Source organism: Eleginops maclovinus, chromosome 12 (assembly GCF_036324505.1).
Source record: "Eleginops maclovinus isolate JMC-PN-2008 ecotype Puerto Natales chromosome 12, JC_Emac_rtc_rv5, whole genome shotgun sequence".
In the NCBI taxonomy this organism is placed as follows: domain Eukaryota; kingdom Metazoa; phylum Chordata; class Actinopteri; order Perciformes; family Eleginopidae; genus Eleginops; species Eleginops maclovinus.
In genome coordinates, this window is record NC_086360.1 from 17,248,874 (window position 1) to 17,489,676 (window position 240,803).

Consider the following 240,803-nt stretch of genomic DNA (forward strand, 5'->3'; position numbering starts at 1 on the left):
ACCCTAAATAGTAAATGTTTTTAGATAATGGTGGAAGAGTTCCCAGACATTTTGTAGTTGCAACATACAAACACATTGTTACAAGTCCTCAATTTGAAATTGTATTCTAGTATAATTAAAACAGCACTGCATCAAAATATACTTGAAGTACAATGAGTTAAATTAATATTAACTAAGGCGCATGGCCTATTTTAGACACATTTATTTCATAATATTGGATTATAATATTCATTATTAATGTTCATTGACAACTGTGGGGATCACACTAATGGTGCAGTTTATAAAAGGAAGGGGGGGTTGAATTACTTAACTTTATACACTGCTGGGTATCTATTGACCTTTCCCTGGGATCAATCAATTGTTATCTTGTTATGTAGCATATTAAATATAGAGGGAGTACAATACTGAACGGTAGTGGAGTATAAGAAAGTATAAGTATTAAGTGGATGAAAACAATGTGGCTTAATATCGAAAATATATCCATTATAATGTAATTTAAATCGTAATCTACATCTCCAAAACTAAGACGTCAGATAATAGTATGTCTGACCACCAATGTTCTTTTGATCATGGCCTGTCCCTGGTGGTTGTTCCAAAAAGTCACCCTGTTCTTCCATCTTTTTCAAACTGCAGTGAATGCAGCCTCAACTTAGAGGAAAAGTATTATCGCACGCATCTCAAAAAAACAGGTGGTAAAAGCATTGAAGAAAATCTACAAACCAAAAAGACTAGAGGATGTCTTAGATGGAGGAATACGTAAAGAAGGTGAAGGGAGTGACATCAGTGGAGACAAAAATACAGTGAAGGCTGATACTGGGATGTTTGGTTAAATCATTTTCCCCACCCATTGGAAGTGATCGTCTCAGAAAGAAAGGGGACATCGGGTGACAAAACCGTACTTGGACCCTTTGGACATGTGATTGCTCTCACTTGCTATTTGCTCTTTAATGTTAAACAAAATGGGTAACCAAGGCAACCTCAGGATGTTTTGCTTTCCCGAAGCAGTTAGAGGGACATAAATGCCATTTCTATCTATGCTCTTATCAGCACTGGACCGGAGGACACGGGCTGCCCTTCCTTGTCCCTGCGACTACAGCCTCTTTTAGGAATCCGGGGCCACCGCTTACCATTGTGCTGTCCTACAGGAAGTACGGTTCACTGCTCACTCCCAGCATTCACTGGGTTTCCTGTGTCAGGTTACCACTTCCTGTGTTTATTTTCTTTGCTTCTCGTCTGTATCCACCCTATAGAATTTTTCTAACATCCAACAAACTGTACAAAAGACAAGATGGCACTATCTTGAATATTGGGGGGACAAATGTATCTTTATCTCTTCAGAGATATATTTTTCCCTCCAAGAGGGACCATGCCTTGTCTTACTGTGACCTGTCTTTTGGCATAGCTTTAAATCCCCAAGTCTCTATCAAGTCTGCGGAAAATAGTTTCCCCCAACTAAACCAAAGCAACTTCAATCAATTTCAAATTAAGCAGTCCATTCAATGGACAATGTCATTGACAGATAAGCTTGTTACACCTTGAGAAAAGGCTAAAGGAAAGACTTTAAAACAATCTCTTCAAAGTAATTATTGCTCTGCTCAGAGTTTTTTCTCTCTACTTCTCTAAAACAAACAGCTTTGGAAAACTTAGCGGGGTGTGATTGATAGAGAGCATGAATGATGTATAAAGTCTATTCTGCCCAGATCGATAGTGAATTTCATTAGGTCACACACACACACACACACACACACACACACACACACACACACACACACACACACACACACACACACACACACACACACACACACACACACACACACACACACACACACACACACACACACACACACACACACACACACACACACACACACACACACACACACACACACACACACACACACACACACACACACTTTACTGAGGACATTGCAGGTTTCCCCGTTACAAGCCCTCTACTGTATTTCTATTGATGAACATAACAGGATGGGTATGTGGCCGTTATCGTTGCATATCAGCGCCTCTAAAGAAGGTGCCCTATCTAATGCTGACTCTGACACTTCACTCTAAGTTGCCTTGATATGGTTAGGCTTTCTACGTGCCTCCACGAACAGTTCACCTGCATGCTAAACACCAACCTCTCAACCAAAGCAACACAGGCCTTCTTCATTTACCCCTGTGAGATTCCCCCTGAGGATAACTCACCTCTATTGTCCTTCCTCTCGCTCGTCTGTATGCCCGCAGTGATGACCGTGCTGCTCCTGCATTCACATCCAACATCCACCTGGTGACTGCCATCCACCTTGACAAGGGGACAGGAACCTGCAGAGAGAGTGAATGTAGACATGATTGTATTTTGCACCATTTGGGCTGAAGTCTTTGATATACATGTCGAAATGTTTTCTCTCCAGATGAGCAGAAAGTGTTAAAAATGACTGCTAAAGTATGATGGCCTGAGAAAAAAAAATTGGGGTCTAGAAATCATTTTCAACGTTGTGTTTAGAAACAGAGCCAGTGCTGGTCTTTAGATGGTGTTCAGACACAGCCCGGTGTTATGGGACTTCAAACACCCTGTACAGACACACCAGGGACACAACTGGTGACAGATGAGGACATGAGAATAGACTCCTTTTGACCCACACAAATAGTTTTTCCTTTTAACAGAAACTGCATTTCTGTGCGATGGCTCATTTCCTCTTAGCTTATCCCAGCAATAAAGAATGGATAGAAGGATATTCAATGCCAATCAGTGAGCTCAGCAAGAGAGAAAGCAACCCAGTCTAAAAAAACTGTAAAAAACTGTCTGCACAAGAAAATATCCATATAAAAACACACAAAAAAGGTACAAGCTCTGGTGAAATACTTTCCTTTTTTTTGAAAAAATAAATGATCACAATCCTTCCCTGTAATCTCCTGCAATATTTGACACACATGTGCTGGAGAATAAATATTGCCATTTGGATGGATCCACTCACCAAAGAATATCAAACAAATTCAGAAACAATCACAAACACGCTCTACAAAGCCCCACATGGCTATAGCATACACAGCGAGCCGTTGATCTGTGAACAGACAGTGTCTGAGCATGCATCACACTTGGCGTTTTACGACAGAGGTCAATCACTGTGACCTCTGCAGGCTTGTATTTCATGGCAGGACTTGGGCAGTGGACCATGAGGTGCTCGTGGAGGGGGGGCCCGGGATGTTACTGCTCAAGATCTCATCTCCACGACTCCCAGGGGGATACCCAGCTTGGGCTTGTAATGAGAGGCTTTAACTTATTTCACGTCATATGTGTGTATGTGTAGTTTGTGAGGGGGTCCTTGGGGCACGGGAGGGACGTTGATAAATAATGAACCTATATCTGTCACTTGTCATAATACCATTTGAAAGAAAATTATGTTTTTGCTGCACCATAAATCGTACCTCTACCCCCTTGCTTTTTGTGACAAATAGTAGTCACATGTGTCTAGGATCCCAGAGAAGGACACACAATAACTGTAGACAATAGATGCTCTATATTTTTCTGTATTTAGCTGTAGTTGGACAGTTCTGTGCATTAAATCATGCTTTCATGCAAATAAGTGAAATTAGATTAGCTTAGATATACTTTATTGAACCCAATTTGAAAATGTTGTTTTGTCACAGCAGCATGTAGATAAGAGATTGCATATTATTAAATAATAATAATAATAAAACATTGACAAACAGTTAAGATTTACATATCAACAGTGAAGGATATACATCCATAGAGTATATCTATTGATTATACAATATAACTATACAAATATACATTATAAATATAATTTAAGGTAATGTACATTATTATAGGCCAGCCTATCACAAACTTAAAATAATTAAACATTGATTACAAAATGGAATTTACATTTGAGTTAGCAGAGTATTTACAGTTTTTAAATTAAATTAAATTCCTCAAGGGACAACCTGAGAACAATATACACAAATGACTGAATTAGTGTTTTTGAGAAGAAAGATTTGGTTAAGCAAACTGCATCATTGATTGATTGACTTGATTACGCCAAGCGTATTTACCCAACATATTGTTGTTGCCATGGCCAATTGTTGGAGGAAAGCTTTTTACATATCATCAGATTCACAGCTTCACAATAAAAGCACTGACACAGAGGGCAGAAATGCTGTAGGAGTCAGTAGAGAGCAAGCAAATGTATCAGTGGAGGAGAGGTGCCACAGCAGTGCACTCCGCTACACTCTTCCCGTAAAGCTCATTTGTCCCAGGCCGAGAGAGAACAAGTCTTGGTCCAAATTCCATGACTCCAGTTGTTATTATATCATGTCTGCTAAGTAGAGATGCATAGAGGCGTGCGTTTACACACTTATACTCTAAAGATCAGCTGCTCCACTTGTACTTTATAACCCCATCCACACCCACCTCCCCGTTTTCTGGGAGTTACATTCCACGCATAAAATATGCAACCCAAAAACCGCTGGGCCCCCTAAGAAATAAAGAAGACAGTTACCGTGGCAACCTTTAACAACAGCAGCACACAACATCATGCTGATGGACAGCACACTCCAGGAGGCCGGTGCACAGGTGCTATTTTCTTTCATAACATAAAGAAAAGAAAAGTCAGAAGGTGCTAATGTTTTTAAATACAAAGAAAATTACCTTACCAAATGCTATTTTTATTTCTGGGGTCGTTTGACTTTGACTAACAGCTCAAATGTCTTGTGTCCAGTGGAAATGTGTGCTTGGAGGCAGCATTTAGACATAAGGACTGTTTATGCTTAGCAAAGCAATAGTAAATTATCAAGATCGTACAGTGAACTAACCGCCCACTGTGAATACAACTAAATTATTGAAAATGTATTAAAAAATCAGTTTAGAAATTGGTCTCATTAACGTGCTGTAGAATCTTATTTGCCTGGAACTCCAATATTCACAACCAGTTTTTTTTTTATTAAATATCCAACGGAAAGAAAATAGCAGTATTAATGTGTTATCTCAATTCTTTGCAGGTAAAAAAAAAAAAAGGAAATCTGTTGGCAGACAGTAAGGGAAAATGTAGAAAGTGTCTATAATGTGATAATAAAAGGAGATGAAAAGCCCAAAGGAAACACGTGAATGATAAAGCGATGCAGAGGGGGAGTGGGAGTCGTGTTTGAGGATGTGTTAGTGGCATGGAACGTGGGTCCAGTTCCCACAAAACACTTGATCAGCCTAATTAAAAGAACCTTGGCATGATGCGTTCTGAACAGTGGGAACTCAGGCCATGTGCCAAGTCTGCACTCACCTCCTCTCTCCCACACACATCCAGGCTCTGCCACCACAACATGAGGGATGAAAGAGAGAAAGCTAATTCTGGGCAAATTCTCAAGACGCTGTGCTTTGGGATTGAGCAAAAACCAGACAGGAAACTGTATTTGAAGCACAGCAGAGGCTCATTGTCAAAGATGTATCTGCTGTCACTGACCACTGGCTCTCCTGTTTGTCCTCCTGGTCTAAAAAGTGCATCCAGCACCTTCGACAGAGTATCCTGAGTGCTAAAGTGAGTCATCTTTGGCAACTCCTGGAAAGAAAACCAGTCTCTTGGAGCACTACTGTACATATGAATCAAACTTATGTATGTGGACAGGCTGCCAGGTCATAATGCGTTGCACATTGCTGGAGCATGCAAACACATATGTAGTACACGCACACACACACACACACACACACATACACACACAGACTACACACAAAACCAGCTATGAGTGTTTATTTAAGCATTCTTTTTTCTTTTTCTTCAAAATAGACGCACCAGGGTTGCTACAACAGTAAAACACAATCTACAAAACAACCGAGCTCAGTAGAAGAGTATCATCTTACACGGGAAAAAATTGTATATTTTTATTGGGTAAGAAACTGGAAAATATTAGAGAGTACTTTGGACATCAACCTTTTTTTTCAGAATTCAAAGGAAGAATCTTGGTTTTATTATTGCTAAAGGTTAAAAAACAACATCTTATTTCCCTTCCATGAAAGATTTTATCAAACATTACACAGAAGAAGTTTAATCTGTAAAACCGTTGCGAGTATGCCATCATATTTTCCTACTGTGGAGATCATGCACAGTACATGTTGTGTGTATGAACACATTTTAATAGCATTTGCAACTATTTTCAATAATTCTGACATTTTTTTAATTGTCGTAGTGTTCCCATCATTGATTGTTGAGATCTGCAAAAGAAAAAATTGCCAGCAGCCCCTAGTGAGATGAAGTGCAAGCTGTGTCCAGTATCTGACCTCCATTATCTGCACCCTCTACCTGTACTGTGAAATCAAACCCCGCTGTTGTATTTTCATTTCTCTGCATGTCAACCTTACTACAGCACCACCTGTCCATTCAAAGCCCTGTTCCTCCAACGTGCTGCAGTGAGCGAACAGCAGAGGACAGGGCAGGTAATGGGATTGCCACACCCTGTTTGGGTTCAGAGCCATAGGAGCTCTCAGCTGTAGGACAGCCCGATGGGATGTGTCTGGGGAGCATCACTCCATGCAAGAACTGCTCAACCTGCACAAGCTTGAGCTCCATCTTTGTACAAAATAAAAAACTAAAATGGACAACAAAAAGAAATGCTCCAAAAAGCTGTGTAGAAAATTGTGTTCATGCGTGCACTGAAGTGTATGCCTATGTACAGCAGTGTCATGACATGGCTTTTTTATTTCCCCTACGTCAACTCTCTGGATCTGCACCTTGGAGATAAAAGGAACAAGAGGAAGCATTGTTGCTTTTTTTTGTAGCCAGTTCTCTAATCCTTCTTCACAATAACTATAACTCCCTTTTCTCCCCTTAGTTTCTTCTATCTATAGAACACAGGTTCTCACTGTTAACTTTTCAATTCCCCCGCAGTACTGATGGACCCTTGAGAATTACCTATGCTCTAAGATTAGGAGTGTGTAATTCATTTAGTTGTTGAGGGTATAATGAATATCATAAGATGCTTATTTTGAGTATCAAGTCTGTGTTTAAATGAGGAGCATGTGCTCTGGTTAGGGTTTTCCTATTTCATCCATTCGTCACTCTCTCCCTGATACCCCACCTTCCACGTTGATAAATCCTACAGCTCCATGCTGCATCCAGCAACGTTCTTCCCACCCTTCCACCTTTACTAGAAAAAATAAAACTTTTCCATCTTCCAAATCCCTTCATCCATGTCCTATAGGTTATCTGCCCCTACTCTAGGCATAATCCTGGCCCCTCTGGCGGAGAAAGACGGACAGAGAGAGGGAAAGAAAAGAAAGGGCCATATAGAGACACGAACAGATAGACGACAACACAGAGACACAGAGGGGGAGACAGAAGAGCCACACAGAGAGACAGAAATAAAGCAAAATAAGTAGCACAGGGAGTAAACGCAGAGAGAGGTAAATGGACAGAAAGAAAGAAGAAGTATGGAGGCAAACAGCAATGCTGTGAAGTCAGTGAAGCAACAAGAAAACGTAAACATGTTCCCTTCTCTAACGGCCTTTACAAGAGAGGGGGGGGTAGACCTGTCAACGATTGTTAACACATGTGTCCAGGCTTCCTCTAGGCCGTTTACTTGGAGACTGAAGGAGGTTGAGCACCAAAGATTTATGGCTCCCGGGGAAGAAAGGGAAGTGTGTTATTGATAAGTTGCCGAGAGAAGGCGAGGGCACCCACTGCAGTAATTAGAGGATGAACTTGCAGCCCATTGATTGAATGGAGTCCTGGACAGACACCACGGCCGCCTCATACAGTACCACAGTCACAGGGTGACCTCTATGTGGACAGTTGACCTCACCTCTGAGCTGAGAAACTAGGCTGTGGCTTTGTGTCATTATAGAGGACGCAGGAACAGTTTGATGTGATCAACAAATGGGCCTCTACAGCTGGTGTTGCATCAGAACTGAGCAAAATAGGAATCAATGATGAGCAGCCCGGCCCATGCTGAGTGTTCATGTGTGTGTCTGTGCACGCGCAGTGTGTCACTGTGTACATGTGGGAGGAGGAGGGGGGTGTGCTGCTTCTGTTAAAGCCTAGTATTATCCCAGCATTCACCAGTGTTTCCAGTGACCACAGGCTTGGAGGCTGGCCCAGTCCTTCTAGACACTGCTTAGCAATGGGACCCACTATTGTTTGATTTGGCTGCATATTCCAGTGTTTTCAGCGTAGCCTGAAAGAGGAGGGGTAAGTGGAAGCACTGAAGAAGTCTGGACTGAAAGGAGGAGAAGCGAGTCCATGTCGGCCTTCTTCCCATTCCCCAACTTTCCTAGAACTTAGGAAAAAACAACAGATGCAGGGGCTGAGTTCAAGTTCTGTTTCTTTCCATTTTTTTCTCATCCATTTGGTACCAACAATAATTCCCAGCTTGTTTCAATCGTCTGCTGCAGCAGATTTACTTAATTAGGGTGACTAAGATGGTGATAGGTATCTTTAATCAAGGAAAAGAATGTGAAATACATTCCAGAGTGGAGGAAATCATTAGGCCATACTATTTTGTCCATGCATGTTCGAATGAATGAATGTGCCAAGTGTCTTGTGCAACTAAGCAAATTAAAACGCCAGTACTAAGGGCTAAACTCTATGATTTACTTAACATAAAACAGTATTATCCCAAGCCTTTTCTTAAGGATGGATTATTGTAGCTTCTCTTCCTTGTAGGCGCTTTAGATGAAGGTTGAAACTGTTCCAGTGCTTGGAGAGTGTTCAGTGAGAGCAGTTCATCGTAACTAACGCTGAGGAACATCCAGGACACGAACCCACCTGAATCTTTTTGTCCCCCAGAGTCAACATTTTAACAGTGCAGAGCTCCCATGCGTAGCCAGGAGCTGGACTGGAAATCTGAATCCCTCCATCTCATTAATAGTAGATGCCCTCCACCCAGGGTTGGAGATGCCTGAACAATCCTCTCCTGGGTTTTTGTGATTCAAATATATTCCACTGAATGAGACACCTGTTCTGCAACTCGGGTCTCTATAACTTTGCCATGTGCTCTCTTCCAGCGACACCATCTTGACTTCTGCTCCATAAGCTACCCGTAGACCGGACAATCTTTCTAAGGACACCTAAACATGCCTATATGTTAGAAACCCAAATGATTCCACTTGGAGTATAACATGGATTGCCCAAACATACCAACCCCCACCAAACAACTCCCTCTCGCATCCGCCTTACCCTCCTCTTCTGCCCAGGTGAGTGTTGTTCAAGCTGCAGCAGCAGTGGAATTACACAGGCAAGACGAAGAAAGCGGACAATTATCTTCAATATCTGTCAGACACATGACAGCAACAGCCCCCCTTCCTACCCACCAACACATCGCACACACTCTCACACACACACGCTCACACGCCAAAGGAAAGTACAAAGAATGGGGGTGTGCTGCTCTTTTGATTGTTCAGAGGCATAGAAATTGTCTCTCTCTGTCTCTCCCTTTCCCTTCTACCCGCCTTTTTCTGCTCATTACCCACCACATTTGCATGCAAGCTGCCAAAGAGCAGGCAACGATGGGGAGGGAAATAAAATAAAAGGATTAGAACAATGGTAATCACTGGTGCAGCATGCACGTGTGTATTTACCTCTGTGTGTGTGTGTGTGTGTGTGTGTGTGTGTGTGTGTGTGTGTGTGTGTGTGTGTGTGTGTGTGTGTGTGTGTGTGTGTGTGTGTGTGTGTGTGTGTGTGTGTATGCAGGGATGCATGCAAGTGTGACAGAAAGTGAAGTGCAGAAAAAAGCTTTTTAACAGGAATTCATTTTAGAAAAGGCTTTTAAATAATGAAAAGGAAAAAAGCCAAAAGATGCAGGTTTATTTTAAATCTGCGTTCAATCTTTTTTTGCGTCAAAACAACTCTAAGAGTAATTTTCTGTATTTAAAAAATATGCAAAGTTGTACACAGATCCAACATTATAATTCAAAGTTGAAGAAAAACATGGAAGCACATTCAACACAAAAACAATTAACACAACCTGACCTTTCAGTCAGTGAGTAGCAAAAGTGAAGTAGAAGGTTTTTAGTCTGAACAGAGCATAATTAGGAAAGAACTGCCCCTGAGCTTCCCAACACTATGCTACGAAAAGTGCACTAAGTTATAACATTTTCAAACTTTTCAGCATGTCCTTAGGGCCTTCACCTTCCAATGAATGCCCCCTGGGTAGAGTGGCTCCATAACTGACATGAGCTAAAGCATGCAGACGAGGCTAATAGAGCTGGGCCATATCAGCAGAGCTGTGGGATGGTAAGGACTGGCTATATCGCAGCTCTGGGTAAGACCTGCAGGAAAGGCTCTTTTTAGAGCAGGAAAGGTCGATGAAAGACCCCCATGTGCCACAGAATGGATTATGTCTCCTTTCCTCTCAGCGCACTGATAACCACATCAGCTTCAAGGACCCCCTCAGGGCCGGTGCAGGTGAGGCGAGCAATCTCTCTCACTTACAATCATGAATCCTTGATGCATTAACTGTGTTCAGATGCATGTGAGTGCAGAGCAGTCCATGCTAAAGGGAACAGATGGGGATAATGGATGGAATGTGTTAGTGTGGAGGAAGTAGAAACAGGAGACCAATCAGCAGAAGCACAACAAAGCTAGGGAATGCTAACCTTTGAAGGACTAGCAGTTTGAAAGAGGCGGGTGAGTGGGGATCTGTGATAATAGCAAACACTTGATCACGCCATTACCTCGAATTAGGGATAATTAGCCTCGGTAAACTGGGCACGAAACACGCCTATGATGTTGGGCCCAGAAGGCATGCTGTGGTACCTTTTACAGCCCGGTGGCTGATTTTGGGCACACACAACTGCTGCTCACAGCACGGCGAGGAAACGATAAAAAGAGTGGGCCCGGCTGGCTGGTAGCAAACTGGGAGTAATTATCAAAGAGAGCTTATAATCAAACATCCGAATCGCAAACATGGACTATAAAACCCCTTTGGCTTACATCCAGGAGTCGTTTTATCCAATTAGGTAAATGGCTGTAATGTGGGGGGATTGTGGTGGGGATGAGGGGAGGGGGCTGAGGCAATAAACAAGTAGGGCTCTACAATCATACATTGCAGGGGATATTTGTCAATAGTTCTGTGTTTAAGTTATTACTCCATTGTTCTACGTTAAAATAAACCTTCAAACATTTTAGTCATTTCAAATCTGGCTGCTGACATTGGAAAGTAACAATAGCTTTTAGCTATTTGCCCATTCCAATTAGCATTCACTGTATCTGTATTTAATTACCCAATGTTACGATAGGAGGAATGGTAAATCAAAGGTGTAGTTTATTCTGGTGGAAGGTTAAAATAAATAAAACCTTTTTTCACCTTGTTGAGATCTTCCAACTATTGAACAGAACTGAACAATCCAGGTAGCTACTTCATCTGTAGCCATTTAGATTGTTTGAATACGGTATGTTTGTACATAGAAATCACCACCAACCACTAACAGTGGGTAATGCCTGAGAGATAAACCAGTGACTTTCGCTCTCATTTTAAAAAGGTCTTTGCGGTTTTGATGTACCACAACCCCTTGTCATTCCCTTTCAAGATCAGTATTTAAACACTGATTGCGACAGCTCTCACTTTAAAGAGCTCTTGCCTCACTTACCTCTCTCTGTGTGAGTTAACTGGGAGCTGGACTGTTCATGGTGATGAAATCCAGATACAACCGTGTGTGTGTGTGTGTGTGTGTGTGTGTGTGTGTGTGTGTGTGTGTGTGTGTGTGTGTGTGTGTGTGTGTGTGTGTGTGTGTGTGTGTGTGTGTGTGTGTGTGTGTGTGTGTGTGTGTGTGTGTGTGTGTGTGTGTGTGTGTGTGTGTGTATGTGTGTGTGTGCAACAACTCCACACCAGAGAGGTATGTACCATGCAGGGTAAAGAGAGGAAAGATGCTAAACTTGTGGCCTTCAGAGTTCCTGAAACCTGAAAGTCACATTCCACATCATCTTGACACTTCATAGGCTACTGAACAATCTGGGCTCCCTCTTTGTGAGTGACAAGCTTTGCACTGTGGGCTGTTGCCATGCACTTGTTAACCCTGCTCCTCTTTCCTTCTGCCATTCAAGGCACGGCTCACACTACAGCAATACTATGTTAAGAGCTATGCAAATAGCAATTTCAGACACCACAAGCAAGAGCGGGATATTTATGGAGAAGCCTCTGAGTTGCGTAGAAAAACATGTGTGGTTAAGGGGCTGACATCACGATAGAAATCGGAGAGGGCAGTACAAACTGCTTTTTTACAGGACCATTTCAACGGAATTAAATAAAACATATTCAACATTTAGGGAAATTCGCTCATTAGTGAGGGTATATTAATATTGATTTGCTTTGTGATGTGCTTTGCATTTAGGGAAGACTGCAAGCAGAAGGGAATGCCCCTTGAGCATATGCTATTATTTTTACATTTAGATTCCAAGGCTCATCCTTTTTTTTTTTTTCATTCAATTTAATTTCTGTGATTTTAGTTGGCAAGTTTAGTATTATTTTTTTAAAGAGATATATCAGTATAAACTACAACGTCATCAAATATCAAAATAAACAAATGTTTTCGTATTTTTAAATAACAATGAGTTTTGCATTAACCCTACAGAATTGGAAAATACAACATATTTCATCAGGTATGTTGTCATTAATAACCCCCTGCAGAATACCACGAACCAAAAATAAATGGGTTTCTGTTACATATCACCAAAACCATGGATTATGCATGACAAAATAAGTTATATGTTACCACTAACCTGAGGGTAAAAACAGAGTGGGAAGCACAGGTGAGCAATAACAGAAGAGGTGTGTGTTTTTTAAAACCTGCAAAAGTGTGCATGTGTGTGTCTATGCATGTGTGGGAGCCTTTGTCAGCGAGGGACAGCCAGACACCGACTCCTCCAGATGCAAGCACCTACGCTTCGCTCAGTCTCAAACTCCTCCGCTAATAAACTCCAATATTAATTGCCTCATCTTAACTCAGGAATGTGGGTTTAACTCTTTCCTGCCCGTACAGGCTGCACTTGACAGCCTTCCCAGCCCAGGGCCGGGCTGCAGACTCACTCAGGCATGAGATGCTGGCTGTTCGTACATATACGGGGCATGTCCTACATGAGCAGACACATACAGAGCTGCTTGATAGTGAGGTGGCCTCTATCCCCGCGGGGCCGTAACAGGAAAACACAAGAGCAACCGGGATGATGTTTCCTGTAAACACCTTAGTGTTGCAGTGCAGGTGGTAGGGCGGCAGTGTGTGTTGGTGTGTATGTGTAGGTCCTACAAGACTTTTTTGATGTTTTTTTAACATTAGAGATGTTTGAATCTGTGTCTGACAAAAGAAAAAAAATCTCCAACAGAGTCAACGATTCTTTGTCAAAATAATTTTCTCTTGACTCGGCTGTTCTGTGGAGCTTTCACTATATAGACAGCAACACCCCATCTCTTCAGATCTTACATACAGTAGTTTGTGGTCTTCCACTTACATCATTATTCTCCACCCTACATCATTCTGTCAGTTGATGAAGAGGGAAGACCCAACTGCTGATTGATGTGATTTACTGCCTGACCTCAGAATATTAAATCATTAGGCACAGTTCCTGCTTTGAAGGAATCTTAATCCTGTTGACCAGATAGCAACACTACTGTCTGAAACAATTACCAGTGGCCGCTATGGCATAACTGTGGGTACAAATCATAGACCGTTAGAAAAACATACAAGCATCATACGGGCCATCACTCAAAAGGTTCCAGACAGGGAAGTTTTTGAGCTTTGATTTGGGTGTGCTGCTTGTCCCTGTCATCTTGGTGGACCAGTGCAAGAGCCACAAAATCCAAAATAAGTTGAAGAACAGAAAGCCTTGGTGGAGCAGAAGTGGGAGAAATAAGTAGCAACCACAATCTCCTAAATCTCTATAAACAGAATCTGTAGGCAACAGGATAAGAGTTGGATATCAGAAGCCTCCTGGTTTCTACTTTAATCTGAGCAGTATTGACAAATCAGGTTCTAACCGGCTTTGGTTTAATGCCTGTAAACAGTCCTTGTAGAGAGCAAAAGAGCTGAAACACATTGGCTAAAATGCAATCTCCACACCATTCACCTTTAGTCGGATCAGGATTCTTTTAGCTTGGACACTTGCTGAAATCGGGTTGTATGTGTCATATCTCCAACTCATTGCTACTATTGGCCCTCATATCCCCTGTTTTGTCTACAGGGAACCCAAAAATATAGCCTTTGTCCCTTAAATCCCAGATTGCAACTACCACAGCTGACTGCAACAGGAGAGAGACACCTGTCAATCAATGAAAGAAATCCATACTAAAAAACAAAACCAAGAAACTGTTTTGTGGAAAGCAATAATTCCTTATTTGAGATGGATGTTTGGAGTCAGCATAACCATATGCGGCTTTGCACTGGTTAGATCACTCTTTGTAGATTTTTATTCAAAGATGTAATATCCTAAACTCAATTAAGTCATCTTTTATAGTGTTCCCTGTGTTTCTCCTGCAAGGTATGATCATGACCAAATATTAAAACGCATGTGTTTGACGCATGTCAGCATGCGTGTAAATGAACAGATTTAAAAGAAATTTCCACCATGGTACTAAACAAACTTTGTGTGTGTGTGTGTGTGTGTGTGTGTGTGTGTGTGTGTGTGTGTGTGTGTGTGGGGGTGGGTGGGTGGGCTGGGTGGGTGGGTGGGTGAGGGTGGGTGGGTGCGTGTGTGCGTGCGTAAGGGCGCTTTCCTCCTTAATGAGTCATTAATCCGAAGACTAGCCAAGCAGGCAACAGATGCAGCCGCATACAACTTCTATGGGAACCGCACAGGTGGGAGGGGGAGGCTAGGCCGGAGAAGACGGGGGGAGGGGTGTTTAGATAATTAAGGAACAAGTTCAAGAAATATTAAAAGGATTAGAGATTAGTTATGGTGTATGGTTTTCTGTGCTGGAAATAGTGAGCATTAGTGTCATGATGCACAGACAACAGCAGCGCTGTGTGGAATTTAATCGAATGCAAAAGGTCAAACAGAAATGACATATCACTTTTTTTTATCTTGTATCGTGCACATGTTTACACACATGTATCCGACTTGAGAGAAGCGTGTGACCGTTTCACTCCAGATTTGTAAAAGCATGAAACAAGTGTACGGTGTGCATGAAACACCATTTCTGGTTGACATTCTCCAAATCAACCAAATCCACCCTCAGGACCAAGCAGAGGAAAGATGCTTCCGGCCCTTATGCAGCAGAGAAAGTCATGATTAGGAACGTTATGATTCAGCTCGCACTCCCTCAGAGGTGTCAGCCAATCTGTGGGTTGGTGGCAGTGTGAATCAGGACTGTTGCAAACTCCCACTCCCACACTTTGAGACTGAAAATGTGTCTTTTGGATCAAAAGTAAGTGTGACTAGTAGGCTCGAGCTCTGAAGGAGAGTTATATGTGCCCTCTATGCAACTCAAACACATTTCAGAAAAACTGAAAAACATATCTTGTAAATAAACAGTGAAGCGATCATTTCTCTGAAGTAACAAGGACGAAAATTCTTCTAACAATGGCAAATAAATTAATTGTCTTCTATCTTTGACTTTGATATTATTTTATCATTAGGCCCTTAACTTTTACCAATCCATGAACCTAGCAAGTGAAGAAGCATTATCCCTACAGATCAATACATTTGTTATTGTAATATTAGACCTGGAATTGCCATCATTTAGGTAAACAATCATATTTATACTTTCAGAGCTTGTTCATGCTCTAAGGCGCACAGTATGCAATATATGTGTGGTTAGTGGGTCTATTTAGGTGTCAGGTGGATTGAATGTGTCCTTTGGAGAGGCTAGTGGTGTTAAACTGCAGGGTTGCAGCAGGGCAAGCTGCAAGAGCATGACTGATCTATTGAGAAGCATCAGTGTGAATGCAGCCCTGGCTCCAATCAATATTGCCTTATTTGTTTGTGTGCACGCATGTGTAAAATTGTTTGTTGTCTCTCTCTGTCTCTCTTTCAAGTTGTGCAAGTTAGGGCCTTACATTTAGGGAGCGATGGCAAAAAAAGGGCTGAGAGCAACGAGGGGTGGAATGGAGAGATAGTTGGCATTTCAATCCCACAGAGAGGCAAGCGAGCAGAGTATTCATAGAATGATCTCGGCCTCATTCACAAACACAAAAGCCACTTGCTCTTTCCTCAGTGACAAAGAGGCCAGCTTATTCTTTTGCATTTACCTGCTTAGCATCAGTATCATATTCCTGGTTTTATTCAGTGGCTGCTATCAAGTGGCCTCTCCTGTGCCTCTTGAAGAGTGAATGAGGATGAGCAGTCATGGTGCTGTAGCTGCTGCCAGGGGGAGCTTCACATTTTACATGCGAGGGGAACCATACCCACATGGTGGTCCCACCCCAGAACACACTGCATCAAGTGGCCAAGAGTGACTACAAACAAGCTTAGCTAAAGGTTTTCTGCAGGCCACTCTTTAACCATAAACTGGATTAACACAAACACACATTATGTTGTAAAATTAATTTGTGCTACTTTACACACTTTTCTCTCATTTAATTGAACACCAACCCAGGGCTTCAATTAAGCCTTCCCGAATAAAGTGAATTTCAAGGACTTGAATGAATTCTTTGCTTTTGCCCGAGGCCCTTGTCTAACAGAGACTCATTCCTAGTAAGCAACATGAATTCACATGTTCAGATGAGGTCATTTTAAAACAAAGGCCTTCTCAAGGCTACAGAACACTTTTAATAAAGGCACAAGGCAAACCTGAATAATGATCAAAGACAACTGTCTGTGTTTATCCTTGCTGTGCGTAGTGCCATGTAAAGAAATAGGAAAAATATTGGTTTGAAATATTAAATAACTGTTTACATTTTACAAAACAACTTGGGATATTGCTAATGGTTTTGACAAGAGTTACATTAGTATAAAAATAATGAAATGTTTGATTTAGCTCCTTTTATTGAGATATTCATTAAATATTACCTCGAGGTTACTAAATAGGGCTACACTTTATCCCACACCGTTTAAAGAGCACGGTTTGAGTTACATTAGTTCTAACGTTTTAAAGTTTGTGGTCTGGAGTGCAAACGTGTTCATCAAAATGACCTACAACTTGAATCACTGCCATGTAACTGTGTATAACATTAGAAATTGTTTTTATTTCAACTTATGAAGTGTAGCATCATAACAGCTGAACTATGAGAAATAAATCCATGCTGCTAATACTGCCTGCAAATAAAGATAGAAACAAAAAAAAAGCAACAGACATAAGGAATAACTGTGTGCTGCCTACACATGCACTCAAATACACTCATACCAAGCGGACTGTTATTTCAGTAGAAGTGCCGCCCTGATGACAGCCCCATGATGAGAAAGGCTCAGTGGTGTAGAGCACATGACAGTCAAAGGTAGCGTCCTGTCATTCAGCCGCTGTTACAGTGGGATGCCAGGGCAAGGAGATGGTAGTTTTTGAACTCTGGAAAATCATGTTGAAACATGAACCCGGCCCCCAGGAGAGCAGCCCACAGAGAAAAAACAGGTGTCCTGCACATGATGCGACTGGTGGTAGGCTGGGGGGGCATCACCCCCGTTTCTCTTCATCATGCAATGTCACTGGGCTCATGAGCCAATTTTCCCTCAGGAATAGCTGTGAGTTGTCGGGACGCAGTGTTCTGATGAAATAACACCTACACCCTATCCATCCTATGAACTCCAGTCCCAACAGAGAGTTGCCGTGACTAACCTTTAAAGTGGAACCATTTGAAGGCCACATTTTTTGTATTTTGTCAAAAAGCAATGCCTTGAGCATGTGACGCAACTGTATCCTATTTTATGTTAACTTATATGCTAACCCAAGCAGATATAACAGAACACAGCAGCCCCGCAGGCCAAGGTAGTGCAACATAGTGCTGTCAGCCACTCTGCTGTTTGCTTGTCTCTGATGGAGAAGACAGGTCAAAGGTCAAAGGTCAGGGTTGGGCACACACAGAGGAGCGCTCCCTGACCTGCGCACACATGGCCTCTCACCTTATCCACGTCACGGTAATACAAACAGCACACAACCTTACTGAAACATTCAGTGGCTATGAGAGAAGTATTTCTGAGAATGATGAGGAGCATCTATTATTGGCGTAGTGGTTCGACCTTGCACCTGTTCGCCGTGGCATTAATGGAATGGGGGGGGTAGCTGTTCATGTGAGCGGCTGGCTATGCACCCTTGTGCTTTTTCCTTTTTATATCGGTGTGTATTTCACATCAGTGCATCTTGACATTGTATTGTTGAGTGCACTCATGCTGTACAGTATGTTTTTATATGTCCGTGCCTCCTTACTTATGCGCTTCCGTGTGTGGTCTTGGGAGATAAATGTGTGTGTGTACTGTATGTGTGTCGTGCTCCCCCATCGGTAAAGCTTCGCCCCCCCCACAGGGACAATGCAATCAGACGTCACCACAGGAACCTGATATAATGATCGCTGTGGAGTGTGCTAATTAAGGCTGAATAGAGCTCATAAGCGCGGCCCTTTTGCCAACAAATCAGAGGACAGCACAGCACACAGGCATTTGTCAATGAGTCAAGGCAGGGTCACCCACTCACAAAATCAAAATCATTCTAAGGAAAGCGCACTGGCACCTCCAGACACATGTGCAGCGTTAGAGAATACATGCTCCTTTATTATGGCTGTAAACAGCATGACAAGGCGTATGACTTTGAGGAAATCATGTCCTTATTCAAGTGCCCGTAAGCTGTTTTCACTCCCTGCTGCAGTAAACAGTGTCATTATTTATATCACCACTGCCTATGAGGGTGTGTGCATACACTGAGCAAGCACAACACTCGCTGATGGCAGCACACAAATTCAAACACACACTTATACACAAGCGCTGGTCTCCTTTGAGATGTCAGCGATCTGCTCACGGTTTGGTGAAGCCATTGTTCAGAATGGCTCATATTCTTTAAAAGGGGGGGGGGCCTTTTGTTGTTGTAAACAGCATGAATTTTTAATCCAGCCCAAGATTCTGGGTAATGAATGTGTCTCGGCAGCCAGTCTCTCTGGGGAGGGAGGCCCCTGGCTCCTGTTGCTAAGTTTCAGCAATGCCTGAGTTCTGGGGGAATCACACAACCACCGACATAAATACAACAAAACCCTGTAACACTTAATCCAAAGAACATACATTTATAAATGTACATAACAATATATAGTATATAATGTACTATGAATTAAATAAAAAACTATAAGGACACACACTGGGGCACAATTGCAAAAACAGCGAGTTATCCACAGAGAGACAGCAACCCTTTTCAATTAATTTACTCCCTTTCTATTAAGTCTCTTCTCCTAGCCAAGGTGATTGGAGTAGTGGTTCTATGTTTTCCTTTTTCCAGCTTGCTTTTTTCTCCTCAGAGGATCCATATCTTCGATTCTGCAGCCAGAGGCTGTCACTCATTTTATTAGTCTAAAGCTTGCTCGTTCAATAGAGTCAATTCCAAGTCTCGGACATTGACCTAAAGGAGTTCCTCCTCAACACCCTGCCCCAAATCAACCACATCCTCCACAGACATTTTCCTTCATCAAGCACTAAACAGTAAAATGCTCTAAAACTCCCCCCAAACAACTCACCCTGACCTCACAGCTTCAGCTAGAGCAACTTGTTTATTTGCATTTTTCAGTGAGGTTGCTGATGCTCTCAGATTGCACATAATGACTGTGTGCACGCTTTGACAAAAGCATGCCTGTAGTTAAAAGCTAAAGCTCTACAATGGAATTTCTCATTTATGCCTTGCGCTATTCCTGACACATTAACCGCGTCTCATCTACGCCTGCAGAGAGAAACAGCAGTTGTGTGATCTTGCGTCTGAAAATAGATCTGCTCCCATTGGAGCCTCTCCTGTCATAGAGGAAAGCTTCAATAAAACTGAGAGATGTATACAATATGTCAAAGGGTTAAATCAAAGTGTAGCTTTTTTAAGTAAAAAAGCGGTGGAATTTTCCCCTGCCTTCTTTTTTTCAGTCTTCCCTCCCAAAGCGATTAAATTGCTGATTGATTTTTGTATCTCAGCTCGATTTCTTGCCCACACTCTCCGTCTCTTGCCATTGATCCTCACAAGGCTGCTGACTCCAAAGTCAGAGGACCCATCCTCTCTGGCCTCCGGAAATGAACTTGTTAGATGGGCTGTGCGATTTATTGCTCATGAGGCCGGGGTGTCTCTGTGTGAACGTCTATAGGGGCTGTGTGTGTGTGTGTGTGTGTGTGTGTGTGTGTGTGTGTGTGTGTGTGTGTGTGTGTGTGTGTGTGTGTGTGTGTGTGTGTGTGTGTGTGTGTGTGTGTGTGTGTGTGTGTGTGCTTGCGCGCACACCAACTCTGCTTGGAAATTTATTGCATGTCTGCATTTCTCTGCACACCAGTGCATGTGCGCGTCCGTGTGAGGGAGCTAAGTGTTGAATTTATACCAGGGTGTGTTAATGTACATGCATGTGTGTAGGGATATTATTCATCTTTGACAATGTTACACATTACACCACAAAAATTGCAGATCTTATCATCTATGACAAGTTCATGACCCACAGTGTCATGTTAAACTTTCACTGGACTCCATCTTGTGTAGTTGGTTCTGTAGCAGTTTACCATCCAAAATACAGAATTATTGATCATGCTGGGGAGTTGTTTGGCAGTTTTCTGCTGAAGTAAGGTGTTGCGAGTTCCTGCTGGTATTCCTAGGTGTACTGCTCACTGATCTGCCCACCTGTGTGTGGCGTCAGACACAGCCCTGTCCTCTACTGCAGAGTCCTCTGACATATTGATTGGGTTCCATTTAAAAGCCCTGTTCTCCCAGCGTTATTTACTCCAATAGTAAATCTTTACAATGCCGTAAAAGACTGTTTTACACAGTTGGATTATACAATCTCTCTGCTGCAGTGGCCAGACAGGCGTGTGTCAGGCTACAAGAGGAGAAGAGAGGAGAGGAGAGGAGAGGAGAGGAGAGGAGAGGAGAGGAGAGGAGAGGAGAGGAGGAACGCACTCTGCACCTCATCTCTCCCTAGAGGCAGATGCAGTGCAAAGGCACCATAAAGGGCCTTGGCACTACTTTAAAGGGTGCTCCGAGAGAATGAGCTTACTTATCTCTCTCAACTTTACTCTCCTCTCTCCAGTGTGCTTTGGCTCTTCTCAATCCTTTTGTTTTAGGCCGCCGAACATTTTTTGTACTTGGTACTGTGGCATTTAATTTGATGTAAGTGCCAGCTTCTGTTATTGGTTTATAGTTCTGCAGAAACCAACCTTGCATAACTTACCCAGACCTCAAATAGTAGCAATGTCTTACATTATCTGACAAACTAAAGGCATTTTGTGTCAGTGGGATGGGAATGATTTAGTGATAATGATGAAGTGTGTGCCCTAGCAAGAGGTAAACGATGTATAAACACAAAAAACAAACAAACACTATGGAAGGGCTCGATGATTATTATCCATAAGGACATGTGTGCCAGGTAGTCAATAAGTCACGCACAAGCGTTGTCTCATGAATTCTCAGAGGTCACTGTGCATCAGTGTAAATCATTCAGCTTCGATGTACCCCAGGTCTTTATTTCATTAGAGGACATATGCTCTGCTTGTTCCCACTGCCTCTCTTCATGGCCGACCTCAGGCCTTTAGCCCTGCCCAGACACACTGTTGCTAAGGTCCACATGGTCAAGTCACACCGGGGGTAATAAGTACTTAATTTAGGAGCGGGGAGGCGGGCCATGGTCGGCATTTATTGGTGTTGATGCCGAGCAGACTTCAAAAAGCCACTAGCCCCATAATTTATCTGTCTCCACGGACCCTGAATGTTTCAGGAACAGAGCGAGGAAGACATAGAGTAAATGAGTGGGAAAGAGGAAGAGAGAGAGTTTGTGTCTGTCTTTTAGTGGGTGTTTAATACTGCTTGGCTGTTGACTTTGGTGTACTGATTCTTTGATGTCAGTAACACGATCATCAAGGATCTTTTCCCCAACCCCCTGCAGTAGTTTTGCACAGGCAGCCACGCGTTTCCCCCTCACAAACTCATCCAAGTTGAACTTGGCTGTCCAAATCATCTGCCGCTGGTAGCACTCACATGGGATACCCAAGCTGAAAGTGTACACTCGAAAAAAAAGATCATTTGGAATAAACAATAAATAATTCAGAAGAGTGGTTAAATAAGTAATAGTGTGATATCTATTTCTTTGGTGGCGCTATTGCCTTTCTTTATTTATTAATGGGCTTAATAGACACTGTGTCTTGCCATGAAGACGGTCTCTTGAACTCAGTCCTTAAGGGAAAGAGAAAGTTACGACTTAATTTATCTTGCCCATCTCGCCGTGTGCCTTTGTGTCCTCCTCTGAAGTGGCGAGAGACAGAGCGCAGTCTAGACTTTTTATTTTGTGGGGGATACGTTGGGGAAAGGGTCAAGGAGTGACATGGGCCAGCTGTGGAATCCTGATCAGAGCAGCTCCCCCAAATCTTTCCCTCCTTCACATCACACACACACACACACACACACACACACACACACACACACACACACACACACACACACACACACACACACACACACACACACACACACACACACACACACACACACACACACACACACACACACACACACACACACACACACACACACACACACACACACACACACACACACACACACACACACACACAAGCATATTCCCATTCCCAGGTCTCCTGTAATAGCCATGAGATGCTCCAAAAATACCCTCCCCCCACCACATCCAGAGGAGGATATCCACCCCTCTCTAGGGAGATAGAATGTCTCTCTCCATATCTGGCAACCATGACCACAAATTAAGTGAGGGCTACTGTGAAATATTCCCTTCGTGTGGCTCTCGGTTTGAAAGTGTCCAGAAGTACACAAACTCTTCAGTCTCCAAAAGAACATTTGCGGGAACACTTTAACATCAATTCACAATTAAGTGATACAGCAGCCTGCTAAAGCCCTCTTTAACTACAGGGCTTACATTCTCTGAGCCCCCCAGCTTTGACTCACAAAGTTGGGATAAAAACAATTGGATGAATAAAGCTCAGCACCCAGTACATCTCTGAGTGGAGTAGATGTGAGGAAAACTTGTGTTTCCGTAGATGTATCAAAGTTTTTGTCTCAAAATCTTCTAATAGCCTGGGTATTTTTATAGCTTGTTTCCCTGCCACAAAACGGAAAACAAAATAAAAAGAATGAACAGAAAAATATTGGTATCGACAATGGCCAAATATTCATACACATCGGTTTCGTTATCGGCTGAGAAATGTACAATACGCATGTCGCTAGAGAACCCACAAAAAGTAACTTTAACCAAAGCCAGTGTTGGTAATGGTATGCTCTATGTAATACTTGAGGTAATAAAGATGGCAAGGAGCGGTGTTGTTCAAGTGCTGACACCTTCTAATATGTTGACAAATGTATGCTTCAGTCACCAGTCAACAACCTGCTAATATACGGCCACAACATTTGCTTCTGCTGAGGAGGACTGAGGCAGTAGAGGCAGTATGGAGCAGAGCTGGAAACAGAAAGCGTTTTAGCACATATGTGGGCAAGAACACGCTGTCATCCTGAAACATGGCCGGCTGCAGCCAGAGGCCATAAATCTAGCAGCGCCAGAATTTCAGCACTGGCTACAGTGTGACCAGCCACCTGTATTCTGCAGTCTGCAATGTAGACACTGCAGTGTTCAGTAGATATACAAAGGACTGCGACACTTTTCTACCAATGTATTGCTATTATTAATTCTCTCCAAGCTGTTACAGCAGTGTGTGGTCATTGCCATTAAAGACAAGTTCATACAGGTACATGCAAACAATCAAAGATACACATGTGCACACAGTCACACACATCCCTTGTCAACTGAGAGTGCCTGAGGTAGAAGAAGGATAAGAAAACATAGCCCGGTCTGCCCCCTCTGGCCTGTGGCTGTGGGGAGAGGAGTATGCCTCTCGCCTCCCATTTCCTCTGGTCCTCAGGAGGCCCATCTCCACACAGCCACTGATCCATCTGTCCCGCATGGCTAACTGGGCTCCTGTGTATTCACCACAGAAGAGCAACACAGAGGGGAAGGAGGGGCGAGGGGGGCCCTGCAAACATCTGGGAACTATCAAGCCAAAAGAGCCTTAGATCCTGAGATTCCAGTCTCTGACCCTTCTCCTCTCCTCACCTCCCCCCCATTGCCTCTTCTCAACCCCTCCACCACCACCTTTCCTCTCCATCTGTCTCCTTCCCTCTCTCCTCTTCCTCTCCTCCCCTCGTCCTGGCTGCCCATCATTTCCATGTCTCTTCGGCAGTGGGCCTAATCCAAACAGATTGTCTAACTGTTTCAAAAACATACTCCCTTTCTCAGCCCCCTCTGCTCCCCCTCTCTGTCCTGTGTTCATCCCAGGGAACAGACTCTCTCTTTCATAGTGGAGGAGGTGCTGGTGTCAGTCTGGCCTAGGTTAGCAGGTTACTGCTGCACAGAACCATTCCGGGAGGAATAAGCAAGCTAGGCCCCAAAGCACTTTGGCAGATCCCCATTTAATACTCAATCCTGACACATTACACGCCATCCAACCCTCTCCCTCTCCCCCCACATCCCTACTAGGTCTGTATAGGAATGGCCACAGCTGGCTACATAGGCCCACTGTGTGTGTGGTTCAAAGCCCATTGTCCCAGGCATATTGTCCTGCCCTGCCACCCTAGTCCACAGGCTAGTGCTGGGCCAGGGAAAGCCTTTGGGGGGAGAGCCCCAGTAGGGGTCCTGGGAGCTGGGAGGTATCCCAGGAGACCCCCAGGCCTCCCACTGGGTTTCTGCCTACATCAGAGGCTCCCCCTGCCGCTGCCTGCTGAACTCCTGCATACTGTGTTTTGTTTAGAAGGAAGCTCTATCCCTATTACCATAATTGAATTAAAAGGATTAACATGGTTCCAGTGTTGCTCACATCTGTGTTCTCTATGATTCCACCTCTCGCCCTGTGTCTTGGATTCTGGAGGGAGGGGGACTGGGGATTTGGAGCTTCTTAGAAAATATTTTTTGCGTAACTTAAGCTCATTTTACGAGCAACAAAATACAAATTTGAAAAGGTTTTTAGATATTACTCCATTACATTATAAACATTTAATAAATCTCCATTAATATATTTGAAAATGAATCACTAAATATCATGTATATTCTTCTTTTAAATGAAACACAAGGGAAAGCACAAGACCATGCCATATAAATCCAGTGGAACAAGCACTGTGTTGATATAAGCCCATTCGTGAAGCGGCAGTCCCAATTGGATTGTGACTGAGGGTCATGAAAACGGTAGCCTGCAGATCAGAGGCTGGATTAATTGTTGACTCTCCCCTAGTCCAAACAGAAGCCTTACTACCCCCATTACACACACACACACACACACACACACACACACACACACACACACACACACACACACACACACACACACACACACACACACACACACACACACACACACACACACACACACACACACACACACACACACACACACACACACACACACACACACACACACACACTACATCTAGGTCCTGACAGACACTTTGATTTATGTCTAGCCACCAACAAAAAAAGAGAACAAAATCAATTGGCTATTACCGCACTTAGCACTGGGCTGTCACCACCTGGGAGTAGGGTGTTGAAAATAAAAGACAGAGTCCATACAACTCTTCCATGCCACTCCATAAACTCATTCCCACTGGGGAGACACAGATCAGTGCTCAATCTCCATATACACAGCTAGTCCCCACTCTGAGTGTTTGGTACACTTGGGTTCAGGGGTGGCGGTAGCTCAGAGGTCAGAGTAGCTGCCTTTTGACTGAAGTGCCAAAGGCTGAATTTGCGGGAACGGGTGAAAACTGTGGGTTGAGAAAGCAACAACATGCCCTTGAACAAGGCTACTGTGGTTGTACTGGAAAGTTTGCAGGTGTGCCTGTTTACAACTGTGAGAATCATATATTCAACAATAAAAACATGTGATATCTGAAAAAAAAGTCAGTGATGTTGTTGCACTCAAACTTGACCCCGAACCACCTCATATGTAAGGCTTATATTGATCTGAAAGTGATCATACAGTCAATGCCAAGGGCACCAATAATGCACACTGTTCCATTTCCCTGACATAATAAAGTACAGTCAGCTTTCTGTACTGTACCCCTTTACCTTCCTCTGAACCGTCTGTCCTCTAATAGAAATTGTCCTAATGTATTCTTTGTAGTCTTTTATATATTATATTCCCAGTGGAAGCTATTTCAGGCATGCGTAATGCAAGTGATATTTTTACTGTCCAACTTCACGGGGTGGGGTGTAAAGCGGTAGGGGGTCGCTAGGCAGGGAAGGCAGGGATGTGGGATTTAGGTAGGCATTAAGCTACTGGACTCGGGAAGAAGAGTTTACTTAGACAGTGGAAGTTTGTAGGAAACACAAAGACTAGAAACAGAAATCACGCACTACAATACAACCCCTTTTCTCTTTCCCCTTATAGGGGCGTGTAAAAAGGAGTGCAGTTGTCAGCTGTAAAATGGGCCACATTGCATCACTTTACCCCCCCCCCCATGTCGTCTTGTCCCTCGCCAGTCCAGGAACCATGTCTGACCCAACAACTGTGTGTCTGCCAACTGGAATGCAGGCCAGGGTCAGTGGCGGGGGCCTCATGGCCTCCGAGGGACTATTCTGAGAGCAGGAGCTCATCTCTGTTCTAACCCTATACTGGCGTCTTGTGACTGTGGTTAAAAACGTCCCTATGTGCTCATTGACTCTAAAACACAATCACTCTCTCCCTCTCTCAATCCATCTCTCTCCTTTTCTCCCTGTCTCTCATGCATTCACACACAAGGTCTCACTGGGGAGCTGCAAAGTAGAAACTAGGGGATATAAAGCCACAGAAGTCTCATGTGGTCCTCTGTTTAGCTTATTTGACATTTCTGCAGTTAGACGCAGGCATCATTACAATCAAATGGTATAATAATGATAATTCTGGGAAAACTTTATATGATAATAATATGCATGCTTGTACAATCAAGCTCATTCAGCATATGTTAAGTGATATTAAGATATTAGTAATAATAATAATAATAATAATAAATTAATTTTATATAGCGCCTTTCAGGACTCTCAAGGTCGCTTTACAAAGCGTTGTTGAGTTTGAGGAGGTTAGAGGTCATCCAGGTTTTTAGTTCTTGCAGACAGTTGATGAGTGGGCCAGGTGGGAGCATTAAATACTTGTGGACTGACCTACATGTGCAGAATTTCAGTGTTATAAACATTATGCTTAAACATGTAGTTTAGTTACAATCTGCAAATCATCTGCGTGTTCATCTGTAGTTCCAAGTTCCAACCCGCTGACCATACACTGTAATCACTGTGTATTTAGCGTTATCTTTAGAGAGCTGGCCCGCGTGAGACCTCTTTACGACACTGTAAACTTTAACTGCCTGGGTCTTACTGCTTTAACTCCAGTCCAGCCACCCGAGGGAACCAGGGAGCTTACAGAGGGAGCTTATGGGATTGAATGGGAGAAAGCTACTGTTGTCCATCTCCAAAGCAGCATGCCAGCCCATAGCCAGCTGTTCTGATACCACCATGTGCCCACTAAGATGGAGCATTTTGCAAGTTATGTTCATTAGGTAAACCTGTCTATAAGCAATGTGGTAAATGTTTCTGATTTACTCATATTCAAAGAAACACAATTCGAACAATTCGTGCAATGTGGTTTAAACACCCTTTACTGGACGAACAACAACTAATTACAATTTCTATAATCTATTTTACCCATGGCTGGAGAATATGGATAAACTGATGCCCAATCCCCTAAATTGATAGCTTACTGCAGCTCCATTTTGTGTTGACTTTTATCTCAAACTCTGCATGTGATGTAGAGGCTTCTTGCAGTTAAATCATCTATTTCATGAGTTGCTGGCACTGAGGGAAAAAAAACAACCTAAAAGGAGGCTATTAGAGCCTGGCTGTGTTAATGTAGCCACCCATTAAAAAATCCCCATGGAGCTAAGGAAAGTGGACTCTTATACTTTAAGTATCTGAACATAGAGCAACAGGCTTGTACTCACAGATAAATATACATCCACATACAATAACATGCAAATGCAGCCGACTCACGTGTACAGTGTAATGTGTTGCTTTAAATACAGTAAATAATAAAAAATGTTTGATAACATTACATAGTTTTACTAATAACAAAACAATGAATGTACAGTGTACAATGTACATATGCAGGGACGTTGTGCAACACATACCCACAGAGACACCTGTTGTGACACTCAGATTGCCATAGCCCCAAGATAGTCGATCATCAGTGAGTGCGCACTCACGTGAGCCCGGGGGGTTGGGACAGGGGAGCCTTCTGGTGCAATACAAACAGGACTTTTATAGGCATGTTTACGAGTGTTCGGTCGCAGTCCCCCGTTTTGGGACAGGCTAGGCTGAGCTAGGCTGGGCGGGGGGGCAGGCAAGGATTGATGTCAGGCAGGACAGTACAACCCTGTCTGGGTCATATACCATGGCCTCTGCTCTCTCTGGTTTCAGCTCAGGTTGCCGTTTCATTTGGGCTCTCCTGCAGGGGGACACTAACTGTCAACATTGCTCCTCTGTGAAAGGCATAGGTCAGTGTGCACATGTGGTTGTAGGGTGTCTCGTTTGAGCACACATTGGGTCATGTAGAGAAAGCACCCCACTGAGAAAATGAACTCTATAAATAAGAGCTAAACATGCTGCTGCCCAAGAAAATGTGATCCCAGTCAAACATGCTTATTATGCTTGTGTGGATGCATTAATGTTCCAATTGCATCAGAGTTTACGTTTAAGGACAAGATAAACTTTTAGCCAAAGCAAGGTTGCTTTCAAAGCTACTATATTGTGCACTTTTACCACAGCTGAGCTAAAGGCCAGGTGAGGCCCTGACTCAGTGGGCTAAGGAATCATTATAGGCTCATAAAGGGCCCTGCGCCAATCCTCCACTCAATAAGCCTGGATCCACATGGAGCCAATGCAGCTGATTAATTAGTCAAGCAATCAATGGGCTGCGCCTTCCATCCACTGATTTCCTCTCGTATATGCCCAGGTACTGCAGCAATTACTACACTCGTAACCAACCCATGCACACATGCATCCATACTTTAGGCAAGAAAACATACATACAGACACACACTTTCACACACAAGTCATCACACACTTTTCCCTCCTTTACACATGCATACACTTCCCTACAAAATGATAATGAGATTCAAAAACAAAGAAACACACTTTGAATTGTGGATAAGAGGCGACAAAGGAAAAAAAAGCTTTGGGAATAAGTAAGAAAGTTCTCACCTTCAAAGCGGTGAGAGCAGACTGGCTGTCAGTCAGGAGAGGGAGGTGCCATTTGAAGGATCAGTCATCCCTGACAGTGCTGTCATGGAGAGCCTTAATTAGCCAGGATTACTTCCTCACTTAATGAAGCATGCGCTTCTTCGTCTCGGCCCGAATACCACTCTCCCCTCTCCCCATTTTCCCTCCCTCAGGTTTTCTGTCTATTTCCCTCACTCATTCTCTCTAGCTGTTCTCTGTTGTGTGGGTTTCTCTCCAGGCAGGCTGCTCAAATCTCTCTTCATATAGGAGACTTCTCACATCCCCTATCACAGACACTATGTCTCTTTCACCAACCCAGGTGGGTGTGTGTTCCCTCTACTCTCAACCCCTTTTTCTGCCCCATGTACCCTCAATTCCTCCTCAATTCTAAAAAAAAATGTTTGGTTTTACTTCTAGACCTGTTGGTTTGCCTTTGGCTTTTTGATTGGAAATCAAACATACAGTCAAAAGTAACACACTTAGTATTTCCTTTTCCATCTCTTTTGTCCCTTTTCCATGTATTCTAACCAATAAATAGAAATACTTTTTATCTATTAAATCATATCAAGTATATTGGGACACTTTCTTAATCTAAATTGCATTATAAGGGCATTTATAATGCATCATTGCTGTACTCAGGAACACAAATACTACCTTCTAATGCACTAAATGTCTCTAATGGATGCATCTGACTAGTTATTAACTAGACAATGATGATAAGGCTTATAAAAATGTATCACGTGATGAATATATGCTGCGTCATAAGTGATTATGTAGTGATGTTTTTAAAGTAATTTAAGATGATGATGATCACATTAAAGTCAAGAACTTCCATAAGACACTTGTCATTCATTATCAGTGAAATATGGTGTGTCTAAGAGTGTAGATATTAAGCTACTATGACTATGAACGCCCTCATTATGAAGTGAAAGGTTGCTTTTTATTTTTTTATATGATACCAAGTACTTTAAACCTATAACAGGCATGCAGACAAAGATGGAATAGTTCAAAAGCACGATGAGGAGGGAGTGGAGAGGGAGAGGTGAGTCGTGATAGAGAGGGTGGACTAATAGAGAAGTGAAAAGATGGGCAGGGTATGGAGAAAGGAGGAGGAGAAGGAGGAGGAGGAAAGAAGTGAAGGAGAGGTATAGGCTCGGAGGAGCAAGGAGAGCAATTTGCCGCCACAGCGCACACAATGTCCCCTCCATGCCTGTGGGCCATGTGAAGACTGCTCCTTCAATTACACTTCACACCGGTCAGGGAGAAAGAGATAGACGGAGAGAGACAGACAGGGACAGGGAGACAGGGAGACAGGCAGACAGACGGAGAAAGATGGAGGTGAGACAGAGACTGATAAATAAAGGCAGAGAGCTCAATGTAGATGGAGACAACAAGCCTGTGATAAAGCAAAAGCCAAACAGAATGGAGCAGACTGTACGTTCAAGTGTCTAAATATATACTGTTGATTAGTTAGCACTAATGGATTAGCTTTTCCAAACTATAGATGTCAGGAAACTCAACTGATGACTGGCTCTAAATTCAGGGAGCCTTACGATTGTAATTGTAAACTCAAAGCCCTATTGTGATGACCACATAAAAAATAAGTGCTGCAGAACCCCAGGAGACATTGTACAACTGTTTCTGCACCGATAAAAACGTTGCCATGAATGGTCCAATATGCTTCCACAGCATCATCCACATAAGAGTGAAGATGCTGGAGTAGAGTAAGACATCCAGTCCACATTGTACAGGGCAACAGGCACAGAGGGACCTCCAGCAGGCTGCTGTCAGCTGGCCAGATGAAGTGATAGAAGGACCACAGCCAAGCAGCTAACACGGCTAACAGATATGAAGCTAACAGAGTGGCTGAGCGAGGGTGACATGGGGACATGCTCTAATACAGGCAACAGCCAAGATGGAGACTGGCTCCCCTCTTCCACCCTCCCTCGATAGGTCTCTCAAACATGTCCACCAGGCATGGGCCGGCTGCTGAGAAGGAGAAGGAGGAGGGGGTAGAGAGCTGTAGGGATTGAGGGATGGAAGTGGAGGTTTGGAAGGGTCGGGGGCGGAGGCAGAGGGGTGGGGGTGTCTGTATCAATCCGTCACAGCCTGACAGCTGACTCCTGCGCCCACCGTGGTCACGGGCAACTGACCAGAACCAGGCCGGAGCTGACCAGCTGTGTGTGAATGTGCATGTGTGTGTGCAGACACACGCATATATGTCTCATCTTCCATCCAACAGTAGCCATATCCTTCTCGCCATCTCTCTGCCTCTCTCACTCTCCCCGCCTCCCCAGCCTGTCCGTGACATCTTACAAGTCAATCAATCAGTTTCAGCGAGCTGGCATGAGAGCACTGCATTTATCCAGAGCACACCCTGCCTGTCATACTTGCTGAAGTATTTTTATTTAAACTGACCTTCAAACCAATCCACTTTTCTCCCTCTGTAGTGCCTCAGGTATGTGCAACAACATAAGAGACTCTTCAGAGAGAAAGGAATGGCAGAGGGAAGGCAGAGAGCAACATCTGGTGTCTTTCAGTTCCACCCTCCACAGCTTCTACCTGGGTTCCTGGTATTTGAAAACCTCTGTCTCTGGTATGCCCTCAGAAAATAAAACGATTGTTTCATCTGTGTCCATTTGCATGTGTGTCAGCTCTTGTGTGTGCCCTAGGGTTCATACAAATATCCAGGTGGTCTGTGATAGAAGATGATTTGATGATTCATTGCAGCCAAATTTAAAAACATTACGTGTAACAAAAATAACTGTCTAAAATGGAAAAGAAGTTGCTTTGGTGTTTTGTTTTTTCAGTATTGTATGACGCAATATCATACTACAAATGTATATGTAATATATTATGCAACAGGCATCTTAAACAGTTAAATTCATTTCTGTTGTTAACTGAAATGTGGTTGTGTTGTCAGCCTTGCCCATTTCTTCCATTGAGTTTCTCATGCACCATATGTTTCAGTGTTTAGTCTACACTCTTTGCTTCAATTACACACACACAAACACACACACACACAGAAAACATTTGAGCCGTTCCCTCAGCTCCACTTCAAATTTGGGAGGACCCTGTGTTCCTTATGTCTGTTTTTCAGCCTGATTTTACCCTCCTCATTCCCATTCTTTAACAAACCTCTCCACCCCTGGCCCCTCCCTTTAGTGCCCCTGCAAGTCTCCCCTCCACCACCACCAACCCCTCCGGCTTCTGACAGTATCTCAGCGGGAGAGCGCAGCCCTGATGGATGCCACAGATGGGCCTTTCCCTCGGAGCTCCTAGCCACGGCGCAGTGTGTGCTCGGCAGGGTCAGAAGCCAGGCCTCCCCATGAAATGCATGTTGTAACAGGAAACAAAAGAAGGGCCCCCATCCCCACAAACAGCACCGCTTTTAGCCTCCTCTCTCATCCCCAAAAAACATGGAGGGGGAGCCGTGGAGCTAGCCAGGGCGGGGGAGTGAGAGTGAGGGGTGCTGGAGGGTTAAAAGTCGGAAGGGGGGGTTGGGTCACAGAGAAGGGGGAGCAGTATTTAAAGAAGAAAAAACAAGAGTAGATGTGAAGGGACATTTTCAACTGGGGTGTCAGATGGACAACTTCGCTGTCTCGCACAGGGCTTTGTCTTCTGCTCTTTGTTCTGTGTAACATTGCTCCTGCGTGGGTGCAAGGCTTTCAGGGTAACGCACACATGAGTGTTTATAATTGGGCAGTTCAGAACGTGTACATGCGTTTGTTGTTTGTAGCATTGTGGCATACAGTTGTTGCCCTATTGGAAATCCACCCACATCCCACCCAGTCCTCACTGCATGTCAGTCTGATGAATAGATATCTTGAATGACATTGAGAGACAGGCCTTCAATGTGCAGCTCCTTCAGTCTGAAAGAGAAAAGCCTTTGATGCCACGGGTAACGCTACCAGCATCACTTCACACTCACTGAAGAAAGCTGCCATCAGCTTGGACTGTTGGTTAGACCCTCTAAAGAGTGTGACTAATTCTGTAACAGCTCATTTCAAACTGTTGATACATAAATAGATTACAGTGGATTGATGGAGATAGATAGATGGATGGATGGATGGATGGATGGAGGGAGGGATAGATAGATAGATGTAATATTCCTAGTTTTATAAAACAAAACACAGGTTTCCTGGAGACTTTCAAAACAAATCCCATATTAGTAAATGATTATAATACTAGGTGTAAAGCCAATATGTGCGGTCATATTGAGACAGATAATCTGAATATTAAACAAACTAAACTAGGGAACGTGGTTCCCTTATTTTATATAGAAATGCTTAATTAAAGCTTTCGGCATTTCATCAGTTTTAAAGTAGTGAGGTGTTTTTTATGAAAAAGTTGCATCCATATATTGCAGTGCTCTTATAAACAGACAGTAGATAAATGGCTCTCCTACAGTCGCACTGGGTGGGTGCACTGTGGTGTGCGTGTGTGGGTATCTGCATTAGGTTGGGCTAAGCTGATCCTAGTTAGATCCCAGACGGTTGGAGCTGAGAGTCACACCAGGCAACACATCCAGCCCCTGGCTATCCACTAAATTAAAGGCCTAATGCACAATCCTTCGTGCAGGCTGACAAACTAATGAAATGGAGAAGCAGTGGCCCCCGGGAGGATAGGGCAGCAGATGAAGACGCATCCAATGAGGGATTCAACCCAGGAGCAACCTCCCCACCTTGTCTTTTCCATCCACATCTTCCTAACTCTCTCTCCCTCTCTCCATTATTCTCTCACTCACTTTTTCACAGAGGGTGTCAACAGCATGTCTAAGTGCATGGGGAAGGTACATGTGTGCGTTTGTGTTGCATTGGATTTATGATGTACGTGTACAGTGATGAGAGTTAGGGAGATGTGGCAGTGTTTTTGGCAGTGGCCTGTTTGTTGCCACCAACATGTTGGTCCCCATATAGAGGGCTGAACAGACTTAACCCACTAACCTTGAAAGAGGTGCTTTGTCTATAAATAACTCTCACCAATTAAGGCTGTTTTTCTGAGTCCTCCCCACTGAGCCTGGCACCTCAGAGTCCCCGACGACTCGTCTCTCGAGCAGCACAGGAGCCACAACCCTGCTAATTAGAGTTCCTATCATTCACCTGCCCTTGCCTTACTGCATGGCCCTACTGTCACACACATAGACACACAGACACAGACAACTACATGACATAAAAATGCAAAACATTCATCCAGTTCATCCATATCAAAAGTATACTTCAATAAAGCAGCAGAGGATTAGCCCCAAGGAGATGACTCAGTGATTTAGTTATTTGCCCACTTTGTCTACAAGGGTGTTTTATCCAAACTGCCAACAGCGTACATGAAAAAATGTAACTTTCTAAAAAGAATGCGTCACAACCCTCCAGTGCTTTTGGCGAGTGAGAAAAGGCAATTGGAGGCGAGGGAGAGTGAACGCTAAAGAGGGAAATGGGCTGAATTACACTTTAATTGCCATCGCTATTAATTAGAAGTCTTGGAAATCTGTTGCGGTTTGGGTCCCCCCCCCCTCCCTCCCTCTGGTTTGTCGTCATTATGAAGCTATCTATTAACATCTTAATTGCCGCCTCGTCGGCTTTGTTGTGCTGTGGCAGACACAGAGAGTTAAACACAGCCTTTCTGACACGAGTTCTGGAGGCTGACTGACTAGTTAGCTGGCAGGCTAGCTGGCTAAGGCAACACTTTTGGCCAGATCATAAACACAAACAAAAATATCCAATCAGCAGGCCAGCATGGCGCAATTACAAATGCAACGAGTCTCATATGCGAGACAGAGAATAAATGGTATCTACTTGGGTCCTTGCTAAAAATCTCCCATTGCCTTTTTCATTCCTCAGCTCGAGTGTTTGTCATTGTCATGGGTGTGAAATTGGTCAGTCAGATGCTGATGATGAAGTGGGTAAAATGTAATGAATTCTATCTAGCCTATAAGTGGTTGACCTGGGGTTGATCAGAGGTTAACACCACTTCACCCCGAAAGACAGGTCCCATTAGCAATTATATTGTGCATTAACAAGCACAGTGTGTGGGTTAATGCTAGAGTTTGTGCATTGTCTTACATGAGTGTGTGTTGGTGTGTCCTTGTGTGTCATTTAGGGACTATGTTTTCACTGCATAGCTATTCCACAAGTAGAAAAGCTGGTTCTATGATTGAGCCTAAGCATGAAGAATGGCTTATGTGTCAATGACACCCACAGACAGGCCACAGCCGGGGACTGTCAGTCAAACCCTATCTGTCTATCAGTGTCTACTAACCAGCCTGCAGTCGGATGTGTTGTGCTAAATGGCATTTTTACACATTAATGCATTTGATTACACTGAAGGATGGATTGAAGGCTGTGGCAGCTACACAAGACACTCAGCCCCCCAAACGCCCCCCCCCCCCACCCAAACACCACTCCCCTGAACACACACACAAGCGCTAATAACCCTGCCTTTGACATTTGAAGTAACATTATTATAAGGCTCATTTGGAGCACAGAAGCCCCAGGCAGGAGGCTCTGTTCATCAGGTAGGCCGGGGCTGCTTGGGACTGGAGGGTCAGGTAGGGTAGGGAGGCGTAAGGGCGGGGGGGGGGTTGAAAGGGTGGTGGGTGTCAGAGCCTCTGGGTTTGACATTCACAGCGCACAACAGACAGCAGAGATGGATGCTTGGTAGCACACATGACAGAACCTCTCCCTGCACACAGCAGCATTCAATCCCACTTGTGACCTTTCAAGAAACCTGGGGTCAACATCAGGTTGTTTTTTTTGGATATAGCAGTTTTTGCTCTAAATGCAAGACAACAATATCAGAACTTGTTGTCCATTCATATTGTCAGTTCAGAAGTGAGCAGCAGGCGTGCTGTTTGGATTAGTGCCAAGCTGCACACTATTACTAGCTGATCTAAAAACTGGCAACAGGCTGGGTTGTGCGGATCAGGATATGGGTAATCGCCTCGCTGCGGCTCCTTGTCCTTTCCCAGTCTTTAGCCTTTAGTCAGGGCTAGGTTAGGGGTGTGTATGAAGCTTTCTGTGTTCTTGTGCAGGTGCATGCCGTGTATGTGTTTGTGTATGTGTGCAGGTTAGATGGGGCTTGCAGGGTCAGGAGATGCTGCAGGGCTCTGCTGACGGCTGCAGGAAACCAATCAACCTTGTCTGTGTATTCCCCGACCCGTCGTTTTCTTAATGACCTGCCCTGACAGGCCTGCTGCAGCCTGGCTAAACCACCCCGCGCTGCTCAATGGATGACCAGCCCCCATCAGCAACATGCTAATGACCCAAAGAGAGGGATAAGGGGGGAGAGGGATTGGTGGGAGAGGCATGTAGGAAGAGTGTAAGAAAAAGATCAAAAGGAAAAACATTGCGTGGGTTTCCATTTTAAAAACAATCAAAGCATTCGAGGCCCAGCCAGCAGGCAGAGAATACCTCTCTCGATGACCTGAATGATGTCATGATGTGGAACCGTTTATAAATATTGCTTCATATACATATAATCAAAATGTAAAATGTTAGGTTTGTCAGTATTACATTTTTCAACAAATGCATCCCAGTTCAATGGTGAACATGTGTGATGTTATGCAACATTTTAAATGTTATTTAAATAACTTCACAACATGTTTTCTCCTATCCTTTTTATCCTCATCTTTTTATCTACTTCAGTTCATGCTGATAAAATCTGTCATCTCCATTACCTAAACCAAGTGTGTGTGCATCCATGTTTATTCAGTCAGAGTGCATTTAAGGGATCATCACTAATATCAGGCCATAGTTTCAGCAGGAACTTGGCCAGTTTTACTGTTTGTTCCGAGCCTCACTCTGAGCCAAGGCTCACATCTGCACAATGTTCGAAATGGTGGACTAGACTACATGCTTCAACGCTTTCTTCATCCTAATTTTTGGCAAAGAAAGCAGCAAAAAATAATACCTTTATTAAATTGTTTCCCATATGTTTTCCATGTCAATTCACTGACGTCAGGGTGCTTCTATCAGTAGTGAAGATAGCGAAGAACACCAGAGCAGAGGTATCTTTCACAACGCCTCACTGTGAACGATAATGAAGTCAACCTAACTGTTTAAAGTGCATAATGTCCATCAATTAGTTGTTCTTCAATTTACAGCTGTATGCTTAATTATAATGTATTTATGTGCTTTTTTAATAATTATGTCACTCTTGATGTTGTCAAGAGCACAGTATCGTCTATTAGCATCAACACTCTGAGCCGTTTTAGAAAACCATCTTCTCTACGCCCTTGTTTAATCATTCTGATCAGCACATCCACAAAGCATCAGCATAAAGAAAACAACATTGTGTAAGTGAACCTTGTCACACTTCCATTGTAATTATATATCTGAGCCCGGGGTACTGATTGTGACATTGCACTGTATGTTGACATCAAGGCCTTGAAAAAAAAGTGTTTCTTAATTTAGCCTTTTGCCGCAAGCCGTACAATTAGATTATTTCATAAAGTCAAAGTAGTGTGCATTAAACATTAGAAATGTATTTCTGATGTAAGAATCTAAAATGTCAAGATTTGTTGTAGGCCAACTCTGGATTTGTTCCTGTAATCAGAAAGTGCTATACCAGGATGTAAGTCTATTTTAAGAATTGAAATGTCATTGATAGTATGAAGACACATTTTTGTTTCAAAATGTTATTTGAAGGCGCAGAAGAATGGTCAACTAGACACAAAAGTCCAAGCTATTCCTATTGTTGTATCCCTTCAGAAATGATTGAATCACCCACACTAACACTTTTTCCCTAAATGTTGTGAGTTTTTATGATCAGCAGTCCGTCAGAACAGTAAAGAGAGCTTATTCACGCTACACAACATTCATCAAAATGTGCTAAATGCTATGCGGTCAGGGTTTCAATCAGAGTTTTCACCAACACTGATGACTGGCACTTTAAGCATAAGGAGGCTTGAAGCAATTAAGTCCTCATCATGTACGTATTTGCAGCATATAATACCGTGAATTTGGCATGTTCCTCCATCACAGTGAGTACACATTTACTGTGCAAATGCAATAACAACTTCAACTATCCCTACAAAAAAAGTTAATAAACACAGTAGAATTATAAGAGAGGAGGATGATATGTTGAATCACGTAAGACGTTGAAATGCAACCAAATAAGCATCCCAAAATCACGAGAAAAAACTCCTCAAAACGCTCCTTGGGCTGTGTTGGTGGGCATGTATGTATCCAAAAACTCCACTTAAGAGTTACAGTAGAAATAAAGTGTTCACATTTTCAAGAAATCAACCAGGAATGTGTGCTTTCATGTATTTGATTGGCCAGCGTCTTGCCTGATAATGTTGCATTGTTGATCCTGTGGTGTTTTGCTGTAGCCCTCTGCATTGCCATTGTTGCGTAATCCACATATGGTGGCATCATTTCAATAAATTAGGGGGCGTTTTTTAACACAATGCTGTTGCCTGTTTGAACAAGACTAGAAATGAGCGTGAGTCTTTTTACAGGTTATTTACAACTAGGAGGTTATGTCTACAAATTTGCATTAGAAACCATTGATCCTAAATTTGAAATGGTTTATATAACGGGAAATGTCTAGGCACATTGCTCCTGGAGTATGATTTCTCTTAGTGCCGGTTTGTGCCCCTTATTTGCTCAACTCCCAGATAAATATCCCATCATCTGCCCCTTGCCACATTTAGGCATCCATCCAGCCGACAACAAACCAACCATGCTGCTGTTCATTTATCTACTTTCCATCCCTGCTCTGTGTTGCTGTCTGGTCATTAAGGTCATTGACCTGTAATCTGATAGCAGTCAATGAGCTAACCAAATGAGCCACCTAATATCTGAATCCTGCTGCAAGCACAGCCACTCTCAATAATGCTGTGTACATTAACTGCATTAACAGAGAGAGGAGGATACAGGGAAACTGGAGGAAGGGGGTAGAGAGAAAAGCTGCAACACTGAGGATGAAAGAAAATAAGAAAACCTTATCTATCATTGAACACTGAGATTTTTTTTCCTGTTGTACGAGACACGCCTGCGCGTGCAATTCATCATCTTTTATTTAGAAGATGTACGGAGACCCATAAAGCCTAGTAAGATGAAACATGTCTCTTGAATAAATTGTGAATATTCTGTGTTTTCTTTCTGTGATGGAACAGTATTTCAATCCCTGTCATTATGATGCTGCCAGAATCCCCTGGCAGGCACAAGGAGGTTTGGGACTTTTAAGCCGTTTGTTTCATCTCAGGTATTAACCCCAATTTTATACCTACGCAGTGAGATAATCATGGTTTCAAGCTGTTAGTATTTTCTTCACTCACCAAATCTGCACACTTTTAATCCCTGGAAACTAATTAAGATTTATATAATTATCATTTTTGCCAGTTTAGTAGTCAGTTTGTGTGTGTGTGTGTGTGTGTGTGTGTGTGTGTGTGTGTGTGTGTGTGTGTGTGTGTGTGTGTGTGTGTGTGTGTGTGTGTGTGTGTGTGTGTGTGTGTGTGTGTGTGTGTGTGTGTGTGTGTGTGAAGACCGAAGGATTGGGAAAATAGAGACAAACTAAAGAAAAGGAAGCTGGAGAAAAGCATGTGGAAACCAGACGTTTCTAAGAGGAAAGTGAATGAAGGTAAAGCGTAAGACAAGGCTTCTTTATGTGTGTTGGGAGGCATCATGCTGCTGCAGTGCTTTGGGTGGGCACTGACTGACCACCCTCCTAAACCCCCAAACCACACACACACACACACACGCGCACACACTCCCCTGTCAGACCCTGGAAATACCTCAAATTCCTTCCACTTCACTGACTGCTTTACAGCCAACGAGAGATAACAAAGGAATGGGCAGGCATTGAATACCAACCTGCGGTGTGGACTCAGAAACCTTTTCTTTTTTAATCAAAACCACTGGACACCACACCTTATCTCGCCCATCCCATACGGAGATGTCACTGGCTGTGCCGCTAATGAGATAGAGTGTACTGTACATCTTAGTGAGCAACCAGCCTGGCTCACCTGTTAATCCCATTGAAGTGAAACCTCATCCTACTGTTTGAGCGGTGTGTTGGCTCATCTTGTACCTGGGCCCCGACTCATACACTGTCCAGCTCCACCACTCTCCCCTGGGATAAGGTTTTCTCTTTCCGTTGGGCTCAAATTGCCAGCTCAGGTATCCTGGATTCCCTGGGTCTCTCTCCTCAGATTTCACCCCCTGTAACAGGCCTTCTTTCCTTTTGCCATGCTCAGGTCATCTATACTATTCATCCTGCAAGTCTTCATCAGGGTGACAAAAAGGGATGGTGAACAGATGCAGTGCTAGTCATTCACTTGTATGTTGTGGTCCACTGATGCACAATCAAGATCAAATAGATGATATTGCTTGAACAGGAGACAGCAGATTGATTTCCAGGGCTAGTTCATTATAGCGTAAGGGGAGAGCTTCACAGTCAGGTGATGTTCCGGCTGAAGTCTCTCAAAACCTCAGCTGTACATTGGCCAGTAAAAAGGACTGACAGTAGAGGAGAACGTAGCCTGGGAGAACGCTTCCCAAGGAAGCTGGCAGCTAGAAATATATCTGATTCAACCATCACTACCCAGCTCAAACTGTCTCTAATTCTCACTTCACAGTCTTACTCCTCCAAGACATGTGCAGCCTAGCTGGTCAACAATGGAATTTATTTACATAGAGTGGTGTCTTTTTTGTTTTTGTTTAAAGATTATATTTGGTCTTTGCTTTCAAGATATGGTATTCCAATTATTAATAATACGATTCAGAAGTCATACTGTGAACTGCTGCAGGTGCCCTATCAAGTCTGTTACTGAAAGTGTAACATGTAACCTTTCCCTCAGTGGGGAATCTAAGCTGCTTTCCTGGGTTTAGTATCTAAGGTATCAATGTCTGAGGTTCTCTAAGACATCTTCAGACCCAAGATCTTACAGTACGATTTTGTAACTGGTTAACTTGGTACACTAAATTCACTCAGAGATTAACGGTAGCACACTTTACACACAGAGCAGTACGACCTCCATCCAGCAATAAACACAACCACTGACTAAGGAAAAGTAAAACAAATCAAATAATGTATATAAAGTTATATGTTGAGATTCACTTCTTTAATAGCTACAAGTGTTAAAATAATTTAGAAAAACTAAATTAGTTCCACTAGACTCACGTCTACAAACTAGAATTATCAACATGGAAGTTATATTTGTCAAAATGTTTATGTAACAACAGGTAATTCCCCTTCGTTAGGTTTCCTTTTATTTGGTTCTTACCGTCCCCTTGGAATGGCAGTAGGCTACATCTTGATGTCAGCGTCCAAGAGATAAAGAGATCCACTAGCAGTTATGCTGAGTTATACTCAGTCGGGATCCAGTCTCACTCATTTGAAAACACCCTGCACACAAGTTTTGACAACAGTTATCATGTAGTCCGAAACAGTCCATATACTAACTTCAATGAAGATGATTTAAGTAAATGATTTCAGATGAACATAATGCATATATTTTGGCTTTTACATTTATGGTTCGGTGTATACTCATCTGATTTAACCATAATTAAAAGACATACAAACTATCTTATGTGCTCTATAGCTGCAGCTGCACATGGGTTTAAGGTATCTTAGCTTACAAGCCACAATTAAGAGGTGGGCGGTTAAACGTATTAACTTTACATTTTACGTTGTATCTGGCTGGCTTTGGCAACACAATTGGCAAAGAATTGAACTCTTTTGGAGCGATATGTCAATGCTAACCAGTAACTGTGGGTAGCTAACTTACATGATAGTCTACTTAATTGGAGGGAGACGCCAGGCTTTGGTTTATCCCAACAGCAACAACATAGTTTAGCAGATTTCTCCCTCTCTCTGGAGCCCCCCTCAATTCCTGTAAATCTTACCATAGAAGTTTAGTACTTTATTCTTCTCAAATCTCAATGAGCTTCTGTCACACACCTGTGTGGGTTGTGTCCTCTGCTCTGCGTGCTTTCCAGATCCTCATCTGGGCACGGAAGTCCGACGCGTTAACGATGCTTGTGAGGCGTTTAGGGAGCCTCTGTAAATTTGGCCTGCAGAAAGTATTAATGATTTCGACTTTTTTTGTAAAACGTACTGAATTCTGTATGTCAATTGTAAAAGTTTTAAAGTGTTTGCTTATACACTGATTCGCTTTCTGGTGATGATGACTATAACATGAAGATAAACCGAAATTTTAAATTAAAAACATAAATTAAAAACATGAAGATGTTAATAAGTCAATGGTTAGTGGGTTTTGATGATAGTAGTAGAGTTAGTGTACAGCTGCTGTTTGGGAAATGTTGTTGGGTGGTATTTCACAATGTAGCCTAAGACCAAAACAGACGGTAAATTTAGAAGCTAGTCTTCAACAAAGTTCCCTACAACTTTCCTAAAACGTTGAAGGGTCATAGAATAATATAATATAAATATTTAAAAATTAGTATTTACCTTTTCAAAAAGGTTCTAGTCTTGAATAACTGGGTAATTTAACTTCTTTGGGCCTCGTGCTGGATTAACTTAAACGTGTTCAAAACGTATGAATAAATATAAAAACAACTCATGATTAGGGTTACAAGTAGCCAATGATTTATTTAAGGGGTCACAACCCAGAAAGGTGGAAAAACACTGCTCTATGATATGCTGTAGCTATAATGGCCTCCAATGTATGTAACTATACCAAGAAAATTATCCATTGATGATGTATGATCCAATAACATACTGTACAATAACAACAAAAATGTCAGAAAGGAAATAAATACCACAAACAAGTTCTTTGTGTGCATGAAATTGTCATTTCTCAGCATTATTCATGACCTCAGCAGATTTAAGGAGACAGACAGAAAGGAGAAGTCACTCAGATTTGGGTGAATTTTGGAAGAGTATGAAAAAATTGGGGGGGGGGGGGGGATTATAGCGCAGCGCGCTGAGCTGCAAGCCCAGCAGGAGGCCATGTCCCCCTAGGGAGGGGTGTCCAAGCATGGCATCACCCAGGGGCAAGACAGACAGACAGAGCCACATAGGGTTAACATGATGGTAACAGCAGCAGGCATCAGCCTCGCCTGCTCTCATTGCCATGTCCTTGTAGAAATGCCAGTGTTTTGGGTGGGGTGGGAGTGGTTTTTTGGAATACAGTGGGTTGGTAGTGTGTTCCAGTAGTAATCCTACATGGCACAAGCAAAGCCCCAGGTACTGTTTTAGGAGGGCAAGCGCAGCTCTATGTCATGGCTAGCCAGTGCCAATGTGTCAGCTGGGTGTTTCCCCAAATCAGCATCGTCCTACACCAGGACAGCCCTCAACCACGATGGGTTGCTGAAGATGACATATGCTGAAGGCAGAGACTTACTGTCGGTGTAATGTGTAATTTGTCCCTTCACATGCACACAAACACATACATGTACGCCTGCATTACTATTTTCTCATAAACATATACACATGTATTCATGTAGGTGTGCCTGTGTGTAAGCATCTGCCTGCCTGCCTGTCAGTATACATTTGAGTGTTTACAGTTCACGTGTATGACTGACCGTCAGTGTGTGTGTGTGTGGACCCAGACCGATGGTGGTGGGGGTCTTATTGATGTTGATGTAGTCCAGACATCTTTATTTAAAGCTGATGTGGTTAAAGTAGCCTCTTAAGCCGCCCTCTCCACGCCTCTGTGGTCTAAGCTAGTGTGAAGAGGTGTGCTAATCGCTCTGCTGTGCAAAACCAACGGGAAAGTTCCCTGTAGTCCAGCTATTTGATCACAGATGGTTAGAGATGCACCCATTGCCACAAGGCGAGCAGGTGAGGGCACATTTGTGCTGAGAGTAAAAAACAGAGCATTAGCTGCTAGCTCAAAGGCGACAACGTGTCTTAAAGGAACCACAGTGTGGCAATCGGAGCAACACAGTGAGCTGCAGTTTTGATCCACAAGTACAGACCTCCAATGGGAAATCTGTGGTTGACTCCGTATAGCAGCAGCAGATCCTTCCCCAGCTCGGCGACTCCTATTCTGACAGAGCTGCTGTTGATCGCGCTGCCTCGGGCCTGTTGTGACTGGATGCTGCCGTCCAAGCCTACATGTCAGTGTGAGACAGGCTCTCCCTGACCTCTCTAGCGCTAGGGGCCTCCCAGCCCCAAGGAGGGGCCCCCCGCTCCATCACATCCCTTCCAATTACTGACATCCTGCCGCCTTTGAACACACAGGAATCATAGTGAAGAATAGCAGAGGTCAGACTGCAGATGGAGAGGGGTGGAAACGGCAGGGTCTAAGTAAGAGGGAAAGAAAGAGAAAAAGGGGAAAGAAGAGTGAAAAGCTATTTGTGTCATTGATGCCTCTGTAGCCCCTCCACCAACCCTCCATCCTTTTCAAGGCTTCTGACTGAACCCTAATCAGGAGCAACTGTTTCAACAACAAAGACAGAGAGGCAGTGAGAGTTTAAAAAATGACCATCCGATTGGTTAAATCAGAGAAAACAAAGCAGAGCCAATCCCTTTGCCTTCTGAAGAAGACCAATGTGGGTCAGTTTTGATGTTTAAAACATGTGCTATTGGAAAATAATAGAAAGGTGAATATAAGGATCTCCTTTTTCTTGTATTAATTTCTCTTCATAATAACATTTACTAATTCTATAAATAGGCCCTATAATGTGCGTCTTTTGAAGAAGTAATGATTATAGTATATTTTACAGAGTTAATAGACATTTTGAAAGGGGGACATATACAGTAAATAAGCAGTTTGGTTATAGGAATGACATGAGACACACAAGCTGTTACAGGTTTCAACGTACAGAGTGTTTCATTGCTGAAGTCACGATGAATGCATGACTGTGCTCAGGGAAAGGAAAGGAGGGGGGGATTGGTGATTCATGTGTGTGTATGTATGTATGCAGGCTGTGGCTGTCCTATAACGAATGGCATATGAAATTGGTTGGTGCGCCTGGCAAGGGCCCAGTGCCCTTAAACCCAAATTAGCCTTTCCAAGCCCATATCCCCCTGGCACAATGAAAAATCCCACACGTACATATAAGCCCACACATTCACAAATACAAACACACACTCATAGTCTCTCACAAAAAAAACCCACCAATGACCTCACTCTCCCAAACCGTGGTGAACACTGCCAGACCAGAAATCCCTGTAAGGCCTCCCTTTCAGACTATAAGCACTGTACTGCTGAGTAGCCATATCAAGGGTCATCATAGGGTCAGAATGAGCTGATATTAGATTCCAGCAACCCCTGCAATTCAAGCATATAAAATGTGCATCGCATTTGTGGTAATAGCGTTACATCAAACTAGTTGTGACTTGTTCACTGTAGTGTGAAAAACTTAGAACATAGAAAAATAGCTTCCCTTTGTGAAATAAACTTTACAATTGTATGGATTTTTTGTGTTTTTGCTTAAGCAAATTAGTTGTCATGTACTCTTTATTTTACCAAAAATACATTGTGTGTGTGTGTGTGTGTGTGTGTGTGTGTGTGTGTGTGTGTGTGTGTGTGTGTGTGTGTGTGTGTGTGTGTGTGTGTGTGTGTGTGTGTGTTAAAGTAGAGTTTAAAGGGTGTTGAAAACTATTAGCCTGCTGCGGAGAGGCGCTGTGCAGAGAATGAGTGATGAATTATTGAAGTGGCTCTTTGGTGTGAATGAAGTGTTGAAAATGTCCATTGCCACGGAGCACTCCGACGTTCCTGCACAAGGCTTTCAATAGCATGTGTTAAAATGCATGTGTTGGTTCAGACGACTACTGTTCTGCGCCTTTTTCTTTGGAACCATTAACAAAATTCAGAAAGTGGGTGCCTACTCTTCCCCTCTCTTATCATTCTGCACTTCCCTCTCCTCCTGTCAAAACATTTCACTTTTCTTCTGTTACGGTTTCTTCTTCTTTTATGCTTTTCTTGCTGTGTCTTTTTCTCTCTTCCCCTGTTCACTTCCAACAGGGGCCTCAGAATTTCTTCTTGTTACAGCACATCCAGTGATCAGTCACTGTGATTCTACTCTTTTAAGTCTTCCTTGTTTCAAAGAGCCATTGCCGTTGGGGGGAGAGTGAACAGGAATCTGAACCAATGCTTTTCGACAGCAGGGCCGCTCCTGAACGTAACACCCCAACAGCACCAGTGGAGGAGGGCGGGAGGGGGAGTCGAAAAAGAGAAAGAGGAGGAGGAGGGCTCTCAAAAACACATCACACATGAAAGTCACCTCACTCCAACCGGGAGAAATCACGGGCCCTGACGGAAAGGTAACAGCCGGCCGCAGGCACTAGGCGAGTTGCTAGGAGACAGGGAAGCACTGTATGGTCGACGGGATGAGCGGATGGCTGGTGTATTCGCTCAAATGGAGTTCACTGACACGTACAGACACACTGACAACATACAGCTAAACGTAAACACACTGAGACATGAAGGCAAGAGACATATAACAGAAATACAGAACAGGACATGACTGCATGGAATACAAACTAAAAAAAATATGCATGGGGATTGACAGCTAGATTATATTCCCGCATCTACAGACACTTTTGCATGATAACATATACCACCGTTTTAATCAGTCCAGCATGTAAATACTCATATTAAATAATCCAAAACATACTGAGTGTTTTGATCAGCTCTTCCCATAGCTGCATGGATGCACACATACAGTCAGGCCTCTTTCCAGTAGTAAGGTGTTTTATGGTTGTGAGTAATAAGATGGCTGCTTGCCTCTCTCCTTGACCCGCTGCTGAACCTGCCATAGTTGACACGACTACACTAGAGGGATGGGAAATGGCAAGAACCAACCAACTACACCTGCTGTGTTCAGTCAACAAGAAAGAAACAACTCATTCAACCTTTTAATTTCAATCTCTGCTTCTGACCCAGAATTCCTTCCCTTCAATCTGACACGTTAGTTCCTGTGAGGAGAGCATCCTGGGGATTAAGCATGACGTGATGTGTTTCCAATGATTTAGCTCCCTCACTATGTGGTGAGAGCACCGTGGAATGAGCCAGCCTGCCCACAGATAGGGGTTTCGGATGGGAGCAGGGGGAGGCTAACCTGCCTTATCTAAAGTATTTGGAGGGGAGGACATGGACGCCTTCTCTTCCATTATATCATTATGTAAACAGAGGGCTGTGCCACAGGTTGACAGGCTGTATTTCATAAATAGGCAGAGAACAAACCTGTCTTGATTAAGGTGTGCTTACATCACTGTAAGAAATCAATCTGTTTAATTGGTCTGCTTTTGTCAAATATATTAGCTTAAGACCTGTATGAGACCATTATATTGAAGAGTGTAAATGAATATGCTTCCAGCAGTTAAGATTCACTGAGCTTGTTGTTAAGATTTATTGTGCTTACTAAACATGTTTTCCCTCACTTGACCACACTGAGGCTGATGGAGTGAGGAAATAGGAGGGAAAAAAGGTGTAAGGCCCGCAGCAACTCATCTTCAAAGTGGTTCATTTCATGATTGCAGTCATAATGATGCAAGATAAGATGAAGTGTGGCAACATTGGACGAACCACTTATAAGGGATTTTTTCTTTATTCAAAAAGTCTATTGTAAAAAACGTAAGAAAACAATCACCTGCGTTTGAAGCAGATATCTACTTGACCTGTTTTGCATGTATTTCTTCTTTCAGAACATGCCAGGTTTATCTTCCCGACACTGTTTTTAAGTCACATCAACCACTTTAGTATTCATGGCCAGCCACAGCAAAGCACAATAACAAGTGGTCTATTCAAATTAAATCAGTAATGGCATTGTCCATATTTCAGGCAGGTCATGCGTTTTTATTTATTCAAAGAATGAAGACAGGTCGGTTCCTCTCACAATTATCTCTTTTCATTTAAAGAATGAATGTGCATGTCAGGGCTTCTTTTACTCTCTTTCTTTCTATTCTAAGTTCCCCCATCCTCGCTGCCCCTGCCATCACCGGGCGACAGTAGAGGTCGTTAGTGGAAGAGGGATGATGCCAAACTTGACTGGAGTCGAGCCTTATCTCTATTCTTTACACTCTCGCTTTTGTTTCAAGGGCTTTGTTTACACACGCCCCATTAATCACCTTCTGCCTTCCCACAATCCCACAGCATTTAAAGTGGGTGCTCGTCCTGGAGACAATGTGCAGCACAGGTGCCAGCGTAAATCTCTCTTTCTTTTCCACTTAAAGAAGGAAACGAAGATTCCCAGACCTTTGGTCACCTTCTCCTCTCAGGTTCCCCTATTACCTCTTCTTTACTCTGCCCTTGGCCTTGATCACTATCTCTACGTATCACTCCAACTGGGGCCCCAGAGTGCTCTGATTACCAAACATTCACATGCCGCCTCACCTGGGCATGAGCCTTTCTGGCCCACCAACATCACCCTATGCCTTTATTCCTGTCCCCGACGGCTGACTGACAGTGCCCTCACTTCTTGACAGCCAAGTGTGAGGATATGCAGACAGGATGTTGTTGAGCAAACATTAATCACACCGCAGGAAGCCAAAGGCAGAAAGGAAGATGGAGAACAGAGGGGAAACCACCCGCCAATGGTTCCAAGGACTGCAGGGTCACCTCTTGAAGGACACCTCTCCATAAAGTGCCATAAACCCCAAATGGTTTGCAGACAGTCCTCCATCTGCCTCACTTTAGGATGGAGGTCCCAACATTATTATCCATGATTCAAATGTTCCAAATGTTTCCCTCCTTTTTTAGACTTTGGAATGATAAAAACCCTGAATCGATTCCTGCATTGACTTTTACTCTCAGAAGATCCATGAATATGCGCAAATAGGTGAAAACAGTTGATGTTATTTCATAATGAGGACAGAACATGTGCAAATGTGTGAATTCCTTTTCTCAGAAGAAACACGGCAGCTTTTGAATATTGGCCCAAGAAAGTATATGTGCAGTCCATGTATGGGGGCTCACTAGGAGCGCTTTAATGCATAGCCCTGTTTAATTGCATAGTCAATGCATTCATCATTCAGAATGCAGAGCCTGGCTAAAATGAATTGAATTATCTGGCGGGGAGAACAAAGAGATGTACATTGAATTTGTGCGTAATTTATTGTTGCAGAGTGAACTGCGCAGGGAGCAAGAGAGGCTGAGAGAATTAGAGGCAGGGAGTGAAGATAGAGAGACCTGAAGGAGGACAGGAGAGGGAAAAAAGAGAGAAGGGGGGGAATGAAAGGCAGACACGAAAAAAGATAAGGGGGGGAGAGGGAAGATAGAGAGGTCTAGGGGAGGAGGGAAGAAAGGCAGGGAATGAGAGGGTGAAAGAAATGAGTAGGAGAGAGGAGATAGGGAGGCCAGCAGAAGTGGAGGGGGAGACAGGGAGGAGGAGGAGGAGGAGGAGGAGGAGGAGGAAGGAGAGAGATTATAGTGAAGCCTGGAGGAGGAAGAGGAGGATGAGGAGGAAGATGAGAGATGGAGGGAAAGAGGGAGAGACAGAGAGGGAGGAGAGGGAAGCTTGTGCGCAGAGCCAGAGATACACCAGAGACAGTCCTGACACCTTCCTCCAGATTCCTGCGGGGATAAAACACAAGCATGTGTGTGTGTGTGTGTGTGTGTGTGTGTGTGTGTGTGTGTGTGTGTGTGTGTGTGTGTGTGTGTGTGTGTGTGTGTGTGTGTGTGTGTGTGTGTGTGTGTGTGTGTGTGTGTGTGTGTGTGTGTGTGCGCGCGTGCGTGCGTGTGTGTCCATTCGTTTACACATGCCTGCACAAGTATGGAATTTGACAAGAGTGGTTTCTGGGAGACTTTCGGGTTGTTATACATGTAAATGTTGGATGAACGGTCCACACCTTTAGCAGGGTGAACACCTGGACATATGCTCCTACACAACCACCTAAGACTCCTCAAGGTCCCCATCAAACATAGACACACAAAGATACACACACATTTACTCTGCCAAATCTCCATCTCTCTCTGTTGACTGTGAAGTAATTGCAGCGAGTATTGAAGAGAAAGCTTGTGGTGGTGGAGAGTGGGGGGGAGCGGACTGAGGAAAATCTATTTCCCAATACTATCTTACTGCAGCTTTCCTCCAATGGACTTGCATTCCTGGTACTGGCTGTGTCCCATTGATTCCTTCCCAACATCATCTGGAAATCTATGAGCATAAAGGGCAGCTCCGCCAAGTACAAAGCACATACAGTAAGTGCACATCATGTTCTATACGGCCACTGTAGGAGGATGCTCGCCATCTCACCTTCTCTCATTCTCTTACTCCTCCTGCTACTTCTTCTCATTATTCTGGCCCCCATACTCAAGCAGTGGGGGGTGGGAAAAATAGATCCAGACAGAAAAGGGGAAGAAAGGTGGAGGTGAATAAGAGGGAGAGGAGCAGAGGAGAGGCACCGGGGAAAGGCTGTATGGATTATTCTGTGCAGGTTGTGACATCTCCTGACAGTGCATTATACAGCAGGGAGCTAAGCAGTGCATGTCCATACCCTGTTTCTGTGGAATAAGTCAAACCAGCTCATGCTTTATATCAGATTTGTTACTTCAAGACTCACTGATTGTATTTTTTAAAAATTATTCTCTTGTAGTTCATTGTCTTCTTTTGTGTCTAAACTTTTCCTGACAAATGACACTGCACACAAAAGGTGTCTCTTAAAGCAGATATATGCATGCCCCTTTTCTGTTAAGATACAATGTCTAGACTAGACCTAAGCCCTAAGAATATGGTCATGGCATCGGTACAACATTCCTTGGATGGATCTATGCTGTCCTACACACATTCAAGCATATGGAGTCTGTGCCAAACAGCTCAGTGCTTACACTGGGAGTAGGCTTTCTCCTCCTACTCCAAATGCTTGCCAAGGATTTAAAATTAGAATTTGAAAAAGATACACATTGTACGGTACGGTTTAGAGATACCACTGAGCAGAACACCACCTTTCGATAAAGTCTTGAGGCAACATGAAGATGAGGGGGTGAGAGTGGGGGGTGATTCCATAATTCCTTGAAAATGTTCAACACTAAGAAAGTGTTTCGAGGGACTTGAAAAAATGTGTCCATGTGAAGCACAGCTATTGATTGCTTATACCGTGTGCCACCTAATGATGATTATTTCCTGGCTGCAGGCCCCCTCTAAGGCGTTATAGTGAAAATAAAAAGAGCACTTAAATATTTATGAGTTAGCTGGTGGAATATCTCAGCTGTGGTCAGCTGTGGTCAGCTGGTCAGCGCACTACGCCATGCTTTTTATTTCCATCTGATCTGCTCATTGTGTGTTAAAAGGTTAAATTATTCATTGAATTTATGCTTCTTTATCATTGCTTTGAGAGGCACCAATCAGGTTTTTTTCAACCCCATTGTCAGAGAGGTGTCTGCAGATTTTAAAGTGCTTTTTGGGGTTTTTGCTTTCCTGTCAAGAGGGAGTTTCTCTACCACCTGGAAATAGCTTAATAGGGCCCTTTTAAATCTGTATTATTTTAAATTACTAGAAAAACATCATTGCTTTTTCTTTAAACATTTTTATGAGGTCAAATCAATTCCTTTACTGCCTGCCTGTTTATATCCCTGCTAAAATAATAATATGGAAAGATCATTGATGCAAACAAAGAAATGTAAATAAACCTGATTACCACTCACCAGGAGAGAAATCAACCTTAGATTGGCACACCTGACTTTTCCTTCCTTGCTGTTCATTAAATTACCCCCAAAGGAACAATCCACCTCATCACAAAAGAAAAGGAAATGGTGACAAAATAGCCAGAGGCAAAAGGCCCTTTGATGAACAGAGTGAGATTAAGATGCATTAGTGGAGGCTAAATGATTGACAGGTCAGAGTTCATCATCAGTGCAGGTGTCCATGAGTCAATGGCGTGTGTAGCAGCAGTACAGGTGAGATCACATTTCCTCCTCAACACAGAAAGCCCCACTTCCAGCCTCAGTAAATCAATGAGTTGCAACTTAACAAAACTGTGTGTGTCTTTATACCATCAGGACATAAAATACTAATGCCACCACCTCATAAGTGAGAGTGATCCATTTTTATAACCCTTCATGTAAGAATATGTGACTTAATGAGTTTTGACACACCCAACATGCCTACAAAATAATTATCATGCCCGATAGAATAGTTACGTTGCTTTGCCTCACACATAGGCACAAATAAACAAGACACGACTAAACTGCCCCTTGGTGAACAAGCTGGCATGGAACCACAGCTGTGTCCCAAACAATCATGTTGACCAGAGGCCTCAAAGACAACATGTCTACGTCAAAAAAAATTTAGAGCAGTGTCATATATGGCTACAAGCTGGAGTGAGGAGATAGGAGAATCATGAGCGATGTTAAAGTAACGTACAGCTGGATGGAAGAGAGAGGAAAGGAGAGATGGAGAGCAAAATGGAGAGAAGAGGTCACTTGGAGACATAACAACCACTGGTCCTGTTGTAAGAGTTTAGTCAGACAAGATAAATCACAGTAAGTTTAGGTTAGCAGGGTTTGTGCAACTTACAGACACAACTATCTGCAGTTTTTGCTCAGGGAAAGCTGTTTTCAGAGAGGCTTAGATGAGAAGATGAATGGAGAGAGAAAGGGGCCAGAGAGGATCTTGGGCCCAGAGGAGGAATGCAAAGAACGGATGAGTCTTTTCTAAGGAGATGGGGGACGGCCAGAGCCCTGCGCAAAAGAAGATCCTGTTTGCTGTCCCTTGATACAGTATACACACTAAATAGTCTTTGCAGCAGATTTCAGAGACAGACCCTTGTCTTTGTTCAGCTAATAGGCAGACCACTCTAAATGGGCTGTTTTTCAACCCTCTGACACAAAGACACTTTTTCATGACTCCTCAGTGCCATCGTTTTCCTGCTCCTCTTCTTCATATATCTGGAACAGAGCGCTCTCTGTGTCTTGATGTGTCGCTCCCACAGCACAGGAGCTCTGAGCAAACTCTCTCACACTGCTCCCCATTGCCAGGCTCACATACCTAGTAAAACTGCACCGCACAGCAGATACAAGCCAGCAGCGAGTAACTACAGGGTCCCATAGAGTGAATATGTGAGCCATTAAATGACCGAAATGGTCAGTCATAATACCCAATAGCTGAAATCAACATTTTACTGCAGCCCATTAAGTTTTTGTTCATAAAGTTGAAATCAATAGTTGAAAATGATATCCCTGTAGAGGTTTGTACCATTTACAGATCAGTTCTGTGACTGAATCATTACTCACTGCAATCATGATGTACATTTTAATGAGGTATGTTGCCCTTTCCTAAAATGGTCTGTACTTGTTGTCAGATGCACTGTATACCCAGGAGTTGTTGTTACTTGACTGCTCTGAACCCTCAGGCTGTTTGGCACCTGCTGGAGGTGAACAGACTTCATTATCCAATAGCAATTTTCACTGGTGTTCCTCAACCTGTTTTCCATACAAACAGTAAACAGACAAGTTCCCAACCGATACATGTGCAAAAAAAGACAAATTAGTTACATCTATATATATTTATTTTTTATTTTCCTAATATTACTCCAACTAGTGACATATCACTGCTACCAGGTACAAGAATCCCCAATCTATGTGGGTTTCTTTTATTTTTTCTCATTTTCAACATGGGATTTGAGTGGATTTCATGGTCCCAAGAGTCATGACACATGCTCCAAGTATAATGAACCGTGTAAATATTCAGCTAGGGTAAAATCTGTAAAACCCACCAAAATTGATAGCTGGCAGAAGCTTCCTCCTCAAAACTTTCAGTTAAACTGACAAAAAAAAAAGTTTAATTAACAAATCCATTAATTAATTATTAAGATTTGAACATTGTTATATTTTATATAAATGTTATATTTTCTTATTTATATTATCATCACAACAGTGTTGATACAGTTTCTTTTAAGTTACGTTTTTATACATCACTGCAAATTAAAGAATTGCTGTCTAAATGATTGGAAAGAGTTATTTTCAGTATTGCTATTAGCACTTTGCTTTACAAACTCTTTAACCATCAATGTGTTTGCATGAGTGTGGTATCAAATGTCACAAAGGGTGTCTGCAGACTTTGATGGATCAATCTTTCTCCCACCAGCTATCCCCAGGGCTTTCATCTGCTTATCTCTGACCACTGTCTGTCTGACTGACCGCCTCACTGCTCATTCACACTCTGAGGGTTCCACACAGCCCTGCAGCGCTCACTCAAAAAAAAAACCTCAACACATACCATTCGCAATGACCACAACCATTAGTGGAGGCAGGTTTGCAAGTGAAACATCTCCCCCACCCTTCTTCACACTCTTTCTGCTTGGAACCTCTGTGGTATGCAGACCTTTACGCAAGGATGCTTCGCTAAATGGCTACTCACCGCTGTTGTCGAGCCTCCCTCATGCCCATTCATGTACTAAACTAGAGTCATAAATGTATAAGCAATTTGTCTTCCTTCTGAGGAAATTGGGTGGATTCTATGCTCCCGGGCCTGCAGGGCACATGGGCACACATCCATTTTTCATGGCATCTTTATAACTTTAATCTGTACTTGTAATTTGCAAGCATGTTTGTTTCATCTCTAATTTGTTTCCCAAAGTGTGTTCACGACTTCATCTTGTGCTTGCTCCATCCATGATCCACTTACGGACACATACTTACACTCAATGCTCCCCTCCTTTATGAGAAGTTCTCATATAGGCTTATTTACATATCCTACAGAGGCATATTCTTAATGTGACTGCTGCTGGAGTCTTTCCCGCCCTCTCCAGAGGGTCTTTTCAGCCCCGGGGCTGCTGCAGTGATGGGATTAGGGGAGGCCTGGAGCGTATCCACGCCTGGAGCCGAGCAGGACCGTGCTCCGACGACCCACCAACCTCAATGCTATTGTCCTGCTTCCCAGCGACCCACTCCAGGTGCCAGGCAATAGCGAAGATGCTCCAAACTTTCCCAGGAATGAGGTGGACTGACAAAAATAGTTCATTTGGCTCCAAAGTCTTTACTGCTCCCCCGTCTCCTTCGCTGTTACCACCACCAACTCCCTGAGAATCTGAAAGGGATCATCAAAATAAAGGCAGAGGGGATGTCTTTCTTGTTCTTTCTCTCTCCTTTACTCACTCTTTTAAATCTAAATTCCCCTTTTTTTGGTAGGGTGTGGGGGCCAGTGGGAGGACAGTTGTTTTGTCTCCCTCCATTGGCTGATTTACATCTCCACAGCTTCTCTATCAAAGTGGCCATTGTCAGTTCTGACCTATGAAAATTACAGAGGACACTGGGGGCCTTTCTCCTTTGACAGGCTTGCTCGCATACAGACAAGCAAACACACACACACACACACACACACACACACACACACACACACACACACACACACACACACACACACACACACACACACACACACACACACACACACACACAAAAACACTTAGAAAAACACAGCCTAAACACACGCCAACAAAATACACCCTCCGCTGTTTTATTTATTCAGATTTTTACAGATTTTTGCTCGGCCCTCTTCTCCACTGTGCCCCTCTTTCCAGACATCCAGAGAGGAAAGAAAGGAGGGATGGAGAGAGAGGATAGAGGAAGGGTATGGAGGGGATTGAGGGGATGGAGGGAGGAGATAGAGGGAGGGAAGGGCGGGTCATCTAGGAATAAGGGAGAGGCATCCATTTGCACACCAATTGTTTTTCCTTCTCTCCGAGCCAGGGAGAAGAGAAAGACCACCTCTCTCCCTCTGAGACCACCATCCCGCCTCCTGCCCCTCCTTCTCCCCCCATGTCCCCCTCCTTCCCTCCCTCCTCTGTGAAAACAGCGTGAATGGAGGGCCGCATTCAGTGGGGATGAATGGGATGGGGTGGAAATGGGTAGGGGGTCATTCTGACCACCACAGCCCTCCAATGCCAGAGCCACATGTGTAGCATATTAACATATGAAGCCTTGTCACTGCTGTGTCCAACTGACCTTATTCACATTCACACACACACATGCAAACACACACACACACACACACACACACACACACACACACACACACACACACACACACACACACACACACACACACACACACACACACACACACACACACACACACTTTCACAAGTCTTTGGGTCAGGTGTTTTATTACCAGAAATCACAGAGCGGCTTGGAGAGATTGTGCACCAACAGTGGGGTGAACTTATGGGCAACACGGACACGGAGTGGCAGCGGGTGAGTGGGGCCAGCGTCAGGCAAGTAGGACAAAAACCAAAAACATAGATTTTTTTTTTAAAGAAGAGAAATGGGCCCCACATTAGCAATAAAAGGCAAAGCTTCCACCACCGGATATAAAAGAGGAACCGTGCAGCAATCTGCAAATCCGAAAACCATTGAACTGTAGTTAAGCAAATTGAAAAAACAAGTGCAAAAAATGTGAGGAGAGGGCCAAAGAAAACGTACCTTGGGCCCTCGCTGCACAGGGACCTTTTTTAGACTGCCTTTCCTGTTAGACTTTCCCTCATCGAGACAGTGCGTCACACGCAGGAGTCTGCGAGCCCAACAGATGTTAACCCTTTGCAAGCTAAACAGCAGTTTTCCTGAGGAGCGCTCCACAGGGCCTGTTCGCACACCGTCTGCTGGCTCCCAATGTTTGGAGTGAGCCTCCTACTACTCCACCGTGCTCCACTCAGGCTCTAATCTGTTTTACAGCATGGAGGATTTGATGATCATATTACAGCTTCTACCTCTCAGGAGTGCTTGTCAACTTTTTTTTAAACAGGTTTGGTCTGCGGCCAAGTCGCACATGTTGAGTCTTAAACAGTTGCATGGTAATATCATAATAAGAAAAAATCAGCACCCCTCACCTCTGCGCTTACTGCCGCATGTTGTGTGAGTGAGTCTGTGTGTGTGTATGGTTACTGGTAGGGGGCTAGTTATTAATCACTGCCTGAGAGCTGACATCAGGCAGCCAGTAAACGTTAATTAGGACCACCCAATGGCCGGGCCAGTGTCATTAGCTAATTGAGTTTGTTTATGTGTTTGTGTTTGCTGGGACCGACTGAAAAAAGAGAGAGTGTGGGGAGAGGAAGTAAGGAGGCAGAGGGGGGAGGAAGGAGGGAGGGCTTGTCTTATCCAGTGCCATGTTGTGGTGACATGTCCTTCAGCTCTATCCGTAGGGAGAAAGAGAGACATGGACAGGGAGAGAGGGATGGTGCCACGGAGAGGGAGAGAGGATAGAAATATAGTCTCCCCCCCAGGAACCTGAGGCCTCAGCCACAGCCGGAAACTTTCTCCACAGGCAAGCCATGGAAAGAAAGACATGCTTTCCTCCTTCTTTCTCAGATTTTCTCGCTAATATATTGTGCTTTATACCTCCAGAAATGCTGACAAGCAGGCATCTTTTAGGAAACACATTCACACATGCTTACAGTTAATGCACACACACATTAACACGCACAAATGTGAGCTCATGCCGCCTCCAGTCTCTCCCTGGTGTGTGTTTCACACGCCACCTCTGCAGCCTCCCCGGGGTGTTCAGAGTGATGCTTTGTGTAGAGAGCAACCATGCCTGAGCGCTGCATGGTCTCAGATGGCCTGGTGTGGCTGGCTGTGGTTACGCCTGTTGAGTCCGCCTGACCACCACATGATGAATCACATCCCTGCTTCGTCCAAAAAAACGACACACACACACACACACACACACACACACACACACACACACACACACACACACACACACACACACACACACACACACACACACACACACACACACACACACACACACACACACACACACACACACACACAGGCTGACCCACCAGTTCTCAGCACAGCTTAGAGCAGTCCAGGCAAGAGAAACAACTGTCCTCTTCCTGCGTCGTGCATGGAGATTCATTTTAACAAGCCAACAGAGCTCCGAACAGCAGCACAGAGAGCAGGAAAAGCAGAAAATCCACCAAGGAGCAAAGGGGAGGAGGGAGAAAGCTGAGCCGCAGCCCTCTGCTGTCAGGGTCTCTCTTCTTCTCTCTCTGTGATTTGTGCCCTTAGCCAGGTCCGATTCATGTCCCGCAGATAGCTCAGCTCATGCCCCAGTAGGCTTGTTAGAGCAGTTGAATGAACGCCTACATGTAAGGATTTCGCCCAAAAGCTAGGACAAAAACAACAACAAGAAAGCAAATCCATGCGGACAGACGACAAAGTGAGACGTTGCCCAGTTTGTTTTGTAACTTTCTGCTGCTGCTTTTTATAGGCAGCACTGCGGTCATTGAGATCATTGTTGTCTGCTGGTAGAACACTTCCAATTTCAATTACAGTTTGTGATACAAAAGAGAAAGAGGCTCAGTTTGAGGAAAGCATCACATTTTTCTTCTCTGCTTTGAGGGGCATAGCCTTTCTGTGTTAGCTAACATCAACCAGAAAACAAACAAAACTCACTGAAAGTAATACAACTGCAAGATGCCTTTGTTTATTACCCAAGTGTAGCAGAATGTGTTTGGCTTTGTCCATGTGTTTTACAACCATTCTAAAGTGAAAAGAACTGGGCCAAATATTTTTTTCAAACAAAACTCTAGATCTAAATCATCAGGACAAGGTGTTTTTGGAAATCGACGTCACCCCGATATTGGGTGCAGAGACTTGCTCTTGTTGTAGGAAATCAAGGAATTCATTTAAAAAATGTAATTTTTTTATTGACGACTTATGGTTTGCACTTGGGGCTAAAAATAAATAAAACTCAGAGCTTCCCATACTAATTATTCTCCAGAAATACACACAACATGGGTTAAACTGCATTATCTTACCTTACTCTGTAAAACTATCCCAGGAAACATTAAATGCTGACACCCATGCATATGTGTGCTTGTGCAGCTGTGTTTGCCTCATTTCAGTTTGTCTGAGAGAAAGCTGCCTCTAACTGTGTTCATCACACTATTTGGTGTACTCTCTAACTGCTAATAGACCACCAGGGACTCTGTTAAGCCAATCACGTGCAAGCTTACACTCCTGAGCGGAGAACAGCACTCTTCCAGTGAGTAAGGTGAACGGTGGAGATCGGGGGAAAACAAAAACAATGGGAAAAGAAAATCACTCATCGGAGAAGAAGTTTCCTGTTACCATGGCACCTTGGTATGGTTAAAGAACATTGAGCTCTGAGTTAACCTGCCTCAACCCCCACCTTCCCAAGTGCTCCACCTTCTCTCCCCTCCAGCAAACCTTTTACATGCCCCGGAGGAGTGTTGGAGCGCTCTGTGGAGCACATCCATGGGAGATGCTCCTCAGCCACGCAGGGGTGGAGAAACACTTCCATCTGGATTCTGGGATCCAGGGAAGAAGCTCTAAAATTAGCCCCAGCATGGGGTGCAGGAACAGGGGAGCGGGGGCAGGGATGAGGGAGGGACCTGGAAGACAAGTACAGAGGATGGGAGACTTGTGGAGAAGGAATGCTGGGAGGCAGAGAGGGGGGAGAGTGGTGACAGCACACATCTACTGACATGCCTCTCTGCACATTCACTAGGCTGTGGTAAATTAAATGTCTGAACTAGCACTTCATAAATATACAGGCATACACACACCGCTCCACACACAATTATGAATGTTTATAACACCGGCTCTCACACACCCGCACATTCACTCCTCTTCACAAGTGCTAACCACATACAGAACGCACACACAAGCAAAACACACAAATACCACATTATTAAATGATTCGATCATTGTGAGATCACTGGGTGGTTATGCTAGGGCTTAAACTTTTTGAATGGTGCAGTGTCAATTGGCATCTGTGTCCCCATGTCCCACTTAGTCCCCTGCCGAGAAGCCCAACCTGCTGCTCAGTGTGGAAGAGCAGAGGGCAGATGGGTAGAGTCCGATTATAGAGTTGTCTGACCTCTCTCACAGGCAGCTCACTGTGCTCTATGCCCAAGTCCAGCACAGAAAGAGTGTTTGTTGTTGGTATTAGGAGCTAAACGGCTTAACGGGTAGCAGACGTGCTTCTTAAGGGCAGAGCACATAGTTTTGACTTGCTTCCAGACTCTGAGAGGCAAGGCAAATCAGGGGCGCTTCACCGGGCAAAAAGGAAGAAAGAAACAGGAGACTGAGAAGGTGGAGGAAGGAAGAAGGACTTAACTATAATACAGAGGCACAGGTGTGTGCGTAAATCGGATGTTGTGCTGAAGAAAGGGAGAATGTACTTTTAAGATTATAATTAATCAACTGCACTATCTTACTACCTTCACTTTTTACCTAGGTGTCCTTTAAACAATACATAGTTCTATAAACATGGCTGGGAAATTATATCTCATGTTCTTTGTTTATTCAAACAACATAGGAGGGTTCCGTTCTGGTTTGCAAACTAACTACAGGTTGAAGCATTTCAACCAAAAGTAAGTCAGAAACCCAGGAGTCATTTTGTAGTTTTTTTCCTTCCTCTTTGGGCATGTCTTATTCTACAAGTTTAAAAGGGATGACGTAGACTTCCACGAGAAAGTCCTCTACGACATCTTAGATGGTCGTTATCTGGTTTATGGAAAAAAGCAAATAACATGACTATCGCTTGCAGCTAATCAAGGGGACCACAATACTGCAGTTACTGTTGAATTCCTTGGGCATTGTACAAAACCCTGTTGATTATGCATCCTTGATTACAATGATTTTCCTCGAAATTGGTGAACATGTTGACAGGTTTGATAGATTGCAGCAAGAAGCAGAACTGGTTTAAAAGCTAGAGCAAATTTGGCAGAAAAGTGGTAAGTGCAACATTTTAACTGGGCCCAGGCACCACCCTAACTCACATGTCACTCAACCCTTTGACTTCCTGTTAGGGCTCTCCACTTCCTGTCTGGGTTTGAAGTTTCTGCATAGACAGCACACTGACCATCACACACAGCCTATGATGTTGACAGAAAGTAACAAATACATGTCAACATTTCCTTCAGCTAGGCCATTCAATCACATGTGTGCTGCATGTGGCTGTGCGTGTTTATTAATGTAAGTGGTGTATATGGTAAGTGCGTTGCCCAAGGCACACGGAACTGACGGCTTCTGTTATTTCTGTGGATTTTGCTACAATTAAGTCTATGTATAAACCACGGCTTACATAAGTACACAAACTAAAAAGTAAACTGCACTCAGATTAAGTTGAAGTACTGCTAACAGACTGTGTCAACTGTGAGCACAGGCCGAGATGAAAAGGGCTACAGTAATCCCCTCTAGCCTGTCGATTTCCCTAATCTCCTTCTTTTGTTGTTGCTGGAGCCCAGAGGAGGGTGTGACAGGGTCAGGGGTGAAAGTTAAGAGCCTAGATGGATGGAGGAGGATGGGACAGATGAGGTTTCATGCCCTGAGAAGACTCCTTGCCTTACCCCTACTTCCCCTGCAGCCCTCCCTCCCCCCACCAGGCAAGAGATAAGAGCAAAAGAGGAGGGATCATTTGGAAACAAAAACAGGTTTCTGACTCATAAGGGTCAAGGGTCAATGGGGGAACTTCCAGCAGAGAACACCTCACCCTGTTGAACATCACACAGTCTCACACACATGCACATACATGTCCGCTGACTACGTTTTTTTCTACAAAGAGAAGAACATGTATGAATTCCTTCACAGAGGACTTCCTCTCGTTTGATGTATACTCTTATTTTATTCAAACTATTTTTAAACTTGTTTTGTCAACTGTAGAGACAGTATAGTCACAAAGTAAATTCCTAGAAGTTCTGTAACTGTTTTAATAGATGTAATGCCAGATAAAATTATCTCCTGAATGTAGAGAAACAAGAAAGACAAAAGACAACAGGAGGTAAAAGACAGTGAGTTTGCGTCCTGGCCGACATATTGGCTTTTACACTTGCAACAATGCCCACAATCTTCTTGCACTCCGCCATTTTGACAGAGGTGTGAAGGTCCCTCCCTCCAGCCAAATACCTTTGGGATTATTACCTCGCAGCTTGAAACAAGCCTGGCCAAAGACCTACCCACAATCTGGGTAAAAACAACATCCGAGCCGGGGCGCAGGAGAAATCCCCGGCCTTTATGTGAGAGGTGACTGGAGGAGATGAGGTTGCACTAGCATGTCTTCTCCTCTGTGACCCTGGGGGTTGATAGGTTGAGAACAGTGGCTTGCATTGTTTGCCTTTACTACCCCCCCCCCCCCACACACACACACACACACACTCTTCCACTCTGCGTTCTCTTCACCCTGTACCCCACCCAGCTGAAGATCGAGTTAACTCTTGCCTGCGGTCATTCCACCTCGTAGGAACTCAATCCTGCGCCGCTCTGTGTTTCTCTCCTGGGTCGGCCGGTGAGAGGTTAAAGCTTCAGCCCCTTTTCTCATATGATTCATTACCATCACAGCCTGTCTGAGGATGAATAAAGGCCATAAGAGAGAGCGACTGCAACACTGCAGGCAGATATCAATCAGCGAGTGTGCTGATAGTGTGCGCTTTTGTAATCCTTTGAGAATTAATGTGAAAATGTATTCCTTGGGCCTTGTATAATTATCAGTTTGTGTGTCAATGCTTCAGAGTTTGTGATAATGCACACGCTCGTACACGTGTTACAGTGTATGTGTACAGAGAGGACCAGTTTCTTTGTCTTGTTCCCAATGCTAAGGGGCAGAGCAGGGGAGCAGGGCTGGGCTAGAAAATCATAAATCACAGGAGAGGATAGAGAGTAACAGCTCAAATTAAGATAAAACCCCCTTAATTATCAGCTAAACAGCCTGGTGTCCCCTCTCTCCCTGGGCTATCTGTCACCCAGCAAGCAGGCCCAGTCACCATGGGACAGGCTTTACTGCTCCTCTCACACAGAGTGGAGCTGCTGACACACACACACACACACACACACACACACACACACACACACACACACACACACACACACACACACACACACACACACACACACACACACACACACACACACACACACACACAATCTCTCTTTTCAATAGCATACAATCTTTCTCTATTTCGCACATATATACAAAGCACATGAAACAAGCATGGAAAACTTCACTGTTGCATCTAGGTTCACACACTTCACCATCCGACATGTGGCTGTCAATCAAATTAACTTGTAACGTATCACCTCTTTGCATCACACACACACACACACACACACACACACACACACACACACACACGCACACAAACACGCATACCCACATGCACATACTCTCCTCCCCCTTCTCTCTTTGCTTATTCACCGCGCCAATTATCATTACCCTAATGACTTCTCAATGGCCCTCAGTCCTCTCCCTCTTCAAAGGCTATCTCTGCCATGTCCTCCTCCTCTCTCAATTTGCTGCCCAATGAGATGTCCTGACATTCTTGTGTGCTTCTGCTTACACACACACACACACACACACACACACACACACACACACACACACACACACACACACACACACACACACACACACACACACACACACACACACACACACACTCACAGACACACACATTGCCTTATCTGAGGTGTGTTGGGAGGCGATAGGTGGCGAAGTTTGGGTCTACTCAAAGCTACTCAAAGCTGGTGACTGTGGTTGAAGTGTGTGTGTGTGTGTGTGTGTGTGTGTGTGTGTGTGTGTGTGTGTGTGTGTGTGTGTGTGTGTATGTGTGTGTGTGTTGTGTGAGTGTGTGTGTGTGTGTGTGTGTGTGTGTGTGTGTGTGTGTGTGTGTGTGTGTGTGTGTGTGTGTGTGTGTGTGTGTGTGTGTGTCAGAGGAAAGACAGTGCAAAAGACAGAGGAGAAAGAGGATGGAGAAAATAGGACACACCGAAGAACTCTATTTTGGCATCTGTGGTGTTTGAATGTTGTTTTTTTGCACCAACTCTTCTTCTTTTCCCCCCCTTTCAGTTCTCTTGGAGGCAGTCTATTGATTTTATATTAGGCCTGAGCTACCATCTGGCTGCTTTTCATTCCTCTGTTTTTATAAAGCAAGGGTAACAGACAGAGAGAGATCGAAAGAGACTGGCCTCAAAATTCATTATGCGATAAATAAAGACAGTCAGAGAAAGAGGAGCATACTGAGTAGTGTGTGTTCAAATCAGAGCTATAGAGTGTGTGAGGGTGTTTGTGCATGCACATCAGCACATATGTTTAGGTTTGTGAGCATAATCTATGTGCTGTCTTCATATATGTGGGTAACAAAGGAATGGTGGGCATCAGAGAGCCGAGCTAAGTGATGAGATACAAAGACTTCAATTTAACAGCGGCGCCCAGCATTTCTTCATGTATACTCACACACACACACACACACACACACACACACACACACACACACACACACACACACACACACACACACACACACACACACACACACACACACACACACACACACACACACACACACACACACACACACACCCACAAGTCCCCTCATCTTTTCCCCCATGGTTATCCCCCATCTACAAAAAAAAAAGGAAACAGATAGTCCCCAAGAGAAAATTCTCAGCCCCAGAGAGCCACAAATCTCCACCTCCCTCCATCTTTTCTTCCCTCCCCATCCCTTAGGAGCTAGGTAAGCAAGCACACCGCCCTGGCTCATTCCATCCTATCATACATTGATTTGTTTCATCAATGTGTGATTGTCTGATGACAAATATTTAACATCCTGCCACAGTATTGATCTGAATACTCTGGGTGAGAAGGGATTTGAGGATGTGTTTTTTTTCTCTCGCGAGGTCAGGCTCGTATTTGCCCTCTGTCTCGGATACATTCTGCAAAATGCATGCATTGTTTCCATGTCCTCATTGGAAAGCATTGTAGCTGCATCTGTGTCTGTAAAGTGCTACATTGATTTAGACATTTTAAATCTATTTCAGATGTCAGCAGAGCTTTTAAGGTGCACAGTTTGATCAGATCTGGAAGGATTCAGAGTCCCAAAAGAAGGAAAAGGAATGCTCTGGAAATTTGGCAGTGTAGATATAAATTACAGTTGGAAATGCACACACATTGAAATACATTTTAACAAAAATACAACACAGATGTATGTATTAATAATGATGATGATTTTTTGTCAATTCATTTATAATGTATCTATGCGCTGTCATTGATGGCCAAAAAAGCAAACATGCTGAATCTTAGCAGTACAGTCTTACACCAATATATTGTAAAAAAAAAAAGATTTTAAAGTGCAGGGTTTAATCTGATTTTGGTTGGACCTGTGGAAAGTTAGTAATTTGACTTAGAACGGCACTTAAATTTAAAGACAATTGAAACTAAAACAGTACATTTGTATGCAATACCATTTTCATGGCTCATTAAGGGTAGTTTATAGGCATTTACAATGTCTCCATACAGTACAGTGAGTCATTGATTGCTGAGACTTCATAAGAGATACAAAAACAAAAAATGCTGAATCTTATTTGGCTGTGTTCATTTTTTTTTTATAGCTGCCTACATATGGATGCTGATGCTGAGCAAATTGTCACTGAGTGAAGCTGTGGGCTACACTGCACTGAAATCCAGGACTGTTCTGTGATTAATGGTTGGGGACGCGCCCCACTAATTGTGGTTCCTGACACAGGCACACGTCCCCAGACAAAGCAGGACAGGGCTGGAGCAGGGTGCCATGCTCAATCACCTTCCAGTAGAAAGCCTGAGTGCTGCTCAGGGGGGCTCAGAGGAAAGAGAGGTCACTGGTGATGACAGCAGAGGAGAGCGCAGCAGAGACTCGAGTATCTAACCAACTTTGGGAAGTATAGGGAAGGTTTAAGGTTTGGCAATACGGCTGTGATGGGTATTTAGAGACAAACAGAGAGGGCAAGAGTAACAGACACTACATAGGTAGACCTTCCTGACATGGAATTGAAAGATTTACCAGGCCTTACTTTATCCTCACTGGATTATCCTCATTAGAGTTGAATTTAAGTCTGCTCGTGGTCTGTGAAACTTAATGCTCCTGTTGCACCAACATAGAATCACTACAACTCCATTACATAAATGCAAACTGATGTGTTGGAAGGATGCAATGGTATACAGGTATATTATAAGGAATTTATCACAACACGAGTAAAAGTTATGTTATTCCAATTGGCTCTACAGCTTTACAACATTTTACTTGAATGACCTATGGGCTCTGGGAGATTAAATGGTCCCTGATGCAAATGCTTTGTGGTTCTCTTTCACCTGCCGGCATCCTTTAAGAGGACAGATGGAAGTCATGAATTGGCTGCAGAGAGAGACCGCAGACACTCAGCTAAGTCAAAAAATTCCCTTCATAGGGGGAGGGAGGCAGACTGTTTCCATATTGTGTCTATCAGCACAAAGGGAACTACAATGAAAGTCCTCGGACACAAGCCCAAACACGTCGTGTTAACATACTTTAACAATTTCAAATTTATGAACTCAATACCTTTAATTCATATTCATATGTTAATGTTTCTTTGTATTTAGGAATCCAAGCGTTTGAGTAGAAATTGTGTTATGTGTGATGCGTGTTTGAACATTTGTTAATTGTACCTTCACAGCCCTATCGTCCTGGGTCCAAGTCATTCAGGCAAAGCCCCCTTTGGTCCCTCTTTGGCCTCCTAGGCCCCCCAGGCCCCTGTGAGCTTCCCACAAAAAGTCCACAATGCTATTCAAACAATAGGCAAAGGGACAAAGAGCACATTTACACAAGTGGAGCCTTCTTTGAAAGCAAAAAGGCACTGTTTGGAAGATTTCCAAACCTCTCTCCCCCCCAAAAAAAACCCAGAGCCCCCTTTGCCCCTCCATACCCCACCTCTCAATTCCTTAGCTTTAAAAAAGTTCACCATTCCAGTGATGGAGACGTGGGAGCCAAATATACTACACCAAGCCCAATCCCACCCGCCAATCCACAAGCACCCCCAATTTAGCCAAACCCCCTCTTTACAGAACAAAAGCCCTTTAGAGGCTGAGAGTATGTGAGGGCTCTGGTGGATACCATAGTGGCTTAAAGACCGTGGAGGCCTCTAAGAGACACTTCTTTTACTCCCAGTCTCCCTTCATTTCTCTTTCCTTCTCCCTCTCGCGTTCTCTTTCTCTCTCTCTCAGCCAGTGAAAGGTTCAGCAAGGGGTAGAAAGAGTTTGGACTGGGGAGGGGGCTGTAAAAGAGGAGGAGGGGGTGTAGAGGGTGCTCTTAAGTCAACATTGTGGTATTTTCCCAAAGATGCATATCGCCTCTATACAAATAGGAGATGTATTTATAGGAGTACATAGAGAGGAGAGAGTTTGGCCGAGCTTTCTGGCCACAGCCCCCATGGCTCCATGGATGGTCTTCATGGCTAGTGAAATTGTTATTCTTTAGATGCACGTTGTCTGGGAAACACGCAAGTTCTCAGGCGACCACACAGTACTCTCCCTCCCAATATGGCTGCCACGCAGAGGAGCCCATTGAAAGAAAAAATTCAGCGCCATACATCTTGACCAGCGCCAATATCGCAAGGCTTCCTTGTCACTGTTCCTTTCTGTGGCTAGGCAGCAGGCATGTACAGGAAAACAGGGTCATTTTTCAATTTAAAGCTTGGAATGACACACGTCAATTAATCTACTGGTTTTCAATTATTGTTGAATTAACATCAAACAGCAACACATATTTACTGACATAGGTCAGTGATGGACTGAAATCCATTCTCGTCTTGTGTCTCCAGGGCCGCAAAACCAGTCAACAGAGCTTCAGAAGCACAACAATAACCTTGTCTGTGCTCATCACAAACCTGTGAGCACAAGCCCTGGTCCAGTAATGTACGTTAGCCAAACCAGACAGGCAGGTAGTGTGTCGCCGCACTTATCCTGGCACACACACACACACACACACACACATACACACACACACACACACACACACACACACACACACACACACACACACTGGGGTGACTTTTTAAGAATATTTAGTCTCTTGGCTTGCGCAAATACAAAGCACAAAGCTCAGCACAATGTTAAGTCAACAAAAGAAAACCACTTGGATTTCTTTTTGATTCATAAGCAGTTACACACAACCCTGAAAATACATACCTTTTAATCTATTAATCTCTTGTTGGTCTTTTGTGCTGGTATAACCAAACACTTGTCAAACCAATGTCTTTAATGACTAAACCTGCTGTCCTTTGTACATTGTGTCCCCTGTGATCAAAAGAAAGGTGACAAAATAAATGGCACCAAACGGTTTTACATCCCTGGTAGGATTAAGAGTTAGACAGTTTTTCGTAAAGATATGGACATGCAAACATGTTATGTGCACTAAAGCATGAAATGTCATACGTATTCAGACAATAGTTTACTGATTCAGTGACAAAACCCAACTCCAGCTTCAATTTCAGTGAGCATTGTAATCAGCATTTATTCCACAGGCATTTCCCGCTTCCTCTCCTCCACTCCATCCCTTAACAGACCCTCCCAGGTGACATGACAGTCCCTCACAAAACCAGTGTCTGCTGTTTGCTAACGCCGCAGATCTCTGAGCATCACTTTCACAACAGGCTTTGCAATCCTACACAGCAGGCAGCAGGTACACCTGAATAACACAGACAGGGTCCTGCAGGGAGCGTGTGTGTGTGTGTGTGTGTGTGTGTGTGTGTGTGTGTGTGTGTGTGTGTGTGTGTGTGTGTGTGTGTGTGTGTGTGTGTGTGTGTGTGTGTGTGTGTGTCCTAGACAGCAGGTTGATCACTAGCCCTGTTAGGTAGCATTGACGTCTCCACCTCAGAGCTGGCACACAGGGGAGTTATTGATTAGCATTAAGCATCCATGCAGATGGCCAATAAAGAGCAGGTGAGCCAAAGAGGGCCTGGGGAGTGGTATGAGGGGGGTGTGTGTGTGTGTGTGTGTGTGTGTGTGTGTGTGTGTGTGTGTGTGTGTGTGTGTGTGTGCGCAGGGGGAGGAGCAGATAGTAAAGGTGAAACTTAAACCAGTAAGGTGGTCTAGGGTAGCCAAAAGCAGTCAAACCTGAGCAGACTTTAAATATTGCAGATTTCTTTTAAGAATGATATTGATTTGATTGATTGAAATCATATGTTAAAGGGTCGGAGCAAAGATGGGGATGGGTGGATAAAATGAGAGACAGTTTGTGCATCCATCCTCTTCCCTGTCGCCTCGTGGTCTTTGGATGTACAGTAGCACCTCTGCAATTCGCTGAAGATCCTCATGATAAACAAACCATTCTAAAGTTTTAAATATTCCTAGAAAATAACACCTACTGTGCATAGAGTACCAAACAACACAATTACTTTTGATTGTATGTCTGTGGCCGTGACATATAAGGCTTTTTATGGCTTGTAAAGAACACAATAAATTGCAAAAGGACACACAAATGCCACCTTTAACGTCATATTTATTGTTATTTAGTTACTCAATAAAACATATACAGATATATACAATATGCAGGAAAACAGACGACTGCACTTTACATATTATTAAAAAAAGAAAAAAAAGAAACAAAAATCAGTTTGTAAATTGCCGTCACAGCCCTCCATCTATTGTTTCAGAAATTCAAATTCAACAGAAGCTTTATTTAAAGATTACAAGATTGCCTAACACACAGCAAATTTTCTCTTATTATACATGTGCAATACCAATAGTCTTTTTTTTTTCAATTCCCTTATTAAACAATCCCTTGACCTCCATTTTCAGTTCCCATTGGCTGACTTGTATGAAAGCGATTGAGCTCATAAGGGTGATAGTAGAGGTGAATGAGAGGAGAGAATGAGGGTTATTCTTGCAACTATTTAACAAATCATAAATGATTAAGAGCAGCAAATGATAGACGTTAAATCTTTCTTAGACAAGGAAGGAAAAATCTTGCAAAAAAGGAGTTGAGTTACATTCATGCAAAACCACTCTGCCCATTTTGCTAAGGCCAATTCTAACAAACCAGTAGGCCTCATGTGAGTCTGAGGTGGAAGATCTCAATTTCTGTGTGTATTTTGAAGATGTAAACTCAGGGGATGGTGATAAAATACACATTCAATATGTAACCATAACTGAGGTGAGGGCAGGTAGGCTGTAATAAGCAACCGAGTAAAAGTCATGACATCATGGTCGCATCAAAAAACTCAAAGCTTGTATACAATCAAAGCCAATGACAACTGAATATTTCTTTTTCTGGTGTTTGTATTCTCCTCCTTTGACATTTCAACAAAGAAAATAAAAAATAATATTGATTTGAGGTTTTCCAGATGTGGGCATTGTTGAGTAAAGCCCGCGCTGCATTTGTCCAACATTGTGTAAGATTCCTAAAGTGTGACTGCACGTATCAGTAAAAACATGGTATTTGTGTGTGTGTTTGTGTGTGTGATAGAGTGAGTGTCTGTAGTCATGTTAGCATTTAGGAGTGTAAATGTCTTTCTGTCCCTGAACAGGCAGGAGTTGCTCGCCATTGCCTCATCAACACTTTATCATCTTCTTCATCCTCAACATCATTGTTTGTCTCTGAAGCTTTTCTTTTGTTTTTATCTTCTTTATCTTCTTCCTGCTGGGCCTGCTGTTTGTATTAAGTCAGTGCCGCCACGAAAGTCCCAAATCGGTTGGATATATCAGAGTGGAGAGAGCGCCAGGACGAGACGGGCCCCCCTCGGCCCTTGCTGTCCCCCAGCTCGTCTGTGCAGTGGACTGACAGGCACTGCAGGTGGTTCCCTCCACTGCTCCCTCCTCCTCCTCCTCCTCCTCCACCTCCACCACCTCCTCCACCTCCTCCTCCTCCACCTGGGGCCGCGGCTCCAGCCTTACTCTGGGTCAGCTCTGATTCTGCAGACAAGAAGAGGAAGAGGAAAAGGTTAATTAAGACTCTAGAAAAAATGAAAAACAACTTCCAGCTATTGGCATCTTCTGATACAGAGGAACCATTTAAAATACACATTTTAATCAAACCAGTGTCATTTTCACTTCCCACTCTAAATCTGCACTGTGAAATTAATTCAACACTATTCCACCCCCCCCAACAGCGATACCACCAGTAAAGGAGGCTGTAAGTGAAGCATCCTCTGCTCACACTCCTCCTCCTCATCCCTGATATAAACAAGTGACACACACACACACACACACACACACACACACACACACACACACACACACACACACACACACACACACACACACACACACACACACACACACACACACACACACACACACACACACACACACACACACACACACACACACACACACACACACACACACACACACACACACACTTCCAGCCAGGCGTGCAAATCTGCAGAGCTCCTGCATGACCTCCGGTCTGTGGGTTAAAGGGCACAGAGAATACTGGCCTTTAACCCAGCTTGACCCAATTTAGTGGTATAATGACCATGCCACGGTATTGACCCTGTGTCACTAAGGTGTGGAGCTTCATATTAAATGGTTGCACCAAGCTTACAGGAAAATCCATACACAGGTTGATTATAACTCATCTAAAAAATCAGCTGCGCCACAGAGTTCATGCTGACGCCTGAGATGCATGCTTCACATATGGAGAAAAATCACTTTGTGCCGATAATGAAAAAATGAGTCAAGGAGAAGATTGACGAGGACAGGAAGTGCTCGACTAAACTATACATAAAAGCGCAGCGTCACACTTCATCAGCTGAGAGACAGGCTGCCGCATACTGAGGGAGGAGAGGGCAGAAATGGGGGAAAAGTTTTGAAGACCCACAAAATACAACAGGGAAAAGAGAAACACAGCAACTAGGAAAGAGGTAATTGTGGGGCTATGTGTTATGACACTTGTGTTGCATCCTGTGCTTTTGGTTTTGCCTTCAAGGAAGTCCAACGCACAGAAAAGGAATCTGTGAAGATGTTAGGGATCCTTTGCCAAAATCAGTCGGCTTATTCATCCATCTACTCTCCAAAAAAAAAATAAGAGCGCCTTGCTCCATGAGGATAGTGAGCGGATCAGTGCGTTGCACGAAGACAGAGCTTTAAGGTGCATGGTGTCTGAGTGTAGAGACAGGCAGAAAACAGCTCTGACAAGCTGAGTTACATGTGTCAGAGAGGGGAGAGGCTGTGATAGACGACAGTGTGGGCACAGAGGCTGCGGATCACAACACTGCAGTCAGTCTGCTGCTCACCTGAGGGACGAGAGAAGCGCTGTGCAGACCTCCGTATTATCTCCCCCCTTTTTTGCTCTACGTTCTCTGCTACTTAAACTGTTTTTATTTTGTTTTGCTTATTGTTTTCATCTCCCTGTCTCTCTGCTTTTACAAACCCGGAGGCAGCAGTGACACAGTGTTAACAAAACACAGGCGGGGAGGAGAAGGCCAACCAAGGCCAGGCAACGAGGACAACCAAGAGAGGCAGGCAGGCAGGCAGGCAGGCAGGCAGGCAGGCAGGCAGGCAGGCAGGCAGGCAGGCAGGCAGGCAGGCAGGCAGGCAGGCAGGCAGGCAGACATGCAGGCAGTGAGGCAGGCCTGCCCCCCAGCCTGTCTGGGCTGCGACCACTGGAATGGAAAAGTGGGGGGGATTTGGTAAAAGGTCAGGCAGCCAAGCCTCCTGTTGTTCCCAGTTTCACTCTAACTGCCGGTCTCTCTAAATTTCTCTATCTCCATCTTCCTCCCGAGGACTACAGACGTGGTGTTAGTGGGGGTTGTGGTTTGCGGGGGGTAAAAAGAAATAAGGATTTAGAGCAGTGTTGGTGGTGGCGGTGACAAGATCTAACATTTGCCAGAGGGTCCAGTCATACACCTCAGCATGGCGGATCCCCACCCCCTGCCAGTATCAACCCCTCCGCCTACATTCAACCGCACCTCAGCCCTCCACCCACTCACACTCCCCTCTTCCCAGCGCTGTGCCCTCAAGCATCCGCCAGCAGCTCATGCTAGCTGGGCACAGCAGGGTCCGCACCGGCCTGAATAGGCAGCCAAGCGTTCCCCTGGCTCACTGCTGACACACAGCAAACTGACAACACACACAGCCAAAAAAACACAACACGAAAACCACTGCCGCCACTGCCATACCCACAGCAGCCTTCAGCTGCTGCTCCACACGCACACGCACGCATATGGGCATGCACACAGAAACACACACTCATTCTCAGCTAGACTCATCACTAAGCTTCAATGCAAAATGTGGAAAATATAATGAGAAATAAAAGCATGATAACCCTCTTTTCTGGCACATAGATTATATAATCAAAGGATTCATGAGCAGGTAAAAGCTCATTAATTATTGTTTTATGTATCGGTTAAACATTATATATAAATATTTTCTAGAATCTATTCAAGCTAAAAACCAGCTGAGCTTCTGAACAGGCTGATTGCCATTTTTAACGATACACTTCGTAATTAACAGCATCTGCAAAATCCATCACTTGTAAAATAAGCCATACACTTGACCACAGGATTAAAATATCCGCGGTTTTAAAAGGGTAGCCAAAGGGAATTCAAGGGATGTGATTTTTATGGAAAAATCAAGACACTACTCTTAAATTGTAAGCATTATCCATGGTGGCGCATTCCTTCAAAAGTGGAAACGGCAGTGTGAAATTCTACATCACACAAGTCTAAATCGCAAATCACCATGACATTTTACAAGCAGGCAAATCTTTTTTTATATATATAATAAGATCTGTGTTGTTATGGCTGCTCATTGACTAACGTGGAATTCATATCCGCGGTAATATCTCAATAATAGCCTATTCATCTGAGGGGAACAAGTGCTTAGCATCAACAAGCGAGGGGGAAAATACCTAATAAAGAGGGAACAGTTACAGCGCAAGCAGCTGCGCGGAGCCACAAATACACCTAAATATCCTTAACCACATTACAGCCAGGGAAGATTACCACTGTGATGTGTTAAGTAAATACTGAATTTAATGTGATGCACTTATATCACTATATCTCTCGCCCCGAGTGCAGTACTTTGTTATTTAGCGCCTGATGATGAAGCTCTCACACTCGCACACTCGCACACACACACACACACACACACTCGCACACACACACACACACACACACACACACACACACACACACACACACACACACACACACACACACACACACACACACACACACACACACACACACACACACACACACACACACTGCAGTGGGGGTTTTGGAACCGTCTCAGACACAGCCAAAGACGATTTACAGAGATGAGTGGAGCCTGAATGCCATGAAGGCTGGGAGCACAGCGCACAGCTTTGGTTGTCGGGATGACACCAATGTGTCTGGGAGCTGACGGCCTGACACGGGTTTACATGTCATATCACACACACTCAACACACTCCAAGCAACACAGGGAGGTAAACAACGGCTGCTTGGAGACTGTGTTTTTTTTCTAGTAATTTAATAATAAGTGTGCAATTATTTTTTTCAATTAATCCTAGCAATAACAGTCAGGATAATGACAGTCACCTTTTGAAGCTGACACAGATATTGTCACCATTTGTTAAATATAAAAAGTAGGGCAGAAAATATATTTCTTTAACAGAAGAATAAAAGCTTCTCTTTGGTGCATGTTCTTCAGAGCCGTCACATTGATTTCCCAGGGCCCACAATCCCATGCGGCAGGCCTCTGCCCTTTCTATCCCAAGCCCTATACTTCCATGACGACACTTCACCTTTAACCTCGTGCTCCCGAGGGCACGACCCTGTCCTCTCTGAACACAAACCAGCCCAATCAGAAGGCTCCGTTCGCTGACAAAAACACCCAAAGGCCTCCACTCCTATGACAGTGTGTGACATCAGGTCAGATTCCTTTGGCATAACAACTACCACTATGGCCTTGTGAGAGGATTCCGTCTTTGTCAGCACAAAACACCCATCACAATCCACTGAGAAAAAGTTGGATTTAGTCGAAGTCGAAAAAAAAGGGGGCGAGAGAGGGGCCGTTTTTAAACAGGAGAGCTACGGAACTGTAGAAAACGCTTTTAAGGTTCCTACCATCACCGTTTTAAGAGTGACAGAACATTGAGGTTGCTGCCAAATAATTAAGCTACCAAGAAAACCTAATATTATCCATTTAGTACAGTTATATAAAAGAAAATGTGATGATAGGGCTAAAAGACGTGTTTTACCAGAAGTATCCTCTGTCCCGGGGTGGGGCACATGAGGCGACCCCCACTCAAATGACCGTTCCCTAATAGGGAGTATATCTGAAGGTAGTGGGAGGGGGGCATTTCTTACACAGGGTTTATTTAGGTTTGAATTTCCTCGCTGTTCTCTGGCCTGCAACATAAAGGGAAAAAATACGTGCCCAGGCAGGCATTGCCCCCAGCATACGTTAACTTCTCTCCAGCAAAACCCCCTTCCCCACACACACACACACACACACACACACACACACACACACACACACACACACACACACACACACACACACACACACACACACACACACACACACACACACACACACACACACACACACACACACACACACACACACACACACACACACACACACACACACACACACACACACACACACCTCCCCCTCTGGCCGCAAGAAGTGCTTAGGAAACCAGACACAAATCAGAACATGGGAAGTGATTTAGTGCCTCCTTCATAACTCACAACCATGTCCAGGACCTGTCCAGCATGTCGTCCAAGTCGGTGACATATTGATCTACTTCGCTGTCTCTATTTTGTTTCAGCACAGAGCTGCAACACTTTCTGTGATTTCATCCGTTTGGAAAAAGGTCAACCACACGTTAAAACAGGGGCAATTTTGACGTTAGAAGCATGTGCATGACAGGATGAAATAATAGTGTGGGAATTATCAATTTAGGAATAGCAAAAGGGCAAAGAGATTGTTTTAATCTGTGTAATCAAATTAAATAAAAAATAATATTCTATTTGTTTTGTTTTGCTGTTGCTTTAATTACTTTATTATGTGGGGACATATTTTAAGTAGATAAATGTGTTATTTAAACACACTGAGAATTAACAATAGTCATGTAGCATGAAATTATGGAAAATGTTTTAAATTGAATTATTTTCTCTTCAGTAATGCAAATCCGAGCTTTTACACAGCCACCTCCCCTCATGAGAAAAGTACAGATGTACTCCCCGCCAAAAAAACATCTCTACTTTCTTTATCACTCCCTCAGTCTGTCACCTAGGGAAACAGCTCCAATGTCATAATCCATTTGTCAATTGCTCAATAGAAATTAAACGCGCCTGACGACTACCTGTATGTCTAATAACATAACTGCTGCTGGCAGCGGGACAACTTCCACAACACTAGATACCTGAAAACACACACACCTTTTAACAGCTGTAATTGTATACCAGGGAACATGTGAACCCAGGACACCTTTTCAGGAATCTTTTTTTGTTTTACATTTCAATTTACGAAATAGTGGACATTTGGAGGCAGGCCACAGACACCCATGATCGAAGGTTTGAAAAACCACTCTCTGCGCATCTTCCTGATAAACAGTTTTCCATTTCCTTCTGCATCCAAGGAGAATATTTACCACATGCTGAGACAAGTTTTTTTTTATTCTAACACCCTTCCTCAGGGAAAACAAAACACCGGATGAGCTGCTATTTTGAAGAGTTAAAAAATCCAGCAAGGCCTGACATCTTTGTTCATCTTTTTCTCTCTTCATCAGTCACAAGCACGCTTCTTTAATAGGCTTCCTTTGACTGTCACTAGTGCTCAATGTCTTGCGAAAAGCCTGAGAACATAGAGCATGCACGCACACACCCATGTAAAATATCAACAAACACAAATACACACACACTCACACACACACACACACACACACAGTCTTAAATTCCAACCCCTGCATGATGGGCGTTTTTCGGTCCTGCACTATTTACAAGTCAAGTGAATACTCTTAAATATTTTCAACACATTAGAATTAAGAGTGTTCCACAGAGCGAGACACCTGAGATCGGGGGCTGAAGCCGTGAGCCTGACACCTAGTCTAAATAAATCAAACTTTATGTCTACACCTTACAAATCCACACTATCAAGTTGCAGTGTCTACAAACCTGCCCTTCATCAACAACTCACGTGCATACGCGCATACCAGCGCGCACACACACACACACACACACACACGCACACACACACAAGTGTACAACAGCAAAAACAGAAATATAAAACGGGAAATTAATTTTGTAGTCCAAATCAGGGATAGTTTTGATCAGAAAGAGACCATTACGTCCTTTTTTTCCAGAAATCTGCACTTATAGACATATCCTAGCTGTTCTTTGTAGCCCTCCCATGAACATGTCAATAACCAAGACTTACAGGAGTTGCCTGAGGATGAATTATGACTTCTGGAAACATTATTACGAAGGCTAATTGCTATGATTATCATAGTGATTATCATTACTGCTGTACAGGAGTGTGCGAGGTGCTTGGTGGATGTGTGCTGTTGTAAAAAGTCAATATGAAACACCTTGTAATGACAGGTAAAGAACATAGACTGCCCCAAGCTGTTTTTCTCACATTCAGGCATGTGCCAATCACTTTCTTCTTTTTTTAGAAAAAGGTAATAGAAATTACTGGTGTGATTTGTGGGGTTGTTGTCGTACGGAAATGTCAAAGGCAGGTAGTCTCACAGGATTGTTCTCCGTAGTGAAATATCAATACAGCTCTTTCAGTGGATTTAAGTGCTTTCTAGTAGGTGTGATAAGATGCAAGTTCCCTCTTTTCAAACCTGTCAAAGTCAGAGTGAAAGAGATTTGATCATGATTAGAGCTGTTTAAGGGCTGATTATTGAGAGTGAAGAGTGAAACTATTCCACAAGGTCAACTGTGAAGTGTTTTAACTGTTCTGATAAAAAAAAAAGGAAAAGGAGTCAGCCGTGTGTGTGGCAAAAGTTAAAATAAAAATAACTGAATCACTTCCTACGCTTGCTGGTTGCCTGTTATCACGACTGTGCATGAGTTTCTAAATGAACGGTCGGCTTCTGGCTAAGATATGTAGAAGAGAAAGGAAGAGGAAGAGCGTAAAATAAATTAAAAAGGGGAAATAAATATCAACTGACACCGTACAAGGAAAGTTACTTGCGAGCTTCTACATGCCTCCATGGGAGGACATGATGCCATGTTGCACACAAGACTCTGCAGGACATGAGCTTACAGTTGCAGGTATCACTGTGCCTCGGTGGAAAACTTGAGCTACATGCTGTCTGAGAGAGGATGCCAAATGTGGGGTCCAAAGGGGGCCATTACTGCAGCAAGCATCACTTTAAACAGGCACACAGGGAGCACAGAGAGGGTGAGCTGGGATGCACAGGGTTCACAGTTGCTCTACAAATAAGCAGAGTATAACTTGTATTGGCTACGGGGGGTTGGCTAAATATGGAATTTTCTTTTTTAAATATATTTGTGATTCCTGTAGACCCTCTTGTACCAAGCGCCGATACAAAAGCACCTGGCAAAGTTTCACACAACTTTGCATTGAGCACAAAGTGAAACTTCATGGAGTGATGGAAACATTCACCTCATACGACCACACTGACCTAAGACCTCAAAGCTCTTTAACTTTTACTGCAATTAACTCCTCTGAAGCAAGCTCACCAAGTACACGCAACACCACAATTGTAGTAGTTAAAGATAATTTCTGTTTGAAGTGAAAAACACGTACAAAAATAAACAAATATGCATCATGTACGATTTGTCAGGACAAACACAAATAAGCTAATATGTTTTGCATTTTTGGTAAGTGTATTTCTTCTTCTACTTTAAGTCAAGGTTCTGCAATATTATTGTCATTAAACATCTCATTTACAGATTAAACCGTATCTTTTTATTTAGGCATTTATATGACATTTTTATGTGAAAATCAATGTATTAATTATGGTTTATCATTACTGAATGTTAAATCGTAATTTTATATGAAATAATCTTGGCTCTACTAAGAGGGCAGACACAGATATACACATATATAAATGTACTGGAATGGCATAGAACCATTTTACCTGCAAGGAAAAATCAAATCTACTTCATTGCGAAAAAAAAACGTTCTTAGATTTCAGACTTAGATAACCGTTCCTAATAATTCCACTGCCCAAAAGAAATCTCAACTGGTTAGGTCATATGATTTTGTTAAACACGTTACAATACCAAGATTGTTGGTGTCATTTGAATACATGAATTAACAATTTAAAATGATACTACATTTTCTTGACCACGTTACATTAAGTTAATGCTAATGATATAAAGAATTGTCCTGATTTATTTCAAATTAGTGTCACTGACATTACCTCCCTAATGGCAGAATTTGTTCACAAGACCGAGGTGGATATTTTTCTGCAGTGTGAAAAGCCTGTGGGATGCTGGCTCTTCTGGAACTACACTGTGGGCTATGACTTATCTTAAATTATTATGTTATTTTGCTCCCTTCTGTGTAGCCTAAGCATCAGATTCAATCTCAAATCCCCCTCCCTTCCCAAATACACCTCCACCCTTTTTTTCATCTTTGCTGTCTGAAGCACTCAAATGAGAAACTGTCAGGAGCCGTGATTTGTGCTAACTAGCTATCGATCGCTCCAGAGCTGCATGCCTCGTGTCCATGCAGGGAGGGCTGAACGAAGAGAGGAGAGGAGGGAGAGGGAGAGAGAGAGAGAGAGAGAGAGAGAGAGAGAGAGAGAGAGAGAGAGAGAGAGAGAGAGAGAGAGAGAGAGAGAGAAGAGCAAGGAGATGGAAAGAAAGAGAGGAGAGGAAATGAGAACAGAAATAGGACTATTCTGAATAAATATCTACAGATTTTAATGAATTTATATTGTTTAATGTACTATCAGCCCAAGAGAAATTAAAACAGATAGAGTGACAGGGTGACTGTGGATGACTGCTTATCAGTGTTAGGTTTCCGACTCAAAAGAACAGCCTCATTAATCAATATCTAAAGTGATGATGTTACTTATCTCCTGGCATCAGTGGGTTTTTTTCTTTCTTTTTCTACGCCCCTATAAATATAGCTTTAATTATAGAACCAAATTAAAACTATTTTTTGATAATAAGTGGAAATAATGGGAACAAAAAAGCCACAATGTTCAATGATCCTGTCAGGTGTCTTCCAATTTAGCTGAAGACCAGTGGAGACAAATCATGAGAAAAAAACATGACTGTAAAAAGTAAAATGTACTATGACATGGCTCAAATTAAAAAGTACACTGCCTGTTAGTTTTTTATTGATTTGTAATTGGGGTGACAGCGAAATTAGCATAGTGGAAATGGCAAGTAACAGTGCTCTAAGAAGTAACGGCATTAGCACCCAACACTCTGTACTCATAAACAATGCGCCTGGACTCAAGACTCCGCTCGGTGCGCGCTCCCGCCGCTTTGCACCCGCGCTGATCAGAACAAAGAGGCGCCCGAGACGCGCTCGGCGCTATCCTCAATTATATAAAGTAAATTCACATTATCACAAATCCATACATCCACAGGCCTTTCGGTAGCTTAACCCTGACTGTTGGTACTTCTTCCAGATGCTATTCTGTGGCATCGTCTCTGTCTACTGCTTATGTTTGAAATGATTTGCAAAAACTGAACGTAAAATAACAAAAAAACATTAAAACTATTTTTATAAAGAACTTAAAGAAATGTATTCTAAAACATACAGCTAGATTAATTATACAATTATAATGTATAATAATGCATACAATTTGTTTTCTATTCGCCTACGATCAAAGCACACAACATAATATTAAAAAAACAAGAACAAAATCAAAATAATGAAGTAGTATTAATTATATTAAAAAATAAATTAATAGAATCGTACAAAATAACGCCAATAATTATTCATCATTATTATTCTCAAAAGAAAAACTAGGGTGGAAGCTTATCAACAGCAACGTAACATTAAAAGTAGCCTACTTGAATTTGGATTTAAGACCCATCATACAAACATTAAGATAAAACTACTTGTAACCATCAACCAACATCTGCAAAATGTATATCTCCGTGAAGATGAAAAACTGCCTCTGTGCCTTTAGGAGAAAATATGTAATTTTTCCTTAAGAAACTTTGCATTGGAAGACATTGTAACAAAAAAAAATTTAAACGACACGAGGTAGCAATAATCAATATAATATATCCTTTAAAAGTTGATAAAAATTAATATAATAACAAAATGTTTAACAATAATCAAACTACAATTTTAAACTAAATGCTTAAAAGTATTACAATATTTCCAAATGAACTATTTCCCACGGAAAAAAATTTAAAAGTGTGAAAATTAATGGCCCTATTCTTTTCAAAATGATATCTAATCCTTGAAATCCTGCTGCCAAACTAAAATCAATCCACTTTCACCAGCTCGGTGTTATCCCATGGTAATAACAAAAACAAACACGTAACAAAGCGAAGGGAACCCCGCTGCGCAAACGCATATCCTCAAAAAGCTATTAATCTTCTCAATGTAGTTGTTCACCCTGAAAACCGAGATAAAGAACCACAGGAAATGTTTACTTTACTTGAGCTGTTCTTTTGAAGTTCCTTGACAATGAAGAAACGTATATATTTATATTTTCGGAAAACTTAGTTCAGTGAGAAGGCATTTAAAACTGCTCTACTCCGAATCCCATTTTTAATACGGATCCATTATAGAAACAAAAACACCGAATACATTTTTTTTCTTTCTTTCTAAAGCCTTGAATGACGCTAGCATTAAATGTACTATCTTAATATACACTAAAGCTGTAAAATTCAAAGATCCTTGTTAAACAGAGACAGCTGTTCCTGGGCGCATATAATAGACAAAAGGTCCTCTATAGTAAAAGCGTTACCAGAGCATTTAATCTATTATGAATGTGGTTTCACATTGCATTTCAGATCAAATAAATAGCAGTTTAAGAAATAACTTAAAAAAACAAAAAAGCAAAATACATCATTTAGCCTGTGTTGCATATGTGAGAGTGAGTGTAAGAGACAGGGGGTGAGAGAAAGAGAAAAAGTAAAAGTGGGTTGAATATAGGAATGATTTATTTACCTTCTTTGCTGCTGTTTTGGCTCTTATTTTTTTCCCATGGTCCCATGGCCTTGTCATCCTCTGACCCGTCCATCATGGCCTTGTCACTGGGCACGTACCAGGTGGCGTGCTGCTCTGCCATGAGGGTGTCAAGGTCAATAGTGCCCATTGAGCCCTTCCCAGCATCCGGGCTGCAGCTTGCCAGCTCATTGTCTCCGTTCTGTGAGGGACAGTCACCATTCTTTTTGCCATTTTTCATAGCCAGGGGCTGGTCCTCAGAGATACTGAACTGCTGCCGCTGGAGCTGGATCTGGGCCTGCAGAATCTCCAGAGGATGGATTTCATCCTGGCCAGAGGTGCTGGATGGGGTGCGTACCTGCTCCACCCCAGGAGTGCTCGGGTGGCTCACCCCACTGGCCCCTGTGCCCCCACCAGCATTAAGTCCATAACTGTCTGGTGTCGAGGTAGTATGATTGTTAATGCCCATGCCAAGGGGCTTTTGTCCATTAATCAACCCATGGTCACTTCTAGGCATTTTGGGTGAGCCGGTGATCATAGGGCTGCGATTGGGCTTGATGGCTGAGGCACCTCCTGCATCTGAGCTTGAGGAAACCTCATCTTCGTTACCATAGTGGGTGCTGACATCGTCAGGAAAGTCCACTCGTGGTGAGCTACTGTCAGACTTAGCAACACTTTGAATGCCACTGTCCAATGAAGACATAAGGTCGGCCTGGTCCCCCAACATTAGGTCGCCTCCTTTTCCCCAAGACGGTGATTGGAGGTGTTTCTCGTGGGGCGTGCCCCCACCCCTCTCCCCAATGCCAGCAGAGGGGGTCTGCTGGCCTGGACTTACAACAGGGTTACCATTGTCAGGGGGAAAAAAAATTCCAGGGCTCACATGTCCACTGTCTCTTTTTCTCCTTCCTCTCCCTCTTCCACTCCCTGTTGTTGCTTTCCCCTCACTGCACGGGGTAGCGTCCATGTTGTAATTTGGGGAGAGGGCACTGGCTTCCCCCTGCACCGTCTGGCTTTGACTTACAGGCTTAGAGTTGCTATTCCCAGTGCCAGGTATCTGGCTGTTCTGGGAAGTGCTGCTCTGAAAATATTCAGGTCCAGCACTGCCAGTCCCATTAGATGTGCTGCTATTAATGTCCTGCTCTGTCTGACTGAGTTTTCGCTTGCCCTCATTTTGGTTTTTCTTGTTGAATGTTACGTTAAGATTGGGGGCCCCTAGGCTAGCGATCATGTTCTGGCAGGCCGTGGAAAGGGCCGCTAGGCAGCTCTGGCCGAAAACACTGTCTTTAGCACTGGTTTTGCTGAAGTTCCCGAGGGACAGGGCTCCAAGCTTACTAACAGACGACCGCTGGCCTGGGGGGAACTCAGACTGAGGAGGGTAGCTCCCTGGTGAGGTGTTCACCCCCTGGGGAGCACTGTGGGCTTGCCCCTGACGGTTAGCCCCCACATAGGGAAATGTTGGCTGTGCTCCCATTGGAGGTGCAGGGAAGTCAGCTGGCCGCCTCTCTGCTGGTGCATTCGGATGCCCTGTCCCTGCTCCTGGAGACTGCATTTGAGAGAGGTTGCCCATGTTCCCACTGAATTGTGAGTGAATGCCCGGGGAATGGAGAGCCTGTACATGACCATCTCCTTGTATTCTCATGGGGTCTTGCATGCCCATGCCAGGCCTAAACATCATTCCAGCACCGTTCTGCTGTAGCCCCATGTCGTGGGGCCCTGATTCATTACCCGCTCCACCCATACGCCGTGACATCATCTCCCCTGGTGGGTGGGAACCTTGGAACCAGGAGTTCTCCTGAGTTACATGAGGATTTTGTCCATCAATGTTGGGCATTCTGCCAGCATTCTCCCTGTCAAAGTTGGGCTGAGGCATGCTCCCGACTGGTCCTCCGTGAGCCATTGGGCCAGGAGGTACTTCACCGTGGTGGCCCAGCTGCTGCAGACTGGGCTGCCTCATCCTTTGCTGCTGGTTGCGTGAAGCCATCTGTTTTATCATCATGGCTGCATTCTGCCGCTGCTGCAGGGACTGCTGCTCAGGTCCTGGATGTTGCAGGGGACCTGGTGGGAAACCGTCACTCACAGGTGGGGTGAACTCTCCAGGCAGGCCAGGGTAGGCAGAGGGAGAGAGGTGGTTATCCATACCCCCACACCAGCCTTCACCGCCATGTGCATTAGGAAAGTCAAATCTTGGCCTTTTCGCCATGTTCATATAAGGAGAGTCAAAGTGTTGCAGTCGCTGATTTGGGGGCTGTTGGGAGGGAGGAGGAGCTGGCTGTTGCATATTAAACATGGGGTCCCCATAGGGGTGCAGACCTCTATTTTCCAGTCTGTGAATGGGATATTCAAACTGGTTGTGTTGGCCAGGCATCATGACCCCTCCATCTAGAATGTTAGGGTTAGTAGGGCCGGGCTCAGCCTGAGGGGGTCGGGGGAGGCCAGGGGGGCATGAATTCTGTCTGGCTATCAAGCCGGCCTGTTGTTGCTGCTGCATGAGGGGATGCCTTGCATTGACCCCCGTCTCCATTCCCACAGGCACCTTCCGGCCATTTCCAAAACGCTCAAAAAACACTCCATGCTGAGGATGCTGAGGCTGCTGTGGCTGCTGAGGCTGTGGCGGCTGGTGTCCCTTAGAGATGCCCGACATACCTGGTGTCCGTGGCATGCCAGGGTTCCCTGGGAAATTAGCGCCTGGAACTGGCCTTCCTGGACCAAAATGGGGTAACTGAGATTCTGATTCTGATGGGGAAAATACATGTACATCAAAATGTCCAGATGGAGGCTCACTTGGAAAGTTATACTCTAATCCCTCTACTGCTCCCTGGTTGGGCATCCGCCGAGGCTCCAGGCCATGAGACTCAGATGACGAGGACGAGGAGGATGGGAGACCATGGAAGGATGCTGCTCTGTTAGGGGACTGGTCCAGGGGTAGACAGGGAGCAGGGACAGCATGGCTACCACTGGGCGGCCCGTGATGTTGAAAATCAGGCATGTTACCAGGCCGCTGCTGCGGCTGTTGCTGCTGCTGTTGCTGGGGAAAGCCATCGCCTGCTTGCCCCTCAGAGAGAGGATCAAATCCTTCTCCAAAGCCCTGCTGTGGTCCCATGCCATTGTTGTTGTAGCCCATTAGCCTGCCACCATGCAGGCAAGATGACCCTGGCTCTGGACCTCCATAATTCCCACTGAAATGAGGGTGAGGTTGGTGGGGGTGAGGTTGATGGCCATGAGGATGTCCTTGATGAGGTTGCTGGTTGTTAAAAAATCCATGCATGGGTCCTTGCTGCTGCTGCTGCTGCTGCTGCTGCTGCTGCAGTCCACCGCCTGCATGCATTTCCGAGTGGCCCCGTGGGTGAAAGCCCCCGTACTGCTCTCCGTTAATGTTCATATTGAGCCCGAGCATTTGCGGCTCGCTCAGAGGACCCATTCCGGGCTCCACGGCTCCTGGTGGGCCTCCAGCGTGAAAACCTGGGCTTTTATAATGGGAGCCCATGTTCAGTCTCGGGTGGTTTATGTTTCTCTCCGACTGGCCAGGGTTTCTGCTATTAATCTGAGAACCGAACTGCTCCAGCCCAAACATACTCCCCTGCAATCAATCCCACATGACGGCCAGTTTGCCAGACATCGGACCACTCTGTTTTTTCTGTCTGTCTCTAAGAGCAAAAAGTTAAACAAAAAAATACAATAAACTATTTAAATGTTTGTATGACTCTACTGATCAAAATTAAATGTTAAAATCACAGGATAAGTTCTAATTGTTGGGAATCAATTGTTTTTGTTTTTCAACTTCTCAAAAGACGCGTAAGGAAGAGAGGACAGACTGTGTCCAAATACGCACGTAAACTGGGACTCTGCTGTCTTATGTATGCCTGCACTTGACTGCTATTTTCTTTCTCTTTGATTACACAAACAAACATAAAGCACTGTTATTAAACTTGCTTCATAAGTGACCTACCATATTCCAAAGTTTGTCTGTGCGCCTTTCTTCGGTGCGAACATGTCACAAAAACAAATGTCTAACAAAATAAAATAATTGGATCGATCGAAAATATGGCAATTTTCTTTCAGCTAGTTAATTATTCCAGTCCAAAGTCAAATGTCCAAGAGCGACTTTTTGAATAAGGTCCAAAATTGGAAACAAGGAAAAAAAGTCCAAGTGGAGCCGTAAAGTCAAAACTACCTATGTAGCTTTGAGGGGACAATGTTCTTTAAATAAATACTGCCCACCGATGTCCTTCAAAATCTCTACTGAACAGGCACGTAGCCAAAAGTCCAGTGTGATGAAAAGTCCACAAACACGGCTCTCCAAACCGGGAACCGGTGAACCGGGGCGTCCGTTTACGCGAACTGATCCCGGAGCAGCGCGGCATGCACTACCCGCTCTCCACTACTACAGAGCGGCTTGACAGCATCCTTCACCCGCTGCCCGTCATGCGCCTTGCAGCGGAGCTCCTTAAGTCCTTCCAATGCGTTTTGCTCCTAACGTGTGCAACCCTCCGTTAACCGAGTGTTGTCTGGTGTGGTCTGAGTGCACTTGGGAGCGATTCACAGATACACTCACACTCTGCTCTGCCGCTTGGCGCTGTGTGAGATCAACGCGTCCAGAGGAGCCAGCAACAAGTTTTGCATTTCTGCAGCCGCTTCCATCCACGAGGGCTCAGCCAATCAGAACGACCAGAGAAGGCTTCGAGGGCGGGACAAAGTCTTTTAAGGTGGTCCATGAAAGCTTGTGTGAAAATCAAATCTTAGAAAGGACTTTCACTCGTAGTTTAATGTTTTCACCAAAACAGATCACGCAGTATTTGTCCCATTCAAAAACACCCTAACTCTTTAACTAGTCTTAAAGATAGATATATTAATTTCCAGAGGTATCCAATGATCTTTTTGTTCATAGCAGCCTACCAAAGAATTATTGAGGTGAGGAACGATCCTGCAACTCTCAGATCCTCCATTTGAATAACAGAGATAAAGTCCAATTCTGCACAATTCTGTTTTGTATGTCACTTTAGTCCTCTTCAAACAGGATTTTTTTCTCAGCTCTTGCACCAACTCATTAAGTGGAACTGGAACATCTCATTGCAATAACATACATTGCATTACTTTATTGAAAAACGCTAAGTAGTTAACAAGCTGTTGTTGAAAACGTATAAGAATAACCAGCTACCAACTAGGTTTATAATTCAGAGACAGTCATTTGACAAACATCGATGTCAATCTCCACTGTGAGCTCACAAGCTGGATATTATTATTATATGCATGTGTGAAATACAAAATGAAAAAATTAAATCAACAATTAAAGTCGTACGTTGACCTCAATAGATGGATACACGCTGCCTGAGAAATTACTGAATATGTGAACCAACATATCTGATTGTATATTGATGTTGTGATTAAGGTATGCTTTATATTTATATTAAAAGAAATAAGGCGTGTATCACTCACGCTTCCTTGACCAGTCAAACTCCTGTATTGTGTGAATCCCAACGGTGAAAAATAATCCTCCTTAAAAGACCATCTGAACTAAATCAAGTTGATGGTATTGGGCTTTGGTTCCGATAATCAATAGAATTCTCTTGCTATTATAGCCTGTAAAATAGAACATTCAGGTAGGCCTAAAATGACCAAAGCTAAGTGTAAGATAATGTGGTGTAATAAGTTGAGATGAAACATTGAATTATTGCAAAGAGCCCATCTTCATGTTTATGCGAGTTTCAGAAAAGTAAGTCAGCCTAATTTTCGAGTCCCTATTTTGGTCAAATAAGATAAATGACTTACCTTCTGATATATTAAAAATGTTTTGCCATTTTATTGCATGTTTGAGATGTTTTAATTCTTATGGTGTAATTCGGAAAGTGCCTGAATATTGTTTGTAGTTTTCTTCCTCTATCTGTTAGTGTGTTTATATCTCAGTCAGTCAAATCTTTCTGATAATTTGGATCTAGTTGTGAATTTTTACTTGGCGTTCGGATTCATTTTCTCTTCGTTACATTTTAAACCACATAACAAAAAAGAGATGTTTTAAAATGTTCACAGATTTACAGAACTACTTGAAGTTATTTGAAATAAACTAAACTAAACTAAACTGAAAATACTAAATATAATGTACTTCCATTGACCACCATGGATATTTTCTTTGGTGAAATAAGAACACCATATTTTTATTTTCCCGACATTGTGGACAGTGGGCATTTGGAGTATTTTGTATCAGACAGCTCTGTATATTTAGGGGGAAACCGAGAGCATATTTTACCAAACGGACACAGTGCCACCTAGCGACGTCCACCTTTCATGTTGCAACATTCAGAAAATAGTTCGAACATAAAAAGGCATGCAGGTCTATATTGGTACATACTGGGAATACAATTGAAGTGTTATTTTGAATCTATAATAAACGGATACTTTAATTGTGTTTATACATTTAATTTAATTTAATTTAATTATTGAGTGTGTAAAGAGGGAGATCTTTTGCCAGTTATCCTTTATAACTTAGTGAAATCTGTTGTTTTTTCATTTCACACTGAGTATTGTTTTTTTTTGTAAGTGTTCAGTGAAAGGAAAACATTGTTAGGAAAAATTGTATCTAACTAAAGTAAACATGTTTACTCTTTGTTCAAGAACTGTTTATAGGCAATATTCAGAAAAATATCAGTAGTCAAAGGCTTAACAATAGTAATTTCATTAGTTGACTCAGTGTTAAACCTAGGATGTATGATGTACATACTGTATGAGAAAATATATTGATAACATGCACAAAATATATAAATATGCAGAACATTTTTCTCAAACGACAGTAGTTTGGCCCAATGTCCTGTATTTGGGTTAATGGGAAGTTGGGAATTCCATCTTTTAATTGGCTTTTTACTGGATGTTTTAGGTAAGTCTATATGTTTATACAAAAATAACCAGCTCTACAAAAGGCACACACTACTGTCTCACAGAAGCAGACTGTGTGCTCCAGAAGAGGAGGGTGTATGTCAGGGCTGGAGACAGGTCAGGACAAGGCATTGTAAGGAGCTGGGAAGGAGAATGAGTGTATTTTTGGAAATTTGGGGATGTGGATGTGCATTTCTTGCAGCTGAGAGGACAGCCACTGTGAGGGAGGAGGCAGGGAGAGACGTTGGTTGTGTTGTGAAGGAGACATGGTTTAAAGTAACTGTCTTCTCGAGAAGTAAAGAGAAGCATGTTGAGATGTTCTGAGAGATGCTGTGCTTGTGTGGAGTGTTGCTGGGAAAAAAAAGAAAGTTTTTGTTCAGCATCACCTTGCTAGAGGACCGCTTTTATATCCAAGAGCCAGCTGGATGTAGCATCATTAGAGTTTTACCCAGACAAACACAAAAGTGTGTTCATATCAAACTGTTTTAGCCGAGGCGGCCATCAATGCTCTGTGAAGCCCCTTAGGAATATCACGATTCATGTTCATTTCTCACCTCATAAAGGCCTGTTGTATCACAAAACCCATTAACAACACTAGAAACAAGGAGCAGCTCAACAGCACACAAAAAAGATATTGTTGTATCTGACTGAAATACTAATCCCCTGTGATACAGCTACTGCTAGCTCTGACTACAGTCTTCTCAGATGGAGACAGACAAGTTAAGTATGACAAACCGATGGCATGGTCTCTCTCTCCCCTCTGTCCCCAGTGATGATAAATGCAGCTGAGAGCTGCTGCCATTGCAGAGGCAACTTCATGACAATGGACAGTCAACAGGCTTTCAAGCACTGTCACAATACCAGTCTTCTCTGTAGTGATTTAGCACTCAATTTGTCTCCATATTTCACTCAGCGGGACAAGATAGCAGAAGTGGGTAACCTCCTCTACCCTTAATTCATGGCGTTTCTCAGATAGACATATATTACCATGGGGGTCACCCATAGAGACTGTTCCTTCCCTTGTTGGAGGAGTGGGGGCCAGCTTTCCCGTTTTGGCAACTTGGAGGATAGTGTGTTCTCTATGGGCCTGTCACTCAGCTTAGGCATCACAACTCCCTGGGTCAGTGTGGGTTAAGCAGCATCTGTCATCCAGAGAAGAACCATTGTATAAAGGGGAGGGATGCGACAGAGACCCCCCCCCCCACACTCCAACCCTTTCTCCTTGTCGGTTGGCTCCACACCTTTCCCAGAACAACAGGAAAACTCAGGAAAATCTCTGGAGCTAAACTTGACCCAGGCCCGGAGGATGAGGAAACACTCATGACATCACTGCCAACCCACCAGAAATAACTTTCCTCTCCAAGAAATCCTGCAGCCCCTGAGCAAATCTGGCCCGGGGCGAAGGTCGCATACACAAACATGGTAGGGGCGGACCTGACTTGGAGCTAAATCTTAACTGCGCCTTTTTCCTTTAAAAACATATAGTCTTGCCGCAGTGTCTTGTAGCAGGCGCTGCAGCCATGTGGTGCATCAAACAGTGGGTTTCTTTTCTTAGTTTTGGAGGCCTCCACATTTAGTTTTAACACATTTAAGAATATTATTACTTCTGCCTATGGGTTGAAAGCAATAAGCTGGTCTTTCTGGCTATCAGAAAGTGTTTTTAGCACTGATGAAATCTTTCTGCGGCATCATGCCTGGATGTCCTGCTGTGTCAAGTCTTGAGCCTCCCTTTGAGATCCATTTCTTCTCTTCATCTGTTGCCTCGTCTATTTAAGCGACACAGGCTCACTCATGACATGTCCCTTCATCATCTCTGCGAGGGAGACACATGGATGGATGGATACATGCCTACTGTAGACCACTGTGAGCTGCCACTTAACAGGAGGTGTGTGGGCGAGCCTGCCCATCTCCGCTTTTAGAAACAACATTATTTGCTTGTTCTGGGGGCAGATATGACTGGTTTCCTTGCAGCAGGCACATGTGACTATTCCTCCACAAACAATAAAAAAGGCGGATATCTCAGGCAGCAGACAGGCGGCTCTTCCTGCTATTTAGCACGGATTCCGCTGTTATTGTGCGACTCTTCTGACCTGCGGGTCACTGAAAGTCTAGTCCATGCTGAAGTCACCAATAACGTCTGAGGGGATGTTTTTCCTATCCAAATGGCATTTTACAGTAGATGCTCAGAGCTCATACAAGTTAGTAAACATTTTATTTAAAATTAAGCTCAAGCTAGTGTGTTATCAGGAGTTGTGCAAAAGTTTGAAAACAATTTTTCAAAAGCTGTATATAATGTCAACTGCTTTTTAGGCTAGCACATCTAGGTTTGCTATTGCAGGTTGTTAAAAAAAAGAGGGGGGAAAAAAAAGGTACACTGACAAAAATCTTAAGCCAACTATTGCCCACATGAATGCAACAGGAACCCTGTTGTCACCACGTCCCCTTAAGGTCTAGCGTTCAACCTCCAACAACCACCTGTATACAATCAGACGACAGAAGCACAATCTGAAATTTATGTTGAATTTATTTGATATTTAGACACAATATGTAGACTTATGGCACACAAACAAGATTTCGTCAAGAAAAAGGCACAAGACATCCTACATTCACTACCATGTCCCCTGAATTTCAAAAGCTGATCAGAAACATTTAAAATGCGAGCAGTTCGGAAATCAAACAGTTGTACATTTTATAAATTAGAATAAGACTGTACAGTTTCCTCTCCCCCCTAACATTGTCGTGAGCGATGGTAAACCATTGATTGAGGTTGTTTTCTCTAGCCACAGGCTTCTCTATTCAACACACAGCAGGAATCATTAAGATAGACAGTGGAAACATTGATTACACTGAAGACCAATCGTTTCACACTGTTTGCTACTTGACACACGTGTATACAATCTCAGTACAGTAAAGAAGACCTGCTGGCCGTCTCTTAACTGTATATACCACTTCTCACCAGATTTAAAGTGTACCATATTTCCCAGAAAAGGATATGGTTCGGTGGAACGAAGCAAACTAATTGGGGCAACTGATGAATAACACCTAAAAAAACTGATAAACTGAATTTTTGTAAACATATCAGAAATCCATTCACACCCTTTGGACAAGCCACTAAACCGTTAAGTGATAGTATCTCGTATCATTTACAAAAATAAACACATTAGGAGAATGCAGATTATGCCATTGAATCTGGATCTTGGAGAAAATAGGGCATAAGGAAGATACATTTCTAAAAACAGAACCCAATCCCCGTTGCACAATTTCAGATATTGAAACATCACAAAAAACACAAAGAACGAGGATCGAATGAGGAAACCACTTGTACTGTATATGTATGTAACACTATTGATGATCACTGTAGGCCAGAGCCACATAATTCTGCAGGGGAGAAAAAGTGCACCATGGAGTTGAAGAGTCATTAATATGGCATTTCAATTAAAAGGCTGATGGGAATCTGCAGCCTTTTGCAGCAAGGTGTACAGTAAAGGCTCATCTGGTGGCAAATAACACTTTTTAGCTTAGTGAAGGAATGGCAATGATTCAGGCACTGCTAAACACATCAGGAAGAATGCACTTCTACACCCTTGAAAAATAAAGGAGTGATCACAAACAACTTTGCTCATAAAGCTCTGTCTGCCATGATTCAATCCTAACAAGTAGTAGGCTCATAGCGTGTGCTAACCTTTTGGTGTTAGGACAATTGCCAGTCAGAAAATAAGGGAGGTAGCTAGAGCAAAAGCTGACAGCAGAGGTACGATAGGTATAAAAGGCCCAATATAGGTCCGGAGATTAAAGGCAAGCAGTATGTGGTGCTGGTGTCGACCGGGCACTGGTGCGGCCGTCTGTAAACACACCAAGGGTGAAGCAGCTGACGAGGCCTTTTGGAAAGCGTGTACCTCAGATAACCAGATGAGGAAGACGGGCCTCTGGGGTGGGCTGGGCGAGGTGGGGTGAGCAGTGCGGTAAAGTTTGGCTTGTGACGGAGGCTGGAGGGGTGTAGCACCATCTGTGGTTGTTTTTCAGTGCAATTGTCTCTCTGGGGACATCTGCTATTGAGGTGAATGGTGTGTTGTATGTTGTGTGCAAATGTCTTCAGAATAGGGAGTGTGCGGAGGGGGGTGGGAAGGAATCAGTGGGAGATGTAAACACTTTCAAAGTAACATCCTTTTAGCTGAACCAGCATGCATAGATCTGCCCAGCTCACGCTTTCAGGAGACCAGTCACTGCAGAGGCATCCACACCTGTGAGCGTGTGAGGGTGAATTCACATGTTTATTCCTGTGTGCGTGATGTATCAGCGTCATATGCATGCATGTGTGTGTGGGATTGTATTAAGTCTGTATGAGAGTGAGTACCTGTACAGGCATGATTGTCAGTGATAATAAGATGCAGTGTTGGGTAAAGTGGGCTGACGGGGGGGGGGGGGGGGGGGGATTACAATTGGCAAAGGCGCCAAGGGTGTTAGTAATCTCTTAATGGAGGCTGTGGCAGGAAGGAACATGAGTATGACAAACACACACACACTCATGCCGGGGAATGCAAACCCCTGAGCCCCAGTGTGTGTGTGTACAGTTCAGACCAAGGAAGAGACAAAGACAGGTCAGGCGGAGCATCATCTTGAGAGGAATGTTTTGGAGAAAAAAAAGGAAAAGTCTAAAAAAAAAAAAAATGACAGGGGAAATGTTTAGTCCAACACCTGCCACAGTGGAATCAATCCAATAAATGTGCTTTGTAAAAATGTATCTCTACTGCAAAAAAGCTCCTGCTCATATCTCTCCAGAAGGCTAGGTCTCGTCAATAACATGATGCTGATATCTGGCCTTTCTCTGCCCAGGAGATCAAAATGAACCAGAGTCTTATCAGCTACCATCATGTTGGTTTTCTAGAAATCAATTCCTCAGTGTATAGAATGTCTATGATTGGGTGAAAGTCAGGGATCTGCTCTAATGATTGCCCCCCCCCCACAGCCAGAAAAAAAAGAGAGAAATTGGCACCAAAGACAGCCTTTTTTCGCAGTTTGCATCACTCCTGTCATTGTGGGCGTTTAAAATCCTTTGCCTTTTCATTCGTCAGCAGCACTGGTTCCTCGTACTTCTCCCCGTCTGCGAAGCTGTGGGGAAACAGAGGGACAGACGTTAGCTTTGTGCAAGCTAAATCAGGGAGAGGCATGTTAGGTGAAGGCTTCCATTCCAGTGGAAGTCCTTCGTGCAGGTTTGCTGGTTAGTGTGCTTATGTTCAGACACATTTCTATTCATAAAATGGACTGAGAAAATAGGACAGATCTACTTCTTGTTTCACAAACCATAAAAAGTACTGCATGTCCTTTTGCAAACTGCCATCTTTAGCCTTCTTCAGTAGAAATCTGTTCCAACAGTTTATCAGGCCTCTTGTTTGTCTTTTGCTAGATAAACGCATCACTTTCAAAGTCTCCCACCTTGAGGCTGATGGCTTTGGAAAGTCAATTAGTGGTGGAATCTGATAGCCACACACCTTAATAGAAGAGTGCAAACTAACGGTGCTCTAAACAGAGGAATAGACAGATCTGATGAAATGGCACGAGGATTCACCCTCCGACTTCTCCATCCTTTCCCCCCCGTCCTCCTCCTCCCCTTTTTTTCTCAATCACAGCACAGACTCCTTCTCAACTGCAGAATTCCATTTGTATGTTAATGAGGAAAAAAGGATCCATCTTGGAGCCTCCCCCTTCGTTCTTGTCCCTTCCTTCCCTCACGCCTCCCCCTCCTGCACTAACAGCTCCCGACCAGTAAACACAAAAAGAGGCAGACGTGACTGTGGGTGCATCCTCTCGGTAAGGTGGAGTTTCTCATCCCCCCTCGTGCAGTGTGGATGACAGTGTCTGTATGTGGGCGCTCTGTGGCCCTGCCAGCACTGGAGCCCAGAGGTTCGGGGCCTGGTTGACCTCTGCACCACAGCCCTCTTTGATGGTAACTGCCTGTTTACTTACTCCAAGGGAAAATGTGAAACACATGCTGGATTGGGCGAGATGTGGGGGGGGTGCAGAGAATGCTGCATGTTGGCCAAGAATGTTTGAGCCTGGCCCACTTTGGCCAGATCGGCCCAGATTCCTCCCTTCTTCTCCTTGTACGGCCAAAAGCTCCCAAATATTTAAAAGGAGTTCCAAGAGTCACTACAGAGGATGCGGATCACAGAAATTAAGCTTTCCATTTGATATAGGACTGTTTATTTAGCCTTTAATTCTTCTATGGCGGGTTAAAGTCTGCAGGTACGGGTTGAGAGTGTACCTTCTGTGTATGTGTTTGAGTGCTGGTCACCTCTTAAAATACAGCATGTGTGATTCTGACAAAGGTTTGCCGAGACATTCAGGCTTTTTCAAGTGTGTACCGCATACATATGTGCAGTCTCTGGTGTGTTCACATATGCAACAGGCACTTATGCAATCCATGGTAGAAGATTTTTCACTGGGTCAGCAAAACACCTAACGACCCAGCACATGCATCATATTTCTCTGGTGTTATTGATTAACTAATTCACAGTGAGCTACGGTGTTGCAAGTGAAAGCATGCACGCGCACACACACACACACACACACACACACACACATGCATGGATAGAAAAAGTGAGCCTCTCACAACACCGAAGAGTACAGAGTGAAGGCAGCATGCAGTGTTACAGAAGCAGAAACAGGGAGCAGAGAGAGCTTCTTAGAGACTGGCCCGTACCAGCGAGAACTTACACAGCAACACTCAGACCTACACGTGGCTTGGCTACTGGTCTGCAGCCTTAGTGCCTCGCAAAGAGCCTTTCTTACGCATCTAGATGAAAATGAAATACAGTAAATCACAGAAATGATGATTAGGAAGCATGGACAAAGTAACCATGGGAAGGTTTGTTACTTTCAGTTCAATATGCATCTCAAAATGTATTCTGAAATGCATTAGGGGACAAGGAAGTAATATTTGTACAGCAAATTGTCAGAGAAAAGTGTGCCAAATCGTAATGTTACTCTTTGGGGAGCTAATGATACAGCAATGCTAATCAGGAAGTCAATATCCTTCTCTTCCACGTCAATGTGTTTAGTATTTCGCAGCACCGCAGGTACTGTGACGAGGGTATGAAAAAGCACAGAGATATTAATTAGATAATAAACTAATGGTGTTTAGCGGCAGAAATGTTGTCCAGAAGGGTTCCCATTTTATCACACTAAGATAATCCTCGTCTATTGAATTTATCTAAAGTATAATGCTTGGAAGACAACAGCGCCATCAGATTAAAACTAAACATTCTGGTTCCTTTCGAGCTCAGGATTAGAGATGCATCGGTAGAGTCTGTACACTCCTGACGAGTCACCAATAATAAGTACATTCGATAGCATGGGGTTCTTGTTTTACATAGTGGGTCATTTCATTTCAATCACTCACTTCATCCAGCTCATTCTGTGTCTCTGCCTCCATACGGCGAATATCTTCCATGTTCAGCTCCACCCACTTATCAATCCAGCAGAAGACCTGGCGGTGGAAGTTGTTGAAGATCCTCTTCTCTTGCTGAGGGAGACAGATGTATTCTGGGTTACAGCTTAGGTGTTCAAATCAGGGCTGCGCGATACGAGTCACAAATAATATGTCAATAGTTTTAGGCTGTGACGCAATACATAATGCATAGAGTATAACCCTTTAATGCATATGTTCATACCAGTATGATGATTGCACTAAACTAATGGGTAACAATAATACAAAAATTAAAGGACACCCTGGGATGGTATTGTCATTTTGCAATAAGATTGGTCTTTGGCAATGTGTTTACTTTTACTCATCACACATCTGACACATTTTTCTATCAACAGTTTTTAATCATTGATGTGTTTATTATTAATCATCAAACAAAACAAAAACATCTATTTATTCATGGATATGATCTAATATTACAGACTGACTTCAAAGAATGACAAGTGAGTTGGACCAAAAGGTGACAGATTTTGAAGGCAGTTCTCACACGCTTATAGCGAGTATTCTTTAAAATATATAGAAAAGGTACATAAACTGCTATAAATTACATAGGACAAAAGGAATGAGTCAAAACAGAAACAGACCTATCATGATACAACCGCACAACAAAACGTAAACAAGCACTATTTGTCAGTAAGACGGTTAAGAGGCAACAGGTAACTCAGAGCCAAGATAAGCGACTGTGTGAACATGTTATTCTAACCTCATGGATGAAGTTCTCCACCTTGGTCTGCAGGCCCCACCACTTGAACTTGACGGTGACCAGTTTGTAGGCACACATCCTCGGGCAGTCAGTCTTACTACCCAGCTCTTTCTGTTAAGAGAAGAACAGCCAAAACAACAATGTATAACTCTTCACTTTTTAAAGCTCACTATCAGAATAAATAACGCAGTGAAAACTTTCCAATGAGAGATTAATCCTAAAAACAGAAGAAAGAATATTATTTAAGACGAATCTTTGCAACATTCAAAGCTCAGAATCATTAATACATAATGCTTTGGGTATGGAGCTTGCTGAAATAATTATCAATATGAAGATGTGCTGTGCAGAGATAAAAGTGCCCTAATCTACGACACACTTTCTAAATCCATCCGCCGCTTGCACTCTGTCTTCCTGTGAAGAGAAGAAACGGAGGAGGGGGTTGGGGCAGAGCAAAGTGGATAAACTCCAGATGAAGGGACCATTTCTCTGCCTCCGCCCTGACAGCGACACCGTTCCCGACAGGCATGCCTTTGTGGCCACGGAAAGCAGATAAAACGGTGCTCGCTAGGCGATAAAGGCTTCGCGGTGCAAAGCTGGTTACATTATTAACACCTAGGACCTCCTCGCCCCCAGAACACACACTCTCCCTCCGAGAACACCTGTTTAATTAATCACTTCATTCTGGCTCGGCATTCCAAGAGAAAATGCCACAGACCCGCCTCAATCACCCTCATCCCACTGCCGTTTGATGCTGCGATCATGGAGGGGGAGCGGGAGAGGGGGAATGAGAACCATTTCTAAATTTGCAGTGGGTTTAGAAAAGTTGTCATCGCTAAAGGAGAACTTCACATGAAACGGATTCTACATCAAAACACTTACGGTGACATTTCTTCTCTCCCTCTCTGTGCCCCACTCAAAGGAGCAGAAGTTTTCAGAAATACAAAGGGTAGCGATATGGAAGCATGTGTGCATGCAGAGATAGACAAGAGTTTTATTGCTCTGAGAAGCTGGCAGAAATTGTGCCTCTGTTGTCACATAACTACTTTTTTTCTCCCCTCACCTTTTCAAAAACAGTCTTTTTCCATGTCCACAGCGGACGGGAAAGTGATCTAATTAAAAACACAAAATAAAAAAAGTTGTGCTTCTTTATTCAGACTTTTTAAAGCTGTTTGGATGCCTTTGTTCTTGAATTCTTGAAGCAGAGAAAAGTTTCCCATGGTGAACTTTGAGGGCTCCACTGCAGAGCAGAAATTCTCTGTGCTCCCACAGTGAGCAGGACCCGTTCAGGAGGCTGCGGGGTACGGCGGGGTTTAGAGCAACACAACTCCTGACAAAGTTTCTCTGTGTGGAGCAGCAACATCTTATTGACTTATTACCCTCTATCAAAAATACATCAGTCTCTATACAGAACTTCTGCTTGTCAAATTTAGAACCCATGTCCTTACACGGCTTCTATCCCATTTGTGTCTTCATCTTATGTCCCGCAGTCTGGCAGGCGGAGCTCAGAGTAAAACCTTTATCTGACCTGGTGACTAGAAATTTCTATTACATCCAATTAGGGCTGAGAAGGAGGTGATTTGTCTTCATCAAATTGCAGCCTCACAGATCGGCCGACCCGAGTCTAGCCTCCCTCCAGCTCTGCGCACCGAGATTAGAACAGGCAATGGGGAGGGGGTAAAAAAAAAAGGACTCTTTAAAAAGATATCTCTACAAATTGATCCAAATGAATAAAAGTAAAACTTCTTTTTTTAAAACACTAAATAACTTAAGTCTAGATATGTCTCAAACATCTGGACAACAACTCCTGTCATGCTGCATAGGAACAGTGAGTGAAAAGCATTTTTTAACTCCAGCCACAAATTCTTGATTGGATTGAGGTCTGGACTCTTTTAGGCATTTCTCAGAGTAGCTTTGGCTTTATTTTAAGGGAGTTCTCATCTAGCTGGAAAACAAATTTTCTCCCAAGTCTTGCAGACTGCAGCAGGTTTCCCCTGAAAGATTTCCTGTCTTTTCATGAATTAATGTTGTGCTCTTACAATCATAATGCTTCCTTACCAGTAGCAGAGCAGCATCCCCAAAGCACGATGCTGGCACCACCCAACACCCCCAGCTCAATAATTGCTTCTCAGACTGCTGGACTCACTTCCAATGTGTTTGAGAGACTCCCACACACCTTCTGCTGTAAATGTGTTCAGCTTTTAAGAGTGGGATTGTGGGATTGTGTGTGTTGCATGCGTGGCATCTCCTATCACGACCCTTTCGCTTCTTCAGAGTTGGCACAGGCCTCTCTGTGGGGAGGACAGTCTGCTCTCCACCGATTTACAGATGTTCCATATTCTTTCCATTTCATTACGACACATACTTATTAGTGTTAGTGCTTTGGAAAATGTCTGCACAGATTATGCAATTACAGTGGCAAAACAACAAGTAAAACTTCAGCTGCAACCAGGTACAGTATGTACCCCCTTCAAACAGTCTGGGGGGTCAGATGGGGGGGGTCAGACGTGGGTTGTATCTTTGTTCATCTCTGGTGACATTAATTGCCATTTGTGTTTGAATGCAATATGTGACTTGCAAGAGCGTTACCTTCCAGGCGGGCCCCAGGGGTCCTCTGCCGGTCTTAGCTGACTTGAACTTGGCAGGGTCCTCATCTGGCTTGTAGTCCTACAGTGAGAGCAATTTATATAATTAATACAATACATAGCACATTATATTTAGCTCAAACAAACTGCTCAACAAGTTCGGTTAATGTGTTCCTGACTGAAATGTTTTTACGTGAATACCCCTACATCATAACTTGAGCAATGAATAGGCATTTTGTTTTATTTGGCAAGAAAATTGTCAAGAAAATCCCTGCATGATATGAAAAAAAGAAATCCGGTAAAGAGTTAGACATTTTTAGAACATCATCTAATACAAAAGATCATTTCTTTTCATTCGGACACAGGAGGTAACAGAATGCCACGTTTCTCCTACACTGCTGTTCACTCACTGTGCTCTTAACTAACTTTACTCCTTTTCAAAAACCCACCACGACTCAGAGATAATATCATGCAGCCCGGCCAGAGGTCAGCCTTAAGTGGCTCTGAGACAAAAGACACTCTATGGGGCGTTCATGCCATCAGCAACATCTGTTTAATTAGGGAACCCTGATACCGGTTCATTCACGTGACTTTGCTTGCACCCACCTAAATGTGTGTTGACTTTGTGTTGCTTGCTGCACAATTGTATGCATTTGCAGGTGTCTAAGCACAGCTGCTTTAACAGCAATAACCCTGTTTACAATAGATTTTCACACAGTTAGGTCCTGCTAACCCTATTTTATATAATTAAACATGTATTTGCCACAGCACAGAGGATATTCGTTCCATGGCAAAAATATTTTTTTAAGTAGAAAAATACGTGGGCACATAAGTTGAATTCATAAAAAATGCAAGAGAAGTAGTAATACAAATAAATGAAATGGCTTTCAAATTATCAACAGCTCAAGGGCCCAGCAATTTTAAATAAATCATGATGCGCCTGCAGCTAAAAAGCTACTTTTCAGGGCTATCGGTCAACAGGAGGGTGCCAAACGTGTGGAAAGAGATAGAAAACCCACCCCTAAACACACACACAATAATTTGGCTGTTTTAATGCTGAGAGCTCCATCACTATAACAATACGCTGTGCTGCACTAATGAGGCCTGTGAATCGATATGCTGGGGTAGACGAAAAGGAGCTACTCCACAAGTAAAACAGTGTGTATGCCGTGTGTGTATTTGTCTAGTTCCGGCATACGAAGCACTGTGAGCCTTAATTACACTAACAAACTCATCTGTGCTGGCAGTACGCCCCAGGCCCTGCAGCCATGCCTGAGGCTGAGGGCTGATAGGGTCCTCAGACACAACACACTCCTCCAGCAAGGCAAACACCTCCGCCTCGTTAACTACCCACCACAAACAAACATGGACACACACACACACACACACACACACACACACACACGCACACACACACGCACACACACACACACACACAAATGAGGCAATGTGATGTCAAATAACAGCAATAACGTGTAACATCTTCAAAAAAGATTTCAGAGATTCCACGAGTATCAACAACTCATTAATATTTTTGAAATATCGGTGAGGGCATGTAAGGCTGCTCAAATTATGTGTATAGTTTTTAAAAGATTAAAAAGGTTTGGATCTGGCACCTGCACCGTACGCCGGTGACCCGGGTTCGATTCCAGACCCGTGGTCCTTTCCGGATCCCACCCCGACTCTCTCTCCCACTTTTCTGTCACTCTCTACTGTCCTATCCGATTAAAGGCAAAAAAAGCCCCCAAAAAATAACTTAAAAAAAAAAAGGTTTGGATCTAGCGGTGCTTATGTCAAATGTAAACTAAATGTCAGATCATTTACATCATGCTATTTTATATAGCCGGTTCTTGTCGTCCGTTGTCAGCCAGAAAGACATGTGTTCAATGGTATTCTTCTGGTTATTGTTTAAATGCATCTTGAGTGATGTTTAAAACCCATTACATATGTTAAATACACAATAAAGCCCGGAGGCTTATTTTAATTGAGGTCCTCTAGTAAAACACACTAAGATAAAGCAACACAGACATAATGAACACTGATCTGTTGAATACATACAGTTGATAATGTGTTTTAGTAATTATGTTCCCATTTATATATTCTCCAAATGTTTTCTGAAAGTGAAAGCTAATGTTTCTCTGAAACAAATAACTTTAAAATGTCCTAAAAAAAATTAAAAGATTATTCATTATCAAAAATAAATGAACAAGCCCAGTTCAAAATTCTTTTTGTGAAGTGGAATAGTTCAGCAGATTTCTTTGTAATGATCAGGCTTGTCCACTTGAAGGCGCCACACTTTTCTTTTTGTTTATTTTGTTTTCACTTCCGTGCCGAAGAGTTTCTACTTACAGCAGCGGACACATCACTTCTGTCTGCGATGTCAATGGGCACCACTGTTACATTCGGCCATGTGAACATGTCTAGTTTGTGCACCTGAACAAACAACAACAAAAACATGGAAGATGAGCTTACTAACACAAATCTCATACTCCAATTAAAATCTGATCCAGCCTCGATTAGGTGTAGAGGTACTCACATTTTCTAGTGTTCCAAGGTCCGGTTTGTGCCACGTCTCGATCTTAATGAAGAAATTGTCTTTCATATACTCATTCTAGAGAGAAAAGGTGATAGGATATTACATAAAGGTATATAGGATGCGAACTGAGTATGAAGCAGGCCTTTAAATTTAGTTGAAGGGAATATTTAAATAAACAACAAAATAAGAGCCATTGAGACTATTTACCGTCACAACTGGATCAAGATGAGGTATTAGGAGAAAACAGAGAAAAAAAATACCATTACATAACAATAAAAACAGTTTAAATTCACATGTGTTTAACAGGAGAAGACTACGGGTTTCAGGGAAAAGCAAGGGTAGGGTGATATAGGGAGGGGGACTCACTGGTTCTGCAGTAGGGGTAGGCATTCCAGGCTTTTTCATGAAATACCAGGGAGCCTTCAGGGGCAAACACCTTGACAAACCCTGGGACTTTACTGTAGGCAGGGTGAAGAGGGGGGGGGGGGGGGACAGGTAGATGTAGGTGAATAAAAGTAGAGGGAAGAGGTATTGCCTCAGTTATGATAATTTCTAGAGGGAATATTGTGCAGGTAGTAAACCAACAACTTGAAATGCTTCACAACAAAGTTAGACAATGTTGCCACTGCCTGGCAGCCCAATGCTATTACACCTTGAGAAGAGAAAAAACAAAAGACAAATACCTTTTTAGGTGGTAGATCTTGTGAGTATACTGTCCCTTCTCGCCGTCCTTTTCATAGGGTTCATTCTTGAGTACCTCAATGCCCTCTCCACCACCCGTCTCATTTTTACTTGCTTCAGCCACAGAGAACAGCTGTCCCACTTGGTACTGCAACACAAAACACAAACAAAAAAACTCATCAGTCACTCAGTACATTCTTATGAAAGGGTTAATTTGAATCATTCATTTGTCCCAGCTTATTTGGGCCCCTTGTGGATTTCCAGAGTCGTTAGGTAACAGCTCTGTGTCATATGTTTATGTTATGATTATAGAGACACAGCACTTGATATGCATTATAAAATTAATGCTAATAACTCTCATTGTCCAGATGGCACTTAATAAAGTGCAGATTTGTCTAAATGTGCCAAGAAAAACGACAGCAGAACTCAACAGTCAAAGAAAGTTGTGTAAGACTTGTTGTGTGGGAGCAAGCGTCTTATTTTTTGTACTATACTGCCGTCTTTCCATATCAGAACACAATCACAGCAAGCTTAATCTGCCCAGTCTATTTGCATTACAAGTTGCAATACCCTTCATTCTGCAGGCCAAGTTAACTAGTGTCGCATGTCATGATGTTTGAACAGCAGACGGATAACCAGAAGGGCGGATGTTTGCTTTATCTACCAGAGCTCTTATAAGTATTTTCCCTCTGAGGAGAACAGTTATTTTTCAATTGTTTGATATGACCTTTAAAATGCGACATTAATCGCCAAGATATTTTAATCACCATATAAGGCAGCAGGGTGAGAGTCTGGCACTCATGACAGAAACCTTTATAATAAACAAGGAATGAATCCAGCTCTTGCTACGCAAATCACATGAATGACAAATGATGCTTTTTTCCCAGAGGAGCCTTAACATGCAACCAGAAGCCAGACACTAGAAATATTAGTAGTAGTGCATTTATTATTCACTATAAATCAATTGAGAGATAATTATTTTTGGAGAAAGATTGATAAATAATAGTTATAATGACTAATTCCTATAAACCACACCTATGTGACACAATTAAATAAAAAGAGATCATCCGGTGCAAGTGTAAAATGTATTTCAGTGAACAAAATCAATTTCTTAATATCCACGTGTCCAACTATGACGGCAAATAATATCTATACATGTCAATACTAGAACCATTGATCTGATGTTCTTAAACTTAAAGACACATTGTAATTTTAATAAGAACATGTGTGATCCATACAAACGAATATAAGAAGAGTTAGTGTAGTGTGGTGAAAAATAAGTCCAGACTATTTAAAAAGGACCGTTTTTTTAAAAGGTGGCAATCACTTTTTGGATCCACGTTTAAAATATTGGAAAATATTGCGAACAAGTGAAAATGTATAAGAAGGGAAGACAGCATTTTACATCATTAATCAATTTGTTTAGGTAATAGAGACCGATTACTCACCTCCTCAACACTACAGGGTAAAACCACTCGACTGCAAGAGAAAGAGAAGTGTGATTACATTCAGACATAGCTGTTTCTTAAAGACAAAGCTTGTTAGGCAACTCTGCCAGAAGCACTGCACTACTATTTGGAAGTGAACAAGTATAAATTCATCTCCAAAAACACTCAAGGCAGGTGCAGAAAAAATATACTGTACACTGTATAAAAACACTTCAATACAAAAAAAAAATCTCCATGCATAAAGTAAACTATAAAAAATAAGCCGCTAGAGAAGAGGCAGAATTGCAACAACCACGCATTATGAATAACGTCAACAATACACAGAAACCTTCTGACTGTATGAGAACAGGAAGCTAGTCACTGTGGCTCCATTACTGCACGGTTTTACTCACTGCTGACTTCAGCAACATGAGAAAAACCCATCATTAGACCAGAGCGGAATAGTTGGAAATTGGATAAAGTCAAGTAATGAAGACAACTGTAACGAAAGGAGGTGATAGAGGAAGAGGAGCAGAGGGAAATATAAGCAGTGGGCCATTTTAGGTCAAACATATTTCTTAAAAACAACAAATGTGCTGCACACAAGTGACAGCAGGCACAGCACTTGAATAAAACAATATCTGCATTTGTATCTGACATAACATCAGAACATTTAAACAGTGTTTTCTTTTTGCATAGTATTAGTAAATGTCCTGACAGACTGTTTCTTCTGGGTGTGGTATGGTCAAACCAATTGCATCATTTACCCTGATGAACATGAAGCCTCAGTCAATGACCACAAACCATACAGGGCAGGGGGGGGGGGGGTTCACAGCTATTTGAATGTGAATGAATTCAGTTAGTGGGGATTATATAATTTCAGAATATTAATCTGGTTCTGTTTAGCACAGACAATGTTTCAACCTGACAGAAAACTGAAAGAGCAGAAAGAGACAAAGATAACTTTTGAACCAGAGGTCAAGGGAATAGATGCAATAACTAGTCATTCGTAAAGGTAACTGGAAGTTTAGCATCATAATCTGTGAAGATTTATATTAGGAACAGGACCCAGTTGCACAACAATCCATTTAACAGACTTGAATAAACAGGTGTGTTTATTTAACAAAGATATTCATAAAACTAGGAAACTAAACCCGGTTTACCTGAGTTAAATATATTTAAACTAGATTGGTAACATTAGATAAAAATATAGGCTACCATGCCAAATCAGTATACCCATGTTGTCTAACCACAAAAAGAGACCAGAGGGCCCATAGAAAAAAATGCTTCCTAAAATGTTTAGCTCTTGGTGTTTAGTATCTTGGGGAAAAAACAGTATTTTTTCATCATGCAACACTGTAGGGACACTGACTACATTTATGTTTTGAATTAAATATTATTTATTTAGGGCCAAAACTATCTACCATCTATATTAAAATAGCCATTATTTAATTAAAGTAGAAAAACATCACTATCTGCAGTTCCAATGGCAGTACTGTTATTAAGGCCGTGCAGTGCTGAAGTACAATGGTATTTCTTAAGATGCTAAATGTAAGCCTGTGTAATATTTATGGAATTAGACACCATGGTAATATGATTTTACATAACTGTAATCTGTGTATTTACAGAGTTTCTGTGGCCTGCAGAATTAAACCAGCAATCCTCAGCCACCCCTTCAGGCATCCATTCCTAATATCCATATGAACAACAGGGTGTTAGGACCATGTGTGTGGACTTAAGAAATACCTATTAAGCCTTAACAACAACCAGCTGAGTGTTAATAACTAGTTGCAATATGCAAAACAGAAGGACATGTTGAGGTTAATTGTATGCAAACAGGAAAACAAAAAGACAAAAAAGGGCCCAATCAAACCACTAATCACAAAAGCCAACACGTATTGCTTAATATTCGAGCAATGACTGAACCAAACCAGAGACATATTTTGAAACTTTGCTGCATAATTAAGCTCCTATTTAATTTATGTATTAATATGATAGTATGCAAAAGTGATGTTTGATCTGAGTTTATAATACCTGTGTCACGTTCCTTTGGTACAGGCTTTCAGTTTTAAAGTTAATTTAGATGAAACAGGAGACATCACAGAGAACCATAAGCCTTAAACAGTAACCATAGACTTCCTGTCTTTCTAAATACGCAACAGTTCCTTTACTGTTGAAGTAAAAAACTACATTTCCAAATTTAGCAAGCACACATTAAACACCAGTGCGACCTTTATTATGACTAAACAACTGCTGAGGGTTTGCTTAATGTCCTAACCCGTAATGTCTTTAATGTCAACACCAGCATCTGTTGATCCAACTTCATAACTCAAACCGCTAACAGCTAGCTAGCGTTACCTAAACACTACCGTTACTACGGCTAGCAGGCTATTTGATGGAAACAGCTTCCTTTAACACGAGAGTAAGCAAATCTACACGTTAGTATAAGTATTGGATAAGATTAGTGGACACCGCAAAATGTGTAACGTTAAGTGTCTAAGTGTAACAGTTGCACAAAATAGCATTAGCAGTGCTAAGTGTTGTCCATCCATGTTAACGCTATACCGTTAGGTTAGCTAGCATTAGCAAACCGTGAGCTAATTCGTAGCTCAAGTTAAGTTTAAGTTTCACAACAGGAGTGAACACATACCGCTACCCTTATCTTAAAAAGCATGCAGACAAAGCATGGACTGAACACTTTAGAAGCGAATAACTGAAGGTGAAACCACGAGAAACGGTAAGGTACAACAGCAGCTGTCACACAGAGCCATAACGCTGTCAACGCCGGTAGGCCACAGCAGCTCTAGAGCAATCCCACCCTTCCCTCGTGTGTGACACAGCCAAGATGAAAAAGTTTTCATTCGTGTCAAACTTAAGAAAAAAATGTCCCGCCTAACCGAATACGTTAAAACTTCAAGCAGTTGGTTTAACATTTTAAAAAAGATGCCAGTTAAAAGAGAAAACATCGGACTTACTACTCCTTGATGAGGACCATGGTAGCTCGTTCCTCTCGGTGCCACTGATACTGTCCAACGAGCGCTGATTGCGGCTGACGTCATGAGCTGCAACGAGGGGCCCCCGGTTCCTCCCATCTGAACGGTGATTTGCAGAAGTTGGCATTGGATGGACCAGCTAATTGGTGTTAACAATGAACTGCATAAATAGGTATTAACGCCCAAACATTGTCGAACTATTAAACTTGTCCTAAATTACATAGGTGTCATTTACACTGGGGACGCTGGACACATGGCTGATTTTGTCCCCATTACTTTTTAAATCATAATCTGTTCACAAACATAAGTGTTCTGTAAATCATATTGCAACGCCAAGTAATGTTAACTATCAAATGAGAAGGTTTGTTTACACAACATAGGACACATAAAATGGAATTTTAATAGAATAAATTAATGTGCATTGTCCAAAGCTTAAAAATACCTCGTCTACCTATTCTAAATGATCAAAAAACATGCATGCACTGATCAGTAAATGAAGTAATTATTGCCTTAGTTTCTGCGTGTGTTTTCGTGATTCTTCGTAGGTATCTACTGTGAACTCATACCTTACCCACCTAGGCCATTTAAGAAAGTGACACACTTGCAAATGGACATTATTTAAGGACTTGACTTGGACAGTGGAAAAGATTACTTTAAAAAAAAAAGTGTCTGTGTGTCTGTCCGTCCGTCTGTCCGTCCGTCTACATCTATTTATCTTTATCCATCCATCCATACACAAGGGCACCATTCAAGAGAATAAACCAAAAGTCAGCAAACAAGAAAGCAAACATGATGTTTTTATTGAAACAGTTTACTGATATATGACAGATGGTTGTCATTAAACTTTCATGTTTAATCTCAAAAAATCATGGGCTAAAAAGTCATACATGGTACTTAACATTGAATAGCAAGAGAATCCATGCTTCAGAGCAGACACTCAATTCACAAAGAAATCAGGCAAAATGCCCTTTTGATTTCATAAAAAATATTAAATCTTTTTTTCCCCCTCTATCCTTCTTTACATGGTACATGTTTGTTCACTCTTTAATAATATAAAAACGCTTAATACTGATTGTGAAACACTGGAATTAATTTACAAAACATAATAATAATAATTATTATAATATTAATAACAATAACAAACAATAATAACAATAACCATTAAATTTAAAAACATAAAATAAAATGGAGAAATCAGTCATAGCTGTTGCATGTTGGCCCACACAAACAGCAAAGAAAAATACCAAATGGCATTTACATCTACCTGACACACAGTTACACACAAACACAGTATCAGGTCGTTGAGTATTTCTCATTGCCACTTACAGTGTTATGGGCACAAAGACAAGACACTCTCTAAAGCATTCATGTGCCTTTGTGGGATCACACTCTCCGACCAATCAAATCCTTCTGTCAGTCAAACTTAGCGGACCAATAGTAGTCCTCAAAAAGTGCCCCACTCCTCCAGCGCACAGGATAGTAAATGATAGATAAAAGTATGGGACTGTTTTAAATGTCTCAGCATTTAGAGGAAGGGAAAAATCTCCCAGGCGAGAGGAACTTGTATCCATTGCCAGCAGGTAGTCGGATAGAACGAGCACCAGGGCTACTGCTTGTGGAAATTGTTGGTGAAGGGGCCACTTTTCTAGGGTTGGAGCAGTGGTGTCCATTGGAAGAGTTCTTGCTGCCCCTATCTAGTGACTGCAGCCCCAGCTCCCGCAGCTCCAGGCTGTCTTGGTTATCATTAGGGGAACAACGACGAGGAGAAAGGTTCAGAAGGCTCAGTACATCCCTACCAGGAGGGCCAGGTGCCCCATGGACAGCTCTGACAGGACCTAGGTGTTGTTGTTGCTGGGCTGCAGCGTTAGCCCAGAAGGTCTTCAGATTGTGGATAGCTTGGACTTTTTCATCAATGACTCCTCTTCGTAGCCGGTCCAATCCAGGGATATCAGCCGAAGTAGAGCAGGCAGAGCCTGTAGAGGAGTACGATAGGGCAGGGGATGGAGCACTTCCTGCCGGGGAAAGGTGACCTGAAATGGGAGACACATTACTCGGGGAGCGAGAGATGTGGCCGCTGTATGGAGAACTTGGGTACTTCAATCTGAACTGGCTGTCCAGAGTGGGCGAAGGATGGCTGCCCTCTTTTTGGGAAGACTCAGAGATTGCAGGACTGTTGTAGCCAGAGCTTATCTTCTGCAGAGAAGAGGAACGGGAGGGAGGTTTGGGCCTGGGGGAAGATTGAGCTCGGCCACTAGCACTGCTGTTAGGACGGCTGAACGCACTAGTTTCAGAAGAGCGGAAGGCGCTGCTTCGCACTGCGGTGCCACCAGCTGCGGCACCCTCTGGCCCGGCCCGCTGAAGACTACCCACAGCCCGTAGATGGCTCTGAGTCTCCTCCAGAATCTTCTGTGCCAGCTCCTGAGGGTCCAGAGGGACAGCTTTATCTTCCTGAGACTTGACAGTGCTGTCTGTCTCGGTACTGGACTGGTCAGATTCACCTGTATCTGAGCTGCTGACCTTTCCTACTTTCTGGAATGGTGAGTTTGGGCTGGGCACCAGGCATGTTTTAACTGGGGATGTGGGGGTGCTGACACTGCCCCTTGACGATACTGATACAGTGTAGCCTCTCCCTGCTCCTGTGCCGGACCCACCAACAACCCCCCTGCCTCCACGGTGGCGCTGGCTGTGGCCTGGTGGCAGGGGCAGAGAGTCACAGTGGCTTCCCAGTGGCTCGCTGCTGATAATAGAAAAGCCCTCATATTCCTCATCATCTCCCCGGGCTCCTGCCGCTGCAGCTGCAGCTGCCCCGTGAGGAGACGAGCGACTACGGGGGACATGAGGGTGTTTGTGGATAGAGTAGTGTGCTGTGGCCCCACCGCGCTGCCGATGACCAAGGAAATCACAATCTGACTTGGAAACAAAGCTCATGGTGGAGGCTACAGAGCTGAGGCTATACACTGAGATGGCATCTGATGCCTGATTGTCCAGGTAAGGAGGAGAGAAGGGAAGGCTTGAGTATCCCATGGGCAGGGGATTAGACACAGACTGGGCTGAAGCTAGAGACTCAAGGGAAGATGAGCTATCCAGGCTAAGACGCTTGGGCAGTTCTGTGGAGTCTGAAAAAGAGAGAAGGAGAAAAGGAAAAAATTTGACAACTGATGAAAACAGTATTCCAAGCATGAATGCACATTGATGATTTCAATGCCCAATCAAATAACTGAACAAATTAAAAAGAACATGAATGATACAAAAAGAACAGCATTAAAAAATACTTACCAAACAGTGCCAGCAGAGACTGGAGAGCAAAGTGCAAGGTGCGGCGGTTGGCTAGCTTGCCTGTCTTTAGCACCACTTCTTCTTGGCCTACCTCACATAAGTCAAATCCTGCACACACACAAAATCAAGAGTTTTAACTTTTTGACAGTGTCTCTGAAAGTCCATAAGGGACACATGGATGTATGGCGGGAAATAAGTTAGAAGGTTTCTGAGGTAACAGTTGACTCACCAAGAGCAGCAAGAAATTCATGGCATCCTGGCAACCTCCATAGCTGCACACTGATGGACACCTGAATGGGCAGGAGGGAGAAATCCTGTTCTTTTTCTCCTGTCTGTAGTTGGACTAGCACCTGATGGAGCTGGAGGAGAAGAAGAAAAACAGGGAAAACAGGTGTGGGGTAGTTAGGAATGATTACAAGAACACAATAAACTGCTAAAATCTACTGATGAAATTGATGGGAGAACCTGATTTGAGACCAAAAATTAAATCATCAAAGTGTTATAGTTGCATGCTCATAATGAATATTTATTTTTCATCTGTCATCTGAGTACAAAACCTATTGGCAGCTACAATTATTTTGCAGAAATACTGTAAACATGTATTCTGAGTATTGAGATCAACAGAACACCTGCAGTGGAGCTGAGCTGAAAGGGTGTCAGCTTTATTGGGTTTTACAAGTTCCCTGGGAGCACGCTTGCCTGTTTTGTTTGGGATTACTTGGCTGGGGACAGAGACACCTTTGTTAATGTGACGTAAATGTTCTAAAAGTAGTAACATGCCTTGTCTGCTCACTCTTTTTGTGCTCAATTATGAGAGTTTTTCTTTTAAATCATAGCTTTATCCCCTTCACCACCCTAAGACATTCCTCTGACCTGTAATGAACCAGGGTTGTTAATCCTTTAATACTAAAAATCCCTTAGATCTTACTGCAGGAATAAGCAAGGAAAAAAACACAGTAAATGATTGTTCGTCTACAAGGCATGCAAATGCAGAATAGCACAAAACAACACTGATCATTAAAGTGCCATGCAGCTTGTAAGAAAGACAAGTCTTGCAGGGCATAAATTGGAGATTGGAAGAAAAGGGCAGGATAGGAAAGAGTGCAGGTAGGTGAAGGCACACTTACCATTGCCACCATATTTTTAACAGCCTTCAGATCGCAGGTTAGGGTCAGGGGAGAGAGAAAAGGCTTTTAATTGCATGCACATAGGCCGAAGGGTACAAGGGTTCAGGTAAAAACAGAAGTGTTTACAGCTTGATGCAATCTGCATACATAGATTAGGTTGAGCATGTTCGATGTTATCTGCATTGAGACCAGTATTCACAGTATAAGGCAACAAAAACACATTAGCAACTAACTGGATGGTACTGCACTTTACAGTGAGCATGTGACAGCCACATGGTACATGTAAAGAGGGATAAAGGCGTGGGATAAATTTTCTTGTGTCACAAGTTTGGGTACAAGAGAACAGGACTCAGATTGTAGTTAAGACTTTGTACTTGAAGTGCTCATTAGGTTTCTATGCTGCACAACAATGCAGATTAAGCTGCAGCATGCTGGTGCATTAGAGTGTACTCAATCTTGATGTAACTAACTTATGCAATGGATATTCAGTTCTAGCAAGGACCTCCTGGTACAAAGCAGTATAAGAGTTTCAGAGAAAGTGATAGGAAGTAGCATCAAACAATGAATAATAGCAAAGGTGTTTGCTGTTTGAGACAAAGACCACCTTCTATTTGGTGCATTAGATTTAAATCTCCAGTAGCATTTGCTCAGAGCTGCAGGGGCCTACCCGATTGATGAGCTGCTCTCCTGCCTCTGAAGCTGTGATGAGTTTGCACAAAGCCTGGAGAGCTGGCGGCGGCAGACCTGAGGGATGGGATCAAAGAGAGTTCCTCATTATTCACACACAAGGCATGGTCTTAATACCCCCAAATTATGTAGTGCAATGAATAAACAGGTCGTCTGTGGAGAGATATGAAATGTTGCAAACAAAGAAGACAAAGCTGGCTACGTTGTATATGGAAAACAATGTTAAAATATTTCATAACAAATACATTATCAGCCTAATCAGTCAAACATTGGACAGAGTGTGCTTACCCAGCAGTGATTGTAAAGTGGTGCTGCACTGCTGGAGTCTGTCTCCTGGATCCGCAGTGGGAAAAAAGACGGCAGAAGGCATACCACTGCCCACAGAGTCAAGACGGAAGCCCACAGCTGTCAACAGAGCCTGCCAGCCAGGGACCCCCCCAACCTTGTTCTCTACACTTTGCTGGGATGTATACATGGAGTTCCGCTGGCCGTTCTGTATCCTCTGAAGAGATTTCTCCACCTGCAAGTACCAGAGATGTGAAGTGTCAGCATCATTTTTTTTATGTCTCTTCGGTTGTGACGCCCATATAGTAAATCCTCAAGTGTGGATTTTAGGGTTAGACTTGGTATAAGGTTAGAGTAGGGTCAGCTTTACTATGAGGATATGATTAGTTAAGTAGCAATTAATGTTTAGTTATGTTTCCAGCAAAAGTTACAATTGGGTTAGTGAATGTACTGTCCTCAAAAGTGATGGAAATATGATTGTGTGTGTGTGTTTGTTCTTGTTTCCATGTCTTACCAGGTGGAGTAAAACTCTCAGAGCATCTCGTGCTCGATCTGGATACTGCAAAATCTCTGCTAAAGCTTGGCCAATGAGTGAAGATGGACTGTTAAGCTTCACATCATTTCCAATCAGCATGTAACCTGGAACGAAAGATTGCAATAAAAAGAGCTCAATTTCAAAGTTATCTTTCTTTATCATGGGACTGTAGAATGATGAGTTTATCACATCTCTAACCTGCCCAGTTGGAGGGGTGCGAGTACTGCTTGCTGCTCTGGACAGTCTTCATGGCATCTGCCAGTGCTGCACTAGCTTTGGTCCCGTTAAGCAGGGCAGTGTAGAAAGCATGGACAAAAACTTTGGAGGCTGCGACAGGGACAGGCCACAATGACACGAGAGTACACTGCGCCCCAGCAGCCAGGAAGGCCCGGGTCAATCCCACAACACCGTCTGCTGTCACTTTACTGCTTGACTCCTGGTACGACCTGTAGCCAAATGACACACCGGCGGGTAATTTAATTAGAAAGCTATAAATAAGATTTCAAGCATTATGTGCTTTTATTATCTGTCCTTGGTATTATATTACATTCTCATTAGTTTTTCAAAAACAGTTATATAATCCTCAATTCACATCTACAGTGTGACTAATTTCATCACAGATATAGACATAAAATAACCTTCCCATAAAACTTTAAGAAATAAAATGAAAATTCAGGACCTACATCCACATAGAGTCCCTATTTTAATTTGTTTCCCTTAATCAGCCAACCTACCCCAGCACCACCAGTTTGACCGGCAATCTCAGGTCCAGTATATCTGCAGCTGTGAGCAGGAACTCCTGCAGTGGCGGACTATCACATATGCTCTCCACGTCACTGCTGTCATCCTGCATGTGGAGGGACTCAGGGATGGTGTAGCCGCTTCCGATGGAGCCCTTCCTGCCTCGACCACTGCTGCCTCTCCTTCCCCCGGCCCCTCTCCCCAATGTCCCTACTCCCACATTGGCATTCGCCCCACCAGGTACACTGTCATGGTTCGGGGTTAGCACTAGAGCTGCTAATTTCCAGGAAATGTGGGTGGCAAAGTGGGCACACTCAGCCTGTGTGAGGGCGCTCATCACCCTTTCCTTGGTGGCAGCAGGGCCGGCCAGGGGTTGGCAGCCCAGCAGCTCTGCCACCATGTGAGCCTCCTCTTCTGCAGAGGGCATGGGTCCCCACAGCCAGCGGTCCATGACAGGTGAGGGCAGGCGGGGGTTCCCCACCACTGCAGCCATGGAGACACCTCCACATGGAGCTGGTCCAGGGCGCCGGGAGTGAGTCTAGGGGCACAATAACAAAGGTTATATACTACCATAACAACCTGTCAAAGATTACTTCGTGTTGTAAGACACTGACAAGGTAGAAACTGTGGATACTTAAAGTACTCATCACATTTTTATAGTAGTTTCAAAAGGAAGTTTAGCATTATTTTTATGAATGAGAAGGCTAACCTTTGCATTGGATCCGAGGCCTTGTATGGAGGGAATGGCGATGAGGCTGAAGCGCTCATAGAGGTATTCATTAGAGGAGCTTCCTTTTAACAGAGCGAAGGGGATGAGGTACAGTTCTCCTTCCAGCACCATCACCAGTTGTCTATGTCTGCCAACTGGCCCACTGGAGTGCATCAAGCCCTGTCAAACAAAGGATTAGTTTAACAATACACATAATTGCATTTCCTCTTACACTCTTCTCTCTGCCACACAACTAAATCGATATTCAAGCAATGACCCATAAAGGTAGTACTTACCCCCTCCATAGGTGCAATGAGCAAATCATAAAGTGCCCGGAGTGGAGGCTTTCCGAGGTTGCTAGAGCGACGAGGCAGGGAAGAGGTACCGTCTTTGGCGGGTGACATGGTGTTACTGAACAGGCTGGTCATACTCTGGCAACTCCTGCACAAACACAAAATGATGCTGTTTTTATTTTGTGTCTCAAACTGTTATGCTGCAGACCCAAGGCTGTTTAAGGCAGCCACATGTTGAAAATACCTATACTATATGCTATATTTTATTGAATTTGTATTTTATATTCACCTTACCATTTTGTCAATTATTCTGTGTATGTTCTGTACAAATGTAAAGCCACCTGACACATTTCTTTTTTTTATATTGGGCTTTATAAATAAATGTTGATTTGATTTGATATTGCATTTTCAGTTAGCTCCAACATAAAATGCATGAAAATATCTATTTCTCAGTTGTCATCCACAATGACTTTCATTCCTCTGGATTTACTGGATTGTTTATCTTTTTATTTTAACATGATAACTGTCAGATCTTAAAACAAACTGATTAAACGGCAGATGATAGCAGGCCATACTGGATCTCTATTGTTATGCACTGTAATCCCTAGGTGAACTCGCATGTAATTTCACATGAGCATTGCTACAGAAAATATGATGTCAATATAAAAAGCTCCACTGGATGGCAGTATAGCACTGTGGTGGTGTAGTGCCTACAAAACATGAAGGAGCATTGAATGCAATCAGCTTGCCAGAATCATAACCAAAAGAGGCTGAGAGTGGTCTCATCCCCTCTTTACAGCGACCCTCTCCACTTACAATCAGTACTCATGACTTCCAGCTGATGAAAGATGAGATTGTTAGACTCTTCAATCCTCTTCCAACGAGTGTTTTCGCAGTAGCCTACTAACAGAAATAGTTCCCTGTGTATTTGAGGCTTGTCTGCTGTGTGACGGGGGTGAGAGCTCCCCTGCTCAGGCAGAGACGCGCGACATACTGAGAACTCTGCTAATGGTGGCCGTGGGGTAAGAAGCCTTTGGTGCTGTAGGCACACGGGGCTCAGTTTTATGGCCGCACATGTCACTTCTCTCCATCTGCTCCACCAGCCAGAGTTTCCTCCGGGCCCAAGCCAACAGACATCTATCCTGCCCTTCTGGTAGCCCCTGGACACTGGCTTTCCTCCAGCCTCCCAACACTCTGTCTCTCTCCCAGGCCTTGGCATGAGCCTCCATGGGAAAGCAAACAATCGTTTGTTAGCCTGACAGGAAGAATGAGAGAGGAGGCAGGGGATAAGCCAAGCAAAGGTGAGTGTCAAGTGTAGAGGGAAACAACGAAAAGAAAAGATTGAAAGCTGTGACTAACGGTGAAGATTGCATTCAGCGGCTGCCTATTTCGGGCACTTCAAGTGTGATCTGAGAGGTGATACAAAGGGCGACAAGTTAGCCTCTATTACACACACATTAGGCTTTTTATACTGACCTAATACAATTGAATTACTAGTGGCAGACCTTTTGATGCCTGTTTTATCAGTGCTAACAGCTCCTTCACTGACAACTTCATCACAAAACATCTCATTATATTAGCATTGGGCATAAAAACGTATTCAATTACGGACTGAGGGGATTAGACACATGGAGACTTTCATTATCACCTTCCCATAGTAATCCTTTCAAGCTCCCTAGTGAAGATTAAATCTCTGTGTTAAAATAGGACAATCGATGATAACACGGAGTGAAATATCACATGAAGAAGCACTGCTCTTTAATGTGAGGATATTGTTCTTTCACCTATTTTGATTTAAATGTCATTAAATTAGTGTTCATTATATTTCTTCTTTCCCTTAATTATCAGTAACTGTGAAAATACTGAGGTATTCATAACATAATAGCCTAAATTTTGACATGTTAGAGAAACATTAAATGGAGAAGTGAAGTCATTGAGAGCTTATGAAAAGCTCATATATGTACATGAAACCCCAAGATGGCTTGAAATGACAATGAGCTTTTCTTCATTTTCTCGTGCTTTAACATTGTGATAGACGATAGGCTCCTAAGCGTGAGGAGCTTTATAATTCAGAGTTTTTTGAGGCCCAAAAGAATGAGCGGATTATTACCGGCAGCCCATTAAAGGGGCTTAATGAGCACCGAGACTCAATTAAAGCTGGAATTACCCTCTCATCAAAGAGCAACTCAACTGTGGACGAGGACAGGGAAATATGACCCAGACACACACACACACACACACACACACACACACACACACACACACACACACACACACACACACACACATATATGCACAGACATGCACACACTCTATTGGTATACATTACCAATCATCACAGTCTAAATGAATACTTAGCATAGTATCGTTAAATAATACTCTGAAGGGGCCACTGGCAGACTGAAACAACCACAGTCATAAATCTGCACAACAAACAAAAACAGATAGTGCAAACATCTTAAAACCACACACACACACACACACACACACACACACACACACACACACACACACACACACACACACACACACACACACACACACACACACACACACACACACACACACACACACACACACACACACACACACACACACACACACACACACACACACACACACACAGCCCCGTCAGAGTAGGCAGTTGATAAGAGCTTTAGCAGCTTGGCTCTTCTCAATCTATTTTAATAAGAAGGATTCACATGCTGCCTCTGTGCTGGCAAAACAATGGAGAAGAGAATCCTTTCACAGATGAACCACAATACCCGTGAATCTCCTTACCCGAGAAGATATTTTTAATCTTTTTTTATTTGGTGAAAATGAGGATCTATGTAGTGCTTGTTGATTACGGCTGTCCCACAGTGAGTGGGTAGGAACGTGCAGGTGATTTGTGAAACATCCCCTACCTGTTGAACAGGTTGTTTCTGGACACCATGCGCAGGAAGCCAGTTGGATCGGTGACAGAGTTAAGCTTGTTGTTGAGCTCCTCAAATTGCTGGTCCAACAAATCCCCTGCCTCGCTCTCTGTCTCGCTGCTCGAGCACCCTCTGAAAGAAAGATGGAGACAGAGTGAGAGACATGCACAGCCGGCGAAATTTCTTGGCAAGTAAGGGTCACTTTGGGAAAGTAGACAATACACAGACTTATATTGTTTCTCAGCGGATAAGTCAACTACACACTGCTGATCTGCCCCCAAAACACACTGTTCAACACACAAACACTTGGCCTAATTTCCCAGGCTTGGTCCAACACCCTTATGGTAAGCAGAGTTAAATCCTTTCATTATAATGCTAGTGATGCTGATCCAGTCAGTGGGGAATCAACCACCCCCAACCCACAATCACTACCTCTCCACCACTATCTCTCCCTTCATGCTTCAACCTCTCCTCTGATGCACCCATATCATGTAACTCTTATGTCAGCTTCTCGCTCTTACTGACTGTTGACTTGCACCATGGATCTCTCCTTATCTTATGCTCCCACCCCCACCATTTTATTCAAATCCTTGCATTATGTTTCTTTTGTATACATTCAGGCAGTTGTATGTGGAGTGAAGAAATGCTGGATGCAGAATATAAAACCGCTTTAAAAGATGGTACAAAAACAGAAAAAGGAGCTCTATTATGTTCATTTTCAGGTTTCAATTTTTTTATATGCTTCTCCTGTGACATGTTTACATGCTTTAATGTTCAAAAAGCTCTTTATTTTTTCTCATACTGCCTGTGCTGCAGCACTTCTTTTCGCCCTCTGTCTGAAACCAGAGCCCAGTCTGCTCTGACTGGGTGGCTGGCCGACTCTGTTGTGATTGGTCAACCGCTTAGAGTCATGACATGCCCCTTCGTCAATAGCATACAATGTGTTGGAGCTTGAGCCATTAGAAAAACAAGTGTTACATACTGATGTCCCTAAGTTGGGAAAGTATAAAAAGGAGTCCAATAGAGGTGTTTCAGGCAGGGGGGGTGGGGGGTGGAGTGTGGGAGAGAAACTCTAGTATGAACTTGGCCTGGCCTTTGCAGACAATTTACACACACAAAAACCTATATAACAGAAAAAGAAAAACCCCAAAGAGCATAATAGGGCCTCTTTAATACAACAGTTTCTCCTGTCAAAAAGGCTTCACCCTCTCATCTCTATATCATCCTTTCTTTCACACACATATGCTCTCCCCCATTCCTCTCCATCCATGTCATTTCAGAGTGCTGCCTCTCTTTTTTTTCCACTCAGGAGAATGAATGGGCTGGTAAGTGGTGCCATATTGTGCCCATCCAGGCGCAGTGGCGTGTGTACAGCTTCCCATTGGAGTAGTAAATGAGCTGGTAATGGGGCAGGAGGGCCAGGCTGCTAGGGTGGCGGAGGCTGGCACTGGGCAGACCAGCTGGGCACTATGGATCAAACCCCAACTAGAGAACAACGGCAATGTCAAATGCTGTATAGACGCACTGATGTCAAAAGGTGAATTTAGCTGTCGATATATCTCGCCACAATTTCCATCCCCCCCTGTAGAGTCCCTTTAGCAACAATCCCTGTTCTGCTCTTTAACCACCTGACTCGTCTTCTTTGAATTGTACTCCATTGATTTTTTCACAACCTTCTTCCAATTCTTCCTTGTACTCTCAGGAATTCCATCCTCTCTTCCTTTACTTGTCAGGTTTAATGTTTGTTTGGTGGGTTCAATAGTCTGGCTATCCAAAGAGCCATTATTCCGTCTCATTTATTCAACCGTGGTGAGAGCGGAGTACTTTAGAAAAGTAGTAGAAGCCTGTCATCAAAGAGTGCAATGGGGCATAATAACACTCTTTTACAAACACACACTTTCTAAACGATAAAATAATCCCTTTTACAGCTTTCTCTATGGATTAAAGTGTAAGTGAAAGTGTTAATCTTTGTTGTTTGTCTGGGCTACACTCTTGATGAGGAGTCATGTAGTGTTTACACTGGCTTCTGTTGAGCGACTAGCGCTTGGTAATCAAACTGTGATTTGTCCTGGCTTTCTTTAATTTGTTTGTCAATAAAGTTTATGTGTTTTTTTTTTTTTCATCATGTCTGCTAAGCCATAATTGCTATTTCTGATAAGGAAAAAGATAACAAAAAGTGCACTTTCAAGCAAAAAGTCCTAAATTAGTGATTAATTTGGATAATGGGTTCACAAACAGACAGAAGATGATTCCTTTCACTGTTACAGGTGTAAATATCTCACCTGCTGTAATACGACTCAACTCCCAGAGCCTCACGGGCACTGGCAATGTGCTGCTCCAGCGAGGAGCCGAAGACCACCCCTCCGCTGCCTCCCTCCTGGAATTCAGAACCTACTTCTGACATGCCCTCGCCCAGATACACCTCATGAAACTTCAGGATGCCTGTAGAAAGAGAAGAGTGGCAAAAAGTAAAAGTAAGTAGAGTAGAGGTAAATTGCTTATTTTCTTTTGAGTTACTCGCTCATGTCAGGAATATTGGATGGTTTCAACAGGAAGCTGTGAGTGAGGCAGTTTGCATCAGTGCATATGTTGAGCAAAAGGAATAAAACAAAAAAATGTTCAATAAAATATAAGAGTAGGCTGCCTGTGCCATCTGCCGCCCACCATGAGACTGTCAAGCAGAAACATCGGAGTGGGGCGGGGAATAGCACACTGGGAGATGGAGAACAGGCTGTGTGTGTGTAGGTGTGTGAGTTTGTGGGTGTGTCAGTGCTGTATAAACAAATGTGTTATGATGAAGGGTTTTTTATTAAATGCAATTGAATGGGCAGTATATGCAATTCAGGTCTATAAAATGTCACATAATTTACACTACTGAAGTAATTAGGACCTTTAGAAGCTCTTTTTAGTGAGTATTTAGAGTAGGCCATGTCAGTGTGCCAGCTGGATGCCAGGGAATGCCAGGAAGTGACAGACAGGCGATTAGTGAGCAAGTGGCTCCCTATTAGCTTGGGGTAATATTCAGCGCTTTGAAGATCTCCACTGGTCCCTGTAGTGTTCCTCCCCTCCGTATGACTAGTGCTGGGGGGTCAAGTTCATCTGGTTGCCAGGGAGCTGGATATGATCAAATGTTCAGGCTTGGTGGCAAGGGACATGGGTCACGGCTCTCATTTCCTCTCATTACAGCAGAGAGCAGAAGAGAGCCAAGGAACAGCTATGGGGAGTCGTGTGAAATGCACCGTCGTTCACCCGCAGCTCTGCCTATTCTTTTTGTGAAACTGAAATATCAGGACTCATATAAACTAGCTGCATCTCAATCCCTCTGCCTTTGCATTGTTAATCAGTGTGCCAACAAAAGGGACAAAATAAAAAGCACACAAAGAAGTGCAAAAGTATAGCAAAACCACCAGAAAATCCAAAGAAAAAAACTAAGAAGGGAACAAAAAAAATGATGAAAAGAGAAAGCCAAAAATGATGTTTCGGCTTGGTGCAACAGCTAAGTGTTTTCCGGTTGGCATGTGCAGAGATGTTGCCGATGTTGTTTGGCTGTGTCACTTTCAATTAGCATGGTTCATTGGGGGATGCCTTCTGGGGTGAGAAGCGAAGCAGGGGGCAAATCCTAACAGCGGAGTGGCAGGTGGCACTGCTGCTTGGTGTTAAAAGCTGGCCTTCTTACCCCTGCAGCTGACAAAAAGCTACAGCCTCTAGGCTTTCATACACTTTGATTTGTGTGTGTAGTTGTTATAGCTTTACACTTTGTACAAGAAAGCTGCTTCAATACAGACAGAGAGTTTGTTTTGTCCATATATTTACAGTATGTGTTACATTTTTTAATTCTGCATGCAACACTTCACAGGTAATTTAACAGCTTTAAATAAAACACACAGTTGTTACTGGGTTTTCTCACAAACTGTAAATTTACCAGTAATAAGTCACCATATGGCCAACTGGTATAATTCACTAAAAGGGGGGAATTTGAAATCTATTCACTCAATTTGAAGTGTTCCCATGCAGTGTGAAAGAAATTCTAAGAACATATTAACAATGAGAGAGACAGACATGGTAGCATTTTAACACTCCTACTAAAAGCAATTTTACAACAGAGCCATAGCCAGAGAGTCTGTGCTTACCTGCTCCTGGAGCCAGCAGCCAGCTGTACAGGTAGCCAGCAGCCATAGAGAAATAAAGCACCAACGCCCTCTGGCTGTTGACGGTGTCCAATATGTGCTCCACTGTTACCGGGGTGTAGGGGTCTGAGTCCTGCTGGCCTGTCTGCCGCTCCACCAGGAGGTCAGCGAAGGCTCGTGTACGACCCCGCTCCGCCACTGCCAGAGCCTCATCATGGTGGCCTTTGTGTATTCAGAGGTCATTATTGATTAACAGGTATGCTTAGAAAAACTGAAGAATTGAAGGTAGAAGAGGTGTCTATGGGCATACCTAGGCTGACGAGGACCCTTTGGAGTGCTTGGTAGCAGGAGGTTTGCAGGTCGAACAGGGAGAGTTTATAGTCTGTGCTGTGCTGGGCTTCATGACGGATGGTCTCAAATAGTGCAGAAGCCCGGTAGAGCTGAGGATAAACAACAACCAACAACAACAACATATTAGATATTTTTAGTTTGCTCAATTTCAAAGAGAAATGGTAACATCATATATAATTTGAGCTCAGATTATTATGGGAAACATCAGTGCTGGTTTTATAGGTTTGATTCCCTCTTGGGGGAACAATGATAACATTTAAGCAGTCAGGGCACAGTTCAGACACTATGGATAAAAATGTCCAACAAATCATACACCACTATGCATGTATGATAAGCCTTTTAAAGAAGGAGATTAATTGTGGCCACTAGATGGCACAGTCCCACCTCAGCGGTCATCACTGATGAGACCCGCTGCCCTCCAATTCAGCTTCTCTCTCAACTGAGGAAAGTAACATAATGTAGCTTGATGAATCACCATACAACACAAGCAAACCTCTATTCGGCTCTTATTTGGCTGGACAAGGGAAAGGGCAAGGAGAAGCTAAACCGTTTCCTGGGAATCTTGGAAAGACGCCGTCCAAGGAAATACATTCTTTGTAAAACCACTAGGCCTGTCCGCGTTATTAGACCTTTCTTTTCAGCGCCAGACATTGGATTGAGATCGGTAAAAGAGACAATGGAAAGGTGGGGCAGCAGGCAGTGTTGCATGTTGGCCAAGCAGAGCTGGCCAGGAGTGCTGATTCATGGGAGCCTTTATTGATTTCCTATTTCTGCGCCTATAGCAGCCCTGTAGGGTGACTGGGGCTGCTATAGAGCCACTCTCCGGGAGTCCGGGGCCAGCAGAGAGGCTAAAGCACTCTGCTCATACTGCTTGATCACAGTTTTAACAAGAAAAAGAGCTGCAGTGAAGAAAAGGTTGTTGATGAAGTGGATTTTATCAGCATTGTGGGTCGGATGAGAAAAAAAAGAGCGTGTCTTGTGCACTCACATATATGCATACACTGTAGCTCGCCTGGCATATCCCAAGGTCATGCAGGAAAAGTGTGTCAGAGGGACTGAATGGGGAGAGTAGGGATCAGCATAGAATCGGTGAGCTCTGCTACATTAGTGCAAGTATACGGAGCTGCTGGTCTCAGGCTGATTCTGCTGATAGGACTGTGGGCAGACTGCTGCAGTGCTAGTTTAATCTGTAAGCCTTGCAGACATCCCTTTAAGAGTGAAACTAATTTCTCACAGCGTCTTTCCTCTCCCCTGACCCCTTCTGGCTCAGATGAAAGGAGAAACAATCCCAAATGTGCTGCGTCCGCTGTGACTCGCCTTGGCTGTGGTACAGGTAAAAGTCTGCCACATTCTTCCGCTGCTATGCATTTGGATAGCACGGCCATGTTTTAACGTCTCTGACACTAACATGGCTTTTATTTGGCAGGTTAAGTGAATGTCAATGTTACATTGAATCAGAGTGGAGGTTGATACTCGCATACCTCTAATGATTTTTGTAAAATAACCTGCCTGATAAGCTTTCATTCTGTGTGGCAGGTGATATCAGAGGTATAAAGAAAATCTACAGTAGACCACTGATACTTAAGTAAACATGAATTTATTGATCCGTGTTCTCCTTACAAATGGATGTAAGGGCATCTGAGAGGGAGCATGCGCTGGTAAAATAGCCGATTAGAATCAGGGCACGTCAATCTGTGTGTCACTGTGAACACCAGGATCATACTCATGGTGTTAAACTACAATTGGATTTAAATATGTAGAGAATGAGGAACATGAGGTCAAGAACTCTCATTCCACACTATGGATGCTTTATGAATTTGAATACGAAGCCGATAAAGATGAGGTTTGAAGTGGGTCAGGGAATTAACCAAGGTCATCTGTTGCAACGGACCAGCTCATGAATAACCATTTGATGTACACTCTGAGGAAAACAGTGTCCTTTCTCAGCACCAATCCACCCTGTGGGCTACAAGCTGACATAGGGATAAACACATGAGAAAAACACAGGATCTATGCATGTTAGGACAACATCAGCCCCCTGTTAACATGCCCTACTATGGTCTTGAGGGCAAGTGTTAAACTGGAAAGCAAACATGCAGTGGAAAATATGTTGCATCGGGTTAGAGCAAGAATAATATTTTGCTTTAATTGAACACAAATTCCTCAACATGAGTCATGAGTCTTTGCTCTAGTCACCACCTTGGTCAAGTCTTTCTTTTCCAACTCTTGTTATAGTTAATTGCAAACAGACAAAGTAACTTTTGACAGAAACAGAAAGCTATCTGGGTCACATAAATGTGCGTAGCGTGTGTATCATACCAGAAATGTTTTGGACTAGATTTTGGAAATGAAAGCAGCTGAATAACATCCCTACAGACACACGTGACAGCAACTGCTGTTGGCTGACTGTTCACAGACTTGTGTGTGGAGACACAAGCAGGGAAAGAAAAAAAATCAAATCTTGAGCTGTGGTGTGTGGACAGACTGTAAAGAGAGATGTTAGGGGGATATTCCATGCTTGCCAGGTGGGCAGTGGGCTGAAGAGGAGTGAGTGTGTGTATATGTGATGTGGAGGCTTGGGAGTCCTGAGAACATGCACGAAAAAATATCCAGTCATCTGTCGCCTGTCTGCTGAGATGACAGCATTTATCAGCTTGACAGACTCCCAAGCATATTGCCAGCGGCCATGTTCAAGCTCTACAGCCACCTCTTCTCCTGTTGTACTTCGTCATATGGGTTATTTCTTCCACCATTGGGCTTTCCTAAAAACTTACATTTCACAATCCAGGTCATTAATTTCCCTACTCTCGTTTGCAGTCTTTGCCGACCAACAGATGTGTGCTTATTAGAGGTCAGTTTTAACTACGAGAGGTGGATTAGCTGGAAGGAGTCCAGATTGAGGAGAGGAGTCAAGACGACTAGAAGAGGAAGCAGAAGGAGAAGCTTTACCTGATGTTGGGCCTCCTCCAGATTCCCACTGGCCCACAGAGAGAGCCCAAGACGATGGCGGATCTTCGCCTCGTCCTCACGCCGAGCCAGCTGCTCTGCAAGCCGCAGGCCTGTCAGGAGGGGAGGAAACGGGAGCAGATGAGAGAGAGGAGAGAGGAGAGTAAAAATTATTCAGAGCAGGCAGACTCTTAGGTATCTTTCAGAGTAACAGATGTAAGCATAGCGTGGGACTGATGTTCTGACAGCGAACAGGTTTGGATATTTGGCCTTGGTTGTAAGATACTGCTCACACCGGGACTACAACACACACACACACACACACACACACACACACACACACACACACACACACACACACACACACACACACACACACACACACACACACACACACACACACACACACACACACACACACACACACACACACACACACACACACACACACACACACACACACACACACACACACACACCTGCCATAGAGGGAGGCTGTTAGAGCACTAATCGGACTGCATAGTAATCAATGCTAAGCATCGACTGGCTGAGCAAACACAAACGCGCTCCCAATGCTTGCATAAAAGAAGCCACACAATATCATGAAGACGTCGACAAATATTTGCAGACACAGTGATGAGCTAATAATACACTCAGTATAAACTCACAGCGCAAAGCCTACTTTGTGATCTTTTCTGTGAGTTGTTTGGGAAGCCAGGGGAGGTTTGAATGGGCCTGTGTACGCATGTGTGTGTGTGAATTTTCAGTAAGTGTGCCTGAACCTGGCGAGGTTGCAGTTTGTTTTTCACTTCCAATCCCTCAAGCAGTGAGACGTTTGTCACATCTTTGCATGTGTCCTCAGGCTGCCTGTCGAGTGTTTGGTTCTGCCCAATTACTGGGTTGAAAATGCCACTCCATAGAGGACAATGATGAAGAAAAAAGACCCCAGCAGCTGGGCCACATATCACCCACAAGGTGCTAAACGCACAGCAAGCAGTCTGCTCTTTGCTGTCTGCTATAGGCTATTGCTCATGCACAGTCTCACTTAACATGGGCTCTCTATTCTCTCCTCTTGCTTGTGCATTGGAGGGGTCTAAACATGCTTTTGGTCAAAGAGAGGAGAAAAATGGGCCAAGCCACCCTCATCCGAGTCTGCTTTTCCCGGCATTCCTGGAAAACAGTCTGTGGCTGGACCAGATAAGCCAAGAACAGAGAGCGTGACCTGAAACAGTCATACTATTCCGCAAGACCCAGCACACCACGCAACCGTAGACTTCATGGCTCCTCCATGGCCACGTTAGCCGGCAGCCTTTGAAGCCGGCAACAGTCTCCCCCCTCGCCTTATCTTTCCACACACCCTCCCTCTGTCTGACTGCCTACCCTCTTGCCCCATGCATCTGCTGCGCTCCTCTCTCCCTTTACCTCCCGTACTCATTTTCTCATCTCGTTGCCTGTGTCTCTGCTGGCCCCCCCTCTGCTCTCTCTACCTGTTTCATCTTGACTGTGGTGGCAGTGCTTGCAGGGACTCTGCACTGCTTAGGGCTCATTAGGCATTGGAGCAAGAAAGAGGAAACAGATCTAAATGATCCTTTTCATTCTCTGACAGACTTACCCCTCACTCATCTCAACTCCAACGCCGAAGCCTTTCATCTGCATGCACACACACAACCACGCACACCGAAAAAAGCTTTCTTTCTCTGAGCAGCTCTGTGATAGTACTTTATGATCAAGCCTGAGTGTCAACCAACTCTATGTTTTCTTTATTCTCCAGCTGACAGTGAAATAATACATGTGAATCATGACTCATGCTGATCCCTGTCTCTCCCTTCAGCCCGCTTGCCATTCCCTTTCTTTCTCTCCATTTCTACTTTCCTCCCCAACTCTCTCATTCCCTCTGTTCTCCCGCTCTGTATCATTCTCTGTCTGTCACTGGTTTCCCGCGTGCCTTCGGTGCGCCTAGCAGGCACAGTCACGTAGCAGAAGCTGACACAGGGATGTGGCCGTGGCTGACTGCACCCTGAAGAGCAACTAGAGAACACTTTAAAGGCTGCTTGACAGCTGGGGGAGAGATTCTCTCCAGCCCCCGAGGCCCACGCACCTCTGGCTTCAGACACTAGCTCTACGTGCAGACACAAACATACACGTGCGCTGGAACAAGGAAATCTCACGCACTGTAGAACCGCAAGTGCGCTGTGGTGGAAACAAACACCCTTGCACATGCGCGCTCATGACACATGACAACACAGGACACTTTGATCATGACCGCATTCAGAAAATAAGAGTGGGTTACATACAGTAAGTGCAGCATATCATTTTTTGTAGGAAAATACTAGTAATCGTTGAAGGAAAACAATACATTTTCAAAATATGCACTCTTACTGCTGTATCTCCCTCTTTTACAACATTTCCCACAGATCTCTAACATATAGTCTAGATATTGTTAATATCATAAATATTACATTTCAGTTAAAAACTAATCATTTTTATTTCCAAAACCTTTCCTTATAATATATGAGATAATGTGAGATCTTTTTATCCTTTTTTCAGATTTTAATCACAAAGATGTATGATGAGGTAAATGATTTTGTCTGCTGTGGGCCAAAGAAATAAGTCAAATTAAATTGAAAAAGAGAAAAAAAAAATAGCCACATAGATATACAAAAGTTAGAAGCAAAAACGTTTATCAGCAGCTCACTTTGCCATCAGACAAATCCCTACTGACATTTAACCAGCAACCAACATTCAACATTTATAGCGTAAAAATGGACACGGAGAACTGTGAGGGGTCCACATATGATGATGAAAGGTCCAGACATGACACACTGTGATACGTATCATCCAACTGCATTTCATTTATAATCCTCCTGACAAGCTGTTCAAAGGCCTAGCCACATGAATGTGCTTTATTACAAATCCAGAGTCAGTCTGACAACATTTATATACTTGGTATTTGACCTGCAATGTTTGCTCTGTTTTAAGGCCTGTTTCTTACAGATCATACAGATTTGATACAATTGTCAACTATACGAGTATAACATCTCATATGTATTTTGTACATGTAAGCCAAGATACAAATACATGATATGATTATATTTGATGTTCTTCATAAGAGTATTTACATATTCCCTTTTTGTTTTTTTATTAAAGTCTGCATTTATCAATATACCATCTCATTTTCCAGGTTAAAATATTAAGCGCCAGTTACAATTTGACCAAGAATAGCTTTTGTAGGTTAATATTGTTACTCCATTAGTTGTGGTTCCATAAATGAAGCGTGGAGGAACTTTAATACCTCTATTAGTCGCTACAATGACGGCATTGATTTAATGACACTACCGAGTTAATCGTTGAAAAGGTGGATATTGGAGTTAAACGCCTCTTTTGTTCACGATTCAGACAGCGATGTGTAATGCCTTTTAAAGTAAAGTACAGGAACTTGTGGAGTAGTGTGAACTCTTGAAGTGACAGTAAATAATGTCTGCCTATCATCACTTAATTGGTGTCTTCATGTGTCTTCCGCTGTAACCTTGTTATTCTGTGTTATTGTGCAATACAGGAGAACCGTCAGACACAAGTACACACATTTAAGACATGCAATGATTCGGAGATCACAAGTTGTCAGCAGTATCTGCACTAGTTCGGAGCTGCCTTTCTATCCTTCCTTCCAATTAATATTTTTCGATAAACAAAAACCAAGCAGTGCAGCATGAAGAACAGAAGAAAAAAAAAACACACACAACAAGCAGTTTGAGAGGAAAAAAATTGAAAAACGGAAGGGAGAAAAAACCTCGCCAACTTTTCGGTCTGGGTAGGTTGGCCAGAAATAATTGGCTGTCAGGGATAGTGAAGGCACTGTTCTTTTTCGCAGCCAGACCGAGGAACAATACAAGGACAATGCGGGGGACAACAGGAGGACAGGGTGGAGACAGAATGGCCTGTCGCCTTTGTTTCCATTAAAGCTCAACAAGCAGGCCAGCAGAGGGTGTATGGGTCACTGCAGGCCCTGCTAACTCTAATAGAGCGGACAGAGGAGAGAGAGAGAGGAGATTTATTCCTGCTCCTTTGCATTCACTCCCTGCAGGGTGAGATATACAACTTTCCCTTTACACAAGCTGCAATTTTCATGGATTCAAACAGAGTTTGGGTCGTAACACGGTGGGTGTGCTGAGAATGAAGTCTGTTAACGGGCACAGGCTAGGCAGGCGATGTGGACATTAAGCTCACATTCACGAAGGCTTCCACTTATCCCATCCTGGGTGACAAACCCTTCCTGCACCGTCACTAACATAATGAATTTCTGAGGGGCCAAGCTGCAGGTTTTTACTTCCCCATAATCTGTAGGGGACAATGAAGCATGAGAGGCAGTAGTCTGTCAGCCACTGTGTGAAAAGATCCTTTGCCTTCTGACTGCAAACAACCCTCTGAGAAAAGTAGATATAGAGGTGTGAAGGACTGCAAGCAGTAAACAGTAAAAAAATGCCTTAGCGTGCATCCTGATTTGTTTTCACAGACATACACACACAAATGCTTCTACCTATACAGCACAGAAGACAACATAATACATACACAAAATCCTGCTGTGCACTTATCACACACACACACACACACACACACACACACACACACACACACACACACACACACACACACACACACACACACACACACACACACACACACACACACACACACACACACACACACACACACACACACACACACACACACACACACACAGTCACTAAAAATGTGGCAAAGGCTTAGCAACAAATAGGCTCTGAATTTCATATTCATGAATGCACAAACTGTAAGCCTATCAACTCAGGCAACAAAGGCAATCCTCTCTGCCGTTCCCCCTGACTCACTCACCTTCTTGCAGGTACATGACAGCCTGTGAGTAGTTTTGCAGTGCGTGGTGTGTTCTCCCCAGGCTGCCATAGGCCAGTGTCTTGGCAGCCAAGTCATTAGTCTGAGCTGCCACACTCAGGTGCTGCTCCTGGAACACCACCGCCCGCTCGTAGTTCCCAAGCGACTCATAGGTGAGGCCCAAGTTCCCGTAGGCGCGGGCCTGGCGAGTGGGGTTGCCCGCTTCCTCTGCAATCTCCAGGTCGCTTTGGTGGCATCGCAGGGCCGTCTCATACTCTCCCATAGATTGATATACAGTGCCCAAACCGCAGCTGGCATCACCCTCTAATATTCGGTCCTGGGTGTCACGGGCGATGGCCAGCTGACGCTCCAGACAGGAGATCGCCTGCTCGTAATTTCCCAGCTGGCTGTGCAGTGCGCCTAGTTCACCGTAGGCCTGAGCCTTGCCTCCACACTCCCCCAGCTCATGAGCCACTACCAGACGCTTCTCAAAACACACAAGCGACTGCTGTAGGTTTCCCATGGCCCTGCAGGTAGAGGCAGAAAAAACCATGAGATTAGGAGTAAGATAAGAAAACCAACAAGACAACCTGAAAGTAAATCAGTCATTGGTGTTTTCTGTCCAATTGAACAAATAGAGAGACATCTTTAATGCCCACAACACTCAAAATAAGATTCTCTCTCTGCTTATCTCATATCTAGAGTAAACTGTATCCTTCATTCATACAGATACATATCCGTTCTCCTGTAACAAAACACCATTAGGAGAAAAAGGAGTGCACGTCAGGGATGATTTAATTCAAAAAGCACTAGGTGATTTCAGTTTAGTTGTAAATAAATGATATATTTATAACAACGATGGTAGCTGCTGATGTGAACAGACTATGTGTGTGATTGCTGTAAAAAGTCAAATTGAAGCTCTGCTTGTAACACTGTGCAACATCCTTTTTACAAGATGGGTCATCTGTCAAAGGATTCTCACTTCCATCCTCTAGTGTATGTGTTGACAGAGAGGCATTCATCCCATCTTAACATTTCATTCGCCTTCAAACAGACTTTATTCACATACTCAGGCAGCTCAACAATTGCTGGATGCCGGTTCAAATGGAGCATTCACAGAATAAAAGCTTTAAGCTTAATTAATGATTTGTGATAATGCATGTGTTTGACTAAGAGCTGAAGGCAAGACGGGTTTGAGTGTGTCTATTATTCCCCCCTGAACATGTGCATGGCTAATACTGCTGTGCGTGATTGCTGTCGTGCCGCGCCGATGACGCACAATGACAAAAAAAAATCAGCAAAACGAGGATTTCAGCAAGCCTTTCCTGGTTTTATTTTGCAGTGTATTCTCCTAGGATGCTATGGGCTCTTTGAAGCATAAGGAGAAATAGAAGGGGAGAAGAGCGACAAGATGTAAGAGGTTGCCTTGAAATTACTGTGCTTCCCTCAGACATCTGTGTGCCAAAGCCTCTTTGCATACAGATAAGGCCGGGGCCACTAGGCTGCTGCTGAGACAGCTAGCATCGTCAGCAAGGTGTCTCTGAACTATGGCGGTCCTTTATAGTCAGCGCAAGGAGGAAGATAATATGCAAAGTAGGATTACTGTGATTATTAGTAATACCCAGTAAATACAATTATCAGCTTCTGCAACAGCTAGGGGATAGTGACACTGGTGCGTTTCCCTAGCCTTGAGAAAAAGTGAGTTTGAAACAGTTGTTGAGAGCAGACTCACCTGTGCCCATTGCCTAAGCCTCTGTAGGCCTTCTCCTGGTCCTGCATTCGGTTGAGGCTCTGGGCCACAGACAGATACTGGTCATAGTACTTGATGGCTTCCTCAAAGTCTCCCAAAGCCTCATAACAGTCTCCCAGGTTTCCATAGGCCCTGCCCCTGTCCATCATTGCCTCGTTGCCACTCAGCTGCTGCAAAGTGGCCAGTTGCTGCTCCAGGTAACCAATAGCTTCCTCCATCACGCCTACATTCATTTTAGTGATGCCCATATTTCCGTACACTTGGGCCTCCACGACGGGATCCTTCAGCCTGCGACCTAGCTCCAACTGCTCCTCGTAGCTTTTAAAGGCCATGGCATATTTCCCCAGAGCCATGTATACAGCTGCCAGGTGACCATGGGCTTTGCACTCTCCTGGAATATCGCCCAGCTCTTGATACACCTCCAGCTCCTGGGTGTGGTAGCCTAGAGCTTTGTCATATTTCTGCACAAGTCTGTAGGTGGCCCCGAGGGCAGCATAGGCACATGCCTCCATCCTACGCTCCTTTACCTGAAACAAGACAGAATTTCATAATGTCAGAATGAGGGATGTGATGTGAGTGATATCAACATTACATTTCACATGACATTTCCTATTTATATGATGAATTGCTCTGGTATATGCTGTACAGAATTCAGTGTGTGTGGGCGTACCTGGTGAGCTAAGGCCAGTTGCTGCTCGTAAAACTGAATGGCTCCAGCCACATCTTTTTTACAGACAAAAATGTCCCCGAGGTTTCCCAGAGCTCTGAAGCGAGCCTGTGCATTGTTCAGGGACTGGGCCAGTGACAGCAGGTATTTCTGACACTCCTCTGCCTTAGTGAAGTCTCCTAACGCTTTAAAAGCCAAACCGAGGTTACAGTAAGCCTTGGCCTGACTCAGTTTGTCATGAAGATCCTTGGCCAGAGCTAAGTCCTGCTCATAGTATTTAACAGCATCCTGGTAGTTGCCCAGACAGTAGTGGGCATAACCCAGATTGTGACAAACTTTCCCTTCGCTTTCCATGTCTTGAAGGTCGGGGGATAAGCGGAGGTACTGCTCATAGTACGGCACGGCCTGAGGGAACTCTCCTCGAGAGCAGTGGAAGTTGCCGAGGTTGCCCAGAGCCCGCGCCTCGCTCTGGACATCCCTAAGCTCACGAGCAATGTTGAGGTGGTTCTGGTAATGTTGCAGAGCGCGGTCATGGGCTCCCAGGGCTTGGTAAGCCACGGCCAGGTTTCCATGTGTAGATGCCTGTGAGGCCCGGTCATTGACCTCCATGGAAATCTGGAGCTCCTGGCGGTGGTATCGGACAGCCTGGTCGAAGGCTCCCAGGGCATTGTAAGCGTTACCCATGTTGCCATAGGCCCGGCCCTGAGCAGCATAGTCATTCAGCTCCTGAACAATGGCCAGGTGTGTTTTGTGGAGTTTCAGTGCGGTCTCATAGTCCCCCTTCATCTGGTGGATGATGCCTGGGGAGAGAGGAGAGAGAGCAACAGGATGAAGTTAAAGACCCATTCAAGCGGAAATTGTAATTGAGTAAAATTCAAGTGCCTAGTCAGCTCTTCATGTACAAAACAAGTCATTTGGTTGTTAGAATATGCTCTCGGAGCCATCTGTTCTCTGCTTACACAACACACTCTCTCAAAGAATTATGGTCATTAAAATGTAGTGCAATCAAACAGAGTTATTATAACCCCAAAATAGAATCTTTTGATAGTCTAAGCTGTCTTTGAGGGATTTAAACAAAATCAACACATTTCCACAGGGTTGGAAGTGGTTATAAGACCGAGGGAGTAAAACTGCGTGAGTGTGAAATGCTGATCTAAAGCTTAGTGTACTACGTCACGAAAATGAAAACTGTTGAGAAACAATAAATAATGGAGAACCTGGTGTATTGAGTGTATACTCTCTGATAAAATACAATCCTAAAAATAATAGCTTTATCCTACAGTCAGAAAACCATTTGGCACATACACACAAAATCCAAACAAATGTGCACCCGTACCCACATGCCCATACAGACAAAGCAGAGAGTAAAGAGACATTAAAGCATATCTACAATATCTTCTTTCTTTCCTCTAAGACTCACTACTAATATCTGGGTCTCTCCTTTTGCATTGTCACCCAGCTTTTTCAATGATAATAATACCACTGATAATATGAAAAATCGATGTGAGAGAAGACAGGGTGGCTGCAAGATGCTGGATGGAGAAAGAAAAAACAGCTGCAAAGAAAATAACATAGTCATTCATCCACCAGCCTGGCCATCACTGCTTTGCTGCATCAGCATGAAGACTAATGGGCTGCTATGACGGGGGTACAGCCGCTGACGGGACACCAGAAATGGAAATGGTAAGATTGGGTGGGAACTAGGGCTGGAGAGGGGCTCCTGTGGCTTGTGGTGAGCAGGATGGTGCCGCCGGGATTAGTTACCGCCATGTGTGTTTTCCCATTTATTTCATCCGAAACTTGCCACATTACGGGCCCGAACACAGGCTACATAAACAGAGGGATTGAAAATAAACAGACGCCTCAAACAAATGCAGAAGTTATACGATACATGTGGCTATGCATACAGATCTTGGCTCCGTTGAAAAGCAGTATATACTGTATTAAGCCAATGAGAATAGAAAGAAAAAAATGTTTGGCACCTCTACAGTATAAGCCACTGGGCTGCATATTGGTTTGACACAACAGCAGGTATATTCAGACATATACACATAAAGTGCATTCAATCTTTTAAAGGTTATTGGACATGGAAATTTGAATCATCAGTATTTCACTCTCAAATCAAGTCTAAATGACGAGATTAGTTTCCAACTAAAGCGGCATAAATTGGGTGCCTGATTGGATTTTGCTGGGAAAATACCATCAAAGATCCTCTGCCTACTCAATTCAGACCATGATTCAGCATGCAGCAGACACCTACGGACAAATCTAAACTGATCTGCTGTTTGTCTGCTTTCTTGTGTTCTCAGGTTAAAGTGATACAACCTGAACTGACCTTGTAATCATCAGTTCACGGCCCTGAGGAGTTGGTATGCCAGGCGTCTCACAGAGGACAGGGGAGACGAGCAGTGCAAATAATACAGGAAGTATACAGATTGCAAATGTCAATCTGCACTACGAGCTAAATCCAGGAAAATATTTTGACTCCTCAGTAAAAACACACTACAACTGTCTTTTGAAAAAAAAATTAAAATGAATGAAATTAGGCTCTAGTGGAACACACATTTCCTACATCTTGGAAAAACCTCTCAGCTTTGCCTTTTCTAGGATTCTTTCCGGAGAGTGGGAGCATGTTGAGATTCACTTCATGCTAGTTGGAAGAGCACTGACAGCTCTCGCCACAAAGTCACTCCCAAGGTTATGCTTTCCCCAACGGAGGCTGATCTTACTGAGGATATAATGCCTACTGATGTATTACCAGCAAACATGTTCCATGCTGGAGGCTAAAAATGGATTTGGGGCTCTGTGATGGCAAAGGGGTGGAAGACACAGTGGGGGAAAGAGGCTGGGGGAGTATGGCCAGGTTTGAGGCTGGGCTTGGAAGCTGCAGCCAAAATTGCCATGAGCCTTAGGCTATGCCTGGAGCCTCACTTGAAGCAAGAAATTATTTTCTGCCCTCCCCCATATGGCAAGAGGATTTTGGAACCTTATGGGATTATTATCAAGCATCACAGTAAATAGAGCCATACTGAACATGCTAGTAAATACTGATGAGACACAAATATGTGGAATTAGTACGGAAATTCTGGCCCAAGTGGTCATTGTGGTATGTTTTCCAAATCACAATCATATTTAATTTGCGTAATTCTAACATCCTAAGTATGTTGTGCATACTAAATGCACTCGACTGTGACATGTTGAGTAATATGGCTTAATTATTTCTCTTATGCTCGTAGCTTAAGGTGATGACTGTGAAAATCCAAGACAAAGCACACGCCATATCATTCAAATACTTTCATCCATCCAGAGGCCTCTCCATCCCCCCATAACCAAAGACATTAAAAGCGTGGCAATGTATTGTCACTTTTCATTACACAGCTGGCTGTACATAGAGGGATATGCAACAGTGATGACTTTGAGGGATAGTGTCTTGTTCTGAGTAAATCACTGTGTCATTCTTCCAGGGAGCTATAGAGGTCCAGAGCACTGCTGCCTACCATCAGCTAAGAGGATTTTACCAACAATGGTAATGCTGCCACTGGGCTGATACTAGGAATAGAGTAGAGATGACCATGGTGAGCCAGGAACAACTGGGGTGTGGTTCATTTATATTTCAGAATGAGGTCGACATTATAATTTACAGTAGAAGAAACCAGAACAGGATGCTGGTTTGTGGAAATGTTGATGCCTATTCAAGTCTCTCAACCCAAGGAGATTGGAATGTGTAAAATGCTATAAAGCCATACTAGCTTTTAACTATGCTTTCGCATGGCGCTGCCTCTTTTATCCTGCTTTCGTTTGAAACGTTGGCTGTGATGCGTAGTTTATGTGGACGCGTGTTTAAAAAAGAAAACATTTCAAAAGGGAAGTCATCATTTGAAGTTTATTCCAATGAGACGAAGCAGTATTGACGAAATGTTATCCTATCAGAGCAAGCATGTGTAGTACTACTTCTGAATTCCTTTTATACATTTCTGATCATTTTGTCACTGCGAGAGAATTAACAAAGCTGCAGTACAAATGGATGAAGGGTCCTTCCCTACAAGGTCTTGAAAATAGAATTGTCATAACACGTTCCCTAGGTTTTTAAGTAAAACATATTCATTATTTATTTTAACCACAATTGAAACATTTTAGTCACCATCAAGCACAGACAAAGGAAAACCCAGAATTGAAAAGGTTAAAAACCTAGAATGTGTAACCCCCTCAATAACACATATGGATAACTATGTTATAATATGGAGGGTTACTCACTTCCACTATAATCCTATCTATGAGAGAATGAAACGGGGAATGGAATTCAAAAGCTCCATTACGATATGCAAAGTGGGTTAACTGGGTTGTATGAGTTGTACAATATAGAATAGTGTGTGTGATGATCTGTGGGGGGAAGCAGTGAGCTGAGACAGGGTCTAGATCCAGCAAGGGTGTGCAGGAGGAGGGAAGGGGGCGGAGCTGGGGGTCTGGGCTTAAGGTAGCAAATCCTCACTCTCAGACACAGACATCTCCTACAGTCTGACTGACAGAGACAGGAAGGGGAAGATAAAAAAGGACAGGGTATGGATAGATGAATGCGTGTGTGGTCGGTCAACAGTAACACACTGTACACGCCGCCTGCAGCGTGAGCTTAGCTGCTTTCTTTTTCCTTTAGCTCTTGCTGACTCTCACCCCTCCTTTAAACAAACTGTTGCTTTACTGACCACAAGCATAACATCTCCCCCTACTACATTATCCAATAATATTCCGTCAGAAGTACATTTTTGCACTGCACAAACCTCTCTCAGTTAAGGAACAGATCACATTTCCTGCTGAATTTGCAGATGTGCTTTTTGCAGGGCACAAAGTTGCTTAATGCAAAAGAATGCTACAGCTCTTTTGTCTCACTTAATAGCTCCACAGTGAGTATAATAATAACTGCACACACTGAGCTAAAGTTAAGTGTAAGCACAAAGACTAGAAGAGTGTGTTTTGCAGGGCCTGTTGTCCATTTTCTGGCATGGTCCTCTGTTGGGAGATTGAAGGAGGCCATGCAGGGGGAGTCAGGGAGCGTCTGCTGCTTTTCCAACAAACACATACAGTATTTGGGGCAAAGCTGCAAAGATCTTTCCAGGACAGTAACTGAAGACTGGCATCCTTAAGATTCCCCCTCCTCTTTTCCAACTATCCCTATAATCACCCCCTCTTTTTAATTTGCCAGCTTGCTAATATTTACTCAGGATATTTACCCAGTCATTAATGTTTAGTTTAGGATGTCACCAGTTTTTATGTGTTCGTTAGGATTTTTCCCTGTCTTTCCTCCTTACAGCGTTCTTCTATTCATCCTGTCTGGGCCATTAGGCTTGCTAAATTCCTCTGTAAATTCAGCTCTCCCCTGCTCGCGTTCCTGGTCGGATTCATAATATATCTACAATCAGGGCTGTTTCAGAAGGCTTAGGTACAAAACTGAATAATCTTTTTGCCTCATAGCCCGGAGGCATGTCTGGTCACTGTCTGTTTTTGTCCCTGCTGTTGGCAGACTGAAATCAGTTTTTGAAAAAAGGGTACATGATTTATGTACATGCAACGATTGTTTCTGCTGTAATGATGATAATGATGATGGACTTGTTGTAAAAGCATTTCATTAGTAGGGATGTTTATCTTATATGCTAATTATTCCATGATTCTGACTATTTGTATGCCATTCACATAAAAGGCTGACATAGTTCGTATCACAATCAGATGTCTCAGTGTTGGTGTTATTATATTTCAACTGCCAACAACAATCATGATGCTTACTGCGTGACATTGATACTGTATGTTAGAAAACCTGGTGATCAGATGTCTGGACAGAGCATTTTTCCAAAACTGATTCCAATGCTCAATTCTCTCATGACCATTGAGTGGAAAAAGCTGAGTGTGAAAGAGGTTTAGCATAAAAAGTCTTAAACTAATCAAATACAGAAGTTATGTGCTGTTTTAGACACTACTGATTACATTTGAATATATAGCAATACATTGTCTGATTCTGTTGTTTTGTGAAATCTTCCTCGTGTTGTTTTCTTTTGCTTTGTTTTTGTGAGCATCAGCGGAAGCATTCCCTGGGGATGTTAGATAAAAGGAAGGGGGGGGGGGGGGTGCTTAATTAGGAATAAGTTACCTCGAGCCTTTATTCTCTGATGGAGTCGACCTTTTCAAGTGACTTCTTTAAGACCTATGGTCAAATGAGGAGGTGGGAATCGAGGAATAAGCGAGCGAGTCCAGGCTACAAAACAGACGCTATCAAACAAAGTTATTCAAAGTCTCTTTGAAGTGAAATGCAAGGGGAAATAATACAATTTAGATTCTGTTTCATGAATACCAGAAATATGAGCTACATGGGAACCCACCCCTTCAGTCCTCTCTCAGATATTAAATATTGCTGACTAGGGGGTAAGTTGGCCAATTAATGAATAATAAATGGGGCTGGAATGCAACATTCTCATATCCTTTATAGGTCAGAGTGTGCTGAGCCAGGGCTGCTGGTACCGCTGGGCATCATGGTTAGATATTAAAGCATGGCGATCTCTATACTAGTGTACCTCAGAGCCATGTCAGCTGCTGCTCCACCCACACTACACTCAACATTAACGACACGCTGAGAGGGCATAATAAAAGTTTGTTCTTCGCTGTTTCTGCAACTTCTCCATTCCATCTCCCTCAGTGTTTTTTGCTTTTATCGTAGCTCGTTAATCTTCACTCGATCATCCATCCCCTATTTGTGCACAGCGCAAAGGCAGCATTTTTTGAAGTTGCAAACAACATCCTGTTAGTTTTTAGCTCATATCTCATTGTGCTAAGGAGGATCGCGGGCGCCTATGACGGGGTAACAATGCACACTCCACTGCCACAAACAACAACAACAACAATGGGGCAATTACAGACTAATGCTTCACAACCTCCACTTCATTCTGTGCTATCTTCATTATTCAGCTCCTCTTGAATCAGCTATTAAAGGTAATTAAGCGATTCATCAAGTCAGTTTCAATTACTGGGAGCTTGACAGCTGCAGATTACAATCAGTAGGGGTGAGAGGAGAGAATGAGAGAAGGACGCTTCAAAAAGTGAAAAAAGAGAGATGGAATAGGCAAAATGGACTAAGAGATCAGGCAGCATCGAAGTGGGCAAAGAGCTTCTGGTTCTGGTGTCAAGAGGTTCTGCAACCACATGATGTTGCAGGTTGTCCATGGCGTCTCCATGGTGCTGTATTGCTACCCACCCACTCATTTTTATCTTCTGCTCTGTCCCTAGCTGAAGATCTTTGACACTTCATCAACTACACTATCATTACCCTGTCATGAATGGGAGCAACTTTAACGTAGCAACTAATAATGAATAAGAGCATTCCCGCCATCGTAACGGCAATTACACTACAGATATGAATACATTTTCTGCCTGACATCAAGTCACTCATAATAAAGCTCACATGCACTGTATGTTCATAAATGTTCTCACTAAAGCAGCCCCTTATTTATGACAACCAGTCACCAGCTCACTTTTAAAATCAGGTGCGTGTCAGTGCTAAGAGCACTCCAGTATGGGCGACCATTAGGCCGGTCAAAGGACGACTTCAATTTATGTTTGGTTGATTAACCCCACTCTCTGCTTGTACATTTTTACAAATTGGGTTAAAGAATAAATCATTTGGGAGAAACCATTATGCCTCTTAGTTGTCCATTAGAGTCAGGTTTACTACTGCATTGATGGCTATCATAAGTCACCCAGCGTAGGTTGAAACTGATGGACTAATTGTAAAGGAATTGGCCATATAATTTTTTCTCATGGGTTATTGAATATCCAAAAGGACATCTTTATCTCAAAGGTTTCTTTTATCATTGTATTAGCCACTCTGTAAGGTAACCCTGCTAATAATGATATTCTCACAGGACTTGGCTCAAAGGCAATGAAATGTAAAGGGCATAATAAGTATGTTTAAAGTCAAAAGACTTGATGGTATATAATTAATTTCCACCATCTTGTTTTTGTATTTATCTTTAAAAAACGTTTTGTTTGAAGACTTGATTAAGGCCAAGTTTGCCAGTGTGAAAGCATATTATAGTAAAGAGATTTCTTGTTAAACACTTTTTTTATGGGGTTTATATTTACGCTGACAGTGTATTACTAGCATTTTATCGGCATAAAGCTCACAAATACTGTTGGGTCTAACATTCACCATCCTCTTCCCCGGCTCCCATGAAGAAGGCATGCTCTCCACTATCTTATGCGCACATTATCTACTGGGTATCATTCACCGAGGAACATTATACATACCCTTACTGTATCTAAAAACAGCTTAGCATAAAATAGGGACGATACATACTGCTGTCCTCTGCCTTAAAATACCAAAAACACTCAGGTCTCACTTACCATAAATATCATTGAAAAAAACAGTGGGTAAACAGCTCATTTACATGCAGACAAACAGAGGACGGTTCCCAGCAGCACAGTGAAGATTAGCAGGAAATGGAAGCTCTCACATTGTATCCCCAAAACAATTAAGAGCAGGCAGGACACCACACAGTCTTTTTTTCTTCTCATCCCTCCTTTCAGTAGGTTAGGTCATATTGAGTTTAAATAATGCTGATAAATTCCCATGTTCAAGTAAACAAGCACAAAACACCTCTACTGTATTTAATCCCTAAAAATCGAACAAGTAGGCGCCTCTTTTTGACTAAATATGTGCTAAAACAGAGATTCATCACATGCACCTGGGCACTAATGCAACATTGGGCTTGATTGGGCAAATTAATATATGAAAATATTACATAAATATTACATAGTATCTAATTTGACCAAATTTGACCAATCATAATTTGGTCAACCGTAAAATATTTGTTTAATCAAAAACTTCAGTGCTTTTTTTACACCTCCAGAAATAATGATGAAATATATTATCACCTGGATGATAATCCACCAGGAACAAAGGGAAGAATTTGCAACATTTTATTTTCGTATTTGCATACATACCCAGATTGGAGGATGCCCTCCCCTCTGCGGCCCTGTCCTTGAGACCCTCAGCTATAGACAGCTGCTGTTCGTGGTACTGCTTGGCCCTCTCCAAGTCCTGCATGCAGCGAGCAGCATGACCCAGTCCTGCGTAGGCTCTCATCTCAATGGACTTTTCCTCCAGCTCCTGGGCGAGCTCCAGAACATGAGTATGGTAGGACATGGCCTTGTCAAAGTTACGGTGGTAATGGTAGGCACTGCCCAGGTTACTATAGGCCCGAGCTTCCTCTCGTTTATTTTCCAAAGCCTTGGCGATGCCCAGGTGCTGCTCGTGGCATTGGACAGCATTTTCAAAGTCTCCCATGGCGATGTAGACGGCCCCCATATTCCCCAGCTCACGCGCCTCAGACAGCTGATCTTTCGACTGCTTGGCCAGCAGGACACACTGCTTGTGGCTGGCGAGGGCGTTGGGATAGTCCCCAATTGCTGTATAAACATGGCCCAAGCTGCTCAGCGCCATTGACGCAGCCTATGGATAAAGAGACAGAAATATAGACAACAAGTCAGAAAACAGCAAGATAATAAATTGTGCATAACATTTCAAATTATCAGCCCCATTAATTATACCCATATTCTATCAACAGTGAGGCCTTATGTTGCATCACAGATTCCCCAAACACATTTAAACGTCCTTTTAGCCAGAAGTATTGTACATCAAATGGAAAAAAATAAGAAAACAAATCCGAATTCCCAAATCTCTTAGGGGGCTTACTACTCAGAGAACAAACAACAAAAACCTGATTTGATTTAGTCTGTGCAGGGCAGGGAGGGGGGTAAAGTGTGATGCAGATCAGCCCAGCAGCAGGCTTGTTTTAAAGCCGTCAGTTTGCCCACTGCAATCACGCTTCATGGCGTGTCACAACCAGTGGAACAAAGACACTGCTAATCAGAGGGGGAGCGGAGAGGGGCTTAGCTTCACAGCAAAGTCGTGGGGGGGCAACTGGCTGACTGACTGACTGCTGGCAAGACCTCTCAAGCTAAAAACAGAGAACAATATTCTGAATATTATCATATTGGAACGGTCCTGCTGATTCCCACATTATTAATGTTCGGCCCCACCTATACGATTGTTGACTTTTTTTAAAAATATGTTCAGATTATCATTTTCATCATTCGGATTGTGTATGTAGGAAATTTAATTATCCTTTTTCAATCGGTGAAAACCTCTATTGCACGTTTGTCCGTCCTGAGGGAAGGATCCCTCTGTTGCTCTGCCTGAGATTTCATTTTTCTCATTAATCGTGGGGTTTCTTTGGGAGTTTTTCATTGTACGCTGCCAGGGTCTCACTACGGAGGGTGTTTTATGCTCTACACACTGTAAAGCCCCCAGTGACAATTTTGAATTTGTTATATTGGACTATATAAATAAATTGTGATTGATTGATTCCATACTCTCAAGCAGTGTCCACCTGCGATCCCACTAAGAAAGGTGCGCTTTAGCAGTAAAATGGCAGTCTTGACCCCCAATGTGACACATTCACTGCAGGCTTTTTAACTGTTTATACAGAGGGTAAACAGCTGGGATTGGGGTCAGCTGTTTTTGTGTGAGCAGATGTTCAATTAATCACGCAGGGCAAGCTAATAAAGCATCGCTTATCTGAGGTCCCGCTCTGCATCCTGCAGCAAGGAAGGGGTTGGATGAAGGCCAGCAGAGAGGACAGACGGCCTGACAGTGAAGGCCACAGTGCTGCCCATTTTGACCAGGTTCATCTTGGGGGCGTTTAGAGCCCGAAACTAAAAAGTCAAAAGTCAGCTGCAGTAACGGAATGACTTTTCAATGTCGCTCCAGCTGTGAGTTGTTTATAAAAAATCATTTTCATAGCCATATGTTGCAAAACCTGATACTTGCATTAGGCTTTAGAAGAGGCAGGAGTGCTGGGATCTTAAATGATAGGTTTATATAGTTATTATTTCATATATGCATCAAGACGTAAAGGAGATATTTTCAAGTTGGCGGCAAATAATGAAACTTATTGGTTATAAAGATGCTTTTCTTTGAATCGCTCATTAATTATTTTTCTAAACACACACAGACACCCCACCTACCTATCTTTCCTCGATTTCCCATAGCTGCTGATGCCTGGAACCAATTACCTGCTGACATAAGGACTTCCAGCAGTTTGCTCAAGTTTAAAGACTCGACAAGGCATTATACAGGCCCAGGGAGGCAATTACCCTCCGTCACAACTGTTGCTGTTTCATGTTCCCAGATAGCCTATCTAGGGCTGCTCAATTACATGTGCCTTTTGAAGCTTCGCTCCATCTCTCCGACAAAAACTTCCACTTTTTTCAGCGGAAAAAAACGAGAGGATTCCTCATCTGTCTGTCTGTCTTCAACCGAATGCTGTGGGATACAGGAGGAGAGAGAAAGCGAGAGAGGGAGGTGCAATCTTTCTCCAGTTGAGATGAGTTGCTCCTGTGATCAGTGTCCCTCTAAAGTGAGACTGCAACGCTGCATTTCTCCTCAGATGGAAGCCAAGATAATGAGGAGCCAGCCTTGCTAGTCACAGAGGATGCACTATGTTTGGCTCAGGGACAGAGACTGGGACCATATCTCTCTCGCTTCTGACTGCAGCCCTCTCCCACCACTGTTCATTTCGATTTCCCATAATGACGCAAAATAACATTCTGTCTGGGAGAAAATAATTGCCCGAAATACATAATTTCTGCCAAATTGACTTCATTCTAATTTGATTCCATTTCTTTCCTGCACTTATCTGTCCTCCTTCCCTGTTCTGGCTCTCTCTCCCCCACTTCTCTCAATCCGTCTGCAGAGGCAGATCTGACTGTGTTTACAGAGTCCAGCCCTTCTTCGGATGTGTGCTGATTTGATTAATCCTAGCACCGTGCTTTATAAACTGTTGATAAACCGCTGGCTCTTATCAGCAAACACATTTTGCACCAAGGGTCTCCTAATGAAAGGTAAACTAGTTCTGCCCGGGAGAAACGAGAAAGGGAGAAGGGAGGCATCAGGGGAGGGTTGAGATGACATGTTAATCAGAAATGCTGGGCTCCAACATCATTATTCCATTTCTTTCCTCTGACAAGGACAGTGGTTTAGGATTCCTCGCTGATTCTCCTCTGTCAGCCTCCTCTGCTAAGTGTGTTTATGTTCTGCAGCACATCAGAGAAATGGTTGCTTTCATAGCACATGCGAGGGGTAATGCATTGTACTTATCATAATTAGCCCCTTATGTCATGCAGCAGAACTGCTCTTGATGGCTGGGCTTGGTGCAAGATCTGTTACCCTGAGCCCCTGGTGTGTTTTATCTCATACTCTGGAACCGCACAGTTCTGCACACCACTCCACTGCTGTGTTTGAGCTGTGGTCCTGCTTCGCCTTGCCTTTGAAAATCCTTCTCTTTTTTTTTCAACCTACAAGCTCTCATATACTCAAAGCAAATAATCATCACCGGCTGGCAGAGCTTATGGGACAAGCACGGTTGTCATGGAGATGTAAATAGTTGGATCAATGCCGACCATGCCTCGTAGAAGCTCATAAACAATTTTACAAGGCCTTTGTGGAATCTCCTACAAAGTGGACATAAATAAGCAAATAAAGCAAGCATCTTCTGCTCTGACATCAACCACTTTCATTAAAAAATATTTGTCTTTTGCTTCTTTGATTGACTACATGTCATTAGATATGATTGACATGGTTTTACCAATTATAACTGAACAGACATCACCAAGGTACTTCTTGGTCCAACACAATGTTAGTTGGTAAGAGATTTATCATGGCGCACTGATAATCACATGGAATATGAATTAAAAACATTCAAGAAAAAACTTAAATTTTTTGTCAATTTCTAAAAAATGTAAGGTGAGAAAGTCATACAAAATTCCAGATTGAAAAAGACTAGCAGGCCAAGGAGGTGTAAGGTGTTAAAGAGCCCACAGTTTGCCCTCTGTCCAGATGCCATGTCCTGCAGGAGGAGCCACTACTTCAGTAAAGTGCTGTTAATGGGATTATGTGGGAGAGGAGAGAAGTCTCTCTCTTGACAAGAAGGGATGGGTTTGATTCTATTACGGCAGAGGTGAGAACAACCCCTTCTTGCACTGTATCAATATAGATGTTAGGCAAAAATTGTAGGAACCACAAAGGTAGCTAGCAAAAGGTAGACACATGTACTAACTGCATTCACTGGAATATAGAAACATGATGTTATCTTTTCAAGTAATGGCTTAGTTGGCATGTTTAACAAGACAAATAATCAAGATTCAAAGCATGACATAATTTAAATTAAGTTATAAATAGCTTAGTCAGTTAAAATGTCAGAAAATATAGAAAAATGCAGAATACTACAGCCCCGGAAGATGACAAGATGACATGTCTAATTCTCATCGTGTCAGACCTCTGTAAGCAATCCAACATAAATTCACGTAGCAGTGGAATGAGACAGACAAACCTTCATTTTAGGAAGCTTGAACCAGCAGAATTGTTGCTTGATAAATTACTATAACCTACAATTTATGATCAATTATCCAAATGTTTTTTTGTCAATTCACTAATTCATAAGGGATTGATTTCTGCATTAAAATCTTGCGACATTGACCAAATATGTGTGTCTAAAAGCTACACAGTAGATATTGAGTGCAGAATGTAATTTAATGATAGGGATGAAGATCAGAGAAACAACCAAGCTACTCTTTGATACCGATGAATCATTTGAAAAATAACAAATACTTCAGAAACACAACACACACACACACACACACACACACACACACACACACACACACACACACACACACACACACACACACACACACACACACACACACACACACACACACACACACACACACACACACACACACACACACACACACACACACACACACACACACACACACACACACACACACACACACGTCTAATTAAAGGCAGTGCAGAGGGAAAGTGAGCAGGACCATGCTCCAGTGTTTCCCTTAACGAGCTGGGCTCTGGCAGCAACAGGAACTGGCAGGCAGGGAACACAACTGCACTGGGAGGAGCGGGGCGTTGGGGAGAGCAGCGGGGAAGGAGGGGCTCAGATAAAAGGCTACGGAAGAGATAGTGTTTGAAGGATGAGAGAAGAGAATGCTGGAGACATCCCCTGGGCGAGGATGTCTTTAGATCTGAATTCACCTGCGGAGATGCATTTTGACAAAAAAGGAAACATCTCAACTGTAATAAACTGAGAGACGGAACAGACCCGTCAGAGATTCGCTCAAAGAAGCTTGAAAGGTGCTTTCTACAGGGGCATGTTCTTGTGAGTGCATGTGCAAAGAAACATGTATGTGCATGTGTGAATAATGATAGATAAAGGTGGTAGTGTAGAGTAGAGGCATTCTGGGGATGTATGTGTAAAAGATGGGGGCAGGGATGGATATGATAAAATATTCAGCTGGTTTTATGCGTGTTTGCTCCATTCTCTTCCCCTGCTCGGTGTTGGCGCACAGATATGGATCCTATGGGAGCCACCACTAGATCAGCCAAATGACTGCCTCTCTGCCATATCAAAACCTTCTGCTATTTTAACCAGGCAAACGCTGTGCTCTGCCAAGTGAGGGCAGGTACAGCTGTGCCTGATTGCTCTCTTTCATACACACTCATCAGCATACAGTAAAGTACATGGACACACACACCAGGACTCAGCAGTCCACTGTGGCTGATAAGACCGGCACAGACAAAGTTAAATTATTTTTTAAACCTTTCCAAATGTTTTAAATGATTTAAAAAGCCATAACTGTGAATCAAAATAAATGCCAAACAGGCTGGGTCCTTCAGTTATATTGGAAAGCCTGCTAATGAATTACTTTTTTTTAATATACCTGGCTGTTAACCAATTCCCTTAATCAAACTTTAGAGCTGATCTGATTTATTAACAGTGTCGAGGTACCAGTAGAGCCACTTGTTTCTCTGTGACCTGCATGACCTCCAGCTTGTAGATAAATGACGCCAGAAGGCCTGTAGCTTGATAATTCCTTTAGCCTTCACAGGACATGTTCACAAAGGATTGATTGTCACTAAAGGTCAAGCTACGGGTAAGGGCACTCGTGACAGCTACTGTGCGTTGCTCAAACGGTCACACGCTCACACTCACACATATTGTACACTGACAAACACGCACATAAACACACTAACACAAATGCAGCATAACAAGAAGCAAGATATAGATGAGCTGCAGTGCAGGCAATGCTTATGTTAGTGAAAAAACATTTATTTTTTCTGACCTGTGGGTAGTCTGTGCAGTGGTGCCAGGCAAATGGTGGATCATTTGTGGTTACTCCAGAGACCCAGGATACATTCTTTCACACATACTTACACAGAGACACAAAGTATTACACAAATATACAAAATGTATCCCAGAGCTTTGTGGCTTGTGTGTGTGTGTGTGTGTGTGTGTGTGTGTGTGTGTGTGTGTGTGTGTGTGTGTGTGTGTGTGTGTGTGTGTGTGTGTGTGTGTGTGTGTGTGTGTGTGTGTGTGTGTGTGTGTGTGTGTGTCTGTGTGTGTGTGTGTGGCCACATTTTTGTATTCGCTTGTATTTTTGCTCTTACACTAGGGCATGTATGCTTGTGTGTTTGTTTGCGAATATATTGTGAGAGTTGGTGGCGAACAGGCAGCCAAGAGGAAGAAACACACGAGGCCCTAAATGAAATTGGATGTGACAGTCTCCATTTTGTGTCTCCAACTTGACGGTTCCCTTTGAGTAGTGTGGGGGGTTTGATATTTTAAGTGTCCTTTCTCTGACAATGCGCTAGACAAAACAAGGTTCATAAAAATGGCTAAATGTTAAGTGAGGAAAAGAGAGAAAGCTTGGCTCCACCTTTCCAGCCCCCACAGCCCCAACCTCAGTCCCAGTGCCTGTCCCCTGTGACAGGATGTCGGCATTGTTCAAATGCACAAACAGCCCTCCTGCCTTCTGATATAAACACATGAATCTTAAGTTTGGTTGAGGAGGAAATTGAAGAAGTGGTACACAGGGGAAGCAGGGCACTGTGAATGAATCTTAATGTACTCTAAATCAGAGCAACGCCTTGAAGGGATGCTGTTTATTTCTGTACTGAAGTCAAATCTCCACGGGCATGACTGTGTGATGCCTACTGGTGAAGGGAATCAATTCTTCAGAGACCTTGTGGTGACAGAAGAGGAAATCACAGTGGTGTTTGAAAGTCATTGCAGGAGGGGTTTGAGGTAAACATCAAGGTTTGCCACTTTGCAAGGCCTAAAGCTAGGGACAAGGCAGAGAGAGATGCATAATGCTGGGAAGAGTGGATAAGTCCTCTTGTAAAAACACTAATACAGTAGGGGTTAGGAGCAGCTAAGGTGACATGATCAGAAATTGCTGTGTCCAACTGTGTGGGTGGCAAATGCATGGCCAAAGTGGAGATCAAAGTCTATCCATTATTAGCTAATTAGCTGGTGTTATGGCCTCCTGCCGGGTCTAAGGACACAGTGCCAAATATAGCAGGGCTTGCAGGCCCCCTCTTGCGTCTGCAAGTATTCAGCAGGAAGCCAGGCAGTCACTCCAAGGACGCAGGAGTCCAGGGTTATTCAAGGGCTTTTTGGCGCCCGGGAATGGGAGGCGTTTTCCCTGACGGCCCACAAAACTGGACAAATCAAGCCTGACATACACATAGTTCAGCCCTTTTCAGTGGTACACGGGAAATTCCATTTCTAAAGTGGCAGAGGAGAGAGGAGAGATAAGAGAACACAGGTTAAGGTCTGAGGACCAAGATCAATATGAGCTGACCAGAGCTGTTGCCTTGCGGCAGCCAGAACACAATGAGAGAAATGAAGAGTGACAACCAAATGTCCAGCCTCTCAGCACCTCAGCGTTCTCTTTTAGAAAGAACTGAGTGCAGAAAGAGCTTTTGTACCGCTCTCCTCTAATCCATGTGCAACAGCAGGTAACTCGTGCCTAATGGGTTTAGACCAAATCAGATCTCTGTGAAATAGAAGGATGCATGGCTGCTTTCAATTCCTTTGTTTTTTAAGTGTTTTTATTTTTTGTGGTATGTTAAGAGGAGATTCATAAAACTACTGTTAAAAATAAGTTTTAATGTTGAAATAAGCAGAGAGAAACCGTTGGTAATAACATGTATTGGCAGGATATGTTGTATCATGAAACTATGCCACTTCATGAGTTTTTTTTATATTTAATAACCATCTTAAATGTCAGTGTGTGTAGTTCTGGAGTGGGGAAAACAATATTGACTTATTCCCATCTCCTGCCATGTCAATATCGAGTCAACAACGGTGAAACAGAGGTCACAGAGGGGACTACCACAGGACAGAAGGCTCTCTGTGTCTCTGCTTTATTCATGTGTAAGAAACCGTTCTATGACTAAATTGAATAAAGTGACAGTTTAAATGTCTTCACGACATCTAATCCTTACAAGATATTTGACATAAAACATTGATGTGTTGGTACTGGCAGTGCCTAAATATATTAGAAAAACAACCTTGCCGAAAATCTGATTAAACAAAAAGTTAAAACTAAAAGTGATTGTTTTGTGACATTAAACACAAGAACAAAATAAAACGTGTTACTTTGTGACTATTGTTTAGGCTAATGTTAAGATGTCAGCTAGCTAGCTAATTACAGCCAACGAGGAACCTACCAACTAAGATGTAAACAACTCTATAATAGAATAAAGTTCTGCATTTGGTTATTGTTTTTCTTTTAGACCCTGTCGTTGTATGGTCTGAACAAGACAACAGAAGAGCAGAGGCAGGTGATCAGAGAGGGAAGAGGACAGTTGAATGCTTTGTCCTTGGCTTTAACCTTGCAAAATACATTTTCACATTCAGGAGCAATAAAACAGTGGCTTCTTTTTTGGTTCCTCAGTATTTCACTGTCTCTTCTGTTCTGTTGATCTCAGCTAAGCCAACCAACACCGAGACATAAAAGGCTATATAGTACTGAAAGATGACAGTGTCTTTGCCACAAATGGCGAAAACTGTTTCTTTTAAATGATGTGTTATCATTTTAGATAACACAGTAATCCAAGTAAATGTCAGAGAATGATTCAAGATAAAAAGCTGTTTCAATTAAAAGTAACTTTTAAGGTTAAGTTAGATGTTGTTGTTGTCAGAAAATAATTTTCACTTTTAAGCTGAGTTGCAATACTTGCTGATGTTGATCAAATAAGGGAAATAAATAATGACAAACATATCTGCCTGCTGAGACCAATGAGGGCCATGTTTATAGATCAAGGTACACCTAATGTAATGTATATCCTACCAAGTGAAGCTCAATGATGCCGTCTGTTTAATCTTTTATACAAAAAGGTCAACATGTGTAAAGAACATAACCCCCCTCCTCATCAAACAACATCCTCTCTAACCAGTACATAACATAGGCAGGCTTGTCGTCATGCTCTGACGTGCTGGGCGAATAAATCTGCAATGACATGCTGCTGAGAGAGCGAATGGACCTCGTTCTACCTCCAGCCCGGCACACAAACCATTTAAATCCCTTCCTCCCTCTATGCTTTTATTCCCCAAATGTAATTACAAGCATGGTGAAGGTGGCTACTGTGGCCTGGGAACACAGCATCAACACCAGCAGTTGGTGGGATGAAAAGACTGGGCTGTCCCTCCCAAGCACCTCCGCACCTCACTGCTCTATAGACTGCGGCTGCTCCAAGCCACACCAGACTAACCCCATGTTTTCAGCACCACTGGGTCCTTCGCTTTAGCCCCAGGCAGACAGAACTGGACCTACTGATAAAGACTCAAAAGAGGATCTTACTACTGGGCTGCATTATCACATCCATAGACACATTATGCACATCTGCACACATACACACCGGCATGTGTGTGCACACACTACCTCCCACTGTGACAGAGATTTAGGACCATGACGATGGTAAGCTCCCTTAGTGCAGCATGATGGAAACCAAATCCCAGCAACATTCCTTTCCATGTCCCATGTAAGACACATTTGCCTCCTGGGGGGACTGTGTCCCTTCTTTAAATGTGTGTCTATGTGTGTAAAGGTAGAAGGATCAAAACCAGAATTTCCTAATTAGTTTCCTTAAGTCCAACATTTCCCAGGACGGTACAGCTGATCTCCACTGATGCCATTCATTTGCATGTAATGTGGGCTACTGAGGAGCTGGCAGCCAAAAAGATGAAGATGGTAGCATATGAGAGATCAAGGGCGAGTCAGGTTTTGGCGTGGGTTGTGGTGCAGATGAGAAGGGAAGGGACAATCATGAAATAGTCATTGCTTTTAAGACATGTTTCCTGGGAGCTACTGGGCCACCTGCAAGCGATGTCTCCAGCTGCGAGCACACGCCACAGGACTCTGACTGACAGGGAGGGTCAATAGTTGCTAGCAGGGGCCCTGATTGTATCTCTCGCCTCTGGCAGAATAGAAGCCAGAGTGGAAGGGTGATTGGCTTTTGTTACAGCCCTTCAGCCACAAATTAAGTTGGCATCTCAGCCCAGCCACCCGAGATGCATGTTGCTTAGAGCTGCTTTCTGCTCCTACTACCCGCCCTGTGCCCACAAAAAAAATTGCAACATAAACAGAAGCCTCCCGGGGAACACATCCTAATGGAAAAAGATACATGGAGAGTAGAGGGGTGTTTAGGAGGCAGAGCTATAGAAAAACAGAGAGCAGTGAGGGGAATATGTTTAACAAACACTCTGCAGGGAATGTATTGGAATTTGAGGACCTGATTTTTCTGGAATGCATGTTGTGTTCAGGTCACGCAATGTAAGAAGGGGGATTTGCCAGCGTAGGAGGAATACTTGGCTCTTTTAAACACTCCCCGCTGACGACAAGCTGAAGCTAAAAGAAGTTGCTCTGGCTGGGGGAAACTTTATATGCTGAGCAAGAGCTGAAGAGTGTCAGCTGACTCAAAGCAGACACATAAGCACCAATCGAACTCTACTTCCACCAGTCTAGAGAACAAATGATAGGAAAAACCCCAGTGTGGCTTCAAATGAAGTGGATTTCTGTCTGTGTTAAATTGGCCTCTTCACACCAGTGATGGAACAATCACCGGCCCCTTTTGCGCTGCCATTAAGTCAGAGGATGCAGGCTTCACAGCCATAACATAAGGCTAACTACTGCTTAACAAAGGCGAGCTGCCTAGTTTGGAGGACCCAAGAACCAGGGAGCAAAGAAAGGGGTGGAAATGAGAAAGGAAGGGAGAGGAGGAGGAGGAGGAGGAGGAGGAGGAGGAGGAGGAGGAGGGGATTATAAGTACAGCTGAGCCAACACTAACAACTATTACATGACTCATCCCACATCTGCAGCCGCAAATGGCCCGAGCCTAAGGTGGACTGTAACCGGAGCCTGGCTGAGCAGTGCAGCCAATGGACTCACTGATATGTACAATGGAGACTAAATAACACTAGACTCTATACGTAACACTTTTTTGTATGTTGCATTCCTACCAATAGAGTGGTGCAGGAATGAGTCCCTAAAATTGGGAAATTTGTCAATACTTTTTGGTAAGATGCATGACAATTTTTTTTTTTTACATACATACTTAAAATACGTCACAAAATCCCCAACTCGTGAATGTCCAAATGTTCTGTGTCTTAAAAACAGTGATTGCTACAAAGTGAAAAAATGTTATAGGGCGGTGTTCGCGAAGTCCGTAGGGACTTGGCTTGGGAACCAGAGGGTCACCAGGTCAAGTCCCCGAAAGACCAGGAACTACCAAGGTGTCCCTGAGCAAGGCACCATTCCCTACACTGCTCCCCAGGCACCGTACGTATGGCAGCACACTGCTCCTAACACTAGGATGGGTCAAATGCAGAATGTGGGACAATTAAGGGTTCCTTCATCTTCTTTTCCTGAGCGGTGGTCATGTGACCATTTTCCTGGTGAACGAAACCATAGAAGTATTATGAGTGTGTGTTATGTGTTAGTTTTTTTGCAATATTCCTAATTCCTATGAAAAAAATTCTGTTGTTTTGCAATTCTAACTTACCCGTTGGCCAACAAAAATACTTAATTACTGTCCGGCTTTATAGACCTGACAATGTTGACTTTGAATTTTTCCGTTCATATTAATTGCTCATGTCAATTTGGGTAGTACGCAAAGGCAACCTGGTTTAATGAGACGCTGACCCTGACATAGAATCCTATTTGTGCAGTCTCTTCAGTTTAGTCAGTCTGCCAGTAAGTACCTGATTGTGTATACATGGTATGCAATAAACAACCGAGTACACACTAGAGACAACCCCATAAAAAACTCATCATCTCTTGGAACGTGATATACCAACACAGCACTGAAAATAACCATAAAGCGATTTTTCTCTTGTGCATCTCTTCAGAACTGCAGGCGTACATGTGCAAACACACAAACTACACACGCATGAAAAGACAACACTGAAAAGGTCCCTTTTGTCTGCTCAACACTGATGAAAAGCTACCCACTGCGAACTTCAATCACATTGGAAAATGAGTTGGAGATGTGCTGTAACCCCGACAGTGTCATTAAGCCTGTCAGTCAATTCTCTGGAGTGTGGGGAGGGGAAACCGCCATCGGCCTTCCTCAATGTGCTGTGCAGCCCGAACTAGACCCAGAGGTACCAGGAGCCCCTCCTGAGTCGGATCTATCTCTGACACTAGCATAATGAAGCTATATGATTATAAATTCCTCTCTGGATGTCCATAAAGCCCCAAATGTCAAACATCCAGAAAAAAGGAATCATGCATATTCTAATGGTACTCAGGAGTAGATGATAACAAACACTATCATGTGAGAAATGATAGCTGAAATCTCATCATATATATGTTCCCACGCAGTAAAACCCATGCAGTGCACACACAGCCGCGCACACACACACACACACACACACGTGCAGACACAAACAATACGTAGAGCAAGATAAGCCTGCGCATGCTGTCAGAGGCTGCTGTGTGATTGGACTCTGTGGAGCTACTGCTTCTCTCATCATTAACTCTTTGGAGGATCACACTACTCTAATCACGCTAAGCCTCTCTGAATGGCGATGAAGTCGAAAAACGTGCCTGTGCACAAATTCATAGATGCTCAGCTCATTACACACACGCACACATATAACGGCAAGCGCTTCATCACTGCAATCACAAAATATAATACACACAAGCAGCAGTCTGCAGAAGCAAGTCTAAACGCCAAACACTGTGTGACCTAATTATGGACATTTTGCAGGAAGATAATATTACTAGGAATCGCTTCTTAAGTCAAGGATGTAATTTACCCTTCCCCTTAAGGTTTCACTTCTGTCACCTTCCATTACTACCATGTACACACAGCAGTAAGTTTAATATGCATTGAAGAGTAATGCTAATGCTGAAAAAGATACTTGAATTGAACATTAACCAAACATAATGACTTAAAGCACAGTGCATTTTGTAGTAATAATGAAAACATTAGTTTGGTTGAATGTGGATCATTTATGCAAGATTTCTTTATAATATAAATCCAAACCCTACACCCGAGTCTTTTATAATAAAAAAAAAAAGCACTTCTCAAAACAAGTGTATTCGTGCAATTTCATGTGAGTGGCATCAACATCAGATGGCCACAGCTTGCCCAAAGCGAAAGTCAATGGCTGCATTAAATTAGCTGACAGGACCAGAAATAGCTACTAACTGTTCATAATTGAGTCTGGGTACAATAAAATACCAGAACTGTCTTTACCTCTCGGATCTCTACTGAATATTTTACAACCTTGATTCCACTCGGTCTCTTTGTCTGACAGACGGAACATCCACAATTTTCTTTTTCAGAGGTTGATGTGTAGCCAGCGAAGGCCTTTCTCGACTGTTTTTTAGAGACCTTACTATGTGCGATGCAAGGTCAAGTATAAGCAGAACCCGTAGGCCTCCATCCCCTCCTAAGATGGAGTACTTTCATTTCACTCACTTGGGGCCTCGTATTTTCTCTCCATTTTATTGCTTTCTCTAAACGCTTTCCACAAAGACACATTCCACCTCCTCATACCGTCACAGGGCTTGGTCCAAGAGAGTGCGGGGAAGGTCTACACACTGTGCCACAGGGACAAGAATGCTGACACTGCTGTAATTTGGGACAAAAGCTAAAGATGAGGGTGGAGAGAGAGAAAGAGAGTGTCTCATTGTATAGAAGTTGTTATGAGGCTTTAGTCCGGTCAAACAGAGGAGCTATAATGCCAGGCTTTGGGTTGATGGCAGGGAGTTTTGCAGAAGACCATGTCCTCACTCCCTAAAAATGCCGTCTTCTACATCCTAGTGTGAGCTGCAGCTATATATAATGCAAACATCAAACGTTTTTAACTACGTTGACCTCTGTCTCACTGGGAGACCCCATATTCCCTTGTAATACAGAAACCATTCCCCAACTTATACACAGAACGGTTAAAACTCAAGTGCACCATCTGAATTTCATCTTATCTCTAAGAAAAAATTAATCTCTAATATCCAGATGGGTGACTAGTGAGGACATGTCTGCTTTCTATCTTTGATTAGACTCCTTAAAAACATCTAAGAAGGGGGAGAGGCTTTTCTTCACAATGAATCGTGTTTAAGTAACAGGAAGAACAAACAAAGAACAACATTTCCAGCACTGCATCATGATAATGAAGCTCCTTTCTTTGTCATTGTGCCAAGTGTTTATTTATGTAAATATGTAATGTATTGATAACATGAATTCACACATATATTATAAGATCATTTCAAGAATGACGCACGTATTGTTGATTTTGCTATTAATTGGACATCATCACACCTTGCATTTCGTGTGAGTTGGGTGATCCGATTACAAGTGGGCAGAAGTACTTCAGTTCAGACCTGGCATTAGGATGTGCCTCCAGGGACCACTTGTGATCAGGTCTCATTACCCTCCTCTGAATGCAAATGAACACTAAATGCATTGTTCCCTTCAACTGATCGGAGGTAGCAATGAACTAACTAGTATGTCTGAATGTATCTCTTAAGAAGAAGAAATCAAAACAATACAGATTTGGTATATTAACCTCTGCAATGGCTGAGTTAATTGCACTTGGGATATTTCTATTGCCTATTGTTTAGAAACTTTGTTAAAAAAAATGTTGTTGTCTGTTGTTGCATTTCAACATGACGCTGTTAGCTCACAATTGGTTAGGACACACATGTGTACTCACTATTAAGGAACATGGCTGGGTGCAGCCCAAAAAACTTCTGAATATGATCTGTGGATTGGAACTCTATACATTTGCAATGTGATTTGAATCCATGGACACCTGTACAGAGAACTGACAACTTGTAATCAGAAAACCCAAGCACTTCTTAATACAAAATATAAACAGGGCAACTCATTGCTTTCTTTGGATGAAGTTTGTTAGTTAGGCCAATGCAGAAGACATTGAAATGAAATCGATACATTTTATAAATAAACAGAATAAACTAAGAACACTCACGCAATGGGCACCACTTCAAAATGCCACCCAGGCTTACTCCTTAAAAAGGCTGAAAGAAACATAGCCAAGAAGGCATTCAAGGTTGCTTCTCAATTTTTTGTGTCAATCTTGCCAGTGGTTTTTGTCTGGGCATTGAGCACTCTTAGTGTGTAGAGCTCTGGCTGACTAGAGGAGCTATTTGGCCATAGAGGAGCTATTTGGCCATATGCATACATCGACAAACATTACCACAGCCGCACTGACTAATCAGGGCCAGTAATTGCTCCAATGACTGAAAATATGCCTGGGCTGGGCCATTGCCTGGAGGAGATTGTTACTCTACACCACTGATTGTGCGTACCTCCGACCTCAGCTCCTAATCACCAATTAGCATGCAGCCTTTTCTGCATATTGACGTAAGGTAAAGGGTTTCAGCTGAAAAAGGCTGCAAACATCAAACTACAACATCAATAGAATCCCAGGTTACATGTCTGCTCCAAAGGACATCCCTTGCTTCTAAATGCTAATTTACACCAATCTTTTTATGCCAGCCAGTGTGCCGGCTGAGGGCAGTTGTGCAGGGAGTTGCCTTGGATTTGTAGCTCTCCCTTGTCACAACAATATCTTTTTACCACAGAGCTGCGGACATGATTCATGAGCCAGAGGACTTGATGTGGTGTTGGTGTGCAGGCCAGATGAAATCCCCTCAGTCCACTAATATAGGTTTCTGTGTTGGGGTGTGCTTTACAAGTTACTGTAGCTAAGGAGCCATTTCACAATGCTGAGCTAGAAATATGTCTCACTGTAGCTAATTCAACCTAGTCCCCCCCCCCTCCTCCTCCCTTACCCTTGTTACTGGACACAGTACACACATAATTCTACACACGTTCAATAAACACATACACTTCCTTTTCCTTCCTGTCCTTCATAACTACCATCAGTGGCTCTCCCTATGTCCTTCCACTCCCCCCTCTTTTCCAAGTACCTCTCTTTCCCTCGCTCCTTCTCCTTCATTAAAATGGACTTCCTAAAGCCTCCATTCGTCTTGCTGACAGCTCCACTATCGATCGGGCTTCAGAAGGGGATGCAGTTCCAGAGCTTTAAATGGCTCTTTGACCAGCCTGGATGAGGGCTGGACTGAGGATGCAGGGGAGGAGGAGAATGAGGGAGCGCATGTTTGAGGCTGGAGTTGTGCCCTGAGTCGGTACTCTGATACATATTTGGTCAACGGTTCATAACACCTAAATTGATTGGGATCAGAATTCACATTAAAAGGACTCACCAACACTGTCATAGTGATTAGGCTGATGAGATCAGATAATTAACTAATCACACAGGTTGAAAGCCAACACATTAGCCCACCTCTTCAGACTACTTGGGGACTCTCCTGGAAGTGAGTCAACTATGGGACCATTTAAAAGCCTGGGTGAAGTAGAGGTGGGAGTGTTTCATTTGCGGACAATGAATCGCAATCCGTTTCAATCAAAGCCATCTGAACTAACACTCGGCTGGCTGACGCCTTTAATCGGGCTCCTTCCCTTATCGCCGTCCATTATCTAGGAAAGATGAGTTGGCACATTCTGTCTTCATCCCTCCTGCCGCTTGACATCAAACCCCTCTGACAAGATTAATGATCGGATTTTTGATTTTCCTAATGATTAAAATCTCAACGGCGTACTCTGCGTTCTGTGGTGCAGTGGAAACCCCAAGGAGCCTGTTGGACTCCCGCCTCCCTCTGATGAGCACTATCTACCTGTCTGTGGTTGTCATCTATAATCATATAGTGCACCACAGCAGCACATCAGAAAGCGAAGGAGCCTCCTGTGACCATGTCACTGTTTATTTGTTACCTAATTTGTCCCTCTGTATTGCCCTTGATTGGAGCCGCATGGGAGGAAAAGACGGACAAGGTGTAATATTCAAGATAAATTACTCAACATCCCAACTGTGAGTAGTTCAATCTCCACAAGGCACTGCAGTGTTTGGATAAAGGTCTTGTTAGAGTAGCATTAGCAGAGGGGCTTGGGATTCATGTGTATTGACACCTTGATCAGTATATGTAGAAAATCCAAGCCCTGATAGCAAAGAATCCTTTACCATTGGATTGTGTCTGCTCTTTCCAAAGGCCAATCTGCCACACAATATGGTGACATGGTCTCAGACTTTGTGAAAAGGAGAAATTATCAGACAAACCAGGATAGAGACGAGAAAAAAAATGAAGAGCGGGGGAAAAGGAGGTGTTTTGGAAGCAGGGAGCAGGAAGAGAAGTAAAGAAAGGACGTTGAGATGATGGGAAAGGGCGGAGGGAAGGAGAAATGGAGCATGGGCAACTGAGGAAGGAGAGAGGGAGGAGGCAGCAGAGAGGCCAAGAGTAGTAGTCGATATAACGGCAGTCATTCATCTCTCTGACAGCCTTCCAAATGCTCCACTGGGGGAGACACAAAGCTGCGTCACCCCAAATGCAGCAAATGCAGAGCACACACACATGTTAGCATACATGTGCACATGCACACACACAGAGCGCAATGTTCTGGGTCATCACACAGTATGTTGCAGGACATGGTCAGTCAGTACATATACCATTACACTGCAACCTGTAAAAGCCAAATCATAGGCACAGGCGTCAGTTAGACATCAACACATGCTCACATATGCTTTATCTGTAAAACCAATGCACATGTGCTGCAACAGTCATATCAAGAACAATAGAACTCAAGGGCAGTTGAGGCAAACGTTTTAAGGTGGAAAACCATCTCAAATTTTATACTCATTTTACAATCCTACATTCTTTGGAGAAATGTGCTTAATATCGCCTTTCTTACACACTGGAACGTCCTGAGACAAACATGTACATGAACACGACATGACACATTCCCATGCCATTGGAAATATGGAAACACAGATGTGCTCCGATTAAAACACACACACACACACACACACACAAATCCTTGTTTCCCAGTTCAGGTCATGGCCCATTGGCTGGTGCCTGCCATCCATCTCTTATGATTCATGGCTAAGCGAGCTGCTGTAGAGCAGTTCTAAACCACTGGGCCGAGGAGAGCCTGTGTGTCATTAAGGTACAGCGGGCTGGACATGCTGTTAGAGCCGCTGCACCGCTGCACCACGGACAGCTCTGCGCCTCAGTGGCACACCAGGAGGTGGGGAAGTAGGTATTTCTGTGTAGGTCTCACAGTGGTTTTACTGCAGAAGTAATATCAACAGCTGAGTGCCCTTACAGACTGCCTTGCCCTGCGAAATGTTGCCTTTTATTTAGTCAGACATCGTTTTGCCCCCACCTAGCATTTCAGCTAAATTAGCCCCTGTAATCACCCCCAAATCCTCCTTCTTAATCAGCAAATCAGTGGAGGCTAAAGGAAGGAGACAGGGTTGCCAAGTTCCCTCCTCTGCCATCCTCTATTAGCGTGGGCCCCAAGAAAGGGGTTGGAGGCACACGTCCATACCCTAATGGCTCCTTAATGATCCCCTCCTCTGCAAGAGTGGTGACAAACCCTGACCCTGACAAGAGAAACACCCACACTTAGCCCTCTTCCTCACCCCTTAGATAGAGGCTCATTTCTCAGCCCTCTGCCTCATTATACTGGCTAGGGTCCTGCAGAATGTATACAGCCCCAAACTAGAGGCAAGATAAACACCCATGATGAAATAGTCCGTGTCACTTTCAGAGTGAGGGGCAATGTTTGAGTAAATTCCTTTCGGCAGATGGAGGGAGAGGGAGAGAAAGCATAGATAAACAAAGCGGGAGTTAAAAAGGAGAATAGTGGTGAGAGAGAGTAAAACTGTGGAGGCTATGGAAAAAAATATTGTTTGTATTCTTTTTCCTTTTTCCCTGATCGTGATTTCCATTTCAACTTGGGGTTGGGGGAGTCAGCGGTGGAGCCTCTTTAAACATCACACAAGACATAATTACAGAGTGCACCACTGCCAGCTCGCCTCAGTTTCTCCTAAATACTCACACCCCAAAATTAGGGGTTACCTCCTTCTACTTGAACCTACTATTTAAGATGAGAACGTCACAGACAAACAGAGGGGACGGGAAAAGGGAGTATGGAGAGGAAAGACCTAGTTTAACAGCTTTGTTTCACAATGAGAGAAGGCCTTTGTTAAAGATGGTTGCTGGCAGGCCTTGGATAACACCAGGTGTGGAAACTGGGACAAAAACAAAAGTTGGAAAAGGCACACGCAGCTAGAAAGACTAGGGAGTGTGTTTATGTTCTATCTGCAGTATATATGACAGCTGAAAGTCTGCTAAGGATATTTCCAAAAGGCAGCAAGCTTAAGAAAAACACTAACTTCACGCTAGCCTATGACCTCACTGGTTTGGACTGCATGCAGCTTCCAGTCCCAGTCGTGGATGACGGAGCACTCACTCTTTGAGCCTTTCTCCAGCTCGGACTTCTTTTCTGTTTTGTTTTCTTTTTTTTCACGTCTTTACAGATGATTATCCTGGTCTTAATCATGGGAAATTATTAGAGACAAAGAGTGGTCATTGCTTCTTTTTTTTTGCTGCATTGAGCTGTATAGAGCCACAAAAGAGATTCTATAGTTAATAGAGGCTGAATATAACAAGACAAAGGTACTGTACTGCCTCTTGATTTATAGATAACTCTCATCTGGAATCTCTGTTTTTTGTCTCTCTCTGCTCCTTCATTACACACAGAGCACTGTTCAGCTTGTAGTAGAGACTAGTTGCTTAAGTGATGTCGTAAACCAGAGCTTTAAGTTACACTACTACGAAGTATCAGCGGACATATCAGTATAAGTATACAGTCATACTCATACAATAAGGTAACTGTTGCCTAGACTCTGGTTTCAGACAGAGAGTGGAAGAAGTAGTTTGCAGTTAGTCTGCAGTTTAGTCAGATTATCTTAAATTTGTTTTAATTTATGATAAAACTAAATGTAAGTGTAGACTAGATTTGTCAGTTATGTTGAATGTTTACAACTGACCATTTGGGTAATTTTACAATTGGTTTTATTTTCTCTTGCAGTGATATAACCACAAGCCCAGATGAGTACAATTGTAACTGAATGGAAAGGAATGACAGCCAAGACAACAAAAAACAAAAGTTTCAATAAACTGAATTTCTTCTAAAGTTGGAAATCCTTCAGCAGAAATAAAACAACTAGAGCCACTAGAGTCGGTTGCACACACACACACACACACACACACAACACACAACACACACACACACACACACACACACACACACACACACACACACACACACACACACACACACACACACACACACACACACACACACACACACCAACTGTATCAAATGAATTTAAATGTGTCTGTTATCATCTTCCAAGCTTTTTTTACCCACATGATCAAAACCTGAAGCTCTAAACCATAATCCCACGTCATATCAAAGCCATATGTTCCATCAGGTCCTTTTATCACATCCAAAATATATGATTTCATTAAAGCCCCCTGGGAAATCCTCTGCAATTATTAAATGTGGTTGAATTCACATATGGCATATTTCCCCTCATCACTTCAGGTTGGAATCGATGCCCCTTCTTCAGTCTCTTCACCTCACTGCTAGACTGAAGGCCGCACACTGGGAATCCAGTCGGAATCAACATCCTGTCCCCGGCCTCTAGGAAGTGACCTCAGCTTCAGAAAGGCCAGATAAAACGTCCACATCAGAAACAAAAACATCAGGCTGGACGTAATGAGCTTTCCGCCAGGCTCCAGTGTGTTCTGAGGGAGACCAGGTGGTGTGACACACATATGACTTTGATTAGGGGGCCTTCAGAAGAACAAGAGCAGGGGGGGGTGTAGGGTGGGCCATGCAGGGCCAATCAGGACGTTTTCTGTACAGTATGATGCAAGTATTAAAGGTGCTCAATGACCTCCGCAGGGCCCTCATAAGTGGACCATTTGCCATTTGTGTGTAAGCATGGGGTGCACTTTGGGTGTTGTTTTCCTACATGTGCGCAGCCTGGGCCTCAGTGGCAGAAAGTGTGGTTCGCTATGGATTACAGCAGCTTGAAATTGATATACTGATATCGTACTGCTAGGTCTTTAAACATCATTAGGAGGCGAGTCATACTACTCTGTACATCGGATATGTAGAGGGCATATACACACTCACACGCAGACAAAACATTTAATCAGACATTTAGCCGGCCAGTTACTGCTACATCCAATGATGCGCAGAGTTGTCAAACGCTCACAGCAGACGTGCATGTGTCCTCTATGTCTCTGACCCATCTTTTTCTAACCTCATTACATGACAGAGGTTTTTGGCACTGCTGTTTGTGTCTTATAATCATACGTCCGCCCTGCACATATCGTCAAACTGTGGGAGGGAGTGATGTCAAGGGAACCTCTGGCCTCATTTTTTAGCTGTTAGTTTCACCCTGGTGCATTGTGCTGCCTTTGACTGGACTGTTTAAATGTCGCCTGATATCAGGGAACACAAACAAGCAGGGCTGCCGGCCTGCTGTGGAGGATAAGGAATGAAGGGGAAACGGATGCCATTCTTCTGCTCGTTTGACGGGAATTGTGTTGGAACAAGCACCTGTCTCCCCCACAAACAATGACCACAGAGGTCGGGCAGAGAGAGAGGCATAGAGGGAGAAAGAGGCAGAGTCGGAGACAGAGTGAGGAGAAAAAGAGGGCACCAGACAGTCAAGAAAAAGTGGATCAGTCCGTCTAAGTGATTCCCCTCCCTCTTCTTCATTTTCTTCTTTCCCTCCCACTCTTCTTTCTCTCTCTGCCCCATATTCAAACAAATTAATCTGTGTAAATTGCATTCCAAAACAGGCGTATGTTACAAAGCCCCAGACTTACTGCTACACAGACCAGATAAACATCTGCATAATATCTGCATAAATGGTTTGCATTGATAATAAGGTGAGGCAGCTGCTAAGGCTACACTGTTGGCCGTTCCTTCAACTGCCTCACTCTCTCTCCTCCCCCATCACCTTCATCTGTTCTCGGGACCAACTTGACACCCGTGTTTTTAAATAGACAAAGAGCAGCAGCATCTTTGTGTCCTTCAGACTCCTCCTTCAGATACCCTCTAAACAGACAGAACAGAGGATTGCTGGGCATAGCACAATCCCACACCTACAACATGATAAGAGAAAAAATCACTTTTTATCCTCGACTCATTGTCCTCTGCTATGAGACTCAGCCTGCTCCCGCCATCTAAAGTCTGCTTTCAAGTGTGTGCTTTTCTACCTCTCTGTCCTTCAGCTTCATGGCCAGAACCAGCTGGTTGCGATGGTTGGTCAGCGCTTCGCGGTAGTTTCCCTTGGAGAAGAATGCAGAGCCCAGATTCCCATGAGCGCGGCATTCCCCTGTTTGGTCACCTGAAGAGGGAAAACCAAAAGAAATGAAACGAAATAGCCAACAAAGAATATTTGCAGAACAGCTTATGAGATTACAAAGCAACTGGTGTTTGTTTCACATCATCCCACTGCCACTGTAGAACGGTGATTTGATAAACTGCATCTATGCCACTGACATGCCACTGCACCCTTAAAAGGGAAAGTGGCCGTTAAAAGTTCTCCACAGTAGAGCGGCTTCCCTGACAGCTGGTAGTGTTGATCTCAATGCTCCAAAGGGTGAGAGGGGAAAGCCTTATTATTTCTGCCTGACAGAGAGGCCCCACAGACACGGCCAAAGTAAAGCGCGAGTCTCTGCGCTCCACCTGAGAACCACAGCTCCTTATCTCCAGCTGCTCTGCCCAGTCATGTGTCAAACTGTGTGGGGGTGAGAAGAGTGGAGCCAGTCTGTGCTACTTTCTTCTTTTTTTTTTACTCCTAAATTACCTTAAGCTTTTATCATCCTTAACTGTTATTCTCTCATACCTTCTCTCCTGTACACCCACACAGCATCCCCACATATAGTAGGTAAGACCTATTTTTACGCCAAAAAATGGGCCAATTCCTGGCAATGTTGATGCAAAGTTTAGTTAGCTCAGATTTTGGTGTCAGTTGCTCAAATGGGGAAACAATTTAAAAAGGCAAAATGTGAACTAATTTAGTTTGGGTCTAATTGTTCATTGTTAGTTTAAAGTATTGGCATTCCACAACAGTGTACATGCATTATAGCAGCTCTGTGACAGTATGCTTTAACACAGTGGTGCTTTTAACAAAATGCTAAGGTTAGCATGCTTATATATTGACAATGAGCTTGCAATACTCAATATCTTAGTTTGGAATGTTGGCATGCCAAACTTAGCTCAATAGCTTTAAACATAATATACAGCTAATATTGTTGGGGATGTCATAACATTGAATGTATATAAAACCTTAAGAATTGGAAAATAGGCTCCAAGTCTGATCTGATGGCAGTATCAGGACTTTTATCAAAGATTTCATCCTGTTGAGAACAGCAATGTCTGTTCAAAATGCCATTTTAACACAATCTGTATAGGTTTGTCTGGTGTAAAGTGGTGGACCTACTGATATGGGAATATGTATTAATCACTCATTCCCAAATTGAATCATAAAAAAGTTTATCAATTTATCGAACATTATGACCTATGAGGATTTGATATTTTTCAGGGTTTTATATTTTTCTTTAAGATTTATTGGGCCAGATTAGGCTTTTTTGGAGAGTGACAGTGATGAAGGGGGCGATAGAGTGGATGACAGGTAAGGGAACAGGCCGGAATCGAACCAGTGTCCACCACAGCAGGGACAGCCCTACTACATGGACCGCCAGCTCTAACCACTGAGCTATATAGCGGCCAATGTGTTTTTTATCTCAGTAAATCATCATTGGAAGCGTTAATTTACATTTATAATCCTTATTTCCCAGTTCACGCCTCTTACCTAAGGTCTTGGCCACCTCCAGGTCCTGCTGCATGTAGCCAGTGCTCTTCTCTGTGTTGCCCAGGGACCAGTGGGCGCTGCTGAGGGCGGAGAAGACGGAGCCGCGTAGCTTGAGGCTGCATGTGCCGATCTTCAAAGCGGCTTCCAGCACCACAACAGAGGCTGTGTGGTGGCTCGCTGTCAGCAGCTCCTGGCCAATCACAGACACCACCACAAAGGGACTTTTGTCCAGCTTCATCTTTTGCAGTTGCTGATAGGTGGGCTCCAGAGACTCTGCACAGGAAGGACATGAGTAAGACGGAGATGACAAACAGGCTCCAGAAAATGTGAAAACATAACCATGTTCTGATGTAGTGACTGACAACAATATCTGACTTTTACCGTAGTCACTGTGTTACATGTTTACCAACCCCTATCTGCTATCTGAATTCTACTTTTCTCGAGTAGTTGTTGTGTTTTGCCTGGATAAGCGTACGCTGGAGTTGGCTGAGTGACGGCTTTTACTGCTAATTTGACAATGAAACAAGATATCAGGCATTTTCTGTTCACTCTGACTGGAGTAATCTGAGGCAATTTCCAACGAAACTGTATAAAAAACGCACAAGTTTAGAGCATTGTGGGCAACTGTCTTTAGAAACCACAAATTCCATTCCCTCTCTCCGTGACAGCTGATATGGTTGTTTGAGAGGAATACTGAGAGAAGGCTGAATGGGTTTCGAGATCGAGTTTAAAGAGTGACGGGGAAACTAATGCAGCTAATGCTCAACAGTAGCAGCAGCAGAGGAATGCAAAGCAAAGGAGACACACAAGGTGACCTTTGAAGAGGCTGAAAATGCACACAATGACATAAATCAATGGTGGGCCACGCGGGATTTAGGATCCACAGCCCCTCCAGATTACAAAGCCCTCTGGCAGACACCAACATCGAACAACAGGAAGGGGGGCACGCCCAACTGTGTGCGAGTGTGTCTATTGATGCATTTGTGTGTCAGTTTGTATTTGCATGCATGTACTGTACCGTATAGGAAGGTATCTGGGGGATGCTTAATTCTCATGGCCCTGTATCTGCAAACATTTTGAGCAGGATTGCTACTAATTAGGTCAAAGCTCTTAAGAGAAACTGCATGGTGTAGAATGTGCCTGTACAAGCTATGTGTGTACTCGAAAAAAGCAGCATAAGGCACAAGCTTTCATAAACCACATCTTTCCTTTGTTCAGAAAAACATTTAGGCAAAACAAATGAATAAGCACAATAGTTAATAGAAACATGCAGACTCTAAATCACCTACACACACACACAGTCACACACACACACACACACACACACACACACACACACACACACACACACACACACACACACACACACACACACACACACACACACACACACACACACACACACACACACACACACACACACACACACACACACACACACACACACACACACACACACACACACACACACACAATATGAGATGCTTCCTCACACAAGTACTCCAAAGCATAACTGATGATGCTCTTTCAAGAGCAATGCTTCTGTTCCAGCGCTTGGCAGAATGTCGTGCTTGCGGAGTCAGTGCGTGCATATAATATCCATTCATAGCTTGTAATTGCCTTCAGAGTGACACAGAGAACCGAGTCATAAATCAAAACATGGGGAGAATCCTTTTTTTAAAAAGGTGTCATGGCTGCTGCATTTATAAACAGGTTGTTATGACAACACTGGTGTTTGATGTTTCATACACATAAAGAGGCACACACACCGGACACACAAGTCAAATGCTAAAGTGTTTACTGTATAAAGATATGAAGCAAGAATTACAACTTTACCTCATTGATATGCACACTGCTAAAATAAATTCATGTGAGTGTTTTTAAGCCTCATCTTTCTCCCCTTTCTCCCCTTGTTTTTCCGACCTCCAAACGCTACACTTAAAACGGGGCTTGATAGTTTCCTAAATAAGTTGGGCCATGAGGTTTTTAGTAAGTGACTTAACCTTTTCTTCATAAACTGCAATGGCCGTTTTGATGGAACATATAAACAGTGTGGACGACATGTATGGATGCATTTTTCATAGTATTGGACTATGGAGCTTCATGGTTCATGCCTTATTACATTTTGGCTACACAGACTCTGTTGTAATAAGAATTAATTGATAGTACGCTTTGGTCTTTTTATTGGATCTGATGACCATTAAATAAATAGAGAATATTATCCCCTTATGCATAAGTAATAATGTCATAATTAAATGATCCATCACAAAAATTCTCCCCTTTCTTGTCGTCTCCAGGGGGGTTAAGTGTCAGGGAAATTTAAATAACGGCCCCTCTTGTGCTCATGTTTTAAGAATCAAAAGCACTTTGCTCAAAGGCTTTTCAGTAGGACAGATGCTAATGAACACAGGCACCAAATCCTCCAGTTTAAAGACAATGTTTTTAATGGGAAATGATCCAACCAGGATCAATAACTGCCACGCTGGGAACCATCTCCTCTATGGTTTATCTGTGGGGATCTTTAAAAGAAAGAAAACCTTTACAGTTAGCATCTGTGGAAAACAATCCAATAATTAACGGCTAATGGACCCTTTGCACTCCTTTTGGCCCAAAGCAGCTGAATGAGGGACAGAACTACAAAGGGATGAATAGTAAAACTATAATCCGTGTGATACCATACATAATGAAACAAAGATTCCAATATATAAAACTGACACGCTGATTTCCCACAGCTCATTCAGTGATCCAAATGGGCAATGCTAACAGATATTCGGGATAATATCGCTGCAGGGATTTTCGGAGGTGGCAGTCAGGGAGACAGATACAGTAAGAAAAGACTGCAGTAGTTTCCACCTGTGTGAGAGCCCCTTTGTTGTGGGAAACACAGTTTGAATCGCATGAGAGCACAACAGCTGCTTGACCCTAAAATAAAGAGAAGAAACCTTCATCTATGCAATAAGGAGTGGGAGTGTTTCAGGGGTTGTATATGACACACTAAGAATTGGGGCATTACACATATAATATTAACCTAACTGTGGAAACAAGGCAAGCTTTGATGAATTGTTTCACACTGTGTCCTTGAAGAAATATGCCTTGATAACGTTCTCTGAGGTTTATTATTTGTCTTCCCTCTTTGCTGATTTATTTATTTGCTCATTTGGTATGTCTTTCTTCAAATACGTCCCTTTGCTCTGTGGCAAAAAATAAACATAAAGGTGCTCTTGGTGGGACTGTAAACATCACAGCGTGTGGAAATGTTTGTGGTAAGATAAAATGACAGAGACATGTGAACACTGCAATCACAGCCAGATACAATCAGTTCTTTCTCGGCAACATGGCGGCAACATTGAGTTTACGCACATATGGGAATAATGTTGTGTTTGCTGCTATAACAGATACAAGTATAATTACAAATGGATTACACTTTTTTTTAATGTAATTGCAATGTAGTTACAACCCATAATAAGAAGGTTAAAACCAGTCGAGTACAATGACTCTATGTAAATGGGCTTAGAGCCATATTTTGGCTCAAGGTGTTAAAGGAAATTTTCTAAAAGCTTTGGCATTGACATGGCAACTGTAATTCATTTGGTGGTTGAGCCTATCAACTTGACTTCTGGGATGAGTATGTGGTCGTCAAACACTGGCAGGATTGTGGCGCTCCTCCTCCTTTAAGGGAAGAAGGCAACGCTCGCCTACCTTTTACTAATCAGGGGACCTTGGCTGAGTAACACTGATTGTCCTCCCTGTTTGCTGGCATAACATTGATTATCGTCCCACTGTGCCAGGGGCCCCTCTGAGAGGATCATTGCTCTTAATCCTTTGACCTAGCTACCTCTCCTCAACACACCTTGGATTAGGTCCTCTGCTGGTTGCTCTGCACCGTGGGAAATAGGGTAAACAATTAAGAGATTAAATGGTTTGGGCTGAATGTTGGTCTTGCCCTACAGAGAGGACCCATTCTGGTCCATGATGCTCAGCTCTGGGCTTGCACCCAAACCCTTTTCTTGTTTTGGCTCCAGTGTCAGGCTTATACACTCAATGCTGCTCAGATGGGCCCATTTCTCTTTAGTCTCTTTGCAATTTTTTTTCCTTCTGGATTTGCACAAGAATATTCTTTTCAATCAAAGAGAAACTGATTCCTCACCAAACAAAGCCCTTCAGAGCTGCTCATCTCATTGTTCAGTTCAGTAAAATTTGGATTATAAAACCAGGCCGCATTTTTTAAAAGACGCAGTTTCAGCACAGTGGTGAAGAGACGATGACAAAGCAAGACTGCAGGATGACTCAGTCTATTTTGGCAGCCGAGGCCATCCAGATCTGAAGAATATTAAATTCTCCGCAGTGGTCATCTGAACTAAAATTGTTGCCAGGTTTATTTGTAGGCTCATTACGCTGGCCCATACTGATTACTCATGGCCAATCAGGTCACTGCAGTCGGCTGATACAACAGATATTAATGTTAAACAGAAAGAGCACATTTTAGTTACGGTCCTGGCTTGAATGCACTACTTACAAATCCACTCAGCTTGAGGAAAAAGGCTTATACAGGGGCACGCACAGACAATAGCATTAGTGTTGGATGCTCATTAAGATAACAGGCTATCTGTGAGTGTGATCAACCCATCTGACAATAAGATGTGCTTACGCTGCGGGCGTCAGGCCTCAAATTCCTGAGGTAAGTACTTGACACTGACAGTCAGTCACAAAGACAGAAACACAGACAGATAGAGAGATGGCCTGTCTGCTGAAAGGGTACAAAACCTGACAGGTAAAGTCACCACAGCAGGCTTATTGACTGACAGAGTGAGGATTATTTCAGAGACAGCAGACAAAACAGGTGGAGATGGCGAAGCAGAGAGACAGTGACACCCAGACACACATAGATTTATTAAGAGCACTAGAGAAAGCGTTGGAGGCGGGGACCTGTTCATTTCTATGAAGGTTGTTCAGTGGTGCCTCAAGCTAAATGGCCTCACTCTGAATACAAAAATACCCGTATCTTGCCTAGACCTTCTGGTGATCTTCTGCATTAATTTGGCCAATAGAGCATGCGCATTTTTTTTGTCTTTTAGCCCCGTCTCCAATCCGCTCTCTGTTAATCCAGCATCACGTCCAGTCTCAGGTCATTCAGATGACCCTGGAGCTGTGGTTAAAAGCTTTAAGCACATTGTCCAACTCTTAGGACCTAGTGATTGAAACAATGGCTATTCCAGTGTTCATACTGGGTATTTGGTTTACCTCAAAATAAAATGTACGCTGATTTACAGTCATTTGGAAAAGTATTCTTGGGCCCAATGGCACAGAAGTTGTAGTGTCACCGTTATTCCACTATGAAAATGTGCTTCAATGCCCAAGTGCACTTCCTGGGGGCTTGAGACCATGGAGGTGTAAAGAGAACTGGATAAAGCGTTGGATGCGGGAACCCAATAATTTCCATGAAAGTTGTTTCAATGGCACATGAAGTCAAAATAGCCAGAGCAAAAGCACTCGTATCCAGGCCCATAGAGTATGCAAACTAGCGTTTTGCTTTCGCCCCGCCTCCAATCTGCAGGGCCACGGCAAATCTATGCTCAGTCAAGAGAATGGAGAGGGGAAATATCTCTAGATTTGGCTTAAGCACATACGTTTTAAGACTTCAAGGACCTAATGATTAAGATAAGGGGAAGTACTCTGCTTTGTAGTGGGTGAAGCTCAAATAAATATACCTAGAAAAAAAACGTACAATTGGTTGACACAGACATTTATGAAATCAGCAACTACTCACCTCGTAACGGTGACTTCATGGCAGCTTCTATCATGCCCACCAGCAGCTGCAGGCTCTTGGGGTCTTGGGCCAGCCCGGAGGCGAAGGCGGCCAGTGCGTCGGCATGGCGACCAAGGTACTGAAGGGCAACACCCTGTCGGAAGTATGCCTGTAGAGAGAGAGAGAGAGAGGTAAGAGTCATCAGCTCCTGTCTAGTGCCACAGCATGCAGCTTTACACAAACACATTACCAGGCACACTCATTTCACGCCATTTGCATTTTATCCACATGAGTAGTTTTTTGAACATGGCACCTCTCTCCTTTGTATTCCATTAATAGAGCGATCACTGTTTTTTTGTATGTGTTAATTGGATTATATGTTTTTACATAAATGCACATGTTACAGTACACTGGCTGGCTGCCTTCTCAGGAGCAACTTTTGTTTTTGTCTTCGATATTTGTGTTTCGCTGTGGGAGTAAAGTGCACAAGAGTGAAGAAATGGGATTTCTCCTGGGCTGTGTGAGAACGAAAGTAAAAAGAGAAAGAAAAGAAAAAGCAGAATGAGAGAGAGCTGCTTACTCAAGTCAGTTTGTAGCTCAATAAAAAGAACACCCATAAATTCTTCAGATTGTTCATTCCCTTTGTAAAAGTTGTAAAATAATAACACAACTGGCCGGAGTCTGTTTTTGCCATATTTTTACATCAGATGTGTCATGTTTTGGAATGTGAAAAACTCTTCAAACAGGCAGATATTAACTGCATTTGTCACCCAGTCTGTTTTTCACAGAGCTGAGCAAATCCCATTGTTGTGAGTATAATAATTCAGCACAACTGAGATATAAACTGCACGCAAGTGCTGACATACTGTATCTTTCTGTGAGAGACTAAATTGTTTTGGAACATTCTTGAGATTGAAAACTAAAACAGACGGTGTCTCTGGGATCCAAAGCCCCATCAATAAGTGTGTTCTTTTTCCTTTGGACTCAGCAGAGAAAATAGATGTTTTATCCAAGCAAGTTTGTGACTCATTGTGTCTGAAGCCTGATCAGAAAATAATCTTAGTGACTTGTTAAACCTGAGTCTGGTCCAGTTTAACAAAAGCAGCAAAGAGAAATGGAACTAGGTCCAACTCATAATTCATGATTCAAACCACTAAATCCCCCCCAGAGAAAGCAGACTCTCTCAGAATAGTCATATCTGGGTTTGTGTCACAGAAAATCATGATTTCCGCAGCAGAGAATAAGGAAAAATAAGGGACAAGAATGGTGTGTGGCAAAGAAACAACAGAATATGTGTAAAATACCCTGTAAAGTGCCCTAACTTTTCAGACGTAATGTTTTTTGTGTTGTTGCCTGTGTATGGCATGCAGTCCAGGCAGCCGTCTGGTCGCTTCCTCACTGAGCCGGCAGTCGCTCCACTCACAGTTCCAAAAGTGACACCAGGGCTAATTTGCTATTAGCATCTAAGAGGCCTTTTCATTAGTCTTACCAAGCTTCTCTGTTAGCACCGCTCGGCAGTGGAAAAAGGCAGGGAGGATTAAAGAAAATGAGACATGACATTGAATTTATAGAAACCAGTAATTAATTTTGCTTCCGTTTGAGCCCCCTACTGACTACCAATCTCTCTCCAGACCTGCTGCCCCGCTCCACATTTCTATCTCCCTTCCCTTGCATCACAACTCCATTGAAAATGACGAGGACAGAGATTAGATTCAAAGCATTAACCTTTGTTCTAATACTGTTATTATATGAGGGGAGTGCAGGCCAGGGTATCCGCTCAATATTAATTGCATCTAGTGGCGGTAGAGTTTGGGCAGGACACACTGGCTGGAGTGGGGAGGCCCACAAACGTTTCGCCTGAGGGAACAAAAGACATTTAAAAGCACTTCTCCCTTTGATTAGATTTAGCCTACAATATGACTGCTCACCCAGTGATCTTTCTTCTATTCTTTTGAACAGCCTGCACTGACTGAAACGACCAAGAGGAAAAGAGATGAATACAAATAAAATAAGGCTCGCTTCCAACAAAAATGCCATCTTCTTTAATCCTTTTATTTTACCCTATGTTGTCTTACATAAGACTTAAAGAATAGACTGTGTGGAAAGTGCATTCAAATACTGCAAACACAAGCACAAGAATAAATGCATAAAAGAAAGAGGCACGGCAAAAATGAAAGAATCAATGTGCCGTATAGCCTTATAGGATTCTTTTTCTTCCATTAATCTCCCACAGCCTTCAACACACATCATGTAGCTTCACAAAGCCATACACATTTAATCCAACAAGTCAATTCAACCATTGATTCTCATAAAACAGTGGGCTCAGTGGCATTTACATTACAGATGAATGCTAGTGTAAGCAAATATGCAGATTTGATGATATAACACCAGAAAGTTGGCTATGCTATCGGCATAAGGCATTATGGGAGAGTAGAGAGCAAGATTGTACCCCTACACAACCTATTTTCTTAATTCACACTTAACAGGATCTTTTCTAAAAACACAGCAGCATTTGCTTGGAGCTGCTGCTACAGTGATTAGCGTAGCCTCTCTTAGCTCTTAGCTAGGCAGAGAGAGAGATAGAGACGCAGTGGAAGGAGGGGGATGCATTACAGGAAAATACAGGGCTCCACAAATTAACTTTGCCCTATCAAAATGTTACATTACAATATGCTCCAAGTCAGTGCTTAATCTCTTAGCCAAAAAACTTCCTAAACAGGATGCATTTTAGCGAATGACTCAGTTCTCACAGGCTCTCCTGAAATGTGATTCATCTGTTAGCTATCTTGTTAAACATGACATCCACAAACCTAAACTTCTAAAAACTTTTTTTTGCCTGAAATTCAATCCAGGGTAAATTACTGATTCGTGTTGCATTGCTGCCTCAGAAGAGGAGATTGAATGCAAAGCTTTGTCGTTGTTACCCGTGGGTAACATCTGAGAGTGCGTGTGCGCATGTTTGAGCAAAATTGAGAGGGAGAGAGGCTAGAAAAACACATATGAATAAGAGAGAGGATAAAAGCTTTTTTTTGTTTCTCGATTATTTTAATATTTCATGGATGCTTGTTTGATGTAGTTTTAAATATTCATGTTTTTATGCTTGAAGAGGGAAATGATGCAAAAAAAAGTTATTCACACTGGTACACTGTGCTACACACTGCGGGGATCCAACATTCTCCACACACATGTGCACACACATGCTCAAGCACAAGAGTCGCATACACTCCCTTTCCTCTAACAACATACATACTATAATACATTAGGCGTTTTTCTTTCAGTGACAGCACTGTCTTTCACAATAAGACCCAAAGAGCAGCTAAACAGAAAGTTGACAAGATTAAGATTTGGAGTTTGGCGCAGGACCAGCTGTTAGATGCTCCTTTCCTGTTAGCAGATTAATGTCTCCACATATGTCCTTGCCTCGTTCTTAGGCTCCTCTTCAGTACCCTGTAGCCCCAGGGGTGCCCTCAGCCCCCGGGGGCAAGTCTGCTGTTTGCACTTGTCTATCCTTGTTCAAGTTCTGCGGCTAACAGGCTTAGTGGAAGAATTAATTGAAAATATATTTTGACTGCCTGTGCTAATTGGATATAAACAACAGCAGTGTGTTTTGGCACATGGCATGGTAGATATACTGTTGGGATATGTGCACACTCAAGATCCTTTCTGATACACAATCAATTGTATTCAAAAGGTTTCCTTTTCAACACCTTCAAAAAAGGATAAATGCTGACAAAAATGAAAGGTCTGCCACAGATGCTGTGTCCACCGGTTTTTCTATATTTCCAAGAGCCTATAAAGGTTTCCTATAGCTGAGTTCATTTCCCTAAGTTGCACCATGCGATGTGTAAAGTGCTTCCAAATAAAAATGCGTACTAAGACCTGCTTAATCTATTTGTTTACCCTATCCTGAATCTGCCATTTCTAACAAGAAATTAAACGGCCATGGTAATTTATAAAATCCTTTGTATTAATGGCACTGTAGCTGGAACCTGCCCATGTAGTCTGTGTATTTAAAGACAGCTGAATTTCCTTCCTGCCACACTTTAAGAGTTGTAAAATCTCAAACACACAATCTCAAACGATTAAATCTCTCCAAACAAACAGCATAACTCCTTGCCCACATTTCAGGCTGCCTGTCGTTGAACTGTCTGCTCCAGCTGTGCTCCAGTAGCCCAAGGACTTTTAAGGCTTGCTGTGTCCTGATCGGTGATCAACAATAATAGAGATGTTCTCAAATGTGGAAATCAATAGAAGCAACGTAAGCTCCATTCAGATCGAGCCACACCCTTCGCTGCTGTGGTGTGTTTAGGGTACTCCTGCTGCAGATGATTTCTGATCACCCACAGAGCAGTTGGTGCCAATGCGACAACTCTCAACAGAAACCCCGCTGCCAACATAATGGAACCCAAATCAGACCATCAAATAGGGACAGCGGGCTGCAAACACTCTGCACACACACACAGACACAAATACAAACTGAAGAAAAATACATCAATAACCCTTCAAGAAAACCACCCATCCATCTCAAACAAAGCTGTATTACTTGAAATCAGCTTTCCACACAGGCAAGGAGGCCGGGATCAGATTAACACTAATGGTGTGACAGGAACAAAGGGATTGCTGCCTTTCTTCCTGTTTCTCAGCTCTTTAACTATAGGTGCCGTTGTCGTGGTTTCCAATGTGACCCACAAATATCATGTGTCGGCCAGGGTTTCAGCTGGTACCTCCGCCATCCCTAGCAAATCTCTGCCTCTGCACTTTCAAGGTGACACAGTCGATTCGCAGGGTACACAAAATGTCAACTGCTTAATTTAATATCCAGGGATAACTGTCGGCCATGACAAATTAGCTGGGAACACCTAGAAAGAAAAAAACTGCAATCGAATGATTGCTGCTTTGGGCCTTTTGCCCTTCAACTTGACAAGCTACACCTAAAGCCACAGTTCAGCACAATCGAGCCCGTATTTGAAGTCTATTTTCCAAGCCAAGGCAGTGAGTTTTTATCCATCTTCTGTGCCTCTCTGAAGGTACAGATCCTTTTCCTCCAGGACAGAAAAAGGTCTGAGGTCGGGCCTCATAGATGCTGCAGTGGGGGCATCACACCCATCGCCTCGGGCCAGACATGCACCTCTGGCCCCGGGGTCACTGGGATAGAATCATGACACAGCTGCCTGTCTATTACCTTCTCCCCAATCTAATAAGCCCAGACCCTCAACCAGCAACCACCCCTGACCTATATCGATCGTGAGTGTGTTTATCTGTGTGTATGTGTTGTGTCAGTGGAGAGAAAACTGTGACAGCCTCATTTTTCCTCACACAGAGTGAGAGATTCCTGCATTAATCCAGCCAATCGATGAAAAATGTTGCATTTTCAGGATTTTGTTATGTCCTACATGCTGACCTGGATGGCTTTTGTGGAGCCACCCCGGTCAAGTCCAGAGTGATTTTATGTTACAAACATACACCACATCCACGTAGCAAGTCAAATTGAAGCACATTACAATCTGCATGTAGGTATACATAATAAAATATTTATGATGCATGGATGTATACCTCCCTAAGGGTGTTGTAGACTCTGGTGATTGCTGGTCCATCAGAAGCCCTTAATTAGCCCATTAGATTAGATGGCTTTTATGGGAGCAAATTAAACTGATCTTTCTTTGTGGAGCCGGCAATTAAAGGGTAAATGTTTTATTATTCAGTGAGTGGCGACAAAGAGACCCAGGTAAAAACCAGATTGCCTGGTAGAGGCTTCAGCATGAAAGACATTTTAGTACTCTCTCGTGGCTGCGAGGGATCGATTAGCCGGCTCACATCAAACTGGCAACCAGCACCGGACTTCACATCGAAAAGGTCATAGTCAGGTATGTGGAATCAATGCTGAGCACTCTGTATTCACTGTGTCTTGTATTATCTCGCTGGGGGGATGGTTTAACGTTTTCTAAAAACAATAACTACAAGACAAAGAGAGGCTTCAATAAAGAAGGTCATGGTTTGTGATCTGGGAAGTGTCATGCCGTGCACACATTGTGACAGTTGAAGTGAAATAGGAGGGAAAAAGTGATATTTCTCATTTATCACAAACAGATGAAACAGCACAATAGAAGCAAGCTGTGGGGTCGTGCAGAGACATGTTGTCACAATACACTGTTTGGCAGTAGGATTCAATTTTCTTTCTGCTACGTGCATGTCCACCATAACTGAGGGTTTTCACAAAGGAAACAGACCAATGGAAAGTGATAAACCAACAGATAAAATGACAATATGCCTGTAGCTCACTCCAAGCATGGTAATTCCAATGTAAAAAAAAAACATGTCACACTCTTCCTCTATGATTTATAGCCTAATTTGTCACAATGGATGCAGCTAGCATACTTGTATTCTCATTAGCTTGAGTCTTGAGTTGTGAGGCTGAGAGGGTCAGGGTGCTAAACAGATTTCCGCACTCCTCTCCACTAGATCCTTGGCTCTCCCCTGTCTGAGTTTTGCGCACGAAACCGACAGCCACAGGGGCAGACTCTCAGTTAAAGTAGGCATTAATTACTTAAAGGAGCTTTAATCAATCAAGGCCAGATGGTGAACCTGAAAAAAGAGAGAAAACTCTACACTGTAGAAGTGCTTTCCACTCTGACAAGACAAGAGGTGGCCATAAAAGGCTTTAAAACAATATACCTACAAGGCTTACTCTTTTATTTCTTTTTTTGATACCAAAAAGTGTTATCAATTATGGAGCACCAATTTCTGCTGAAGATTGACAAACAGACCTTCTTATTAAGAATTACAATATTGAAAACAAAATCACAATACCTACAACTTTCTTTTTGTTATTTGTAGGTACTGATTATGCAAAGCCAATTGAATGTGCAGCCCTGACCATATGTGTCCCTGATGTGTTTAGCCCTACAGTGCCGACAGAAAGGGCTACTTGGCCCCAATGCTGTACTCTCCTGGCCTGAGGCACCACATCCTCCATCTTCATTTGTACTCCCTTAATTGGCTTTGACAGTGAACTCAAGCATGGCTGAAAAATACCCTCGTCTTAGTAAACACTGGCTGAGAGACACATGTTCTCAACATGGAGAAACCAGGCCTCTCCATTAGCCATTAGGATGGGTAGTCATGTCCAACTGACCCTCTCACATCGTCTCTTCAGATCGCGACACTCTGAGCTTCACTTCTCAAACGTTGCTGCCATCTGATGTATTGCATTTCTAGTGAGAGGCAAAGGCCCCTGTAAAACACAATGCAACGTCTTTTTCTCAAACAACATATTTAGCCTTTACAAAGTGAAAGCTGTTCAGAGTGATGGTAGTGGGAAAGAAGTATTTGAGAGCCCGAGGTGTTTTCTGGGATTGGTTATCATTGCCTGCTGAGTTTGGAGATCCCAAAAAGAGACAAGATCCACCAAATCATAACCTTCCTCCTACAACAGTACACACAGCTCCTTGCCAGTGTCAGCACTTGTGTTGGGATCATTAGGTTGCTCTGGTCTTGGTTGGAAGTTGCTTCATCAAACAAGAGTCAGCAGCACAGGCCGACAGAATGGCTTCTCTCAAGCTGCCCCGCTATACTTCAAAAGACTCACAGTGTGCCTTTAAGGAGAGCTGTAATGAAAAGCATGTCATGATACCCTACTGCTTTTGATTCTGCTAGTAAGGAGTCATACATGATTGAGTAAAAGGCAAGTTCAATCTCAAGTAAGGCCTGAAGACTGGAGAGAGGTGCGGGCAGAGTGAGGAAACACAATAGTGATGTAATCCAACGGGTTAGCATAAACTTATAGTTAGGAAGAGTTGGGAAGACAGAGGATGGAAAGAAAGCTAAAGGTTAGCATATGAAGGACAAGAGATGATTCTTGGTATTCCTTCCTAGCTCCCTATCTATGTCGGCTGCCTTCCAGGCTATCAGAGCTCTTTATTGTGTATGATCCATTTCTCCTTTCCATTTACCAGTGCACTAGCGGCATCATTATACTCGCCTGTTGTGGCTGCAGCACCACTGCTTTGCTATGCTTGTGCACACGGAGATCTCCCCAGCGATTACCAGATAAATGCACTTTAATTCACAACAGATGTGGCAGTGGTTTATATATAGACTCGCTAATTCCCCCTTGTCCACACTGCAATATGAACTCCATGCTGCACCAATTTAAGTGTGTGATGAGTCCCACGCGGACAGGCTCCTCTACTTATCATATATATGACATGGTCCAGCACATTGCTGGCAAAGGGAAAATATGAGAAGCTGTAAAAAAGGACCATTATGAGTGGATCAGTGTGGATTTTTCATTATTAATGCAGATAGTGGTTCAGGGCTGCTTTCCTACTGAGAATTATCTGTCATGTAGTTGAGCTTAACAGTATTATCATTTTCAGAGGAAATATTACACCCACAGAGGAAAGAAAACATGCACTGCGCCACACATTTTAACAAGCACAACGCTGCTAACGCACATTATAGCAACCACTACTTACTATTTTAGACGGAAATTCTGACAGTCAACTCCCATAACAGAGCTAATTGGCACACTTCTACTGAAGGGACGTGGCTGCCTCTGATAACACTGAGTGGTCCTGTTACTCATCTGCACAGTCTCTGTATTAGCTCATTAAACAGCAAGTTCCCTCGGTGTTCTTTGGCCATCACCATGCATCATTAATAGTGTCTGCATGCTAATCACGTTAGCTGTATTTCCCTGGCTTTGATATCTATCTCTATGCATGCTGCGTGACTCGATGGCCTGTCCAGTAATTCCATAAAGTGAACAGGTTTCCGTACCACCTGTGGACACTTTATATGTTCAAAAAAAAAGTAAATTTGTTAGTCAAAACTCCTCTGGCAACTGGTCTTGATGTAGAAGTAATCCACCGCCAGAATACACAGGCAAACACACAGATACACACACACAGCAAGCCAAATAAAAACACTTGCTCACAGCTATGAGTCATACTGTCGGTGCCAACAATCAATGGGGCTCACCGCACGCGGCTGGCTGTAGTAGCAGAATGTATTAATTTTCTCATTTAGATACAAATATATACTACAAATAGATTAATGGTGTTTGATTAGCTTGGCAGAGCGACGCCAATTAGTATGCATGGTTGGTAAGAGGCATGATGCTAGAGTTTTATAAATGCTGTATCTAAAGCATAAGGCCAGCTATGGCTCCAAAGAAAGCAGTTGCATTACAAGGAAAAAAGCTATAGGTACAGAGGAAGGTGGGAAAGAAGGGGAGAGTGAAGCCATGGAAGCAAGGAGAGGAAGAGCGTAGAAAATTGAGGCTATGGTTAGCTCAGGACCAGGGAGAGGTGAAAGTGGCCTCATTTCATACTACACAGAGTTTGACAATTACTGGTGACAGCAGATCGCACCAAGACGGGGAAGAAATTGATCCGGACAAGCAGGACTCTGTTTGCTTTGTTAAAAGTAATTAATCACTGTGGCCACCGAGGAATGGTGCCCCGAGTGCTACGCCATTCTGCTGTGTGTGTTTGCACGTCTTGGTTGGTAGCCATATGTGGATATACGCGTGTCCCAGCATACATTTCTGCACACATGTCCAAAAACAGCCGAGAAAAAGGATAGAGAGGTGTGGTAAGGAGAACTTTGGGAAAAAGGAAAGAAAAAAAAGCATGCAGAAGGAGGGTAGAGGGGGAAAAGGGAGGAACATGTGCACACTGCAGCCATTTATTCACATGCATGCACTCAAGAGGACCAGTAGTGCAATCCATCATAAGAGTCCTATCCACACCCACTGAGCAGAGAACTACAGTAACGGGGAGCTGTGGATAAAGAAGGTAGGAAAGGTGGGAAATAGGGATGAATTCTCCTTCCTTCACCTTTACTTTGCTCTGAGTGAAATGAAGCAGCTACATCTTTTGCTGCGAGTACCGTGCTTCTCGTTAATATGAAATAAACAACGTTCCCTCGGGTTCATGATGGTCTCTCCCTCCCTTGAAATCCTTTAGCCTATTTCCTTTCTCTGAAAAGAAAACTGGAGTATTTCAGAGGCGGCCTTAAAACTGATTTCACATCCATCAAATTGTAGTCGCTCATAAGAACAGATTTTAATTAAAAGACAAATTTAAAGGTCGTTTTTCACATTAGACAACGTAAGTCACTTTACTCTCTCTTTTACTTACACTCCTTTGTATACTGACTTTGAATGCCTCATGCATTACCTTGTTACCCTTGCCCTGCTGGACTGTGACAATAGTCTGAAATTATAGCTTGTTTAATTGTTGTGCTTGGTGCACACATAAGAGCTGAGAGAAAGCTCAAACTGAAATCCTGCTGTGAATACTTTCCCATGCGCACAACACACACACACACACACACACACACACACACACACACACACACACACACACACACACACACACACACACACACACACACACACACACACACACACACACACACACACACACACACACACACACACACACACACACACACACACACACAGTCCTGGGGCTCTCAATGCTGTGTTCCACTCCCTCCTCCCCAGCCTCAAAACTGCAGTGATAACAGCAGCAGGAGCCCACAGACACAGAGACACAACCCTGATCAATAAGAGTACACACACCTACACAAATACACAAACGCACACACACTCACAGGGGAGTCCAGTGATCCTGCAGTAGCTGGGGGTCTTAGGGTAATGGGCGTCACCAGGCGATGGGAAAATTGGAGGTGAAATCGTGAGGGGAGTAGAGAATAAAAAGGAAGAAGGGTAGGGCATGAGAATACTACGGGTGTTCTCCAGTGTCATATTTCTATCCCGAAGCTAGAGAGAGTTAGAAGGGCAGCAGCTGCAGCAGAGAAATGGCCACGCGTTGAGAAAGCACTCATTGAAGTGTTGGCTGTGCACCCGCAGGCCTAGACACTAATAGAAACAGAAGCCAGGGACCCCTCTATGTCAGAGCCTCGGCTGAGCAGAATACTAAGTTGTCCTTTCGTGCTAATGATTACCCCGAGCAAGGTGCAGGTCCGCAACACCACTTTGCAAATGAACATCAGCAAACCAGCAAATTCAAATTAGAACATTGTCCGGACCTGCCAGCCTACACTCACAGTTCTGCGGTGCGATACCTAGAGGACACCATTTGGCTAATAAGAGGAATTATTCTGTGACTCAAGCTAAATACTGAGGGCTGTGTATCCCCCCACACGGCACTGCTTGTCTCTCCGTATAAACGCAACAGTTTGTCTGAGAGCAAAGCAGTTGGGAGGGGGGTATTAGGAATAGAAGTGGCGTGATAAATGGGGAAAAGGCACTGGCCCCCCCTGATGTAGCTAAGGTGTATGAATTACCTATCTGGCTACCCAGGGAGTGATGACCCCAGTGGATGGAGCCAACCCCACTGCCATCATTTACTCAGCCACTAGCCCCTGTTTGAGACCCTGCCATAACTTACACACACACACACACACACACAGACCCTCGAAAGCCTTTAAGTAGGACTCATAACTTATCATTAGATGGCACTGTGTATGAGTGATGTTCTATTACTTAACTACAATACAGATATTGAAGCATATTATATCATGCTTACTGGGCTAATTATAAACCATGAGCAAGGGGTATCACACAGTTTCATTTTATTCTGTTTATCTGCAGTGTGTAAGCCCATGATAGTTTTTGTATGTCAGTGCACAACAAAAGCACACAGCTTTACTTTTTGCTTATTTTCTGAAAATATGTTTCTGCCCTTTGTGTTGGAAAAAATGATACAACATATTTCCTAACAATCTCCTCACACTGTCCTCCGCATCATTTATCATGTTGTGCCATTAAGATAACATCCTGCACTAAGCCATCTTCTCGTGCTACTCTATGAATAAACTTCCTAATATCAGCTGGAGATGGCTCATTGTGTTGGCCTATCATGCAGGGCCTCTTTTAAAATGTGTTCTCTCTTGGGTAAAAAGGGTAAAAAAAAAATCATCACTACTATACATTTTCAGTGAGGCAAGATTAGCATCCGGTTTAAGACATTTTTTCTCCAGCTTTTTTCCCAAGAGCTTGTGAAGATGAAGAGAGCTTGGGAGTGTTCACAGAGAATTGCATCAACCTGTAGTGCTTCATGTTCCCCCAATGGGGTTTTCTTTTCCTCTGTCAGGGGTCTGAAAGCCAAACAACCCGAGGAGAAGGCCAGGGAAACCACTCATCAACTGTACAAACATGGTAAGCACAGACATGGTGGAGCGGTGGACTGTTTACAAGCCTACCTAAGCAGATAGATCACTCTTAGAGAGGGCCTCTGAAGGGGTCAAACGAAGGTAAGTTAATAAAATGTAGAGAATATAGCGGATACAATTAGATGCTGGCCCTTTAGGTTCTTACAGTTGAAAATAAATGTAAGCTCAGGACCAAAGTTTTTGCGTTATTTTGACTCAGTGAAAAAATTTAAGCAAATACTTCAAGGATGCCTTCAAACAAAATGTCTCAAGCTCACCATCGTCGAAGCAAAAAGGTCTTGCTTACTCTGTCAATGTTTGTGTGTTGTGTCTAAATGTGTCAGTGCGTGTGTGTCCTCCGCTTTTATCACCTTGCCTCGTATTAAACCCATGCCAGGAGACACCAGAGTAATTACTCCCTCCCTCACTTTCACCTTTTGGACTTTGGGCCAGATTCGATGCGCTGCTTCAAATGTCACACACCTAAGCTGGCAATTAAACACCACTCTCCCTCAGTGACTGTCTTAATGGGCTTCCAATACAAGTGAAATTAAAACTGCAGGATATTGTCATATCACCATACAAAAAAAAGGTCTTTGTCTTTTAACTGAGGGTAATTTATATGTACTTGTAGATTTTCTTAAGTTATTAAACTCAATGAAAGCAACAGGATGTCTTTGTATTGTACCAATGAGTTAGCCCATTATATTTTGATTGGCTTGTAAGCTACAACACTTTGTTTTGCTGCAATAATGTCTTAGGTTTTATTTTAAACGTGTTATGTATTCAGTTTCATGTAGCAAGGCTGTCCAGTAAAGTCTATACATTGCACACTGTATTATCATTTCTTTAAAATGTGTTTGCAATTCAAGCTATTTCATAATTCAACCAAAGGATTTTATAAAGGAAAAACATGATGTAGTTTATACAACTTCAAAGTGTTGTTATATCAGTTTGGAGGACGGTGGTTCAAATTTGCATCCCTATTTTCCATATTCTCGTTTTGTCATCAGATCAGGAACATTAGGTGATAATTGCCTACAACAAATCAAAACACAAGGTCAAGGAGCAGCTTCACTTAATGTGAACACCAGCCAGGTCAAAGGTAGACACCACTTCCCTGTCATGGCTCATTCAGTGAGACCGAGTCAACGCACTGTTTTCTATCTATTCTGTTCACCCTGATGTCAATCTGCAATGCGTAAAGCCCAATTAATAGACCGATATCTATGCATGCGTGTCACAATGGCAGCCGCCTTACCCCCTCCTTCTTCCTGGGCAAGGCTACAACGGGTGCTCAGTGTTTATGTCACCTCTTAATTGCATTTTTTCCCCCATGGTAGAGGTATGGCTTTGTGCAGACGCCCCGAGGAAGAAAAAGAAGGTCAGGCTGCCAATTTGGAGCTGGCAGGTCGAGAGTAGCGGCAGCACTTAGTTTCGCCTGAGAAGAGAATGGAGGGCTGCTGCTCATCTATGGAAAGCAGGACAAACAAAAGAGATAAGTAAAGGGGAAAGGAAGACAAATCCCCCTCCTCTCTTTGCTGTCTTCAGGCTCGGGGAGAGTGACACCAGGCTTACAGAGAAGTCCCATGTTCCACTGCTACCTGTGATTGAGCAGGGACAACACAGAACAGGAGGGAAGGATTTCGAGAAGGACATTTTAATGTCCCGTGCTACTGGGAATATGCAAAGCAAAAACAAGAACATCCCCAATATCAATTTACGCTAAATGTTTGTCAAAGAGGTGTGCCCATGTTGCTCAAAATATTAGCGAAATTAAGCAAAATGACTACTTATAAATCCAATTCCTCCTCCATCCAGCCATCCCTGACAAAACATCCCTTGAGTTTATATAACATGACTGGGGAAGACCTTTTCAAAGACTTTCAAAATCATTTAAAGAACAAACAGTAAAGCTGAAGTCAACCATGAAGGCACCTTATAATAAAATGTCATGTAGCCCTGAGGCACTTTGATCCGCCCCTGGTGATAAATGGATTTTGCAAATCTGGTCCCGTTCAATATGGTGATGCTTGGCAACCTTATATGGATTTTTAGCGGGGAAAATACAAAGGCAAAGGCAGGTTCTAAATAAACTAAAATAAAGAATATGAACTCAGGACACTGGCCACTGTTCTCGGGGAGAAAAGCGCTACAGTCATAAAAGAGTCCACGGCAAGCAAAAGAAAGACAGTGCTTACACTGCCTGAATAACAAATGGCCTTTCAGCAAAGTTAAGAAATGTGTGCCCCAGTTGCTACTATTTCTTCCCTGAGTCGAACAGATATGGTTTGACAAAGAGCCGGGGGAACCCTGGACTTTTCATTTCTTTCCATTTCTGAATAATTTCCATTAAACCATCTCAATGTGGCAGTCGGGGGGAGGTGAAGGGAGGGAGAAAGAGAAAAAGAGTGAGAATGTAAGTATAAGGGGCAAAGGTAGTTAAGAGGCAGCCGGTTTAGGACTGCACACACAAAAGAGAGGATAAGATTAGAGCCAACAGTATATCTTCCACCACTGCACTCTGTTTGAGCCCCACCGAAATTAGTGCCAAAAAAGAAAAAGAAAAAAAAAGGAGGAAAATAATTTGCTTGTGACTACAAATCAGTTCCAGTGAAACTATTTTTTTGCAAGGCACCTATCTCTTTGACCAGGCCTCTCTGGCAGCGGTGACTCGCACTCAGAAGCACCATGACTTAAAGCCGGCAGGATAATCTCAACAGATTCCCATATTTGCATCCCAGTGTGTCTGGGTCAAACTGTCAGTCTGTCTCTCGCTCTTGCCGTCGGTGGGTCACAATCGAGAGTGTCACTGCACTGAGTCAGGAGGACATGGCAGTTCTGGTCAGGAGTTCATCATGGGTCAAAAACTGGGTCGCACCCAAGGGGACGGTAGCTATTGTTTATGGAAAGGGATCTTTTCTGCAGGCAGTCAGCCATGAAGGTTTGGTCTTATTAATGCAAATAAATCTGCATTACACAGGGCAGAGGTGGAGGACTAATTGCCTACTGATACGATTAAACCGTCATATTTCTTCTCTCTGGGTGTATAGCGATACATCATGTTCAGGAGAGAAGGAGGGTGAAGCATGGAAGAGAGAGGAGGCAGGTGGAAGGGTGAGGAGGTAAGGTCACCCATCAAAAACACACCCATCACTCCAGTGAAGACCCATCTGACCTGGATAACCCCTCCCCCCAATCCTCCACCACACATACACACACAGCAGATGCGGCCACACAGTTTCCACAGCTGTCTCTGCCCTTCAGTCATAAACCAACATTCAATGCATCCAGACAAAGAAAAGTGAGTGGTTTCTGACACACTGGTCAATTACAGAGGTATATTTATCACAGCCTTCAGACAGACCTCACACAGAAAGGCTAAATTCAAGTACTACACCACAACAACTATCTCCTAGCAGCAGATGTGAATATGGCTAAAACAGGCTATTCATCCTCAAATGGCAGCGTCCCTCATCTGCCCATGACCCAAGCCACTCTCGTGACCCAGTACAGCATAGGACACGGCCATTACTGTGAATCAACCTAAACACTTGGCTTTCAACTGGGCTGAAAACTGGAGGAGCCTTTGAACATCATGCGGCAGGCTGAAAGAGAGCCTCAGAGCTGGCCCTGGGGGATCCTGAGCCTTGGCCTTACTCTCTCATGTTTTTCAATACACAACCATTGACACAAATGAAAAGAAAATAAATTTGAGGGAAGAAAAAAGAAATTGCTGAGAGGAAAAGGACGTACGGTTGAAGGGGCAGGAGATGTCAATGCCCCAAGGGACCTACGGAAGACATCTGAGGTAATTTCTCCACAGATATAAAAGTTATTAAAACAAAATGAATAAATGCTTTTTCCTGCCCGGCTCTCTTGAGGTCTCCCTCCTCCCGTGCAGCATTTCTTTCCTTTGGGGAGTGAATCCCTTTCAGAAGTGCTCGTTTTTGATGATGCTGACTCTTCTTGGTCTCTGAGGAGCAATTACAGCTGCCCTGTCAAATACCACAACGCTCCAAAGGACCAGTTCACCGCCTGAGGGGCCCTCTCATACCCCTTGAAACCCCATTTTCAACCCCTGTGAAAGTACAGTGCACACCAACTCCTCTACTCTAAGGAACACAAACCAAGACAAGACCAGCACAATAATGAAAATAGCTTCTTAGTCAACAGAGGGATCCAACTCTATACCGCAAACCCCTATAGGCACAGCTTTCAAAGACAACCAGACTCAATCCATTTTTTTCCAACTCCCTGGTGAACAAATCTTTATTAGTGGTTGGGGAATCCAATTCTGTTCCCAAGGCAGACCTTAAACCCACCCACATCTGAGGATGAGCTTGCCCTCAGTGATGACTCTATTCAATCAGCTTCATGGCCAGGAGGTGAGAGAGCACGACAGGCTGGACGGGGGGGTATCTAAATGCTCCTCATCATCACCTCTGCGTGTGTTTTTTTGTAAGTGCGATCATTTGGAGGTCCCTGAGCCTTAATTAATCACCTCCTGAGGTCAGAGTGGCACAACAGCAAAGGGTCCACACACAGCCCACCTAAATCCACAGCTCCCTGAAGGAGGTGAGAGGTGCCAAATGTAAAGCACACTCCCTATGCTAATGACAGTGTAAGCAGGTGGCAGGCTTCCAGCCCTGCACCCTCTGCCAATTAGATGCGCCCACAGTAAGGAGAGCTATGTATTACTCATGGCATGAATATCCCATCTCCTGTGCTGCATGTCGTTAGGTGTGATTGACATGTGGACCATCCCCTGCCTAGCTTGGAGTTTGTGTTACAGGCTGCCTTATAATAACACGTAGCTGCTGTATAGCATCCTTCCAGAGGCGATATCGTCATACTCTTGCAGCACTGTAGTGATGGAGCTAATTATCAGGGCTGAAGAAAGACCAGGCTGGGTAATGTAAATGTCAGTAGTATGAGAAAGAGGCTCTGAGCTCACATCAGAATTGCTTTGATACTTGCTCTAGTGATCAAAGGCTTTCAGACAGAGCAGAGCAGCAGAGAGCCAGGCACAGTTAAATGAAAGCTTGATTATTTCCTACATCGATAAAGCTAAAACATTTATACCTCCGTCATATACAATAAAGACTTTTTGTTCATTTTCAGCAGCTTTTAAGACTCCACCTTGTGTCAAGGTTTGTGTAGGAAACAATATACAGTACATATTTAACAGATAAGATAAATCAGCATGTCATTTACCATGAAAACACTAGAAAAGTAACGCTTGTGTTATTTATTATTCTCTTTCTCTATAAAGGAATAAATCCTGATTAATGTTTAATAGCAAGCTAAACCCATTTTTAATGGCGACCTAATGATTTTTTAATTGCATGCTATTCAATTCACCCACCATGCCACAGTGCTTTAGTGTTTCTGGCCCTGGCAAAGCAGCTCCACACAGCAACATGTAGCAAGTTGAAATACACGATGAGGCAGACCCTCCTCCCACCATGATGGAGAACCCATGTGTCAGTTTTCTGTTTCTGTTTTTGGGATTATCCGGGAGAATATACAGGCCAAGAGTAGATTTATAAAGTGTGCATGTGGGGGGTGAGTAAATGTAGCGCCTGTGCTGTGCGTTTCAATCAGATTGAGCGGGTGCAAGCGCAGCACATTATTCTCCGCCTGCTCTGCATAGCGCTGCGCTAGGCTATGTCCTCCTGCTGTATTAGTGTGATGTATGACCCAAACGCAGTGCTGCGCCACACCACACCGCACACACCAACCACACTGCTCCAAACACTCTCTGCGGCTTTTTCATTCCACCTGTCAAACAGTTATTCATATCTCCCTCTCTCAGTCCCTCCCTCCCTCACACTAGCTTTATCTTTTTACCCACCCTTACATCTCTCTGCCTTATTGTATCCATCACTTTACTTTCTGTCTTCCTGAGCATGCCTACAGCTTAGTTTTCCTCACAAAAAGGACGCAATATTGCAGCTTACTGTACATGCATCAATGTACGATTTTCTGGCTGCGTCAATGCCAGAAAAGACTTTAGATGCACAGTATGAATGACTGTTAGAAGTGAAGTGAATAGCAGAGAAGTACAATTCAAAAAAGGTTCAAAGCACCAAGAGGTGTTTGTCACATTTGTCCACTGAGCAGGGCTGCTCTGACAGCGAGTGATGACTCTTTCCATCAGTGGCACTGGAGTGTATGAGAGGCAGTCAAAGAAATAGTAGAGAAAGTGCCTCTTAAGCTCCACAAAGTAACAGTGTATCTGAATAACACAAGTTGTCAGTTTAATGCTTTTGCGCTCAAGAGAACTGCTTGCAATGAGGAGGAGGGAAAGCGGTGCAAAGGTTAGACATGTAATCTGAGAAAGACAATTACCGTCACTTATTGCGTCTATTGTGAAGCAGGCCTGTTTTTATCAGTGATGCTAATTTATCTCAATGGTATTTACAGAGGACCAAGGACGGAGAAAACAGGGAAAAGGCTGTCAAACCAATTCCCACCAACCCCCGCTTCCCTTCATTATCTATGGCTGTTGGCTACAGAAATACCTAAATTAGGTGGCTGGTTGTGTGCTATTGCTTTTTATGCCTCTTTTGTTCTGTATATGCATATATGCTTTATCATTATGACACAGACATGAGAGGTGATGGCAGCTTTTATTCTTTGAATGAAACAAGAGGTTACTTCTTTTTAGTCCTTGTGAAAAATGCATGCAGCTCAAGTGAAAGATTAATGTTTTACATTATAAATTCCCTCAAAAGACAATATGGGTCTAATTACCGCACTAATTGAATGGAGGTGTCACTGGTTCAAATAGACCTCCCATATAAAAAGTACCCGAAATATTTCCTCTGCAGTCAGGTCTCCAGCTGAGCAGCTTTGATCATGTGTGTTTGAGCAGAGGCAGGTGCTGCAGGCATCCAGCGAGCATGGACCGAAACATCCCCCCTGAACTCCGCTACACTTAGCCAGAGCTACAGCATCAGCGCAGGACACCAGCTCCACATTCTTAATCACACTGTGGAACTGATTCAATTAATTTGGCCTGGTAGCAGATATGGAGCCATTACATCCTTATTAACAGAGTGCGGAGGTGGTGCCACACCTGAACGCTCTGGAAATGGGCAGAGCGCTCAGCTGAATCCACTGCAGGAGGAACAGACTGAGTTGGGGGGGACAGCTATTTAAAGACGTGGGGGCTAAATTTGATTAATCCATAAACTGATTTACTACATCTGATAATGTGCTGGTAACACATCCACACAGGGACTGCTATGATTATATCAGTTATGGTTCATGGCCATCTAAGATAAGGTTAAGCTCGGGGCTCAGAAGAGGGAAGGCCGTAATTGAGTTAGAATTAGGGCAAAACCATGCTATGATATCTACGAAGGTATATGAAGTGTGACATGTAGCTTCAGGATGCCTGGCATTGGGTTGTTAGCCCAGGACCTGATTCTTTGTTATCTAAACCCAGTTGTTATCATTTAATTAGCAGCCTGACTATACAGTATGATCCTCAATTTCTTTGTACTTCAAGATCCCAAAAATAATATAACTGGGCAACTTTCTTTTTATAAATGGGCCCTGTTAGGCTTATTGGGGTTATTCCATTCCTGTAGGGTGTTTTGTGCATGTAAATGGTCGGCAAAGGATTCAAATAAAAAAATATCTTGCCCCACACTCCCCCATCTGCCAGAAATGCCTCCATTGGACTCCTTTATTTACTTCTGTAACATAATGACATCAATACATAACACTCAGGCTTCTATTGGCTAGCGTTCCAACAAATTGAACGTGATAGGCTTAGGGACAGGACATCTCCAAGCAGTTGACCAATCACTACAGAGGCGGCTAACCAATCATAGTAGACTGGCTCTTATATTGCAAACTCTGAGTCTTATAGTATCACACAGCCATTACCAATGGTTTTGTTGTTGTATTGTTTAGCAGCTGGTCCAGACTCTGGACTAAGATGTTTAAACAAATGATTTAAAATATTCTAGATATTATCCTTCATATTGAACTAGAGTCACAATCGAATAAAGCAACACACACTAATACTGTTCCCTCCATAGGGAACACATGGATTATATATAGCACATTGAGTGACAGCTATGAATAACACAAGAGTAGAGAAAGTGTGAACAGATGGATGGAGCCCAAAGTGCCAGCTGATCGCTCCATAAGGGAACAACACACACTTCGAGACCTCAAGGGGAGGAGGAGCAGGAAGCCACTCCTCAGCATGGTGGCCATAGACGGATCGCCAGGATGGTATTTCCGGAATGTTTAACCAAAGCCTTGGGAAGCTCAGGGGATGCTGAAATTATACACCCCCGCGCACAGGCTGTGCAAGTCTGCGAGCTGTTACTCACAGCTCAGAAGAATGCAATTCATGCATCTGTTTACAAACACAAGCACTTTGTTCTAAACCCCGGGAGGGTCACGTTCCTCCACCAAGTCAGATTCAATTCCCCATCAAGGTAAATACTGTGTGAAAGTGTTCCCACTCACTGCCACAGTATGATGGGAGCTGGTTTGAGTTTTCCAGACTGATCAAAGAGAGAGTTTGAGAGCCTCTTCTGTTCCTACGCTCACATGATATGCGGGGCTTCAGGGTTCACAAAGCCACGCTGACGTCAGAAAACCTCAAAACATGGAGAAGAAGAGGGAACTCATGAAGAATAGATCGGCATTACATCAACAGCAACAGAGCCGAAACACACTCTGAGGCACACATGTTTACCTCACTGTAGCTGTGATGAAAACAGGGGGATTCTGTTGGGAATTTTAGAGTCCAAAAGTATCCTTATTAAAAACATAAATTCAAGCTAATTTCACAAGAGGAAGCAGGGAAAGTGAACTTTTGAAATAAGGTCCGTGTGAGCAACTAATAATTACAAGTTTCCAGATAAGAACGGGAGAACAAAGCGAACAAAAATACATTTTTGAGTGTGAAAGGCAGCTTCCCTGCCACTATCGGCACCCACCGCCCCCTCGGGCCTCCCTCTGACATGTGTCATTAGCCATCTTTTCTCTCAGGCTTGATTGATGTTCCCTCTCCTAACACAGCCATGCATCACTAATCATTTCATATGAGACTACACACATTCTTCACTAACCATTAAGAAACCATTTATTGCCAAAGGACGGCATTAACTGGCTGACATTGAGCAGTGCTTTCATTTAAAGTTCACCCTCATCGATGGCCAGGAAGCAGCAGGGGTGTGAAAGTGTTCGCTGTTTATTTAGCAGAGGTGTCTCAATTTATTCCACTCTTTTGTCTGCTATACTTTTCACTGCTGTGAAGACTTTTCAGGTGCTTGACCCATATTAGCAATCCGCTGCTGATGGGCGCATTTTCCTCACTGTTTTGTTGTCAATACAATGTTTGGTCAACTGGCTTGAAAAATATGGACTTGCGCTAAGACAGTGCCCTTGCTTTCCAGCGGTGAGCTGAATGTGTGTGAGAATGATAAGCTCAGACTAGGGGAATCCTGGAAAGGCTATGAGGCATTTTGTGAGTAATCTGACCCAGAGGGCAGGCTTAGGCCGAGCCATGTAGTAAAGGACAATGAGCCAGAGCAGTGGAGAAACTCATACACAGCGGCTTCCCCCAAATGACTTTAGACACGCTTCCACCCGCAGAAACAGATTATTGCTGTTTATCCTCTTTTCATTCGGAATTTTTTACATGTGTGAATTGGAGTCTTTGCCCTGATAATGGCAGTTCTCCACACCTCCCCTCTCCCAGGCGCTCCGATGTGTACTTTAAAAAAAATCAATTGCTACAGCTGTGAGATGAGAGTGTAATACTGAATACATTTTGTGTTTCCCCTTCTAATCTTCTCCCTCAACATGTCAGACAAATTGTGCTGCCTCTGCCAAATCTAATATAACTGGCCCCCCTTCTCCCCACAATTGCGCATATATATACACACACACACAGAAAAGCCCAACACATACACATAGAGGGTGACAGACTGGAAGTGGCGAGAAATGGAGATTGACATTGTGGTGAGTCGTAATCACAGGCAGGAGAGGTTCAAATATGTATGAAAATACTGTGTTAGGGGAAAAAAAGTGCATTTTTCACACCCTGGAGGATAGACCATGCATGTAATCTGTATGCTGTCTGTCCTCAGGCGCCTCTGTTCCTGCGCTTCAAACTCATTCATCTAGACCTGAATTATTTGTGTTTTTGTATTGGAAGATATCCAGTGCCTACAATGCATTCAGGATTCAACCATTCAAAGCCCCCGCTTCCCCTGTGTCAGGGTTAAGTCCCCTGTAATACTTCCCATCCCATTTCCCATCCAGTTGCTTATCGTCTCTCCTCTTAAAAAGGCCTGCACTTCCCCTTTAAAGTAAAACTGCTACTCCAACACTCTTCATGCAGCAATTTATCACACAACATCTCGTGACCACCTGTCATGTGGTGATAACATTCTTGGTACTATTAAGCCAATGCAATTACCAGAAAGCGAGTCTCTTGGTTCAGTCAGCATTTTAACATACCACATTTCCACCTTAGGACTGTGATTCAGGTCTGCTGGAGCCCAGACCACTGGTGTGAGAGCTCTGCTTCTGAGAGTATCACACATAGACATGGAGCTCAAGTGTCTAAGACAGGATGAGGAAGAAAGGGCACAGCATTGATGAAAATGAGCCATCATCAAAGCATGTGCAAGGGCTGCCCGAGCTGAAGACTACCTTGGAAAGGCAGAGTGCCGCCGTTTTTCTAATGACAGCCAATTTAATTGAAAATCCACTTCTTTTTCTGGGAGCAAACAATCAAGGGCAGAGGAGCTGGGGTACTATTCCCTGGTTCAGCAGTTAAGAGTGAAATACAAGAGAGAGGGAATGGGAGATGCAGAGAAAGGCTGAATAAGGGGAGAAGAGAAAAATGGAGCAGAGGGAATAAAAAGTAAGCTAAGAGAAGGAAAGTAATAAAAGAGGGCACAGATATGGATAGAGGAGGGGAGGGGGATAACTGATTGGACCGAGATAAAGAGGCAAAACGATGTGAGGGTGGGAGAAAGAAATGGGAGAGACAGAGGGAAAGAGTGAAGAAAAGGGGGAGGGTAAGGGGGCCGGAGCAGAGTAAAATCCAAGCTCAGCAGTCTTTCTCAGGCTCAATTTCCAGGACATGATTAGTTTGGAGTGATGACATGTAATGGGTGCAATAAAAAAAAAAAAGCTGCTTCTCCTACCCTCCTCCCAAACTCTCTTGTTCTCTCAAAGAATAATTTTCCCGAAATAGAAGTCTGCACTAAAGCTTAAAAACTCTGGAGACCATACTAGCCTTCATCTCTGCTTTTGTTCCACAACTGCCATGCTTGTAAACCGCCGCTAAAACAACCCACTAAGTATCTGTCAGTAAGTCTCTGTATTTTTACTGCAAACGACCCTTGGGTAGTTCAAGCCAAGTTGCTATCACTTCTTAATTCTTAACTCAAGAGCTGCATCTATAAAAAGAGTTCTCGCCGTCTGCTTTTGGCAGGAGAAGTTGGCCACTTATTTTTCACCCAGCACAGTCTGCATGTGGCTGTTAGTGGCACCAGCACGGCAACAACCTCATGCTTCTTATTTGCTCTTTTCAACTATGCTAGTTCACATCGATTAGTATGGATTCTGATGAGCAATAATCACAGCAGTCTGGCTTGCCTCACCTCTTCAAGACTAATTTATTAGCATTTAGAAAACAGTAGCTGAATGGTATTGTAAAGGGCAAATATTGGAGAAGAATACATATGGCCTATAAGGGGGATATGCATTTGTATATGCATAGGACAAATAGTAATAACAGGTCAAGCACCAGGAAAAGTACAATAGAATGTGTTTTCCCAACTTTTGGCTGTATTGTGCACCCACAATCATTGAAAATGTTTTCTTGAAAGCATGCTGTATATATTTTCAAAGCAAAAAAGCAAGGTGGAATAGATGTATTAGGAACACAGACAGAGAAAATAAAAGATTTGGCCATCTCTGCAGGGAATGTGATGGTTGGTTGACACAAACACAAGCATTGTCTAGGAAAACACTGTGACAGTGTTTTTGGAGAGCTTGGGACTGTGATAACCAAGCAAGAGAATGGAGAACAAAGGGAAATGAAAAGGCAAGAATATATCAGGAAGAAAACTAATTGACTCCAAAACACTTGCAAGGGGCTTTGGGTTTGTGAGCTCCCCTCACATGCCCTCCCTCCTCTCACTGTGCTTGCCTTTCACCACTTGTAACCTCTTCCTCTCCTTTTATGTTCCTGTCATATTCTCTTTCTTCACCTTTGCAGAGAAGCACCACGGTAAAATGTCCAATTTCATCTGCCTGTTTCAATCTTTACACAAACACAGCAACTCAAATCCAATGTTCCACTTAACCAATGTGCTACTGACCTCTTTAATATTAGCTTCCATATGCAGACAGACTGGACTCCGCCCCACCCGGGCCCCCTGCTGCTGTGAGTCCCAGACAGGGTGTCCTGGCCTGGCTCTACCCCAGTGAGCAACAACCTGGTCTCAGCCCTGCACACCAGATTGACTCCGTCTGTGTTATCACCCGGGTGGCTAATGCAAATACAGTCCATCTGCTAATTCTAATCCATTTACCATTAATAGATGTACAGCCACAGACACACATCACATCCTATCTAACAGAGCACAATACTGTAAATGTGATTAATTGATACCATCACTGTTGTTGTAGAGCATTTTGTGCGTCCTATCACCTGATGATCAATGATGATAATATAAATGGTAAGCTGCTGCTGCAGCATCTCTAAACATATTCCTGTCCCTCAGGGGAAACACATACTCAGTTTCATCCTCTAAGATAACAGCATCCAAAGGAATTAAACTGCCACACAGAGCAGACCCCTGCACACACATGCACAGGTAGACACACATGCATGCACTCAGCCTACACATACACTGCCACGCTTCCATGGGAAAGCAAAAAACAGCCTGAGCCTGAGGAAAAACATGAAAAGAGATATAGAGTTTAAGTGTAAACATGAAGAGGGAGGATCATGAGTATTCAGCAGTTTGGGGATGCTAGGAGATTAGCTGCGCTTAAACAGAGCAGATACATGTACTAAATATGCTGCAGAGTTGTTAGGCTAATCACACTCTTCCTGGGGATTAGCCCATATACTTGTGTTAGGGGAACCCTAGCAAGGCAACGCAGTAAACACTTTAGTGAGTTGAAAACAGAGTCACAGACAGAGGATGCACTGTTACTCGAAAAAGAAAAGAAGAAAAGAAATCATCATCTCTTCCTGAGGAAGCAGCATATGAGCCCCAATGCAGTGTGACCTGGAATATGGGCTAAATGTGTATGGGTGTGCATGTGTGTGTGTGTGTGTGTGTGTGTGTGTGTGTGTGTGTGTGTGTGTACAATAACATATTCTGTGTTGGTTCTTAAGTGTATGCAAAATAGCTTACACTGCATGAGTAAAAGTGAGAGTGTGTGTAGTGTAGTCGTGCCGAGCTCCTGACTTTGCACATCTCACGCATGCTGGATGAGTTCTTTCCCCATAATCTCATTTAAACCCCCTTCACACACCATAATTCAATTCTCTCTTCTAGACAATGACCATGTCATCTTAATCTGGCAGGTAGATTATACAGCATCCCACACAAGACTGCTAATGCTGTGGAAACGGCCCGAGCTATTGTAAGCTCCTTCAAGGTTGGATGGGCTGCTATAGATTGCTTTAGAGGATTGCTTCTGCCATTCACGTTTACCACCACTGGTTCCTCACTTTTAATCTGAAGAACTCCTTTCCTTATTTTCACTATTCAAGAATCCTCCTCATGTTTTCTGTGGGTTTGATTGGTCCAACTTCAACAACCCCAATGACATGCTTCTCTGAATTACTTACCCTGTTCCTCTGTTTCCGTACATGCGACACAGTTTCTGAATATTCATTAGTGTCTTTCAGCAATGTCTGGGCCAGAAAAACATCTTTTTCTAACCATACAACATTATACAGTCCCACTGACCAAAAGGCAGACCTAATGTGAATGCTTGCAGGTGTTAAGGCGGGGGGCATGGGGAGCTGCTTGAGATATCGAGCTGGCAGAGCTTGCTTACGAGCTACAGCTCCCACGGGAGGTAAGTGGGTAATTGAGCCAAAACAAAACAAGCTAACAATCTGTATTTCTACAAATCCTACTTGATGGTGAATCAGATATAATTAGAAATTTTAATTACTTTCAGTAATCAACTAAAACATTTAGGTGAAATGGAGTGGCAGGTGTGAGCACGCTGGTTGTCTGGCTGTGAGGACCTGATGCCCGCATCAAGTCTCCCCAGCGTGCTCAATCGGATTAGAGCTAAACCATTCAGCCATAACAGGGCCTATAAGGCCTCCTTCATACTTTAACCACTTATCCTGACTTGATCCACACAGCAAGGTTCCGTAACACTGGGCACAACATCCCTGTTTGCCTTGGGTGTGTGTGAGTGTGTGTCGGGGGTAAGGGGTGAGGGGGGTGCAGTTTATATGGTGAAATTTAAAGCCAATTTACTGGTGCATCTAGAGCTTAAATTACCATTCCTCAAAAACTCAAGACATTTGATTAGTAAAAATCATCAATGCAAATTCTTAGCATTAAGGCTTTTTCACACACACACACACACGTTGATTACCCGCACTGCATGTCAATACTAAGAGTAGGTAGAATAAAACTACTATCATAAGATAGCTGCAGCCCTTGGTGCTTCAAAAATAAAGTTTGATAAGTTAGTTAGTGTTGTGTTATATGTCCACCAGTTAATTCATTAACATATTAACTAGCAGCACCCCACATTTGATGGACTCAGAGCTTGAGGATCACAGGAACACTAATGAGCTGTGATTCAGACCAATGTTACGAGAGAGAGGAACGACAGGATTACAATAGCATACGTGCTTTAACCCCTCCCACCCCTCCTTAAATCATGGGTCAGATTCCCTACTGCAGTCCAGCTAATGAAAAGCAGACCCAACAGCATTCCTGAGGAGAATGGTACAACAAACAAACAGATACCAGCGAAAACAAGAAACCACACAATGAAAATAGCATTATAGTCCAACCACAAACCTCTAGAATATTGTAAAGAATAGACAGTGGGTGAAGACAGCCATGAAAACTGCTTATTTTGTGTACAACCACAACAAGTCACACTTTAAATCATTAGTTTAGCCCCCACAGAGTTCTAAAGCCTTTTATTCCCATCAAAAACATGAAAGCACATCTGTCTATGGTACTCAGAGAGTTTGGCTGGTTTGACAGTTGTAGTTTCATGAGCCGCTAAATAACTCCAAGAACTGGAGTTATCTGTTGTACAGTATTTAGGGTGTGTCCAGCAAACACAAGCACCAGCCAACCACCAGCAGAGCACATGCAGAGACTTTCACCCAACTATTATCCAAGCATCTACGTACAGTACATCGCGTGGCATTACAGAGCTAAGGCAGCGATCACATCTGAGTCTGCTTTCATCCTCAGAGCATTTGTCTCTTCAGAAGTATATTTGACTGTGGAGTAGAAGGTTCCTCCTGCCTCCAGGCTGTTCCTGTGAAGGCCCTCTTCTCCTCTGATCAATCCCCCGCGTCCCTTTGTGGGTCGTCCAACAGGCCAGCCAAGCAGACAGGCTAAGTCAGACATGCTTTTAGCTTACTTTTTGTTTTCCTCTGTGGACCCGAGGGAATGTTCTCCAGCTGGACTCAGTTTGCCTGCCTTCTCTTTATCTCAGCAGTTCCAGAACTGTTTTTGGGTGACACACTATTGGATTGTATGCGCCATGTGGATTTTAATATGTGTGCGCTAGAGAAAGTGCCAGGACGTTCGCTACATCGTAACCTCAGAGGAATGCATCGTGTCTCTCTGCAGAATACGCCTCCATGTGCATCACTCCATTGTGAGCTTCCCAGAACAATGAAGCCAGTGTGAGCCAGTGCTGTTAAGTGATCTGTGGTGCGACCAGGTGTCTACTGAGTCGATCCCAGGGGTCCCATGTCAGGATATGCTTTTGATATACTTACACCTCTTACTGCTACCAAGGATGAAGGATATGGTAAGCAGGGAAGAGACCTCTGCAGATCACATCCCAACGGGACACATAAAGTTATATGTCCATTTTCAGACACTGTGAAATCCTTCTCTTTTCTAGCCGACTCTGCGCGGTTTCATACTCATTCTATTGTCACACTCACTATTTTCAGACACATTTATTGGCATGCCTACTGCGATCTATTAAATAGATATAAACCAATGTACTTGTAAAGATTATTTTTATGATAGCAAGATTTATCTGGTATTTTATATTAAAGCTCAGAGAATTTGTTGAAATATCAAATAGTATAACGCTGCTGTAATCTGCACAGGGAAAATGAAGGCACTTGATCTACCAGACAGCCAAAGAACTGACAAAGTATCTGATTACATTACACATTCATTTATTTATATACCAAACAATTTTTGTCAGCGTCCCCTATGAAGAATTATCAGCAACCCCGATAAATACTGCTGCTTTGCCATCTTTTCCACTTTGAGTGTGGACTAAGATGTCAGGTAAATGGATTATGCCATTTGGTGCGTGAGCGGCTCTTTGATTTTAAAATATTAATCCAAGCCTGTCTTTGTACTTGAGCCACGGTGGTTTTTCCAGATGGAAACTGAAATAAACTCAATCCCTTTCCTTTGAAAAACTTTTTTAATGTTAATGTATGGTATGTATGTAGGTTAATGTATACTCCATTTCACAGTATTATGAAAATTGGCAGCATTTACTGTCTCCATCAAGTTAAACTAAGAAATACATGGCTCACATTTGTCTGCAGACATCTAGATTGGGTCTGTATGCCAACCTAAGTTTTATCCGTGTCTAGTGTCCCATATATTCAAAAGGACAAAGCAAAGGTTCTCACACAGAGGCAGGGGTGAGCGGTGTAAAGAGGAAGCAGGCCTGTGGAAGGACATGGCTAAATATAACCTCGCCTCTCACCTCCCATTCTGGGTCTGCAACCAGTTATATTCACAGAGGTCCCAGTTGTACCCCAGTCATAGCCAAACAGACAGCTGGCAGTCAGTTATGTTCCCACACTTCACACAGCGAACAGGGTCCCTAAGCACCTAGCAATGTCAAATGCACCATTCAGAAGCCCCTAAATATTTAATCAGGACAAGTAGAAGGCAATCTTCTACATCCACTAGCATTAAACATTTAATACCCGCCTGACATGATATCTAGTCAGCCGAGACTTAGTCAAACCACATGTGTGATGGAAAGCTGCAGACACTTGTTCTCCTCCTAGTTAAATCACATAAAGACAAATCCCGCAGAAGAAAACAAAACACAAGAGTATAGGTCAAAGTCAAAGATCTGACACATCCACAAACACTGGCCCACTCAACCCCCCCACCCCCCCACCCAAACTAGATAGGTACAGTTCTACCCACACATATATCATCGGTGAGAGGTGAAGCGGGAAGGAGGCTGGTGAATCCCATCAGTCATGGCTGCAGTCTAAGGTTAAAAGCGGGACAGGGCAGCCATTGTCAGCGCAAACAAACCAACCAAGGACAGAGGGAGGGCTGTGGGCGATATGCTGTATACTGTAAAGACATATAATCCCAGATCCACACAAGAGCAGAGCTTGTTGTGACAGTGTTACATTACAGTTGTAGATCATCAAGGAGTTCGTCTTACAAGTTAAAGGGGAACTCGATCGAGTTTAAACATCAAAGTCGGTTTTCAGGTCTAGGGTTGTATAGTATTACGGCATATGAGTATAAAAGATGTATAACGCTTTTTGCACCATAGGAGCTGCTCAAAATGTTGTAAATTGCCTTAAGTGATTTAACTTATCAGATCTCTGTAGCCCGCTTCTCATCTTAGCTTGAGGCTAGCAGCTTAAGGCTGTATTAACTGCAAGAAACCCAACACATCAGAACTGTCAGTGGTTGAATTGCATTACCATTGTTGGTAATGTAGGTCAGAGGATTTGAAAAGTAAGAAAGATTTGTGGAATAAAAAAAGACAATACATCTGGTTCTGCTGCTTTAACTTTAGTCCTTACCTACACAATCATATAAGTGCAATGCTAAATCATGGTGTTGTCTTTTGATGAATGCTAATACTCAATGGTTTGATCTACAGTATGTCTCCATTTTAAAAGCACAACACTGACTTCACAAAATGAAATGTTAAACATAAATCGAATCCAAAGTTAATCTAAGTTAATTAAGTCTACTCCTTGCACTCCTTGTAGACTGGTGTTAATTGCCATAGGGGAAGGTATGAGGGGATGTTCTGCCATGAATCAACTGTCAGGAACTAGCTAATATATTCAGTGCATCCAGTCATGTCCTCTAATTTTGCACATAAACACGAGACTTTGATTGCTGGTCTCCAAATGACATCAGCGTCCGGAGGCAAATGGTGTGTGTGGTCCAAGTCGATAGTATCAAGTGGTGCTGTGCAGCACACGTATACAGTATATTCTATTCATACAGACACAAGCACACAAACACACAGATACAGATGCAGATACTGGAGGTGACCCAGCGCAGTGACAGGGTGGGACGTGACTTGATTAAGAATGGTGAGGTAAGAGTGATAAAGTACCATCTAAATCCACCCACATCCTGTGACCCTGCAATAAGTCAAATACCAACGACAGCCACACATACCATAAATAATGCTGTCTGATGTCAGGCAGGACCAGCCCTCCCTCTGCTCAGGTTTGCTTTCATTGTTTGACTAAATGTAAGACTAAAAGTGGAAAACTTTGCTTTTGGGAAAACAAACACAAAGAAGACATACCCCACGTAACAACTAATCAGATGCTAAAGGCAGATAAATCTTACTTTCTGTTCTCTATTTTTATGCTCTCATGGGCCACATGTACAGACACAGAGGCAAACACAAATAGCACACACAGAATTATATCTTGTACTTGTGATAATTCATGCAATCACACCCAAACACATCATGTGGGGTTAATGGAGCAGGTGTCCACCGCCGAGCTCTCTCTGCAGCCTTGGCTCCTGTGCCAATAGTCTCGGCTAATTTGAATAAAAAAATCTGAAAACATTTGCTGGACCATTCAGGCTAATGTTCAATCTGCTGCTCTTTGACACAGTGCCACCGTGCATCTCATTTCCATTCCTGAAGCCAGCATTGAAGCATCATGTGGTACTAGAGAGGGGGAAAGGTGTGAGAAGAGGAAAAGGAAGTAGGAAGGAAATGACATGATTGTATTTTGCAGCACAGGAAAATGCTTGAGTATTCAGCTTGAAAAATAATGCGACTCTCACACACAAATGTGTCAGCAGAACATCATCAAGGTCAAAGTAAAAAATAGAATTCTGTTGCTCAAACCGGAACAGCTGCGAGAAAGTGCAGAAAAAACAGATATTTGACAGAGAAATAAAGGTGTGGAAAATATATGAAATTATGGGGAGAGTCTTGTGGTTTGAGTAAACACTCACCACAGGTACTGGCATTCTCAAGATGCACTCTGTGAAACACACACATCTATACATATCTATCCATCTCTGCTGATGTGTAAACGTCTCGCATATTTCCCAACCTCCCAGCACGTAAAGAGGGAATCAGACCATCAACAGCAGTCTCAAAATCATAAATGAGGAAAGAGGATGGAGGCAGGAAAACATGCTCCCATAATGATATACCGCTTGCTTTTATGCATAGCAAGACTTTCCACTCAATTTCATTCTCTTATTTTGGCACTACCCCGAAGATAATATCTCTCTCCGTCTCTTTCTCTGTACCAAAGGCATGATGAGGGTTGCATAAAATTAGCTGCTTGACAAGGGGAACGTGTCCAGGGGCAACATGGAGGACCTTGTTTCCAAAGAGTCTCGACACACTCTGCTCAACCCCCCATGTCCCCAAGTAACAACACAAGATCAGATAGAGAAGGGGAGAGGGGCCTGTTTAAAATAGCACCCCACAGACACTCTTCTGAAGATTTTAACTACCAGCAAAAAAATACAGAGCATAAAAATTAGAAACTCAGTGTTGACCTTTTTTACATGTTCGGATTCTGCCTCCCAAAATGAATACGGGATGTAAAGGTACTGATAATGGATGTTGTGTTGTTTATTGCATACGAAAGGAGAATCTCTTGTCAAAAAATATTCACGGATGAATGTGTCATCTCAGACCCTTCATGCACTGAAAATAGACAGGTTGGAGTCTTAAATGCCTCATCTACTCTCTGGTATCCTAGTCCAATTACAACCCGTCCCACCAAGCTCTTCCTTTCCACACTCTCACGGGCTGTCAGATTCTGATATGGAAGGGCGTAGCAATATTGAAGGTCGGTCAGTCTGCGAACTTAACCTCATTTCCCAACACTCTGCTCTGCCTCTCCCAGAAGAGCCTTTTGATTGGTGTCCATTTGAAAAGCGGGCTTTGGGTTTGACGGGAGGGGCGAGGAGGGTAAGGGAGATCAGAGCAGCCTGAGAAAGAAGCTTTTTGGAGCAAGACTCCTGACTGCAGTCACTTATAATGGGTTTCAATTAACCAAGGGAAAAAACTGAGCACTAATCTGGGCTAGCACAGGAGAACCAGTCATACAATATTCATGTACACAAACTAATGAAAGCCCAGATTAGCCTACACATTTAAATAGGGTCGGTGAAGTGTGGTCCACACATTAAAGGAATCTGCTGCCAAGCGGAGAGAAAGTGAAAGACGAAAATGGGACGATGGTACATTGGGAATTGGAATCAGAAAGAGAAGAGATAATGAAGAGTAGGAAGGAGATCAAGAGAGAGCGGAATCAAGGAGAAAGAATTGAGAGGTCAACGGGACAACGGGAAGACCTTGAACAAAAAGGAAATGGGATCATGAGATAAAGAGGTGAAGAAAAGCAAGAGGAGGTGCGACTCCTCAAAAGAGATTAAGGATCATCTGCATTTTGCCTTCTCATCTGCCTCTGCCATAATCATTCCTCTCTTAAGGCAGACACCAGCCCCCACTCAAAAAATGACACCAATCTGAATGAGTGATCTTGACAAATTGGGCTGCTTGAGAAAAGAGGGTTGCTCTTTTGACTGAGGAGAGGGGCTGCAGTCAGTGGACAAAGATATAACTGTAATTGGCTGCTACACTCCCCTTCCTCCCCTAATCTCCAATAGCGGAAAGTGGCGACAGGGAAATGGGACAGCGAGCGCGAACAGATTGCCACAGCGGCAAAAAAGCGCTGCAACCACGGATTCCAATGATGTCTCAAATGTTATGTACACGCATCAGAACAATATGGGAAATTCATCACTAATCCTTAGTAGGTCACAAAAGACTTAAAAGACTTCAAAGCTGGATTAATGTGTGACTGGACATACCAATTCCACACTGGGTAACTTCTTACCAAGCATTAACATTGTATGTCAAACAAGGAGCTAATCGTGGGTTTAGTTCGAAAATATCCTTTGACCTTTTGTAGAGGTCTCAGAATTAATTTTATGCTCCACAGATATCTAATTTTATGCTTTTATGGACTTACACATTGGTGGAATAATGGAAATGTCTTGATATTTTTCTTCACTTAGGAAAGCACTGAGTCTGCTGGGCTGTAAAATGCTCTCTGTTAACTGCCTGCTTCTGTTTAATTTCATGACTGGTGTATAAGAGGCTTGTGTACAGGCGCTGATCAGCGCACAGCAACAAAAAGGACATGATTTCTGGCTAATTTCAGAAAAACTCTTATTCCCTTGTTTCAAAGGCCCTGAGAGACTAATGAATTCCCAGTTCAACCAATGTGCTTGGCTAGCATGTTCTCCCCCCACTCCTCTCTACCTGCTTCAACTTTCGGAAATGAAATGTGAGAAATGGGCCAATTTACAGCTAAAGGCTGTTTCTTCCTAAGAGGCACTGACATAAAGATGGAGTACAGAGGATATGCAGAGGTAGATGGGGAGAGATGAGGGGTTTTAATTCAGACAAAGAAGAAAAAGGAAGAAAAATATGTGAGACAGGAAAGCAAGGCGTTGGCACTAATATGAGTGTCATCTCTGAGGGTAGACAGAAATGCTTGAATTGCATTTTTGGCCTTTAACTTCTCTTGTAGAAAGAGACTGGAGTTGAAGAGCAGCTCTTGATCTTTCCAATCAGCTACCATGACAAGAGCTGCTCAGATATTCAACAAGCAGAAACAAAATGGGATGTCAGCACTAAGAAGTTTACTTCACTCGGAGAAGTTTGAGAGATATACAGAAGTTAGTAGAAGCAGGCAGAACAAAGCCGGTAGAAGAAAGTACGACAGAAACTAATATGAGAGGTCCTCCGCCATCTGTTCCTAATTATGTCTGGGGTCCACACTGCAGCTGGAAAACTCAAGCCCACCATTTGCTACTATTACCGCAACGCTGTAACAATATCAAATCACAATGGTCTCATTATTCTCCTTAAAATAAAAGCATGATGCAATTTACTTTCAGCTAGTCACGTGGTGAGTTGTTGCCTACAGAAACATAACATGTGGAGGTGTTAGCAAGAGTCTTATGACACATGTAGAAACCAGGTCATTGTTTCTGTTGCACTTGCCGAGACACATACAGGATCTTTGACAGACATGGTGTCAGTTTCACAGCGCCCGGTGGAATAAACTAAGCATTGACGGAGACAAAGCCTACTGATTGCTCTGACATCACATCTGTTAGCGCCTCAGCACAGCTTTAAGAGGATGAGACCAGGAGGTGAAGGAGGAGGTGGGTGGGTGAATAGGAGGGGTATCATTTCCTGCCTCCCCCCCTCGTCCTCATGGGACCAGTTACATTTTCATATGATAGGAACTGGAAAACCACCATCTGTAATTAGATTACAAAAAGATAGATGGAATGGGAAAAAAGATTCTTAGTTAATTAACTCAAACCATATTCTAATCAGGTTTCATAACTCCCCCTCCTCTCAACAACCTCCGATCTGAATCCTCATACACACACCCCCCGGGACTCACCATCACACAAGCCAAGATGAGACGGGCACTCAAACAAGATCATTTGACGCTAATTTCCCAAACAGGAAAGCACTTAAAGATGCGCTCTGATTGAGACAACTAAGCACGTGCATCAACAGCTGATGGGAGCAACAGAATGCGCTCTGGATGGATAACATCTTCCTGTTTTATGTACGTTGTCTGATACAAGCCATTTCCTTTCCAGGGCAACAGTTTCCGTCATCTCAGGAAACGAGCATGGGGAATTAAATGAGTGTCTCGTTATGGGAATGGGGACAAGTGGCAGTGATAACAGTCAAAGAGGTGTTTCAGAAGGAGTGTCGCTCGCCACATTCGCATCTCCATTATCTGTCAACCTGCCAGTCCATCTGTCTGTTTGTTGCTCCGACTGACAAACTCCTTTTACGAAGGAAACACGTCTCACATGTACTCTGCAGTGAGGAAAAGCGGCACACTGATCAGCAATTTTGCTATTGTTCAACATTTTTCATCAGTTTCTAATTATTACTCCTGTAGCTGAAAAAATTTCCAAGTATTTTATCAAAGCTGTCTCGCCAACAGTCATCACACTGACAGCTCAATCACACAGCCATTACATTAGTCTCTCATTTTTATTAGAAATAAAGTCAAAATATTTTTTCCAGAACAAAGCACAGCATGAACAAATAAAAAAGACAAACAGCTGAAAGATGAAAGCAACTATTAATCCATATGTGTAACGCCTCTTCCATACTGTTTTTGACAGTATGCCTTCTTGATTAACAAAGTTGTTTTATATCTTATCTTTCCAAAAACAATGCATCCAGGCCAATATTTCTATTGGTGTGTAAAGGTCTTAAGCCATGTAATTTCATCAACTGTAGAATCACAGTAACAGGCACAAACCAACTTATTAAATTAGATTGTTTTTTTTGCCAGAAAGACACACTTCAAACCCAAACTGGCAGCGAAACACCCAACATTGTCAACAGATTTGCACCGCACAGGATTTTACCAGCTCACAATCGTACCATCGGGACCAAGAGCATGTTGGCACATGAAGGAGTGCTTTAATTTCTAAACACCTGCTCACTCTCGACCACAAAACACAACTAGCATTGGGCACTTCCTCCTCTCCAACAAACAATCCTGGTCTGCCATTTTACTGAGAGCGGTACCACAGCCAACCCTGTCTCCCCTGAGTGTCTCCATGCATGTGTGTGTGCGTCAGAAGAGCCACCATCACAGCCGCCCGCACCTGCTATGCCTGAGGCCCTCTTCTGTTAGCTCAGAGCAGCAGCACAATGCGGGGATGGAGGAGTGAGGGGATGGAGTGAAAGAAAGCTGGGGGAAAAAGACATGGTGGTGTAAATGTCAACAGCCTAGCTCAAACCAACTATAATGCAATAGAGAACCTAATATGAATACATATGAGTTTCAAGATGATAGCTTTGGAGCTTCTGTGCAATAAACCGCTATAAATAATACAACATCCCAGTTGTCGGGAAGAAAAAAGAAAATGTATCCTTCCAGGTAAGAAGTAAATGTGTGAGTTCAACTGTGCAGCCTTACTGAGACCTGATGTACGAAGGCTTCTGCTGCTGCTCAGAGCACAATGGACACATGCAGTCATGTTCACTGACAGACACAGGCATACATAATTTCACATGTCCAAATGCCAGCCGCCATGGCTATGGTAAAATAATGTCCCCAGGGAAGTGTTGTAAAGCAGTGTACTGCCCAGCAACAACAAACAAAAGGCATTCAGTGTCTGTAAAGCACAAAATATCCATTCATTATTCCACAAGGCACTGCAGTTTGAGTCAGCATCTCCACACCTGAGCTTTGCCTTAGCTTTATACAGATCTAATGGGGCAGCTGAACTATACTATTCTGTCTAAGACACTATTGCACCATTATGCCTGGGAAATATCGCGACAGCAGATGCAGCCTTCTCTGAAAAAGACAACATTGTTCATAAAACGCAGAGAAGTGTGGCTCACATACTCCCAAATGTAAATTGGGGGAGTGATTTCACACCTGAAGCGTTACACCAACTGCTGTGTGCCAAGTTATAGTCTTTTCTTCCAATGAGCGATTATGTATCTTTTTTTACAGCCCTCATTCAAGCAGCTGGACCGAGTGCATACACAGTTTTTATAGCAGAAGACTGAATAGCATTCATAGCAATAAACATTTTCTAATTTCATCATGCAGAACACCTAGTCAGGTGGTGAAGTCGGCAAACACATTTTAACATGGCTATTAAGGCAGACATTAGTTAAAATAATGTAACATCATACCAAATACATTGTGTAGTGTCTGGCCCGCCCCTGTAGCCGCGTCCTGCCTTGTACAGTATATTTAAACAGTTAAGTACTCACACTGGTAACTGGAGCACTCTCCAGACTGCTGAAAAATACATGCTCTAATGTGGCCTATATATTACTTAGTTTTTTTTTTTTTTTGTATACCCCTTTTTACCCCCCCTTTTTTTTCTACGCTCTTATCTTTTATGTTATATGTTCTTTTATATTTGCACTGTGGGACTGCCAGAAACGGTATTTCAATTTTCTGTATGTATAACACATGTGGAAACTTTGACAATAAAGTGGACTTTAACTTTGACTTGACTTTTGACCCCCTGGCTGCATGAGAGAAGTAGAAGGTAAAGTATTCCATCTCTGATGTATGATAATATTGCACCGTTTCCATATATCATTTCCTATCAGACACAAGGATACCACCTGTCAAGACAATCATTTTCCAAGAAACTTCCAGGCTAACTCAAAATAAGGGCATTTTAAAATGCAAAAATACACACAGCAGGAGAGAGTAACAAGTTGGCCTTCATGGACACACAAACAGATCTTTCTTATCTTTGTTTTCTATACAAAAGCTCATTTAGAGAAATGTGGCAATGCAATTTGCTGGAGCTGGGAGGGTGGGGTAGGCATTAAGGTTCAAGTCACATCCACAAAAGTAGGCTGCAGAGAGTGACACAAACAAACAATAACCAAAAACATTTTTTTTATTTGAGAGGCAGACAACCACGAGAACATGCACAACAGGAGGTAACACTTTTGGGGTGAACACATTGAGCGATGAGGGGGGAGGAGGCAAAGAGAGAATTATATTGTAAGTAGCTACGGCTCTATTAGACTGCAACAGAACCTCTAGTTAAATATATAAAATATATGAGGCGTGAGATCATTTTAGATAGGGGAGCACAGTAGGTAGACCTCAGAGGTTTGTTCTGTAGTCCTCATTACTGAATTTATCTCAGCATGCCTGTCAGTCACCACCTGCCTGTCTACCTAGTTAAGGGTGCTGGAATCATGAATCTCCCTTAGGAGACAAGCCCATGGAGTATATTGAAGCGCTCCTGGCCCACATATTTTAGTGACTATAAACATATGCCTGACATAAGTATCCCAGTATAAGCCTCATATAAATAAATCCAAACTTACGAGAGGGAACAGCAGCTAAACCAAGCCTCGAGAGACAGAGGGGGAAAAGGCTCAGTGGGTCTTGCTCGGCACCATTTCTCCTTCCTTCCTGCAGGATTTTACAGCCAGCAGTAAAAACCTTTCTTAGCTACCCTCACTGTATTCAGCATGGTAGGAAAACTAAGGAGAGGTAGGGCCAGATAGGCCAGAGTGACGGTGAGGGGAACTAAAACAATCTGCTCTGGGCTTGGTTGTTTCTGTGACCCCTGGAGAAGCACTCCACTGAGGCCGTCTGTGTGTGTGTCTGCTACACTGTATGACTGTAAAAACATTGCACAGCACCTACTCCTTTTCTAAATTAGAAAGTGAAGCTCAAGCTAATCCAGTTTGCTTCTCTCTTTTAATATGCGCCATTTATACAAGTCAACAGTGGTCATAAACATTCAGGGGTTAATTGACTCTGTTTTTTCACGGTCAATATAATCATCAATAATCTACTCAAGGACTAGATACTGACCACTCAGGTGCCAGACCAGGCCGTCAATCTGAGGAATGAAATGTTTAGTCCTGGACACATGAAGCCAACAGCTAAGCCAGGGACACACTCCTGGAAAATTGAGCCTTCAAAGAAGGGCTTATGAATCCTATCTCTGACAAAAGAAGAGATGGAATTAGTGGGATTTAGGGGCGTCAGCATGAGGCAAGGTGGTATTAGTGGTGCTCTTCACACGTCTGCATCCAGGCTGGATCCCAGGCCTTTTTTAGAACACACTAGCAGCAAATGTCTGTCACAACACACAGCACTGAGTAGGATCGAGACAGCTGCGAGCCCAGAAGCCTGAGCTGATACGATGCCCGGCCCATTGGATCCAGTCCATTTTTGAGTTAAGGAATGTTGGGACTGCGGTTTTGGCAGCTGTACTCTGATAAATGTTGTGAAACAGAGAAAAGTGTGCATGTTTTTTAAAGCCATACGCTGAAGGGATGTGTCTCTTGTGCCACTGGCAGCCCTTATTCAAAACATGTTTTAGCCAGCTTAGGTCTGAAACCCTGGCTCTCAGAATATGCAAGACTGAGTACATAATACCGAAGATTAACCAATGAAAAGAACGAAAAGAAAAGAGTTTAAGTCCTGCAAAGGCCTGTTCCACCTCATAGAACAAGGAAATGTGTTCCTATTGATGTGGTCCATCAAGTCAGGTCCGCTTTATTCCCCGGTGGAGGCACCCAGAGGCAGGCACCTCCTGAGCCCTGCAAGCAGCTGACCACACCTCTGGAACAATGACCTCAATAAACTCAAACATTGCTCCATTTGCTCAAACAGAACCACTGGGGGGTAAAGGAAAGCTGTAGCAAATCAGAAATGAGTGCTCTGAGGCTTGCAGGAAAACATTACAAATGGATCGCTCTACACATAAATCAATCTTTGCATTTACCACTTTCTATCCAAAAATCTATCTCAACACTCAGAGGAATTTGCAGGTCTCAGGAATGAGGATTAATGAGAGCAGGATGGCCCAGTCACCATTGTTTCTATTGTTTCTCCTCTTGTGTTTTGACAGTGGACTCCCAAGAGGGCATTACCGAGCATATAGCCTACTTGCAGCTTGTGCGTACCGCAGACCACTGCGTCACGATAAGACGTAGGAAGGCCTTGCTCTTCTTCCTGTCCTCCATCTCTGTCCAGCTCTCCCACTGGGAGGCGGTGGACCGGGATCAACAGAGCGAGTACAGCACATCAATTTCAGTTGAATTGCTGAGTCGCTGTTCCCCACGTAACGCCCTCCTACCTGACCCAACCCACGCTCCCGCACCTTTCTTTCAGGCCCCATGAGGATGAGCCAGGGGGCTGGCCACACAGCCGCATCCAGTTCCACTCGGCATGCTGGGCAATAAATACTGCGCAGCATCAGGAACAGCAGGTGCCATCACGCCCTATCATTAATTATCCCTGCTGCATCACTCTAGGGCCTCTCACTCCTAAACTCTGAATCTCCTGCACCATCTTATTCTCCAGCCTCCAACCCTTTCCCATTTTCTCCCACTTCCTCAAATTCCAACCATCTCAGATCCTGTCTGTCTACAGGTCTACAGCAATTCTTCTGCTCAATATCCAATTTCCTACAATCCTACAATCTAGTCTCCATTTGTTCCCTGATGTACAGTATCTCAATCTATGTCCAGCACTTTCTTCTCCCAAGTGACTTCTTCCCCCACTGACAGCCTAACCCGCTTTCTTCTCTTCTCAGATGTGTCTTGCAGTGCTTCTCTTCACATTCTGATGGGTTTTCCCCTGTTGTAAATGTATTCCATAACAGCTGGGCTGCTGCTAGTCAGGAGACGTCACAGGGACAGACCGAGCACTGGAGGCAGAGATAGCCCTTTCCCCCCCGAAGGAGAGCTCATAAATAATACCAAATCAAAGAGGAAAAGCAGCTTGAGAAACTCCCTGAAGTGAAAAGCCAATGAACATGGTCAGAATGTAAGAGTGCGCCCGCTGATGATAAAAGTTCTGTCTCCCTGTTAGCCCGGCCACAGAAACATGAGCAGGGCATCCTGTCCCTCTCAGGTGAGAAGGCCTCATGTCAACTGTGTGGAACCCACAGAAACATCTGGCACAACCACAAAAACAAACAGTGGCTTCCTTTTGACTTGGTCACACTGCCACAGGGCATAATGTGAACTCCAAATGCAAAGCCTGGCTTCGTAATATGAGACCACCCAACAAATTAACAGGTTGTGAGAAGTTCTGAATACATGAACAATAGATGACTTAAAAAAAAACATCTGGTAGTAAAACAATTAAATGTTATTCAGCTGTTGCATAAAAAACCTTGGACAAAGAAAAAACCCAGTTGAACTCAGGGTTAAACCCATCTGATACAGGCAGATATAAGTCACACGGAAACTTTCCAAGCCACTGGAGTCCATAATTCATGTAGGCTAATGTGAACACAGGACAGGAATCCAAAGTCCTAAAAACCCGCAATCCCACAGGTTCTTCATTCTCTGAATGCAACCTGGTGGCTTTCATTTCTCTCAGTGCACTTTAGGCTTGCTGCCATCTCTTACCTGACTCAACGAGTTAGCTTCCCCTCAGGACAGGTGCTGTCCACATTTTTTAATGCTTACCTTCCTCTAATACAACCTGACCACAGACGACTGCAGTGGCCGCTGCTGTACACCCACCCTTCCCCACATATGCTACCAGGCACAGCATGGGTCTAATGTTAGCATTCCTCAGTCTCACAAACACCCGTGGCTCTTTACTTTGGAGGGTAAAGGGCTTTGTTGCACTTGGCCTTCAAGAAGGACAATCTCCTCTTAAAGTATTGATTGTCACTTGCCATACATATAGGCATATCTAACCTCTATCAAAAACATATGGCAGCCTTGAGTCATATAACTCCCATATCACATTTAAATGCTGTGTAATAGACACTCTCTCTGAATTGGCTCAGGTGCTCCGAGCAACTACATCAAAATAGCAGTTAAAAAAGTGAATCACACAAATCCCCAGTGAAAGAGATTTGACTATCTTCCTCTTTCCAGAACAGATAAGCAATCTACCCAACATTAAGGGGAATGGCTCTCTCTTCTCTTAGACATCACAGATTTGTAATTTTGACTCATTAGTGTAATCCATTATGAAGAGGTGGACAGGACACTCAGTCCGAATCAATTTGATTCTCCTACACTTTCTATTGATTCCCATCTTACTACAAGTGGAGTAAAGAGACAGATTGAAAAGTGTTTAAACAAGAAGCAAGATTGGGAAATTGAAGGATCTTTTGTGACATCATTGTATGTGCACTTTTAGAAGAGACAACTGCTTTCAACAGAAATCAATTTGTTTACTATGCGAAGCACAAAAGCTGTGTTTATTCCAGCGTCCTACCTACTTTGTTCAATATGTTAGTCAGGAGACATGACTAGCATAAGGCCAGGGTAAATAGACAATAACATACACAATGACACACAAGCATACACACAATGACACACAAGCACACACAGACACACACACGCACACGCACACGCACACACACACACACACACACACACGTGGAACCCAAGTCATCTGGAACATTGTTCACTGCCCTGTCAGTGTGTTCCCTGCTTTTGATCATATGTATGCATCTTGCATGCAACATGACCAACAAGTTAATTAATCAACATCACACAAAACGCAGTAAATACTCCCCTCCTTGATGATAGTCACCAGATTTGATACACTTGTTTGCTCACCTTATTAAAGGTCTGTGATGAAAAGAGAATATGCACATGAAGGACAGTGTTACTTTTATGATAAGTGAGCTCATATGACTGCAGTGTGGCGGCGAATCAATTCCTACAGTGGGAAAAGGCTTTTAGTCCTCAAAGGGGGTCTCAGGGATGATTCTGACAGATACATTGCACAGCTGTAGAAATCATTTGGGCATGCTCACAGCTTTTCTTTTTTTTTCTGAAGATAATTCAACATTAAGAAGCTTGGTTTTGATTATTTACTTTCATCTCATCTTTCACGATGAGATTATCCTCATTAATGACATTTGATGTGGAACAAACGACAAACCGAAATTAATTTAGTCAGAGAGATGGTAAATGACTTAGATCGCACACACTGAAGTGGGTTTCAGCTACAAACAGTGACAGTAGTAGTGGTTACACTACTTCTTGTATGTGTAACCAGTGCTATTTATACTGGGTAGTTACAGACACAACATCATCATGTCTCCGCTGACAAGGCAGTACAATCTAGGCCACACAGAAAAAAATCCTGCAGCATTTATACTGCTGTTGTTCAAAGTCTTTTGGGAAAAATAAAGATTAGGATGATGTGATACGTTGATAGAGCCCATCCTTTCATCTTTCTTTCTTTCACTTTAGACCAGTGTAAAGCCCACTTCTGCAAATGGAAGCTGCTTATTGTCAGACAAGTGCCCCCTGCTGGTTAAAATCCAAACCATAGGCATTTCAGTTCTACCATTTTTTATAGACCCCAGATGATTTTCAGACATTTTCCATGTTGTAATACTCTAAGGCTACGAAAATGGGGCAATAAGTATGCATGCTGAATACAACTTTTGTTGAAGAAAATGTGTGTACTCGTAGAAAAAAGAAAACCAAGGAACATGTTTTAGTTCTCTTACAGAGTCCTCTAAAAAATGTAGGTATCAAAGGAGGGGGGTGCCACTTCATTCTCAAACTTGAACGTGAAAATATTAGTAGGATGCAATGTTTCACTTTCTACATATACGACTAGGCATACGTTTCTTTGAACCCTGGTTCCAACACTTTTTGTGCCCACAACTCCAAATTTTCACTACAGGATACATGAATCACTGATTTATTGATAAGTACAGATAAAGAATGTCAGCCTTTATGATGTTGTTAAGGAAGTGCAGATCATACAAAGCACAGGTCAGAGTATAAAACATTTAAATAGCAATACATGTCATAACCTGGATTAGCACTATGCATGAACAGTATAGGTTGTATTTAGTGCAGTGCACAACAGCTGATGCCTGCCTCTCTTACAATCATTTAAATATAGTAGAGGGGGAAATGTATTAATAGGAAGAAAGATCTTCAAATGAATGATATAAAAACTTGCTCATCATTTTTGAAGTATTATTTCAGTAAAGTAACCTACAACATACTGCTGATCTGCTCAGTGCTGTCTATAGCCCTAATTTGTAGTAAGCGAATAGAAAGAGCAGCAGTCTATGACTGAGCCACCTCTTTTCAACTTGTGCTCTAACACAACGTTATTTATCGCCATAATTGGAAGAAAATGTTCAGCCAGACTCACCTTCTTCCGGGGCTGCCATTTCATCATATTTGTAAACCAAAATTGAACAGCATTAAGATATTATACGAGAATGGAATGTAGATTCAAAGAAATCCAGAGCGCAAGTCATGCTGCCTCTCGACTTCCCTCTGTTTTGCAGCAGATTTTCTCCAAGAAGCGATGCATGATGATGTGCGAGTCTCAGCTTTGCGGCAATTTTTCGGGGAGACAGCCCAGTCAACACAAATCGTACACCGGTTAAATCCACAGTTGAGGTCGTAGAATAAATCAGAGACACATGGTGTCGACTGACAGTGTTTGGGGGAAAGGTTCCTGTGCGTAAATCCAAAGTACGAGTCCGTTACGAACCCACTCCCTCCTCACTCCTCACGCAGTCAGCCCCTCCAGCACCAAACCGGACTGTGTTTTAGGAAAAATTAATTCCTAAACTTTTCCGAACCGAAGTCCTCCGTGTATGTAGCAACACCATTAGTCCAGCGCAACACGGGTAGACGTTGTCCAATCTGTTCTCTTCGATCCAGAGGAAATGACCGAAAGACGGAATGTGTGCCGAAAAGCAGAACAAATTAATCACAGTTGTCAAATCCTGTTTTCCAGCGGTCGAAACACACTTTTGAAAGTATTAGTAGAGAAACAGTCCAAGAGAGGACGGCGGGGACAGAGCGACAAGCGGGGAGATTACTTTCAGGGGGAGGAGGGGGAACAACCAGCAAAAAAAAAATCCCTGGAATTTCAGCGAGGAGCTGGAAGGATATCCTGATTCCAGCAACAGCAACAAACTGGACTACAGCACTCAGATGACTTCCTTCCCTGCGCTCCTCCAGCTTTGCAGACTTGGAGCGGTGGAGCTGGGCAGGCAGCAGGCAGCTGGGTCATAGCGCCGCCGGCTTAAGAATGCGCTTCACACGCACTGCACTGACGCTGCCCTCCAGACAAAAAGCAGGCTGTGGTTTTGGTGTGTTGCTCAAGGACACATTTCCAGGAAATAAACCTCTGAATGGTCTCTGTAGCCACGTGCCACCCTGCTATGCCAGTCCATCACGCTGTATAAACAGGATACCGAGCTATGGTTTGGGGATTTGCGGGTGGAACGACCTCAGACAGGTCAAAACTATTCTTGGGTACAAAGTAAGAGTTGTCAGTATACTTTACATATATTTTCAACGGAATAGTGTTTTCCATACTGTAACGTGAAGTAGGGCCTATATCTGCACAATTTGGAAAAAATAACTCATTACGATTATTCTGACTGATATTTTATATGACTCACAACATGGAGAAATTGATCATATTTAGCGATATTCTCATTATGATTACAACATACCACATTATTATAGTGTTTCTAAGAGCATCGGTTATGCTATGTTTTGTTAACTCTGTAAAATATCTCCGCAGCTCCACAATACTTAATTCAAAATTGTGTTTTACACATCCTTTAATGAACATGGTACTTCCTACGATTGGAATATCGCACTAGTCCATATTGTGATTCTGATTCTATTTTTGATTAATTGTCATTCACACCCTTACCTTGCACATAAACATATCCTTAGGTATTTAACATTTTGCAATCTAATGTTCCCCTAAATCTCTTATAGAATCACTAAACAGCCGCCTTCCAGTGTTGGTTTGATTTGCGTTTGGTAAAGGTCCATTACCTCTTTTGCCTTAGCAAATGCGTTTGTAACCTAGTCAAACATAATCAGTAGATTAGCTGGGTAGACCAGTCCATATTTCATATTGGCAGAGAGCAGGAGGCTTCTAATGGTGTTAAATTCAACCCGTTGCTCCTGTAGTTTAGCACTACTCAGGGTCAGAATCACCAAAAAGCTTCATACAGTCCATTACATTGGGAAATGTATCTGAAAAATTCAGACCTGCAATACTAAATTCATACTGGTGATAATGAGCTGAGGAGATTCACATAACATCACTCCAGTGAATCGCGCCTTGATCGCCATTGGTAGAAGCTACCATCCATGATTATTTTTATGTGAATAACACATTGAATTCTTTCACATGATTCACAAAGGACAGAGAGCCTTGGACACTGGAGACAAATGAAGCTCTGTTTTTGCACACTTTGCCTACATCCTCCTTCTGAGAGCAGCTGTCACATATCATATACTGTGCAATATTTTACTGCACACGGCCATCAGAAACATAACATTGCCAAAGATTTGTGTTTGGCAATACTTGGTCGGAGCTTTTCCAGGTTTAAAAACTGACTTTGTATTATTAAATGTTGAAGAAGGCTGGATACAATTGAACACATGGGCCATGGTTGTTCTGGTATAGAAAACTCTCACCGCAATCACTGCCACAGTCACTGAATGAAACAGCTATCAACAGTTGCAACAGATCTTCTGGTGCTGAACACAGTTGCTGCAACACAAAACTAAAATATATTCATCACTTGATATGTGGCAGTAAGTATAAAATCAGTAAGTACATTTGTTTCTATTCATCAGGAATTATCTTGAGGTGAAAAGGAAAGTCAAAGAAATGGTCGATATTGAAGGGAGGTGAAATGTGTCTGATTTAAATTGGTTTAGGTAATGGACTCTATGGAGCTGAGAGTTGGTCAATAAGCGGGTGTCTCTTCGGGGGCAGCTGGGTCGGCCATGCACCTAAGGGTCACTTAGATAACAAAAGACAAGAAGAAGGAGGGGGGTAAACTGGCATATGGCCTTATGGACAAACTCCTGCTGTGTGCGGGGAGTCCATGAGACACTTGGTATATCTGCATGGATGAACACGAACAAAATGCTGGAAACTTAGTCCACAGCCACAGCTGGCACTCAGGCAGAAAGACAATGTGTGATCAAAGCACACATTTGTAGTCACGGAGTTTTCCTTGTTTGCAGCCCATATTTTGACAATAGATTACTAAACATAACTTTTATTCTTATGGTCAGCTAGGGATCGACTCCTGTATCCTAAGAATAGTATTTAGATTTATGTTCTCTTTCAAACACACGCTCACACAAAGACATTGAAGTCCCACCATCTAAAACAGGTTTACACAAGTGATTGTTTCATAAAAGCCATGTTTGATGAGTGATCAAAGGCCAGTGCAGTGTGCTGTTCAGCAACAGTCTGTTCGTAGTGAAGCCTGTCATCTGGCATCTCCATACAGAAGCAGGCTCCCTGTGCGTGCCTCTGCTTTCCCAATCAGAGCCGCACAGGAAATCAGACTCCAGCCTTCAGAGGGAAACAAAAACCCCCTCTTTCATTTTCCACAACTTGGAGCCGTTTAAAAGTTTGCGCTTCCTTTTCTTGTTCTTGCCAATCATGCCCTCAAAAATGTATCTGCTGTATGTTGTGTTCATGGGCTGGTTTCATAAAGATGGGTAAGCATGATAAACTGCAGTCTGAATCAGAAAGCTGTACAAAAATAAAGACTGTCTCGTGTTTATTAGAAAAAGTTAATCACCCAGCACTAAGAGCTCTGTCTCCAATTTCACTGTCAACTGTCTTACACAAAGGGAAAAACATGGTTTATTCTGAGGTTTGTTAACAATGTATTTGACTTAAAAAGTAATTGGATTTTTTTTTAAGTTTAAAAAACTAACTCTTTAGGAATGCTACTAGTATTTGCCATTGATTCACAAAACGTTTCTAATAAAATGTCCTTGTAGCTTGTGTTTTTTTCCACAGGGCACATATTTTCTGGTGTAATTAACAATTAGTTTCAGGTAAAAGACTCTGAATCTGCCTACATATAAGAAATCAGTTCCAGTTAAGACCATCAAAAATCTCAGAGAGCTCAGTGGAACCACTGAAGTCTTACGTCTTAACATCACATCTGCTGTGGTTAATGTAGTTTTTAACACAGTTAAACATGAGCTGTCATGTATCCGTCTGTTTTCCTGTTTATCAATTATTCCACTTGGAGTAGTAAGTACAAATAACTGTAGAAGGTCTTTGAAAACTCCCCTGAGGAGCAACAATCCAAAAGCACTTCTGAATGTCTGAGGGTAATTTATTTTCACACTGACGCTCGCTCTTAGTCAGTTTGGAGTGTCGCTGTACACTATCTTTCCCCCATTTGAATAAACAATGGACTTTTAATTACAAGACTGGAGTTTCAAGGCAATAAATTCCGTAGCAAGAGCACACAGATATGTACCCTAATGTCACATGCACAGACGTGCAATATGCAAACAAATCTCACATTACGTACTTACAATACCATACATTCTTTTGCATGGTCTCAGTTTTCCATGCTTCTATAGAAGATAGCATCAATATAAAGAATGATAAAGAATTAATTTAAGAATATAGAAAAATATTACAGGAATCATCACCGAAATGGCCCGATTCATGAAGGCAAGAGCCTTTAAAAACGCATTTATTATATTCCCTTCATGAACATTTATAACAGGAGAGTATCATTTACAGTGTTTGACAGATTGCTTCCACTGTCACACATGGCAGATGGATGAATCTGTTCTGAAATGCTTAACAGCATTATAATAATAAAAGTGTTAAACAGCACTGACACCCACCCACTCTGTTGTGCCGTACATCACCGAAAACAAATAACCCTCATCAGCATTCATTCATTCACCTCTTTTACAGTGCTCTATTCTTGGATGATGTTGTGTCAGATTTTTGCCTGCTGTGGATCATGTGAGATGGGTGTGCATGGGGTTGTGTGTGTGTGTGTGTGTGTGTGTGTGTGTGTGTGTGTGTGTGTGTGTGTGTTTGTACATGCATGCGTGTGTCTTAGTTGGAGCTTGGTGTTGATTAAGTGTCTGGAGCCTGAGGGGGGATAATGAGAGCCTGTAATTAATGAGCCTGTGCATATCTCAGAGTCACAGGGTCCTACTCGCAGAGAACCACTCGACACACCCATACTCAAAAAGACACACACACACACACACACACACACACACACACACACACACACACACACACACACACACACACACACACACACACACACACACACACACACACACACACACACACACACACACACACACACACACACACACACACACAGATCTTTTTCCCTGCACTGCACAGCATTTTCTCCAGGGAAGCCCAGCTGGGACTGTGTCACTCTGGCTGCTGTCCCTGATAAGTGTCCTCTAATAGGGATGGATGGGGGTTAGGGAGCCCCGCTATGAGAAGGTCACATGCACTGACCACCCGGTGTGGCCCTCCTAGCAAATGCTGATGTTACGGGCACTCAAAAAACAATCCCAAATCTTATTTGTTTGCTGGGTCCTGTCCATGGGGAGCAGAGTGGTTCATCTAAAAGTGGACTCAAAGTGGCAGGTCAGTGTTCAGCTGAAGGCATCACTAAATGCAGGTAAATACATAGTTCAAGCAGTGTGATGACTCGGTCCTGACTGACAAAAGGTAGTTTCTAGTGTAAAGAATACATATTTTTCAAATGTATTTCTCTAGTAGCTTGAATTCAACACCTGTTGGTAAGCGGGTTGCATGCTGAGTGATCTGTGCCTCTGGCAGACCACACTCAACAACAATGAGACTATCTAGAAGATCCAAGTTCCTAGCATATACAATTGGAGATTCTACAGAATGGAATTTAGGTTGTTTGTTAAACTAAGCGTCTAGATGTGCAGCCAAAAACAGAGGTAGCAGGGCAAAGGAAAGAAATAATTGACCAAACTGGCAAAAATAAAGGGGAAGGTAGACCCGGTCAGCACTTTGAAGTAAACAAATAATGGCGTCAGCATAGTTGTATAACTGAAACAATAAAGCATGAATCTCTTAGCGATAAATACAAAATGTGTCATTTTCACACAAAACTATCACCTGGTTCACCAGTAACACTGCCTAAGTAAGGACTTTAAATAACTATATTATCTGTGCTTATTCTGCTTCATAACGTTTGCTAAATAAATATATTGTATGTTTGTAGTTTTTGTTGCTAAAGAAAATGTGTTTATGAACTACACAACTGATTTTTGTGACAAGTTAGAAACACAGTCCAAGGTGATACTGAACTGCTTTACCCCTTTGAGAGTTAAATGTAGTTTCTGTCCTGAACTGTGAGGCTCAAAAACCAACACACCCATTTCCACCAATACATACTAGCTAGCATTTAGAACTTATTTTTTCACCACTTAAACTGTACAAGTGTCAATGAGCTTTTACAAGAGTTGCTATAACATGTTCGAAGGAACCCAGAAAACCTGAAAACTTGTTTTAATGGTATAAAATAAAAGGGATGGTATCTGTAGAAAGGAACATAAACAAAATAATGTGGGGATTGGCTAATCACAAGATTGCCTGGTCTCAAGTTTAGAGTCAATTTGTGGGTTGAAGTTATAAAAATTACATACACCTACATAGATAAACACCCACGTATCCACCCTAATGTTAACTAACTGTTTTACTGAGGCCCCTGGAGTGTACATTTTTTTTAATGATGCACCCAAAAGCTTTTCGGTCCCACAGAGAAAACATAAAACCCCTTATCTGTACTCTGTAATGTGCGCGATAATGAAAATGCTATTGAAAGCTCTTTTTTTTCAAGAAATGATTGTGTTTAATCAATAATTCTTCACACAGTGTGATAAAGGCTTAAGATTATGATCTTTTTATTCTTTATTAAGTCCCATCTCCTAATTTTCTCTTCCTTTTTTTTTCTTCTCCCAATTACGCTAATGAAGAAGGGCTTGTTTATCCCCTAAGAGCTCAACAGTAGACTTGTGTGAAGACAGCGTGCAAAGAGAAGGACCTTTGCTTTAGAGATGTGTTTAATAATTCAGTGGTCTTGGACATGGATGAAACAGGCTTCAGCATATTGTTTGAATCAGGCCGGCAGTAAAGTAGGCGCTGGGGTTTGACGTCTGTGGCGGGATCAATAACAACAGCGTTGCCACATACTCCGACGCATGACACAGAGATCCTGTGTGGTCCTTCTCAGTCTATATACTAAACATAGACACGGAGCAGGACAATGTATTCCAATGTGTTTGTGTCTATCTGCTTCCACGAATACAAATACACACACGCACAAGTACATAAAAACACACAAAACCCCGCTGCGGTCAGACCCACCCATCTCTAGTCCCTCATTTAAAAAAAAAAAAACCAAAACCAAACTCATACCTCTCTCTTTCAATTACCTTTCTTCCCACCATCGTCACCACACCAAATCTATCTAAATTCTCCCACAGTCTCTTTTTTTTCCTTTCTCTCTCTCTCATATCAAATGTATCCATGTGTTGCCATCACAAACACACCCACAAGCAAGCACGTTCAGTCACACAGCACAATCTGGTAATCATAATAAGCACATTAAAGCATTAAAGCCACAATTTATGACCGATGATCTCTTGAACAGACTACAATTAATAGCGCCAATTTCTAACTACTTCTGAGATCCTCTCCTTGTTCAGTCACATGTGGTTGTTAAAACTACGTTTTTAAAAGCTAAGTAGTGCTGAGCGCAGGCCAGACTGAGGACTGCTCCTACAATACGTTTTCTTCTTCAATGATCAGGCTATAATACCTTAATTCTCAAGGCTTATTATGGAAATGACAGCTCTTCCTGCCCCTACTAATCTAACACTGTGAGCGCGCATCAAATGAGAATTAACCCTTTTGAAGGCGAGAGGGAGGATTCAGTAATGCCTTCCACCGTTTGCGGGGAGAAGTGAGGAAAAGTAAGTCAACACGAAATTGTGGTACAGTAAATACTGTCCTACTCCACTGTACCTGTTTCTTCTCACTGATGTGAAGGGATTAGGCCAGTCTACTCCTTAAATCTCTCTGACTTCAGATCAAAGGGGTTAAAGCAGGATTAGGATTAATCTGCCTTGGTAGAACAGGTGTTAATCTCTTAAATTAGCCATGTAGCACAGGCAGGCCTCTCTTTCATCTCAACGGCTGACTTATGGCCTGGAATACAGAGAGCTCAGTTACAGGAAAGCAGCGCTGTTGTTGCCCCACCAGAATTAGTTGTCCTCCCTCACCCTGACCGCTCTGATAACAGGCCCCCGCTCTATGTATCAGCAGGACGGCTTCATTTGCATGCACAGGGTGTTTTGAGAGGGGCTGAGTCAAACAGCTGTGCTCTCTGCTTTCTTTGAAACGAGGGTTACGCAAAGCATACTTTATGATTGCCAATATTAACGAGGGGCTTACATGATATCCTCCGGCAAGGTCCAGCAAATACTCCCCCAGATATAAAACAGGGCCTGTGTTATTGATGTTCATCATGTCGAGGCTTGGGAGGTGATGTGGCAGAAGAAGGAAGTCATAGTGGGTTTGACTTCAGTCCAAGGACAGGAACACTCCAGTCCTTTCCTATCAGACTCTTCAACACATGCTGCCTCTCACCCCCACCAGATTCCTCCCCTGCTGTCAACCCTCCTTGTCAGCTATTTTCTACTCGAATCATCTTCAACCCACTCTAGCTCAGCCTCCTGTCAGCTGAGAGGTCGCAATGAACCACACCTGTGACTGCACTAAAGCCGTAGCACAAATCCAGGACTGTCGCCTCACCTGTCTAAATGCTTAAGACAGCTAATTAGCATTTCTGAACATGGGGGGAGTTACAGTGGCGTAAGAAGCCGCTTCCTACAGAGACACTGTCTGGTGCAACGGTCACCAGTATGGCCAGTAGGTCTGCCCCAGTCCGAGGGCTACAGTCCCAGGCTAGACCCCGCCATCTGGCTGGACTGGTAACAGCCGGACTTTCTCCCCCGCTGCACACAGGAAGACAACCCAAGGAAGGTCAGGCCACATGAGGATGGCCAGGAAGAGAAAGGGAGAAAGACAGAGAGCGTTATATCCTGCACAATAATCACTCATTTGCGTTTATGATTCCTGTTGTTGTTTTTTGTTGGTATTTTTTATATGATGCAGGGGTAAGAACTGGGGCAGGGGGTGGGGGGATGTTTTAGTGGATTTGTTTTTTCATGTTCAGTACATTGTTCTCCTTGTAAAGTATATGTACACACACTAGTGTTTACATGTATAGACACATGTTGTGGTTGTCCATTTTCGTGCAATGCTTCAATAATGTAAGTTGGGGCAGCAGTAGCTCAATCTGTAGGGACTTTGCTTGAGAACCAAAGGGTTGACGGTTCAAATCCATATTGGATCCACAAAAAAAATAATACCAAGTGTGAACTGGTAGGTGAAAACCCCCAAAATGCTCCCTGGCAGCCTCTCCGCTTCCTATACATGTGTGTATTTGTACTGTGTGTATTGATGATGTGTATTCAACAACTGAGTGGAAAACTGAATGTAATAGAGGGTCATCTTCATTTTCTTCATTATGGGCATGCCGACAAAGCTATTTATGAATTTAGGAGACAGAGAGAGTATGATTACTGAGGAGGTGAGAGGAGTGACAGATAAACTAATGGATGGCAGAGAAAGTAATAGAAGGACTATAAGAGACACAGAGGATACTGCATCCTTTAAGTTGCCACCCTCCGTGCGCCTCAATGACTGATGAATGCTTCTGTCTTTGCCTCCATAGTGTCTGTTTGTGTGTCTGTTTGTGTGTCTGTTTGTGTGTGTGTGTGTGTGTGTGTGTGTGTGTGTGTGTGTGTGTGTGTGTGTGTGTGTGTGTGTGTGTGTGTGTGTGTGTGTGTGTGTGTGTGTGTGTACTGTATGTGAGCATGTGTGCACGCATGAATACGATCCCGCTTTGCTCAAACAGATCATGACAGCTCACAGCCGGAACGAAAGCTTAATTTACCCACAATTCAGCAGTAATTCACAGCAGATCCACAGCAGGACTTCCAGTATGGATGACCATTTGGAAGGTCATTAGAAATGGGGTAAGAAAAAAAGCCTGCAGGAGTGTGTTCTTATTCGGGATACAATGTGAACAGGGAGATAATTATATTGACATTACTGTGACGCTGTATGGAATATGAATGTGCTTAATCTCACATCATCCCGGAAATAAGGTGGGGAAGAAATGAGAATTAGACCGCCCGCTGAGTTTGGTCGCAGCATGACAGCCCATCTCTTCATCTTCAACCCCAAGTCATGTTGGAGAGCATAAAACACACAGACACATAGAATAGTTTGGTGCGGGTTGAGAGGTTAAGACGTGGTTTCTCAAAGTGCTAAAAGTAATAAACCGTCTTGATACGCTGATTTTTGTCTGGCTTTTATCTGACCTCATCATAAAAGATGATGTTATACATGTGGAGTAGCCCATACATTTTATATCGATGAACACAATGTTTCATTGTGACATTTGGATCAGGGTGTAGAGGTTTAATACCCCCAAATATTTAAAAGAGGTGGAAAATCAAATGTAGCCTTAAACCAGGCTTTAAATATTTAATACATTTTTTAAAATCAATATCTCAATTGAAAAAAAACTGGTATGTTAATCAAAATGTTTGGATTTATTAAGTGTCTCTATACTGTATTTACTTTTCTTACAAAAGGTGGCAATGTTTACACTGTTTAATCTTAGAATTATCCAAATGTAATCCAAATTATTATATTTTTTTTAGCCATTGTGCTTACTAAAACAGAAAGGAACCTGCCTCGAAATCTGAGGTGAGTGCTCACTGTAAAAAAGAAGATCAGAAAATAGAATTTTTTATATTTTAATAGCATTTCAGTGCTTCCAATGTCTCCTTCATTGACATGTTGACCTTCAGCGGTGTGACAGCTGAGAAAGAATACTTCCCTGATACACTTTGCCTGATATTGTCTGAGTAAATGCAAATTTAAGCGGGAAGCCACGGTGCAGCTCAGAAGAGCAACATCAGCAATTTTGAGAGTAGTCTCTCAATAGTCTCTCTCTGACCCTCATTCTTCCTCCACTCTCAGTCTCTCCATCTCTGTCTCAGTCTCCTTCCCCCTCCCCGCTGCCGGCCAGGACTTCTCTGTCCTTCATCCTCATTCTATTTCATGCCTCGTCCTTCTCTTGCTCGCTACTCATCCATCACCACCCGCACAGTGCGCCGCACACCCTCCGCCCCTCAGCACCCAGCCTGGCCAGATACAGATACAGCCTTCACTGGGCCTCAGCGCTGACACTCTCTTCTGTGACTCATCACTTTATCGGACTCAATTTGGCATTCATCACATCACAACATCTCCATCAGCAGCCGACTGAAACGCATCAAAAAAGCAGCCACTTCAATCAACCGTGTTTTATTTCATAACTGTGTCATGCCCTTTTGTCAGAGCACTTAATAAAAATGTATGGCAATTCATAACTAAAGGCTGTGCGATATTAAGATGCATGCACTGGGACTTAATGTGACAGTGGCTTAATTTGCTGCATTTATCTTTAGCTGAATTGAATCACTTGAGTTGAGTCATGACCAGGCTAAACATCAGTGAAAGAGTTGAACAGTGACAACAAAGGGCATTGTTTTATGAAAACATATGAGGCTGTGTTAAGGCTTCAGAACAGACACAGATGTGTATAGCTGTTCTCGGCCTTGGATCCCGGTCCTTTTGTTATCTGAAGTCAAACCTTTTTTGCTTCATATTAAATAACGGGGTCCTGCTTACAACGCCAATTCTCTTAAAACATCCACAGCCTAGACGCATGCAAAATATGTTACCCATGACCGGAATAACGTAGGGCAGTGAGAATACAGACATTTTATACACCAGACACCACCTGGAGCCAACTTTTTTAAATTATTCATTAAAAAGCCATAATTGAAACAAATAAAGATGCTACATTGTTCAACTAAGAGATATTGCACATTTTAAACATGTCTTTACTTGACAAACAGATAACTAATTTTCATAGTTGAATGTATTTTAACATTTCAATTATATATATATTAATTATTAATTATATATATAGGTGCCAGAAAGCAAGAAAAGAAGAACAGGTTCCAGAGAACCAAAAGCCAAGCAAAGGCTATCTACTGCCCTTTCCTGTAAACAAGCCTCGCCTCCGTTTGATGTGGTTGTAGAAAAAGGCCAAGGGATGATGTAATGCTGGTGAAAGCTGAGTTTGAGAGTTGTGGAGTTTCCATGTTATCCCAACTGCAGCTTCCCACACCCCAGCAACTCTCAAAGGGGATGGGCATCCCTCAAAACTCCCCGTGAGGAGCACAACAGATGTGGGGATGCTGTGTGTGCATCAATCATCTATTGTCTTTCATCAAGCTCACTGCACACAGTGTGTGGTCCGTGTGGAGATAAGCAAGATGACATCATGCACAACAGCAAACAACTAGAATCTCATACTTAAAACTACTTGAATTATATATGTAGCTAGAATGAAGTCACATAATCAGGAAGAGTCTCAAAGGACGATTTATCAAAGCTTCATAACTGTGTTCATCTAATGAAATAATACATTAATAATAAATAATTAAGATTAGAAATGTACTTCCCTTTGTAGCAGCTTAGATCTGATTATGTATAAGTGTATTAACTGCATAGTGAAAAACTACCAGCTGTATGACAATCAACAACTGACCCTTACTGACAAGAAAAACACACTCAAATAGGCTGCTTGAAGACTGGATTATAAGCTCATTAACACAACATTCATTAACACTTTGGGATGAAACCAAATGTATGATAACTGGCATCAATTGAGAGGTGTGATGCTCATTTTCACCTTCCACTTAGAGAAGAGCGCTCCACAAAAGGCTCAGCAGAAGTGGTGCTTGAGGTGCGATTACTACAGTAAATGGCATCTCAACAAGAAGTGGATTTAGGGATAAAGAAGTGGATTTTCCCCATCAACTGTTCAAGCATTTCCGTTGAGTTGGCTTTATCAGAAACCCCCTGAACCGTGGGGAAATCAGAGTTGCATAGAGGCACAAAGGGGGGGGCGGATGCTTACACACCAATGCTCAAATAGTCTGCTGCGCGGTTATATCAGAATATGCAAACTTGTGTTACTCTTCTCAAATCTGACAAGTGAATCCTGGCTGTGAAAGCTTTCTGTGTTAAATGATCAATCTTCATAAGGCTGTACCGATTATTACTGAGGCATAAAGGGCTGCTGCTGAGCATGAAAGTTGTGACTGCTTGGCTGACTCTTCAGGAACAGTCTGGACATCCTGGGCATGACAGTGCTGACATGAAAGGCAGAAGAACAAATCTGCAAGATTTAGAGCTGAAACATTTCTTGTCATCATCGACTGATCTGACAATTATGTTCTCCGATTAATCGTTTTGTTAATAACATGTCACACAATAGTGAAAAATGTCAGTTTCTGAAGTCAAAGGGGTCTTTAATTGTATTTTTTTGTCATTTCAAACCCAAAAGATATTCAGTTTATATGATATAAAGCAAATAAAGCCAGGAAATCTCAATATTTTTTGGCACATTACTTTTTCAACAGAAGGCATAAACTTTCCAAATGGCATGTGAATTACTTTCAAATACATATCAACATAGTATTAATAGGCCATTGTTTTTTTTGTCGATCCGCTCATCATTTCAGCTTTAGTTGGGGCTTCCCAATTTAAAAAAAAAAAGAATTATAACGGCTGATATTGCAATTGCGATATGATAGGGAATTTTAATAGAAATTATATTTCTTTTAAACATTACTGAAAATATAACTGACAACAACTTTGAAATTATCATTTAAAAATAATCTCTATCGAACATGTCTGTAGCATACCGTTTGCATGCCTGGACTTCTTTGCAGCACCACAATAATGACAATAATTTGCCTTTATTAAGCAAATATTGCATTTACTGTGACTAGTGCACTAGCCCATACTGCGCTTTCAATGACATTTGTGCAGCTCTAGATCTAGTGAGGTTGTTCATAGCTGTTGAAAGGAGAAATTACCTTATGAAGCTCAGTGTGAATCTGCAATGTATTCTCAAAGTCTTGACTGTATGGTGAACACTGCCAGGTTACATTGTGTTGGTGTGCATGCGGGTGTTTTTCCATTCTCACGCACAATGTGTATCAAAAGGTATGAAAAGGAGGAGAGTGGTATGTGATAGGCATGTCATTATCACCTGAAGTTTTGATGCACCAGAGGTGGAGCTCCCTCTGAGGCTTCTTGCTATGCAGATCCACACAGTTCTCCAAAGAGGATAACTGGCTTTGCAGCACTATCAGCTCATCCAGATGGTATACAGGGCAGCTTTGACAGTCCAGAACAAGCTCTCCAGCTGCTCTGCCACCCCCAAATCTCCCTGACCTAAATCTGCTTTTCCCAAGCAGAGAAGAGAGCTGAGGAGTGGACAACTTCAAATTTCACATTTTACAGTGTAATTAATTCCCTTTCTGACAGAGCTCGAATCCAAACTGCATGAAGCAATCAGAAATTATCGTGATGTTTCCATGTTGTGTTAGGACGTGAATGTATTAGCTGATCTAATTTTTTTTATGTGAATACGAGTGAGCATCCACTCCTACTTGCCAGCAGCAACAGAGCACGTAACCTACAGAATCATGTCTTTGTAAAAGTCTTCCTATACTGTACCTCACATTCACATTACCTACATCAACACCTTCCTCCATGCAGTGTGAAAAGACTTCTCAATGTTGATCAATGTGCAGCTCTTCTGCAGCAGTTTGAGGTTAGGTGCTTCACTAAAGGACACCTCTGGAGCAGCTGCGAAGCACAAGGAGAATAATACTCATTCACCTGAAAAATGTAAAAGTAGAAAGAAACATCCTTGCATTAATAATCTTATAATTTTTTGGCTAGATACTATACCCATTCTAAATCTGAGAAACAATTATGCTTACATGGTTAGGTGTTACAGAGAAAAAAAGAAAACAAACTTGTGCGCATGCTTTAATAATTTGTGCTCTTAAATTAGTCCTTTCTGGGTAGGATTCAATAATTTGTGCTCTCAATGTTATCATTTATGCATGAGGTTCAGCATATCAGATCACTCTCACACCATTAGTCTTTGTTGTGTGCACCCTTCCTCCTCTCATTATGGGTTGCTTGGATTTACTAAGGTTTTACTTCAGATGTATTTTGTATTTTGACCCTGGACTTGGGTATGTCGATATACTACCAGTCTGGGCTGTTAGCAAAACGTTTTGTTAGAGATCCCTTAAACAAATCTAACAGATGGTTTCACTTTTAGAAGTTAAATGACAATACCGATCCATTTCATCAGTTTCACCTGCAAGTTTCAGGGTTCTCCTGCAGGCGAAACATTTCTTTTTCATCGCCTTTTATAAATGTCAAGCTGAATAATTGCGATGCGCAAAAGCAACCTGCTGACCTCAGCAAAAGAGTAAGATATAATTTGTCATATACAAAATATCATATCATATCATATACAATATGTGAAAATATATGGGAGAGAAACCCACTTTGGAGGGATCTTTGGGATTTAAGCCTTTGCAAACCATTTACATGCACAAAAACCTATATCACAACACTGTACAGGAAAGGCAAACCCCCAAAAAGCATAATAGGGCCTCTTTTATTAAACCATTAAACTGAAAGTATGCATTATTAAATTGTGCAAAAGATACAAAATATATTTTCAAGGACAGCCTATTAGGCTACAGTTGGCTATAAAGTTCAGGGTTTATTATTTGGGGTAAAAAGATAATTTGATATAATAATAATAATCCTTTGAACAGACCTGGCTCCTGGCGCTACTTAATGTGTACACAGAGGGCAGTGTTTTAATTTGAGTTGTGATGAATGTAGTTGCAAATTATAATGAACCAAGGTCTCAAAATACTACAAATGACCCAGTCAAGGAGAACGTGTCAAGATATATTAGAAGCCTCCATCTTATCAGCACTGCCATCTGACAAACACATGCCTGGCATAGAGCCCAGAGGAGAAGGAAAGACAACAGATGCCATCCAAACACACCAGCCCTCCTATATTATGAGCCTGGCTAGGATACATAAAACAAAAAATACAAGTGCACCGTAAAAAAACAAACACAAACCATGCTTCACCTAGTTAGTCAGGGTTCAACCAAAGCTCTACATACACAGACCCAAATGCTAACTGTATACATGGCATTTTGGTGCTTACACAAGTCTCATCGTAAACACACACAGGAAGGTGGTATTTGGTACGTTCTGTCACCTGCCTCCTCGCCCGCAGAGGCAAAATGGGGTTTCTGAGAGCATTATTAAAAAGGGACTACAAGGGAACTTCAAAGGTGTATTTCAGCACAGTTGGGTGGGTGGAGATTGTGTAAATTAACCCGCATGTTGTTATTAGGCCACTGCACAACATCTCAAAAGATGCAAAAAGTTCAAAACATGCACATGAATGTATTTTTAATAGCATCATTTATAAGTGTAGTCTAATAACTGCAGAGGCCAATCAAAGAGAGATGCATGAGATTGGAAAAGACTCCTCTTTCCACTTTTTATAAACATTCTGATTTGTCTATTAAAAATGTTCTGGTTGTCCAACAAAACTGACAACGGGATGCCAACTTCAGCATCTACACAAGAAAAATACGCATTTTTTTCAATTACAAAAAACACACGTCATCTTGGCTGCTAAAAAATCCTTTTAACACCCACCCCCCCACTGAAATATGGAGTACTTTCAAATTGGAAATAGTGAGAAAACCGAACGGCTTCATTCAGCTGCCGCAATCCTGTTTAAATTAACAGAAGTGGTGATATGCAATTACCACTCCAATTGCCAGTTCAATAGCCACAATTGCATAGCGCTGTCATGTCTCAACGGACGCCGCCTATGGAAATGCACATCTGCAAAGACAGTACAGATGAAGCACAGAGGGTAATTTTTAAAAAGCCCTCTGGGCTGACATAAGGCAGTTTATACACAGTGGGGGATAAAAACCACCGTTGGAGAAACTCTATTGATGTGTTTGACAGTGGCATCTGGGCTAATATTGATCAGATATTGACTGCAGCCCCCTTCCCACCGCTTTCTTCACAGCCATTCAAAGCACTGGTTATAATTGCAGACACACTCAGGAGAACAATACAAAGCACACTGACAAGTCAAAAGGAGGAGTTCTGAGCAAACACACTGGCCTCCAGTGCAAGAACAAACATTGATTATCAAAAATATAGCACAAATACTGAGCACATTTACAACAGTGTGAGATAAAATGAAAGAAAGGTGTCTACAGAAGTGACAGCAGCACCTATCACTCAACACCATCATCAGTGGTCCACATCAACTAACCCATTTACAAATCCCTCTCAAGACAGATGGAGGTACAGTAGGCAAACTGTACTGCAAATAAAGTGCTTTCTCAGTTGATGGTTGAAAGCACACACACAGTGCCTCCTGCTGGGTAGCAGCTGAAACCCCTCCCTGGTGTGCCAGCCTCACAGAACAGAGAGAAAGACGGAGCTACCCAGGGACAAGGGCGCCTTCCACATTATGATTCATATATCTATTCTGCAAGTTAATACTGCGAACCAAGAAGGAAATATAATGTAGCTTCAGCAGGCACTGCCCCACATATCTCTCCGCTCCGTCTCACTCAATCTTGTCCTCTTCCTCTCCATCAGGACCCTCGCCTTCGTACCGACACGTTTTTACACTTCACTGTCGACGCACTCACTGCTCACCTCTCAGGCACGGGGTTTTTCAACAGGAGACCCAGCTCACCAAATGGTGCGTGAAATAAAATAGTGACACACGCCCCAATGAAACCTAATAAGACATCACATTAGAACGATGAGAAACTATATCATTACCATGGCAACTGTGAGGCGAACAGCCAGAGGGCTGGCTGGGTGACAAGAAAGGAAAGGGTAGAGGAGAAAAGGATGGAGAAAGGCGAACAGGAAAGCTGAGATTTGTAAAAAATATGCATAAATGAAGAAATGGGTAGAATAGTGGGAGAGGATATTGACAGGCTAATCCACCCCCTGAGTGATAAGAGTGTAAAAGACAGCATTAGTCTCTTCGGTCCGTGCTGTCACATGATTACGCTCCAGTTCACTATTTCTCCTTGACACTGTCAATGCTAACCGCTAATTAGTGCAAAGCATGATTCTACTATAAACCAGATCCGCTCTCAAGCAACTCCTGGTGAGTGGCAGGATTAATTGCCATGCTAAACTCAGATGACCCCCTCATTGGAGCTCTCACTGGACCCAAAGCTAGGACTCTGCGTGTGAGCAAAAGTCAAAGTAAGAGAGAAAAGTGAAGGCTCCTTTACATCTCATCTGTGTTTTAGTAATTGGACCGTGTTCATGAGACACTGAAACATTAAAAAACCCCATCTGTGCTCCAACATTTGCTTCGTTCATTATCTTATTCAAATGTGTCAAGAATAGTTCTTAAAAGAGAGCGCTGAGCAAGATCCTGATGTGCTGAAACTGCAGTAATGAAGTGTAATTTTGTGCATGCTGCCCGTGAAGAAACGCCGACTGAGCGTCTATGAAATCCCAGTCTTTCAGTGGCAGCTGCGAGCCGTCTGGGGGAGCGAGGGGGCTGCAGTGTGGACACCGTCATTTCAAGCATCTGGAGCAGCATGCAGCACTACACCGCCTACAACCCGCCAGATCAGAGTGGCACTGCCAACACAGAAACCACCACCTTGTTTATTTCTAAACCAGCTGCTAGAGGAACTGAAGATTTGATAAGGTAGCCGAGTCATTCACAGGCCGAACAATAAGTGGAAAAGGAGAGGAAGGGGAGAATTTGTGTTGTGAGAACAAGTGGACAAGAGGCAGTGGAGTTGGTAGCAAACACACAGCGAGGTCCCGCCATTCAGTGACAGGAAGGCAAAAACAATGGAAAGTGTGATGTAGAGAAGGAAACACATTTTACAAAAATCTAAAATATGTTTCTCCAAGTGTTGAGGAGTACAGTATAATGGGCAGACTAAAATGGACTGCATTCATATGGCACTTTTCCAGTCATGGATACCAGCTTTACAAGTTATTATTCAACCATTCACTCACATTGATACAGTGGCAGAGATTGCTATACAAGGTGCCCCCTGCTCAAGGAAACTCAAATTCACGCACACTCCCACACTCAGAAGCCATTTGGGGTTAAAAGCTACATATTAAGCTTATTTTCAGGTTCATCTTTTTATTTTGTGCTTCTACTATGACATATTTCCATAGATAATGTTCAAAAAGATCTTTATTTGTCATACTGCCTGTGCTGGAGCACCTTCTTTTCACCCTCTGTCTGAAACCATAGTCCAGTCTGCTCTGATTGGTTAGCTGTCCAGCCCTGTTGTGATTTGTCAACAGCTTAGACATGTCCCGCCCCTTAGCCTATCACGTACAATGTGTTGGAGTGCTAGCCAATAAAGGCGAGTGTTACGTAGGGATGTCACTATGTTACGGAAGTAAACAAAGGAGTCGAAACGTGGCGTTTCAAGCTGGGGGAGGGGGGGGGGTTATGGGAGAGAAACTCCCTCTGGAGGGATCTTTGGGATTTTAGCAGAGGCTGGGGATCGAACTACCGACCTTCGGATTGAAAGAGGCCTGTCTACTGCCACAGCCGGCCCTCGAATTCATTTATAGAAGTTTGAATAATTTACCATTTTAATACAGTCTCAAATGACTAATGTAATTTTCTGTAGCACTAGATGATCTGTGGGGCAGAGAGGCCAATTCATTACAAAACTGACCAATCAAAATCACAAGTTGGATTATAAAAAATCCAAAGCACAGTTACTATTTAATTCATTGATATTTTAAATAATGAAGGACACTTTCTGCTGCTACATCACTTTAAGGCCATAGCACGACAGAGCAGTAGCTCATGACACTTTAGCTTCCATGAAAGAGATGCAAAGCGCCAACGTTTAAAGCCGTTAACATGACAGACGGCTGGATAGGGTGAGGCTGGCAGGCGTGTGAGAATGTCTGTCTCCATGTGCATTGCATTACCCCACGTCAACAGTCTCTGGGGCTAAAACAAATATGAGGCACATGCAAATGAAGCAAGATGCTGAAAGGACCTGAGGTAGGCAGCACGCTGTTTGGTGCAAAAGAGTTTAATATGTATGCAAAAAAAATGTTTACTGTGCAGATGAGGTCACCATGCGTTACTGCGAGTGGCAGAGTAATGAAATTAAATTAAGAATATGAATGGCAGAAATGAAGAGAATGAAAAAACGCTGTTCAATCTTTTTTAGAATAATTCTATGACTGCAGGCTGACCTCAGTGAGTTATCAGTGAGGGCAATTCTACCTTGGAATTCTCATCAACAATACTATATTATTGTGTTACAGTAAATATTACGGTTGATCAAGTATAGGAAGTGTAAATAAATAATAAAATAAACACAAAGAGAAATAAAACATGTTACACTCGTTTTCACTGAGAATTTCCACATGAGTTTCTCTCATGATATGCTGTAGAGTTTTCACTTATTGCTGGAACAATTATTCTGTTGCATCACGAACTGAGTAAAATTGTCCTTGGTGATATCAGCCGCAGAGAATTGCTGTCGTACTGTACAGTTCATTCAGTGACTCGGTATTACTGCCAGAGTTTACATCAGCTTTTTGATCATCCTTCTCAGCATGTTGCATACTTCTGCTTCCAGCATAAGAGGGCAGAAGCTTTGGACTTATAACAAGAGGCTTTTGTAAAAAAACTCCCAAACATCCTCCAAAAACACTTGAGCTTCTTCAAAGGGATCAGGACTGGAATCTTTTAGTAGGACGGTTTAACCACTTACATAAAACCATCCTCAGAACAGTTTTACACCAATGATTAAAGATAAGCATGTTTGTTTTAAACAGTTTAAAACTGCAGTTGTGCTTATTAGATGTATTAGCCTTCTCTTAGTTTAAATAATGTGAAGGTTTTTACATTTGTCGTCTACGTCTTAAACTAGTTGCTGATTCATCTAAGATCAAAAGCGAGTTGCTTTAACTAGTGCTTCAGATATTAAACATGGGCACAGCAGCAACTGTGACTCGCTTTTCTCTATGACGGAACGAACATAAGCATGGGAAGCAAGTCCAACCGCTAAATTGGATTTCAAATCACAATCTCGAAAATGTTTGTTTCCTTCTTTTTGGCGGATTTTATGGGATAAGCGGTAATTACAGGTGTGTTCTTGGATTTCGCATCCCAGAGGCACCAATCCGCTGTGTGTGTGTCAACTATAATGCTCTATACCCAGGAGTTGTTTAAAATGAGATGCAATCCACTGCAGGGACTCTACATGGGCATTGTTCAGTAAAGAAATAACTTAGTACACACACATACGGCTCTCCAAGTTCACACACACACACACACACACACACACACACACACACACACACACACACACACACACACACACACACACACACACACACACACACACACACACACACACACACACACACACACACACACACACACACACACACACACACACACACACACACACACACACACACACACACACACACACACAGATAAGGAAGCATACCTGCAACTGAGAGCTTCAAGTAAGAAAATCAAGATGGCTCTCCTGGAAAAAAAAGGCCATGCACTCCATCAATAATTCATTGGCACGGTTATTTACTTTTGCTGGGGTGCTAACACCAGTTCATCATTCCTACAGAAACGGCTATAGCTGTAGTTGAAAGATAGAGAGAGAGAAGGAAAAAAACATAGGCACAGTGCAAGATGAATAAGAATAAGATGGTGACCATTTGCAAGACAAACTCCTGCATTTAATCACTCAAGAGGATCCTTGAACCACTGATTCTTCAAGAGCTCACCTGCTTACCCCCTGGGGCCAAGCTACACTGTAATGGCAAGCTATATTCTTATATATGAACTCTGGTATTATGAGGTCCACCCGCCATAATACGATGCATCATGATGCTGCTGCTCAGAAGATATTGTGTTTATGGACCCACAGTGAAGTGTAGCAGCAGAAGTGAGACGTGACATGGACAGAAGACATGTCAGTATATAGGAGAGGCAGGTAGGGGAGCGAGCAGTGAGGGGTGAGGGGTGGGGGGTAGTCAATTCCAAGCAGGCTGAGATGGAGTAGAAACATCTTTTCTTTTAACACTTGACTGGAGCAGAGTGCGGTGTGCCACGTTTAAGGGTCATCTCAACCAGACCCCTTCTTTGTACTGGTGTCATCACTCTCCATTGCACACTGCTGTCATTCTGCCATGCTGTGACTCAGTGTTTGACAACATGGAGGCTCTTGATCTGACTGCTGAACATGATGTTCTTTTCAATGGCTGCGTGGACAGAGAGCTTAATGTATCATTAATGTGTAAATGTATCTCTTTTTATGTAATCAACAAAGGAACCGAAAAAACAGGTTTAGAGACAGGATTTTATGTCAAAGAGTCGTTGGGTTCTATTTCCTTTGTAGCAAAAAGGCAGGTTGATTCCCACCAAATGCGTTGCGAGAAGGACAAGGGAACTTTGGGACGATGCTTGCATGTTTAATGTGGGCATATTGGTCCTAATATTAAAGTAGTGTTTCAACAGCCACTAAAGACTAAACATTGAAGCTCAAACACAATTGAACTCCTAGCCTTGAAAAGTTGAGCTTTGAAAATGCATTACTTCTGAATTTTTGATTTGTAATGTTATCGGTAAAAGTTTGATGGTGTTCAATTCAATTCAAAACAATTTTGAAATGTCAGAAAATAACATTCATGCATAATTTTTCCACTTGAATTTTTCAAACCAAATTCAATACAATCAAATTTGATCCATCTTTTGGCTGGCACAATTTCATTCCTGTCTGTGCTCATCCTACTCTCCAAATCCAGAAATAAGGCGACTCCTGAAATAAGTCCAAGGGCCAGTCAATACACGTGTTTTATAATTACTCAAATTTGCTACTCTTATTATTCTGAACTTGGTATGGTTTTTCTATATTTGATTTTAAGTCCTTCTTACCAGTCTCCTTAGTATGTTTTTACATTTAATCACAAATCATACACCATTGTATAGTATATGGTAAGATGAACATTTCTCTACCCGTGTATTGCTCTTTCATTTTATGTCCATCAAAGTGCAATGGCACATTTGTTTCTATATTTTTGAATCTATTCTCAAATGGATCAAAACCCATATACCCTCCAGGGATGAAGCCGTTCTGGTTGACCAAAAAGACCTGGGGGAAGATGCTGGCAGAAAAGAAAATACTTTCTGGGCCACTTTGCAGCTCCTTCGCCATGTTGACCATATCCAGGGCAAAGGATTTCAAATCGTTTGATGGATTGAACGTCCATCGGTGAGACATCAAGTGTCTTTGTATGTGGTGCCAAGAAGTGCCAACCAGAGCAATAGACTGCCAGGATTGGCTGGTAATACGTTAACTTCCTTTAGTAAAATTGCCATTGACTGGCTCTACTGTCATACAACTCTAATCTAATCCTCGACTCCCATGGTCTGTCCGTAAACATATACTATACCTCACTGTCGACTGCAGACATACTTCTGTCTGCCCTCCAACAAAGAAAAAGGGAAACTAATCAGGTCTGACTATACTAAGAGGTATGCTAAATAATTACATCCATTAATGGCATCCAGAATCCCTTAACAACACTGAATTAATACACAATCATGATGTGAATGACTGAAGAAACAGCAGACAGGTTGTGTTCACAGTAATGCATTGTACGTGCCTATGACCTAATGTGCCTTAACTACCATTCTTCCACTGTGAGGAACTTCATTATGACTGGAAACAATTAGTGGGAGCAACGTATGTAATGGGCTCTCAGCTTCCAACAGCACAGTCAATAGCCTGGAAATGGAAACTCTGCTCTAATCACTAATGAGAAAATTGTGGAGGGGCAATAGAGAGGGAGAGAGTCACTGGGGAGTGTGGATAAGACGGAAAAGCAGCTAAACGCTAGTACAGTGAGCTTCATAATAAAGGTAATGTTAGACTCTTAGAAAAAGAGATAAATCTGGCCCTCATCATCATAACATAGATCCAAAATCATAATCCGATTCCCTGCTTATCAAAAAGGTAATCAACTGACTTATTACTCTTCATCTGATCAAGATCTCCCCATGAATAGCTGATGCATTTACTGCCTGCTTTGTAATTGACCCAAGCCTTGGGAAGGGTGTGACAGAAATCACACTGGCAATCAGCGCGGTAATGGATTAAGCCTATATCCATAACAGGGACCAGCTCCTAGCAGCGAAAATGAGCAGCCAAAAACACAAGAGGGAGCGCTTCATAAAGCCCACTCAGCACCTGTGGTAGAGGCTACAGAAGCATCAGCTAATGCGGGCGGTGCTAAGGAAATCCCTCTGTGTTTCAGTTTTAATGATAGCCTAAACTCCATTTCCCTCCCTCCAATCTCAACAGAAATCAATGCTAAGGAAACACTAAAGTTTCCACCGAGCAAAAGCAATTTCTGCCTGGATGGCTACATAGCGAAGAGGTGTTTTATGGTGTTAATGCCATTGCATTCGGCTTTGATTGGACATTTAATAAGCAGGCCCGGGAAATAAGTCTTTCGGGCTCCTTATACCTTTCTCTTCCTCCTTCAAGTACAGGGTTTATAAAACCAGGAGCCTCGACACACCAGTAAATTAAACTCGCAGCTTGTGGGAAGAAAACAGCTTCTTTGAAATCAATGCAATCATTAAGAATTTTTATGGGCTCAATATATTTATATCGCTGTGAAATGCTGTGAAAATAAATGGCGCAGCTCGGGTCTGGTTCATTTGCACAGCGCTTGGAAAGATGTGTTATTCCTATTGGTATGACTCCCCTATACCTTTACATCCTGTTTCCCTAGCAATACTGTTGTGAATTATTGATGTCACCACCATGTCTACCTCCCTCCCTCCCTCCCTCCCTGAGTCCCTTACACATCAGCCCCTCTGCAAGGATTTCCAAGCTTCACTGAGTCTCCGAAGAACAGACTGCACACAATCCCAGTGACAATATCCAATAAAGCAGAGCAGGGGGAGGGGCGAGGTGCTCCCTGACATTTAAATCAATTGCTTTCTAACAACAACTCTATGATTTTTAATCCATCTTTATTACCATCCTTACTGCAATGCTCAAAGCATCACGGCTGTTTCTATCACTATAGAGAGAAAACAGCAACAGCAAAATAAACCTCTCCATTTCTGTTGT

At 43.1% G+C, this 240,803-nt stretch overlaps 3 protein-coding genes and 1 long non-coding RNA gene across 7 annotated transcripts; all 4 read right to left on the reverse strand.

Moving 5' to 3' along the window:
* Window positions 1-2,205: 2,205 nt before the first annotated feature.
* LOC134873284 (uncharacterized) lies at window positions 2,206-42,259 on the reverse strand. The gene is made up of 3 exons (XR_010166943.1): window positions 42,160-42,259; window positions 41,538-41,659; window positions 2,206-2,322 (listed from the first exon to the last, which is right to left on the reverse strand). It is a non-coding gene; the product is annotated as an uncharacterized LOC134873284 (long non-coding RNA).
* Window positions 42,260-69,401: 27,142 nt separating this feature from the next.
* Window positions 69,402-86,547, reverse strand: mn1b (meningioma 1b). The gene is made up of 2 exons (XM_063898242.1): window positions 81,985-86,547; window positions 69,402-70,830 (listed from the first exon to the last, which is right to left on the reverse strand). Exons 1-2 carry the CDS (start codon window positions 85,550-85,552, stop codon window positions 70,577-70,579), a joined length of 3,822 nt encoding a protein of 1,273 aa, XP_063754312.1. The 5' UTR covers window positions 85,553-86,547; the 3' UTR covers window positions 69,402-70,576.
* A 4,804-nt stretch (window positions 86,548-91,351) lies between these two features.
* LOC134873363 (phosphatidylinositol transfer protein beta isoform-like) lies at window positions 91,352-107,358 on the reverse strand. Its single transcript, XM_063896897.1, has 11 exons — window positions 107,233-107,358; window positions 104,279-104,309; window positions 102,833-102,978; window positions 102,516-102,607; window positions 102,357-102,364; window positions 102,150-102,224; window positions 101,963-102,046; window positions 99,618-99,695; window positions 97,032-97,142; window positions 96,245-96,367; window positions 91,352-93,954 (listed from the first exon to the last, which is right to left on the reverse strand). The coding sequence occupies exons 1-11, from the start codon at window positions 107,250-107,252 to the stop codon at window positions 93,907-93,909; spliced, it is 816 nt and encodes a 271-aa protein (XP_063752967.1). The 5' UTR covers window positions 107,253-107,358; the 3' UTR covers window positions 91,352-93,906.
* A 676-nt stretch (window positions 107,359-108,034) lies between these two features.
* LOC134873359 (tetratricopeptide repeat protein 28-like) lies at window positions 108,035-224,059 on the reverse strand. 4 transcript variants are annotated; one of them, XM_063896890.1, is made up of 24 exons: window positions 223,985-224,059; window positions 171,493-171,640; window positions 165,726-165,998; window positions 164,125-164,255; window positions 141,508-142,015; window positions 132,529-133,325; window positions 131,841-132,385; window positions 130,112-130,635; window positions 125,246-125,355; window positions 122,256-122,385; window positions 121,949-122,167; window positions 120,101-120,260; window positions 117,810-117,950; window positions 114,907-115,051; window positions 114,611-114,790; window positions 113,895-114,439; window positions 113,359-113,606; window positions 113,140-113,264; window positions 112,629-112,860; window positions 112,321-112,397; window positions 111,654-111,677; window positions 110,756-110,885; window positions 110,527-110,634; window positions 108,035-110,366 (listed from the first exon to the last, which is right to left on the reverse strand). In XM_063896890.1, the coding sequence occupies exons 1-24, from the start codon at window positions 224,057-224,059 to the stop codon at window positions 108,769-108,771; spliced, it is 7,173 nt and encodes a 2,390-aa protein (XP_063752960.1). In that variant the 3' UTR covers window positions 108,035-108,768. The 4 variants fall into 4 exon arrangements, with proteins under 4 accessions (XP_063752960.1, XP_063752962.1, XP_063752963.1 ...); XM_063896892.1 differs by lacking the exon at window positions 223,985-224,059 and adding an exon at window positions 215,852-216,511; XM_063896893.1 differs by lacking the exon at window positions 223,985-224,059 and adding an exon at window positions 196,032-196,100.
* Between the last annotated feature and the right edge of the window lie 16,744 nt (window positions 224,060-240,803).

What these genes read in the sequence shown, in the direction of transcription:
- mn1b (XM_063898242.1), bottom strand. Translation starts at nt 85,552, where the DNA reads ATGTTTGGGCTGGAGCAGTTCGGTTCTCAGATTAATAGCAGAAACCCT. An exon ending in CCAAAACAGCAGCAAAGAAG is followed by an intron (nt 70,831 to 81,984) that starts GTAAATAAATCA and finishes TCTTGTCTGCAG; the next exon opens with AATCAGAGCTGACCCAGAGT.
- LOC134873363 (XM_063896897.1), bottom strand. Translation starts at nt 107,252, where the DNA reads ATGGTCCTCATCAAGGAGTA. An exon ending in ACCTTGGAACACTAGAAAAT is followed by an intron (nt 102,047 to 102,149) that starts GTGAGTACCTCT and finishes TTGTTTGTTCAG; the next exon opens with GTGCACAAACTAGACATGTT. An exon ending in CACAGAATGAGCTGGATGAA is followed by an intron (nt 93,955 to 96,244) that starts GTGAGTGATTGA and finishes GTTTCCCCACAG; the next exon opens with CTTCGCAGACGGGGAGAAGT.
- LOC134873359 (XM_063896890.1), bottom strand. Translation starts at nt 224,059, where the DNA reads ATGATGAACATCAATAACACAGGCCCTGTTTTATATCTGGGGGAGTAT. An exon ending in GAGGGCATCCTCCAATCTGG is followed by an intron (nt 133,326 to 141,507) that starts GTATGTATGCAA and finishes CTCTCTCCCCAG; the next exon opens with GCATCATCCACCAGATGAAG. An exon ending in AAGGGTCCTCGTCAGCCTAG is followed by an intron (nt 122,168 to 122,255) that starts GTATGCCCATAG and finishes GAATACACAAAG; the next exon opens with GCCACCATGATGAGGCTCTG.